Source organism: Dipodomys merriami, unplaced genomic scaffold, assembly GCF_024711535.1.
Source record: "Dipodomys merriami isolate MVZ:Mamm:240054 unplaced genomic scaffold, mDipMer1.0.p SCAF_48, whole genome shotgun sequence".
Taxonomy (NCBI): Eukaryota; Metazoa; Chordata; class Mammalia; order Rodentia; family Heteromyidae; genus Dipodomys; species Dipodomys merriami.
In genome coordinates this window covers 1879646-2168003 of record NW_027206046.1, presented here as the reverse complement: position 1 = coordinate 2168003, position 288358 = coordinate 1879646, and the positions used below count along the sequence as shown (strand labels likewise).

Sequence of the window (288358 nt, the reverse complement as noted above, 5' to 3'; positions counted from 1 at the left end):
ATATAGTCCTATAACCCACTTTTCTTAGTTATGTATTTTTTTTTTAGCTGGGTCATTTATTTGTAACTACATGCTATTTCATTGTGTCAGCAGACTACAGTTTCTCTCCCCTTTCCTTCCCTTTCCTTTCCGAGGTAGAGCTTGAATTCAGGGCCTGGTGCTGTCCCTGAGCTTTTTCACTTAAGCCTAGAGTTCTACCACTTTGAGCCATAGCCACTCTTCTGGTTTTCTGGTACTTCATTGGAGATGAGTCTCACAGACTTTCCTGCCTGGGCTAGCTTTGAACCTTGATCATGAGATCTCAGCCTCCTGAGTAGTTAGGATTACAAGTGTGAGCCACCGGCGCCAGGCTCCTGGGCTGGCTTTGAACTCTTCAGATCTCAGCCTCCTAAGTAGCTAGGATTATAGGCTTGAGCTACTGGTGCCCAGCACACTATAGTTTCTTAACAAAGGATCAACAAATTGTATCCACATTAGTGGGTCTCTGTATTTGTTATATCTTTATTTTTGTGCATAGGATTTTTTTTTTTTTTTTTGGTCCGGTTGTGGGGCCTGAACTCTGGGCCTGAGCACTGTCCCTCAGCTCTTCAGCTCAAGGCCAGTGCTCTACCACTTGAGCCACAGTGCCACTTCCGGCTTTTTTCTTTTTGCTTATGTGGTGCTGAGGAATCGAACCCAGGGCCTCAGGCATGCAAGGCAAGCGCTCTACCACTGAGCCAACTTCCCAGCCCTGCGTAGGATTATTTTAAATTTTGTGAGTGTGCCAGTACTAAGATGGGAATCTCTAGGATTCCATCTAGGTTGGATTTGAGATGTGATCCTCTAGGTCTCAGCCTGCTAAGTAACTAGAATTAAACCTGACTGAAAACAATGTTTTAAACAGGGGGTTAGGAACACAGGTTAAACAGCAAAAGCGGTTCTTTTTTTAAAACCACATAATAGACATAGATATGTTTCAAATAGGAGTTCAGATTTCCACATCAATAGGTTAACCAGAAAAAAAAATTCACTCCTGAGAAGCCCCAAATGTTTAACTAGTTTGATAGAAAAATTTAAATTTGTCTCCCTCATCTCTGCCTCATTAAAGTTGTTTGTTCAACATAACCCTGTTAAAAATGTCAAAGTAGCACCGCTTTAAACAGCCCTGCTGCCCTGCTGCTTCGCTCTTCAGTCATGTTCTCTGTGTGTGACAGAACACGGTGTTGGATGGATGCTTGAAGAAAAGTGATTGAAGCGTCTCAGCAGCTCTACAGAACACCGTCCAGCTAAGGCCTGCGCTAGAACAAAACCAAACCCCTCAGGGGGCGAGCCTCAAAGCTTGGGCCTCGTCTGAGTGTCGCAGCCGCCGCGGAGGCCGCAGCTACCTGTCAGCCTTCTCCCGGGCAGACGTCTGGCTGCAAATGTGCTTCCATACGGACGGCGACGGGAGGTGCCCTCCCCCCCCCCCCAAACAACCGACCACCAAGCTCTAAAATCAGTGAAAAGAATCCGAGACCGGGAAGTCCCTCCTGAGGAAAGCGGGGAGAGAGGGGCCTAAAACGGGGCGAAATGTGGCTGTTCACACAGCGCTCGGCAGTCCCGGGTCGCGGAGCGCAGGGACCCCGGGAATGGCGCCCCACAGCCGGCGCGGGGAGGCCGCGATGGCCGGGCGCTGGGCCTGCGCGGCTCTTCTCACCTCAGCCTTCGCCTGTATCCCTGCTACCGATTAAACGCGACCCTCAGGCCGCCGCCGCCGCCGCCGCCGCCGCCGCCTCCACTCACCCCAAGCCCATCGCCGGCCACAGTCCGTCCGCTTCAACTTTCCGCCCGGGCGCCACAACCGGAACTATAAGGGCCGCGGGACCACAAGGAGCCCAGCACCATCGGCGACGGGAGAGGAGCAGACCCGGCTTCCGGGGCGGGAGGGGCGGGACTTCAGGCTGGGCGGGGAGGGGCGGGGCTGTGGCTCGGCTGGGCCACTAGGGAAGGCGTCCTCCCCAGCTCCTCTCCGCGGGGCGGGTAGGGGCGGGGTTAGGGGCGGGGTGGAGGGGCCCCACCCTCTTCCTCCCACAGCCCTGGGAACACAAAGCCCTCTGGAAGGCCTTAGACACTAGTTTATTTTATCTAGTAACACAGGACCCAGGGCACCAGAAAACTGGAAGGGGAGCTGTGACTCAAAGTAGGAGGGTATTAGCCTTGGGAAAAAAGAGCTCAGAGACAGTGCCCACATGAGTTAAAGCTCCACGACCAAACACAGACAGACAGACAGAGAAATCCCTCATGGCTCCATTCAGAAAATGTATCTGGATATCGAAGATGTTTTTCCTATTCTTTCACAATTCACTACAGAGTACCACATCATCCTGATCCGCATTTGGCTAGCTGGAATCTATTTGGTGTTTTATAAATCATTCCACATGCTCCCATAGAACATGAACAGCCACACCCCCACTCACCAATGGGTTATTCTACAGTTAAGCCAATCATATCTCCATACCATCTCCATGGTCAGCTGCATCATCTTTTCAAATATAGCTGTATATGGTTTCAATAATGCACACATGGACCACCCACATAAAATGCTTTGATTCATGAAGAAAAAAATCTGCTTTGCTTTAACACATATTTTAGAAATGGTCCTTATCTCCAGAGCATTTTTGAAGAAAAAAAAGGCAGAATGGAACCATGAAACTTGGAATATATGACTAGGAATTACCTCATTTAACTAAAAAGAAATAAACCCTACCCTTAAACATATGGAAAACTCATTAAGCCATTGAGAAATGTGTGTAATGCATAGGTTCTTTGGCATGTTGGCACTGGGTCTTTAATGCAGTGCCTTAGCATTATTGCTGAGCTTTTCTGCTCAAGGCTAGCATCTACCCATTGAGCCAAACAAACATCACTGGTCCTTGAGATACATGGGATTAACATTATAGGGTATTTCACAAAAGAGAGTTACACACAGTCTCAAAAGAGGCTCATTTTAGTAACTCATTTTAGTGTTCAGGTTGAAGTAGGTGGAGATAGAAAAATAATACTACATGTCCTGATCCCCAGAGAGACAAGACTCAGCCTTAGCATAGCAGCTGTTGTCTGCAGGCTTCTTTGCTGTTTTCTTATGCAGGTAGTGGGTCATGAATTTCCTGCTCTCACTTCAGTTGTTTCTGCTCTTGGCTGGTGCTCTGCCACTTGAGCAGTTCTTTCTTTTTGAGGGTTAATTAGAGATATTTTGAGTTTCTAGTATTAAGAGCAATGAATCATTCAAACCCAGCATTGTGCCTATTTGATGAAAATGATGGCCAGGAGTTGATGTGTGCGGGGAAACTACATTTCTTTTTTCTATTTCATATTTGGACCTAATGTATAAGTCTGGCCTTTTTGCTTAAACTAATATGTAATTTTCCCATTTCTATACATCTCTTTTCCCTTGGATTAAAGCTACCATTGCATACATTTCAGGTTTAGATGTCTTTATCTTTTGTGCCAGTAGTGGAGTTTGAACTCAGGGCCTTGAGCTCTTGCTTATTTCTTGTTCAGTGCTTAAACATACCACTTGAACAATGCTACAAGTTCCTGACTTTTGCTGGCTCAGTGAATAAGTCTTTCACATTTGTCTATGGGGGCTGATTTGAACCTCCTTCCTGAGGAAGGACAGGGCAGTCTGGAAGATAGAATCATTGCGATGAGCCAGGACACCTGCCATGACCTCTGAGTAAGTCCCTCTGAGTAAGTGTTCTTTCTTCTATTGTTGATGGCTTTTACTTTTCAGTATACCTAATGCCGATGTATTTTGTCAACTACTTTTCCCCCAATATAGCTTTTCATGTCACTTTGCGGTGAAATTATCTTACATATTTGCACAGAGTAAAATGGGTGTGCAAACAGACTTGAATTCACTAATGGAAGAAGGTCATCCATTCAGTACATTTAGCCTGGTATTTGTCTCAATAGACATAACAACTTGCAAGGACATCTGGTTTGCTATGTCCTAGAATTTTAGTAGTGGCCCCATCACCCCATGCAGACATGGACTGGGTTCCTTGCCATCCACAGTGTTTTGAGTAGTTCCCTGGATAGCCAGAAAGGGCTCTTGGACAGCTCCAGGTCACTGTGTTTTGCCCCCACTTAGGACCCAGGTGTCTGGGACATCAGATTGTACATTTATTTTATTTTATTTTTTTGTTTTTTTGTGGGTCATGGGGCTTGAACTCTGGGCCTGGGCGCTGTCCCTCAGCTCTTCAGCTCAAGGCGAGCGCTCTACCACTTGAGCTACAGCACCACTTCTGGTTTTCTGGTGGTTTATTGGAGATAGGAGTCTCACCGTCTCTCCTGCCCGGGCTGGCTGTGAACCGCGATCCTCAGATCTCAGCCTCCTGTATAGCAAGGATTACAGGCGAGAGCCACCAGCGCCCGGCCAGATTGTACATTTAAAAACCCACAATATTGGGACTGGGAAGGTAGCTCAGTGGTAGAGCACTTGCCTTGCATGCATGAGGCCCTGAGTTCTATTCCTCAGCACCACATAAGCAAAAAAGAAAAAAGCCAGAAGTGGTACTGTGTGGCTCAAGTGGTAGAGCGCTAGCCTTGAGCTGAAGAGCTGAGGGACATTGCCCAGGCCCAGAGTTCAGGCCCACGACTTGATCAAAAAAAAAAAACAAACCCACAGTATTTAGGATCCATAAATTGTACAACATACACAAACAAATTTTAATAAATTTAGAAGAATAAAAAGAATGAACATTTTACAACAATCAGGACAAAAAGAAAAAGAGAGCTATCCCCAGGGAGAGGGGAGGGAAGCTCTATGTCTTCAGACATAAATTTTAACTCAGAATCCTCCAAGGGATCTACCTCCTCATGAAAGATAGGATTTGCTCCTGGAGTTCAGAGAGAGGCAGATTCTAATTTCTCAGTTGGAGATTGGATCTCCTGCAGCAGGACAGATTTGTCCAGATGTTCTGTGAGGACAGATTCACTTTCCGGAGCTTAATCTAACGTTGGGACCTCGCTCATTGCTTCCCCTGAACACAGACTGGGGACATTTTCCATCAGCCCCACGTGTGCTACTCCCTCCAGCACACCAGGGGGAGTGCTGATTTGACCCTTTTTGAGCTGATCTGGGCCGCCTGTGAAAGTCAGAAGAAGACAATCACTATTACCTTCTTCTTTCTTTGGGGTCCCTACAGGTTCAGCTCTGTCACATGTGGGGTTCACAACCAGTGTCTTATCCACAGGACTCACAACCCGTTGGGGCCTCACTGCAAATGCATGCAACCCCTCTACATGCACATGCTTTGTGGAGTCCAGTGATGGCTCCAGATCTCCATCCATCACCATCCCTGACATCACCGACGGCTTCTCTCTTGGGAGGTCAGGAGAAGCTGCTGTATGGCGGCCAAAGCCTGAGAAAGAGAAATAGGTAAAGGAGTTTGACAGTGGATTCAGGATGTTCAGGTGGAGTTCAATTTCCATGAGGCTCTAATGGAGGAAGCTGTACAAGTTTACTTTGGACTGAACACTGATGAGAAGGTAAGGTCTTTCCCAACAGTGGATAAGCCCAAGTGCTTTCACCAATAGAACAAACACTGCCTGGCAGAGAATATCATACAAAGGCATTCTTACAACCTGGGGTTAATAAGGGTTCTCGGGCAATTAGGACCATCCCTAGAAGCCCAGGCGCCATCCCTACTCACAAGCTCTGAGGTGACCACACAAGGACTTCCTCTGTTTCTTGGTCTCATTCTTCCCGGTCATTCTTCCACGTGCTGCTTCAGAGGAGATGAGGCCTTGTCTCAAAATCTAAGGCCTTGGGGTTGAGAGTCCCTGAAACTCAGAACCCAGATTCGTAAGTCACAAAGATCACAGGCCTCTGCCTCAGGTGGCCAGCTCACAGCGCCTTTTTCATACTGAGTTTGCTGAATTTCCTTACGTTCACTTTATAAATACACATACACACACACTCACACACACTCAAATATATATTAATCTATTTTAATCAATGGTATATGTACACACAATATATATTTATATATTGATAATCAATGTTCTATAAGCATTTTGCCCAAAAATGTTTTAGTACACAGGTATTACTCTGTGACTTGGGTTTTGCGCGGGGTGTTTGTTTACAATTATTTTTAAGACCAATTGTTGAGTTTTGGCCTCCGGCTGGCATTCAATTTCAAGTTCCTGACTTCTGTCTTCCCAGTTGCTCTGCTTGATTAGAAGTGTGCAGCTCTACCACCAGATTTACAAAACAATTATATAAATAGAATCGTTTTCGAAACACCAATAGAAATGCAGAAGTCATGTACCATATCTCGGAGGTATGCATGATGGAGAGCTAACATTTTATATAAACTTGAATCCCTAGACTCAGATTGTAAAGCTAATGGTGTAGTACTACAGTCGCTTGTATATGTCTGGGTTTCAGACTCAAACAACAACAAACAAGACTCCAGGATCTTCAATTGTCTCAGGCGGACAAAATTCTTTTCTTGTCACATTGAAGTCAGACTTCAAACCTTTGCTATGAAATATTTATGTGATTTCTTAGAAAATCAGGTTTAAAAAAGATTCCTGACTGGATGCTGTGGATCTCTCCTTTGCTGCTAGCTAGTCAAGAGGCTAAATCCAAGGATCATGGTTCAAAGCCAGATCAGGCAGGAAAGTCCATGAGACTCTTCTCTCCAATTAAGCACCAAAAAATGGAAGGGGAGCTGTGACTGTAAGTGGAAGAGCATTAGCCTTGTGCAAAAAAAGCTCAGAGACAGTGTCGACAACATGAGTTCCAGCTCCACAACCAAACGGAGAGAAGAAAAGCGAGAGAGAGAGAGACAGAGACAGAGACAGAGACAGAGACAGAAAAAGAGACAGACACAAGAGAGAGACAGAAACAGAGATTGAGAGAAATAGAGACAGAGACAGACAAACACAGAAAGACAGACAGGAAGACTGAGAAATCCCTGACAACTCCATTTAGAAAAATGTATATGGATATCTAAGATGTATATCCTATTCTTCCACAATTCACTACATAGTACCACCTCATCCTGATACACATTTGGCTACTTGGAATCTATTTGGTGTTTCATAAATTATTCCACATGCTCCCATAGAACATAAACAGGCCCACACCTACTCACCAATGGTTTATTATAAGTCTGGCCTTTTTGCTCAAATATGTAATATTCCCATTTGTATGTTTTTCTGTTTCTATGGTTTAAAGCTACCATTGCCCACATTTCACATCTACATGTCTTCATCTTTTGTGCCAGTAGTGGAATTTGAACTCACGGCCTTAAGCTCCTGCTCATTTTTTGTTCCATGCTTAAACATGTAACTTCAACCATGCTATGAGTTCCTGACTTTTGCTGGCTCATTGGATAAGTCTTTCAGATTTGTCTACAGGGGCTGATTTGAACCTGGAGGAAGTATAGGGCATTCTTGAAGCTACAATTATTGAGATGGGCCAGGACACCTGGCATGTCTTTGTCCCTCTGGCTAAGTCTTCTGTCTTCTACTGATGATGGCTGTTACCTATTTCCTATGTATTCTGTCAAATACTTTTCCCTCAAAGAAACATTTTGGTGGTATTTTGAGGTGAAATGTCCTTACATATTTGCACAGAGTAAAATGGGTGTGCGTACAGACTTGAATTCACTAATGGAAGAAAGTCCCACATACAGAATATTTTCAAGGACATCTGGTTTGCTATGTCCTAGAACTTTAGTATTAGCCTGATCACCCCATGCAAGCATGGGTTGGGTTCCTTGCCCCTCCCCTTATAGTGCACTGAACTGTTCCCTTCATAGCCAGTAAGTGCTCTTGGACAGCTCCAGGTCACTCTTTTGCCTTTACTCAGGACTCATGTGTCTGGGACATCAGAATGTATAAGAAAACAAACCACAGCATTTAGCCTCCATAAATTGTACAACATAAACATATATATTTAATAAATTTAGAAGAATAAAAAGAATGCACATTTTACAACAATCAGGACAAAAAGAAAAAGAGAGATAACCCCAGGGAGAGGGGAAGGAAGCTCTAAGTCTAGGTCGGCTTCTAAGTTGCCTTCAAACATAAATTCTGCCTCAGAATCCTCCAAGGGATCTGCCTCCTCATGAATGATTGGAGTTGCTCCTGCAATTGCTGGAGAGGCAGATTCTAATTTCTCAGTTGGAGATTGGTTCTGCTGCATCAGGACAGATTTGTCCAGATATTTTTTGAGGACAGATTCACTTTCCTGAGCTGCATCTAACTTTGGGACCTCAGTTATTGGTTCCCCTGAGCACAGACTGGGGACATTTTCCATCAGCCCCACGTGTGCTACTCCCTCCAGCACACCAGGGGGAGTGCTGATTTGACCCTTTTTGAGCTGATCTGGACTGACTGTGAAAGTCAGAGGAAGACAATCACTATTACTTTCTTCTTTCTTTGGGGTCCCTACAGGTTCAGCTCTGTCACATGTGGGGTTCACAACCAGTGTCTTATCCACAGGACTCACAACCCGTTGGGGCCTCACTGCAAATGCATGCAACCCCTCTACATGCACATGCTTTGTGGAGTCCAGTGATGGCTCCAGATCTCCATCCATCACCATCCCTGACATCACCGACGGCTTCTCTCTTGGGAGGTCAGGAGAAGCTGCTCTATGGCGGCCAAGGCCTGAGAAAGAGAAATAGGTAAAGGAGTTTGACAGTGGATTCAGGATGTTCAGGTGGAGTTCAATTTCCATGAGGCTCTAATGGAGGAAGCTGTACAAGTTTACTTTGGACTGAACACTGATGAGAAGGTAAGGTCTTTCCCAAGAAAGAAAGTGCTTTCACCAATAGAACCAACACTGCCTGGCAGATAGTATCATAAAAAGACATTCTTACAACCTGGGGGGTAATAAGGGCTCTCAGGCAATTAGGCTCATCCCTAGAGGCCCGGCGCCATCCCTACTCACAAGCTCTGAGGTGACCACACAGGGACTTCTTCCTCTGTTTCTTGGTCTCATTCATCCCGGTCTCCTCCAGCTCATCCAGATGAACGTGGAGATTGAGGACCAGATCTGAGGAGGGCATGTGGAGCATGGCATAGTGGGTAAGTTCTTTCACCGGGTGTCGGTTCTGGGGCTCTCGGAAATCTGCAGGGTAGCAGTCCATCCACATGGTGAAGATGGAACAAAGGGTGCTGTGGGCAGATTGGTGACAAGAAGAGTGAGTGCCTGCCCTCCCTATCCTGGGCCTCCAATAGCCCCTTTCTGCAAGGACTGCTATATGCACACTTGCAAGTTGGGAAGCAGGAGGAGACTCCTGCAGGCAGAGTGATCTTCACCAGCCATGACTAGAAGCTTCTGAAAGATAATTCTCCAATATTCTCACTGGGATAGGTAACAAGAAGGAACTGATTTTGTACACACAGCCCTCCCTGTCATCCCTGAGAGTCCACAACCACAACACAGCTGTGTCCTCTGCCACCACTCCAATCCCAACCCTCTGCCCCTAGTGGAAAGCCCAAGTGGTGTGCAAATGAGAAATCTGCACTTTGAATCAGAAGCCTCAAAGATACCATTTTGAACGAAGGGACCTTTTCTTTGTGCCACAGTCCACTTACTTCTTTATTTGTTCATCTTCCTCGGAGTTACGGCCCGGGAACCTGTACCTATGGGAGGACAGGAGGAAGTCACCTCTCAGCTTCTCCTTTTATGCCCACACAGGACACATATGGGATGGGCTCATGCCCAGATTGGAATGGAATCTGACACATAAACAAGTGAGATATGTCTATACAGTTCAGTAAAAAAATTTTTTATGAGAGGTATACGCATTTGGTCCAAGGAAAATGTGCCAGTGGCTAATACCTCAAATTCTAGCTAATCAGGAACATGATATCTCACGTGCACAGTCTGAATAGAGATTAGTCAGTAAAAGTCTAAGGACACTAATTTTTAAAAGGCCAGAATTGCACCTATGGTTCAAATGCTATAGTGGTAGCTCTGAGCACCAAAGAAACAGCACTCAGGCCCTGAGTTCAGTTGTAGGACTGGCACAAAATGAAAAACATAAAAGCTTCAGGGGTTATAAATATATAAAGCTAACATAATCCCTCCCTGAGGTCTCTGAAGTGATTCAGCCTCCAGTTCACCCGCCTTCCCCACACCCCAGCCTTTCCTGGGTCTACATTATTCACAGACATCCAATTGCTAATGAAACCTTATTTACTCATGGGAAATGTGATTTCCTAGAACCTCACCTAGGTGAGGGCAGAAGTTGGGTGCCACTGGCACATGCCTGTAATCCTAGCCCCTCAGTAAGCCAGCTTCTGAGGTTCCAGTAGCTTTTCTAGGAAATGTCCTGGGCAGACCACTACTAAGAAAGTAGGCAGGGGGTGCACTTCTTTGTCTCATGCCAAGCTCCTGTGAGAAGACCCCCATGAAATCAACAGGTTCAGAGGGGTGCCCAGTACTCCACAACTCAGCAAGGAGGGGCTGAAGAGACCCAGATGCAAAGGAAGGGGGAACACTCACTTTTTAAACACAATATCCAGCACTTGCTGCATTGTCCCCCACTGTCTATAATTGTGGAGGAAGTTTCCAACATAGAAGAGATCGCCTTTCTGGTAGGCAGGGACCAGGTTCATCACCAGCATGTCCAGCAGGCCTGCCTCCGGGCTCCATATACTGCATGGCACATTCAGGATCAGGGCTGACTCATTGGTACACTAAGGTGGGAAAAAGAATCAGAAAAAAATCATGGAAATGAGAACACTTACAAAGGACTAATTGTGATCGAGTGGATTGAAAACTATGCAGAAAGCATTATCCCAGTATTGACAAATCACCTAAGAAGGTTCTACTGTGGGCTGGGTTGGGGTTAAGTGGGTTTTCTATCATGAGTATACCTTGCCTGAGTTGCCTTGTGATTTCCTAGGTTTCTTTTTGGACAAATCTCTGAGATGGTTGGTTCGTGGCTTGCCACTGATCCAGTGTCTACAGCTTTGACTGAGGCACCCATACTGCTCTTGGCTGAGACCAGAGTCTCGAGACCTGCGAATACAGCACGAGAACATGTTTCTGGTTCCTGAGGCACAGGCCAAGTGAGCTGGCTTGAGCCAACTGTGAGTTACCGTGGCCTGCTATCAGGGTTCCATGTTCTATTCCATTGTGAAGGAGGCAGGGTCACCTGTCAGGGCCAATGACCTCTGCCGCTTCCTCACACAAGAAATATTCCCATCCAGCCAATATTGCAATGTGTACATGTAGACACAGTGAACAGCACACCTTGTTTGTCCAATCCTAATGTGCTTGCCCTAGGTTCTGGCTTGTTCTCAGCTTCCAGGAGTCACTGCTAGGTCACATTCATGGCCTATCTGTCACTATTCCTCTCATCTGGCTCAAATCATTTTGTTTCTGAGCACCTTCTGTCACTACCACATCCTTCTGGCACATAGTTTTGACATCTACATCCTAGGCCATTGTTTACTTTCTGTAGCCTAATCTGTTTGTCCTTGGAACCCCTCTCTTGGGTCATGTGGAACTAATGCAAATACTTAGAAATGAGAAAAACTAACAAGTATTGCAAAACGTACATTACACTTATAATCATCCATTGTATATGTGTCCATTTTTGTAAGCGAGAAAATTATTTTTTATACTTGCAATATTTCATGGAGGCAAGCAGAGAAAGGAAGAGGTGCTGCATTGTCTTATTATGATGACTAGGACTTGTTTTACTATAGCTATAAGGAATATAGTATTTAAGGTAGAAATCTGCTCCTTTGCTTTTTACAAGGTAATCGTTTATATAGTTATTTGCCTCTGTAGTCTTTGCTTCTGTGTCCCATGATCTGTCCTCCTCCCTCAGCACAAAAGGGAAGAAGGAATTTCACACATTGCTGAGCTGTTTTCCAATCTCTGCATAGGAATTTAAGATACAATAGTTACTCTGGTTAGTGTGTGTGTGTGTGTGTGTGTGTGTGTGTGTGTGTGTGTGCGTGTGCGCGCGCACGCACGCACAGGCGAGCATTTGTGATCTTGGACCCTTTGCCTTCTCCCTTAGCATTTTTCCTCAAAGCTATTGCTCTACCCTCTGAGACATAGCTCCACTTGGTGCTTTTTGTAGTCAGTTGGAGATGAGAGATTCGTGGAACTTTCCTACCCAGCATGGACATTGCTCCTCTTCAGCCTCATCTTTCCTTGACTATGGCAATGGCGGTTCAGTTTCTAGATTTCCCATCTGAGCACAGGCACAAGCCATCCTCCACTGCACATGTCTCTGGGCCGTCCCTGGACGGCCCAGCTCTTCTCTCAAAACTTAGTGCCCTGAGGGTAGAACCTCTGAAACTCAGAACCAAGTTTTCTGATTAATTAGGATCACAGACCTGAGCTACATATGAACATCTCATTACGTGCCCTCCCATATTTTGGGGGGTTTAAGGGATTGTTCCTGAGGCTTGAAATCTGGGCCTGGGCCTGTCCTCAGCTTTTCAGCTCAAAGCTAGGGCTCTACCACCTTGAGGCACAGTACCACTTCCAGTTTTCTGGTCGCTTATTAGGAGATCAGAGTTTTATGGATGTTTCTGCCCGGGCTGACTTTCAGCTGCAATCCTCAGAACTCAGCCTCTTGAGTAGCTAGTATTACAGGGGTGAGCTACCAGTGTCCAGCACAGGATCCCTTTCTGCAAAAGCATTTGGTGAATTGAACTATGTTGACTTAAGACAGATATATCACTAATTTCCCCAATAATGTGTTTCATATTCATTTTTTTTTGTTTTTTGTTTCTTTGGTTCTGGATGTGGGGCCTAAACTCTGGGCCTGGGTGCTTTCCCTCAGCTCTTCAGCACAAGGCTACCATTCTACCACTTCAGCAACAGCACCCCTACTGACTTTTTTCTTTTTGCTTATATGGTGCTGAGTAATCGTACCCAGGGCCTCATGCATGAAACGCAAGCGCTCTACCACTGAACCACCTCCAGCCCCTTATATTGGTGCTTTGTGAAACAATATATTCGTGACCCATAATATCACATGCTAGTCCTCCTTTAAAATAATTCAAATAGTGGGGCTGGGAAGGTGGCTCAGTGGTAGAGCGCTTGCCTTGCATGCTAGAGGCTCTGGGTTCGATTCCTCAGCACAACACAAGCAAAAAGAAAAAAGCTAGAAGTGGCGCTGTGGCTCAAGTGGTAGAGCGCTAGCCTTGAGCTGAAGAGCTGAGGGACAGCGCCCAGGCCCAGAGTTAAGACCCCATGACCGGACCCCAAAAAATTCAAACATATGTATTATCATATAGTATATTATACAATATATACATACATATATACTTATATTTTATTATACATTATATATAAATGATGTATATAGTGAATACGGAAAACAATCCCAATTCTGGAATTTAGCTTTTCCTGTCACAATGTTACCCAAGTCTTCTGTCAGACATGTAGATTTTCAGCAACAATCTCCCTTGTTAGTTGTTTTTTATTTCTTGAGTAAATGAGTCTTCTTTACCACCAATAGTCTACACACAAAAATGGTATGTATCAGTGTCTCTGGCTCAGGCCTGTATTCTTTGCTAGTCAGCAGGCTGAGATCTGAGGATCAGGGTTCAAAGCCAGCCAGGTCAGGAAATGCTATCAAATTATTATCTCCAGCTGTAGCTCAAAGTGCTAGAGTGCTAGCCTTAAGTGAAAGAACTCAGGGACAGTGGCCAGCTTTTAATTTCAAGCACCACCATTCTGTACACACACCCCCTACATGCACACTCTTCATTCGGTCCCTTCCTAAACCCTCAGTCCTCTTCACTGAACTGGTGATTGCCAGAGTTTCTGGATTTCCCACTGCAGCATGCCAACCAGCCATGTTCCCTCTGCACATGCACCTCTGCCACACTACAGGGCCCCGGCCTCCTCTCAGAATCCACTGCCCTGGGATAGAGAGCAGATGAAATTCAAGGATTCACAGAACCTGTGCTTCAAGACAGGGAGACTCAGAACTGTTCCTAACCTGGTATAGAGAGACGCATTGATCTATTTGGGTAGAACAATGCCAACATGGTCAGAAGAAAATGTTTTGCTACCCCAAACGACACCCTTTTCCAAAGACAGTTAGATATTCCCTCAGATTTTTACATATTAGAGGTTGAAGCTTTTGATATAATGAACACGAAAAGGCAGCCACAATGACTTTTTTTGGGGGGGGGTCCGGTCCTGGGGCCAGAACTCTGGGCTTGGTTGCTGTCCCTCAGCTCTTCAGCTCAAGGCTAGCACACTACTACTTGAGTACAGTGCCACTTCTGGCTTTTTTCCTTTTATTTATGTGGTGCTTGGGAATCAAACCCAGGGCCTCATGCATGCAAGGCAAGCATTCTACCAGTGAGCCACCCTCTCAGCCCCCCCCCCCCCCCCCCGGCACAATAACTTCTTACGGAGAAAAATGCCTAGCCAAGTAAACTAATATGTGCAGCAAGCTCATTTCCAGACCATTCTCCAAACCCAGGTATGGAACTCTTATTGTGTCATCTTGATAACTTACAGTCCATGACAACCCTCATGGAGACTTAGAAAATCTTCATGAAAACCCCAACACAAGGAACATCTTAAGAGCATAAAACAGCACCAAATATTTAACTCTAGCTTTTAAAATTTATATGTTCTATATTTGCACAGTGCAGACTGGCTCACTGTTGGCAGAGAGCTTCAAACATCAACACATTTACCTGACTAGCGGGAAAGGGGAAGTTATCCCTAGTAAGAGGTGGGGGCTTGAGATTCAAGTGGGACCAGTTTCCAAAGACACCTGTTGTGATATAACACAGAGCTTTTGTGTCTCAGCATCAAGGGTCCTATCTTGGCACAGGCTGCATCCTCCACTGCCTGCATTCCTTGTGGCTCCCTCTAGTCACCAGTTCCTTGTAAATCCAGCAGAATCTTTCCCCAGTTCCAGCACACTCTGCTTCCTCCCACTCAGGCCCCATGTGCTCAGGATATCAGATTGGAGGTAGAAAAGACCACATTCTTTTGTATTCAAGAATTGTACAACATCATGTAAACACGGACATTTTCATACCATTAAAACAATACATAGTAAATCATGACAAAAAGTAAAATAGGTATTTGCCCAGGGAGGAGGGAAGCAAGATCTAACACTAGATCTTCTTCCAAGTTGCCTAAGGCAGGAAGGCTAATTCAGGGTCCACAATGGAATCTACCCCCACACATAAGACAAGATGTTCTTCCTGAGTTCTCAAGTGGACACCGGTTGCATAGGGTGTCTGTAGACATCAAAACCTATTGTGGCCTTTCTACAAATGAAAATAACCAGGTTCCATCCACACACTTGGTGCAGTCCAATGATGACTCCCGATTTCCACCTGTTATCACCACGGACATCACTGGGGGCTTCTTTAGCATAGGTCCAGGGGTAACTGCATTATGTCGACAAAAATCTGGGAATGGAAATAGGTACATGAGGATTAGAGTGAACTCTAGAAGTTCTGGTGTGACTCAACTGCCATGAGGATGTAATGGAGGAAGTTGTAGCATTTGAGTTGAGACTGAACTTTGATGAGAAGGCAGGGTTTTTCTCACCCATGGCTATGGCTGAGTGCTTTCAAACTGACAGCAGACAATTCCTGGAAGAGAACATCTTATCAAAAGACACTTTGCCAAGCTGGGGAGTACTAAGAACTCCCCGCCAATCATCAGCCTGCGAAGCCCATCCCTAGGGGCCCTGTTTCCATCCCTACTCACAAGCTCTCAGGTGGCTACACAAGGACTCCTCCCTCCCTTCCTTGTTCTGATTAGTCACGGGCTCCTCCAGCTGCTCTACAAGAACTTGTAAGTGGGGGAGCTGGTCTGAGGAGGCCATGTTGAGCATTTGATAGTGCGTTAAGTTCATTCAGATTGTTTCTGTTCATGTGTTCATAAAAATCTTTAGGGGCAAAGTCCTTCCACATGAAGTCAGAACAAAGGATGCTGGAGGCAGATTGGGGACAGCGAGAGTCAGAGCCCAGCTTCCCCATCCCGAGCCTCCCATAACTCCTTTCTGCCAGGACTCCCATGCTGTGGCTGTCCATCCTATACCCAGACTTGCATGTTGGGAAGGGGGAGTGAACTCCTGCAAGCAGGATGCCCCTCACAACCCACTTCTAGAGTTAACAGCACACCTTGTTTGTCCAAACCTAATCTGCTAGGCCTAGGTACTGGCATGGACTCAGCTTTCAGGAGTCAGTCCTAGGTCACATCCATGCCCTATTTGTCACTATTTCTCTCATCCAGCTCAAATCCTTTTGCCTTTCATGGCCTTCTCTGACTGCCATGTCCTTCTGTAACATATTTTGGCTTCTACATCCTTGGTCATTGTTAACTTTCTGTAGCCTAATCGGTTTGTCCTTGGAACCCTTCTGTGCTGTCATCTGGAGCTAATGCCAATACTTAGAGGTGGGAAAATCAAAGAAGTATTTGAAAACCAACATTACACATATAATCAGACCTTTTTTTATATAGGTGCTCATTTTTATTAAAGAGAAGAATATTTTTTATTCTATAATGAAATATTTCATGGAGGTGAGTGGATGACTAGTATTTTTTTTTACTATTGCTTTTAAGGAATATAGTATATAAAGATAGAAAACTGCTCCTGTGGTTTACAAACTGTTTATAGGGTCGTTTGCCTCTGAATTCTTGGCTTCTGTGTCCCATGACGAGACTGTTAGTTACAGTTTTCTGCCTATCAGAATTCCACATTCAATTCCATTGTCAAAGAAGTGGGGGTCATCCTCTCAGGGCCCAATGACCTATGCTGCTTCCTCACATAAGACCTTCCTCAAAACAAACTGGAGCCTGAAATCTCCCTTCCCATAGCGCAATGTGCTCATGTGTACACAGCAGCACACTTTGTCTGTGGAATCCCCACGTCCACTGCTGAGCCTTGGTGCCAGCATGGTCTCAGCTTCCAGGAGTCCTTTCTAGGTCAGATCCATACCTTCCTTGTCACCGTTGCTCTCATCCTGCACAAATCATTTTGCCTCTCTTCCCATTATCCTAGGGTATTGTTAGGTGTTTATGACCTAAAGATCAGTTTGCCCTTGAAGCTGCTCTGTGGTGTCATCTGGAGGTAATGAACATACTTAGAGATGGGAGAATCAAGAAGTATTTGCAAGTGTCCTGTGCACGTTCTGATAGGTATACAGGAACACATAAGATTAGAAACATTATGCTTCAAGGCCTGAACAGATAAAATAGATTGTGAGACCACATTTTCAACAGAAAATTCTGCACATCGGGGCTGGGAAGGCGGCACAGTGGTAGAGTGCATGCCTTGCATGCATGAGGCCTTGGGTTCTATTGCTCAGCATCACATAAGCAGAAAAAGCCAGAAGTGGTACTGTGGCTCAAGTGGTAGAGGGCTAGCCTTGAGCTGAACTGCTGAGGGACATCGCCCAGGCCCAGAGTTCAGGTCCCAAGACTGGCAAAAAGAAAAAGAAAAGAAAAGAAAGTGCTGGGTATAGTGGTGTGTGCCTGTCAGCTATGCCAGAAGTATAAATAGGAGGATCACAGTCCGAAGTTTAGGCTGCCCTGGAAAAAGAATGGTAGAGGACTTGCCTAGCAAATTGGAAGTTCTAATTTAAACACCAATATGTCACAGAGAGAGAGACAGAGACAGACAGAGACAGACAGAGACACAGAGAGAGAGAGGGAGGAGAGAGCAAGAAGACTGAGAGAGAGAGAGAAAGAGAGAAAGAGAGAGAAAGAGAGAGATGAGAGAGAGAGAGAGAAAGAGAGAGAGAGAGAGAGAGGGAGAGAGAGAGGGAGGGAGAGAGAGAGAGAGAGCACGAGCTGGATACTAGTGTCTCATGCCTGTAATCCTAGTTACTCAGGAGGGTAAGATTTGAGGATCAGGGTTCTGTGCCAGCAGGGCAGAAATGTCCATGAAATCGAACTCCAATTACCCACCAAAAGGTGAGAAAGTAGAACTGTTACTCAAGTGGAAGAGCAAAAACCTTGAGGAAAAAAAAACAAAAAGAGAAAGTATGCAACACAACACGTACAACTAAACACGGATATAAAAGTAAAATATGGAGGCTGGAAAGGTGGCTCAGTGGTAGAGCACTTACCTTGCATGCATGAGGCCCTGGGTTCAATTCCTCAGCACCACAAAAACAAAAAGAAAAAAAGCCAGAAGTGGCGCTGTGGCTCAAGTGGTAGAGCGCTAGCCTTGAGCTGAAGAGCTGAGGGACAGTGCCCAGGCCCAGAGTTTAGGCCCCACAACTGGACCCCTCCAAAGAAAGTAACATATCATCTATATAAGGCATAACAATTAGAGCACACAGGTCTGGAAGCTGCTGTAGGTGGGTAAGCATTCACTGTGCTCTACTATGCCGATATGGACTTTAGAAACAGTGTTCACGTGGGATGCTCAGCGTATGACAAATATTTTCACGTGTGGCATATAATTCTAGAAGCAGAAGCAGGAGGATCATGAATTTGAGGGAGGCAGCCACTCTATAGCAAGCCCTATCTCAAAAGAAAAAAACTAAAAGTAATCATCTTAATAACAAAAACTCATCTTGAGACTGTAAGCTTCACTTTAGAAACTTTCAATTTTTGGTTTGAGCTCTGTTCTGATAGTCCTTAGGGTAAGATACAAAGGTATCATATAACTGTAAATGCATTTCCTTTACATTAGTACTGAAGAATTTTTCTATTCTTTTCTCTTTTTATACCTGTTTTTCTGTTGAAGACTCGGACACAGGCACACACGCTAGCCTACATTAAGGACTGTTAGTTCTCTGCCTTCCACTCCACATCTTAGCCCTTGGAAGGTTTGGAGAAGTGACATGCATGGAGCTGTCACTTCCTGTAATAATACCTTCTTCTGAAGTACTCTCTGAAGGGCCCTTGGAGGCTCTTTAGCATTTAATGTTAAGATGATAATAACGAATGGAAGGAATATAATCTAAGATAATGGTTGGGAAATGTTGAGTATGTAACTGGCCATGCTGTCATTTACTTGACTGGCATCACCGTGGTTTGTTTACAAAGCATTTAGTACACATGGAAATAATACATTGTGCTACAATTTTAAGAAGACTATAGTGTCTCTAGGCCATAGGGTTTTTCCAGGTCCATGGCAGCCTTAGGGGACCATCATGGTATCTAGGACCAGAATATGGCCCAACAGCACGTGCAGATTTCCCTTTGTTTCTCATGACTCCTGGGCCAGCACACGTCTGGGTAGAAGGTTGGCAGGAGGTGCTTCAGCAGCCCTCATCAGAACCACGGTGTTAGTTCTGGTCACAATGTATAAATAGGTACCATATAAAAAAAAACTCCATGCAGGGCGCTGGTGGTTCATGTTTGTCATCCTAGCTACTGAGGAGGTTGGGATCTGAGGATCCCATTTTTAAGCCAATCTGGACAAACAAATCTCTCTGTGTCTCTTTCTCTCTCCTCTCTTTCCCTTTCTCTTTCTCCTCTTTTTCTTTCCTCCCTCCCTCTCTCCCACTCTCTCTGTCTCTCTCTCTCACTTTCTTACCTCTCTGTGTGACAGTTTAGGAACTTAAATTCAGGGCATAGGTGCTGTCCCTGACTTTTTTTGCACAGAGCTAGCAATTCTAGCTTTTATTGTTGGTTTATTGGAGATAAGAGTTTCACAAACTTTCCAGCCCTGGCTGGCTTTGAACCTCAACCCTTAGAGATCTCTGTCTTCTAAGTAGTTCAGTTCACAGGTGTAAGCCAAATGGGCTCCTGGCTTCCAAGAGACTCTCATCTCCAATTAACCCCAAGAAGACAGAAGTAGGTCAAGTGATAGAATAGCAGCCTTGAATGAAAAAGCTAAGGGACAGTACTCAGCCCTGAGTTCAAGCTCCAGTACCAGCACAAAATAAATAAATAAACAACATAGGAGACAAACAAAACCATCAATAGGATCTGCTCCCACTGTTCTTGGTACATTGTACTTACGAGGATATGGTAAATAGTAATCATTGTTACTTGATCCCTTTGTTCAGCAAACTACTAAATTCATCTCTGCCATACATCCCAACTCCACTTCAGGTAGACAGCTTTAACAGAGAGGGAATATAAAAATGTCTGAAATGACTTTGCAAAGCCCTCTTTACCAAAGATCCTGTGATCATCACTCATGCCACTTCTGGTGACTGTGGGGAGAGGCTGTTTTCTGAATGCACAGTGTCCATAGATGCACAAAGAGGGCCCTAAACAGCCAGCAGAGGGGATGCGCCCATGCCCAACCTCACTCACAATACACATGGTGGGACTGTTTTGCTGAGAAGCTTCCACACTACTGCTGTGTGTACAACACTCTCACCAAACAGGGAGTGAATTAGTAATGATGCTAGAACCAACTTTCAGCATCTATCACTGCATCCCAGGGGGAGGTGACCTGCAGAAACATCTGTATAAGTGTGTGTGTGTGTGTGTGTGTGTGTGTGTGTGTGTGTGTGTGTGTGTGTGTGTGTGTGTGTGTGTGTGTGTGTGTGTGTGTGTGTGTGTGTGTGTGTGTGTGTGTGTGTGTGTGTGTGTGTGTGTGTGTGTGTGTGTGTGTGTCCATTTCTAGGATTTAAACTTCCAAAGCCTTAAACTCTCACTTGACTTGTTCACTCAAAGCTGGTGTTCAACCACTTGGGCCGCAGTTTCATTTCCAGGGTTTTTATTTTTTGCTGGTTAATTGGAGGTAAGAGTCTCACAAACTTTCCAGTTTTTCTGCAAGCCTCAGATCAAAGCCTTCTGATTGGCTAGCCCAATGCCCTGCTCCAACCATGTGTAGTCTTAGCTGCCAGTATCCAAGAAGACACATGGCTTAATTGATACAGCCAGATGGCCTCAGTTTGGTGGAGATTGGGACTGGATTTCCAGCTTTTCCTAGGGCTCTGGGTTGCTAATTCTAGGCATCTTCTCACCTCTCGTGAGACAGAGTTGCTGAAGAGTAGCTTTTAGCCACAGTATTGAGAGGTAGCTGTCTATTCTCCTGGAATTCAGGGCCAATGCAATGGAATATCTTTTGGCTCTGAGTAACCAGTGCTGCCCTTTCCCTGGCCTTTCAAGCCTCCAGAGGTGCCTCTCGAAGCCACTGTGCTTCCTAAAGCACCTTTCAACTACAAGGCCTAATACAGGCCCAGGGCTCTGCTTTGACAATATGTTTGTTTATAGGGGGGAGAATGCACATAAAGATCAGTATACTCTTTCCACTCAGGGCAGGGAAAGCTGTATACAGGCTTTCAGGATCTCAGGCTGACCTTCTGGGAGTACCTCCCACTGTCTCTACTTTGGAGCATCCTCTTTGGAACCTTCACCAAGAGGGGCCATAAGGGGCTTGCACTGCAACTCAACCCTGCCCGCCCGCACACATGCTAAGCTGCTCCTGCTGCGTGTGAAATGAAAGGCACCAGAAAATCTACACCAGTACACATCCCACTATAGCAACGGGGGTCAAAGTTCATAGGGCATAGCAACATTTTCGTGGGTTCTCACACTTAGAATATTAAGTGCTTACTTCTCTTTTTTTGTTTTGTTGTGTTTTTCATTTTCTGGGTGCTCTATATGTCAACATGTGCTCTTTCAATGCACTCTTTGAATAATGTCTTAATTCAATAAGCATACATCACACAATGGGTCGATCCAACACCTTTGAGAATGTGTCACTGAGCATGGCCGATCTTCCTGCCTTCTGATGCTGTGCTTTCCTTATCCATGCTTGGTCTGACTTCTTACAAAGAAAAACCTCCTGAAGTTAAGACCAGAATCTAGGTGTCTGCTAGTCAGCTTCACATTACTGCAATGAAATGTCTAAGGCAACTAACTTCTAAAGAGAAAAGGTTTCTTTAACTCATAGTTTTAGAGAGTTAAAACCTTGCCAACTTCATCATTGTTTCAACTCTGATGAGGGTGACAGATGACAATGGCAGGATCTTGTGTCCAGAACAAATGGCCACACCTTGAGCCAGGAAGTAGAGAGAGAACAGAAGAAAACAGGTTCCCACAGACCCTTCAAGAATACATTCCAGACTGAAGTTCAAGGGTTGTTGTTCAAAGCCACCCGGGAAGAAAATTCTGTGGGACTTTCATCTTCACTTAACCACCAAAAAACTGAAGCAGAGCTGTGGCTCTAGTGGTAGAATGCTAGTCTTGAGCTAAGAAGCTTAAGGACAGTACCTAGGCCCTGATTGCAAGATTCAAGACAGGCACCAACTGGACATAGAAGAAAGAACTAAGCAACTCAAAGACAGCGATGGGAAAGGAGGAATGAGAGGGAAAGAGGGAACAGCTTACACTAAGCAAAAGGAAAGAGATAGAAACGTCATCTGATGTGGAAGAAATAATTGGATTGTCAAAGCTCATAGAATTCACAAACTTTATAGACCATGATAATGACAATTTGCCTTGTGAAGGTTAAAATGTGTTTGTGACTTTAACTAAGTATCACTATTCCACAATACTATAAAATATGTGAAATTTATGTAATCACCTAATCTCAATTTAAAAAAAAAAGTGAGAGAAGGGATAGGTTAGGAGCAATGGGTAACAATGTTGTCAGGCACCTTGTATTCATATACTGATTTGTAGAATGGGAACTTCTTTGTACAACTACTTAAAGATAATTTAAAAAAGAAAAGAGGAAGAGGAAGAATACAGTCCTAATATTTAATGTATATGCTATGCAATTATGAAAATTGAGGGGAGGGATGGGTCTGGGAAGGATGGGAGAGATTGATAAATGGGGTGACACTGATGAAGATTCATCGTACTTATAAACTGATTTGTTGAATGGTAACTTCTTTGTACTGTACTTAAGACAATAAAAATATGATAATACAAAAAGAGAGGCACCAAAAACAAACCAACAAACCCCATTCCAATGACCTACAAACCTCCCATCTCTTAAAGGTACCATCCGCAAATAATGCCACGCTCACACTCCACTGGTAGAGTGCCAGCCTTGAGTGGAAAAGTCAGACCATAACAAGAGGCTCAGAGCTCAAGCCCCAGTAGCAGCATAAAAGAAAAATAATAACAATAGAGTCTACTTTTACTTCCTGTGCGTTAGAATATTTACAGATACAAAGTGACGTGGAAAGAAACTCAGGGCAGAAAGCAAGCCAGGATGTGTGCCTGCCTTCTGTACATTGGCTGGAGCATGCCCCTAGCACTGTCCCTGGCTGAAGATGCATTTACTAAGCTCTTCCTGGGACCCTCCTCCTGTCGGCTTGACTACGGATGCCTCTTTCCATCTCTCCAAACACTCACACTCTATGTCCCATAAATGTGTTTTCGCTCTTGGCAGCAACTTCAAAAATGAAAACTGCCACCGTTTCACCCCACACCCAGCATGCACCATAGTCAGCCATATCCTACCCGATGTCCATAGATATTTGTTCTGCAAGGACTGCTATATGCACACTTGCATGCTGGGAAGCAGGAGGAGACTCCTGCAGGCCAGATGATTTTCACCACCCACATCTAGAAGCTTCTGAAAGATAATTCTCCCATATTCTCACTGTGATAGGTAACAAGAAGGAACTGATTTTGTACACACAGCCCTCCCTGTCATCCCTGAGAGTCCACAACCACACCACAGCTGTGTCCTCTGCCACCACTCCAATCCCAAGCCTCTGCCCCCTAGTGGAAAGCACAAGTGGTGTGCAAAGGAGAAATCTTTAGTTGGATTCAGAAGCCTCAAAGATCCCATTTTGCAAGAAGGGGCCTTTCTTTGTGCCACAGTCCACTTACTTCTTTACTTGTTCATCTTCCTCGGAGTTACGGCCCGGGAATCTGTACCTATGGGAGCACAGGAGGAAGTCACCTCTCAGCTTCTCCTTTTCTGCCCACACAGGACACATATGGGATGGGCTCATTCCCAGACGGGAATGGAATCTGACACATAAACAAGTGAGATATGTCTATACAGTTCAGTGAAAATTCTTCTATGAGAGGTATATGCATTTGGTCCAAGGAAAATGTGCCAGTGGCTAATACCTCAAATTCTAGCTCATCAGGAACATGAGATCTCAGGTGCACAGTCTGATCAGACATTAGTCAGTAAAAGTCTAAAGAAACTAATTTTTGAAGACCAGAATAGCACCTATGGTTCAAATGCTGTAGTGGTATCTCTGAGCACCAAAGAAACAGCAATCAGGCCCTGAGTTCAGGTTGCAGGACTGGCACACACACAAAATCATAAAAGCTTCAGGGGTTATAAATATGTAAAGCCAACATAATCCCTCCCTGAGGTCTCTGAGGTGATTCAGCCTCCAGTTCACCTGCCTTCCCCACACCCCAGCCTTTCCTGGGTCTACATTATTCACAGACATCCAATTCCCAATGAAACCTTATTTACTCATGGGAAATGTGATTTCCTAGAACCTCACCTAGGTGAGGGCAGAAGTTGGGTGCCTCTGGCACATGCCTGTAATAACAGCCCCTCAGTAAGCAAGATTCTGAGGTTCCAGTAGCTTTTCTGGGAAATGTACTGGGCAGACCATACTAAGAAAGTAGGCAGGGGGTGCACTTCTTTGTCTCATGCCAAGCTCCTGTGAGCAGACCCCCATGAAATCAACAGGTTCAGAGGGGTGCCAAGTATTCCACAACTCAGCAAGGAGGGCCTGAACAGACCAAGATGCGAAGGAAGGGGGAACACTCACTTTTTAAACACAATATCCAGCACTTGCTCCATTGTCCCCCACAGTCTATAATTGTGGAGGAAGTTTCCAACATAGAAGAGATCGCCTTTCTGGTAGGCAGGGACCAGGTTCATCACCAGCACGTCCAGCAGGCCTGCCTCCGGGCTCCATATATTGCGTGGCACATTCAGGGTCAGGCCTGACTCATTGGCACACTAAGGTGGGTAAAAGAATCAGAAAAAATGATGGAAATGAGAACACTTCCAAATGAGGAATTGTGATAGAATGGATTGAAATCTATGCAGAAAACATTATCTCAGTATAGACAAATCACCTAAGAAGGTTCTCCTGTGGACTGCATGAAGCCCTGGGTTTGATTCCTCAGTATCACATAAACAGAAAAAGTCTGAAGTGGTGCTGTGGCTCAAGTGGTAGAGGGCTAGCCTTGAGCAAAAGAGGCTCAGGGACAATGCCCAGGCCCTGAGTTCAAGCCCCCAGGACCAGCAAAAAAGAAAAAAAAATCAAGGGCTGATGACAATAGCACCTCCCTGTTAGAATACAAGATTCTTTCCAACCCTCCTAGATGGGGAGAAAGTAAGTCACAAGCGAAAAGAGGGCAGAGAAAAGAGGAAGGCCAGGAGGGAATTTTTCATGCATTACCTGTCTTAATGACTTTTGGGATAGGATCGATTTCTTCGTCTACAATGAATGGCTCTGGCCTGGGGAAGACCTGGACGTCAGCGGTCAGGTGGCCACACTTGAGCACAGCATGGAAAGGCGTATATGCCAGGTCTATCAGCTTTCTAGAAGATGATCATGACTTGTTAAGGGAGGAAGAGTTCACATGTGGTACACATAAAAGGACTGTACACATGAAAGTAACATTTCAAGATGTAAAGGTGGTTAAACCTTCGCACTGATTCCAAAACTAAATCTACTTGTGAAACGGAAAACATTTTGATGTTTTTACAGAGGAAATTTCAATTGAGAGAGAAACCCCAGAGCAAGTTAAACTTGGGAACAGCTGAGTCTTTTTAAAGCATGACCACCTTATTTTACCTGAGAAACGGGCAACTGTGGGAAAATGGACTCACCACTGTTAGAAATAATACAGTAACTGAGAGGTCACCGAAATAGCTCAGTTGGGAGAACGTTAGACTGAAGAAATAATACAGTAACTGTTCTTCTTGGTTGTCAAATGATAATATCAGATTGTAAAGAAGCCCCCACCCCCGACCCCTTAAAAAACAACTTTAAGGCATATACTCACCCAAACATAGACTGCACGTTTCTCAAGCACAGGGGGCCATCAATAGTAAAAATTTGCCCTTCACCATTGTTGAGGTCTATGAGACGTTCAAGGCATTCCAGGAAATCGGTGCTCTGAAGCTACAAAGCAAGAGAGGACACCTTTAAAGTAGAACAAATCACCACATCACTACCAGCACACCAAGGCCACAGCCACTGTAACAAAATGGGCAATAAACAGTTTGTTTGGTTTGTTCTTTTGGTTCTGGTACTGGGGCTTAAACTCAAGGCCTTACACTTTTTTTTTTGTCAGTTGCAGGGCTTTAACTCAGGGCTTGAATGCTGTCCCTGAGCCTCTATGTATTCAAAGCTAGTGCTCTACCACTTCAGCCTAGAGCTACTTCCAGTTTTTTTGAGTCGTTAATTGGAGATAAGAGTCTCAAATCTCAAGTGGAGCCACAGCTCCACTTCCAGCTTTTTTGGTAGTTTTGGTAGATAAGAGTCTCATGGACTTTCCTGCCCAGGCTAGCTTTGAACCATGATCTTCAGATCTCAGCCTCCTGAGTAGCTAGGATTACGGGTGTTGAGTCCGTGAGATGATTTTCTTAACAGTCAATATCAGAAGGAAGTAACTACAGGGGCTGGGAAGGTGGCTCAGTGGTAGAGCGATTGCCTTGCATGCATGAGGCCCTGGGTTCGATTCCTCAGCACCACATAAGCAAAAAGAAAAAAGCCGGAAGTGGTGCTGTGGCTCAAGTGGTAGAGCGCTAGCCTTGAGCTGAAGAGCTGAGGGACAGCGCCCAGGCCCAGAGTTTAGGCCCCACGACCGCAACCCCCCCCCAAAAAAAAATACAAATAAAGAAGGAAGGAACACAACAATTGTTCTGTGTGTGTGCCAGTTCCTGGGCTCAATTCCAGAGCCTAGGTGTTGTCCTTGAGCTTTTTGCTCAAGGCTAGCACTCTACCACTTGAGCCACAACTCCACTTCCAGATTTTTTTGTAGTTTAGTGGAGATACTGAGTCTCATGGACCTTCTTACCTCAACTACTGCAATCTGCCTCAAGGTTACAAGAGGTACTTTATTCATACGTAGTTCTGCAGATTCTCAGGAGACCACAGTTAGTAGCCATACAGCATCTTCCCTACAACCTGTTCCTGACATGGTTTGGCAAGAGCCATCAATTATCAGCATTTTATAGAGAGAAAAACTGAGGTAAAGTGAAATAATTCCTGACTCAATGGAAAAGCAGGAAGTATTTAATAAAACACATCAGAAGCCAGGTGCTGGTGGCTCATGCCTGTAATCCTAGCTACTCAGGAGGTTGAGAGCTGAGGATGGCAGTTTGAGCTGAGGATGGCAGTTTGAAGCCAAGCCTGAGTAGTAAAATCTGTGAGATCTTCAGCTCCACTAAACTACCAAAAAAGCTAGAAGTGGAGCTGTGGCTAGTCTTGAGCAAAAAGCTCAGGGACAGCATCCAGGCTTTGATTTTAAGCCCCAATACCAGCACCTCAACAAACAAACAAAAAGACCTATGTTCCCCCGTTCCAAACCCTCCTCCCCAAAACAGAAAAAACCTAAAGTATACCTCTGTCAACATTTCTGGAGGAACGGACAAAACAAAAAGACCATCTCAACCCTTCATGGTCATCAGCAGAATGGGCATCTCCAGCTATACTCTCGGAGAGGTGAGTGTTGTTATGTCAAAGAGCATGTGAAATCAAGTCTTTTCAAAGCTAAATGTTATACCGTACGCAAGAGTGTTCATTGAATATACTGAAAAATAAACCGAGCCCTGGGATTTACCTAACCCATCTACAAAGCAGTTAGCAGAAGGCATTACCTCTTCCAGGTTTGCCATGCACATGATGTATAACTTAGACGGGAAAGGGAAAGGCAGCGGGAACCTGTTGCTGTTGCTCCTTTGATTGTGTGTCGCTAGGGAATGTCTCAGGGACCCTCTACCAATGCCAAGACAGCCGTCCGTCACCAGAACGACCTGTGTGCAGAGGACAAGTATCCATTAAGCCACATGCCCAACAGCTCCACCCAGGTTTGCTTTCACTGCCACAGGAATGTGCAGGGAGCTTTGTGGGGTGATGGGTATGTTCTGGGTCTTACTTGTAGTAAGGATATACATACATGCTTCCATTTGTGAAAAGCTAGCAAACTGTGTGATTTATTTGTTTGTTTATGTGCCGGTCTTGGGGCTTGAGCTCAGGGCCTGGGCTCTATTTGTGAACTATTTTGCTCAAGACTGGTGTTCTTCCACTAGAGCCACACCTCTACTTTTGCCTTTTTACTGGCTATCTGGAGATAAAAGTCTCACAGACTTTCCTGCCCAGGCTAGCATCAAACCATGATCTTCAGAGCTCTGCCTCTTGAGTAGGTAGGATTACAAGCATGAGCCCCTGATGCCTGGCTTATTTTTTTTTTTTTTTTTTTGTCGGCCGTGGGGCTTGAACTCTGGGCCTGGGCGCTGTCCCTCAGCTCTTCAGCTCAAGGCAAGCGCTCTACCACTTGAGCTACAGCGCCACTTCCGGTTTTCTGGTGGTTTATTGGAGATAGGAGTCTCACGGTCTCTCCTGCCCGGGCTGGCTTTGAACCGCGATCCTCAGATCTCAGCCTCCTGAGTAGCTAGGATTACAGGCGTGAGCCACCAGCGCCCGGCCCTGGCTTATTTTTTTTAATTGTCTTTATTTTCTCTTGTCAGTCATGGTACTTGAACTCAGGGCCTGGGAGCTATCCCTGAGCTCTTTTTGCTCAAGGCTAGCACTCTACCACTTTGAGTCACAATTGCACTTCTGGTTTTCTGATGGTTAATTAGAGATAAGAGCCTCATAGACTTTCTTGCTGGGCTGACTTTGAACCTGGATCCTCAGATCTCAGCCTTCTAAGTAACTTGGATTAAACATGTGAGCCACTGGCCCACAGCTAAAATTATCTTTAACTAGTTATACCACAGAGTTTTAATTCAATGTCAACTGATATGTAGAATACACTTTGATCAGTGTCAACCTTTCTATCATTTTTCTATGTACTCCAAACTTATCCATCTGAAGTTTTCTAGTCCCAGTTTCAATATGTACATTGAATATTATGACTGTTTGTGTCCACCATTCTTTCTCTCTCTCTCTGCTCTCCTTAACATCCATCCTCACAGACAAGACCAAACCATGTATTTTGAATTTGTGCATTTAAAACAAAAAATGCAGGTACTAGAGCTTGAACTCAGGGCCTGGGTACTATCCCTTAGCTTTTTCTGCTCAAGGCTAGCACTCTCCCATTTGGCCCACAACTCTACTACCAACTTTTTAGTGTTTAACTGGAGATGAGAGTTTCATCTTTCCTGCCTGGGCTGGCTTTGATTGGAGATCCTCAAATCCTAGTCTTCTGAGTAGCTAGGATTACAGGCGTGAGCCACTGGTGTCCCACAAGAGCAAGTCTTTATGATACTCTTCACTTTTTAGACAACTCAGTTGAGATGGTTAGAAATTTGCTGAATAACTGCTACACTGAGATAATGAAGAATAGACACTATTGTTCCGTGTTTACAATTCTACCACACAAAATTATAATCCGTCCTTCAGTGAATAGTTATAAATTCTACTGTGAGCCTTTTGTCTTTCTATAAACAATATAAATTTTCAGTACATCAATTTACCAGGAAAATACTTTCCTCGAGGCATAGGACTGCTTTCTGAACACATTAGTATGACTTAAATTCGTGTGATACGATTACAGTGATTTAATGCCTTCTTTAAAAACTGTACAAATAGTGTAAAATGTAGTTTGTGGAGTTATACCGTAGGTGGTTAGAGCCTGAGGAAAATCAACACTACAGTGGTTAATGATTTGTATGTTTTGCACATGTGCTCATGCATGTGTACATGCACTCCTAGTAGCTTAACCTCAGGGTCTGGGTGTTGTCCCTGAGTCTCTCTGTGCTCAAGGCTAGCACTCTACCACTTGAACCACAGCACCACTTCTGGCTTTTTCTGTTGATGTGGTATTGAGGAATTGTCCCCAGGGCTTCATGCAGCCTAGGCAAGCACTCTTCCACTAAACTACATTCCCTAGCCCTTTTTTAGCTTTTTCATTCAAGGCTAGTGCTCCATCACTTGAGCCACAGCTCCACATCTGGCTTTTTGCTACTTAACTGGAGACAAGTGTCTCACGGACTTTCTAGCCTCAGCTAGCTTCAAACTGAGATCCTCAGATCTCAGCCTCTTGAATACCTAAGATTTACAGGCCAGTTTGGGGGGTCTATATTTTCTCTTTCTTTTTTCTTTCTTGCTGGTGCCAGTCTGGAGCTTGAACTCAGACCCTGTGCATTGTCCCTGAGCTTTTTTGGCTCAAGGCTAGCACTCTACCACTTGAGTCATAACTCTAATTTTTGTTTTCTTTTTGGGTTAATTGGAGATAAGAGGCTCATATACTTTCCTGCCTGGGCTGGCTTTGACCAGCAATCCTTGGATTTCAGCCTCCTTAGTAGCTAGGGTTACAGGTGTGAGCCACTAGTGCCTGGCTTGTTAATATTAACTAAGGACATTGAAAAAAACAGCATTACCTGGCAAGGGATTGCACTGCCCCATTCTTGCTGAACAATGTTAGAGACGCCAACCAGTGCGGACTCTAGGCATGTCTTGTCGTAATCGTCCATGTTACTCAGTGCTTCCTTATTGGGCGAGAAAAAAATTGCTCATTATTCTCTGCTGTTTTGTTATTAGAAACCAATATAAACTGTACGAAGTCTGAGTATCATACAGCGAACACTGAGTTTCTGTAAGCCCCAAAGCATAGGTTCCATAAAACGCACACACACACACACACACACACATACACATACACACACACATACACAGCCACACAGCCACCCAGCCACACAGCCACACAGCAAAACAGACTTCCTCAACTGTAAAGGACAATGAAATAAGCTTAAAGCAATGACCAAAATGTATGGACCATTAACCATAATCTCCTAAACACCATTCTGTGCACTTTACACGGATTTAATCATCCTACCATTGTTCACCCTACTTTTAAATGAGGAATTTTTCTTTTGGGGGTCCGGTCATGGGGCCTGAACTCTGGGCCTGGGTGCTGTCCTTCAGCTCTTCAGCTCAAGGCTAATGCTCTACCACTTGAGCCACAGCGCCACTTCCGGCTTTTTTCTTTTTGCTTATGTGGTGCTGAGGAAGCGAACCCAGGGCCTCTGGCATGCAAGGCATGCGCTCTACCACTGAGCCACCTTCCCAGCCCTAAATGAGGAAATTTTTAAGAAGTGGCCTGACTCCAGAGCTTCTGCTTTTACCTGTTATACCTCATTCATTACATTGCAATTCTCTAAATTTTAGAACTGCTAAACACCAAAAAAATCTTTAGCTAAGTAACTTATAAGAAAACCAGTACAAGCAGAGTGGGGTGGCTTACGCCCATAATCCTAGCTATTTGAGAGGCAGAGATTGGGAAATTGCTGTTAAGAGGCTGGCCTGGGGAGAAAATTCACAAGACTCCATTTCAACCAAAGACTACGTGTGGTAGCACACACCTGTTATCCCCACTGACATGGGGAAGCACAAGTGGAAGGATCAAAGCCCAAACCATCCAGGGCATAAACTGAGACTATAATCTGAAAATACCCAGTACAAAAAAGGGTTGGAAGTATGACTCATGTGGTAGAGCATCTACCTACCAAGCATGAGGTCCTGAATTCAAGACTCAGTACCACCAAAAGAGTCCACCAGTACGATTAAAAAAAAATTTAAGTCTCATAAAGATGCAAGATAATAAAAGGAAAGCTTTAATAAAAATTAGTAAGAATTCAGCCGGGTGCCAGTGGCTCATGCCTGCAATCTTAGCTACTCAGGAGGCTGAGATCTGAGGCAGGGGCAGGAAAGTCCATGAAACTCTTATCTCCAATAAACCACCAGAAAACTGGAAGTGGCACTGTAGCTCAAGTGGTAGAGCACTAGCCTTGAGCTGAAGAACTGAGGAACAGTGCTCAGGCCCAGACTTCAAGGCCCACGACTGACAACAAAAAAAAAATTACTAAGAATTCAAACTACATTAATCCTGCATTTCCAAATTGCCCAACAATTATTTAATTGCTCAGTTTAATTTCAGAAACACTGTCTACTCATTGGCCAAGACATTGTGCTAAGAACTATAGGAGATATTAATGGTTTAAAGACATCTGGCTAGCTCATAGAACTCATAAATATTATAGATCACGACAGACAATTTGCCCCATGAAATTAGTATGTGTTTGTGATTTTAACTAAGCATCACTATCTCGCAATACAGTGAAATTTGGGAAATTATGTAATCACTTAATCACAATAAAGAATTTGAAAAAAAAATTAAGACATCTGGCTTATCTCAGAAAAATATCTTTGAAAGACAATACCTATTAAAATTTTAAAATGACAACATTGAGCTGGGTACTAGTAGCTCATACCTGTAATCCTAGCTACTCAGGAGGCTGAGATCTAACGACATTTGACGCCACCGGGGACAGGAAAGTCCATGAGACTCTTATCTCAATCAACCAGCAAAAAAGTTGGAAGTGGAGCTATGGCTCAAGTGGTAGAGTGCCAACCTTGAGCAAAAATTTCAAGGATAACGCCCAGGTCCTGAATTTAAGCCCCAGGATGGAAAAAAAGAAGAAAAAGGAAAAAAATAATATCTTGGCATCTATAAATGAATACTATCTGTTGGAGAGTAAGCATCATTCTGAACTTTCTAGAAGTTTTTGTGTGTGTGTGTGTGTTTTAATAAGGGCTATTTTTCATTACCTTAAAATTGTATGAGAAAGTAGAAAACAGCAGAATGGCAAAAAATGTTGAATTTAGGGACTGAAGCATGGTATGCTGAAATCTTCACCTTTCCTAAGAATTCCAGAAAATGGACCATGACCTTTCTCTGCTTATGTGATGCTGAGGAATCGAACCCAGGGCCTCATGAATGCGAGGCAAGCACTTTACCAGTGAGCCACCTTCCCAGCCCCCATGACCTCTTTCTCTACCTCATAGCTTTACAAAAGAAAGGCCTAGGACCTATTGGTTATGAATTATGCTTTATAGCTGTGCATATTAAGTGCCTGTATATTTAGTATTAAATAATTCTAAGGTCTAAAATCAGTACACTATTATCATACTGCTTTCTTTCCAATCAACTTGGGTCTTTATTCCTTTTTGTACCTGCAGGGTGTTATAATCTCTTGTGAAGGGGACCATCAGCTCCCAAAGCGATGAGAAAACCGCTAATGCTGTGAATTCAAGCTTGTAGTTTGTGGCCATGTGCTCAAACAGCATTGTCAACCCATGGGCTGCAAGGTGCTTCCGCTGGTATTCCTCAGACCCCTCGATTGACACAGGCCGAGTCATGGAGAGGGACACGTCCATCACCACCACTGTTGGCATGGTGAACAGAATCCAAGCGAGCCCAGTCAGAATACAGACAACAAGCTACAAATAGTGAAATGCTGTGGGGGAAAAAAAAAAGAAGTGTCACAGAAGGAAAGCAGTATCTTTTCACCATAACTGTAACCAATTTTCCAGAAATAAGGCAAGGTGACCCCTATATAGGTCAATCTGCAGAGAATTCTGGGAGAAAGAAGACAGCAGCCTAATTCACTGGGAAGACCACTCCCAGACACACTCAAAACACACCATCTACACCTGTGAATCAAGGGCTACCTTATTACCAGTGGGAAAAAGCATTAAAGGTAGGCCCTAGTTCCAACTTTCAATTTTTATATAAAATATGTATTTATTTTTATAAATATATATATACTTACATATATACATTTATGTATATATACATATATAGAGGGGGGGAAGAGAGAGAGATACACACACATACATATACACACTCGTGGTTCACAACTGTAATCCTAGCTACCCAGGAGGCTGAGATCTGGGGATCATGGTTTGAAGCCATCTCAGACAGGAAAGTCTGTGAGACTTTTATCTCTAATTAACTACCAAAAAGCCAGAAGTGGAGCTGTGGCTCAAGTGGAGCTGCGGCTCAAGTGGTAGAGTACTAGCTTTCAGTGGGAGGCGGGGGCAGGGGGGGAGCTAAGGATCAGCACCCAGGCCCTGAGTTTAAGTCTCAATACTGGGGTGCATGAATGCACGCGCACACATGCACGCGCACACACACACAAACACACACACACACTATAGCTTAATGCTGGTAGCCTGTAATATGCGGGGGTAGGGGGGGAGCTAAGGATCAGCACCCACGCCCTGAGTTTAAGTCTCAATACTGGGGTGCATGAATGCACGCGCACACATGCATGCACACATGCACGCGCACACACATACACACACACACACACACACACACACACACACACACACACACTATAGCTTAATGCTGGTGGCCTGTAATACTAGATACTCAGGAAGCTAAGGTCAGAGGCTTTCATTTTGGAGCCAGTCTGCTCATCAGTCATGAACCAGCAGGTTGAGGGAAAGCATGAAGCCCTGAATACAAGCCCCAATAGCAGCCTCAAAGTAAAATTAAATAAATATATAAATAAAATGTAATTTGGCTCTTGTGAACCACTATGTTCTAAGTTTCCAACAGCTCCCTTATAATTTGAATTTTACAATTTCACACATCCGTGCTTGGGCATTGTACCAGCAAGCAGTCTGGCTATTGTTAAACATTTTGAAATGAATTCCAAAAAACAAACAGTGAACATTAACCTTGTATAATGTTTTTACATCTACCTAAAGTCTTCCACAATTGTATAGGACACAAGCAATGTGAATATGGAGTTGTACGAAGTATACACATATAGTCCTATAACCCACTTTTCTTAGTTATGTATTTTTTTTTTAGCTGGGTCATTTATTTGTAACTACATGCTATTTCATTGTGTCAGCAGACTACAGTTTCTCTCCCCTTTCCTTCCCTTTCCCCTTCTTTCCTTTCCTTTCCGTGGTAGAGCTTGAATTCAGGGCCTGGTGCTGTCCCTGAGCTTTTTCACTTAAGCCTAGAGTTCTACCACTTTGAGCCATAGCCACTCTTCTGGTTTTCTGGTACTTCATTGGAGATGAGTCTCACAGACTTTCCTGCCTGGGCTAGCTTTGAACCTTGATCATGAGATCTCAGCCTCCTGAGTAGTTAGGATTACAAGTGTGAGCCACCGGCGCCAGGCTCCTGGGCTGGCTTTGAACTCTTCAGATCTCAGCCTCCTAAGTAGCTAGGATTATAGGCTTGAGCTACTGGTGCCCAGCACACTATAGTTTCTTAACAAAGGATCAACAAATTGTATCCACATTAGTAGGTCTCTGTATTTGTTATATCTTTATTTTTGTGCATAGGATTTTTTTTTTTTTTTTTGGTCCGGTTGTGGGGCCTGAACTCTGGGCCTGAGCACTGTCCCTCAGCTCTTCAGCTCAAGGCCAGTGCTCTACCACTTGAGCCACAGTGCCACTTCCGGCTTTTTTCTTTTTGCTTATGTGGTGCTGAGGAATCGAACCCAGGGCCTCAGGCATGCAAGGCAAGCGCTCTACCACTGAGCCAACTTCCCAGCCCTGCATAGGATTATTTTAAATTTTGTGAGTGTGCCAGTACTAAGATGGGAATCTCTAGGATTCCATCTAGGTTGGATTTGAGATGTGATCCTCTAGGTCTCAGCCTGCTAAGTAACTAGAATTAAACCTGACTGACAACAATGTTTTAAACAGGGGGTTAGGAACACAGGTTAAACAGCAAAAGCGGTTCTTTTTTTAAAACCACATAATAGACATAGATATGTTTCAAATAGGAGTTCAGATTTCCACATCAATAGGTTAACCAGAAAAAAAAATTCACTCCTGAGAAGCCCCAAATGTTTAACTAGTTTGATAGAAAAATTTAAATTTGTCTCCCTCATCTCTGCCTCATTAAAGTTGTTTGTTCAACATAACCCTGTTAAAAATGTCAAAGTAGCACCGCTTTAAACAGCCCTGCTGCCCTGCTGCTTCGCTCTTCAGTCATGTTCTCTGTGTGTGACAGAACACGGTGTTGGATGGATGCTTGAAGAAAAGTGATTGAAGCGTCTCAGCAGCTCTACAGAACACCGTCCAGCTAAGGCCTGCGCTAGAACAAAACCAAACCCCTCAGGGGGCGAGCCTCAAAGCGTGGGCCTCGTCTGAGTGTCGCAGCCGCCGCGGAGGCCGCAGCTACCTGTCAGCCTTCTCCCGGGCAGACGTCTGGCTGCAAATGTGCTTCCATACGGACGGCGACGGGAGGTGCCCTCCCCCCCCCCCAAACAACCGACCACCAAGCTCTAAAATCAGTGAAAAGAATCCGAGACCGGGAAGTCCCTCCTGAGGAAAGCGGGGAGAGAGGGGCCTAAAACGGGGCGAAATGTGGCTGTTCACACAGCGCTCGGCAGTCCCGGGTCGCGGAGCGCAGGGACCCCGGGAATGGCGCCCCACAGCCGGCGCGGGGAGGCCGCGATGGCCGGGCGCTGGGCCTGCGCGGCTCTTCTCACTTCAGCCTTCGCCTGTATCCCTGCTACCGATTAAACGCGACCCTCAGGCCGCCGCCGCCGCCGCCGCCGCCGCCGCCGCCTCCACTCACCCCAAGCCCATCGCCGGCCACAGTCCGTCCGCTTCAACTTTCCGCCCGGGCGCCACAACCGGAACTATAAGGGCCGCGGGACCACAGGGAGCCCAGCACCATCGGCGACGGGAGAGGAGCAGACCTGGCTTCCGGGGCGGGAGGGGCGGGACTTCAGGCTGGGCGGGGAGGGGCGGGGCTGTGGCTCGGCTGGGCCACTAGGGAAGGCGTCCTCCCCAGCTCCTCTCCGCGGGGCGGGTAGGGGCGGGGTTAGGGGCGGGGTGGAGAGGCCCCACCCTCTTCCTCCCACAGCCCTGGGAACACAAAGCCCTCTGGAAGGCCTTAGACACTAGTTTATTTTATCTAGTAACACAGGACCCAGGGCACCAGAAAACTGGAAGGGGAGCTGTGACTCAAAGTAGGAGGGTATTAGCCTTGGGAAAAAAGAGCTCAGAGACAGTGCCCACATGAGTTAAAGCTCCACGACCAAACACAGACAGACAGACAGAGAAATCCCTCATGGCTCCATTCAGAAAATGTATCTGGATATCGAAGATGTTTTTCCTATTCTTTCACAATTCACTACAGAGTACCACATCATCCTGATCCGCATTTGGCTAGCTGGAATCTATTTGGTGTTTTATAAATCATTCCACATGCTCCCATAGAACATGAACAGCCACACCCCCACTCACCAATGGGTTATTCTACAGTTAAGCCAATCATATCTCCATACCATCTCCATGGTCAGCTGCATCATCTTTTCAAATATAGCTGTATATGGTTTCAATAATGCACACATGGACCACCCACATAAAATGCTTTGATTCATGAAGAAAAAAATCTGCTTTGCTTTAACACATATTTTAGAAATGGTCCTTATCTCCAGAGCATTTTTGAAGAAAAAAAAGGCAGAATGGAACCATGAAACTTGGAATATATGACTAGGAATTACCTCATTTAACTAAAAAGAAATAAACCCTACCCTTAAACATATGGAAAACTCATTAAGCCATTGAGAAATGTGTGTAATGCATAGGTTCTTTGGCATGTTGGCACTGGGTCTTTAATGCAGTGCCTTAGCATTATTGCTGAGCTTTTCTGCTCAAGGCTAGCATCTACCCATTGAGCCAAACAAACATCACTGGTCCTTGAGATACATGGGATTAACATTATAGGGTATTTCACAAAAGAGAGTTACACACAGTCTCAAAAGAGGCTCATTTTAGTGACTCATTTTAGTGTTCAGGTTGAAGTAGGTGGAGATAGAAAAATAATACTACATGTCCTGATCCCCAGAGAGACAAGACTCAGCCTTAGCATAGCAGCTGTTGTCTGCAGGCTTCTTTGCTGTTTTCTTATGCAGGTAGTGGGTCATGAATTTCCTGCTCTCACTTCAGTTGTTTCTGCTCTTGGCTGGTGCTCTGCCACTTGAGCAGTTCTTTCTTTTTGAGGGTTAATTAGAGATATTTTGAGTTTCTAGTATTAAGAGCAATGAATCATTCAAACCCAGCATTGTGCCTATTTGATGAAAATGATGGCCAGGAGTTGATGTGTGCGGGGAAACTACATTTCTTTTTTCTATTTCATATTTGGACCTAATGTATAAGTCTGGCCTTTTTGCTTAAACTAATATGTAATTTTCCCATTTCTATACATCTCTTTTCCCTTGGATTAAAGCTACCATTGCATACATTTCAGTTTTAGATGTCTTTATCTTTTGTGCCAGTAGTGGAGTTTGAACTCAGGGCCTTGAGCTCTTGCTTATTTCTTGTTCAGTGCTTAAACATACCACTTGAACAATGCTACAAGTTCCTGACTTTTGCTGGCTCAGTGAATAAGTCTTTCACATTTGTCTATGGGGGCTGATTTGAACCTCCTTCCTGAGGAAGGACAGGGCAGTCTGGAAGATAGAATAATTGCGATGAGCCAGGACACCTGCCATGACCTCTGAGTAAGTCCCTCTGAGTAAGTGTTCTTTCTTCTATTGTTGATGGCTTTTACTTTTCAGTATACCTAATGCCGATGTATTTTGTCAACTACTTTTCCCCCAATATAGCTTTTCATGTCACTTTGCGGTGAAATTATCTTACATATTTGCACAGAGTAAAATGGGTGTGCAAACAGACTTGAATTCACTAATGGAAGAAGGTCATCCATTCAGTACATTTAGCCTGGTATTTGTCTCAATAGACATAACAACTTGCAAGGACATCTGGTTTGCTATGTCCTAGAATTTTAGTAGTGGCCCCATCACCCCATGCAGACATGGACTGGGTTCCTTGCCATCCACAGTGTTTTGAGTAGTTCCCTGGATAGCCAGAAAGGGCTCTTGGACAGCTCCAGGTCACTGTGTTTTGCCCCCACTTAGGACCCAGGTGTCTGGGACATCAGATTGTACATTTATTTTATTTTATTTTTTTGTTTTTTTGTGGGTCATGGGGCTTGAACTCTGGGCCTGGGCGCTGTCCCTCAGCTCTTCAGCTCAAGGCGAGCGCTCTACCACTTGAGCTACAGCACCACTTCTGGTTTTCTGGTGGTTTATTGGAGATAGGAGTCTCACCGTCTCTCCTGCCCGGGCTGGCTGTGAACCGCGATCCTCAGATCTCAGCCTCCTGTATAGCAAGGATTACAGGCGAGAGCCACCAGCGCCCGGCCAGATTGTACATTTAAAAACCCACAATATTGGGACTGGGAAGGTAGCTCAGTGGTAGAGCACTTGCCTTGCATGCATGAGGCCCTGAGTTCTATTCCTCAGCACCACATAAGCAAAAAAGAAAAAAGCCAGAAGTGGTACTGTGTGGCTCAAGTGGTAGAGCGCTAGCCTTGAGCTGAAGAGCTGAGGGACATTGCCCAGGCCCAGAGTTCAGGCCCACGACTTGATCAAAAAAAAAAAACAAACCCACAGTATTTAGGATCCATAAATTGTACAACATACACAAACAAATTTTAATAAATTTAGAAGAATAAAAAGAATGAACATTTTACAACAATCAGGACAAAAAGAAAAAGAGAGATATCCCCAGGGAGAGGGGAGGGAAGCTCTAAGTCTACGCCGACTTCTAAGTTGTCTTCAGACATAAATTTTAACTCAGAATCCTCCAAGGGATCTACCTCCTCATGAAAGATAGGATTTGCTCCTGGAGTTCAGAGAGAGGCAGATTCTAATTTCTCAGTTGGAGATTGGATCTCCTGCAGCAGGACAGATTTGTCCAGATGTTCTGTGAGGACAGATTCACTTTCCGGAGCTTAATCTAACGTTGGGACCTCGCTCATTGCTTCCCCTGAACACAGACTGGGGACATTGTCCATCAGCCCCACGTGTGCTACTCCCTCCAGCACACCAGGGGGAGTGCTGATTTGACCCTTTTTGAGCTGATCTGGGCCGCCTGTGAAAGTCAGAAGAAGACAATCACTATTACCTTCTTCTTTCTTTGGGGTCCCTACAGGTTCAGCTCTGTCACATGTGGGGTTCAGAACCAATGTCTTATCCACAGGACTCACAACCCGTTGGGGCCTCACTGCAAATGCATGCAACCCCTCTACATGCACATGCTTTGTGGAGTCCAGTGATGGCTCCAGATCTCCATCCATCACCATCCCTGACATCACCGACGGCTTCTCTCTTGGGAGGTCAGGAGAAGCTGCTGTATGGCGGCCAAAGCCTGAGAAAGAGAAATAGGTAAAGGAGTTTGACAGTGGATTCAGGATGTTCAGGTGGAGTTCAATTTCCATGAGGCTCTAATGGAGGAAGCTGTACAAGTTTACTTTGGACTGAACACTGATGAGAAGGTAAGGTCTTTCCCAACAGTGGATAAGCCCAAGTGCTTTCACCAATAGAACAAACACTGCCTGGCAGAGAATATCATACAAAGGCATTCTTACAACCTGGGGTTAATAAGGGTTCTCGGGCAATTAGGACCATCCCTAGAAGCCCAGGCGCCATCCCTACTCACAAGCTCTGAGGTGACCACACAGGGACTTCCTCTGTTTCTTGGTCTCATTCTTCCCGGTCATTCTTCCACGTGCTGCTTCAGAGGAGATGAGGCCTTGTCTCAAAATCTAAGGCCTTGGGGTTGAGAGTCCCTGAAACTCAGAACCCAGATTCGTAAGTCACAAAGATCACAGGCCTCTGCCTCAGGTGGCCAGCTCACAGCGCCTTTTTCATACTGAGTTTGCTGAATTTCCTTACGTTCACTTTATAAATACACATACACACACACTCACACACACTCAAATATATATTAATCTATTTTAATCAATGGTATATGTACACACAATATATATTTATATATTGATAATCAATGTTCTATAAGCATTTTGCCCAAAAATGTTTTAGTACACAGGTATTACTCTGTGACTTGGGTTTTGCCCGGGGTGTTTGTTTACAATTATTTTTAAGACCAATTGTTGAGTTTTGGCCTCCGGCTGGCATTCAATTTCAAGTTCCTGACTTCTGTCTTCCCAGTTGCTCTGCTTGATTAGAAGTGTGCAGCTCTACCACCAGATTTACAAAACAATTATATAAATAGAATCGTTTTCGAAACACCAATAGAAATGCAGAAGTCATGTACCATATCTCGGAGGTATGCATGATGGAGAGCTAACATTTTATATAAACTTGAATCCCTAGACTCAGATTGTAAAGCTAATGGTGTAGTACTACAGTCGCTTGTATATGTCTGGGTTTCAGACTCAAACAACAACAAACAAGACTCCAGGATCTTCAATTGTCTCAGGCTGACAAAATTCTTTTCTTGTCACATTGAAGTCAGACTTCAAACCTTTGCTATGAAATATTTATGTGATTTCTTAGAAAATCAGGTTTAAAAAAGATTCCTGACTGGATGCTGTGGATCTCTCCTTTGCTGCTAGCTAGTCAAGAGGCTAAATCCAAGGATCATGGTTCAAAGCCAGATCAGGCAGGAAAGTCCATGAGACTCTTCTCTCCAATTAAGCACCAAAAAATGGAAGGGGAGCTGTGACTGTAAGTGGAAGAGCATTAGCCTTGTGCAAAAAAAGCTCAGAGACAGTGTCGACAACATGAGTTCCAGCTCCACAACCAAACGGAGAGAAGAAAAGCGAGAGAGAGAGAGACAGAGACAGAGACAGAGACAGAGACAGAAAAAGAGACAGACACAAGAGAGAGACAGAAACAGAGATTGAGAGAAATAGAGACAGAGACAGACAAACACAGAAAGACAGACAGGAAGACTGAGAAATCCCTGACAACTCCATTTAGAAAAATGTATATGGATATCTAAGATGTATATCCTATTCTTCCACAATTCACTACATAGTACCACCTCATCCTGATACACATTTGGCTACTTGGAATCTATTTGGTGTTTCATAAATTATTCCACATGCTCCCATAGAACATAAACAGGCCCACACCTACTCACCAATGGTTTATTATAAGTCTGGCCTTTTTGCTTAAATATGTAATATTCCCATTTGTATGTTTTTCTGTTTCCATGGTTTAAAGCTACCATTGCCCACATTTCACATCTACATGTCTTCATCTTTTGTGCCAGTAGTGGAATTTGAACTCACGGCCTTAAGCTCCTGCTCATTTTTTGTTCCATGCTTAAACATGTAACTTCAACCATGCTATGAGTTCCTGACTTTTGCTGGCTCATTGGATAAGTCTTTCAGATTTGTCTACAGGACACCTGGCATGTCTTTGTCCCTCTGGCTAAGTCTTCTGTCTTCTACTGATGATGGCTGTTACCTATTTCCTATGTATTCTGTCAAATACTTTTCCCTCAAAGAAACATTTTGGTGGTATTTTGAGGTGAAATGTCCTTACATATTTGCACAGAGTAAAATGGGTGTGCGTACAGACTTGAATTCACTAATGGAAGAAAGTCCCACATACAGAATATTTTCAAGGACATCTGGTTTGCTATGTCCTAGAACTTTAGTATTAGCCTGATCACCCCATGCAAGCATGGGTTGGGTTCCTTGCCCCTCCCCTTATAGTGCACTGAACTGTTCCCTTCATAGCCAGTAAGTGCTCTTGGACAGCTCCAGGTCACTCTTTTGCCTTTACTCAGGACTCATGTGTCTGGGACATCAGAATGTATAAGAAAACAAACCACAGCATTTAGCCTCCATAAATTGTACAACATAAACATATATATTTAATAAATTTAGAAGAATAAAAAGAATGCACATTTTACAACAATCAGGACAAAAAGAAAAAGAGAGATAACCCCAGGGAGAGGGGAAGGAAGCTCTAAGTCTAGGTTGGCTTCTAAGTTGCCTTCAAACATAAATTCTGCCTCAGAATCCTCCAAGGGATCTGCCTCCTCATGAATGATTGGAGTTGCTCCTGCAATTGCTGGAGAGGCAGATTCTAATTTCTCAGTTGGAGATTGGTTCTGCTGCATCAGGACAGATTTGTCCAGATATTTTTTGAGGACAGATTCACTTTCCTGAGCTGCATCTAACTTTGGGACCTCAGTTATTGGTTCCCCTGAGCACAGACTGGGGACATTTTCCATCAGCCCCACGTGTGCTACTCCCTCCAGCACACCAGGGGGAGTGCTGATTTGACCCTTTTTGAGCTGATCTGGACTGACTGTGAAAGTCAGAGGAAGACAATCACTATTACTTTCTTCTTTCTTTGGGGTCCCTACAGGTTCAGCTCTGTCACATGTGGGGTTCACAACCAGTGTCTTATCCACAGGACTCACAACCCGTTGGGGCCTCACTGCAAATGCATGCAACCCCTCTACATGCACATGCTTTGTGGAGTCCAGTGATGGCTCCAGATCTCCATCCATCACCATCCCTGACATCACCGACGGCTTCTCTCTTGGGAGGTCAGGAGAAGCTGCTCTATGGCGGCCAAGGCCTGAGAAAGAGAAATAGGTAAAGGAGTTTGACAGTGGATTCAGGATGTTCACGTGGAGTTCAATTTCCATGAGGCTCTAATGGAGGAAGCTGTACAAGTTTACTTTGGACTGAACACTGATGAGAAGGTAAGGTCTTTCCCAAGAAAGAAAGTGCTTTCACCAAAAGAACCAACACTGCCTGGCAGATAGTATCATAAAAAGACATTCTTACAACCTGGGGGGTAATAAGGGCTCTCAGGCAATTAGGCTCAACCCTAGAGGCCCAAGCGCCATCCCTACTCACAAGCTCTGAGGTGACCACACAGGGACTTCTTCCTCTGTTTCTTGGTCTCATTCATCCCGGTCTCCTCCAGCTCATCCAGATGAACGTGGAGATTGAGGACCAGATCTGAGGAGGGCATGTGGAGCATGGCATAGTGGGTAAGTTCTTTCACCGGGTGTCGGTTCTGGGGCTCTCGGAAATCTGCAGGGTAGCAGTCCATCCACATGGTGAAGATGGAACAAAGGGTGCTGTGGGCAGATTGGTGACAAGAAGAGTGAGTGCCTGCCCTCCCTATCCTGGGCCTCCAATAGCCCCTTTCTGCAAGGACTGCTATATGCACACTTGCAAGTTGGGAAGCAGGAGGAGACTCCTGCAGGCAGAGTGATCTTCACCAGCCATGACTACAAGCTTCTGAAAGATAATTCTCCAATATTCTCACTGGGATAGGTAACAAGAAGGAACTGATTTTGTACACACAGCCCTCCCTGTCATCCCTGAGAGTCCACAACCAAAACACAGCTGTGTCCTCTGCCACCACTCCAATCCCAACCCTCTGCCCCTAGTGGAAAGCCCAAGTGGTGTGCAAATGAGAAATCTGCACTTTGAATCAGAAGCCTCAAAGATACCATTTTGAACGAAGGGGCCTTTTCTTTGTGCCACAGTCCACTTACTTCTTTATTTGTTCATCTTCCTCGGAGTTACGGCCCGGGAACCTGTACCTATGGGAGGACAGGAGGAAGTCACCTCTCAGCTTCTCCTTTTCTGCCCACACAGGACACATATGGGATGGGCTCATGCCCAGATGGGAATGGAATCTGACACATAAACAAGTGAGATATGTCTATACAGTTCAGTAAAAAAAATTTTTTATGAGAGGTATACGCATTTGGTCCAAGGAAAATGTGCCAGTGGCTAATACCTCAAATTCTAGCTAATCAGGAACATGATATCTCACGTGCACAGTCTGAATAGAGATTAGTCAGTAAAAGTCTAAGGACACTAATTTTTAAAAGGCCAGAATTGCACCTATGGTTCAAATGCTATAGTGGTAGCTCTGAGCACCAAAGAAACAGCACTCAGGCCCTGAGTTCAGTTGTAGGACTGGCACAAACTGAAAAACATCAAAGCTTCAGGGGTTATAAATATATAAAGCTAACATAATCCCTCCCTGAGGTCTCTGAAGTGATTCAGCCTCCAGTTCACCCGCCTTCCCCACACCCCAGCCTTTCCTGGGTCTACATTATTCACAGACATCCAATTGCTAATGAAACCTTATTTACTCATGGGAAATGTGATTTCCTAGAACCTCACCTAGGTGAGGGCAGAAGTTGGGTGCCACTGGCACATGCCTGTAATCCTAGCCCCTCAGTAAGCAAGCTTCTGAGGTTCCAGTAGCTTTTCTAGGAAATGTCCTGGGCAGACCACTACTAAGAAAGTAGGCAGGGGGTGCACTTCTTTGTCTCATGCCAAGCTCCTGTGAGAAGACCCCCATGAAATCAACAGGTTCAGAGGGGTGCCCAGTACTCCACAACTCAGCAAGGAGGGGCTGAAGAGACCCAGATGCAAAGGAAGGGGGAACACTCACTTTTTAAACACAATATCCAGCACTTGCTGCATTGTCCCCCACTGTCTATAATTGTGGAGGAAGTTTCCAACATAGAAGAGATCGCCTTTCTGGTAGGCAGGGACCAGGTTCATCACCAGCATGTCCAGCAGGCCTGCCTCCGGGCTCCATATACTGCATGGCACATTCAGGATCAGGGCTGACTCATTGGCACACTAAGGTGGGAAAAAGAATCAGAAAAAAATCATGGAAATGAGAACACTTACAAAGGACTAATTGTGATCGAGTGGATTGAAAACTATGCAGAAAGCATTATCCCAGTATTGACAAATCACCTAAGAAGGTTCTACTGTGGGCTGGGTTGGGGTTAAGTGGGTTTTCTATCATGAGTATACCTTGCCTGAGTTGCCTTGTGATTTCCTAGGTTTCTTTTTGGACAAATCTCTGAGATGGTTGGTTCGTGGCTTGCCACTGATCCAGTGTCTACAGCTTTGACTGAGGCACCCATACTGCTCTTGGCTGAGACCAGAGTCTCGAGACCTGCGAATACAGCACGAGAACATGTTTCTGGTTCCTGAGGCACAGGCCAAGTGAGCTGGCTTGAGCCAACTGTGAGTTACCGTGGCCTGCTATCAGGGTTCCATGTTCTATTCCATTGTGAAGGAGGCAGGGTCACCTGTCAGGGCCAATGACCTCTGCCGCTTCCTCACACAAGAAATATTCCCATCCAGCCAATATTGCAATGTGTACATGTAGACACAATGAACAGCACACCTTGTTTGTCCAATCCTAATGTGCTTGCCCTAGGTTCTGGCTTGTTCTCAGCTTCCAGGAGTCACTGCTAGGTCACATTCATGGCCTATCTGTCACTATTCCTCTCATCTGGCTCAAATCATTTTGTTTCTGAGGGCCTTCTGTCACTACCACATCCTTCTGGCACATAGTTTTGACATCTACATCCTAGGCCATTGTTTACTTTCTGTAGCCTAATCTGTTTGTCCTTGGAACCCCTCTCTTGGGTCATGTGGAACTAATGCAAATACTTAGAAATGAGAAAAACTAACAAGTATTGCAAAACATACATTACACTTATAATCATCCATTGTATATGTGTCCATTTTTGTAAGCGAGAAAATTATTTTTTATACTTGCAATATTTCATGGAGGCAAGCAGAGAAAGGAAGAGGTGCTGCATTGTCTTATTTTGATGACTAGGACTTGTTTTACTATAGCTTTAAGGAATATAGTATTTAAGGTAGAAATCTGCTCCTTTGCTTTTTACAAGGTAATCGTTTATATAGTTATTTGCCTCTGTAGTCTTTGCTTCTGTGTCCCATGATCTGTCCTCCTCCCTCAGCACAAAAGGGAAGAAGGAATTTCACACATTGCTGAGCTGTTGTCCAATCTCTGCATAGGAATTTAAGATACAATAGTTACTCTGGTTAGTGTGTGTGTGTGTGTGTGTGTGTGTGTGTGTGTGTGTGTGTGTGTGTGTGTGTGTTTGTGTGCGCACGCATGCGCGCGCATTTGTGATCTTGGACCCTTTGCCTTCTCCCTTAGCATTTTTCCTCAAAGCTATTGCTCTACCCTCTGAGACATAGCTCCACTTGGAGCTTTTTGTAGTCAGTTGGAGATGAGAGATTCGTGGAACTTTCCTACCCAGCATGGATATTGCTCCTCTTCAGCCTCATTTTTCCTCGACTGTGGCAATGGTGGTTCAGTTTCTGGATTTCCCATCCAAGCACAGGCACAAGCCATCCTCCACTGCACATGTCTCTTTGTGCCCCTGGAGGGCCCAGCTCTTCTCTCAAAACTTAGTGCCCTGAGGGTAGAACCTCTGAAACTCAGAACCAAGTTTTCTGATTAATTAGGATCACAGACCTGAGCTACATATGAACAGCTCATTACGTGCCCTCCCATATTTTGGGGGGTTTAAGGGATTGTTCCTGAGGCTTGAAATCTGGGCCTGGGCCTGTCCTCAGCTTTTCAGCTCAAAGCTAGGGCTCTACCACCTTGAGGCACAGTACCACTTCCAGTTTTCTGGTCGCTTATTGGGAGATCAGAGTTTTACGGATGTTTCTGCCCGGGCTGACTTTCAGCTGCAATCCTCAGAACTCAGCCTCTTGAGTAGCTAGTATTACAGGGGTGAGCTACCAGTGTCCAGCACAGGATCCCTTTCTGCAAAAGCATTTGGTGAATTGAACTATGTTGACTTAAGACAGATATATCACTAATTTCCCCAATAATGTGTTTCATATTCATTTTTTTTTGTTTTTTGTTTCTTTGGTTCTGGATGTGGGGCCTAAACTCTGGGCCTGGGTGCTTTCCCTCAGCTCTTCAGCACAAGGCTACCATTCTACCACTTCAGCAACAGCACCCCTACTGGCTTTTTTCTTTTTGCTTATATGGTGCTGAGTAATCGTACCCAGGGCCTCATGCATGAAACTCAAGCGCTCTACCACTGAACCACCTCCAGCCCCTTATATTGGTGCTTTGTGAAACAATATATTTGTGACCCATAATATCACATGCTAGTCCTCCTTTAAAATACATTCAAATAGTGGGGCTGGGAAGGTGGCTCAGTGGTAGAGCGCTTGCCTTGCATGCTCGAGGCCCTGGGTTCGATTCCTCAGCACAACACAAGCAAAAAGAAAAAAGCTGGAAGTGGCGCTGTGGCTCAAGTGGTAGAGCGCTAGCCTTGAGCTGAAGAGCTGAGGGACAGCGCCCAGGCCCAGAGTTCAGACCCCTGACCGGACCCCCAAAAAATTCAAACATATGTATTATCATATAGTATATTATACAATATATACATACATATATACTTATATTTTATTATACATTATATATAAATGATGTATATAGTGAATACGGAAAACAATCCCAATTCTGGAATTTAGCTTTTCCTGTCACAATGTTACCCAAGTCTTCTGTCAGACATGTAGATTTTCAGCAACAATCTCCCTTGTTAGTTGTTTTTTATTTCTTGAGTAAATGAGTCTTCTTTACCACCAATAGTCTACACACAAAAATGGTATGTATCAGTGTCTCTGGCTCAGCCCTTATTCTTTGCTAGTCAGCAGGCTGAGATCTGAGGATCAGGGTTCAAAGCCAGCCAGGTCAGGAAATGCTATCAAATTATTATCTCCAGCTGTAGCTCAAAGTGCTAGAGTGTTAGCCTTAAGTGAAAGAACTCATGGACAGTGGCCAGCTTTTAATTTCAAGCACCACCATTCTGTACACACACCACCTACATGCACACTCTTCACTCGGTCCCTTCCTAAACCCTCAGTCCTCTTCACTGAACTGGTGATTGCCAGAGTTTCTGGATTTCCCACTGCAGCATGCCAACCAGCCATGTTCCCTCTGCACATGCACCTCTGCCACACTACAGGGCCCCGGCCTCCTCTCAGAATCCACTGCCCTGGGATAGAGAGCAGATGAAATTCAAGGATTCACAGAACCTGTGCTTCAAGACAGGGAGACTCAGAACTGTTCCTAACCTGGTATAGAGAGACGCATTGATCTATTTGGGTAGAACAATGCCAACATGGTCAGAAGAAAATGTTTTGCTACCCCAAACGACACCCTTTTCCAAAGACAGTTAGATATTCCCTCAGATTTTTACATATTAGAGGTTGAAGCTTTTGATATAATGAACACGAAAAGGCAGCCACAATGACTTTTTGGGGGGGGGGTCCGGTCCTAGGGCCAGAACTCTGGGCTTGGTTGCTGTCCCTCAGCTCTTCAGCTCAAGGCTAGCGCACTACTACTTGAGTACAGCGCCACTTCTGGCTTTTTTCCTTTTATTTATGTGGTGCTTGGGAATCAAACCCAGGGCCTCATGCATGCAAGGCAAGCATTCTACCAGTGAGCCACCCTCTCAGCCCCCCCCCCGGCACAATAACTTCTTACGGAGAAAAATGCCTAGCCAAGTAAACTAATATGTGCAGCAAGCTCATTTCCAGACCATTCTCCAAACCCAGGTATGGAACTCTTATTGTGTCATCTTGATAACTTACAGTCCATGACAACCCTCATGGAGACTTAGAAAATCTTCATGAAAACCCCAACACAAGGAACATCTTAAGAGCATAAAACAGCACCAAATATTTAACTCTAGCTTTTAAAATTTATATGTTCTATATTTGCACAGTGCAGACTGGCTCATTGTTGGCAGAGAGCTTCAAACATCAACACATTTACCTGACTAGCTGGAAAGGGGAAGTTATCCCTAGTAAGAGGTGGGGGCTTGAGATTCAAGTGGGACCAGTTTCCAAAGACACCTGTTGTGATATAACACAGAGCTTTTGTGTCTCAGCATCAAGGGTCCTATCTTGGCACAGGCTGCATCCTCCACTGCCTGCATTCCTTGTGGCTCCCTCTAGTCACCAGTTCCTTGTAAATCCAGCAGAATCTTTCCCCAGATCCAGCACACTCTGCTTCCTCCCACTCAGGCCCCATGTGCTCAGGATATCAGATTGGAGGTAGAAAAGACCACATTCTTTTGTATTCAAGAATTGTACAACATCATGTAAACACGGACATTTTCATACCATTAAAACAATACATAGTAAATCATGACAAAAAGTAAAATAGGTATTTGCCCAGGGAGGAGGGAAGCAAGATCTAACACTAGATCTTCTTCCAAGTTGCCTAAGGCAGGAAGGCTAATTCAGGGTCCACAATGGAATCTACCCCCACACATAAGACAAGATGTTCTTCCTGAGTTCTCAAGTGGACACTGGTTGCATAGGGTGTCTGTAGACATCAAAACCTATTGTGGCCTTTCTACAAATGAAAATAACCAGGTTCCATCCACACACTTGGTGCAGTCCAATGATGACTCCCGATTTCCACCTGTTATCACCACGGACATCACTGGGGGCTTCTTTAGCATAGGTTCAGGGGTAACTGCATTATGTTGACAAAAATCTGGGAATGGAAATAGGTACATGAGGATTAGAGTGAACTCTAGAAGTTCTGGTGTGACTCAACTGCCATGAGGATGTAATGGAGGAAGTTGTAGCATTTGAGTTGAGACTGAACTTTGATGAGAAGGCAGGGTTTTTCTCACCCATGGCTATGGCTGAGTGCTTTCAAACTGAGAGCAGACAATTCCTGGAAGAGAACATCTTATCAAAAGACACTTTGCCAAGCTGGGGAGTACTAAGAACTCCCCGCCAATCATCAGCCTGGGAAGCCCATCGCTAGGGGCCCTGTTTCCATCCCTACTCACAAGCTCTCAGGTGGCTACACAAGGACTCCTCCCTCCCTTCCTTGTTCTGATTAGTCACGGGCTCCTCCAGCTGCTCTACAAGAACTTGTAAGTGGGGGAGCTGGTCTGAGGAGGCCATGTTGAGCATTTGATAGTGCGTTAAGTTCATTCAGATTGTTTCTGTTCATGTGTTCATAAAAATCTTTAGGGGCAAAGTCCTTCCACATGAAGTCAGAATAAAGGATGCTGGAGGCAGATTGGGGACAGCGAGAGTCAGAGCCCAGCTTCCCCATCCCGAGCCTCCCATAACTCCTTTCTGCCAGGACTCCCTGCTGTGGCTGTCCATCCTATACCCAGACTTGCATGTTGGGAAGGGGGAGTGAACTCCTGCAAGCAGGATGCCCCTCACAACCCACTTCTAGAGTTAACAGCACACCTTGTTTGTCCAAACCTAATCTGCTAGGCCTAGGTACTGGCATGGACTCAGCTTTCAGGAGTCAGTCCTAGGTCACATCCATGCCCTATTTGTCACTATTTCTCTCATCCAGCTCAAATCCTTTTGCCTTTCATGGCCTTCTCTGACTGCCATGTCCTTCTGTAACATATTTTGGCTTCTACATCCTTGGTCATTGTTAACTTTTTGTAGCCTAATCGGTTTGTCCTTGGAACCCTTCTGTGCTGTCATCTGGAGCTAATGCCAATACTTAGAGGTGGGAAAATCAAAGAAGTATTCGAAAACCAACATTACACATATAACCAGACCTTTTTTTTATAGGTGCTCATTTTTATTAAAGAGAAGACTATTTTTTATTCTATAATGAAATATTTCATGGTGGTGAGGGGATTACTAGTATTTTTTTTACTATTGCTTTTAAGGAATATAGTATATAAAGATAGAAATCTGCTCCTGTGGTTTACAAACTGTTTATAGGGTCGTTTGCCTCTGAATTCTTGGCTTCTGTGTCCCATGACGAGACTGTTAGTTACAGTTTTCTGCCTATCAGAATTCCACATTCAATTCCATTGTCAAAGAAGTGGGGGTCATCCTCTCAGGGCCCAATGACCTATGCTGCTTCCTCACATAAGACCTTCCTCAAAACAAACTGGAGCCTGAAATCTCCCTTCCCATAGCGCAATGTGCTCATGTGTACACAGCAGCACACTTTGTCTGTGGAATCCCCACGTCCACTGCTGAGCCTTGGTGCCAGCATGGTCTCAGCTTCCAGGAGTCCTTTCTAGGTCAGATCCATACCTTCCTTGTCACCGTTGCTCTCATCCTGCACAAATCATTTTGCCTCTCTTCCCATTATCCTAGGGTATTGTTAGGTGTTTATGACCTAAAGATCAGTTTGCCCTTGAAGCTGCTCTGTGGAGTCATCTGGAGGTAATGAACATACTTAGAGATGGGAGAATCAAGAAGCATTTGCAAGTGTCCTGTGCACGTTCTGATAGGTATACAGGAACACATAAGATTAGAAACATTATGCTTCAAGGCCTGAACAGATAAAATAGATTGTGAGACCACATTTTCAACAGAAAATTCTGCACATCGGGGCTGGGAAGGCGGCACAGTGGTAGAGTGCATGCCTTGCATGCATGAGGCCTTGGGTTCTATTGCTCAGCATCACATAAGCAGAAAAAGCCAGAAGTGGTACTGTGGCTCAAGTTGTAGAGTGCTAGCCTTGAGCTGAACTGCTGAGGGACATCGCCCAGGCCCAGAGTTCAGGTCCCAAGACTGGCAAAAAGAAAAAGAAAAGAAAAGAAAGTGCTGGGTATAGTGGTGTGTGCCTGTCAGCTATGCCAGAAGTATAAATAGGAGGATCACAGTCCGAAGTTTAGGCTGCCCTGGAAAAAGAATGGTAGAGGACTTGCCTAGCAAATTGGAAGTTCTAATTTAAACACCAATATGTCACAGCGAGAGAGACAGAGACAGACAGAGACAGACAGAGACACAGAGAGAGAGAGGGAGGAGAGAGAGAGAGAGCGAGCTAGATACTAGTGTCTCATGCCTGTAATCCTACTCAGGAGGCTAAGATTTGAGGATCAGGGTTCTGTGCCAGCCGGGCAGAAATGTCCATGAGATTGAACTCCAATTACCCACCAAAAGGTGAGAAAGTAGAACTGTTACTCAAGTGGAAGAGCAAAAACCTTGAGGAAAAACAAACAAACAGAAAAAGTATGCAACACAACACGTACAACTAAACACGGATATAAAAGTAAAATATGGGGGCTGGAAAGGTGGCTCAGTGGTAGAGCACTTACCTTGCATGCATGAGGCCCTGGGTTCAATTCCTCAGCACCACAAAAACAAAAAGAAAAAAAGCCAGAAGTGGCGCTGTGGCTCAAGTGGTAGAGCGCTAGCCTTGAGCTGAAGAGCTGAGGGACAGTGCCCAGGCCCAGAGTTTAGGCCCCACAACTGGACCCCTCCAAAGATAGTAACATATCATCTATATAAGGCATAACAATTAGAGCGCACAGGTCTGGAAGCTGCTGTAGGTGGGTAAGCATTCACTGTGCTCTACTATGCCGATATGGACTTTAGAAACACTGTTCACTTGGGATGCTCAGCGTATGACAAATATTTTCACGTGTGGCATATAATTCTAGAAGCAGAAGCAGGAGGATCATGAATTTGAGGGAGGCAGCCACTCTATAGCAAGCCCTATCTCAAAAGAAAAAAACTAAAAGTAATCATCTTAATAACAAAAACTCATCTTGAGACTGTAAGCTTCACTTTAGAAACTTTCAATTTTTGGTTTGAGCTCTGTTCTGATAGTCCTTAGGGTAAGATACAAAGGTATCATATAACTGTAAATGCATTTCCTTTACATTAGTACTGAAGAATTTTTCTATTCTTTTCTCTTTTTATACCTGTTTTTCTGTTGAAGACTCGGACACAGGCACACACGCTAGCCTACATTAAGGACTGTTAGTTCTCTGCCTTCCACTCCACATCTTAGCCCTTGGAAGGTTTGGAGAAGTGACATGCATGGAGCTGTCACTTCCTGTAATAATACCTTCTTCTGAAGTACTCTCTGAAGGGCCCTTGGAGGCTCTTTAGCATTTAATGTTAAGATGATAATAACGAATGGAAGGAATATAATCTAAGATAATGGTTGGGAAATGTTGAGTATGTAACTGGCCATGCTGTCATTTACTTGACTGGCATCACCGTGGTTTGTTTACAAAGCATGTAGTACACATGGAAATAATACATTGTGCTACAATTTTAAGAAGACTATAGTGTCTCTAGGCCATAGGGTTTTTCCAGGTCCATGGCAGCCTTAGGGGACCATCATGGTATCTAGGACCAGAATATGGCCCAACAGCACGTGCAGATTTCCCTTTGTTTCTCATGACTCCTGGGCCAGCACACGTCTGGGTAGAAGGTTGGCAGGAGGTGCTTCAGCAGCCCTCATCAGAACCACGGTGTTAGTTCTGGTCACAATGTATAAATATAAATAGGTACCATATAAAAAAAACTCCATGCAGGGCGCTGGTGGTTCATGTTTGTCATCCTAGCTACTGAGGAGGTTGGGATCTGAGGATCCCATTTTTAAGCCAATCTGGACAAACAAATCTCTCTGTGTCTCTTTCTCTCTCCTCTCTTTCCCTTTCTCTTTCTCCTCTTTTTCTTTCCTCCCTCCCTCTCTCCCACTCTCTCTGTCTCTCTCTCTCACTTTCTTACCTCTCTGTGTGACAGTTTAGGAACTTAAATTCAGGGCATAGGTGCTGTCCCTGACTTTTTTTGCACAGAGCTAGCAATTCTAGCTTTTATTGTTGGTTTATTGGAGATAAGAGTTTCACAAACTTTCCAGCCCTGGCTGGCTTTGAACCTCAACCCTTAGAGATCTCTGTCTTCTAAGTAGTTCAGTTCACAGGTGTAAGCCAAATGGGCTCCTGGCTTCCAAGAGACTCTCATCTCCAATTAACCTCAAGAAGACAGAAGTAGGTCAAGTGATAGAATAGCAGCCTTGAATGAAAAAGCTAAGGGACAGTACTCAGCCCTGAGTTCAAGCTCCAGTACCAGCACAAAATAAATAAATAAACAACATAGGAGACAAACAAAACCATCAATAGGATCTGCTCCCACTGTTCTTGGTACACTGTACTTACGAGGATATGGTAAATAGTAATCATTGTTACTTGATCCCTTTGTTCAGCAAACTACTAAATTCATCTCTGCCATACATCCCAACTCCACTTCAGGTAGACAGCTTTAACAGAGAGGGAATATAAAAATGTCTGAAATGACTTTGCAAAGCCCACTTTACCAAAGATCCTGTGATCATCACTCATGCCACTTCTGGTGACTGTGGGGAGAGGCTGTTTTCTGAATGGACAGTGTCCATAGATGCACAAAGAGGGCCCTAAACAGCCAGCAGAGGGGATGCGCCCATGCCCACCCTCACTCACAATACACATGGTGGGACTGTTTTGCTGAGAAGCTTCCACACTACTGCTGTGTGTACAACACTCTCACCAAACAGGGAGTGAATTAGTAATGATGTTAGAACCAACTTTCAGCATCTATCACTGCATCCCAGGGGGAGGTGACCTGCAGAAACATCTGTATAAGTGTGTGTGTGTGTGTGTGTGTGTGTGTGTGTGTGTGTGTGTGTGTGTGTGTGTCCATTTCTAGGATTTAAACTTCCAAAGCCTTAAACTCTCACTTGACTTGTTCACTCAAAGCTGGTGTTCAACCACTTGGGCCGCAGTTTCATTTCCAGGGTTTTTATTTTTTGCTGGTTAATTGTAGGTAAGAGTCTCACAAACTTTCCAGTTTTTCTGCAAGCCTCAGATCAAAGCCTTCTGATTGGCTAGCCCAATGCCCTGCTCCAACCATGTGTAGTCTTAGCTGCCAGTATCCAAGAAGACACATGGCTTAATTGATACAGCCAGATGGCCTCAGTTTGGTGGAGATTGGGACTGGATTTCCAGCTTTTCCTAGGGCTCTGGGTTGCTAATTCTAGGCATCTTCTCACCTCTCGTGAGACAGAGTTGCTGAAGAGTAGCTTTTAGCCACAGTATTGAGAGGTAGCTGTCTATTCTCCTGGAATTCAGGGCCAATGCAATGGAATATCTTTTGGCTCTGAGTAACCAGTGCTGCCCTTTCCCTGGCCTTTCAAGCCTCCAGAGGTGCCTCTCGAAGCCACTGTGCTTCCTAAAGCACCTTTCAACTACAAGGCCTAATACAGGCCCAGGGCTCTGCTTTGACAATATGTTTGTTTATAGGGGGGAGAATGCACATAAAGATCAGTATACTCTTTCCACTCAGGGCAGGGAAAGCTGTATACAGGCTTTCAGGATCTCAGGCTGACCTTCTGGGAGTACCTCCCACTGTCTCTACTTTGGAGCATCCTCTTTGGAACCTTCACCAAGAGGGGCCATAAGGGGCTTGCACTGCAACTCAACCCTGCCCGCCCGCACACATGCTAAGCTGCTCCTGCTGCGTGTGAAATGAAAAGCACCAGAAAATCTACACCAGTACACATCCCACTATAGCAACGGGGGTCAAAGTTCATAGGGCATAGCAACATTTTCGTGGGTTCTCACACTTAGAATATTAAGTGCTTACTTCTCTTTTTTTGTTTTGTTGTGTTTTTCATTTTCTGGGTGCTCTATATGTCAACATGTGCTCTTTCAATGCACTCTTTGAATAATGTCTTAATTCAATAAGCATACATCACACAATGGGTCGATCCAACACCTTTGAGAATGTGTCACTGAGCATGGCCGATCTTCCTGCCTTCTGATGCTGTGCTTTCCTTATCCATGCTTGGTCTGACTTCTTACAAAGAAAAACCTCCTGAAGTTAAGACCAGAATCTAGGTGTCTGCTAGTCAGCTCCACATTACTGCAATGAAATGTCTAAGGCAACTAACTTCTAAAGAGAAAAGGTTTCTTTAACTCATAGTTTTAGAGAGTTAAAACCTTGCCAACTTCATCATTGTTTCAACTCTGATGAGGGTGACAGATGACAATGGCAGGATCTTGTGTCCAGAACAAATGGCCACACCTTGAGCCAGGAAGTAGAGAGAGAACAGAAGAAAACAGGTTCCCACAGACCCTTCAAGAATACATTCCAGACTGAAGTTCAAGGGTTGTTGTTCAAAGCCACCCGGGAAGAAAATTCTGTGGGACTTTCATCTTCACTTAACCACCAAAAAACTGAAGCAGAGCTGTGGCTCTAGTGGTAGAATGCTAGTCTTGAGCTAAGAAGCTTAAGGACAGTACCTAGGCCCTGATTGCAAGATTCAAGACAGGCACCAACTGGACATAGAAGAAAGAACTAAGCAACTCAAAGACAGCGATGGGAAAGGAGGAATGAGAGGGAAAGAGGGAACAGCTTACACTAAGCAAAAGGAAAGAGATAGAAACGTCATCTGATGTGGAAGAAATAATTGGATTGTCAAAGCTCATAGAATTCACAAACTTTATAGACCATGATAATGACAATTTGCCTTGTGAAGGTTAAAATGTGTTTGTGACTTTAACTAAGTATCACTATTCCACAATACTATGAAATATGTGAAATTTATGTAATCACCTAATCTCAATTTAAAAAAAAAAGTGAGAGAAGGGATAGGTTAGGAGCGGTGGGTAACAATGTTGTCAGGCACCTTGTATTCATATACTGATTTGTAGAATGGGAACTTCTTTGTACAACTACTTAAAGATAATTTAAAAAAGAAAAGAGGAAGAGGAAGAATACAGTCCTAATATTTAATGTATATGCTATGCAATTATGAAAATTGAGGGGAGGGATGGGTCTGGGAAGGATGGGAGAGATTGATAAATGGGGTGACACTGATGAAGATTCATCGTACTTATAAACTGATTTGTTGAATGGTAACTTCTTTGTACTGTACTTAAGACAATAAAAATATGATAATACAAAAAGAGAGGCACCAAAAACAAACCAACAAACCCCATTCCAATGACCTACAAACCTCCCATCTCTTAAAGGTACCATCCGCAAATAATGCCACGCTCACACTCCACTGGTAGAGTGCCAGCCTTGAGTGGAAAAGTCAGACTATAACAAGAGGCTCAGAGCTCAAGCCCCAGTAGCAGCATAAAAGAAAAATAATAATAGAGTCTACTTTTACTTCCTGTGCGTTAGAATATTTACAGATACAAAGTGACGTGGAAAGAAACTCAGGGCAGAAAGCAAGCCAGGATGTGTGCCTGCCTTCTGTACATTGGCTGGAGCATGCCCCTAGCACTGTCCCTGGCTGAAGATGCATTTACTAAGCTCTTCCTGGGACCCTCCTCCTGTCTGCTTGACTACGGAGGCCTCTTTCCATCTCTCCAAATACTCACACTCTATGTCCCATAAATGTGTTTTCGCTCTTGGCAGCAACTTCAAAAATGAAAACTGCCACCGTTTCCCCCCACACCCAGCATGCACCACAGTCAGCCATATCCTACCCGATGTCCATAGATATTTGTTACAGGAAGTAGAGTCAGTAATGGAATACTGGAATGAGTGATATTATCTATTTTCTATTTATACACTTTCTCAGTACAGCCCAAACCTGTTTGCAATACACAAAAATCACATGGATACTGGTGAACTCCAGTTAGGTTTTTGGATTTTGTTGTTGTTGTTGTTGCTGTTGGTTTTTGCCAGTCCTGGGACTCAAACTCAGGGCCTGTCTCTGAGCCTCTTTGTGCTCAAAGCTAGTGTTCTACCACTTGAGCCACCATACCACTTCCAGCCATTTCTAAGTATTTTACTGGAGATAAGAGTCTGTGACTGGGAGCTGGTGGCTCAGGCCTGTCATCCTAGATTCTCAGGTGGCTGAGATCTGAAGATCATGGTTCAAAGCCAGCCCAGGCAGGAATGTCCATGAGACTCTTATCTTCAATTAACCACCAGAAAACCAGAAGTGGCACTGTGGCTCAAATGGTGGAGTGCTTGCCTTGAGCTGAGGAGCTGAGGGACAGTGCCCAGGCTGAGAGTTCAAGCCCCATGACTAACAACAACAACAACAAAAAGAGTTTCTGGACTTTTCTGGCTGGGTTGGCTTTGAACCATGATCCTCAGATTCAGATTACAGGCATGAACCACCGGTGCCCAGCTTCTTTTTGGTTTTTTTTTGGTTGGTCATGGGGCTTGAACTCTGGGCCTGGGCGCTGTCCCTCAGCTCTTCAGCTCAAGGCTAGCGCTCTACCACTTGAGCCACATCACCACTTCCCAGTGCCCAGCTTCTAACTAGGTTTTTACAGCAGAATTCTGAACACAAATCTTTAAATTATTTACTTTTTCCCCTATCCTGCTATGCCTAGATCTTTTCCAAAGTGGAGGAAATCAGGCTGGCTTTATTTTAGTTGATTTTTAAATTTTTAGTGACAATGCTAAAGCCTGAATTCAGGGCCTCATGTTCTTGCTCAGCTATTTCAATAAAACTTTGCACTCTACTACTTGATCCACACCTCTACCTCCAGCTTTTTGCAGTATGTTCATTGGAGATAAGACTCTGATTTATCTGCCTAAGCTGGCTTTGAATTGTGAGTTTTCAGATCTCAGCCTCCTGAGTAGCTAAGATTACAGCCAAGAGCCCCCCGTACCTGGCCCATTCAAGCTCAAATTCATCTGTGCTTTCTAAGCAAGAATGGATAACAATGTTTTGTAGGGTGGCAAATATTTTGTGGTTAATATTTTGTAGATCAGGTTTTATAGTTATAGAAGTAATAACATGGATATTTTACATTTGCCAAGGTGGCAAAGGTGAAGATACCAGCCACTGTATGATATTACATGACATATAATGAAAGAACACTGTGGAGATAGGAATCTTACCACTTTTGGGTCCCTGTCAGTGTTTACGCTACAATTAGATTCAAGTGGAATAATTCACAACAGAGGTTTCTCTACCAGAGTACATGGAGGGCAAGCCCACCCTTCTAGGTAATCTCCCATTAGTGGCATTCAGTCTTAGCTGAGAGGGAGGATCTGAAAGTAGAGTGTCTGCATTACATCACCCTCAAGCTGACAAGTGCCCTCAATAAATGTCAGGAGAACGCCATGGGGATTTCAAAGCAAAGACAAGTGAAGGCCAAATCTAAAATTCCAATGTGAGATTACCTAGCTGTCCCAACTGGCAGAGATTGCTTCCTCACCTCCACCTGCTAACCTCTCTCCCCAAAAATAGCTGGCAGTAGGCCACAGGGCTCCTGATGTCTTCTACTGTCCTGCAGCAAACTCTAGGATCAGCAGAGTGAGACATCCATCCCCGGCATCTTCCAGGGATCCTTTATAGATTTCCAAGGTGATTTCAGATGCAAGTCTCAGACAACTTCCAACTGTGAAAATTGAAGGTGTTATTTAGAAGCAGAGCTGGAATGTCCTGGAATGGATTTCCAGAAACAAAGTCTCCCATTCTCCCTGGAGGAGCACCAAGACAGGGGAGGGTGTTGGGATTGTGGGTCTTTCCTACACACACGATCTCACAATGACAGCTTTGCTTTGGGTAAATGGATGACAAGATTGGATCCAATATATCAAAATGCTTTGTGGATAGTGAGTAACTTGGAAGGACTGAAAATGTTGGGGTGGGCATGGGGAGAGCAGCACGGACTACAGCAGTAGGGTGAAGAGTAGCCTTGAATCCCTTTGGTCTACTAAAGACAACATCACAACACATACAGTATTGTAGAGCTTAGTTAATTGTAGTTGTGACTCTAGTGCTGAGCAATCTGGACTAAAATGGTTCTCAATGTCCCTCATCCCATCCCTGCCCATCCATCCCACACTATCTGTGCAGGTTATATTTATAGCCAGGAAATAAAGGAAGTGATTTAAGGAAACAACCTGGTTGCAGCCAGTCAGCATTTCCTTCCAGACTGTGATGAGATACTGACCTTATATGGGCATGGTCTGGTCTGTGGGAAGTCTGTGATTGGCTGAAGCACCACTGCTAGGATTGCCTGGGAACTCTATTCTCTGTTACAAGAATATACTTCAGGGGCTGGGAAGGCGGCTCAATGGTAGAGTGCTTGCCTTGCATGCTTGAGGCCCTGGGTTCCATTCCTCAGCACCACATAAGCAAGAAGAAATAAGCCAGAAGTGGCGCTGTGGCTCAAGTGGTAGAGCGCTAGCCTTGTGCTGAAGAGCTGAGGGACAGGGCCCAGGCCAAGAGGCCTGAACTCTAGGCCTGGGCCCTGTCCCTCAGCTCTTCAGCTCAAGGCCTGGGCGCTGTCCCTCAGCTCTTCAGCTCAAGAGTAGCACTCTACCACTTGAGCCACAGTTCCACTCTGGGGGTTTTCTTTTGGTGGCTAAATGGAGTTAAGAGTCTCACCGATTTTCTTGACTGGGCTGGCTTTGAACTACGATCCTTAGATTTCAGCTTTCTGAGTAGCTATGATTACAGGTGTGAACCACCAGCATGTAGCCACACATGGTTTTATCCTAGGGTATGCATCACACAGGATGATAGCATGTTGCGTTCTTCCCATCCAACCAAAGCATGAGTAGGAATTTTTTTAATCTTAGACTATGAGTCCCTAGATAATAAGCTGTGTCCACTCAGGACTCAGTATCTGTTGCTACTCTGCTGTCTGATTTTCCTGTTGACCTAAGAGTGAACCAGTCAATTAATTTAGTACCACCTCGATTTGAGAGTGGTAAATAAAGACAGTTGGCTTCTAGTCTTCTAATGGAGAACCTTTGACTTGCATTCACCCCACCAGGAACTGCTACACACATTTAAAACTTTTTACACATGGGTGAACTTACCCATTCCTCAAATGTTTCTATTGTCTGCCAGGCTAGGGCTAAAGACACATAATGTCAGGCAAAAATCAACGAGCTCAGCTCATGGCATTGACAGCCTGGAGTAGGAGACAGATGTTTAAGCAGCAGATGATAGACCAAAACATGGAAAGACTGTAAGTATACCGAATGCTGTGGTGCTTCTGGAAGGCACCTTGTTTAGCCAATAAAGGCCCTTTAATCAAAGAAAAGAAGAACCATGTAAAAGGGTTGAAGAGAACCAGCCTGAGAGGTCATATACCCTGAGGAGTAGGTGCATTTACATCCCTGCACTTTGCTCTTTGGTTTTTACTGGCCATTATCATCTGCCATGACTTTCCTTGCCAGCCCAGGAACCCAGTCTCTTTTTCTAGAGACTCCAAGTCGACCTGTGTCTCCCATCTGTTTGATAACACACTAGGGCAGGTCTCTAGCACCACAGCCTCTCCAAAGTGAGGTGGATCCCCAGAAACTGAGACCATTCACACAAAGATAAAACAAAATGAAAGAATCTATTCTCAGGAGCACAGGGTCAACCATTTGTAATTCATAAACACACACACACACACACACACACACACACACACACACACACACACGCAGGTGTTAAGGGTTCCTGTTCAAGTTTCAGTTGCATTATTAGGACCCAGAAAAATATATAATTCACAGACTTGAATCACACTATAATTCTCTCTGTACCTTAGTCCATTGCAGACCCTGTAACAAAAATATAAACTGGGTAGATCATGAAGAGCCACATTTTATTCCCCAGAGTTTTGGAAGCTGGAGACTCCAAGCTCAAGGCCGATGTGCTGTCTGCTTAGGGCTTTCTTTCTGCTACTCAGAGCTTTCTTGGTGTGTCCTCACGGCTCTGCGGGGCCTCATCTTATAAGGGCACTAATTCCACTCATGAGTGCCCCCTCCTCATGTCCTAATACCTCAGGATGAGGGGCAGTGACTCTTTCACCATAAAACCTCGGCAGACTGCCTGCCCAACGCGCTTGCTCGCTTGCCTACACTGTTTCACAGAAGTAAAATCTTCGCCTTTACCAAATTCTTTTCAAGTTGCTGTCCTCATTTCTACACAGTACCTGAGTATCTCAAGACATTTCCAATATGGAAGCCTAGAGATGTTAGTGATTTGCCTGAAGTCTCTTAGATAATGTAAGCAGTAAAACCAATTGTTGACATTGGTCTTCCTCATCCCAGCCTTTTAGTGAAATGCTCTAAGTTCACTTAGAGTTGGGTCAGGACAGCTCATTGTCTGGCCCCAGCCTGACTCCTGTGTGATCCAGGTGTAGTCGAAATTACAATTCTCACCAATTTGTAGTCTTCATTTTTTACAAAGTAAAAGTCAAGGCTAGCTGGGTATTGGTGGCCCATTCCTGTACTTCTGGCTACTCAGGAGGCTGAGATCTGAGGATCAAAACCAGCCTGGGGAAGAAGAGTCCATGAGACTCTTATCTCTAATTAACCACCCCAAAAGTAGAAGTGGAGCTGTGGCTCAAAGTAGTAGAGCATTAGCCATGAGCAAAAAAGGAAAAGTGTCCAGGCCTTGAGTTCAAGCCCCATAACCGACTTTAAAAAAAAAGCCAAACCAGCATTTTCTTTCTTTTCTTAAACTTAGCCATAGAAAGATGATGTTTCTGTAGCAGATAAAATGTTAGCAGAAGCCACATGCTTCCTTCATGTAGAATTCTCCATGCTGAATTTCCCTAGCGTACTAAAGACATTATCTTATAGTGATGGCTAACTCCAGCTATGGTTTGAGTGAGGAAAAAAAATTTGTTTCATTAAGCCATCAGTTTTGAGGCCATTTTTTAAGTCAGAGGTGTCCATCCTAATGCCAACCAATAAACAGCATGCATTAGTTCACCAGCCACTGGTGCCTGCTCAGTTCTTGCCCAGATTTTCTTTGGTTTGGCTACAAGTAACAACTTGGTCCTCAGTGAGCACCTCCAGTATCAAATCCACCATTTTCACGTGCATTCCATGACTCTTACGGCCAATCATGTGTGGCATGCACTTCCTTCCTTTGATTTAACTTTGCTTTCACCATTACAAAAAGCTAAATGCACTTAAATCTTTGATACATGTAGCCATCTCTGGTACTTTGCAGAAGCTCTGGGGAAATGGCAATAATTTACTGTAATCTACATTGGTCATATCTCCACTCTTATTCACCTTCTCCTTTCTTTCTTTCTTTTTTTCCTGGTCATGGGGCTTCGACCCTGGGCCTGAGCGCTGTTCCTCAGCTCTTCAGCTCAAGGCTAGCACTCTACCACTTGAGCCACAGTGCCTCTTACAGTTTTCTGAGTGGTTTCTTGGAGATAAGAGTCTCACAGACTTTCCTGCCTGGGCTGGCTTTGAACCATGATCCTCAGATCTCAGCTTCTTGAGTAGCTAAGGTTATAGGCATGAGCCACCGGTGCCTGGCTTTCCTTCTCCTTTCTTTCCTTCCCACTTTCAGCCTCCCATTTGTGATTTACTTTGAGTAAAACACTTTTGCTAATTTCTTTTTCCTTATACTTCTTTTTTGCCTCATTTGTATTTCACTTATATCCCAAGAATAACCAAAACTTTGCTTGTACCTGTGTCAGCGATTGAACTCAAGTCCTGGGCATTATCCTTTAGCTTTTTGCCTCAGGGATGAGGCTCTACCACTTGAACCACAGCTCCCTTCTGGCTTTTTGGTGGTTAGATGGAGATAAAAACCTCATGGACTTTTCTGCCCAGGCTGGCTTAGAACAGCAATCCTCAGATTTAGCCTCCTGTGTACCAATGATTACAGTATAAGCCATGTCCAGCTAACCATGATACTATCGAAGGAAAATTTTGTCTTGCCCTACATGGAATTGGACTCCCTATAAGGAAAATCCTTCCCTATAAGGAAAATCCTTCACAACCATTGGAAACACAATTTATCAATATTAAGCTGACTTACATATGACTGTAGAGCAATACATCAAAACCAAAAGTCTGGAACCTGGCGCAGTGACTCAAGCCTGTGATCTGGACTACTTTGAAAGCAGAGATCAAAGAACTGCAGTTTGAGGTCAGTCTGGACCTAAAAAGTTCAGGAGACTGCATCTCAACCAGTATCTGGTCATGGTACTACACATCTATCATCTCAGCCACAAGGAAAGCTCAATGACTAAGTACTATGGAAAGCATCTGTTAATCCCCAGTGACATAGAGCAGAACAAATAGGTCAGCCTGGGCACAAAGAAAGACCTTCTATTATAAATAGTCACCATAAAACGGGGCTGGAGGCATGACTTAAGTGGTAGAATGCCTGCCTAGCAGGTGAAAGGCCCTGAATTTATTCCCTAACGCCACAAGACAAACAAACAAAAGCATGGAGATTCACCATGGCTGCACCTTGCATTTTCTCATCTCTAGAATGTTTTTTTTTAACCCTAGAGTAGAAGGTAGAGCTAGAGAGCTGGTTGTATACACACACACACACACACACACACACACACACACACACACACACACACACATGAAATTTACACACACACACACACACACGAAATTCAAATTTCAGTGTCAGAGTTTTACAGGAACACAGCCATACCTATCCACAAATGTGTTCACTATCACAGATCCAAGTGCAGAGTCCAAAGCCTGCATTGTATACTCTCTTTCCCTATGTAGGAAGAAACCAAAATATTAGCATTGGTCCCTTAGGAATTCTTCTCAGTCACAGCCAATTTAGGAAGCATGACTCCAGTCACCTTTTTCTTATTAGGTGATTCTGATAAGAAAAGATGGTAGATATAATTATTCTCATCCTAAGTCCAATGCAGGAACATCAGAGACTAAAAATAAGTCTGCCTGGGACTCCTGCTCATGCGCACTGGGCATCTTGTAAGCATGAGATTAATTCTGGGTTGCAAAGGATGTGGATATAGAAGGTAAAAGTCCTAGAGCTGCAGAAATAAGGAGAGTAAGTGACAGGGAGCCCTAGCACAGTGACTGTATGGGAGATGTGTCATTTATGGAGACTGGAACCAGATTATGCTTCCATTTCAGCTTTTAGATAACTATAACCCCCCCTTTTTTTTGCTACCTCAGTGAATCTCAAACTTTCACAGCCATTTAAACATCACATTCTACTTTTCTTCACCTTTCCTTGCATTGAAGCTGCCTACATGTGTGACTGCTTTCCAGGGGGCTATTTGAAAAGCATATTCTGTCACTAACGATGAGAGGAAGTAATGCAATCGATTGTCACTGGAAATGGTATGAAGATTTTTTATAGGAGAGAAATGAAACATTTCAAAACGAGTCTGAGCAAATGGAATTGTGTCTCCCCAATGACTGCCTTTCGAAGTGTAGTTTGCCTGTTTTTGTTCCTTTTAAATATTGAAAGGAATGTAGTAAGTCATTGTTGCCATTTAGAAATGTCAGCGTTTATCTAGTTTGGTCTCTCTCTTCCTGGCAACCAGAAGAGACGCTTCTGCTGAGCCCAGAGAATTAACCAAAAGTCCTTCAATTTGGTATCTGTGCCCTTCCATGTGAGTCATTCTTTATTACAGTCCCCTGCCATGACCTTGAACTTCAGGAGCAAAGGGGAAATTCACTGATTCAACCTCTTGTGTAGAAGGCAAACTTTGCTTCAAACAACAAACACATTCTTCTTCTTAATCACCTTAAAGAAAATGAACCAAAACTCAGGAGACCCCCTGGTTCTTGTTCTGTTCCAGTAATACAGCAATAATTTTTCCAGAACTCCTTCAAGGACAAAGACTGCACTAATGATCCATAAGGCCACACCTGCGACCAGAGACTTTCTAAGCTGTGCATTCCCTTCTCCCACCCTGTCCCCACTTCTCCTAATTTAACATGAGCCCACTGTCTGCACCCCTGAAGATGGCTGGAGATGTACTGCAATGTTACCTTCCCCTGGCTGCCATGTAATGAATCTCCTTTGTCTGCCCTTCACCTTGGCTGTTTATTCGATGGTTGGGGATGAGTGGCCGGACCTAATTTGTGACACCTGGACTTTATCCTGGAGTCTAAAATCAGTCAGTGCCATACACACCTCACATGCACATGTGTGTGTGTGTATGCACACACACAAACAGACCCAAATGTACATACATATGCACACTCACACACACACTCAAGCCATAATTATACATACACTACATGTTCATACATGCTTATAGGCATGTTTATACTCCCAAATGACAAATACATCCACACGCTACACACTACATACACATGACACACAGTTCTCCTCTCATACATACACCCTCAGACCACGCCAACCATGGCATACCACACATGTGCACTCCTTGAGTCCTATAAAATAAAATAATTCAAAGAAGCCAGGTGCTGGCAGTTCATGCCCATAATCTTAGCTCCTCAGGAGGCTTAGGTCTGAGGATCTCAGTTCAGAGCCAGCCAGTGCAGCCAAGATGAGACTCTTATCTCCAATTAACCAGCAAAATCCTGGAAGTGGAGAGGTGGCATAAGTGATAAAGTGGTAGAGTAAAATAGCTCAGGGACAGTGTCCAGGCCTTAAGCTCAAGCCCCAGGAATAGCGCGCATGCGTGTGCGCGTGCACGCACGCACACACACACACACAATTCTGAAAGCATTTCCTCTGCTTATGTAGAATGAGTCACAGTGACAGCTCAAGACAGCATAGAAAGAGATTTACAAGGAATTAACCTTTTGGCTTGTCATTACACTCTTGTAAATACATGTCTAAATCCTTTTCTAAAGAACCAGGCTTATTTTTTTCCCACAGCATTAAATTCTCTCCTTGTAGGCTTTTGAGAAGTAGCTTGTTGTGAATAGACACGTCATCAGAAGAGGGTGATATCACTCTTAAGGCAGGTGAAAGAGAGGCCAATGTTACCTGTTGCCCAAAGATGTCAAGTCCCAAGACAAAGACATTCTCCAAGACTGCTCAGCCCCTAGCCCCAGATTTGGATCCTCCTGCTGAAGACTCATTGTGATTTAAAAAACAAAAAGTGGGGATAGATACTAGTTTAGCTATTGAGTTTCCGGGTAGCTTGTCATGACCAACAAGAGACACATACCTTACAAAGCTTGGTGGTTTCTGCAGTTATCTGTCCCCACCTCCATTCTCCAGGTGGCTGTACTACCTCCAAGATACAGTTGGTCCCTGTGTCTCCCCAGTGCTCTAGGGGCTTCTCACTTACACTCATTCCCAGTGAGTGGAGGCTTTGCCTGACCCAACATGGAAATTCTAGACCCTCATGGAACCAGACTTGGGTCAAGATTTGAACCCATGGAGGCAGAGAGTTCCAAAGGTGAGCAGGTAAGAGGCAACATTAAAGCTGTTTGTTTTTCTGGGCCTTGTGTATAAGCTAAACATCGCTCACTTGTGTAACCATACCATTGGATCCGAGTTCCTCTCTGCTGCAGTGCCTTTGCAAACATCTTTGGGTTGCAGGAGGAAAAAGCAAATTCCTATCATCAGCATCCTGTGTGGAAGGCAAACTTCCCCTCAAACGGTGCTATGTATTCTTCTTCTCATCTTAGAGGAGACAGCTCAAAACTCAGGGGAACATCTTGTGCCTGCTTGGGCCCAGGAATACAGTGGTAACAATTCCTGGACAAGCCTCCAAGGACAAAGCCGGAGCTATACTAGTGATTTGGGATTGTTTGATGTATTTAGACTTCACCTCACCCTTTGCCCCCAATTCTCTCTATTTAACCTGAGGCCAATGTCTGTATCCCTGAACACATACTAAAGTATTGTCTTCCCATGGCTGCCATGTCGTGAATCTCCTTTCTCTGCCCTTCACCTTGTCTGTTTATTTGGTATATGGGAACAAGTGACCAAACCTAATTTGGGACTCCTACACTTCAGGCCTAAAGGCTTGTGGGGTCTAAAAACCATTCTGTGAAGCACCAGGAGACATGGAAAGCCAGGGAGAATTCTGTAGATTACAAATCACCCAGGAATATAGTCACTTTGATCATGTTTGCCCTTTCCCTACATCAATATTCTGCATAATCTCCACTTATTTATGATGCATTAGGTTTTGCAGCAGAACATAAGCCCCACGAGGGCAGTACCTCATCCTGTTCACTCAGGACAACACTTGATATTCAGTAGGTACATAATAAATATTTATTGTGAAAAAGAAAAGAGGGCATTATAATAAGGGACAATACCTCAATAAAAGGTCTAGGCTCTGAGGAGACGGACTTCCCACCCCCACCAGCTCAAAAGCCCTCCAACAAGCCCAGAGGTGCTGGTTGCTAAAGTGATGTCCAGGGCCAATAGGCACTTTGGGCAGGTGATCTCTCTCCTGAGGACAGAGCAGCCAAAGCATTTGCAAGATGACTGCTGGAAACTCATTTTGGAACTCTTGGTGCAAAAGAAACACTGAGAATTACTTCGATATGGTGATGTTTTCATAATCTAGTGGTGAAGAGGCCAGCAACAACAGCTAGTTCTGCTCCAAGCCTCATAGTCATCCATTTGTATGACACCTCTATCTCCATTACAATAAGGTATACATCCCTTCCATAGACTGTGAGTTTTTCAACACAATTCTGTGAATGACCAGGCTTCTTTTTTTTTTTTTTTTAAGTTGTGTGTGGTAAGTAGCCACTTCTTACTGTCTCTCTCCAATGGCCCTGGGAACATCAGCCTTTGATGTCACCTTGGCAATACAAGAATTGTCTACACGACCAAGGGAGACACCTCAGCCACAGAGAGACATGGTTGGAGGGCACTCAAGTCCAGGAATGCAAGCTAACGAACGGATAAGCCTCATGGAGAGAAGAGCAGATGCAGAGCCATCTCCCATTTGTGACTCCACGCTCTTCTTCTCTAAGCTGTTTAAGGACATCTTCCATTGCTTTGTTCTCTTCTCCATGGGTGCCCAGACAAATACCTGGCAGATGGGATTGGGCAGGATGTTGGGTTACTGCCCAAAACAGTATTGTGTCTCATCTCCCTGGAGACAGAGTGCCTCTTCCAAGCAAGTAGCCTGCTCAGCCTCCTGGAGAGGAAGACACATGAGCTGATTCCTGAGAACAGGAGGAAGGAAACTTCAGAGGGGGGTTCAGGAGTGGACAGGTCAGGGTGCAGACAAGTCTTCACCTTCCAAGGGAGAGTCACCTCCATAGGATGACACAGGTGTCTAAACACTAGAAGTGCCCTGTGGATAGTGGCACAAAGGCAGACTCAAACAATCTTCAGCAGATTTCATTCAGGCAGAACATCCCAGTACTTGTCATATTCAGTTGTTGAAGCTCTCAGGGGTTTGAATGCAACACCGGATTTACATTCCAGTGTCCCAGTTCATTGTAGAAAAAGCAAATGGAACATGTTCTTTCCTAAGGTCTTAACCAAGTAATGTCAGTCAAACAGTAAACAATAAAACAGATTACAGTGGCTCAGGAACCAAGTGCAGATGGTTCTTTCTCTTTCTCTCTTCCTTCTTTCCCTCCTTCCTTCCTTCCTTCCTTCCTTCCCTCCCTCTCTCCCTTCCTTCCTTCCTTCCTTCCTTCCTTTCTTCCTTCCTTCCTTCCTTCCTTCTTTCCTTCCTTCCTTCTTTCCTTCCTTCCTTCCTTCTTTCCTTCCTTCCTTTCTTTCTTTCTTTTTTCTTTTTCTTTTCTTTCTTTCTTTCTTTCTTTCTTTCTTTCTTTCTTTCTTTCTTTCTTTCTTTCTTTCTTTCTTTCTTTCTTTTTTTCTTTCCTTCTTTCTTTCTTTCTTTCTTTCTTTCCTTCTTTCTTTCTTTCTCTCTCTTTCTCTCTTTTCTTCTTTCCTTCCTTCTTCCTTGCTTTTTTCTTTTCATTCGTGTGTGTGTGTGTGTGTGTGTGTGTGTGTGTGTGTGTGTGTGTGTGTGTGCATGCAATGGACCTGGGCCTGGACATGGTCCCTGAGCTTTATTACTTATTGCTAGCATGTTCTGTCACTTGAGCCACAGCTCAACTACTGGTAGTTGATTGGAGATAAGGGTCTTATGGACTTCCCTTGGTTCCCTCTGAACCACCAGCCTCAGATCTCAGCTTCCTAAGTAGCTAGGATTACCGGCTTGAGGAAAAGGAGAAAGGATATAAAAAGACCAGAGCTAGAACATGGCAGGGAGATGCCTCATGTGGTGAATGCTTTGGTAGGGTCTAGTGGGATGAAATCACAGGCTTTGAGATGGTCACTTATGGCTGCCTCCATCTTGAAATCATGGACAGAACAGGTAGGCTAGAAACCCTTTGGTTGATGACACAAGCCATAGGCGGTTTATGAAGATAAGATGTCACCCAGGCTCTGATGACTCACACCTGTAATCCCAACTACTTGGAAGGATGAGATCTGAGGATTGTGTTTCAAAACTAGCCTGGGCTGGGAAGTCCATGAGGCTCTTATCTCCAATTAACCTGCAAGAAAATTGGAAAGGGAGGTGTGGCTCCAATGGAGACTGAAAGCTTAGAGCAAAAACAGCTAAGCAAGAGCATGAGGCTTTGAGTTCAAAGTCCAGTACTGGCACACAAGATAGATAGATAGATAGATAGATAGATAGATAGATAGATAGATAGACAGACAGACAGACAGACAGACAGACAGACAGACAGACAGACAGACAGACAGACAGGCAGGCAGGCAGGCAGGCAGGCAGGCAGGCAGGCAGGCAGGCAGGCAAGCAGACAGGCAGACAATCAATAGACTTTAGGCACTCTAAAAATTGTCCTTTCTCAAAATGGTAGATGTGGGGTGATCAGCCTTCAGTGTGGGACCATAATGCTACCTTGTCTATATGATAGGAACTTGGTAAGAAGACAAAGCCATGCCAGTATGTCAGGTAGACACAAGAAGACCATCAGGACTGGTGTTCTGCCTATGAAGAAGAAAATGCATTGCTCTAGGAAGTGATGAAATTGGCACCTAAATTACCCACCTTGAATAGCAATGGAGGTGGGGTTGTTTTTATGATAGCTTAATATTCTCTCTAGAATGAATTCTATACATGTTGCCACCTAAATAAAATCAGGTTTATTACCCAAATGTCAGTTCTGTATGATTATACATTTCAATAAAACAACTGGAGTAGTACTTAATACTTTAGGGCATATCCTTTTAGTATTTGTTCAGGAAATATTGTTATTTCCTATTTTTAACCTGATATATAGTGTACATATTTATAGGATATTACATGATGTTCAGAACCATGTATAACATAGTGTAATATTTAACTCAGAGTAATTCTAGTATGAGTTAGTGTAAAGTAACCAATCAGAGCACAGAACTTGCAGATGGCATGATCAGCAGGTAAACCAAAACCTACCAGACAAGGATATGGGGGCAGAGGTCTACAGAAGAATAAGGATGTATAGACAGAAGAATGAGTACATAAGAATGGGACAGTAAATCTTTGGTGTCATAACATTACAGGAAACAGAAAGTATAGCCACCAATCAGAAAGCCATCTTCAAGGACTCAATTCCCTCTATTTAACCCAAGGCCAAGCTCTGTAGATGGCCAAGATGGCTGAGCTGGGCTGAACTGCCATCTTCCCTGTGGTGTGTCTATGCCATGTGCTCTGTCAGTTTCCTCTTCTACTAAACCCTTCCATCATCTTTACTTATGTTTGTGCCTTACCTGAATTCTCCTTATGCTGGACACAAGACCCAGGTTGCATAGCTGCCTTATACTTTATGGTAACTGGTAATGTATTGGATTAATATGTTTTATGCTGGTTTGGACTCAATGAATGGTTACTATTCTATTTACCTGTCTGTCTGTCTGTCTGTCTGTCTGATCTCTTCAAACACATCATTTCTTTTATAGTGAAAACAATCCAAATTCCATCTTCTGGCTTTACACTTTGTCATGATCTACAGTCACCCTTGTATGTGACAGTACACCTGACCTCTTCTTCCTAACTTCCTAAAGTACACTTTAATCAAACTTTTGGGACTCTCTAACATTTCTTGAGTTTGGTTCTGGTTGGATGAAGAGGACAACTATTTGTGTGTAGACAGGATCTCATTATGTTGCCTAGGTGAGTCTTGAACTAGAGTTCAAGTGGGTTTCCTGCCTCAGTTTCCAGAATAGCTACAACTATAGACATATGCTACCCTACCTCGGTTACTCCATTATTTTTAACCCTTGGGTTTTTGTTTTGTTTTGTTTTGCTTACTGTGTCAAGAATGTCTTTTCCTTTCGATAGGCACTTCACATTTTAAGAGTTGCTTACTAGTTAGATGAATACATGCAGGAATAATTCTATCACGTAGGTTATTTTTCCAGACCTGGCCTCTGATGGACATATGGTGCTGACACACGCTTGTCCAGAATGCCTTTCTCTCTCTGTGACTTTCTGCGGAGGAATTCTCAGAAATATTTAGCTGCGTCAAAGATGAGGCATATTTCATGACTTCATGTATTTTGCCAAGCTGTCCTCCACAAAACGTTTAATTATTTGCTCTCCCAACAACAGATCCTAATTTATTACTATCTCTGGAAATTTCACAGTCTGAACACTGATGGCTCATGCCTGTAATTCTGGCTACTGAAGAGGCTGAGATCTGAGGATCACAGCTCAAAGCCAGCCCAGGCAGGAAAGTCGGTGAGATTCTTGTCTCCAATTGACCACCAGAAAACTGGATGTGGCACTGTAGCTCAAAGTGGTAGAGCACTATCCTGGAGTGAAAAAGCTCAGGGACAGCTCCCAGGCCCTGAGTTCAAGCCCTATCACCACCACCACCACCAAAAAAAAAAAGTCTCCAAGACACACAGAGCTCTTATGCTATTTGCTAAAAGTAATATAATTTCTTGGTCTCCTTGCCTATCTGTCCTGCCTCAAAGGGAGCCCACTGAGAATTAAGGATGTGAAATTAAAAGAGAGCTCTACCTTCTAGGATTTCTATCTTGCCCCATTAGCAATGCCGCTCCACCATAGTCTTGGGTTACAAGAGGGATAGTATTCCTTTAAGAATGGAGACATTGCACATACAGTGAAATCTGTGTGAAATAAGGAAGATAGAAGGAGGCTGCCCTCTGCTGCCCCCCCAGCATCCCAGACTCTTGGGAAGCAGAGATCCATCAGTGCGAAAGACAGATGCCTTTGGGTACTTCTTCTCTCTAGATCAGAACTGGAGTATAAGGAAGTGAGCACTGAGCATGGAGCTGGTTAGCTGGCAGGCAGGAAAAGAGAGTTTTCTTCTTTCAAGAGGACAAATCAAGTGTAGGAATCTCAGATTTGAAGGCTGGCATTGCTGCTTACCAAGGAAGCCAGGCCCATGTCTCTGAGCCTCAGTTTATTTACAGAGTGGTGAGTATAGTGTACTGTATCCTCCTCGGTGTTTGGGCGAACTGTACAGGGAAGTGTGCAGGTGGGCAGAATCCAGGCACACAAGCAACACAAGTCACTGATTTTAGTTTACAAATCAAGTGCAGCCTAAAGTGAGGGCTTCCACATACGTACACTTCCACTTTCAGGAGCCCCAACAAGGAGCTAGGGCATCTCTGTATCTCTGTGGCCCTTTTGCTCGCTTATGGGTTCCCTTTCAGTGTCTTTTCCAAGGCAGGCTGCTGTAGCCAGCAGCCTTTAATGCAGGCGAAGGAAACACTGAGAGGAGCCTCTGGAACCCCACAAGCCAGCCAGGCCCAGTGCTTAGACAAGAATCTCCCACTGGCACTTCTGAGTTGATCTTGTCTAATGTAAAATCTCACCCGTCCCCTAGGGTCATGAAGGCCAGCGACGGACACAGCTAACCCCATCACATTGTTGCCTGTATTTTCCATGCCACATATTTGTGAGAGACCCTGGCTATTGTTCAGCTGGCTTGGGGAGGGCAGAGACACCTATGCCAGCAACAAAGAAAGGTACTAGAAAGTGCCATTATTAAGCTGGCACAGGGAGGGGTTCTTCTGAGGAGCAGGTGGCCAAGGATGCTGCTTGCTCCCATAGCAACCCAACCTGCAGCCAGGACTCAGGGCTAGCTCTGTCCACAACATTTAAAGGAACCGAGAAACCTGGCAGCATTTCTGTTATTTCTGAAAGACCAGGTTAAGCGCTAATCACTGGCTGTAACAGCTAATCCGTGAGGGTGACCCACCCCACTGGCCAGGGGCCCTGAATATCTTGTTCAAGTTCAAAGGTTACCCACGATGATTTCTATGGTGTCAACTGAGTAGAAAATCAGCAGAGTTGGCTGGGAAGGTGGCTCAGTGGTAGAGCGCTTGCCTTGCATGCCTGAGGCCCTGGGTTCGATTCCTCAGCACCACATAAGCAAAAAGAAAAAAGCCGGAGGTGGCGCTGTGGCTCAAGTGGTAGAGCGCTAGCCTTGAGCTGAAGAGCTGAGGGACAGCGCCCAGGCCCAGAGTTCAGGCCCCATGACCGGAACCAAAAAAAAGAAAAAACAAAACAAAAAAAGAAAATCAGCAGAGTGGGAAACAAAGAAAAGTAGATGCAGTTGGGGCTGTGCAGGGTTTGCCATCCAGGAAATACAAATTCAAATAATCTTGAAACTACGTGCTTACAAAATGGCAGTAGCAGAGAGCCTGCCTCATGGCTCACACCTGTAATCCTAGCTCTTCAGGAGGTTGAGATCTGAGGATCATGGTTTGAAGCCAACCCAAGGCAGGAAGGGCTGAAAGACTCTTATTTCCAATGAACCACCAAAAAAAAACACCTGGTGGTGGAGCTGTGGCTCAAGTGGTAGAACACCAAGCATGAGTGAAAAACCCAAGGGACAGTGCCCAGGCCCAGAGTTCAAGTCCTGTTATGGCACAACACAGACCAAAAAAAAGTAGCAAAGAAAGATGCTGGAAACATCTTTGCCAGCATGAAGATCCCAGACTGAGACTGCCACGAGTGCTTCAAACTTCTTTCCTCAATCTAGCTGGTCTCACCTACTTCAAGTCTATGTTTTGCCTTTTTCTTTTCTTTTTTCCTTTTTTGCTAGTCCTGGGGCTTGAACTCAGGGCCTGGGCACTGTCCCTGGATGTCTTTTGCTCAAGGCTAGTACTCTACTACTTGAACCACTGCACCACTTTTGTCTTTTTCTGTTTAATGTGGTACTGAGGAATCGAACCCAGGGCTTCCTGCATGTTAGGCAAGCACTCTACCACTGAGCCACATTCCCAGCCTGCTATGTTATGCTTGAGCAGACACTGAGCTTTAGGTAAGTAATGCTGCAGCCTGATCACTTGGCCACGATTTCTCATCTTGTGTTATTGAGAAGGATCAGTGAGAATGTCTCCTGGAGAGTTGTCTAGTCCCCCCTCCCATGGTGGTAACTCAGTCAGGGAATCATTGTCTGATCTGTTACCTTAAAACTTAAGTTCTAAAATTTAAAAGTGTACTAGTGGTCATAATGAATGATCAGATCTTGGTGGACTAATTCTTTTTTTATATTTATTTGTTTGTTTGTTTGTTTTGCCAGTCCTGGGGCTTAAACTCAGGGCCTGGACATTGTCCCTGAGCTTCTTTTTGTTTTTGCTGAAGGCTAGCACTCTACCATTTGAGCCACAGTGCCACTTCCGGCTTTTTCTGTTTATGTGATACTGAGGAATCGAACCCAGGACTTCATGTATGCTAGGCAAGCATTCTACCTTGAAGCTACATTCCCAGTTCTTGGTGGACTAATTCTGAGTAATTGACTTCCTAGAGACTTGGAAAGCAAAATATCAGTTTATTAAAATTGTTCAAAAAAGGCGGATCAAGGGGACCAAGTTGCTTATGACAACCATTACGTGTCTGTATTATTTTTCTTTCCCTCTTAGGGAAGCCCTATTAAAAAATCAGAAGGATATGGTGGGCGCTGGTGGCTCATGCCTGTAATCCTAGCTACTCAGGAGGCTGAGATCTGAAGATCGCGGTTCAAAGCCAGCCTGGGCAATAGAGACCGTGAGACTCCTATCTCCAATAAACCACCAGAAAACCGGAAGTGGCGCTGTAGTTCAAGTGGTAGAGCACTGCCCTTGAGCTGAAGAGCTGAGGGACAGCGCCCAGGCCCAGAGTTCAAGCCCCACGACTGACCCCAAAAAAAAAATCAGAAGGTTTCTGGGTGACACTGGCTCAGGCCTGTAACCTTAGCTCAGGAGGCTGAGATCTGAGGATCCCACTTCAAAGCCAGGCTAGGCACACAAATCCTTGAGACCCATAGCTCTAATTGACCAGCAAAAAGAAAAAAAGCTGAAAATGGAGATGCGGCTCAAGTGGTACAGCACACCAGCCTTGAATGACAAAGCTAAGTAAGAGCTCAAAGCCCTGGGTTCAAGCCCCATTATTCTACACACACACACACACACACCCCTGACACACACACACACACACACACACACACCCCTGACACACACACACACACACACACACACACACACACACACACACACACACACACACACACACACACACACACACACACACACACACACACACACACACACACACACACACACACACACCCTGAAAGTTGTTGGGTGAATATAAAATCAGAGAACATCAACACTAATTGTTAGTGTCTTAAAGGAGATACTTGCTGGTCCTTAGGCTTGAACTCAGGGCCTGGGCACAGTTCCTAAACATCTTTTGCTTAAGGCTAGCACTTGATTACTTGAGCTACAACTCCATTTCAGGCTTTTGGGTGGTTAATTGGAGATAAGAGTCTCACAGACTTTCCTGCATAGGCTGGCTTTGAACTGTGAGCCTCAGATCTCAGCCTCCTGAGAAACTAGGGTTACACGTGAGCCAATGGATTCCTTGCCCACAGTGAGCTGATTAATTTCTTAAGAGACAGGACCCAGGATGTCATCATAGATACAGGAAAGGAAATCAGGAGACAGTTTCCATTGCATAATCTCCCATCCTTTTTATTATGATTTTTTTTTTTTCTGCCTTGAAACAGTGTGGACTGCCATCACAGAGGCTTTGCAAAACAGAGTGGTTTGGTCAAAGTCTGGCATGGGAAAGGTTAGCGACAGCAATACAAGTTGTTGACAGAGGGTAGGTGCCCGCCGCCCTTCCTCTCAGCAGCACACCTGCGCAAACCCCACTGCTTCCTGCACCCCGTGTGTGCGCTGCCCGGCCTGACAGCAACCATGGCGGAGCCAGGCGCCCAAAGACCGCGGAGGCCGCACGGGGCGGCACAGCCAGGCCCGAGCCCCAGAAAGGACGTCCACAAGTTCCCGCTGCACACAAGGCCTTGCGGGGCTTCCTGACAGGCCTCCCTTCCCCACGGCTGCCCTTCCTCATCGCTTCCCCCAGGACAGGACCTCAGCGCCAACTTCTCTGCTCCAGACCCCTGTCTCTCCTAGAAGCTGCAATGGTGGACCCGCAGGAGCTGCATTGCCAGTCTGAGCATGCGCACCAGCTGTCCTCCCAATGCGCATGTCCATGTGCTGCTCCAGAGGGGCTCAGGTCTTGTCTCAAAATCTAAGGCCCTGGGGTTAAGAGTCCCTGAAACTCAGAACCCAGATTCCTAAATCACAAAGATCACAGGCCTGTGCCTCAGGTGGCCAGCTCACAGCGCCTTTTTCATACACAGTTTGCTGAATTTCCTTATGTTCACTTTATAGATACACACACACACTCACACACACTCAAATATATTAATCAATTTTTAATGTATATGTACACACAACTATATATTTATATATTGATAATCAATGTTCTATAAGCATTTTGCCCAAAAATGTTTTAGTAAGCAATGTATTCTGGGACTTGGGCCTTGCCCTGGGTTCTTTGTTTACAATTATTTTTCAGACCAACTGTTGAGTTTTGGCCTCCGGCTGGCATTCAATTTCAAGTTCCTCATGTCTGTCTTCCCAGTAGCTCTGATTGATTAGAAGTGTGCAGCTCTACCACCAGATTTACAAAACAACAATTATATAAATAGTTCTTGAAACACCAGTAGAAATGCAGAAGTCATGTACCATATCTCAGAGGTATGCATGATGGAGAGCTCACATTTTATATAAACTTGAATCCCTAGACTCAGATTGTAAAGCTAATTGTGTAGTACTTCAGTAGCTTGTATATGTCTGGGTTCTAGACTCAAACAACAACAAACAATACTCCAGGATCTTCAATTGTCTCAGGCTGACAAAATTCTTTTCTTGTCACATTGAAGGCAGGCTTCAAACCTTTGCTATGAAACATTTATGTGATTTCTTAGAAAATCAGGTTTCAAAAAGATTCCTGACTGGATGCTGTGGATCTCGCCTGTACTGCTAGCTAGTCAGGAGTCTAAATCCGAGGATCATGGTTCAAAGCCAGATCAAGCGGGAAAGTCCATGAGACTCTTCTCTCCAATTAAGCACCAAAAAATGGAAGGGGAGCCGTGACTGTAAGTGGAAGCGCATTAGCCTTGTGCAGAAAAGAGCTCAGAGACAGTGCCCACAGCATGAGTTCAAACTCCACAACCAAACGGAGAGAGGAAAAGGGAGAGACAGAGACAGAGACAGACAGAAAAAAAAACCAGAGAGACAGAGAGAGAGACAGAAACAGACAGAGACAGACAGAAATAGAGACAGAGACAGACAAACACAGAAAGAAAGACAGGAAGACTGAGAAATCCCTGACAACTCCATTTAGAAAAATGTATATGGATATCTTAGATGTATATCCTATTCTTCCATGATTCCCTACATAGTACCACCTCATCCTGATCCACATTTGGCTACCTGGAATCTATTGGGTGTTTCATAAATTATTCCACATGCTCCCATAGAACATAAACAGGCCCATACCTACTCACCAATTGTTTAAAAGTCTGGCCTTATTGCTTATATATGTAATATTCCCATTTGTATGTTTTTGTTTCCATGGTTTAAAGCTACCATTGCCCACATTTCATGTCTACATGTTTCATCTTTTGTGCCAGTAGTGGAATTTGAACTCACGGCCTTGAGCTCTTGCTTATTTTTTGTTCAATGCTTAAACATGTAACTTGAGCCATGCTATGAGTTCCTGACTTTTGCTGGCTCATTGGATAAGTCTTTCAGAGTTGTCAACAAGGGCTGATTTGAACCTTGAGGAAGTATAGGGCATTCTTGAAGCTACAATTATTGAGATGGGCCAGGACACCTGGCATGTCTTTGTTCCTCTGGCTAAGTCTTCTGTCTTCTATTGATGATGGCTTTTACCTATTTCCTTTGTATATTGTCAAACAGTTTTCCCCCAAAGTAACGTTTTGGTGGTATTTTGAGGTGAAATGTCCTTACATATTTGCACAGAGCAAAATGGGGGTGCGTACAGACATGAATTCACTAATGGAAGAAAGTCCCACAGACAGAACATTTAGCCTGGCATTTGTCTCAATAGACAGAACAACTTTCAAGAACATCTGGTTTGCCATGTCCTAGAACTTTAGTAATGGCCTGATCACCCCATGCAGGCATGGGTTAGGCTCCTTGCCACTCACAGTGCACTAACAGTTCCCTTCATAGCCAGTAAGTGTTGTTGGACAGCTCCAGGTCACTCTTCTGCCTTTACTCAGGACTCATGTGTCTGGGACATCAGAATGTATAAGAAAACAAACCAGGCAATTAGGCTCATCCCTAGAGGCCCAGGTGCCATCCCTACTCACAAGCTCTGAGGTGACCACACAGGGACTTCTTCCTCTCTTTCTTGGTCTCTTTCTTCCCGGTCTCCTCCAGCTCATCGAGAAGAATGTGGAGGTGGAGGACCAGGTCCGAGGAGGGCATGTGGAGCATGGCATAGTGGCTAAGTTCTTTCACTGGGTGTCGGTTCTGGGGCTCTCGGAAATCTGCAGGATAGCAGTCCATCCACATGGTGAAGATGGAACAAAGGGTGCTGTGGGCAGATTGGTGACAGGAAGAGTGAGTGCCTGCCCTCTCTATCCTGGGCCTCCAATAGCCCCTTTCTGCAAGGACTGCTATATGAACACTTGCATGTTGGGAAGCAGGAGGAGATTCCTGCACGCAGAGTGATCTTTACGAGCCACGACTAGAAGCTTCTGAAAGATAATTCTCCAATATTCTCACTGGGATAGGTAACAAGAAGGAACTGATTTTGTACACAGCCCTCCCTGTCATCCCTGAGAGTCCACAACCACACCACAACTGTGTTCTCTGCCACCACTCCAATCCCAAGCCTCTGCCCCTAGTGGAAAGCACAAGTGGTGTGCAAAGGAGAAATCTTTAGTTGGATTCAGAAGCCTCAAGATACCATTTTACAAGAAGGGGCCTTTTCGATGTGCCACAGTCCACTTACTTCTTTCTTGTTCATCTTCCTCGGAGTTACGGCCCGGGAATCTGTACCTATGGGAGCACAGGAGGAAGTCACCTCTCAGCTTCTCCTTTTCTGCCCACACAGGACACATATGGGATGGGCTCATTCCCAGATGGGAATGGAATCTGACACATAAACAAGTGAGATATGTCTATACAGTTCAGTGAAAATTCTTCTATGAGAGGTATACGCATTTGGTCCAAGGAAAATGTGCCAGTGGCTAATACCTCAAATTCTAGCTCATCAGGAACATGAGATCTCAGGTGCACAGTCTGATCAGACATTAGTCAGTAAAAGTCTAAAGAAACTAATTTTTGAAGACCAGAATAGCACCTATGGTTCAAATGCTGTAGTGGTATCTCTGAGCACCAAAGAAACAGCAATCAGGCCCTGAGTTCAGGTTGCAGGACTGGCACACACACAAAATCATAAAAGCTTCAGGAGTTATAAATATGTAAAGCCAACATAATCCCTCCCTGAGGTCTCTGAGGTGATTCAGCCTCCAGTTCACCCGTCTTCCCACACCTAGCCTTTCCTGGGTCTACATTATTCACAGACATCCAATTCCCAATGAAACCTTATTTACTCATGGGAAATGTGATTTCCTAGAACCTCACCTAGGTGAGGGCAGAAGTTGGGTGCCTCTGGCACATGCCTGTAATCCTAGCCCCTCAGTAAGCAAGCTTCTGAGGTTCCAGTAGCTTTTCTGGGAAATGTACTGGGCAGACCATACTAAGAAAGTAGGCAGGGGGTGCACTTCTTTGTCTCATGCCAAGCTCCTGTGAGAAGACCCCCATGAAATCAACAGGTTCAGAGGGGTGCCAAGTATTCCACAACTCAGCAAGGAGGGGCTGAACAGACCAAGATGCGAAGGAAGGGGGAACACTCACTTTTTAAACACAATATCCAGCACTTGCTGCATTGTCCCCCACAGTCTATAATTGTGGAGGTAGTTTCCAACATAGAAGAGATTGCCTTTCTGGTAGGCAGGGACCAGGTTCATCACCAGCATGTCCAGCAGGCCTGCCTCCGGGCTCCATATATTGCGTGGCACATTCAGGGTCAGGCCTGACTCATTGGCACACTAAGGTGGGTAAAAGAATCAGAAAAAATGATGGAAATGAGAACACTTCCAAATGAGTAATTGTGATAGAGTGGATTGAAAACTATGCAGAAAACATTATCTCAGTATAGACAAATCACCTAAGAAGGTTCTCCTCTGGACTGCATGAAGCCCTGGGTTTGATTCCTCAGTATCACATAAACAGAAAAAGTCTGAAGTGGTGCTGTGGCTCAAGTGGTAGAGGGCTAGCCTTGAGCAAAAGACGCTCAGGGACAATGCCCAGGCCCTGAGTTCAAGCCCCCAGGACCAGCAAAAAAGAAAAAAAAATCAAGGGCTGATGACACTAGCACCTCCCTGTGAGAATACAAGATTCTTTCCAACCCTCCTAGATGGGGAGAAAGTAAGTCACAAGTGAAAAGAGGGCAGAGAAAAGAGGAAGGCCAGGAGGGAATTTTTCATGCATTACCTGTCTTAATGACTTTTGGGATAGGATCGATTTCTTCATCTACAATGAATGGCTCTGGCCTGGGGAAGACCTGGACGTCAGCGGTCAGGTGGCCACACTTGAGCACAGCATGGAAAGGCGAATATGCCAGGTCTATCAGCTTTCTAGAAGATGATCATGACTTGTTAAGGGAGGAAGAGTTCACATGTGGTACACATAAAAGGACTGTACACATGAAAGTAACATTTCAAGATGTAAAGGTGGTTAAACCTTCGCACTGATTCCAAAACTAAATCTACTTGTGAAACGGAAAACATTTTGATGTTTTTACAGAGGAAATTTCAATTGAGAGAGAAACCCCAGAGCAAGTTAAACTTGGGAACAGCTGAGTCTTTTTAAAGCATGACCACCTTATTTTACCTGAGAAACGGGCAACTGTGGGAAAATGGACTCACACTGTTAGAAATAATACAGTAACTGAGAGGTCGCCGAAATAGCTCAGTTGGGAGAACGTTAGACTGAAGAAATAATACAGTAACTGTTCTTCTTGGTTGTCAAATGATAATATCAGATTGTAAAGAAGCCCCCACCCCCGACCCCTCAAAAAACAACTTTAAGGCATATACTCACCCAAACATAGACTGCACGTTTTTCAAGCACAGGGGGCCATCAATAGTAAAAATTTGCCCTTCACCATTGTTGAGGTCTATGAGACGTTCAAGGCATTCCAGGAAATCGGTGCTCTGAAGCTACAAAGCAAGAGAGGACACCTTTAAAGTAGAACAAATCACCACATCACTACCAGCACACCAAGGCCACAGCCACTGTAACAAAATGGGCAATAAACGGTTTGTTTGTTTGTTCTTTTGGTTCTGGTACTGGGGCTTAAACTCAAGGCCTTATACTTTTTTTTTTGTCAGTTGCAGGGCTTTAACTCAGGGCTTGAATGCTGTCCCTGAGCCTCTATGTATTCAAAGCTAGTGCTCTACCACTTCAGCCTAGAGCTACTTGCAGTTTTTTTGAGTCGTTAATTGGAGATAAGAGTCTCAAGTCTCAAGTGGAGCCACAGCTCCACTTGCAGCTTTTTTGGGAGTTTTGGTAGATAAGAGTCTCATGGACTTTCCTGCCCAGGCTGGCTTTGAACCATGATCTTCAGATCTCAGCCTCCTGAGTAGCTAGGATTACGGGTGTTGAGTCCGTGAGATGATTTTCTTAACAGTCAATATCAGAAGGAAGTAACTACAGGGGCTGGGAAGGTGGCTCAGTGGTAGAGCGATTGCCTTGCATGCATGAGGCCCTGGGTTCGATTCCTCAGCACCACATAAGCAAAAAGAAAAAAGCCGGAAGTGGTGCTGTGGCTCAAGTGGTAGAGTGCTAGCCTTGAGCTGAAGAGCTGAGGGACAGCGCCCAGACCCAGAGTTTAGGCCCCACGACCGCACCCCCACCCCCCCAAAAAAAATACAAATAAAGAAGGAAGGAACACAACAATTGTTCTGTGTGTGTGCCAGTTCCTGGGCTCAATTCCAGAGCCTAGGTGTTGTCCTTGAGCTTTTTGCTCAAGGCTAGCACTCTACCACTTGAGCCACAACTCCACTTCCAGATTTTTTTGTAGTTTAGTGGAGATACTGAGTCTCATGGACCTTCTTACCTCAACTACTGCAATCTGCCTCAAGGTTACAAGAGGTACTTTATTCATACGTAGTTCTGCAGATTCTCAGGAGACCACAGTTAGCAGCCATACAGCATCTTCCCTACAACCTGTTCCTGACATGGTTTGGCAAGAGCCATCAATTATCAGCATTTTATAGAGAGAAAAACTGAGGTAAAGTGAAATAATTCCTGACTCAATGGAAAAGCAGGAAGTATTTAATAAAACACATCAGAAGCCAGGTGCTGGTGGCTCATGCCTGTAATCCTAGCGACTCAGGAGGTTGAGAGCTGAGGATGGCAGTTTGAGCTGAGGATGGCAGTTTGAAGCCAAGCCTGAGTAGTAAAATCTGTGAGATCTTCAGCTCCACTAAACTACCAAAAAAGCTAGAAGTGGAGCTGTGGCTCAAAATGGTAGAGTGCTAGTCTTGAGCAAAAAGCTCAGGGACAGCATTCAGGCTTTGATTTTAAGCCCCAATACCAGCACCTCAACAAACAAACAAAAAGACCTATGTTCCCCCGTTCCAAACCCTCCTCCCCAAAACAGAAAAAACCTAAAGTATACCTCTGTCAACATTTCTGGAGGAATGGACAGAAAAAAAAGACCATCTCAACCCTTCATGGTCATCAGCAGAATGGGCATCTCCAGCTATACTCTCGGAGAGGTGAGTGTTGTTATGTCAAAGAGCATGTGAAATCAAGTCTTTTCAAAGCTAAATGTTATACCGTACGCAAGAGTGTTCATTGAATATACTGAAAAATAAACCGAGCCCTGGGATTTACCTAACCCATCTACAAAGCAGTTAGCAGAAGGCATTACCTCTTCCAGGTTTGCCATGCACATGATGTATATCTTAGACGGGAAAGGGAAAGGCAGCGGGAACCTGTTGCTGTCGCTCCTTTGATTGTGTGTCGCTAGGGAATGTCTCAGGGACCCTCTACCAATGCCGAGACAGCCGTCCGTCACCAGAACGACCTGTGTGCAGAGGACAAGTATCCATTAAGCCACATGCCCAACAGCTCCACCCAGGTTTGCTTTCACTGCCACAGGAATGTGCAGGGAGCTTTGTGGGGTGATGGGTATGGTCTAGGTCTTACTTGTAGTAAGGATATATATACATACATGCTTCCATTTGTGAAAATCTAGCAAACTGTGTGATTTATTTGTTTGTTTATGTGCCGGTCTTGAGGCTTGAACTCAGGGCCTGGGCTCTATTTGTGAACTATTTTGCTCAAGACTGGTGTTCTTCCACTAGAGCCACACCTCTACTTTTGCCTTTTTACTGGTTAGATGGAGATAAAAGTCTCACAGACTTTCCTGCCCAGGCTAGCATCAAACCATGAGCTTCAGATCTCTGCCTCTTGAGTAGGTAGGATTAAAAGCATGAGCCCCTGATGCCTGGCTTATTTTTTTTAATTGTCTTTATTTTCTCTTGTCAGTCATGGTACTTGAACTCAGGGCCTGGGTGCTATCCCTGAGCTCTTTTTGCTCAAGGCTAGCACTCTACCACTTTGAGTCACAATTGCACTTCTGGTTTTCTGATGGTTAATTAGAGATAAGAGCCTCATAGACTTTCTTGCTGGGCTGACTTTGAACCTGGATCCTCAGATCTCAGCCTTTTAAGTAACTTGGATTATACATGTGAGCCACTGGCCCACAGCTAAAATCATCTTTAACTGGTTATACCACAGAGTTTTAATTCAACGTCAACTGATATGTAGAATACACTTTGATCAGTGTCAACCTTTCTATCATTTTTCTATGTACTCCAAACTTATCCATCTGAAGTTTTCTAGTCCCAGTTTCAATATGTACATTGAATATTATGACTGTTTGTGTCCACCATTCTTTCTCTCTCTCTCTGCTCTCCTTAACATCCATCCTCATAGACAAGACCAAATCATGTATTTTGAATTTATGCATTTAAGACAAAAATGCAGGTACTAGAGCTTGAACACAGGGCCTGGGTACTGTCCCTTAGCTTTTTCTGCTCAAGGCTAGCACTCTCCCATTTGGCCCACAATTCTACTACCAACTTTTTAGTGTTTAACTGGAGATGAGAGTTTCATCTTTCCTGCCTGGGTTGGCTTTCAATGGAGATCCGCAAATCCAGTCTTCTGAGTAGCTAGGATTACAGGCGTGAGCCACTGGTGTCCCACAAGAGCAAGTCTTTATGATACTCTTCACTTTTTAGACAACTCAGTTGAGATGGTTAGAAATTTGCTGAATAACTGCTACACTGAGATAATGAAGAATAGACACTATTGTTCCGTGTTTACAATTCTACCACACAAAATTATAATCCGTCCTTCAGTGAATAGTTATAAATTCTACTGTGAGCCTTTTGTCTTTCTATAAACAATATAAATTTTCAGTACATCAATTTACCAGGAAAATACTTTCCTCGACGCATAGGTCTGCTTTCTGAACACATTAGTATGACTTAAATTCGTGTGATACGATTACAGTGATTTAATGCCTTCTTTAAAAACTGTACAAATAGTGTAAAATGTAGTTTGTGGAGTTATAACGTAGGCGGTTAGAGCCTGAGGAAAATCAACACTACAGTGGTTAATGATTTGTATGTTTTGCACATGTGCTCATGCATGTGTACATGCACTCCTAGTAGCTTAACCTCAGGGTCTGGGTGTTGTCCCTGAGTCTCTCTGTGCTCAAGGCTAGCACTCTACCACTTGAGCTACAGCACCACTTCTGGCTTTTTCTGTTGATGTGGTATTGAGGAATCGTCCCCAGGGCTTCATGCAGCCTAGGCAAACACTCTTCCACTAAACCACATTCCCTAGCCCGTTTTTAGCTTTTTCATTCAAGGCTAGTGCTCCATCACTTGAGCCACAGCTCCACATCTGGCTTTTTGCTACTTAACTGGAGACAAGTGTCTCACGGACTTTCTAGCCTCAGCTAGCTTCAAACTGAGATCCTCAGATCTCAGCCTCTTGAATACCTAAGATTTACAGGCCAGTTTGGGGGGTCTATATTTTCTCTTCCTTTTTTCTTTCTTGCTGGTGCCAGTCCTGGAGCTTGAACTCAGACCCTGTGCATTGTCCCTGAGCTTTTTTGGCTCAAGGCTAGCACTCTACCACTTGAGTCATAACTCTACTTTTTTTTTTTCTTTTTGGGTTAATTGGAGATAAGAGGCTCATATACTTTCCTGCCTGGGCTGGCTTTGACCAGCAATCCTTGGATTTCAGCCTCCTTAGTAGCTAGGGTTACAGGTGTGAGCCACTAGTGCCTGGCTCGTTAATGATATTAACTAAGGACATTGAAAAAAAACTAAGCATTACCTGGCAAGGGATCGCACCGCCCCATTCTTGCTGAACAATGTTACAGACACCAACCAGTGCGGACTCTAGGCATGTCTTGTCGTAATCGTCCATGTTACTCAGTGCTTCCTTATTGGGCGAGAAAAAAATTGCTCATTATTCTCTGCTGTTTTGTTATTAGAAACAATATAAACTGTACGAAGTCTGAGTATCATACAGCGAACACTGAGTTTCTGTAAGCCCCAAAGCATAGGTTCCAGAAAACACACACACACACACACACACACACACACACACACACACACACACACACACACACACACACACACACACACACACACACACACACACACACACACACACACACACACACACACACACACACACACACACACACACACACACACAGCAAAACAGACTTCCTCAACTGTAATGGACAATGAAATAAGCTTTAAGTAATGACCAAAATGTATGGACCATTAACCATAATCTGCTAAACACATTCTCTGCACTTTACATGGATTTAATCATCCTACCATTGTTCACCCTACTTTTAAATGAGGAATTTTTTTGGAGGGGGGCCCGATCATAGGGCCTGAACTCTGGGCCTGGGCGCTGTCCCTCAGCTCTTCAGCTCAAGGCTAACGCTCTACCACTTGAGCCACAGTGCCACTTTCAGCTTTTTTTTCTTTTGCTTATGTGGTGCTGAGGAAGCGAACCCAGGGCCTCTGGCATGCAAGGCATGCGCTCTACCACTGAGACACCTTCCCAGCCCTAAATGAGGAAATTTTTAAGAAGTGGCCTGACTCCAGAGCTTCTGCTTTTACCTCTTACACCTCATTCATTACATTGCAATTCTCTAAATTTTAGAACTGCTAAACACCAAAAAAATCTTTAGCTAAATAACTTATAAGAAAACCAGTACAAGCAGAGTGGGGTGGCTTACGCCCGTAATCCTAACTTTTTGAGAGGCAGAGATTGGGAAATTGCTGTTAAGAGGCTGGCCCGGGGAGAAAATTCACAAGACTCTACTTCAACCAAAGACTACGTGTGGTAGCACACACCTGTTATCCCCACTGACATGGGGAAGCACAAGTGGAAGGATCAAAGCCCAAACCATCCAGGGCATAAACTGAGACTATAATCTGAAAATACCCAGTACAAAAAAGGGTTGGAAGTATGACTCATGTGGTAGAGCATCTACCTTCCAAGCATGAGGTCCTGAATTCAAGACTCAGTAACACCAAAAGAGTCCACCAGTATAGTACGATTAAAAAAATTTTTAAGTCTCATAAAGATGCAAGATAATAAAAGGAAAGCTTTAATAAAAATTAGTAAGAATTCAGCCAGGCGCCATTGGCTCATGCCTGCAATCCTAGCTACTCAGGAGGCTGAGATCTGAGGATTGCGGTTCAAAGCCAGCAGGGGCAGGAAAGTCCATGAAACTCTTATCTCCAATAAACCACCAGAAAACCAGAAGTGGCGCTGTAGCTCAAGTGGTAGAGCACTAGCCTTGAGCTGAAGAACTGAGGAACAGTGCTCAGGCCCAGAGTTCAAGGCCCACGACAGACAACAACAAAAAAATTACTAAGAATTCAAACTGCATTAATCCTGCATTTCCAAATTGCCCAACAATTATTTAATTGCTCAGTTTAATTTCAGAAACACTTATTGTCTACTCACTGGCCAAGACACTGTGCTAAGAACTATAGGAGATATTAATGGTTTAAAGACATCTGGCTAGCTCATAGAACTCATAAATATTATAGATCACGACAGACAACTTGCCCCATGAAATTAGAATGTGTTTGTGATTTTAACTAAGCATCACTATCTCGAAATACAGTGAAATTTGGAAAATTATGTAATCACTTAATCACAATAAAGAATTTGAAAAAAAAAAAAGACATCTGGCTTATCTCAGAAAAATATCTTTGAAAGACAATACCTATTAAGATTTTAAAATGACAACATTGAGCTGGGTACTAGTAGCTCATTCCTGTAATCCTAGCTACTCAGGAGGCTGAGATCTAACGACATTTGACACCACCTTGGGCAGGAAAGTCCATGAGACTCTTATCTCAATCAACCAGCAAAAAAGTTGGAAGTGGAGCTATGGCTCAAGTGGTAGAGTGCCAACCTTGAGCAAAAATTTCAAGGATAACGCCCAGGTCCTGAATTCAAGCCCCAGGATGGAAAAAAGGAAGAAAAAGATAAAAAATAATATCTTGGCATCAATAATATCTAAGCATCATTCTGAACTTTCTAGAAGAAATTGTGTGTGTGTGTGTGTCTTTTAATAAGGGCTATTTTTCATTACCTTAAAATTGTAGGAGAAAGTAGAAAACAGCAGAATGGCAAAAAATGTTGAATTTAGGGACTGAAGCATGGTATGCTGAAATCTTCACCTTTCCTAAGAATTCCAGAAAATGGACCATGACCTTTCTCTGCTTATGTGGTGCTGAGGAATCGAACCCAGGGCCTCATGAATGCGAGGCAAGCACTTTACCAGTGAGCCACCTTCGCAGCCCCCATGACCTCTTTCTCTACCTCATAGCTTTACAAAAGAAAGGCCTAGGACCTATTGGTTATGCATTATGCTTTATAGCTGTGCATGTTAAGTGCCTGTATATTTAGTATTAAATAATTCTAAGGTCTAAAATCAGTACACTATTATCATACTGCTTTCTTTCCAATCAACTTGGGTCTTTATTCCTTTTTGTACCTGCAGGGTGTTATAATCTCTTGTGAAGGGGACCATCAGCTCCCAAAGCGATGAGAAAACCACTAATGCTGTGAATTCAAGCTTGTAGTTTGTGGCCATGTGCTCAAACAGCATTGTCAACCCATGGGCTGCAAGGTGCTTCCGCTGGTATTCCTCAGACCCCTCGATTGACACAGGCCGAGTCATGGAGAGGGACACGTCCATCACCACCACTGTTGGCATGGTGAACAGAATCCAAGCGAGCCCAGTCAGAATGCAGACAACAAGCTACAAATAGTGAAATGCTGTGGGGAAAAAAAAAGAAGTGTCACAGAAGGAAAGCAGTATCTTTTCACCATAACTGTAACCAATTTTCCAGAAATAAGGCAAGGTGACCCCTATATAGGTCAATCTGCAGAGAATTCTGGGAGAAAGAAGACAGAAGACAGCAGCCTAATTCACTGGGAAGACCACTCCCAGACACACTCAAAACACACTATCTACACCTGTGAATCAAGGGCTACCTTATTACCAGTGGGAAAAAGCATTAAAGGTAGGCCTTACTTCCAACTTTCAATTTTTATATAAAATATGTATTTATTTATATAAATATACATATATACTTACATATATACATTTATGTATATATACATATATAGAGGGGGGGAAGAGAGAGAGATACACACACACACACACACACACACACACACACACACACACACACACACACACACACACACTATAGCTTAATGCTGGTGGCCTGTAATACTAGATACTCAGGAAGCTAAGGTCAGAGGCTTTCATTTTGGAGCCAGTCTGCTCATCAGTCATGAACCAGCAAGTTGAGGGAAAGCATGAAGCCCTGAATACAAGCCCCAATAGCAGCCTCAAAGTAAAATTAAATAAATATATAAATAAAATGTAATTTATTTATATAAATATACATATATACTTACATATATTGAAGCGTCTCAGCAGCTCTACAGAACACCGTCCAGCTAAGGCCTGCGCTAGAACAAAACCAAACCCCTCAGGGGGCGAGCCTCAAAGCGTGGGCCTCGTCTGAGTGTCGCAGCCGCCGCGGAGGCCGCAGCTACCTGTCAGCCTTCTCCCGGGCAGACGTCTGGCTGCAAATGTGCTTCCATACGGACGGCGACGGGAGGTGCCCTCCCCCCCCCCCAAACAACCGACCACCAAGCTCTAAAATCAGCGAAAAGAATCCGAGACCGGGAAGTCCCTCCTGAGGAAAGCGGGCAGAGAGGGGCCTAAAACGGGGCGAAATGGGGTTGTTCACACAGCGCTCGGCAGTCCCGGGTCGCGGAGCGCAGGGACCCCGGGAATGGCGCCCCAGAGCCGGCGCGCGGAGGCCGCGATGGCCGGGCGCTGGGCCTGCGCGGCTCTTCTCACCTCAGCCTTCGCCTGTATCCCTGCTACCGATTAAACGCGACCCTCAGGCCGCCGCCGCCTCCACTCACCCCAATCCGTCCGCTTCAACTTTCCGCCCGGGCGCCACAACCGGAACTATAAGGGCCGCGGGACCACAAGGAGCCCAGCACCGTCGGTGTCGGGAGAGGAGCAGACCCGGCTTCCGGGGCGGGAGGGGCGGGACTTCAGGCTGGGCGGGGAGGGGCGGGGCTGTGGCTCGGCTGGGCCACTAGGGAAGGCGTCCTCCCCAGCTCCTCTCCGCGGGGCGGGTAGGGGCGGGGTTAGGGGCGGGGTGGAGAGGCCCCACCCTCTTCCTCCCACAGCCCTGGGAACACAAAGCCCTCTGGAAGGCCTTAGACACTACTTTATCTAGTGACACAAGACCCAGGGCACTAGAAAATTGGAAGGGAAGCTGTGACTCAAAGTAGGAGGGTATTAGCCTTGGGAAAAAAGAGCTCAGAGACAGTGCCCACATGAGTTAAAGCTCCTCGACCAAACAGACAGACAGACAGACAGACAGACAGAGAAATCCCTCATAACTCCATTCAGAAAATGTATCTGGATATCGAAGATGTTTTTCCTATTCTTTCACAATTCACTACAGAGTACCACATCATCCTGATCCGCATTTGGCTAGCTGGAATCTATTTGGTGTTTTATAAATCATTCCACATGCTCCCATAGAACATGAACAGCCACACCCCCACTCACCAATGGGTTATTCTACAGTTAAGCCAATCATATCTCCATACCATCTCCATGGTCAGCTGCATCATCTTTTCAAATATAGCTGTATATGGTTTCAATAATGCACACATGGACCACCCACATAAAATGCTTTGATTCATGAAGAAAAAAATCTGCTTTGCTTTAACACATATTTTAGAAATGGTCCTTATCTCCAGAGCATTTTTGAAGAAAAAAAAGGCAGAATGGAACCATGAAACTTGGAATATATGACTAGGAATTATCTCATTTAACTAAAAAGAAATAAACCCTACCCTTAAACATATGGAAAACTCATTAAGCCATTGAGAAATGTGTGTAATGCATAGGTTCTTTGGCATGTCGGCACTGGGTCTTTAATGCAGTGCCTTAGCATTATTGCTGAGCTTTTCTGCTCAAGGCTAGCATCTACCCATTGAGCCAAACATCACTGGTCCTTGAGATACATGGGATTAACATTATAGGGTATTTCACAAAAGAGAGTTACACACAGTCTCAAAAGAGGCTCATTTTAGTGACTCATTTTAGTGTTCAGGTTGAAGTAGGTGGAGATAGAAAAATAATACTACATGTCCTGATCCCCAGAGAGACAAGACTCAGCCTTAGCATAGCAGCTGTTGTCTGCAGGCTTCTTTGCTGTTTTCTTATGCAGGTCGTGGGTCATGAATTTCCTGCTCTCACTTCAGTTGTTTCTGCTCTTGGCTGGTGCTCTGCCACTTGATCAGTTCTTTCTTTTTGAGGGTTAATTAGAGATATTTTGAGTTCCTAGTATTAAGAGCAATTAATCATTCAAACCCAGCATTGTGCCTATTTGATGAAATTGATGGCCAGGAGTTGATGTGTGCGGGGAAACTACATTTCTTTTTTCTATTTCATATTTGGACCTAATGTGTAAGTCTGGCCTTTTTGCTTAAACTAATATGTAATTTTCCCATTTCTATACATCTCTTTTCCCTTGGATTAAAGCTACCATTGCATACATTTCAGGTTTAGATGTCTTTATCTTTTGTGCCAGTAGTGGAGTTTGAACTCAGGGCCTTGAGCTCTTGCTTATTTCTTGTTCAGTGCTTAAACATACAACTTGAACAATGCTACAAGTTCCTGACTTTTGCTGGCTCAGTGAATAAGTCTTTCACATTTGTCTATGGGGGCTGATTTGAACCTCCTTCCTGAGGAAGGACAGGGCAGTCTGGAAGATAGAATCATTGCGATGAGCCAGGACACCTGCCATGTCCTCTGAGTAAGTCCCTCTGAGTAAGTGTTCTTTCTTCCACTGATGATGGCTTTTACTTTTCAGTATACCTAATGCCGATGTATTTTGTCAACTACTTTTCCCCCAATATAGCTTTTCATGTCATTTTGCGGTGAAATTTTCTTACATATTTGCACAGAGTAAAATGGGTGTGCAAACAGACTTGAATTCACTAATGGAAGAAGGTCATCCATTCAGTACATTTAGCCTGGTATTTGTCTCAATAGACATAACAACTTGCAAGGACATCTGGTTTGCTATGTCCTAGAATTTTAGTAGTGGCCCCATCACCCCATGCAGACATGGACTGGGTTCCTTGCCATCCACAGTGTTTTGAGTAGTTCCCTGGATAGCCAGAAAGGGCTCTTGGACAGCTCCAGGTCACTGTGTTTTGCCCCCACTTAGGACCCAGGTGTCTGGGACATCAGATTGTACATTTATTTTATTTTATTTTATTTTTGTTTTTTTGTGGGTCGTGGGGCTTGAACTCTGGGCCTGGGCGCTGTCCCTCAGCTCTTCAGCTCAAGGCGAGCGCTCTACCACTTGAGCTACAGCGCCACTTCTGGTTTTCTGGTGGTTTACTGGAGATAGGAGTCTCACCGTCTCTCCTGCCTGGGCTGGCTGTGAACCGCGATCCTCAGATCTCAGCCTCCTGTATAGCAAGGATTACAGGCGAGAGCCACCAGCGCCTGGCCAGATTGTACATTTAAAAACCCACAATATTGGGACTGGGAAGGTAGCTCAGTGGTAGAGCACTTGCCTTGCATGCATGAGGCCCTGGGTTCTATTCCTCAGCACCACATAAGCAAAAAAGAAAAAAGCCAGAAGTGGTACTGTGTGGCTCAAGTGGTAGAGCGCTAGCCTTGAGCTGAAGAGCTGAGGGACAGTGCCCAGGCCCAGAGTTCAGGCCCACGACTTGATCAAAAAAAAAAAAAAAAACCCACAGTATTTAGGATCCATAAATTGTACAACATACACAAACATATTTTAATAAATTTAGAAGAATAAAAAGAATGAACATTTTACAACAATCAGGACAAAAAGAAAAAGAGAGATATCCCCAGGGAGAGGGGAGGGAAGCTCTAAGTCTAGGTCGGCTTCTAAGTTGCCTTCAAACATAAATTCTGCCTCAGAATCCTCCAAGGGATCTGCCTCCTCATGAATGATTGGAGTTGCTCCTTCAATTGCCGGAGAGGCAGATTCTAACTTCTCTGTTGGAGATTGGCTATGCTGCAGCAGGACAGATTTGTCCAGATGTTCAGTGAGGACAGATTCACTTTCCTGAGCTGCATCTAAGGTTTGGACCTCAGTTATTGGTTCACCTGAGCACAGACTGGGGACATTTTCCATCAGCCCCACTTGTGCTACTCCCTCCAGAACACCAGGGGGAGTGCTGATTTGACCCTTTTTGAGCTGATCTGGGCTGCCTGTGAAAGTCAGAAGAAGACAATCACTATTACCTTCTTCTTTCTTTGGGGTCCCTACAGGGTCAGCTCTGTCACATGTGGGGTTCACAACCAATGTCTTATCCACAGGACTCACAACCCGTTGGGGCCTCACTGCAAATGCATGCAACCCCTCTACATGCACATGCTTTGTGGAGTCCAGTGATGGCTCCAGATCTCCATCCATCACCATCCCTGACATCACCGACGGCTTCTTTCTTAGGAGGTCAGGAGAAGCTGCTCTATGGCGGCCAAAGCCTGAGAAAGAGAAATAGGTAAAGGAGTTTGACAGTGGATTCAGGATGTGCACGTGGAGTTCAATTTCCATGAGGCTCTAATGGAGGAAGCTGTACAAGTTTACTTTGGACTGAACACTGATGAGAAGGTAAGGTCTTTCCCAACAGTGGATAAGCCCAAGTGCTTTCACCAATAGAACAAACACTGCCTGGCAGAGAATATGATACAAAGGCATTCTTACAACCTGGGGTTAATAAGGGTTCTCGGGCAATTAGGACCATCCCTAGAAGCCCAGGAGCCATCCCTACTCACAAGCTCTGAGGTGACCACACAGGGACTTCTTCCTCTGTTTCTTGGTCTCATTCTTCCCGGTCATTCTTCCACGTGCTGCTTCAGAGGAGATGAGGCCTTGTCTCAAAATCTAAGGCCTTGGGGTTGAGAGTTCCTGAAACTCAGAACCCAGATTCGTAAGTCACAAAGATCACAGGCCTCTACCTCAGGTGGCCAGCTCACAGCGCCTTTTTCATACTGAGTTTGCTGAATTTCCTTACGTTCACTTTGTAAATACACATACACACACACTCACACACACTCAAATATATATTAATCTATTTTAATCAATGGTATATGTACACACAATATATATTTATATATTGATAATCAATGTTCTATAAGCATTTTGCCCAAAAATGTTTTAGTACACAGGTATTACTCTGTGACTTGGGTTTTGCCTGGGGTGTTTGTTTACAATTATTTTTCAGACCAATTGGTGAGTTTTGGCCTCCGGCTGGCATTCAATTTCAAGTTCCTCACTTCTGTCTTTCCAGTTGCTCTGATTGATTAGAAGTGTGCAGCTCTACCACCAGATTTACAAAACAACACTTATATAAATAGCATCGTTTTCAAAACACCAATAGAAATGCAGAAGTTATGTACCATATCTCGGAGGTATGCATGATGGAGAGCTAACATTTTATATAAACTTGAATCCCTAGACTCAGATTGTAAAGCTAATGGTGTAGTACTTCAGTCGCTTGTATATGTCTGGGTTCCAGACTCAAACAACAACAAACAATACTCCAGGATCTTCAATTGTCTCAGGCTGACAAAATTCTTTTCTTGTCACATTGAAGTCAGACTTCAAACCTTTGCTATGAAATATTTATGTGATTTCTTAGAAAATCAGGTTTAAAAAAGATTCCTGACTGGATGCTGTGGATCTCTCCTTTGCTGCTAGCTAGTCAAGAGGCTAAATCCAAGGATCATGGTTCCAAGCCAGATCAGGCAGGAAAGTCCATGAGACTCTTCTCTCCAATTAAGCACCAAAAAATGGAAGGGGAGCTGTGACTGTAAGTGGAAGAGCATTAGCCTTGTGCAAAAAAAGCTCAAAAACAGTGTCCACAACATGAGTTCCAGCTCCACAACCAAACGGAGAGAAGAAAAGCACGCGCGCACGCGCGAGAGAGAGACAGAGACAGAGACAGAGACAGAAAAAGAGACAGACACAAGAGAGAGACAGAAACAGAGATTGAGAGAAATAGAGACAGAGACAGACAAACACAGAAAGACAGACAGGAAGACTGAGAAATCCCTGACAACTCCATTTAGAAAAATGTATATGGATATCTAAGATGTATATCCTATTCTTCCACAACTCACTACATAGTACCACCTCATCCTGATCCACATTTGGCTACTTGGAATCTATTTGGTGTTTCATAAATTATTCCACATGCTCCCATAGAACATAAACAGGCCCACACCTACTCACCAATGGTTGATTATAAGTCTGGCCTTTTTGCTTAAATATGTAATATTCCCATTTGTATGTTTTTCTGTTTCCATGGTTTAAAGCTACCATTGCCCACATTTCATGTCTACATGTCTTCATCTTTTGTGCCAGTAGTGGAATTTGAACTCACGGCCTTAAGCTCCTGCTCACTTTTTGTTCCATGCTTAAACATGTAACTTCAACCATGCTATGAGTTCCTGACTTTTGCTGGCTCATTGGATAAGTCTTTCAGATTTGTCTACAGGACACCTGGCATGTCTTTGTCCCTCTGGCTAAGTCTTCTGTCTTCTACTGATGATGGCTGTTACCTATTTCCTATGTATTCTGTCAAATACTTTTCCCTCAAAGAAACTTTGGTGGTATTTTGAGGTGAAATGTCCTTACATATTTGCACAGAGTAAAATGGGTGTGCGTACAGACTTGAATTCACTAATGGAAGAAAGTCCCACATACAGAACATTTTCAAGGATATCTGGTTTGCTATGTCCTAGAACTTTAGTATTAGCCTGATCACCCCATGCAAGCATGGGTTGGGTTCCTTGCCCCTCCCCTTATAGTGCACTGAACTGTTCCCTTCATAGCCAGTAAGTGCTCTTGGACAGCTCCAGGTCACTCTTTTGCCTTTACTCAGGACTCATGTGTCTGGGACATCAGAATGTATAAGAAAACAAACCACAGCATTTAGCCTCCATAAATTGTACAACATAAACATATATATTTAATAAATTTAGAAGAATAAAAAGAATGCACATTTTACAACAATCAGGACAAAAAGAAAAAGAGAGATAACCCCAGGGAGAGGGGAAGGAAGCTCTAAGTCTAGGTCGGCTTCTAAGTTGCCTTCAAACATAAATTCTGCCTCAGAATCCTCCAAGGGATCTGCCTCCTCATGAATGATTGGAGTTGCTCCTGCAATTGCTGGAGAGGCAGATTCTAATTTCTCAGTTGGAGATTGGTTCTGCTGCATCAGGACAGATTTGTCCAGATATTTTTTGAGGACAGATTCACTTTCCTGAGCTGCATCTAACTTTGGGACCTCAGTTATTGGTTCCCCTGAGCACAGACTGGGGACATTTTCCATCAGCCCCACGTGTGCTACTCCCTCCAGCACACCAGGGGGAGTGCTGATTTGACCCTTTTTGAGCTGATCTGGACTGACTGTGAAAGTCAGAGGAAGACAATCACTATTACTTTCTTCTTGCTTTGGGGTCCCTACAGGTTCAGCTCTGTCACATGTGGGGTTCGGAACGAGTGTCTTATCCACAGGACTCACAACCCGTTGGGGCCTCACTGCAAATGCATGCAACCCCTCTACATGCACATGCTTTGTGGAGTCCAGTGATGGCTGCAGATCTCCATCCATCACCATCCCTGACATCACCGACGGCTTCTCTCTTGGGTGGTCAGCAGAAGCTGCTCTACGGCGGCCAAAGCCTGAGAAAGAGAAATAGGTAAAGGAGTTTGACAGTGGATTCAGGATGTTCACGTGGAGTTCAATTTCCATGAGGCTCTAATGGAGGAAGCTGTACAAGTTTACTTTGGACTGAACACTGATGAGAAGGTAAGGTCTTTCCCAAGAAAGAAAGTGCTTTCACCAATAGAACCAACACTGCCTGGCAGATAGTATCATAAAAAGACATTCTTACAACCTGGGGGGTAATAAGGGCTCTCAGGCAATTAGGCTCAACCCTAGAGGCCCAAGCGCCATCCCTACTCACAAGCTCTGAGGTGACCACACAGGGACTTCTTCCTCTGTTTCTTGGTCTCATTCATCCCGGTCTCCTCCAGCTCATCCAGATGAACGTGGAGATTGAGGACCAGATCTGAGGAGGGCATGTGGAGCATGGCATAGTGGGTAAGTTCTTTCACCGGGTGTCGGTTCTGGGGCTCTCGGAAATCTGCAGGGTAGCAGTCCATCCACATGGTGAAGATGCAACAAAGGGTGCTGTGGGCAGATTGGTGACAAGAAGAGTGAGTGCCTGCCCTCCCTATCCTGGGCCTCCAATAGCCCCTTTCTGCAAGGACTGCTATATGCACACTTGCAAGTTGGGAAGCAGGAGGAGACTCCTGCAGGCAGAGTGATCTTCACCAGCCATGACTACAAGCTTCTGAAAGATAATTCTCCAATATTCTCACTGGGATAGGTAACAAGAAGGAACTGATTTTGTACACACAGCCCTCCCTGTCATCCCTGAGAGTCCACAACCAAAACACAGCTGTGTCCTCTGCCACCACTCCAATCCCAACCCTCTGCCCCTAGTGGAAAGCCCAAGTGGTGTGCAAATGAGAAATCTGCACTTTGAATCAGAAGCCTCAAAGATACCATTTTGAACGAAGGGGCCTTTTCTTTGTGCCACAGTCCACTTACTTCTTTATTTGTTCATCTTCCTCGGAGTTACGGCCCGGGAACCTGTACCTATGGGAGGACAGGAGGAAGTCACCTCTCAGCTTCTCCTTTTCTGCCCACACAGGACACATATGGGATGGGCTCATGCCCAGATGGGAATGGAATCTGACACATAAACAAGTGAGATATGTCTATACAGTTCAGTAAAAAAATTTTTTTATGAGAGGTATACGCATTTGGTCCAAGGAAAATGTGCCAGTGGCTAATACCTCAAATTCTAGCTAATCAGGAACATGATATCTCACGTGCACAGTCTGAATAGAGATTAGTCAGTAAAAGTCTAAGGACACTAATTTTTAAAAGGCCAGAATTGCACCTATGGTTCAAATGCTATAGTGGTAGCTCTGAGCACCAAAGAAACAGCACTCAGGCCCTGAGTTCAGTTGTAGGACTGGCACAAACTGAAAAACATAAAAGCTTCAGGGGTTATAAATATATAAAGCTAACATAATCCCTCCCTGAGGTCTCTGAAGTGATTCAGCCTCCAGTTCACCCGCCTTCCCCACACCCCAGCCTTTCCTGGGTCTACATTATTCACAGACATCCAATTGCTAATGAAACCTTATTTACTCATGGGAAATGTGATTTCCTAGAACCTCACCTAGGTGAGGGCAGAAGTTGGGTGCCACTGGCACATGCCTGTAATCCTAGCCCCTCAGTAAGCCAGCTTCTGAGGTTCCAGTAGCTTTTCTAGGAAATGTCCTGGGCAGACCACTACTAAGAAAGTAGGCAGGGGGTGCACTTCTTTGTCTCATGCCAAGCTCCTGTGAGAAGACCCCCATGAAATCAACAGGTTCAGAGGGGTGCCCAGTACTCCACAACTCAGCAAGGAGGGGCTGAAGAGACCCAGATGCAAAGCAAGGGGGAACACTCACTTTTTAAACACAATATCCAGCACTTGCTGCATTGTCCCCCACTGTCTATAATTGTGGAGGATGTTTCCAACATAGAAGAGATCGCCTTTCTGGTAGGCAGGGACCAGGTTCATCACCAGCATGTCCAGCAGGCCTGCCTCCGGGCTCCATATACTGCATGGCACATTCAGGATCAGGGCTGACTCATTGGCACACTAAGGTGGGAAAAAGAATCAGAAAAAAATCATGGAAATGAGAACACTTACAAAGGACTAATTGTGATCGAGTGGATTGAAAACTATGCAGAAAGCATTATCCCAGTATTGACAAATCACCTAAGAAGGTTCTACTGTGGGCTGGGTTGGGGTTAAGTGGGTTTTCTATCATGAGTATACCTTGCCTGAGTTGCCTTGTGATTTCCTAGGTTTCTTTTTGGACAAATCTCTGAGATGGTTGGTTCGTGGCTTGCCACTGATCCAGTGTCTACAGCTTTGACTGAGGCACCCATACTGCTCTTGGCTGAGACCAGAGTCTCGAGACCTGCGAATACAGCACGAGAACATGTTTCTGGTTCCTGAGGCACAGGCCAAGTGAGCTGGCTTGAGCCAACTGTGAGTTACCGTGGCCTGCTATCAGGGTTCCATGTTCTATTCCATTGTGAAGGAGGCAGGGTCACCTGTCAGGGCCAATGACCTCTGCCGCTTCCTCACACAAGAAATATTCCCATCCAGCCAATATTGCAATGTGTACATGTAGACACAATGAACAGCACACCTTGTTTGTCCAATCCTAATGTGCTTGCCCTAGGTTCTGGCTTGTTCTCAGCTTCCAGGAGTCACTGCTAGGTCACATTCATGGCCTATCTGTCACTATTCCTCTCATCTGGCTCAAATCATTTTGTTTCTGAGGGCCTTCTGTCACTACCACATCCTTCTGGCACATAGTTTTGACATCTACATCCTAGGCCATTGTTTACTTTCTGTAGCCTAATCTGTTTGTCCTTGGAACCCCTCTCTTGGGTCATGTGGAACTAATGCAAATACTTAGAAATGAGAAAAACTAACAAGTATTGCAAAACATACATTACACTTATAATCATCCATTGTATATGTGTCCATTTTTGTAAGCGAGAAAATTATTTTTTATACTTGCAATATTTCATGGAGGCAAGCAGAGAAAGGAAGAGGTGCTGCATTGTCTTATTTTGATGACTAGGACTTGTTTTACTATAGCTTTAAGGAATATAGTATTTAAGGTAGAAATCTGCTCCTTTGCTTTTTACAAGGTAATCGTTTATATAGTTATTTGCCTCTGTAGTCTTTGCTTCTGTGTCCCATGATCTGTCCTCCTCCCTCAGCACAAAAGGGAAGAAGGAATTTCACACATTGCTGAGCTGTTGTCCAATCTCTGCATAGGAATTTAAGATACAATAGTTACTCTGGTTAGTGTGTGTGTGTGTGTGTGTGTGTGTGTGTGTGTGTGTGTGTGTGTGTGTGTGTTTGTGTGCGCACGCATGCACGCGCATTTGTGATCTTGGACCCTTTGCCTTCTCCCTTAGCATTTTTCCTCAAAGCTATTGCTCTACCCTCTGAGACATAGCTCCACTTGGAGCTTTTTGTAGTCAGTTGGAGATGAGAGATTCGTGGAACTTTCCTACCCAGCATGGATATTGCTCCTCTTCAGCCTCATTTTTCCTCGACTGTGGCAATGGTGGTTCAGTTTCTGGATTTCCCATCCAAGCACAGGCACAAGCCATCCTCCACTGCACATGTCTCTTTGTGCCCCTGGAGGGCCCAGCTCTTCTCTCAAAACTTAGTGCCCTGAGGGTAGAACCTCTGAAACTCAGAACCAAGTTTTCTGATTAATTAGGATCACAGACCTGAGCTACATATGAACAGCTCATTACGTGCCCTCCCATATTTTGGGGGGTTTAAGGGATTGTTCCTGAGGCTTGAAATCTGGGCCTGGGCCTGTCCTCAGCTTTTCAGCTCAAAGCTAGGGCTCTACCACCTTGAGGCACAGTACCACTTCCAGTTTTCTGGTCGCTTATTGGGAGATCAGAGTTTTATGGATGTTTCTGCCCGGGCTGACTTTCAGCTGCAATCCTCAGAACTCAGCCTCTTGAGTAGCTAGTATTACAGGGGTGAGCTACCAGTGTCCAGCACAGGATCCCTTTCTGCAAAAGCATTTGGTGAATTGAACTATGTTGACTTAAGACAGATATATCACTAATTTCCCCAATAATGTGTTTCATATTCATTTTTTTTTTGTTTTTTGTTTCTTTGGTTCTAGATGTGGGGCCTAAACTCTGGGCCTGGGTGCTTTCCCTCAGCTCTTCAGCACAAGGCTACCATTCTACCACTTCAGCAACAGCACCCCTACTGGCTTTTTTCTTTTTGCTTATATGGTGCTGAGTAATCGTACCCAGGGCCTCATGCATGAAACGCAAGCGCTCTACCACTGAACCACCTCCAGCCCCTTATATTGGTGCTTTGTGAAACAATATATTTGTGACCCATAATATCACATGCTAGTCCTCCTTTAAAATACATTCAAATAGTGGGGCTGGGAAGGTGGCTCAGTGGTAGAGCGCTTGCCTTGCATGCTCGAGGCCCTGGGTTCGATTCCTCAGCACAACACAAGCAAAAAGAAAAAAGCTGGAAGTGGCGCTGTGGCTCAAGTGGTAGAGCACTAGCCTTGAGCTGAAGAGCTGAGGGACAGCGCCCAGGCCCAGAGTTCAGACCCCATGACCGGACCCCCAAAAAATTCAAACATATGTATTATCATATAGTATATTATACAATATATACATACATATATACTTATATTTTATTATACATTATATATAAATGATGTATATAGTGAATACGGAAAACAATCCCAATTCTGGAATTTAGCTTTTCCTGTCACAATGTTACCCAAGTCTTCTGTCAGACATGTAGATTTTCAGCAACAATCTCCCTTGTTAGTTGTTTTTTATTTCTTGAGTAAATGAGTCTTCTTTACCACCAATAGTCTACACATAAAAATGGTATGTATCAGTGTCTCTGGCTCAGGCCTGTATTCTTTGCTAGTCAGCAGGCTGAGATCTGAGGATCAGGGTTCAAAGCCAGCCAGGTCAGGAAATGCTATCAAATTATTATCTCCAGCTGTAGCTCAAAGTGCTAGAGTGCTAGCCTTAAGTGAAAGAACTCAGGGACAGTGGCCAGCTTTTAATTTCAAGCACCACCATTCTGTACACACACCACCTACATGCACACTCTTCACTCGGTCCCTTCCTAAACCCTCAGTCCTCTTCACTGAACTGGTGATTGCCAGAGTTTCTGGATTTCCCACTGCAGCATGCCAACCAGCCATGTTCCCTCTGCACATGCACCTCTGCCACACTACAAGGCCCCGGCCTCCTCTCAGAATCCACTGCCCTGGGATAGAGAGCAGATGAAATTCAAGGATTCACAGAACCTGTGCTTCAAGACAGGGAGACTCAGAACTGTTCCTAACCTGGTATAGAGAGACGCATTGATCTCTTTGGGTAGAACAATGCCAACATGGTCAGAAGAAAATGTTTTGCTACCCCAAACGACACCCTTTTCCAAAGACAGTTAGATATTCCCTCAGATTTTTACATATTAGAGGTTGAAGCTTTTGATATAATGAACACGAAAAGGCAGCCACAATGACTTTTTTGGGGGGGGGGTCCGGTCCTGGGGCCAGAACTCTGGGCTTGGCTGCTGTCCCTCAGCTCTTCAGCTCACGGCTAGCGCACTACTACTTGAGTACAGCGCCACTTCTGGCTTTTTTCCTTTTATTTATGTGGTGCTTGGGAATCAAACCCAGGGCCTCATGCATGCAAGGCAAGCATTCTACCAGTGAGCCACCCTCTCAGGCCCCCCCCCCCCCCGGCACAATAACTTCTTACGGAGAAAAATGCCTAGCCAAGTAAACTAATATGTGCAGCAAGCTCATTTCCAGACCATTCTCCAAACCCAGGTATGGAACTCTTATTGTGTCATCTTGATAACTTACAGTCCATGACAACCCTCATGGAGACTTAGAAAATCTTCATGAAAACCCCAACACAAGGAACATCTTAAGAGCATAAAACAGCACCAAATATTTAACTCTAGCTTTTAAAATTTATATGTTCTATATTTGCACAGTGCAGACTGGCTCATTGTTGGCAGAGAGCTTCAAACATCAACACATTTACCTGACTAGCTGGAAAGGGGAAGTTATCCCTAGTAAGAGGTGGGGGCTTGAGATTCAAGTGGGACCAGTTTCCAAAGACACCTGTTGTGATATAACACAGAGCTTTTGTGTCTCAGCATCAAGGGTCCTATCTCGGCACAGGCTGCATCCTCCACTGCCTGCATTCCTTGTGGCTCCCTCTAGTCACCAGTTCCTTGTAAATCCAGCAGAATCTTTCCCCAGTTCCAGCACACTCTGCTTCCTCCCACTCAGGCCCCATGTGCTCAGGATATCAGATTGGAGGTAGAAAAGACCACATTCTTTTGTATTCAAGAATTGTACAACATCATGTAAACACGGACATTTTCATACCATTAAAACAATACATAGTAAATCATGACAAAAAGTAAAATAGGTATTTGCCCAGGGAGGAGGGAAGCAAGATCTAACACTAGATCTTCTTCCAAGTTGCCTAAGGCAGGAAGGCTAATTCAGGGTCCACAATGGAATCTACCCCCACACATAAGACAAGATGTTCTTCCTGAGTTCTCAAGTGGACACTGGTTGCATAGGGTGTCTGTAGACATCAAAACCTATTGTGGCCTTTCTACAAATGAAAATAACCAGGTTCCATCCACACACTTGGTGCAGTCCAATGATGACTCCCGATTTCCACCTGTTATCACCACGGACATCACTGGGGGCTTCTTTAGCATAGGTTCAGGGGTAACTGCATTATGTTGAAAAAAATCTGGGAATGGAAATAGGTACATGAGGATTAGAGTGAACTCTAGAAGTTCTGGTGTGACTCAACTGCCATGAGGATGTAATGGAGGAAGTTGTAGCATTTGAGTTGAGACTGAACTTTGATGAGAAGGCAGGGTTTTTCTCACCCATGGCTATGGCTGAGTGCTTTCAAACTGAGAGCAGACAATTCCTGGAAGAGAACATCTTATCAAAAGACACTTTGCCAAGCTGGGGAGTACTAAGAACTCCCCGCCAATCATCAGCCTGGGAAGCCCATCGCTAGGGGCCCTGTTTCCATCCCTACTCACAAGCTCTCAGGTGGCTACACAAGGACTCCTCCCTCCCTTCCTTGTTCTGATTAGTCACGGGCTCCTCCAGCTGCTCTACAAGAACTTGTAAGTGGGGGAGCTGGTCTGAGGAGGCCATGTTGAGCATTTGATAGTGCGTTAAGTTCATTCAGATTGTTTCTGTTCATGTGTTCATAAAAATCTTTAGGGGCAAAGTCCTTCCACATGAAGTCAGAATAAAGGATGCTGGAGGCAGATTGGGGACAGCGAGAGTCAGAGCCCAGCTTCCCCATCCCGAGCCTCCCATAACTCCTTTCTGCCAGGACTCCCTGCTGTGGCTGTCCATCCTATACCCAGACTTGCATGTTGGGAAGGGGGAGTGAACTCCTGCAAGCAGGATGCCCCTCACAACCCACTTCTAGAGTTAACAGCACACCTTGTTTGTCCAAACCTAATCTGCTAGGCCTAGGTACTGGCATGGACTCAGCTTTCAGGAGTCAGTCCTAGGTCACATCCATGCCCTATTTGTCACTATTTCTCTCATCCAGCTCAAATCCTTTTGCCTTTCATGGCCTTCTCTGACTGCCATGTCCTTCTGTAACATATTTTGGCTTCTACATCCTTGGTCATTGTTAACTTTCTGTAGCCTAATCTGTTTGTCCTTGGAACCCTTCTGTGCTGTCATCTGGAGCTAATGCCAATACTTAGAGGTGGGAAAATCAAAGAAGTATTCGAAAACCAACATTACACATATAACCAGACCTTTTTTTTATAGGTGCTCATTTTTATTAAAGAGAAGACTATTTTTTATTCTATAATGAAATATTTCATGGAGGTGAGGGGATTACTAGTATTTTTTTTACTATTGCTTTTAAGGAATATAGTATATAAAGATAGAAATCTGCTCCTGTGGTTTACAAACTGTTTATAGGGTCGTTTGCCTCTGAATTCTTGGCTTCTGTGTCCCATGACGAGACTGTTAGTTACAGTTTTCTGCCTATCAGAATTCCACATTCAATTCCATTGTCAAAGAAGTGGGGGTCATCCTCTCAGGGCCCAATGACCTATGCTGCTTCCTCACATAAGACCTTCCTCAAAACAAACTGGAGCCTGAAATCTCCCTTCCCATAGCGCAATGTGCTCATGTGTACACAGCAGCACACTTTGTCTGTGGAATCCCCACGTCCACTGCTGAGCCTTGGTGCCAGCATGGTCTCAGCTTCCAGGAGTCCTTTCTAGGTCAGATCCATACCTTCCTTGTCACCGTTGCTCTCATCCTGCACAAATCATTTTGCCTCTCTTCCCATTATCCTAGGGTATTGTTAGGTGTTTATGACCTAAAGATCAGTTTGCCCTTGAAGCTGCTCTGTGGAGTCATCTGGAGGTAATGAACATACTTAGAGATGGGAGAATCAAGAAGCATTTGCAAGTGTCCTGTGCACGTTCTGATAGGTATACAGGAACACATAAGATTAGAAACATTATGCTTCAAGGCCTGAACAGATAAAATAGATTGTGAGACCACATTTTCAACAGAAAATTCTGCACATCGGGGCTGGGAAGGCGGCACAGTGGTAGAGTGCATGCCTTGCATGCATGAGGCCTTGGGTTCTATTGCTCAGCATCACATAAGCAGAAAAAGCCAGAAGTGGTACTGTGGCTCAAGTGGTAGAGTGCTAGCCTTGAGCTGAACTTCTGAGGGACATCGCCCAGGCCCAGAGTTCAGGTCCCAAGACTGGCAAAAAGAAAAAGAAAAGAAAAGAAAGTGCTGGGTATAGTGGTGTGTGCCTGTCAGCTATGCCAGAAGTATAAATAGGAGGATCACAGTCCGAAGTTTAGGCTGCCCTGGAAAAAGAATGGTAGAGGACTTGCCTAGCAAATTGGAAGTTCTAATTTAAACACCAATATGTCACAGAGAGAGAGACAGAGACAGACAGAGACAGACAGAGACACAGAGAGAGAGAGGGAGGAGAGAGAGAGAGAGTGAGCTAGATACTAGTGTCTCATGCCTGTAATCCTACTCAGGAGGCTAAGATTTGAGGATCAGGGTTCTGTGCCAGCCGGGCAGAAATGTCCATGAGATTGAACTCCAATTACCCACCAAAAGGTGAGAAAGTAGAACTGTTACTCAAGTGGAAGAGCAAAAACCTTGAGGAAAAACAAACAAACAGAAAAAGTATGCAACACAACACGTACAACTAAACACGGATATAAAAGTAAAATATGGGGGCTGGAAAGGTGGCTCAGTGGTAGAGCACTTACCTTGCATGCATGAGGCCCTGGGTTCAATTCCTCAGCACCACAAAAACAAAAAGAAAAAAAGCCAGAAGTGGCGCTGTGGCTCAAGTGGTAGAGCGCTAGCCTTGAGCTGAAGAGCTGAGGGACAGTGCCCAGGCCCAGAGTTTAGGCCCCACAACTGGACCCCTCCAAAGATAGTAACATATCATCTATATAAGGCATAACAATTAGAGCGCACAGGTCTGGAAGCTGCTGTAGGTGGGTAAGCATTCACTGTGCTCTACTATGCCGATATGGACTTTAGAAACACTGTTCACTTGGGATGTTCAGCGTATGACAAATATTTTCACGTGTGGCATATAATTCTAGAAGCAGAAGCAGGAGGATCATGAATTTGAGGGAGGCAGCCACTCTATAGCAAGCCCTATCTCAAAAGAAAAAACTAAAAGTAATCATCTTAATAACAAAAACTCATCTTGAGACTGTAAGCTTCACTTTAGAAACTTTCAATTTTTGGTTTGAGCTCTGTTCTGATAGTCCTTAGGGTAAGATACAAAGGTATCATATAACTGTAAATGCATTTCCTTTACATTAGTACTGAAGAATTTTTCTATTCTTTTCTCTTTTTATACCTGTTTTTCTGTTGAAGACTCGGACACAGGCACACACACTAGCCTACATTAAGGACTGTTAGTTCTCTGCCTTCCACTCCACATCTTAGCCCTTGGAAGGTTTGGAGAAGTGACATGCATGGAGCTGTCACTTCCTGTAATAATACCTTCTTCTGAAGTACTCTCTGAAGGGCCCTTGGAGGCTTTTTAGCATTTAATGTTAAGATGATAATAACGAATGGAAGGAATATAATCTAAGATAATGGTTGGGAAATGTTGAGTATGTAACTGGCCATGCTGTCATTTACTTGACTGGCATCACGGTGGTTTGTTTACAAAGCATTTAGTACACATGGAAATAATACATTGTGCTACAATTTTAAGAAGACTATAGTGTCTCTAGGCCATAGGGTTTTTCCAGGTCCATGGCAGCCTTAGGGGACCATCATGGTATCTAGGACCAGAATATGGCCCAACAGCACGTGCAGATTTCCCTTTGTTTCTCATGACTCCTGGGCCAGCACACGTCTGGGTAGAAGGTTGGCAGGAGGTGCTTCAGCAGCCCTCATCAGAACCACGGTGTTAGTTCTGGTCACAATGTATAAATAGGTACCATATAAAATAAACTCCATGCAGGGCGCTGGTGGTTCATGTTTGTCATCCTAGCTACTGAGGAGGTTGGGATCTGAGGATCCCATTTTTAAGCCAATCTGGACAAACAAATCTCTCTGTGTCTCTTTCTCTCTCCTCTCTTTCCCTTTCTCTTTCTCCTCTTTTTCTTTCCTCCCTCCCTCTCTCCCACTCTCTCTGTCTCTCTCTCTCACTTTCTTACCTCTCTGTGTGACAGTTTAGGAACTTAAATTCAGGGCATAGGTGCTGTCCCTGACTTTTTTTGCACAGAGCTAGCAATTCTAGCTTTTATTGTTGGTTTATTGGAGATAAGAGTTTCACAAACTTTCCAGCCCTGGCTGGCTTTGAACCTCAACCCTTAGAGATCTCTGTCTTCTAAGTAGTTCAGTTCACAGGTGTAAGCCAAATGGGCTCCTGGCTTCCAAGAGACTCTCATCTCCAATTAACCTCAAGAAGACAGAAGTAGGTCAAGTGATAGAATAGCAGCCTTGAATGAAAAAGCTAAGGGACAGTACTCAGCCCTGAGTTCAAGCTCCAGTACCAGCACAAAATAAATAAATAAACAACATAGGAGACAAACAAAACCATCAATAGGATCTGCTCCCACTGTTCTTGGTACACTGTACTTACGAGGATATGGTAAATAGTAATCATTGTTACTTGATCCCTTTGTTCAGCAAACTACTAAATTCATCTCTGCCATACATCCCAACTCCACTTCAGGTAGACAGCTTTAACAGAGAGGGAATATAAAAATGTCTGAAATGACTTTGCAAAGCCCACTTTACCAAAGATCCTGTGATCATCACTCATGCCACTTCTGGTGACTGTGGGGAGAGGCTGTTTTCTGAATGCACAGTGTCCATAGATGCACAAAGAGGGCCCTAAACAGCCAGCAGAGGGGATGCGCCCATGCCCACCCTCACTCACAATACACATGGTGGGACTGTTTTGCTGAGAAGCTTCCACACTACTGCTGTGTGTACAACACTCTCACCAAACAGGGAGTGAATTAGTAATGATGCTAGAACCAACTTTCAGCATCTATCACTGCATCCCAGGGGGAGGTGACCTGCAGAACACCTTTGAGAATGTGTCACTGAGCATGGCCGATCTTCCTGCCTTCTGATGCTGTGCTTTCCTTATCCATGCTTGGTCTGACTTCTTACAAAGAAAAACCTCCTGAAGTTAAGACCAGAATCTAGGTGTCTGCTAGTCAGCTCCACATTACTGCAATGAAATGTCTAAGGCAACTAACTTCTAAAGAGAAAAGGTTTCTTTAACTCATAGTTTTAGAGAGTTAAAACCTTGCCAACTTCATCATTGTTTCAACTCTGATGAGGGTGACAGATGACAATGGCAGGATCTTGTGTCCAGAACAAATGGCCACACCTTGAGCCAGGAAGTAGAGAGAGAACAGAAGAAAACAGGTTCCCACAGACCCTTCAAGAATACATTCCAGACTGAAGTTCAAGGGTTGTTGTTCAAAGCCACCCGGGAAGAAAATTCTGTGGGACTTTCATCTTCACTTAACCACCAAAAAACTGAAGCAGAGCTGTGGCTCTAGTGGTAGAATGCTAGTCTTGAGCTAAAAAGCTTAAGGACAGTACCTAGGCCCTGATTGCAAGATTCAAGACAGGCACCAACTGGACATAGAAGAAAGAACTAAGCAACTCAAAGACAGCGATGGGAAAGGAGGAATGAGAGGGAAAGAGGGAACAGCTTACACTAAGCAAAAGGAAAGAGATAGAAACGTCATCTGATGTGGAAGAAATAATTGGATTGTCAAAGCTCATAGAATTCACAAACTTTATAGACCATGATAATGACAATTTGCCTTGTGAAGGTTAAAATGTGTTTGTGACTTTAACTAAGTATCACTATTCCACAATACTATGAAATATGTGAAATTTATGTAATCACCTAATCTCAATTTTAAAAAAAAGTGAGAGAAGGGATAGGTTAGGAGCGGTGGGTAACAATGTTGTCAGGCACCTTGTATTCATATACTGATTTGTAGAATGGGAACTTCTTTGTACAACTACTTAAAGATAATTTAAAAAAGAAAAGAGGAAGAGGAAGAATACAGTCCTAATATTTAATGTATATGCTATGCAATTATGAAAATTGAGGGGAGGGATGGGTCTGGGAAGGATGGGAGAGATTGATAAATGGGGTGACACTGATGAAGATTCATCGTACTTATAAACTGATTTGTTGAATGGTAACTTCTTTGTACTGTACTTAAGACAATAAAAATATGATAATACAAAAAGAGAGGCACCAAAAACAAACCAACAAACCCCATTCCAATGACCTACAAACCTCCCATCTCTTAAAGGTACCATCCGCAAATAATGCCACGCTCACACTCCACTGGTAGAGTGCCAGCCTTGAGTGGAAAAGTCAGACCATAACAAGAGGCTCAGAGCTCAAGCCCCAGTAGCAGCATAAAAGAAAAATAATAACAATAGAGTCTACTTTTACTTCCTGTGCGTTAGAATATTTACAGATACAAAGTGACTGGAAAGAAACTCAGGGCAGAAAGCAAGCCAGGATGTGTGCCTGCCTTCTGTACATTGGCTGGAGCATGCCCCTAGCACTGTCCCTGGCTGAAGATGCATTTACTAAGCTCTTCCTGGGACCCTCCTCCTGTCTGCTTGACTACGGAGGCCTCTTTCCATCTCTCCAAATACTCACACTCTATGTCCCATAAATGTGTTTTCGCTCTTGGCAGCAACTTCAAAAATGAAAACTGCCACCGTTTCCCCCCACACCCAGCATGCACCACAGTCAGCCATATCCTACCCGATGTCCATAGATATTTGTTACAGGAAGTAGAGTCAGTAATGGAATACTGGAATGAGTGATATTATCTATTTTCTATTTATACACTTTCTCAGTACAGCCCAAACCTGTTTGCAATACACAAAAATCACATGGATACTGGTGAACTCCAGTTAGGTTTTTGGATTTTGTTGCTGTTGTTGTTGCTCTTGGTTTTTGCCAGTCCTGGGACTCAAACTCAGGGCCTGGGTACTGTCTCTGAGCCTCTTTGTGCTCAAAGCTAGTGTTCTACCAGTTGAGCCACCATACCACTTCCAGCCATTTCTAAGTATTTTACTGGAGATAAGAGTCTGTGACTGGGAGCTGGTGGCTCAGGCCTGTCATCCTAGATTCTCAGGTGGCTGAGATCTGAAGATCATGGTTCAAAGCCAGCCCAGGCAGGAATGTCCATGAGACTCTTATCTTCAATTAACCACCAGAAAACCAGAAGTGGCACTGTGGCTCAAATGGTGGAGTGCTTGCCTTGAGCTGAGTTGCTGAGGGACAGTGCCCAGGCTGAGAGTTCAAGCCCCATGACTAACAACAACAACAACAAAAAGAGTTTCTGGACTTTTCTGGCTGGGTTGGCTTTGAACCATGATCCTCAGATTCAGATTACAGGCATGAACCACCAGTGCCCAGCTTCTTTTTGTTTTTTTTTGGTTGGTCATGGGGTTTGAACTCTGGGCCTGGGCGCTGTCCCTCAGCTCTTCAGCTCAAGGCTAGCGCTCTACCACTTGAGCCACAGTGCCACTTCCCAGTGCCCAGCTTCTAACTAGGTTTTTACAGCAGAATTCTGAACACAAATCTTTAAATTATTTACTTTTTCCCCTATCCTGCTATGCCTAGATCTTTTCCAAAGTGGAGGAAATCAGGCTGGCTTTATTTTAGTTTATTTTTAAATTTTTAGTGACAATGCTAAAGCCTGAATTCAGGGCCTCATGTTCTTGCTCAGCTATTTCAATAAAACTTTGCACTCTACTACTTGATCCACACCTCTACCTCCAGCTTTTTGCAGTATGTTCATTGGAGATAAGACTCTGATTTATCTGCCTAAGCTGGCTTTGAATTGTGAGTTTTCAGATCTCAGCCTCCTGAGTAGCTAAGATTACAGCCAAGAGCCCCCCGTACCTGGCCCATTCAAGCTCAAATTCATCTGTGCTTTCTAAGCAAGAATGGATAACAATGTTTTGTAGGGTGGCAAATATTTTGTGGTTAATATTTTGTAGATCAGGTTTTATAGTTATAGAAGTAATAACATGGATATTTTACATTTGCCAAGGTGGCAAAGGTGAAGATACCAGCCACTGTACGATATTACATGACATATAATGAAAGAACACTGTGGAGATAGGAATCTTACCACTTTTGGGTCCCTGTCAGTGTTTACGCTACAATTAGATTCAAGTGGAATAATTCACAACAGAGGTTTCTCTACCAGAGTACATGGAGGGCAAGCCCACCCTTCTAGGTAATCTCCCATTAGTGGCATTCAGTCTTAGCTGAGAGGGAGGATCTGAAAGTAGAGTGTCTGCATTACATCACCCTCAAGCTGACAAGTGCCCTCAATAAATGTCAGGAGAACGCCATGGGGATTTCAAAGCAAAGACAAGTGAAGGCCAAATCTAAAATTCCAATGTGAGATTACCTAGCTGTCCCAACTGGCAGAGATTGCTTCCTCACCTCCACCTGCTAACCTCTCTCCCCAAAAATAGCTGGCAGTAGGCCACAGGGCTCCTGATGTCTTCTACTGTCCTGCAGCAAACTCTAGGATCAGCAGAGTGAGACATCCATCCCCGGCATCTTCCAGGGATCCTTTATAGATTTCCAAGGTGATTTCAGATGCAAGTCTCAGACAACTTCCAACTGTGAAAATTGAAGGTGTTATTTAGAAGCAGAGCTGGAATGTCCTGGAATGGATTTCCAGAAACAAAGTCTCCCATTCTCCCTGGAGGAGCACCAAGACAGGGGAGGGTGTTGGGATTGTGGGTCTTTCCTACACACACGATCTCACAATGACAGCTTTGCTTTGGGTAAATGGATGACAAGATTGGATCCAATATATCAAAATGCTTTGTGGATAGTGAGTAACTTGGAAGGACTGAAAATGTTGGGGTGGGCATGGGGAGAGCAGCACAGAATACAGCAGTAGGGTGAAGAGTAGCCTTGAATCCCTTTGGTCTACTAAAGACAACATCACAACACATACAGTATTGTAGAGCTTAGTTAATTGTAGTTGTGACTCTAGTGCTGAGCAATCTGGACTAAAATGGTTCTCAATGTCCCTCATCCCATCCCTGCCCATCCATCCCACACTATCTGTGCAGGTTATATTTATAGCCAGGAAATAAAGGAAGTGATATAAGGAAACAACCTGGTTGCAGCCAGTCAGCATTTCCTTCCAGACTGTGATGAGATACTGACCTTATATGGGCATGGTCTGGTCTGTGGGAAGTCTGTGATTGGCTGAAGCACCGCTGCTAGGATTGCCTGGGAACTCTATTCTCTGTTACAAGAATATACTTCAGGGGCTGGGAAGGTGGCTCAGTGGTAGAGTGCTTGCCTTGCATGCTTGAGGCCCTGGGTTCCATTCCTCAGCACCACATAAGCAAGAAGAAATAAGCCAGAAGTGGCGCTGTGGCTCAAGTGGTAGAGCGCTAGCCTTGAGCTGAAGAGCAGAGGGACAGGGCCCAGGCCTAGAGGCCTGAACTCTAGGCCTGGGCCCTGTCCCTCAGCTCTTCAGCTCAAGGCCTGGGCGCTGTCCCTCAGCTCTTCAGCTCAAGAGTAGCACTCTACCACTTGAGCCACAGTTCCACTCTGAGGGGGGTTTCTTTTGGTGGCTAAATGGAGTTAAGAGTCTCACCGATTTTCTTGACTGGGCTGGCTTTGAACTACGATCCTTAGATTTCAGCTTTCTGAGTAGCTATGATTACAGGTGTGAACCACCAGCATGTAGCCACACATGGTTTTATCGTAGGGTATGCATCACACAGGATGATAGCATGTTGCATTCTTCCCATCCAACCAAAGAATGAGTAGGAATTTTTTTAATCTTAGACTATGAGTCCCTAGATAATAAGCTGTGTCCACTCAGGACTCAGTATCTGTTGCTACTCTGCTGTCTGATTTTCCTGTTGACCTAAGAGTGAACCAGTCAATTAATTTAGTACCACCTCGATTTGAGAGTGGTAAATAAAGACAGTTGGCTTCTAGTCTTCTAATGGAGAACCTTTGACTTGCATTCACCCCACCAGGAACTGCTACACACATTTAAAACTTTTTACACATGGGGGAACTTACCCATTCCTCAAATGTTTCTATTGTCTGCCAGGCTAGGGCTAAAGGCACATAATGTCAGGCAAAAATCAACGAGCTCAGCTCATGGCATTGACAGCCTGGAGTAGGAGACAGATGTTTAAGCAGCAGATGATAGACCAAAACATGGAAAGACTGTAAGTATACCGAATGCTGTGGTGCTTCTGGAAGGCACCTTGTTTAGCCAATAAAGGCCCTTTAATCAAAGAAAAGAAGAACCATGTAAAAGGGTTGAAGAGAACCAGCCTGAGAGGTCATATACCCTGAGGAGTAGGTGCATTTACATCCCTGCACTTTGCTCTTTGGTTTTTACTGGCCATTATCATCTGCCATGACTTTCCTTGCCAGCCCAGGAACCCAGTCTCTTTTTCTAGAGACTCCAAGTCGACCTGTGTCTCCCATCTGTTTGATAACACACTAGGGCAGGTCTCTAGCACCACAGCCTCTCCAAAGTGAGGTGGATCCCCAGAAACTGAGACCATTCACACAAAGATAAAACAAAATGAAAGAATCTATTCTCAGGAGCACAGGGTCAACCATTTGTAATTCATAAACACACACACACACACACACACACACACACACACACACACGCAGGTGTTAAGGGTTCCTGTTCAAGTTTCAGTTGCATTATTAGGACCCAGAAAAATATATAATTCACAGACTTGAATCACACTATAATTCTCTCTGTACCTTAGTCCATTGCAGACCCTGTAACAAAAATATAAACTGGGTAGATCATGAAGAGCCACATTTTATTCCCCAGAGTTTTGGAAGCTGGAGACTCCAAGCTCAAGGCCGATGTGCTGTCTGCTTAGGGCTTTCTTTCTGCTACTCAGAGCTTTCTTGGTGTGTCCTCACGGCTCTGCGGGGCCTCATCTTATAAGGGCACTAATTCCACTCATGAGTGCCCCCTCCTCATGTCCTAATACCTCAGGATGAGGGGCAGTGACTCTTTCACCATAAAACCTCGGCAGACTGCCTGCCCAACGCGCTTGCTCGCTTGCCTACACTGTTTCACAGAAGTAAAATCTTCGCCTTTACCAAATTCTTTTCAAGTTGCTGTCCTCATTTCTACACAGTACCTGAGTATCTCAAGACATTTCCAATATGGAAGCCTAGAGATGTTAGTGATTTGCCTGAAGTCTCTTAGATAATGTAAGCAGTAAAACCAATTGTTGACATTGGTCTTCCTCATCCCAGCCTTTTAGTGAAATGCTCTAAGTTCACTTAGAGTTGGGTCAGGACAGCTCATTGTCTGGCCCCAGCCTGACTCCTGTGTGATCCAGGTGTAGTCGAAATTACAATTCTCACCAATTTGTAGTCTTCATTTTTTACAAAGTAAAAGTCAAGGCTAGCTGGGTATTGGTGGCCCATTCCTGTACTTCTGGCTACTCAGGAGGCTGAGATCTGAGGATCAAAACCAGCCTGGGGAAGAAGAGTCCATGAGACTCTTATCTCTAATTAACCACCCCAAAAGTAGAAGTGGAGCTGTGGCTCAAAGTAGTAGAGCATTAGCCATGAGCAAAAAAGGAAAAGTGTCCAGGCCTTGAGTTCAAGCCCCATAACCGACTTTAAAAAAAAAGCCAAACCAGCATTTTCTTTCTTTTCTTAAACTTAGCCATAGAAAGATGATGTTTCTGTAGCAGATAAAATGTTAGCAGAAGCCACATGCTTCCTTCATGTAGAATTCTCCATGCTGAATTTCCCTAGCGTACTAAAGACATTATCTTATAGTGATGGCTAACTCCAGCTATGGTTTGAGTGAGGAAAAAAAATTTGTTTCATTAAGCCATCAGTTTTGAGGCCATTTTTTAAGTCAGAGGTTTCCATCCTAATGCCAACCAATAAACAGCATGCATTAGTTCACCAGCCACTGGTGCCTGCTCAGTTCTTGCCCAGATTTTCTTTGGTTTGGCTACAAGTAACAACTTGGTCCTCAGTGAGCACCTCCAGTATCAAATCCACCATTTTCACGTGCATTCCATGACTCTTACGGCCAATCATGTGTGGCATGCACTTCCTTCCTTTGATTTAACTTTGCTTTCACCATTACAAAAAGCTAAATGCACTTAAATCTTTGATACATGTAGCCATCTCTGGTACTTTGCAGAAGCTCTGGGGAAATGGCAATAATTTACTGTAATCTACATTGGTCATATCTCCACTCTTATTCACCTTCTCCTTTCTTTCTTTCTTTTTTTCCTGGTCATGGGGCTTCGACCCTGGGCCTGAGCGCTGTTCCTCAGCTCTTCAGCTCAAGGCTAGCACTCTACCACTTGAGCCACAGTGCCTCTTACAGTTTTCTGAGTGGTTTCTTGGAGATAAGAGTCTCACAGACTTTCCTGCCTGGGCTGGCTTTGAACCATGATCCTCAGATCTCAGCTTCTTGAGTAGCTAAGGTTATAGGCATGAGCCACCGGTGCCTGGCTTTCCTTCTCCTTTCTTTCCTTCCCACTTTCAGCCTCCCATTTGTGATTTACTTTGAGTAAAACACTTTTGCTAATTTCTTTTTCCTTATACTTCTTTTTTGCCTCATTTGTATTTCACTTATATCCCAAGAATAACCAAAACTTTGCTTGTACCTGTGTCAGCGATTGAACTCAAGTCCTGGGCATTATCCTTTAGCTTTTTGCCTCAGGGATGAGGCTCTACCACTTGAACCACAGCTCCCTTCTGGCTTTTTGGTGGTTAGATGGAGATAAAAACCTCATGGACTTTTCTGCCCAGGCTGGCTTAGAACAGCAATCCTCAGATTTAGCCTCCTGTGTACCAATGATTACAGTATAAGCCATGTCCAGCTAACCATGATACTATCGAAGGAAAATTTTGTCTTGCCCTACATGGAATTGGACTCCCTATAAGGAAAATCCTTCCCTATAAGGAAAATCCTTCACAACCATTGGAAACACAATTTATCAATATTAAGCTGACTTACATATGACTGTAGAGCAATACATCAAAACCAAAAGTCTGGAACCTGGCGCAGTGACTCAAGCCTGTGATCTGGACTACTTTGAAAGCAGAGATCAAAGAACTGCAGTTTGAGGTCAGTCTGGACCTAAAAAGTTCAGGAGACTGCATCTCAACCAGTATCTGGGCATGGTACTACACATCTATCATCTCAGCCACAAGGAAAGCTCAATGACTAAGTACTATGGAAAGCATCTGTTAATCCCCAGTGACATAGAGCAGAACAAATAGGTCAGCCTGGGCACAAAGAAAGACCTTCTATTATAAATAGTCACCATAAAACGGGGCTGGAGGCATGACTTAAGTGGTAGAATGCCTGCCTAGCAGGTGAAAGGCCCTGAATTTATTCCCTAACGCCACAAGACAAACAAACAAAAGCATGAAGATTCACCATGGCTGCACCTTGCATTTTCTCATCTCTAGAATGTTTTTTTTAACCCTAGAGTAGAAGGTAGAGCTAGAGAGCTGGTTGTATACACACACACACACACACACACACACACACACACACACACATGAAATTTACACACACACACACACACACACGAAATTCAAATTTCAGTGTCAGAGTTTTACAGGAACACAGCCATACCTATCCACAAATGTGTTCACTATCACAGATCCAAGTGCAGAGTCCAAAGCCTGCATTGTATACTCTCTTTCCCTATGTAGGAAGAAACCAAAATATTAGCATTGGTCCCTTAGGAATTCTTCTCAGTCACAGCCAATTTAGGAAGCATGACTCCAGTCACCTTTTTCTTATTAGGTGATTCTGATAAGAAAAGATGGTAGATATAATTATTCTCATCCTAAGTCCAATGCAGGAACATCAGAGACTAAAAGTAAGTCTGCCTGGGACTCCTGCTCATGCGCACTGGGCATCTTGTAAGCATGAGATTAATTCTGGGTTGCAAAGGATGTGGATATAGAAGGTAAAAGTCCTAGAGCTGCAGAAATAAGGAGAGTAAGTGACAGGGAGCCCTAGCACAGTGACTGTATGGGAGATGTGTCATTTATGGAGACTGGAACCAGATTATGCTTCCATTTCAGCTTTTAGATAACTATAACCCCCCCTTTTTTTTGCTACCTCAGTGAATCTCAAACTTTCACAGCCATTTAAACATCACATTCTACTTTTCTTCACCTTTCCTTGCATTGAAGCTGCCTACATGTGTGACTGCTTTCCAGGGGGCTATTTGAAAAGCATATTCTGTCACTAACGATGAGAGGAAGTAATGCAATCGATTGTCACTGGAAATGGTATGAAGATTTTTTATAGGAGAGAAATGAAACATTTCAAAACGAGTCTGAGCAAATGGAATTGTGTCTCCCCAATGACTGCCTTTCGAAGTGTAGTTTGCCTGTTTTTGTTCCTTTTAAATATTGAAAGGAATGTAGTAAGTCATTGTTGCTATTTAGAAATGTCAGCGTTTATCTAGTTTGGTCTCTCTCTTCCTGGCAACCAGAAGAGACGCTTCTGCTGAGCCCAGAGAATTAACCAAAAGTCCTTCAATTTGGTATCTGTGCCCTTCCATGTGAGTCATTCTTTATTACAGTCCCCTGCCATGACCTTGAACTTCAGGAGCAAAGGGGAAATTCACTGATTCAACCTCTTGTGTAGAAGGCAAACTTTGCTTCAAACAACAAACACATTCTTCTTCTTAATCACCTTAAAGAAAATGAACCAAAACTCAGGAGACCCCCTGGTTCTTGTTCTGTTCCAGTAATACAGCAATAATTTTTCCAGAACTCCTTCAAGGACAAAGACTGCACTAATGATCCATAAGGCCACACCTGCGACCAGAGACTTTCTAAGCTGTGCATTCCCTTCTCCCACCCTGTCCCCACTTCTCCTAATTTAACATGAGCCCACTGTCTGCACCCCTGAAGATGGCTGGAGATGTACTGCAATGTTACCTTCCCCTGGCTGCCATGTAATGAATCTCCTTTGTCTGCCCTTCACCTTGGCTGTTTATTCGATGGTTGGGGATGAGTGGCCGGACCTAATTTGTGACACCTGGACTTTATCCTGGAGTCTAAAATCAGTCAGTGCCATACACACCTCACATGCACATGTGTGTGTGTGTATGCACACACACAAACAGACCCAAATGTACATACATATGCACACTCACACACACACTCAAGCCATAATTATACATACACTACATGTTCATACATGTTTATAGGCATGTTTATACTCCCAAATGACAAATACATCCACACGCTACACACTACATACACATGACACACAGTTCTCCTCTGATACATACACCCTCAGACCACGCCAACCATGGCATACCACACATGTGCACTCCTTGAGTCCTATAAAATAAAATAATTCAAAGAAGCCAGGTGCTGGCAGTTCATGCCCATAATCTTAGCTCCTCAGGAGGCTTAGGTCTGAGGATCTCAGTTCAGAGCCAGCCAGTGCAGCCAAGATGAGACTCTTATCTCCAATTAACCAGCAAAATCCTGGAAGTGGAGAGGTGGCATAAGTGATAAAGTGGTAGAGTAAAATAGCTCAGGGACAGTGTCCAGGCCTTAAGCTCAAGCCCCAGGAATAGTGCGCATGCGTGTGCGCGTGCAAGCATGCACACACACACACACACACACACACACACACACAATTCTGAAAGCATTTCCTCTGCTTACGTAGAATGAGTCACAGTGACAGCTCAAGACAGCATAGAAAGAGATTTACAAGGAATTAACCTTTTGGCTTGTCATTACACTCTTGTAAATACATGTCTAAATCCTTTTCTAAAGAACCAGGCTTATTTTTTTCCCACAGCATTAAATTCTCTCCTTGTAGGCTTTTGAGAAGTAGCTTGTTGTGAACAGACACGTCATCAGAAGAGGGTGACATCACTCTTAAGGCAGGTGAAAGAGAGACCAATGTTACCTGTTGCCCAAAGATGTCAAGTCCCAAGACAAAGACATTCTCCAAGACTGCTCAGCCCCTAGCCCCAGATTTGGATCCTCCTGCTGAAGACTCATTGTGATTTAAAAAACAAAAAGTGGGGAAAGATACTAGTTTAGCTATTGAGTTTCCGGGTAGCTTGTCATGACCAACAAGAGACACATACCTTACAAAGCTTGGTGGTTTCTGCAGTTATCTGTCCCCACCTCCATTCTCCAGGTGGCTGTACCACCTCCAAGATACAGTTGGTCCCTGTGTCTCCCCAGTGCTCTAGGGGCTTCTCACTTACACTCATTCCCAGTGAGTGGAGGCTTTGCCTGACCCAACATGGAAATTCTAGACCCTCATGGAACCAGACTTGGGTCAAGATTTGAACCCATGGAGGCAGAGAGTTCCAAAGGTGAGCAGGTAAGAGGCAACATTAAAGCTGTTTGTTTTTCTGGGCCTTGTGTATAAGCTAAACATCACTCACTTGTGTAACCATACCATTGGATCCGAGTTCCTCTCTGCTGCAGTGCCTTTGCAAACATCTTTGGGTTGCAGGAGGAAAAAGCAAATTCCTATCATCAGCATCCTGTGTGGAAGGCAAACTTCCCCTCAAACGGTGCTATGTATTCTTCTTCTCATCTTAGAGGAGACAGCTCAAAACTCAGGGGAACATCTTGTGCCTGCTTGGGCCCAGGAATACAGTGGTAACAATTCCTGGACAAGCCTCCAAGGACAAAGCCGGAGCTATACTAGTGATTTGGGATTGTTTGATGTATTTAGACTTCACCTCACCCTTTGCCCCCAATTCTCTCTATTTAACCTGAGGCCAATGTCTGTATCCCTGAACACATACTAAAGTATTGTCTTCCCATGGCTGCCATGTCGTGAATCTCCTTTCGCTGCCCTTCACCTTGTCTGTTTATTTGGTATATGGGAACAAGTGACCAAACCTAATTTGGGACTCCTACACTTCAGGCCTAAAGGCTTGTGGGGTCTAAAAACCATTCTGTGAAGCACCAGGAGACATGGAAAGCCAGGGAGAATTCTGTAGATTACAAATCACCCAGGAATATAGTCACTTTGATCATGTTTGCCCTTTCCCTACATCAATATTCTGCATAATCTCCACTTATTTATGATGCATTAGGTTTTGCAGCAGAACATAAGCCCCACGAGGGCAGTACCTCATCCTGTTCACTCAGGACAACACTTGATATTCAGTAGGTACATAATAAATATTTATTGTGAAAAAGAAAAGAGGGCATTATAATAAGGGACAATACCTCAATAAAAGGCCTAGGCTCTGAGGAGACGGACTTCCCACCCCCACCAGCTCAAAAGCCCTCCAACAAGCCCAGAGGTGCTGGTTGCTAAGGTGATGTCCAGGGCCAATAGGCACTTTGGGCAGGTGATCTCTCTCCTGAGGACAGAGCAGCCAAAGCATTTGCAAGATGACTGCTGGAAACTCATTTTGGAACTCTTGGTGCAAAAGAAACACTGAGAATTACTTCGATATGGTGATGTTTTCATCATTTTCCTGGTATTGAAAAGATCTAGTGGTGAAGAGGCCAGCAACAACAGCTAGTTCTGCTCCAAGCCTCATAGTCATCCATTTGTATGACACCTCTATCTCCATTACAATAAGGTATACATCCCTTCCATAGACTGTGAGTTTTTCAACACAATTCTGTGAATGACCAGGCTTCTTTTTTTTTTTTTAAGTTGTGTGTGGTAAGTAGCCACTTCTTACTGTCTCTCTCCAATGGCCCTGGGAACATCAGCCTTTGATGTCACCTTGGCAATACAGGAATTGTCTACACGACCAAGGGAGACACCTCAGCCACAGAGAGACATGGTTGGAGGGCACTCAAGTCCAGGAATGCAAGGAACGAACGGATAAGCCTCATGGAGAGAAGAGCAGATGCAGAGCCATCTCCCATTTGTGACTCCACGCTCTTCTTCTCTAAGCTGTTTAAGGACATCTTCCATTGCGTTGTTCTCTTTTCCATTCATTCCATATTAGTCAGCTGCCGCTCTGGGTGCCCAGACAAATACCTGGCAGATGGGATTGGGCAGGATGTTGGGTTACTGCCCAAAACAGTATTGTGTCTCATCTCCCTGGAGACAGAGTGCCTCTTCCAAGCAAGTAGCCTGCTCAGCCTCCTGGAGAGGAAGACACATGAGCTGATTCCTGAGAACAGGAGGAAGGAAACTTCAGAGGAGGGTTCAGGAGTGGACAGGTCAGGGTGCAGACAAGTCTTCACCTTCCAAGGGAGAGTCACCTCCATAGGATGACACAGGTGTCTAAACACTACAAGTGCCCTGTGGACAGTGGCACAAAGGCAGACTCAAACAATCTTCAGCAGATTTCATTCAGGCAGAACATCCCAGTACTTGTCATATTCAGTTGTTGAAGCTCTCAGGGGTTTGAATGCAACACAGGATTTACATTCCAGTGTCCCAGTTCATTGTAGGAAAAGCAAATGGAACGTGTTCTTTCCTAAGGTCTTAACCAAGTAATGTCAGTCAAACAGTAAACAATAGAACAGATTACAGTGGCTCAGGAACCAAGTGCAGATAGTTCTTTCTCTTTTTCTCTTCCTTCTTTCCTTCCTTCCTTCCTTCCTTCCTTCCTTCCTTCCCTCCCTCCCTCCCTTCCTTCCTTCCTTCCTTCCTTCCTTCCTTCCTTCCTTCCTTCCTTCCTTCCTTCCTTCCCTCCCTCCCTCCCTTCCTCCCTTCCTCCCTTCCTTCCTTCCTTCTTTTCTTCCTTTCATCCTTCCTTCCTTCCTTCCTTCCTTCCTTCCTTCCTTTCTTTCTTTCTTTCTTTCTGTCTTTCTTTCTTTCTTTCTTTCTTTCCTCCTTTCTTTCTTTTTTCTTTCTTTCTTTCCTTTCTTTCCTTCTTTCCTTCTTTCTTTCTTTCTTTCTCTCTTTCTCTGTTTCTCTCTTTCTCTGTTTCTCTCTTTCTCTCTTTCTCTCTTTCTCTCTTTCTTTCTTTCTTTCTTTCTTTCTTTCTTTCTTTCTTTCTCTCTTTCTTTCTTTCTTTCTTTCTCTCTTTCTTTCTCTCTCTCTCTTTCTTTTCTTCTTTCCTTCCTTCTTCCTTGCTTTTTTCTTTTCATTTGTGTGTGTGTGTGTGTGTGTGTGTGTGTGTGTGTGTGTGTGTGTGTGTGTGTGTGTGTGTATGTGTGTGTGCACGCAATGGACCTGGCCTGGACATGGTCCCTGAGCTTTATTACTTATTGCTAGCATGTTCTGTCACTTGAGCCACAGCTCAACTACTGGTAGTTGATTGGAGATAAGGGTCTTATGGACTTCCATTGGTTCCCTCTGAACCACCAGCCTCAGATCTCAGCTTCCTAAGTAGCTAGGATTACCGGCTTGAGGAAAAGGAGAAAGGATATAAAAAGACCAGAGCTAGAACATGGCAGGGAGATGCCTCATGTGGTGAATGCTTTGGTAGGGTCTAGTGGGATGAAATCACAGGCTTTGAGATGGTCACTTATGGCTGCCTCCATCGTGAAATCATGGACAGAATAGGTAGGCTAGAAACCCTTTGGTTGATGACACAAGCCATAGGCGGCTTATGAAGATAAGATGTCACCCAGGTTCTGATGACTCACACCTGTAATCCCAACTACTTGGAAGGATGAGATCTGAGGATGGTGTTTCAAAACTAGCCTGGGCTGGGAAGTCCATAAGGCTCTTATCTCCAATTAACCTGCAAGAAAATTGGAAAGGGAGGTGTGGCTCCAATGGAGACTGACAGCTTAGAGCAAAAACAGCTAAGCAAGAGCATGAGGCTTTGAGTTCAAAGTCTAGTACTGGCATACAAGATAGATAGATAGATAGATAGATAGATAGATAGATAGATAGATAGATAGATAGATAGATAGATAGATAGATAGATAGACAGACAGACAGACAGACAGACAGGCAGGCAGGCAGGCAGGCAGGCAGGCAGACAGGCAGGCAGGCAGACAATCAATAGACTTTAGGCACTCTAAAAATTGTCCTTTCTCAAAATGGTAGATGTGGGGTGATCAGCCTTCAGTGTGGGACCATAATGCTACCCTGTCTATATGATAGGAACCTGGTAAGAAGACAAAGCCATGCCAGTATGTCAGGGAGACACAAGAAGACCATCAGGACTGGTGTTCTGCCTATGAAGAAGAAAATGCATTGCTCTAGGAAGTGATGAAATTGGCACCTAAATTACCCATCTTGAATAGCAATGGAGGTGGGGTTGTTTTTATGATAGCTTAATATTCTCTCTAGAATGAATTCTATACATGTTGCCACCTAAATAAAATCAGGTTTATTACCCAAATATCAGTTCTGTATGATTATACATTTCAATAAAACAACTGGAGTAGTACTTAATACTTTAGGGCATATCCTTTTAGTATTTGTTCAGGAAATATTGTTATTTCCTATTTTTAACCTGATATATAGTGTACATATTTATAGGATATTACGTGATGTTCAGAACCATGTATAACATAGTGTAATATTTAACTCAGAGTAATTCTAGTATGAGTTAGTGTAAAGTAACCAATCAGAGCATAGAACTTGCAGATGGCATGATCAGCAGGTAAACCAAAACCTACCAGACAAGGATATGGGGGCAGAGGTCTACAGAAGAATAAGGATGTATAGACAGAAGAATGAGTACATAAGAATGGGACAGTAAATCTTTGGTGTCATAACATTACAGGAAACAGAAAGTATAGCCACCAATCAGAAAGCCATCTTCAAGGACTCAATTCCCTCTATTTAACCCAAGGCCAAGCTCTGTAGATGGCCAAGATGGCTGAGCTGGGCTGAACTGCCATCTTCCCTGTGGTGTGTCTATGCCATGTGCTCTGTCAGTTTCCTCTTCTACTAAACCCTTCCATCATCTTTACTTATGTTTGTGCCTTACCTGAATTCTCCTTATGCTGGACACAAGACCCAGGTTGCATAGCTGCCTTATACTTTATGGTAACTGGTAATGTATTGGATTAATATGTTTTATGCTGGTTTGGACTCAATGAATGGTTACTATTCTATTTACCTGTCTGTCTGTCTGTCTGTCTGTCTGATCTCTTCAAACACATCATTTCTTTTATAGTGAAAACAATCCAAATTCCATCTTCTGGCTTTACACTTTGTCATGATCTACAGTCACCCTTGTATGTGACAGTACACCTGACCTCTTCTTCCTAACTTCCTAAAGTACACTTTAATCAAACTTTTGGGACTCTCTAACATTTCTTGAGTTTGGTTCTGGTTGGATGAAGAGGACAACTATTTGTGTGTAGACAGGATCTCATTATGTTGCCTAGGTGAGTCTTGAACTAGAGTTCAAGTGGGTTTCCTGCCTCAGTTTCCAGAATAGCTACAACTATAGACATATGCTACCCTACCTCGGTTACTCCATTATTTTTAACCCTTGGGTTTTTGTTTTGTTTTGTTTTGCTTACTGTGTCAAGAATGTCTTTTCCTTTCGATAGGCACTTCACATTTTAAGAGTTGCTTACTAGTTAGATGAATACATGCAGGAATAATTCTATCACGTAGGTTATTTTTCCAGACCTGGCCTCTGATGGACATATGGTGCTGACACACGCTTGTCCAGAATGCCTTTCTCTCTCTGTGACTTTCTGCGGAGGAATTCTCAGAAATATTTAGCTGCGTCAAAGATGAGGCATATTTCATGACTTCATGTATTTTGCCAAGCTGTCCTCCACAAAACGTTTAATTATTTGCTCTCCCAACAACAGATCCTAATTTATTACTATCTCTGAAAATTTCACAGTCTGAACACTGATGGCTCATGCCTGTAATTCTGGCTACTGAAGAGGCTGAGATCTGAGGATCACAGCTCAAAGCCAGCCCAGGCAGGAAAGTCGGTGAGATTCTTGTCTCCAATTGACCACCAGAAAACTGGATGTGGCACTGTAGCTCAAAGTGGTAGAGCACTATCCTGGAGTGAAAAAGCTCAGGGACAGCTCCCAGGCCCTGAGTTCAAGCCCTATCACCACCACCACCACCAAAAAAAAAAAGTCTCCAAGACACACAGAGCTCTTATGCTATTTGCTAAAAGTAATATAATTTCTTGGTCTCCTTGCCTATCTGTCCTGCCTCAAAGGGAGCCCACTGAGAATTAAGGATGTGAAATTAAAAGAGAGCTCTACCTTCTAGGATTTCTATCTTGCCCCATTAGCAATGCCGCTCCACCATAGTCTTGGGTTACAAGAGGGATAGTATTTCTTTAAGAATGGAGACATTGCACATACAGTGAAATCTGTGTGAAATAAGGAAGATAGAAGGAGGCTGCCCTCTGCTGCCCCCCCAGCATCCCAGACTCTTGGGAAGCAGAGATCCATCAGTGCGAAAGACAGATGCCTTTGGGTACTTCTTCTCTCTAGATCAGAACTGGAGTTTAAGGAAGTGAGCACTTATCTACAAATTCAACGCGATACCTATCAAAATTCCACCCTCATTCTTCAAGGAAATAGAGGAGGCAATCCAAAAATTCATATGGAACAATAAAAGACCCCGAATAGCAAAAACGCTCCTCAACAGAAAGAACACTGCTGGAGGAATATCAATACCAAATTTCAAACTCTACTATAAAGCCATAGTAATAAAAACAGCTTGGTATTGGCATAAGAACAGACCTCAGGACCAATGGAATAGAATTGAAAACCCAGAAATGAACCTACAGACCTATAGCCATCTAATCTTCGATAAGGAAGCTAAAACAATAGAATGGAAGAAAGACAGCCTCTTCAGTAAATGGTGCTGGCAAAATTGGTTAACTACATGTAGAAAACTAAAGCTAGATCCTTATATATCACCCTGCACCAGAATCGACTCCAAATGGATCAAAGACCTTGAACTCAAAGCAGACACTCTGAAAACATTACAGGATGGAATAGGAGAAACCCTAGGTCTCCTTGGCTCAGGTCGAAATTTTCTGAATAGAGACCCGGAAGCACAACAAATCAAAGAAAGGTTGGACAAATGGGATTGCATAAGATTGCAGAGCTTTTGCAGGGCAAATGACATAGCTGGCAAGATCAATAGAAAGCCCACCGATTGGGAGAAGATCTTTACTAGCCATACAACGGACAAGGGTCTCATATCTAAAATATACTTGGAACTCAAAAAATTAAACCAAAAGCCGGGCGCTGGTGGCTCACGCCTGTAATCCTAGCTACTCAGGAGGCTGAGATCTGAGGATCGCGGTTCAAAGCCAGCCCGGGCAGGAGAGACCATGAGACTCCTATCTCCAATAAACCACCAAAACCGGAAGTGGCGCTGTAGCTCAAGTGGTAGAGCGCTCCCCTTGAGCTGAAGAGCTGAGGGACAGCTCCCAGGCCCAGAGTTCAAGCCCCACGACCGACAAAAAAAAAAAAAAAAAAAAAAAAAAAAATTAAACCACCCAACACCAAATCCTCAAAGAAACAACTGCCCAATAAATAAGTGGGTGAAAGACTTAAAGAGAAGCTTCTCTGAAGAAGAAAGAAGGATGGCCAATAGACACATGAAGAAATGTTCAACATCCCTAGCCATAAAAGAAATGCAAATCAAAACAACATTGAGATATCACCTCACTCCAGTTAGAACAGCAAAAATCAAGAACTCTAATAACAACAGATGCTGGAGGGGATGTGGACAGAAAGGAACCTTACTTCATTGTTGGTGGGAATGTAAACTTGTTCAACCACTTTGGAAAGCAGTATGGAGGTTCCTCAAAAGACTTCACATAGATCTCCCCTATGATCCAGCAATCCCACTTTTGGGCATTTACCCAAATGTTTACAAACAAGACCACACTAAAGCTACCAGCACAACTATGTTTATTGCAGCATTATTTACCATAGCTAAGATATGGAACCAACCCAGATGCCCCTCAGTAGATGAATGGATCAAGAAAATGTGGTATATATACACAATGGAATTCTATGCCTCCATCAGAAAGAATGACATTTCCCCATTTGTTAGGAAATGGAAAGGTTTGGAAAAAATTATATTAAGTGAAGTAAGCCAGGCCCAAAGAAGCATAGGTCCCATGGTTTCCCTTATTTGCAATATCTAGTATAGGTATGAGTCAAGCGGAAAAGGCCAGATAATGTGATGTTAGGAAAATGAACCCTTAAATATGTATTTTAATGTTTTCGTTTCTTTCATGCATGTGTTTCTAATGCATTTATAAGATTATTTCTTTGTTGCTTTGTATGTCCCTCCCCCACAGTGTAACCCCCGCTTTCACTATATTTGATGTCAGTATAACATGTGGAGGAGATGGGGACAAACAAGTCGTTTAAGGATTCAGGTAGACCTGTTGCAACAATGAGAAGTACAAAATGTCATGTCAAAACCAGCTTTACAATTTTGGTGTGGGGGGGGAGGGGGGTATAATTGGGGGGATGGAGGGGGGTAAAATTGGGTGGGGGGAGGGGGGAGGCGGGGAAGGGAAGTGAAGGGTAAACAAAGGAGGAGGCTGCAATGCTTGGTAAGAAATGTATGCATTATCCTGCCCATGTAATTGTAGCCCCTCTGTACAGTATGTTCTCAAATAAAATAAAATACAATTTAAAAAAAAAAAAAAAAAAAGGAAGTGAGCACTGAGCATGGAGCTGGTTAGCTGGCAGGCAGGAAAAGAGAGTTTTCTTCTTTCAAGAGGACAAATCAAGTGTAGGAATCTCAGATTTGAAGGCTGGCATTGCTGCTTACCAAGGAAGCCAGGCCCATGTCTCTGAGCCTCAGTTTATTTACAGAGTGGTGAGTATAGTGTACTGTATCCTCCTCGGTGTTTGGGCGAACTGTACAGGGAAGTGTGCAGGTGGGCAGAATCCAGGCACACAAGCAACACAAGTCACTGATTTTAGTTTACAAATCAAGTGCAGCCTAAAGTGAGGGCTTCCACATACGTACACTTCCACTTTCAGGAGCCCCAACAAGGAGCTAGGGCATCTCTGTATCTCTGTGGCCCTTTTGCTCGCTTATGGGTTCCCTTTCAGTGTCTTTACCAGGACAGGCTGCTGTAGCCAGCAGCCTTTAATGCAGGCGAAGGAAACACTGAGAGGAGCCTCTGGAACCCCACAAGCCAGCCAGGCCCAGTGCTTAGACAAGAATCTCCCACTGGCACTTCTGAGTTGATCTTGTCTAATGTAAAATCTCACCCGTCCCCTAGGGTCATGAAGGCCAGCGACGGACACAGCTAACCCCATCACATTGTTGCCTGTATTTTCCATGCCACATATTTGTGAGAGACCCTGGCTATTGTTCAGCTGGCTTGGGGAGGGCAGAGACACCTATGCCAGCAACAAAGAAAGGTACTAGAAAGTGCCATTATTAAGCTGGCACAGGGAGGGGTTCTTCTGAGGAGCAGGTGGCCAAGGATGCTGCTTGCTCCCATAGCAACCCAACCTGCAGCCAGGACTCAGGGCTAGCTCTGTCCACAACATTTAAAGGAACCGAGAAACCTGGCAGCATTTCTGTTATTTCTGAAAGACCAGGTTAAGCGCTAATCACTGGCTGTAACAGCTAATCCGTGAGGGTGACCCACCCCACTGGCCAGGGGCCCTGAATATCTTGTTCAAGTTCAAAGGTTACCCACGATGATTTCTATGGTGTCAACTGAGTAGAAAATCAGCAGAGTTGGCTGGGAAGGTGGCTCAGTGGTAGAGCGCTTGCCTTGCATGCCTGAGGCCCTGGGTTCGATTCCTCAGCACCACATAAGCAAAAAGAAAAAAGCCGGAGGTGGCGCTGTGGCTCAAGTGGTAGAGCGCTAGCCTTGAGCTGAAGAGCTGAGGGACAGCGCCCAGGCCCAGAGTTCAGGCCCCATGACCGGAACCAAAAAAAAGAAAAAACAAAACAAAAAAAGAAAATCAGCAGAGTGGGAAACAAAGAAAAGTAGATGCAGTTGGGGCTGTGCAGGGTTTGCCATCCAGGAAATACAAATTCAAATAATCTTGAAACTACGTGCTTACAAAATGGCAGTAGCAGAGAGCCTGCCTCATGGCTCACACCTGTAATCCTAGCTCTTCAGGAGGCTGAGATCTGAGGATCATGGTTTGAAGCCAACCCAAGGCAGGAAGGGCTGAAAGACTCTTATTTCCAATGAACCACCAAAAAAAAAACACCTGGTGGTGGAGCTGTGGCTCAAGCGGTAGAACACCAAGCATGAGTGAAAAACCCAAGGGACAGTGCCCAGGCCCAGAGTTCAAGTCCTGTTATGGCACAACACAGACCAAAAAAAAAGTAGCAAAGAAAGATGCTGGAAACATCTTTGCCAGCATGAAGATCCCAGACTGAGACTGCCACGAGTGCTTCAAACTTCTTTCCTCAATCTAGCTGGTCTCACCTACTTCAAGTCTATGTTTTGCCTTTTTCTTTTCTTTTTTCCTTTTTTGCTAGTCCTGGGGCTTGAACTCAGGGCCTGGGCACTGTCCCTGGATGTCTTTTGCTCAAGGCTAGTACTCTACTACTTGAACCACTGCACCACTTTTGTCTTTTTCTGTTTAATGTGGTACTGAGGAATCGAACCCAGGGCTTCCTGCATGTTAGGCAAGCACTCTACCACTGAGCCACATTCCCAGCCTGCTATGTTATGCTTGAGCAGACACTGAGCTTTAGGTAAGTAATGCTGCAGCCTGATCACTTGGCCATGATTTCTCATCTTGTGTTATTGAGAAGGATCAGTGAGAATGTCTCCTGGAGAGTTGTCTAGTCCCCCCTCCCATGGTGGTAACTCAGTCAGGGAATCATTGTCCTAGTACTTCAAGCTCAGAGCCATAGTCTGATCTGTTACCTTAAAACTTAAGTTCTAAAATTTAAAAGTGTACTAGTGGTCATAATGAATGATCAGATCTTGGTGGACTAATTCTTTTTTTATGTTTATTTGTTTGTTTGTTTGTTTTGCCAGTCCTGGGGCTTAAACTCAGGTCCTGGACATTGTCCCTGAGCTTCTTTTTGTTTTTGCTGAAGGCTAGCACTCTACCATTTGAGCCACAGTGCCACTTCCGGCTTTTTCTGTTTATGTGATACTGAGGAATCGAACCCAGGACTTCATGTATGCTAGGCAAGCATTCTACCTTGAAGCCACATTCCCAGTTCTTGGTGGACTAATTCTGAGTAATTGACTTCCTAGAGACTTGGAAAGCAAAATATCAGTTTATTAAAATTGTTCAAAAAAGGCGGATCAAGGGGACCAAGTTGCTTATGAAACCATTACGTGTTTGTATTATTTTTCTTTCCTTCTTAGGGAAGCCCTATTAAAAAATCAGAAGGATATGGTGGGCGCTGGTGGCTCATGCCTGTAATCCTAGCTACTCAGGAGGCTGAGATCTGAAGATCGCGGTTCAAAGCCAGCCTGGGCAGGAGAGACCGTGAGACTCCTATCTCCAATAAACCACCAGAAAACCGGAAGTGGCGCTGTAGCTCAAGTGGTAGAGCACTGCCCTTGAGCTGAAGAGCTGAGGGACAGCGCCCAGGCCCAGAGTTCAAGCCCCACGACTGACCCCAAAAAAAAGTCAGAAGGTTTCTGGGTGACACTGGCTCAGGCCTGTAACCTTAGCTCAGGAGGCTGAGATCTGAGTATCCCACTTCAAAGCCAGGCTAGGCACACAAATCCTTGAGACCCATAGCTCTAATTGACCAGCAAAAAGAAAAAAAGCTGAAAATGGAGATGCGGCTCAAGTGGTACAGCACACCAGCCTTGAATGACAAAGCTAAGTAAGAGCTCAAAGCCCTGGGTTCAAGCCCCATTATTCTACACACAGACACACACAGACACACACACACACACACACACACACACACACACACACACACACACACACACACACACACACACACACACACACACACACACACACACACACACACACACACACACACACACACACACACACCCCTGAAAGTTGTTGGGTGAATATAAAATCAGAGAACATCAACACTAATTGTTAGTGTCTTAAAGGAGATACTTGCTGGTCCTGAGGCTTGAACTCAGGGCCTGGGCACAGTTCCTAAACATCTTTTGCTTAAGGCTAGCACTTGATTACTTGAGCTACAACTCCATTTCAGGCTTTTGGGTGGTTAATTGGAGATAAGAGTCTCACAGACTTTCCTGCATAGGCTGGCTTTGAACTGTGAGCCTCAGATCTCAGCCTCCTGAGAAACTAGGGTTACACGTGAGCCAATGGATTCCTTGCCCACAGTGAGCTGATTGATTTCTTAAGAGACAGGCCCCAGGATGTCATCATATATACAGGAAAGGAAATCAGGAGACAGTTTCCATTGCATAATCTCCCATCCTTTTTATTATGATTTCTTTTTTTCTGCCTTGAAACAGTGTGGACTGCCATCACAGAGGCTTTGCAAAACAGAGTGGTTTGGTCAAAGTCTGGCATGGGAAAGGTTAGCGACAGCAATACAAGTTGTTGACAGAGGGTAGGTGCTGAGACTCGTGGGGAATGCAGATTCTCAGGTCTGGCAGACTGAATTAGAATTTCATGCCTTGGTACCTAAGAATCTTTGTCTAAGTTCTCAAGATGATTTTTTTTTAATCTATAAAAATGAAAGGTGAGTTAGTAAGAAGATGAGAAAATACAGGAAGAGAAAGCAATGGGCCACATCCCTTTTCCATTCTTCTCTTTCCTCTCATGCTCCCATGCTATCTTCATCTCCTACATCTTCCTCCCTATCCCGCTGCAGCCTGGGCCGGTATATGTCCAAAGCTCCACGCCAGCCCTTCTCCCTACCATTCCACCTCTCCATTCCATTATTTCCACCAAGGTGGAAGTCCAAAGAAATCAGAAATATGACCCTATTCTCCCTTTTAAAAATCCATGATTGGGCTGGGAAGGTGGCTCAATGGTAGAGCGCTTGCCTTGCATGCTCGAGGCCCTGGGTTCGATTCCTCAGCACCACATAAGCAAAAAAAGAAAAAAGCCAGAAGTGGCACTCTGGCTCAAGTGGTAGAGCGCTAGCCTTGAGCTGAAGAGCTGAGGGACAGCGCCCAGGCCCAGAGTTCAGGCCCCACAACCGGACCCCCCCCCCAAAAAAATTCATGATTGTTGGGCACTGGTGGCTTATGCTTATAATCCTAGCTACTCAAGAGGCTGAGATCTGAGGATCAGGTTCAAAGCCAGTCTGGGTAGAAAAGTCCATGAGACTCTTATCTCCAATCAATCATCATAAAGTCTGGAAGTAGAACACTGGCTCAAATGGTAGAATACCAGTTTTGAGCAAAAAAGCCAACTGAGAGCTTAAAGCCCTGAGTTCAAGCCTCAGTACTGGCGTATGTACATGCACCCATGCATGCATACACACACACATACATAATGATGATGATAGAAAATTTCAAATATACACATACACTTCATTGTTTCTACTGTCAACTCAATTTTGTCTTCATTATTTATACCTCTACCAACTTCTCTATGTAATGTGTGTACATCTATATTTTCCTACATAATATCTCACCTAGATAGCATTATATATGCATCTTTATATTTGTAATTTTTTATGTGCAGATACTGGGACTTGAACTTTCAGCTTTGTCCTCTTGTTTGGCTTTTTTACTCACACCTGGAGTCCTATCACTTGAGCCACACCTCCAGTTCTGGCTTTTTAGTAGTTAATTGGAAATGATAGTCTCAAGGATTTATCTGCATGGTCTAGCTTCAAAACTCCATCCTCACATTTCAGCTTCCTGAGTAGCTAGGATTCTAGGTATGAGCCACCCGTGTCTGGCTCTGAAGACTTCTACTTGATCGTGTTTTTCCCTTCCATGTCTTTCTTCCCTTGCATGTGTTTGATGAAGAAACTGTGGCCCCTTTTAATTTCTCTCAATCCTTTTTCAGTCTTTTGCCAGAGCATTTGAGAAAACAACAAAGCTTCTTTCTATTCTGAAATAGTGGAAAGACTCATTGAGCAAAGAAAGCTTTTATACATTTCCAATTCTAATTGAGTTTTATTCTGCTCTGTAAACAGGAGTGGGCCTTAACCATTACTGGGTCCTTGGGGTCTAGCAAGCTAGAAAGAGCTGGATTGGATATGTGCTTGTGGAAAGCAGATAGGAAAGAAGGGAGATTATTTACTGGGAAACAAGTCAAAGAAGCAAGCAGAGAAAATTGATACTCTATTTCTCTTTCTTCTCTTTATTTTTTAAATGCTGGTTCAAGTGCTGGAACTGAGAGTCTGGGCACTGTCCCTTAGCTTTTTCTCTCAAGACTGGCCACTCTACCACTTGAACCACAGCCCCATTTCTGGCTTTTTGCTGGCTAACTGGAGATGAGTCTTTCTTTGACTATCCATCCTCAGATCACAGTTTGCTGAGTAGCTAGGATTACAGGTGTGAGCCACTGGCACCTGGATGGTTTATTGTATTTCTGTAAGAAAGTAGAACTAAACTTCTCTCTTTGGGACCCCTCTTTAAAAAAGATCAAAAAACTCTAAATCCTTAAAGGGCTCTGCTCTATCTTCCCAGGCTCTCCTATTGAAGGGAGAAAGCAAAATAAAACAAAATTTAAACTATAAAACTAACTTTTGTCTATTAGAAAAAATTAAATTTCAAAAGTGAAAAGTATAAGGATTTTTTTTTGGTGCTGGTTTGAACTGAGGGCCTGGGCACTGTCTCTGAGCTTTTTAGCTCAAGGCTAGTACTCTACCAGTTGAGCCATAGCTCCAGCTCTGGTTTTCCAGTGGTTAATTGGAGACATGAGTCTCATGGACTTTCTTGCCTGGGCTGGCTTCAAATCTCTATCCTCACATCTTGGTGTCCTGAGTAGCAAGGATTACAGATGTGAGCCACCGGTGCACTCGTAGAAGAGGATTGTGAACCGTATCAGAACGGCTGTCTGACGCCTGTCATCTTTCCTTTCCTCCAGACCCTCTGGATGAGGACAAAACTGTACCTTTGAGCTACCTTTAACCTGGAGTACCAAGGCCTGCATCTGGCTTTGTGAGATGAGTCAAAGGATATTTGGGGGTCTCATTTTGTTCCTTTGTGCTAATGACACCTGTCTAGCCATTTCTCTTTCCCAGTCCTGGGCTTGATCTCAAGACACACTCTCACTTGGCTTTTTCATTCAAGGTTGACATTCTACCACTTGAGCTATACCTTCACTTCCAGCTTTTTGCTGGTTAACTGAGATTTAAAAAAAGTCTCTTGTATTTATTTGCCTGGGTTGACTTTGAACCCCAAATGCTCAGATCTCAGCCTCCTGAGTAGCTAGGATTACAGGCATGAGCCACTAGCATCATGAGACACCAGCGCCTACAAACAGTAAACTTTTTTTTTTTTTACTTAAAAAAATTTTTATTGTGAAAATACTGTACAGAGGGGTTATAATTACATGGGCAAGATAATGAGTACATTTCTTATCAAGCATTGTAGCTTCCTTTGTTTCCCCTTCCCATTCCTTCCCATCCTCCCCCTCCAGTCCCCCCAATCCTCCCCGCCCCCCCCCAGTAAACTTTTATATAGCCGATCGCATTTTAGAATGTTCCAACCCTATAGAATAAGCAGAGGATTGAATTCACTTCCATTAAGTAAGGTTTAGGTTAGACACTAGGAAAAGCTCACTGGCAACATTTATAAGGAATTTCTTTTCTGGGAATTTACTTCTCCTATGAATTTTTTTCTCCTTCCTCTCTCTCTCTCTCTCTCTCTCTCTCTCTCTCTCTCTCTCTCTCTCTCTCTCTCTCTCTCTCTCTCTCTCTCTCTCTCTCTCTCCTCTCTTCTTCCCTCCTTCTCTTCCCTCCCTCCCTCCCTCCCTTCCTTCCTTTTCCCTTCCTTCCTTCTTTCCTTCCTTCCTTCCTTCCTTCCTCCCTCCCTCCCTCCCTTCCTCTTCTTTTTGTGCCAGTCTTGGGCTTGAACTCAGGGTCTGTCTGGGTGCCAACCCTTAGTTTTTTTGCTCAAGGCCAGCACTCTACCACATGAACCACAGTTCTACTTCCATCTTTTTGGTTGTTATTTGGCAGTAAGAGTCTCACAGAGTTTCCTGCCCAGGCTGGCTTCGAACCATGATCCTCAGATCTCAGCCTCCTGAGTACCTAGGATTTACAGGCCTGAGCCATTGGCTCTGGGCATTTCTTGTGAGTTTTCTATCTTGCATAAATCACATTGTATAAATAAGAGAATTGTCCTTTCCTTCCAGAAACAAAAAATCATTCTTAATTCCACCTCATGAATTATGTTCCTTTTCTCATGGTTGTGGGCCAGGTAGAGAGTGCTGGAAGTTAGCATGAGAAAGGAAGAAATCAGATCTGGTTTGTGCCCACGGCAGCATTGGCAAGGCTGAGGGCGGAGCTCTGCTCTGTTTCCCAGGGAACCAGATCACCCTAGCTCCTCCCCCAGGGGTGGGGCTGGCTGCAGCTTCAGTGGAGACAGTGAATTACCTTCACAGAATCCCAGGTTTCTCAGGGTTGGGGGTGGGCGTGCCAATGAAGCTGTGGGGAAGGAGGAGGGGAGGGAAAAGAGGAGCTCAGGAAATATTAGGCCCCCTTAGCTGAGGGATGGAAATAGTTTCCAGGTCCATCCATTATGAAGCTCTTCATTTCCATTTGGATCAGCTCCCAGTCATGGAGACTTGCCTGGACTGGAGGCATGACTCAAGGGGTAGAGCAAAGAAGCCAAGCTAGAGTAGGAGGCCCTGGAGTTCAAACTCTGCCACTAATACAAAAAGAATTCTAAAGCCAAGTGGTGACTTGGAAGTGCAGGACTTCAGAGACCTCACTTGGGCCCCTTCAAAGTCCTCACTGTTTTCCCAAGGATTTCCTGTATGCCAATGGAGCATACTTCATGTGCAAAATACTTTAAAGTTTGCACAGTATTTTCCCTCAGTGGTGTGTGTGTGTGTGTGTGTGTGTGTGTGTGTGTGTGTGTGTGTGTGTGTGTGTGTGTGTGTGTGTGTGTGTGTGTGTGTGTGTGTGTGTGTGTGTGTGTGTGTGTGTGTGCTGGTCCTGAGGCTTGAACTTCAGGCCTTGACACTGTCTCTGAGCATGTTTGCTCAAGGCTAGCTCTCTACTACGTGAGCCACAGTTCTACTTCTGTCTTTCTTGGTAGTTAATTGGATATTAGAGTCTTGTGGAGTTTCCTGCTTGGGCTGGCTTCGAACCATGGTCCTCAGATCTCAGCCTCCTTAGTAGCTTGGATTACAGCCGTGAGCCACTGTCACTTGATTTCTCATTTAATTTTCATTCTCCTAGCCACTCTAGAGTTGGTAAGGCAGGTATAGTTTTCTATATATCTATATTGAGAATCACCAAGTAGCAGCAAATAAATCTGGGTGCGAGCCAAAATCTTCTGATCTCTTAATCTTCACATACTTTCCCCCTTGGTTTGCTCAGAGCAGCCTCTGAATAATCCTACACCTTTTCCTCCACCTGAGCCTAGTAGCTCTGGACAGCCTCTTATTCCCGACAGCTTAGAATCCAATCAGAGATGTTTCCCACAGACACTGGGGGCAAGATCCTGAGCGAGCCCGTGCGTGTTCTTGGGAGAAGGGCTACCCCCTCAGGCTGTGTCTGAAGCACTGGGACCCAGAACTTGCACAATGCCCTGATAAGCTTCTTAGGAGGACTTGGGTATTAGCCAGGATTGGATATTCTCTCCCCCTTGCCACCCCAACATGCCCTTCACGTTCGACCCTGCCTTCGGTGAGGATTCTGCAGGGGGAAGAGGAATGGGGTGTTCCTTGCTGTCCAGCTTCATACCCCACCCTTCAAAACCCTGGATTTGGATACATTTCCAGAACTGAGAAGACACGGATGGGAAGATTTCAAGGTAAATGGCATGTAGGTAGCAGCATTCAGCCAGTATCAAGACAACACAAGGGCAGAGACCTGCCGAGAGTTCTGTAAACTTGCTACCAGGGGCTGAGTTTGACAAGGGGCAGGGTAGCTGGGGGGGGGGGGGGGGAGGGCGGGGGGGAAAGCAGAGAAAAACCATAACAGTCAGGATAAAGAAGGAAGTTCACAGCGATTTAATTCTTCCTCTTGGTTCTCTTTGCTTTTAAAGACAAATGCATTTGCATGTCTAATTAATTTTTTTTTCTCTGGAGCTCTTATCTTCTGGTCTTACCACACAGGGAATTGTAACACAGAGATTCTATGGGTTATTCAGTTCACTGTGTGTCTGGGATTTGAACTCAGGGCCTTGGGCGTGCTAGGCAGGCATTCTACCACTTGAACCAGACCTCCAGCTTTTTTTCTCCAGGTTTTTTTTAAGGTTTTTGTTTTGTTTTTAAGTTTAGCTGAGTTTTGTCTGTCATGGGGCAGGATGCTGTCCCTGAGCTCTTTTGCTCAAGGCTAGTCTTCTGCCACTTTGAACCACAGCTTCATTTCTGGTTTTCTAGTGGCTCATTGGAGATAAGAGTCTCACAGACTTTCCTGTCCAGGCTGGCTTTGAACCATGATCTTTAGATCTCAGCATCCTGGGTAGCTAGGATTGCAGATTTGAGCCACTAGCATCCATCTGAAGGCTGGTTTTTTTGTTTGTTTGTTTGTTTTTGGGTCCGGTCATGGTGTCTGAACTCTGGGCCTGGGCACTGTCCCTCAGCTCTTCAGCTCAAGGCTAGCTCTCTACCACTTGAGCCACAGCATCACTTCCGGCTTTTTTCTTTTTGCTTATGTGGTGCTGAGGAATCGAACCCAGGGCCTCGAGCATGCAAGGCAAGCGCTCTACCACTGAGCCACTTTCCCAGCCCTGGCTGTTTTTTTTTTTTTTAATTTGCATGCATGAATAGAAAGACACTTCACTGTGACAATTCTAAAGATGTATACAGTGTGCTGTGAACAAGGGTCACCCCTAGTAGAACTTCTTTTAACCCTTTCTTCCCCCTTCTTTCTTCTTCATTGTGCTATCTCCTCTAATATACATCTCCTCTAATCTACATCATATACTAATATAATATTTCAATTTTCTACACTTTCCTTTCTCCCTTACACTGATTCTCCCCACCCCCACTAGATAGCCCTAAGCTACTTTTTTGATAGGGGATCATGTTTTTGCTTGAGGATATCCTGAACCATGATCCTCCCATAGATGGCTCTCATATGACTATATTATGCACATGCCCAGTGATGTCTTGCCTTACTTTTGTGCGGGGGGGGGGGGGGGGAGGGTAACCTGGGCTAGCCATGAACTGTCATCCTCTCCATCCTCACTTCCTAAGTAGCTAAGATTACAGGCATGAACTACCACACTCAATTTACTCAACTCACTTCTAATGTATTTCTGTTAGATGCATGCCTAATATTTCCTAGATTTTGTTTTCTAATATGTATAGCTAGCCGTTAGAGATTTAATAAATATCAACTTGTACTGGGCCTATAACATGAGGGTGTGTGTGTGTGTGTGTGTGTGTGTGTTGGTCCTGGGGCTTGAACTCAGGCCTGGGCACTGTCCTTGAGCTTTTAAGCTCAAGGCTAGCACTTTACTACTTGAGCCACAGCTCCACTTTGGATTTATGGTGGTTAACTGGAATGAGTCTCATGGACTCTCCTGTCTAGGCTGGCTTTGAGCCATGATTCTCAAATTTCAACTTCCTGAGTAGCTAGGATTACAGGCATAAGCCACTGGTGCCCAGTTGAACATGATGAACTTTGAGTGTGGTGATCTCCTCTTCTGCATCCTTATGTAAAATTAACCCCCATGTAACACTTGATAACCATCTAATACTCTTCACAGACATTAGATGAAATTCTCTCAGCATCCCTATGACCCAAGTCTTATTACTGCCTATATGGATATTAGTATTAAAATTAAATTTAAAAGATAATATTAACATGACTCAAAGAACCAACCAAGAAGGCTAGACCATGTAAAGATGATCTCCCTGATCTTGGATCTCTTGGATCTTCCATTTCCTTTCCACAGATGTCCTTCCAGAGATGTCTTTTGCATGACCCATATGTCTGGTATCATGCCCATATCATAGATGAGGCTGTAAGGGCCAGTCTTCTCAGGAGGCCACAGCTGGTACACAGCAGAATTGAGAATCCAGACTTCTCCCAGTCTCCTCCCACCACACTGTACTGGAAAACCCCACATATGTGGGGCCTTCCTCTCCCTGGCAGAGCCATTCACTGCTACCTGTCTTCTACAGTTTCAGTCCCCACATCCTGATGCCTTTGGTAAGCTGAGATCTGTGGCCTGGCTACCAGCTGTGCAAGACTGAGCTGCCAGCAGTTGAGGCTTGGACTTGAGTGAGACATATTGGGGGATCCTCTGCAAGGGAGCCCATGGAGGACTGAGTAGAACTCCACAGAGCACCTGGGATTCAGCTCAGGGGCCTGGACATGCCTATGCAGCAAGGAAACTCCTAGGTACCCTTTCTCCTGAGTGTAGGCATTGCCTACTGGATCAGAGAGCAGAAATGGTTTGCTCCAGCAGAAGCAAGTACGGCCCGCCACAAAGCCCCCTTCCCTATATGATACTTTTGTATCCCTCGATGTCTCTCATTACTCCTTTCCAGATTACAGCGTAGTGCATCTCAGACCTCCTCTTTGAGTTAAATAACTTCTCATGACCTTCTTCACACCCTGCTAGGTTTGTGAGTATCTCCTGGCTGGGCTTCATGGAGAAATCTTCTCTGCTCACCAATCTGAATCCCAGATCATCCTCCATCTCTCCAAGGACAGAATGAGTGGCCTTCTTTAACCAGACACAATTGGCCATTATGGGGAAGGTGCTCAGGATGGGGGCCCAGGAGAGGCGGTTACTGCGACCCAAACGGCTTCAATGGAGTCGTTTCCTCTTCCTGTTAGGAATGCTGATCATCGGCTCCACCTATCAGCACCTGAGGAGACCCTGGGGCCTTTCCTCACTGTGGACAGAGGTCTCTTCCCAACAGTCTATAAAATTGGCCAGCCGGGACCTGTCCAGCGATGAGATGGTAGTGAATGATCATCCCCTGAAAGCTAGCTCAGAAATGGAGGGGGAGACACTGGCACCCCAAGCCACAGACACCACTGATGAAGCAGCACCTAGCAGAATCATGGACAGCCCTCCTAGTACACCCAGAACCACCAACAAGATCACTCCACCAGCACCAAAGAATAATTACAGCCCAACAGCCACACGCACAGAAAGAGCGAGGGAAAACCCCCTACCCACACCTACTGGAATACTAAATCACAACACCCCAACTTCAAGTGGACAAATGGGAAGATATTACACCCCAACACCCAAGGGAGAAAGGAAGAGCAGCAGCCCAACACAAGCCAGGGGAAAGGAAAAGAAATACACCCCATCCCCTTCTGGGGAAATGGATACTTATGTACCTTCCATATCCATGGCCACGGAAATAAGCCACGTGACCAGGGCAACAGAGGAAGACAGTGCACCTTGGAGAGCCAATAAGATACTGGAGACCAGCTCTTCCAAGAGAATTCTGCAAGACGCCCCTGCAGCCACTCCCAAGCAAATAGTTTCGAGCACCCCAACTCTCCTGACACCAGAAACAAGCACCTTAACTTCTCCAAGGAGTAGCGTGGAAATGAACACCCTGACCAGCTCCAAAAGGCCGGAAGGTAATCACAACCCAGTCAGTTTCTGGAGGGCAATGGGGAAAAACCTCCAGACAACTCCCCAGGGGGCAATCCTGGACCACCCCTCAGCTCTCTCTGGGGGACCAGTGACCCTCAACACCATGGCAGGCAACATCCTGGCAAAAATCAAAGCATCTTCTGCTCCCCAGAATACGAGGAGACCCGCACCCGAGACCAGTGTACCCCCTATTCGAACACCCTCAGCCACCACCTGGGAACTGACCAACCACCCTTCCACAGCACCCAGCACCCCAGGAGTCCCCAAAGTCAAAGCAAATCCAACCACTCAAGTCAGTCACTGTGTGTTTGTGGAGCCAGCCCCAGCGCTGCCCATCGCCCCCTCCCCAAGCCTCACAACGGCCATGCTTCCAGAAGCGCCTAGCCCCTCGGTGCTGCTGCCCAGTTGGCCTGAGCTTCACCCCAAGGCAGAGTACCCTCCAGATCTGTTTAGCGTGGAGGAGCGGCAACAGGGCTGGGTGACTCTGCATATCTTTGGCATGATGTACGTGTTTGTAGCCTTGGCTATTGTATGCGACGAATATTTTGTCCCAGCCCTGGGTGTGATCACAGACAAACTCCAGATCTCTGAGGATGTGGCAGGTGCTACGTTCATGGCTGCAGGAGGCTCGGCCCCTGAGCTCTTCACCTCCCTCATCGGCGTCTTCATTTCCCATAGCAACGTGGGCATCGGAACCATTGTGGGCTCGGCTGTGTTCAACATCCTCTTTGTCATTGGTACCTGTGCCCTGTTCTCCCGAGAGATCCTCAACCTCACCTGGTGGCCCTTATTCCGTGATGTGTCCTTCTACATCCTGGATCTCTCCATGCTCATCATCTTCTTCTTGGACAGCCTCATTGCCTGGTGGGAGAGCCTGTTGCTGCTGCTGGCCTATGCTCTCTATGTGTTCACAATGAAGTGGAACAAACAGATTGAGCTCTGGGTGAAAGAGCAGCTCAGCAGGAGGCCCATGGCCAAGGTCATGGCTTTGGGGGACTTCAGCAAGGTAAGGACAGGCTGGCGCAGGGTTCTCTAGAGCCTTTGGAGTGAAAGAATGGAGAAAGGGGAGGAGCCAGAGACCAAAGGGAAAGTCAGGCATTTTGGCTTCTCCTGTCTTCTCAGCTACTCAGGAGGCTGAGATCTGAGAATCAAAGCGCCAAGCCAGTCCAGGCGGGGAAGTCTGTGAGACTCTTATTTCCAATTGACCAACAAAAAGACGGAAGTGGAGTGGTGGCTCCAGGGATAGAGCAGTAATCTTGAGCACAAAAGATCAGGTACAGAACTCAAGCCCTCAGTTCAAGCCCCAGGACCTGAACAAAAACAAACAAACAACAACAAAGACCAAAGTGTAGGGGCTGGGAATGTGGCTTAGTGGTAGAGTGCTCGCCTAGCATGCATGAAGTCCTGGGTTTGATTCCTCACTACCACATACACAGAAAAAGCCAGAACTGGTGTGGTGGCTCAAGTGGTGGAGTGCTAGCCTTGAGCAAAAAGAAGCTCAGGGACAGTGCCCAGGCCCCAGGACTAACAACAACAAAAAAAAGACCAAAATGCAGAAATGGGGTGAGATGGGCACTCTGGTTTCCTTGCAATTTATTAAGACACATTACAAGAGTGCAGACACTGGCAGATAGCCCGCTGGGGCATTTATAAGTATGACCTTGGGTTAACCTCTAACCATCTTGTAAAATGGTTTTTATGCTGATCCTTATTCTTAGGAGAGGACATTGGAGCCGAAAGAGAAGTTAAGCTTAGGGACATGGCTCAAATGGTGGGGTACCTGAGTTCAAATCTTAATACCTAACAACAACAACCACCACCTCAACATTTGTTCAAGGTCATACAGCAAGCAGTCTACTTTACACCTGAACCCAGCTTGGCCCAATAGAGGCTTGGAAATATTTCACTGAGGGCTTTGGAGAATGTCCAAGGAGATTCTAGACAGAAAAAAAAACACCACCAACTCTTCTGTGTGCATGGGTTTCAAGTTTCAGAGCAATACCCTCATTTTAACTTAATCCTATTTGTTCAAATTCTAGATGTGTGTGTGTGTGTGTGTGTGTGTGTGTGTGTGTGTGTGTGTGTGTGTGTGTGTTGACTTAGATGGGGGTTGAAGAGGAGGACAGCTTTTTAATTTTTATGGTTTTTTTTTTTTTTTTTTAAGAATAAAGAAGCACTTACCCACTGAAAAGCCAGCCCTGGGGACAGAGCTCTCTCTTTGTGTTGATTTGATGCCAGGACCAGGAATACTGGGGCTTCCTGGTCCAGAATTTCCCTCTTAAGGGACCTGTCCTGCTAAATTCATTGGCTGATTGAATCATCTGGAGGCTAAAATGAAATCCAGAACATGACTTCTGAAAATCTATCCCCAAGTGATTTTTTTTTCCTTTGGAAGTAAAGGTCCCCTAGAAATAGAGACCCCAGTTCTCTTCTTCTAAAGGGTGAATTTGGGCCCAGGCTGCCTCAGAGTGCCTGTTGCAGGTCTCAGAGAGGCTACTGATGGTGTAAAGTTTTGCGTGCAAAGAGTACAAGGACTTAGCTAGTTAATCCAGAGCAATTTTGATGAGTGGGCAGGATGGATGAAAAAACAAAACAAAACAAATCTCAGCACCACGTCTGGGAGGGGAACGAGATTAAGTCTACTCTCTTGAGCAATTTTGAAATCAGGTGATGTTCTGTCTGAGCAGAGAACCCAGGGCTAAAACACTTGGGCTCTAGTCTGATTCGACTTGTAATTCACTGTGTGATGACAGACAGGTCCCTTCCTCCCTCTTGAGGGAAAATGACAGCGTCCAACTCCAGAAGTGGTGCTGTGGCTCCAGTGGTAGAGCGCTAGCCTTGAGCACAGAGGGGCTCAGGCACGGAGCCTAGGCCCTGAGTTCAAGCCCCAGGAATGGCAAAGAGAAAAGAAAAATCTCATGGACTTTCCTGCCTGGGCTAACGTTGGACCAAGATCTTCAGATCTCAGCCTCCTGAGTAGCTAGGCTGACAGATGCCAGCTGTAGATGGCCCAGAAAGGAGAAAAATTCTGCCCAGGTCATAAAGCCAGCTGAACCCTGCCTCCCAGTCTCCACTCAGCTCTGGGAAGCCACAAGCTTAAAATAGAAAGGGCACCCAGCGTGTTGCATAGTATAAGAGAAGGAAACAAGAGTCCCTCTCCCAGTGAAGTTCCCAGAGAGTGGATGTCTCTCCTCTGAGAAAAAAAACATCATGGTATGGATCAGTCTAACAATGTTCCAAATGTCCCTGACTTGCCTGCTTCTTCATAGTAAATCTCCTTTTATTTAAACTCTACAAATTCTGAATTTTCCGTTTCATCAAGACCTAGACTGTTAAAGTGATTTACTTAGCAAATGAAATACAGTAAATGATTTCAAAACAGATTTCTTTTCTTTTCTTTTCTTTTTTTGGTTAGTCATGGGGCTCAAACTCAGGGCCTGGGCACTGTCCCTGAGCTCTTTTGCTCAAGGCTAGTGCTCTACCACTTTGAGCCACAGCACTACTTCCAGTTTTCTGGTGGTTTACTGGAGATAAGAGTCTTACAGACTTTCCTGCCTGGGCTGGCTTTGAACTGCAGTCCTCAAATCTCAGCCTCCTGAGTAGGTAGGATTACAGGCGTGAGCCACCAGCAGCACCCAGCCTCAAAAACAGAATTTTAAAACTGTTCCAGAGGCTCTTCAAAGCTTCTAGTAGCAGCAATGTTCTTATCTATGTGTTGAAACAGATGCAGTTTGATTTTGAGTTGACATTCTCCTGCCCAAACCACATGGAGACACTCAGCAGAGAGGGTACATTTTCTAACTGAAGGACTTCTAGCTGAAGGGCTTCATGTTATGGTTTATTCTGCCCTGAGTGTCCAGAATCAAAATAAAGTTTTGTATTTTGGGGGGAGTGAAAGGGATTATAATCAGAATATTCTGGACTACTGCTAGAAAAATAAAATGACTACTGATTATAATGTTATACTATATATACCATATTTAGTATATATTTATAGTATATCGTATGCACACATGTACACACATACATATGAATACACACATGGATTATACACAAATGTATTTATATATGTATTATATATGCATATGTGCATGTATATGGTTTAATATATATACACAAATTCATATGTATATATAATCTATATACATACATGTATAGACATTACATATGTATAATTTAAATACACACATATACACATACACACAAATATATGCATATACATGTGTGTATATATATATATAAAACTTTAGAATGTCTATTTTGATATCGTCTGGAAAAATTCAAAGATAAAAATATGTAACTGGCTGGGTGTCAGTGGCTCATTCCTGTAATCCTAGCTACTCATGAGGCTGAGATCTGAGGATTGAAGTTCAAAGCCAGCCCAGGCAGGTAAATCTATGAGACTCTTATCTCCAATTAACCACCAGAAAGCCAGAAGTGGCACTGTGGCTCAAGTAGTAGAGCACTAGCCTTGGCTGAAAAGCTAAGGGACAATGTGTAGGCCCAGAGTTCAAGCCTCAAGACCTACCAAAACAAAAACAAAAATGCATAACCTAATATTGTTAAATGGACATATATTGGTGTGAAGGTGTCTCTCATTTTGGCAGTACTGGGATTTGAAATCAGGGCCTGGTGCTTGCTAGGCAGGTACTCTACCATTTGAGTATAGTCTTTTTGTGTTAATTTTTAAGATAGGGTCTCACTTTATTGCTCTGCCAGCCTGAACTGTGATTCTGTCTGTGTTTCCTCAAGCTTCTGGGACATAACACATGGCCTAGTCATTGCACTTCTTCTGTATCTAAGATAGCAGGCATGTACTAATGCATCCAGTCATTGAGTCTTGTGGATTTTTTTTCCAAACTGACCTCAAGCTCTCCCTAATAAATGCCTTCCAAGTAGCTAGGATTACAAGTTTGAGCCATTGTACTCAGCTTGATGCTTTTTGAGGTCTTGATAAGGAAGTGGTAAATGTTTGTAACAACACAACTGAAATTTTATACATGGTTTTGAAGCCCTCATTGTATTTGTATACTAGCACAAGACAACAGATCTTTGATGTGCTTTGACCATGTATAATCACAGAAAGTCAACAGGGAAGCCAATGAGGGCTAGACTGGTTGAAAAGCCTGACTGATATTTGAAGAATCATGAGTCCTTCTTCATAAATACATGGATTTAGGAGATTAGCCAGGAAGGACTAGCTATCCACAGAAAGGCAGAGCCATGGAACACTCACAGAAAAACGAGTTCAAGGAAGGGAATGGGCCTTGTCTGAACCCTTTTGGAACCAATCCCCCTACCCAAAAATTCTGCCCCCCAAGAATAGCTCAGAATGTAAAATTCAGGGGGAATGTCTACTATTCTTTCCTGGGACTTGTTTTCTTCCTGGCAGTTTTTTATTTTAATTAGCCCAGTGCTGGTGGCTCATACCTGTAATCCTAGCTACTCAGGAGACTGAAATCTGAGGATCATGGTTCAAAGCTAGCCTGGGCAGGAAAGTCTGTGAGACTCTTCTCTCCAATTAACCACCAAAAAACTAAAGTAGAGCTGTGGCTCAAGTGGTAGATTGCTATCCTAGTGCTCAGAGACAGAGCCCAGGCCCTGAGTTCAAATCCCAGGACCTACGCCACATGCACACACACACACACACACACACACACACACACACACACACACACACACACACACACACACACACACACACACACACACACACACACACACACACAAATTAACCAACAAGACTCCAAGCAGACAAACCTGATTTCTCCATAGGAACTGGTCCTCTTGTTTGTTGTCAGGGTTGGTATTTCTTCTAAGGGCTTCTATCAGTGATCATATGGTGAGCTGCCAGCTGTAGACACAGGTTGGTGATCTATGGGCAATCTCAGACCTCAAGAAATCTGCCGTTCTCTGAGATAGCTATTCTAGCTGGGGCTTCTTCCTTCAACTCCTTTAGTAGTGGTTACCTTCCTACTGCTTTAGCCACCTGAGTAAGCTAGACTAAAACATCACCAGAATTCACAATTCTAGATCACTCTTCCTAGGGCTGGGGTGTAGCTCTGTGCTACAGTGCTTATTTAGCATGTGTGAAGCTGAACGTTATAATCGCTTCTCCTTGTATGATTATGTTTCTTCGGATGACTTGTGGGAGATTTCATCTACTAGTGTGTGCTCACCCGTGACAGAATAAGTATACAAGTGACAGAAGAAATGTACAAGGAACAGATAGTTATAGGAAAACCCAAATATCTGATCAAGTAGTATGACAGCTTGTTTCCACGGACACGTATATGCTTATCATTGAGGTTTTACAGACATTTGTACAATGCAGTAACAGCTTCTCCTAGTACAAATACTGGGATTAAACACAAAATTAGATTATTCGCGTTCTATTAAAAAAACAGCAAATCTGGAAGTTCTGCTACATAAGTGAATTGGAATTTAGAAGCAACAAATGACTTTTATTTTTTATTTTTGTTCTGGTCCTGAGGCTTAAACTCAGGGCCTAGCCACTGTCCCTGAGCTTTTGTGCTCAAGGCCAGTACTCTACCACTTGAGTCACAGCTCCATTGCTTTGAACCAGAATCATCAGATTTCAGCCTCCTGAGTAGCTAAGATTACAGGTATGAGCCACTGGTGCTCAGCTGCTTTTGCTAAGTGTGAGGAGGATGGAAAAGAGCAGGGGAGGATGGTGTGTTGTGAGGGGAATGTAGGATCGTGTTGGTGATGAAGGCAGATTCAGAAAGCACTTTCTTGTCAGATTTGCTGAATGGGTCCCTGGGCCACTCAAGTGTTTATCTGATGTTTATGTGCAGCTGCCTGAAATGCCAATGATTTGAAATGGAGCTGCTAGGGAATGAAGACTCAATACTACTTCCCTCATTATGTTTAGGAAAATAGGACTTTGTAGAATGAGAAAAGATTAAAAAAAAATTAAACAACACATCTTCCCACATAAGCCACAGAGCTAAGCAATCCAGAAGGTTCTGTCACTGTCTTGGTTGAGTGTAGCAGTAATAATTCCAGCCTTATCTATTTTATGGTGTTAGTAGTCCTGAATAAGAAAATGGTTATACAGGGCGCTGGTGGCTCACGTCGGTAATCTTAGCTACTTGGGAGGTTGAGATCTGAGAATCATGGTTGGAAGCCAGCCTGGTCAGGAAAGTCCATGAGAGTCTTATCTCCAATTACCCACCAAAAAGATGGAAGTGGAGCTGTGACTCAAGTGGTAGTGCACCAGCCTTGAACAAAAAAGCTCAAGGACAGTGCTCAGGCCCTGAGTTTAAATCCTGAAATCAGCACACACCAAAAAAAAAAAAGCAAAAAAGAGAAGAAAAATTAAGAGTAAAGGGAGGTAAAAGACTTTTGTGCTAGAAGAACATAGAAAAAGTTAGCCATGAGCATTGAACCCTCAGAGAATATTTTGGCTCAATCTGAAAGGCACAAAAATCATTGCTCACCATGGAGTCTCTTCTTGGACCTTATCAGCCAACTCCAAAGGTAGCCCAGCCCCTTAAACTTTGTGGATGAGGGTTGAATTAAAAAAACGGGGTGATGGTTCAGACTGTGGAAGTTTATGTATACAGCTTCCTTTATCCCAGTAAACTTATAGTATGTCTTGAGAGAATTCAGGAGATTGGTTAAAATGCATCATTATTTCTGTTGTTATGTGCAACATACATACTCAACATTCAAGTCTTCCCTATCTTCCAAAACTTAACTCAGATTCTGTCCAAGGCAGGATGTCTTCCTGACCCATTTATCTACTCATTGCATATCACAAGCCACTTTTGTTGTTGTTGTTGGTTGTAGGGCATGAAATCAGGGCCTCTGTACCATCCCTGAGCTTTTTTGCTCAAGGCTACTGCTCTACCACTCTGTGTTACAGCACCACTTCTGGTTTTCTGGAGATTTATTGGAGATAAGAGTTTCATGGCCTTTCCTACCCCGGCTGGCTTTGAGCTATGATCCTCAGATCTCAGCCTCCTGAGTAGCTATGATTACAGGCCTGAGCCACTGGCACCCAGGCCCACAGTTTATTCTTGTGTCTATGTTACATTTGTCTCCATTTCTTTCTGGACATAGAATCCATATCTTAAACATATTTTATCCTTAAAGCTTTCAGCATAGCATTTTCAGTAAATAGGAACTGGAAGAATGACAGGTAGGTAGAAGGTCCTAGATCAGGCACTATTTTCTCTATTTTCTGAGTTGAACAGAGAAGAGAGTATAGTTAAGTCCACCTCAGGTTGGGGCAATGGAGGTGGGGTGAGGAAAGGAATAGGAAAGTCTAGATCACAAGGTCACCATTAGTGATCCTGATGCCTCCAGATGGTCTTGGAAGCCACTTGGGAATGTCTACTCATCTAGCTCACCCTTCTGGAGCACCTACTCTGTGTGTAAAAGCCATTAATGCCACAAGTGAGGGGAAAAGAGATCGTAAGTTTGCTGCATGATTAAACACACACACACACGCACACACACACACACACACACATCAAATCAACCAAAATAGTGGGGTCTAGCTGAAGTAGACAAATAGCATATGGTTTAAGTGGCTGGAATGCAAAATGGCAGGCTAGCAGTCCAGATGGTAAGTTCTATGGGCCTCACGCCTCTTCTTCCCTTATGCAGGGTTGGCCTGCTTCTGCCTGTATCCCATAGCTCTCCCAACAGCCCAGCCAGCCCCCATCTGATCACATAGCCAGCGTTTAGCATTGCAAAGGTGCCCACTGTTGCCATCCGGGATTTTGAGAAGAATCACAGTCAGTGGAGTGAGGGGGTGAGAGTGAAGGGGGACATTTGGGGAAACTTTCTACAGGAATTCACCCAGAAGTTTCTGGGGAAAAAATGGATAGGACTGGGTAAGCAGAAAGGAATAGAGAGGTCTTTTATTTTTTTCCATCATGAGCTCTGAACTCTGGGCCTGGGCGCTGTCCCTCAGCTTTTCAGCTCAAGGCTAGCGCTCTACCACTTGAGCCACAGCGCCACTTTTTCTGCTTATGTGGTGCTGAGGAATTGAACTCAGGGCCTCATGCATGCAAGGCAAGCACTCTACCACTGAGCCACCTTCCCAGCCCTAGAGAGGTCTTTTTAGTGGTAGAAAATTGATGGAAGAGGGGAGGAAGAGTTGGAATAGATTAAATGTATTTGGAGGAAAATTCAAGGATTCATTTGTTTAAAAAATATTTACCGAATCCTTGCAAAATACAATAAAAGACAAGAATAGGACCAGGGGCTGATGGCTCATACTTATAATTCTAGCTATTTAGGAGGCTGAGATTTGAGGACTGTGGTTCAAAGCCAGCCCAGGCAGGAAAATCTGTAAGACTTGTATCTCCAAATAACCACTGAAAAGCCAGAAGTGGAGATGTGGCTGAAGTTGTACAGCATTAACCTTGAGTTCAAGCACACATGCACACTTGCACATGCACTCACACACATACTCACACACACACACACACACACACACACACACACACAGACACCTATAAAAGCGAATCATACTTAGGTGAAAGATGACAATGAAGGGGAGACTGAGGCATGAGGAATGAGGTTTTCAGGTGAGTGAAGAGGGCAAACATCAAGTTATCTCTGAAGCTTTCCCAGAGAGAAGTAGGGAGAAAGTAAGGAATGTCTCCCATGGCATTTTTTTTCCAGTCATGGGGCTTGAACTCTGGGCCTGGGAGCTGTCCCTGAGCTCTTCAGCTCAAGGCTAGCTCTACCACTTGAGCCACAGTGCTACTTCTGGTTTTCTGCTGGCTAATTGGGGATAAGAGTCTCATGGACTTTCCTGCCCCAGCTGGCTTTGAACCGTGATCCTCAGATCTCAGCCTCCTGAGTAGCTAGGATTACAGGTGTGAGCCACCAACACCTGGCTGCCCATGGCATTTCTTGACTCCTATTTTCTTGTGCTTCTTATTTGCAGCCCAGTGATGGAGTGGTGACTGAACAACAGCAGGACAACAAGAAGCTGAAGGTGGGTGCTGTATGGAATCTTCCCAACAGGAATAAGGCAGGGTCTCGGGGTTCAGCTGCACACCCTGGGCGTAGTGGCCCAGATTCTGGGTAAACCTGATGATGCTCAGGCCTGGGAAACTCCTGGGAGCTGGGTTGCTTTGTCAAGGTCTCTCACCTCCCCCCTCCCCCATACACCTTCTAGGAGGTATGGATCGGGGAGGCCAGGGTCACAGCTTGCTTTGCCAGTAGTTTGCTGTGTACTGTTGGGTTTTGCATCTGCAAATGACTCCTTGGACTAGAGACACTCAAGTCCTACTTTCTAGCTTCAATGCTGCACGATCAATCCAAACAAAACAAACATTACTGGAGACATTGACTTTAGAATGCTCCAGAACTCAGAAAAAAAATAGGATGGGCAGTGAAGAAATGTGACTCTGAGATTGTGACGTTACTGCATGATGAGGAATTTGGAAAGGAGAGGCTAGGTGTGACTCCTCCAACATGCATGGGATTTTCTAGGCCTGTTGTGAAGTACTGGACACAGCCACTAGATGGCAGGAGAGGTCAGATGGAGAGGGATGGGAGGGAGAATTGGCCTGAAGTGTTGGTTGTGAATCAGTTGATCGTTGAGTGTGTTGCTATAACTGTGCATCACACCTGGATACAGTCTAGATGTTTGTGCCAGTGATGATCTCTGAGCGTAGGGGAGAAAAGGAAAACTGGTCTGGGAATCATCAGATCTGAGAGCTAATCTGACCCCATGCTTGATATTAGAGTCATGCAGATCCTTTGAACTTTTTCCTTTTCTCTAGACGGGGCTCACCGCCTTAGGATGATGATAACACAATCAGTCTATGAACCCAAAAGGGCTGTGCCCACATCCAGTGGTCTCCCTGAGGGCCTTAGGAGGTGTTTCTAGACACGTGTACTTGCTGGAAGGTACAAACTTCAATAAGATGGAGAGCCTCCTGGTCTGAAGTGAAGGCTCAAGTGCTTTCTCCCAGGGTGTCTTTGGGAAGGAAGCAGCTTAGTAAGGCCCTTGTGTGGGTGTGGCTCCTCTGGCTTGGGCAGGGGTCCACTGAGGCGTATATGGCTCTCCCCTTGCTCAGCTCCCGTCCATGCTGATCCGAGGGAGCAGCTCAGCCTCTCTGCACAACAGCATCATCCGCAGCACCATCTTCCACCTCATGATCCACAGCCTGGACCCCCTGGGGGAAGGTAAGCAAGGCCTTTCTCCAGTCCACTGTGCTGCCCTGCCCATTCCTTCCTCCCGCCTCCAGAGAAGACCTGGTACCTGCTTATCTGAGCGCAGCAGGGTGGGGGGTGGGAAGGAAGAGGCAGAGAAGAGTGAGGGAATGGAAGTTAGACACTCTGCTGCGCGCTGGTGGCTCACGCCTGTAATCCTAGCTACTCAGGAGGCTGAGATCTGAGGATCGAAGTTGGAAGCCAGCCTGGGAAGGAAAGTCTGTGAGATTTTTTTTTTTAATTTTTCAATTCATCACCTAAAAGTCAAAAAGTGGAGCTGTGGCTCAAAGTGATAGAGTGCTAGGCTTTAGCACAAAAGTTCAGGGACAGCACCCAGGCCCTGAGTTCAAGCCCTATGCCCAACAAAACAAAACAAAAAAAAATTAAAAACAAAAACAAAAAAGAAATCCACCACACTCACAAGAGGGCCAAAGGACTTCTAGATTCCACTGCTTTCCTGCCCCAGTGTCGCCCTCTGTGAAATGAAGGGTATCACCCGCAGTTAGGCCACGATTGCCATGATCTCTTGTTCTGGTCTCGGCTGGGATCCAGCCTCAGTGTCCCACTGAGGGTTGCAGCTTCTGAGTGTGCCTCTTCTAGGACCCCACGGTCCCAAAGCTTTGAACGGCATTGCCCTTTGCTCTGAACTCCTAGGAAGTCAGTCAGTCCTACTCCCAGCTGGGAAGCTCAAAATCACCTGGGGTGACTGCCATGACCTCTAAGGGGAAAGGCAATGGTGAGAGCCGAGTCTGAAGTGCAGTGGGGACTGGGGTTGAACTTGACAGATGATGACAGTTGAGAGGCTCACCACCCACCTTACCCAAATCCTGCCTCCCTACCCTTTGTCTCCCTTTCTCAGAAAGCTCCCAAAGTACTTGTCAGGCCCTCCTTGGGTGCCTCTTAGACTCTCCTTGAGCTCCTCCTCCTCTGGGGAGCTGGTTCAGAAGGGAATTCAAATAGTAGGAGGCCATTTGCCTTTGAGAAAGTGCCAAGTCCTCATTGTGCAATTAGGCAGTAGGGCAAGAGACTAAACTGAATCTGATGTAACAGAATGAGCTACTGAGCCCCAGGGAGTACCCTGATGGGTTTTTCTGGTTCAGGGACACATTTTGGGGGCTTAGAAATTCCTCAGGTGCCGGGGGCTGGTGTCTCATGCCTGTAATCCTTGCTATTCAGGAGCTAAGATCTGAGGATCTCAGTTCAGAGCCAGCCTGGACAGGGAAGTCCATGAGAGTCTTATGTGTAATAGACCACCAGAAAACTGGAAGTGATGCTATGGCTCAAAGTGGTAAAGCACTAGTCTTGAGCAAAAGCAGGTCAGGGACAGCACACAGGTCCCAAGTTCAAGTTGAAGGACACACACACACACACACACACACACACACACACACACACACACACACACACACACACACACACACACACACACACACACACACACACACACACACACACACACACACACACACCCTTAGGCCCAAAGTTTCTTCTTTAGATTCAATACTAGGTTTCAGGTGTTGAAAATAATGATACTGATTGTACAATGACAAAAGCAGTACCAAAGATGGGTCTCAGTTTTTCCCTAGAAATGCTTTAAGGGAGCTTCAGCAGACATGCTTAGAGAGGAAAGTGTTGGCTGGAGAAAATCAGCACCTCTGATGAGGGCTGGGCCCAGGGAAGGAAGGAACCACTGACTAACCAGTCCCTGATGATAATGACCTTCTCCTGCCCAGGACCGCAGGGCTCCCTGCCCAGGCCATTTCTGTGACCACAGCTGTCAGCTGGCCTACTTGTCTTAACAGGATTATATGATGTTCAGGCCAGGCTGAGGTCAGAGGAGATTGACACTAAGGAGATGATCCAGCCCCCGATCATAGAGAGGGGGTGTAAGGAAAGCAGTGCCATGGAAGCCAATGACATCACTCCTGGTAAGGGCAGGATGCCAGGCACACTGTGGGTGTGGCAGATCAGGGCACATCTGAGGTGAATGACTGCTGATGCGCTCTGGAATGCAGGCCGCTCAGAGATCCCAGCCTGGTCCAAAGGGGGCTGGGACCCAGCAGACCTTTATTCCCAGGACTCTCTGGGCATTTATTTGTTTCCCTAAGCTGCTTCCAGATATCCATCCAGATGTTTCCATCCTTTGAATATGTTCCAACTCTCTCCACAATGCTGATGAGTAGGAGAGACATTTCCTGTGGTCTGAAATCTCTTCTCCCTGTCTGTGAAGGAGCTTTTCCGATCCAGGATTCCCGCATATCTCGTGTGTGTGTGTGTGTGTGTGTGTGTGTGTGTGTGTGTGTGTGTGTGCGTGCGTGCGTGCGTGCGTGTGTGTGTGTGTGTGTGTGTGTGTGTGTGTGTGTGTGTGTGCTGGTCCTGGGTCCTGAGCTTTCTGTGCTCAAGGTTAGTGCTCTACCACTTGAGCCACCACTCTACTTCCGGCTTTTGGGTATTTGATTGGAGCTAAGAGTCTTATAGACTTTCTGCATAGGCTGGCTTTGAACCTCGATCCTCAGCTCTTAGCTTCCTGAGTAGCTAGGATGATAGGCATGAGCCTCTGGCACCCAGAGGGCCCCACATCTCTTGGTGATCTCATTCAGATGTGGGAGAGAGCAGGAGTGGGGGGCACCTTGAAGCTCACCTCATTATTTCCTGGTGGCACAGGAAATAAGAAGTCAGGATATATGATGAGGGATGTGAGACAAAGAAAGATTTGTTTTTTTCCTCCCCCTTCCCTCCAGCCAACAGTGAGCAGGTGTTCAGGGAAGCTTGCTTTCCACAGCAGCTACACACTGCTCAATGGATGACCTGGGGTCCTTGATCAATGCTAAGGGGGCACTGGGGTTGCCCCGATGAAGGAGACAGTGGTATGCCAGCTTCCTGACACCTCCAGGAAGATGTACTTTGGCATCAGGAACACCTTGTGGGACTACACGTGTCCCAGTAGTGGTTCATCCACTTATAAGAGAGCAAGAGAGACTGATTTTTGCAGGGGGAAATTCCACACTTTTTTTTTTCTGTTGGTCGTGGGGTTTGAACTCTGTGTGCCTGGACCCTGTCCCTGAGCTCTTCAGCTCAAGGTGAGTGCTCTTGAGCCACACCACTACTTCTGGTTTTCTGGTGGTTTATTGGAGATAAAATTCTCCCGGACTTTCCTGCCTGGGCTGGCTTTGAACCATGATCCTCAGATCTCAGCCTCCTGAGAAGCTAGGATTACAAGCATGAGCCAGCAGTGCCCGGCTTCCATACGTGTTTGATTTTCTGCCTATCCTGGATACAGAAAGAGGCCTTAATCTTCCCAACTTTCCAGACCACAAGTCCTCAGTTTCCTCAAAGACTGTGGTATGGACAGATGACCAGATCCCCTGTGATTCACATCCTCTGCAGAGCTGTTTCCTGAGTAAGACCACTGTTCATGACTCTGGAAGGTGTTTTTGTTTTGTTTTGTTTTGCTCAAGGCTGGTGCTCTACCACTTGAGCCACACCTCCAGTTTTGTCTTTTAGCTGGTTAATAGGAGTTAAGAATCAAATTTGTATGCCCAGGCTGGCTTCAAACCATGATCCTCAGATCTCAGCCTCCTGAGTACTTAGGATTACAGGCATGAGCCACTAGTGCCTAGCTCTGGAAGGTTTTATGGATGAATTGCTTCACTCAGCTGAATCCATGACTGTAATGGAAGTAGTAGCATGCTAAGTAACAGTACCGATGAGGCATTGCAGCAATTAAGCACTTGGACTTTGTCTCATGGACCCTCAGGATGTGCAGTGACTGTTGCTTTTGTAGAAAGATGACACTAAAGCTTAGAAAGGCAGCATGGACTTCTCAAAGGATCTGGTACCTGCAGGGCAGAGCCAGCCTGATGTCCTGAGGCCCCATCTGGTTGTTCATTGGCACCTTTGCTTTTCCCTCCCCTTCCCAGGCTGCACCGCTCCCTCCTCCCTCTCTTGCCTAGAAATCATACTTCATGTTTCCTGGCACAGTCACAGTAGAAGATAGGTGCCTTCTGTGTTTTTCTAGAAATCAGAGCAGCCATTTGGTTCATGATGCTCTGTGGGACTCCAGCCAAGCATATGCACTGGGACCTGGAGAGAGGCCCTGGCTGGATACAGGTGTCTGGGATCAAAAGGGTTGTGACCAAGAGCTTTGCTCTCCTTTCCACCTGGGCGGGAAGGCTCAGGAAGACAGCCACCAGACCCCCTGGAGCAGCATGCACAGAATGATGCTGCCCTGACTTCTAGTTCATACACAGAAAGTGAGTTGCAAACATCATTGCAGATCATCTAGTCCTAGGGTGGCCAAAATCGACCTGTCATCATTTCTCCATTCCCTGCCCATAGCAGACATCACCAATCAATCCTGGTAGGTTTAGATCAGATTCCTGAATCTAAGACTCAAACAGCCATCACCTGAACTTATGAAGGAACAAATCCTATTTGTTGTTCCTGAGTTCAACCAAGTCATTTTACCAGAGAGGAAAGAGGCCTTGGGAAGGAAAATGACTTGCCAAGCTCATCGTCAGTGACAGAGGAGGGACCTAGACACCATGAAGATGCTTAGTACGATCAGAACCAGACGTCACACACAGGCCAGCCTTTCCCTCCACTTCTGCTGCTCTGGTTGTCACTGGAAGGGCATGGCAGGGAGGATGCAGTCATCTCAGATGAGATGTATTTCCTTTCTCATTCGCAGCCCGAGCCTCCAAGGACAAGCAGGAGAGCTTGAATCAGGAGGCCAGAGCCCAGCCCCAGGCCAAGGCAGAATGCAAACCAGAAGGTGAGAGAATGGCCACGCTAGTTCTCTTCTGCCATCTCCCATCATAGCCAGCACAGGCCAGAAACTGGGGCACATGTTTTGGCTCTGAATCAGTCCGATGAGTTAAGGTTGTTCTGTAGGCTGCTTCATTTTAGCCTCTTGCTTCAAGGATGCTTTTTGTGTGTGTGTGTGCTGGTCCCAGGCCTTGGACTCAGGACCTGGGTACTGTCCCTGAACTTTTTGTACTCAAGGCTACCACTTGAGCCACAGCTCCATATGTCTGGCTTTTGGGTCGTTAATTGGAGATAAGAGCTGCACAGCCTTTCATACCCAGGCTGACTTTGAACCACAATCCTCAGTTCTCAGCTAGGATTGCAGGTTTGAGCCACCAGTGCCCAACGTAGGATGCTCTTTTGGATATGGTTGCCAACTGTGAGCTGCCTCTATATTTTCTTCAGCCTCCTCCTTAGATGAGGAAGGCAAGAAGAGGCCAGCAGGTTGTTCAGCAATCACTTGTTTTTGCTTGCTGAATTGCATCCCAAATGAGATTCTTTTAGTGACGCTTCTTGTTGCTTCTGCACAAGGATAGTGTGGCCAGGTAAAGCCATCAGATATGTGGTGACACACAAGTCCAGTAGCTAGGACTAGGGAAGTGGGGCAGCTAGTTCTTTACAGGCTCTGCACACCAGGCCTTCCTAATCATTCAGTAAATCCCAGGGGAAGGCAGACATGCAGCAATTCTTCTTGTTCCATAAACAAGGAAAACTGAGGTTCAAAGAGATCAAGTGACTTACCCGAAGCCATACTCAGGATCCTTTCCAAAGAAGCAGACCCTGAGTGCTGGGAAGTGAGTCTGATCCCTGCTCCAGTTCACCAACTGTTTGCAGCTTCCTTGGCCATCATGGTCAGGAGATGTCCGTGGATACAGGGGAGCAAAGATGGCCACTTCCCGACTATCCTATCAGGGAACAGGACAAGAACAAGTCACAAACTATCATCTTGCTTTTCCTACTGACAAGAAATTTCCCAAACAGGCCTTTAGCCACCCAGCAGCCCTGTAGCCACCCACACCTCCTGTCTCTGCCAGCTGCTCTTAGAGCCCACTCCATTCTTCTGACCTAACCCATGTTTGTCCTTTAAAGAGGAGGAGCCAGCTGAGCTCCCTGCGGTCACGGTCACTCCAGCCCCTGCTCCAGACGTCAAGGGAGATCAGGAGGAAGATCCTGACAGTCAGGTAGGCTCCCAGCCTCTGCACAGCTGGAGGGACTTAGAAGGCCCAGGGAAGGATTTTCTGGCCCCAAATGACTTCCCCTCTATCGGCCTGAAGTCCTGTTTTTAGAACTTTAGGAATGAAACTAAATCTGATTTAGTTTTATTCCTCTGGAGAGAGCCTTAACCTCTCTCTGGAATCCCCCTGAACCAATACCAACCTCCTGGGGCCAGGATATTTACCTGACATCTCTGTGTGACAGATGGTATGAAAACACCTTGTGAACTGCCACATGCCATAGTCATTGGTTGTCAGGAATTCGGGGATGCTGAGACGAGGCTAGTCCTGAGCTTGAAGTGTGGTGGGATGGCTACTGAACCAAGTTCTTAGAACCTTCTAGACTCCTGATTGCTGCTGCAGTGGCCAGGAGCCTGCCTCAATCCCAGGGTCTTCTGATCTCCACCCAGCACTACCTTCACAGGCTCTTGTCCTACTGTGCTCTGGTCAAACCAAACTCCTTGTCTCCCAAGCTTTTCTACTTCCAGGCCTTGCTTACGTGATTTCCTCTCCCTAGAACACCTTCACCTCCATCTTTAGATACTCAGCACCCGCTCCAGGCCTGGTGTAAATGCCTCCTTTGCCACAAAGCCTCACTGATGCACCAATTAAAGCTGTATCTAACCAAGGCTGAATGGCACACAGTGAATAAGTATTCGATTTGCAAGGTTCAACTCCATTCTTTTGTTTTCCTAGTTGATACCCAGCAGCTTTCAGTCCTCTCTCTCCCACAGTCCAGCATCGTGAGAGTTCTTCAGGGTATCCCAGATGTCCTGAGTAGGCCCATAATGGCCAGCCCAAGCTAAGATGGAGTCAGAACAGAGGTATCTGGAATCACAGTGTGGGACGGGGCACAGCCTCCATCACTGGCCTTGTTTGTTTTCTTTATTTGTATGTACCCCTAAACCACCACTGCAGTCCTCTAGAATACAGAGGATCAATTAGTGACTGGTAACTAGTCTAAAAAGAATCTATTCAGCTGGAGATCAGGGATCCAGACTGGATCTGGGGAAAACCAGGGGCCTTGACTGCAACAAGAAAGAAGAGAGCCATCCATTCTGTTGGGGTTATTGGTGGGGGAAAGTCCTCAGAGAATAGGGTGCGGGTGGTCATGGGGAGTCTCTTACCCAGATAGTTGTGATTTAAATGATTTCTCATCTCCTCCAGGCAGGGGTCAAGGAATCAGGAATGATTTCAGAATGGAGTCTTTCTTACTCTTCACACCCAATTCAAAGCACAGGTTCATCAGAGGGCTGCAAAAACTTAAAAACCAGCCTTCCTCCCCCGCCTATGAATTAAATCAGAATGTCTGGGGTGGTTCCTTGGGCATCAATGGTTTTAAAAGCCTCCAGGTAGTTTTAGTATGTATTGAGTATCACTGAACATCCTTTGGGGGTTGTCAGTTACTATGACATTCCTTACAGATGACGTTTTCTCCACAGCACACAGCCCAGCTCACTCACTACTCAAGGGATAGTGGGACCAGCATGTTATAGGTTAGCTGAGAGCGAATCTGAAGACCCTCACAATCAATGGCTTTTAGTGTGGAGGAGACAGCCCTGAGGTTCCCAGACACTGGTTGGCAGATGAACTCATTAGGAGCACTTGTGAGCACACTCAGTACTGCTGACTGGCTCCCAGTCCCAGAGATCCAAACTCAATGGGTACATGTAGAGACAGGAAATTGGAAGTGCTTTTTGTGTGTGTGCCTCTCCTGGGACTTTAACTCAAGGCCTGGGCACTGTACCTGAGCTTTTGTGCTCAAGCCTCACACTTTTGCCACTTTGAGCCACAGCACCATTTCTGGCTTTTTGGTAGTTTACTGGAGATAAGAGTCTCATGGGTTTTCCTGACCAGGCTGACTATGAACTATGATCCTCAGGTCTCAGCCTCCTGAGTAGCTAGGATTATAGGTGTGAGCCACTGATGCCTGGAGGAAATTGCTACTTCTAATAAGTTCCCCAGGGCTATCGATTTGGGGATCCAGAGGTCTCATTCAGTTCTAGCTTTTGTAAAGCAGGATGACATGGCAGTTAAGAGGCTGAGAATTGGACTATACATACTGAAGCCCCAACTTTATAATTTAAAAACCATGGCAAATGATTCAACTTCTTTTTACTCTTGTTTCTCCATCTATAAGGCGGGTACAACACTAGTCCTATCATGCTAGCTCTATAATGAACTGAGTTACGAAATATAGTAAATATTATTATTAGGCCACTCACCATGATGCCTGGCACATTAAAAATGTGCAATAAATAGGTATCATCATCACAATTTTACACATGTAATATAACAACTTAAGAGTTTTAGTAGGTTGAGCAAGATGTTGTGATCACCAAAGGACATGGTGCTATTCATTCATGACTATGTTCCATAGGCAACATGAATGGAAGCCTACTGTCTTAGAAAGGGAAGTGAGAGTCTTGTGTATGTTCTGTGGTTAGTTATGGATGTCCCCGAGGGTTATAGTTATTTAGAATGAGTTCATCAAGACATAGTCTCTAGAATGGCAGAAGGACCTTGGGATCATTAACCAGAGAAGAGCTGTCCTGTGGAAGAATAGTTATATGTGTTCTGTGTGGTCTCAAAGAATGAAGAGATACATAAGGGATAGAGGAGCTTTGATATAAAAATGGACTTTACACCACACAGAGCTGTCAAAGATGGCAGAAGCAGGTGGTGAGAGGTTCCCCACCCCTGAAAAGGACCCAATTAAAGCCGAACAATGAGTTAGTTTTCTCCCTGGAATGTTTGTGTTTTGATAACACTCATAGAACAGCAACCAAAAATAACACCCCACAACAAAAAAGGGAGAAACGGGAAGGGAAATGAGCAGAACAGTTACCACACATTCATCTGTTGACTTTGGATTGCAGGAAGGTGTGCCTGGAGCAGACAGCAAAAGAGAAGGGACAGGTGAAGAAGGTGGAACTCCTGGTGAAGGTGAAACTGAAGACAAAAGTGGAGGTGAAATTCAACCAGAAGGGGAAACCAAAGCAGGAGCAGATGACCCTGAAGGGGAAACTGAGGCAGGAGGAGATGAACCTGAAGGGGAAACTGAGGCAGGAGGAGATGAACCTGAAGGGGAAACCGAGGCAGGAGGAGATGAACCTGAAGGGGAAACTGAGGCAAGAGGAGATGAACCTGAAGGGGAAGCTGAGGCAAAAGGAAAAGGAGATGAAAATGAAGGGGAAACTGAGGCAGAAGATGCCCATCATGGGGAAATGGAAGCAGGAGGAGATGAGCATGAAGGGGAAACTGAGGCAAGAGGAGATGAACACAAAGGGGAAGCTGAGGCAGGAGAGAAAGGAGATGAACATGAAGGGGAAACTGAAGAAGGAAAAGGAGATGAACATGAAGGGGAAATTGAGGCAGGAGAGAAAGGAAACGAACATGAAGGGGAAAGTGAGGCAGGAGTAAAAGATGAACATGAAGGGGAAAGTGAAGGAGAAGGAGACGGAGATGAACATGAAGGGGAAACTGAAGCAGAAGAAAAAGGAGATGAACATGAAGGAGAAATCCAAGCAGGGGATGGTGACATACAAAGTGAAGAAGGTGAAACTGAACTCCAGGGAATTGATGCCGAGAATCAAGGTGAAGCGACCAACGGGGAGGAGAAAGGTGCAGATGGTGAAGGGGGAAGTGATGGAGGGGAGAGTGAAGAAGAGGAGGAGGAAGATGAAGAGGACGATGAAGAGGAGGAAGAGGAGGAAGAAGAGGAGGAGAGAGATGAGGAGCCTCTGTCCCTGGAATGGCCTGCCACCAGGCAGAAGCAAGCCATTTACCTCTTCCTCCTGCCCATTGTGTTCCCGCTGTGGCTGACAATACCTGATGTCCGCAGGGAGGTGAGTGGATACAGGTGTTCCTCCCGCTTTCTTTCCCAGGGAAAGAGGTTGTGGGGATCTAGGTACCCTGGGCCCATAACTAAAGGGACAGGGTAAGGACAGTCACTCACCTTGGCACAGGGCTCTCTGAGGATGTGGGAGAGGATCCTGGCCAGGACACATCCTGGCGTGAGCCAGTCCCTCCTGGCTTCCTACCATAGCTCTTGTTTTTATTTTGAGAATGATATCACTATACCCTTTCCATACTTCACAGGGGTATTCTGAACCCCCAGGGTGGTAATGGGAGTAATCAAGCCTAATTCTTCTTCTTCCTCTTCTGCTTCTTCTTCTCCTTTTCCTTCTTTATAAGCCATAATGGGGCTTGAAGTCAGGTCTAGGCACTGTCCCCAAGCTCCTTTACTCAAGGCTAGCACTCTACCACTTTGAGCCATAGCTCCACTTCCAGTTTTCTGGTGGTTCATTGGAAAGAGGACTCTCATGGACTTTCTTGCCTGGGCTGGCTTTGAACTGTAATCCTCAGCTCTCAGCCTCCTGAGCAGCTAGGATTACAGGCATAAGCCATCGGCGCCTGGCTAATCCCAGTGATTCTTTTATAGAACAGCTCTTCTCTGGTTAAAGATACCAAGGTCTCTACCATTCTGAGGCCTAGGGTGTGAGTGATGCATTCCATTCAAGGAAGTCAGTACTTTGTCTCTGGGTCCAGAGAAGTGGGGTGGGGAGGGGGAGAGAGGTTCATGGAGCGGTTTACAAAAGCCAAGCACCCTTATGAATCTGGTTCTAGCTTGCTTCCGTATGGTGACTGCAGAATGCCCTGCTGCCCAGGCTCTCTTATGCCCCATACTTACCCATCTGTCTCCTTTGCTCACTGTCAGGGCACCTCAGCTCCATGCATACGTAGGGATCCTCCATCAGAGGGCCCAGGGCCAGTAGCCTTTGCAACTTATTCCTCTTCCTTTCCATCCTTCCCAACAGGAATCCAGGAAGTTTTTTGTTATCACCTTCCTGGGATCCATCATTTGGATAGCCATGTTCTCATACCTCATGGTGTGGTGGGCTCACCAGGTGAGTGGTCAGCAAGAACTCAATCTGGCGTCAGCTGCAGTTCCAGTACAAGGCAGTGTCAAAGCTGAAGTGTACCTGTGCTTTCTCTGTTGTTCAGGAAGGCTTCACGAACCAGTGGCTCATGCCTATAATCCTAGCTACTCAGGAAGCTGAGTTCTGAGGCTCCCAGTCTGGAGTCAATTTCATTTGTTTTTTTTTGGGTCTGTGGTTTCAAGGAATTGAACCCAGCGCCTCATGCATGCTAGGCAAGCATTCTACCACGAAGCCACATTCCCAGCCATGATACTCTTATCTCCACTTAACCACCAAAAAGCCAGAAATGGAGTTGTGGCTTAAGTGGTAGAGCAGTAGCCTTGAGCACAAAAGCACAGGGACAGTGCTTAGGCATATCCAAGCTCCAGCACTGGCACGCGCGTGCGTGCACACACACACCTACACACATAATTTTTAGCAGTGTCAGGATTGTGCTTTTTAAAGTGTGGCTTTTGTCTGACATGGTATTCACTCTGTAGCATGATCCAGAAGGTTCCTCATGTGCTGGCTGTTAACTACTCTGGATCTGAGCATGCATGGCTTTTCAGTTCTGCCTGGATTAGCATTTCACACACAGCTGAAATTGTAAACCCTTTGCTCTCATTGTGCTGAGTAGGGTCTGTGCAGTATTGTTTGTATTTCTATCTGTAGCCTCTTAGCTCCTGGCACAACGCAGGGGTCATTTTCTCAAAGTGGAAATGTTGACATAAACACTTTTTTTTCCCCCACTGATTCTGGGGCTTGAACTCAGGGACTGGCCACTGTTTCTGAGCTTATTTGCTCAAGGCGAGCACTCTACCACTTGAGTCACAGCTCTACTTCTGGTTTTCTGAAGGCTAATTACAGATAAGAGTCTAACAGACTTTCCTGCCTGGGCTGGCTTTGAACCACGATCCTCAGATCTCAGCCTCCTGAGTAGCTAGCATTATAGGTGTGAGCCACCAATGCCAGGTTATGTACACATCTTGGGAGGGGCAGTTCTTTGAAGATGGTGTAGTAGGAATGATCAGGACAGAGAAGAACTGCTTGTTTTCCTGAAGCCTGGAGCATCTCTGTGGCCATCCCTCTCTCTCAGCTGGCCAAGCTCCACAGAAAGTGCTCTATTTGCACATGGTAGTGTGTGGCTGGTGTCAGGTTTTTCACCTCCTGTTGCTATAGTGTTTCATTAACTGTTCCTGTTTACTAGGTTGGTGAAACCATAGGTATTTCTGAAGAGATTATGGGTTTGACAATCCTAGCAGCAGGCACATCGATTCCTGACCTCATCACAAGTGTGATCGTTGCTCGGAAAGGCCTGGGAGACATGGCTGTGTCAAGCTCCGTGGGCAGTAACATATTTGACATCACTGTGGGGTGAGTGGCAATTGGTTCTGTCCTTTTCTCTCTCCGTCCTTGAAATCCAATTCTAGCCTTGCTTACTAATTTTCTTCTTCACTCACTATATATGCAAAAAGGGACATTTATATTGGTGTGTGTGTGTGTGTGTGTGTGTGTGTGTGTGTGTGTGTGTGTGTGTGTGTGTGTGTGTGTGTGTGTGTGTGTGTGTGTGTGTGTGTGTGTGTGTGTGTGTGTGTGTGTGTGTGTGTGTGTGTGTGTGTGTGTGTGTTCCTGGGGTTTGAACTCAAGGCCTGGGTGCTGTCTCTGAGGTTTTGTGCTCTATCACTTGAGCCACAGCTCCATTTCCAGCTTAGAGATAAGCATATCATAGACTTTCCTGCTTGGACTGCCTTTGAACCATGATTTTCAGATCTCAACTGCCTGAGTAGTTGAGGATTATAGGCATGAGCCACCAAGGCCTTGCTATATTGTTGCTGTCTATAAGGCTAGCAAAGTATATCCCCTTCCTTCATCAGAGCCGGGTGGCACAGCAGAATTAAGATACTGACTCGAGAACAAGGATGCTGTCTCACATGTAGCTGACTGGAATTTACAGATGAACTCGAAGTGCATTCCATTCCATCCCCCAATATAGTTCAATACATGGTGGAAGGCACGGGAGGGCAAGAGTCATTTCACTTTTTTTGATTGCTTTCTGGTGCTGGGGAATGAAAGGCAGGGATGTGTGCACATTAAATGCTTTCCCTGAGCTACATCCTGAGGCCCTATTTTTTTTTTATATTTAAGTAGGTGTATAAAGGAGTTGCCATTTAACAAAGCATGTTATGAATACAATCCTAGTTACTCAGGAGGCCCTATTTTTGAGACTCCAGTTCTTTTCTATTTGGGTTCAGCGGCTCTGAACAGCATTTGGGGTGAGCAAAAGGCTACCTCAGCTCCATTTCCAGCTTTTTGGTATTTAACAATGGGTTACAGCCTGTTCCAATCTGCAGGACATAAATGTATCATACACTTGCCTGACCAGGCTGGCTTCGAACCAGGATACTCAGATCTCAGCCTCCTAAGTAGCTATAATTACAGGCCCCAGCTACCAATGTTTAGCTATATTGTTGCTTCCTGTCACCACCTCTCCCTGAACTCTCAGCCTTGTCAGAGCAGAGCACTTGGGCCACATTCATTTCTTCTAGGACATCCTGGATTTGGTTCTTTTACCCTGAATTAATTTGTGGATGTGTATAATGGGTTAGAGTGGCAGATAGTGGTAAAAAGGAAACTGAGAGCCCTAATCACTAAAGAATTTAAATATATTGTATCTTTTTTTTTTGGTGGGTTGTGGGGCTTGAACTCTGGGTTTGGGCGCTGTCCTTGCGCTCTTCAGCTCAAGGTGAGTGCTCTACCGCTTGAGCCATAGTGCCACTTCCTGTTTTTTAGCGGTTTATTGGAGATAAGAGTCTCATGGACTTTCCTGCCAGGGCTGGCTTTGAACTGCAATCCTCAGATCTCAGCTTCCTGAGTAGCTAGGATTACACGTGCAAGCCACTGGCACCGGCTTACATTGCTTCTTAAGACAGGCCTTAATCCTAAAAATTTAAGTGTAAGAGTCACATATGGATTGATTTGGGTTAGTGACAAAAATGGCATTAGGCATGCAGTAAAAATACAAAGCTCAAACTAACAGTACTTGTTTTAATCTAGGCTCTGCCAAAGATTAGTCCCTGGGCTAATAATTTCATTTCCCCCAATCTTTTATTTTCTCATATGCAAATGGGCCTACCAGTTTTTTTCCTACTTTATAGTTTATGTGTGTAAAAATGTAAGTGTTTTTTAAGCAGAAAATACTAATTAAGTATGTGAGGTTATTATAAGCATTATAAATATTCATAGTTTCCTTAATCTTGCAGCTTGCCTGTTCCCTGGCTGCTTTTCTCTCTTATCAATGGATTACAGCCTGTTCCAGTCAGCAGCAATGGCCTGTTTTGTGCAATCGTCTTGCTGTTTCTCATGCTCCTGTTTGTGATCTCTTCAATTGCATCATGCAAGTGGAGAATGAACAAGATCCTGGGCTTCACCATGTTCCTTCTTTATTTTATATTCCTAATCATCAGCGTGCTGCTGGAAGACCGAATCATATCCTGTCCTGTATCTGTCTGAGTCAGACACTGATGCTCAGAAAAGACATAGATCAGAAAACCATACCAGAAGTTATTGTTCCTTTTGTTACCTTACATGCACAAATAAACGGGATCTGAAGAGTGAACTGAAATAGGCCAGACCCTCTGAAGTGAATGAGTTCGGGGACCCAGCCTTCTTCTTGGAGACACTGGAAGCTCACTGTGGAGCAAGATCCACACCTTTGGACTGGAGATGTGACTCAAGTGGTAGAGGGCCAGGTGTGAGTAAGCAAGCCAAGCGAGAAGCCCTGAGTTCAGGTTCCAGTACTGGTACCAGACAACCTCCCCTGCACCCCCAAAAGATCCATACTTAGAAAGGGAGGGTTATTTATGCAGACTCAGGCAGTCATCTGTCAAAAGCATACAGAAGAACTCCTGTAGCCAGGGGGTTTTCTAAATGAGAGACAGGTGGGGTGAGGGTTGGGACAGCATATCAAGCTCCTTTGCTCACAGTTTCTTGGTTTTTCCAGAAGAGTCGCTGGTCCAAAGATGCAGATGGGGTTGGCACTTTTTTCTCCTGGTCCTTCTCCAAGTGCACATGGCAATGTGCTGTGTCAAACTCTGTTCAAAGGTTAAGTTCTGTTCTGTTGGCAATCATTTTAGGTTCAGTTACTGAAGTTTAAGGAGGAGTTAAGTCTACAGGAAAGAGGTATACCAGGAATCAATTATTCTATACCACAGCCCAATAAAATGTACCACTACTATTTTCTAGCTTAAAGGGAAGAGATTTTTCTTTTCTTTTTCATTCCTGGAAAGCAGAATTAAAAATGAGAAAGTGTGTAATTTGCCTTGAATTGGAAGGAGGAGTGGAGATTAGAGAAGAAAAACTAAGGGTCATTTACAAATATGTACTTACTAGAAAATCCAAGTTTGTGCTGCTTCTAGCAGTGGCCACCTTGAGAGACGATATAATCATGAAGCTATATCCTGCCTCTGCCCCATCAGCATGTTCTCACCTGCAGTGACACCTGTCACTAGTGAATGAAAAGGGATGTGGTTTTAAAGAGCCCAAAGTAAGAACAACAAAACCTGGCTTATAAAGTAACAGACTCCTAGCTACTCAGGAGGCCGAGATCTGAGGATCATAGTTCGAAACCAGCCTAGGCAGAAAAGTCCATGAGACTCTTATCTCTCATTAACCACCAAAAAAGCTGGAAGTGGAGATGTGGCTGAAGTGATGAGTGCTAGCCTTCAGCAAAAAAGCACAGGGAGAGTGCCCAGGCCCGGAGTTCAAGCCCCAGGACCAGCACAATAAATAAATAGAGACTTAAATGGCAATGCTATTTTTTTGTATGTCATCCTAGATGAAGTGTGATCAGTTCCTTGTGTGGTTGCTAAATGAATATTATGTGAATTTACAAAGAAGAAATTCTAGAAATGCTTAGCACAGTGACAATATGCTACTTCTATGTGAAAAAAAAAATAAAAATGGTACAGAAGGGGCTGGGAAGGTGGCTTAGTAGTAGAGTGCTTGCTTAGCATGCATGAAGCCCTGGGTTTAAACTCTGTTCAAACTCAGTGCCACATACACAAAGGCCAGAAGTGACACTATGGCTCAAGGTAGAGTGCTAGCCTTGAGCAAAAAAGCTCAATGGCAGTGCCCAGGCTCTGAGTTCATATCCCATGAGTGGCATACACACACTCACACAAAAGGTACAGAAGATGAAGCCCAGGGCCTGAGCCATGCTTAGGCAAGTTCTCAATCACACGAGCAAACACACGAGCCAGGACATTTGTATTAAAACAAAAACAAAAACAAAAACTGCAGTAAAACATGTGGAATTTTGCTGGCTGCTTTTACTAGGCTCATGTTAAGGGTACATTAGAAATAAAAGTTTTATGTTCCTGATTTCAACGCACAAGGAGCTTAGGTATCTATCTGCAGATTACAAAGAAAAATACAGCTTTATTTACAAACATGAGGAATGACTCACCAAGCAGGGCAGACGTGAAGATTTTGGTGTTTGGAGCTATGATATTCAAAGTACTCCATCTTCCCAGATAAGTTGGTTGATTTAATTAGTTGCCTCACTATTTAAAGCTTCTTATTTTAGGAAGTAACTTTTATTAAAGTTCAATAAAATTGTGATTCCCAGTGGTATTTTTTTTCACATACATGGATATGCTTATCTCTATTTTTAGATCCAAGGGTATGATTATGTTCAAATTCCATAATCTTATGTTAATTATTCTTATTCTGGATGCTGTTACTCTGTAGGACCCCCATATGCCATGACCTGAGAACAGGAGAGAACAATGCCTAGAAGAGAGCCCATATCAAACATTTAGGCACCAATCTGCGGGCAACTGCAGCTGGCCATGAGGACATCATTTCCTCACTAACAGGCCAAGCCTGACATTGCCTATGAGACTGAATAAGGAATTAGGGTAGTGAATTGTTTGTAACGATAAAATGCTACGTAATGGTTACAAAAACACATCCTTTCCCCAGTCAGTGCGATCCATGTAATGTTTTTAAGTCACAGTACTGTATCTGGAAAGGAAATATTTAAATACAAAAGGAAGGATACATCCAAAGGAACAGCAATGATGGAAGACAATTTCAGAAGAGTCTGCCGCCATCTTATAACACTAGCATATGCACAGACTTTCTTCTTTTTGGTTGGTTGTGGGACTTTAACTCAGGGCATGGGTGTTGTCCTTGAGCTCTTTCTCTTTTTTGCTTAAAAGTGTTCTACTACTTTGTTTTTGTCGGTTGTGGGGCTTGAACTCTGGGCTTGGGCGCTATCCCTGAGCTGTTCAGCTCAAGACAAGCGCTCTACCGCTTGAGCCACAGTGCCACTTCTGGTTTTCTAGTGGTTTATTGGCGATAAGAGTCTCATGGACTTTCATGCCCTGGCTGGCTTTGAACCGTGATCCTCAGATCTCAGCCTCTTGAGTAGCTAGGAATACAGGCATGAGCCACTGGTGCCAGCTAGTGTTCTACCACTTTGAGCCACAGCTCCACTTCTTGTTTTCGAGATAAGAGTCTCATGAGACTTTTTTGCCCAGGTTGGCTTCAAACTGCAACTCTCAGATCTCAGCTTCCTAAGTAACTAGGATTATAGGTGTGAGCCACTGACATTCAGTTGTATACAGAGGTTTGAGAACTATGTTGACTCTTATACTGTCTCTATGTAAACAAAAATAATGTAACCAGCAAATCTGTTTTCCTTGAGGCCACAGAAGGTAGTGTGGGAGGATAAGATACTAAGTACCTAGGATGATATGGTCTTATGAAGGAAATGTGGATACTGGAGTTTGATTCCGAAGCATAGCTTAGTGTTGCATCCAGATAGAGGAAGAACATGCTACTTGTGATTTGAAGAACAAGCACCCTGTCAGAGAGGCAGGATGCTCTTCCTGCTACGACATAAAGTGCCCAATGTCAGCTCTGAAGTTTTGGTAGATGTAAAACTAAAACAACCATTGCACATCAACAAACATTTTCTTTCTGTGTATCACGGAGTATTTAAAATATAACACAATGTGTAGAACTAGCTGACATTCATTAGCTGCACTGAAGTATAGTAGTAATTATCAGCATCAAGTAAAAAATAAGTTTTTATTGCCTAAAATGTTGAACCAACATTTTCCAGGGCCATTTCTCTATATACAAAAATGAAGCGACACATTAGAAACCTTGATAATAAAATAAGATGACAGTTTTAGGGTTTTAAAGGAAAGGAGTCCAGAAAAGCCAGTGGGGGTGGGGGAAGACACAATTAGAAGATGAATAGCTGCATAATTCTCTACCTGGCAACAGGAAGAAAAAGTTAAATACCTGAAATATGATATGAAATACAAATGTGTAACATTCAGACATACTGAGAAAAAGTTGTTAACATTACACTAGCACAGAGTATGATTTATTTTCACCCATTTAAACAGAAGTAAATTAAGAGAATAAGAGCTAACATAGTCAAGAGAGAAAAAGCTTAAAAAATGCTTTTATTAAAGTTTTAAAAGTATGATCCCTAGTTTAATTTTCTTTGGAGCAGGGTTTTGCCACTTTGTAGTCAGGTTTTAGGTTCTGAAAGACTTTATGCAGTAATATTCCCTGGGGAATAAAAGCAAAGGAAGAACAATCTTTTTCAAAAATGAAATAAAACTCAGGACCCAGTGAGGAAGTAAAATGATATCAGTGTTTCCAAATGAATTGGAACCATAAAGAATGAACATTGCTTCACTCCTTTGGGTCAGACATCTGAAATTCATAAATGATGATCCTTATATTTTGTTTGTGTAAGAATAAGTAGTAGTATGATTTTTTTTTTTGGTGGGTCATAGGGCTTGAACTCTGGGCCTGGGCTCTGTCAGCTCTTCAGCTCAAGGCAAGTGCTCTACCACTTGAGCCACAGCATCACTTCCAGTTTTCTGGTGGTTTATTAGAGATAAGTGTCTCATGGACTTTCCTGCCTGGGCTGGCTTTGAACTACAATCCTCAGATCTCAGCCTCCTGAATAGCTAGGATTACAGATGTGAGCCATCAGTGCCCAGTGATTTAAAATAAGAAAACAAAATAAACACCAGAAGCAAATGCCCAGGACTGTGGAAGATGTTTGCCACCAAGACGAAAAGTCTCCCCGAGCAAAAGTTTCCATCACTTTTAAAATATAGAGCACATTAGGATGTGGATAAGCAGAGAGCAGAGTGCAGCGGTATTTACAAAGGGGAGGCAGGTTGATGTGCATAGCACCAGATTTTTTTCAAGTAATCATGAGTTTCACGTTTTTTACATTGTTTCCAACTATTTATCCAAGTAGAGCTGTGAGCTGTTTCAGCTTGATGGTATTAATTTTTCTGTATCTGTCTTCCATGGCAATCTTTGCCACATTATGAGGAGATCCTCACCTGAAGACAGCACCATGCTCCTCCGCTTTATAGCCTCCAGAACCATGAGCCAAATACATCTCTGTTCTTTGTATTTTGTGTGCATGTGTGTGTGTGTGTGTGTGTGTGCGCACACACACGTACCAGCTTGAACTCAGGGGCCCATGCTCATGCTTTTTATTTTTTTATCAAAGCTAGCTGGTACTCTACCTCTTGAGCCATACCTCTACTTTCTGGCTTTTTGCTTGTTAACTGGAGGTAAGAGTCTTTGGGATGTCTGCCCTACTGGCTTTGAACTAAAACCTTAGATTTCCATCCACTCTTGAGTAGACAGGATTATAGGCATGAACCACTGGTGACTGGCTACAATTTTTTAAATAATGGTTTTTCTGTAGCTAGCTGAACTAATTTTGAGTTGGGACTTCAAGACATTTCTAATTCAAGTGTTACATATTACATTGGTTTCATGTACGCAATTTGGAACCATCCAAATTTTTTCTTTTTCTTTATAATAGCTAGAGACTTCCTTCATTAATGACAATCTACATGAATGTACACATATATTTATTTAAACATCTATAAATAATTCTAAAGGCCAAGGGATGCTTTTCTTATCAGAAATTACTTAAAGAAAGTGTCATTAGAAACAACACAATTAAAAATATATTTTCAAGTCAATTAAATACCCATGGTATTTAAACAGTCATTTTATTGTCTGATTTATGGATATTTCTGCATTTTAGATTCCATAAACTTCAGATTCTGAAGCTTGTTGAAAAAGCTAAGTTCCTCAATATGGGAAATTCTATCTGGCTATTCTTTTAGAGGATAACTATTTTTCTACTTTCAAAAATACTTTGAATATTTATATATAGTACTAACAGAATAGATCAGTAAATCATATTTTCAGATAAATATTTTATAGGACAAATCTGCATCAAACCCAGTATTTTAGGTATTAAAATAAGGATGAAATTTGGAATAAACTTCTGTCATATTTCCCAAAGTAGGTTTTCAGGTATCACATTACAATTAAAATTGATATTTGGATTGTGAGCTATTTCCTCTGTGTACTGTTATGTGTCCACAAGAAATAATGGAGAGTCTGGACTCACAGCATAGTGAACCTGTCTTGCTCTCCTTGCACAAAGCTTGCTGAGTCACTGGGCAGTGCACACGGCCTGCTGTGACGCACTTACCACTGTCAGGCTTAGGGTTAACATGCAATCCCAGGATGACACTGACACTAGCACTGACAATTTAAATTTACTCTCCCAAGTAATTAAAAAAAATAGATCGATAGACTTACATAGATATCTGCAGCTGTACTAACTACTTTAAATAGCAGCAGACAAAATAAACGCTTGCTCCATAAGTTTAAATTCACTTTAGGTTTGCTATATTAAATTTAAAAATTAAAAAAATATCAACTTACTATAAACAATTTAAAATATGTATAATACAACTTCATGGTCAAAACAGCTGAATAATCTATGAAAACAGGAGATACTTTGATCTTACATTTCTGTTTAGGTTTCACACATGATTTTCCCATCTGTCTTTTCCAAAAGAAACCATAAAAAAAAAGTTGTCTCATTTTATGGCAACTAACTTAGGGATTTCCTCATCACCAAAATACTTACAAGGAGTTAAAGGTAAAAGAATAAAGAAGGGGAAACAAAGTGTCTCTCCCTGTTTGTCATGATTCTCTTCTGAAAGCATTCTATACATAGGCATTCTGAACTTTCCAAACCATTTACAAATACACTTGCAAAATTTTTTAAAAAAAGTTTAGAGTCTAAAAGTGTTATTTTGTACACTGACTATACAATACACATCAAATGTACACACACACACACACACACACACACACACACACACACACACATACACACACACACATCTTAAAGATAAGGTTCTCCAAAGGTTTTTCGACATTCCATCACTCCCGTACTTGGTGGTCTGTCGCAGTTGTGTGTACTCTTGACTTGACTGGGTGTGAGGCGATCATATGCCATCTTGTACTCTTTGTCAAATGCATCTGCAAAAATGAAGACATAAAGACAATGAAATTTTATGTCTGATGTTGACTACAGCTGAGCTCTATTATAAAACCACAAAATTAAGATGTAGGGGCTGGGAAGGTGGCTCAGCGGTAGATCGCTTGCCTTGCATGCATGAGGCCCTGGGTTCGAATCCTCAGCACCACATAAGCAAAAAGAAAAACAAAAAACAAAAAACAAAATTAAGATGTAAGAACATATATCAAGGATATTTCTGCCATTCAAAGGACACCAATTTTCAAGGCTAGACAGGGAACCTTAGCAACCATGGAGTTTTAGAGTTAGATAACCCATACTGATTACTTACCTAGTACAGATGTTAAAAAAACACTGAATGGGACTGGGAAGGTGGCTCAGTGGTAGAGTGCTTGCCTTGCATACACGAAGCCCTGAGTTCGATTCCTCAGCACCACATAAACAGAAAAAGCCGGAAGTGGTGCTATGGCTCAAGTGGTAGAGTGTTAGCCTTGAGCTGAAAAAGCTGAGGGACAGCGCCCAGACCCCAGAGTTCAGGTCCCATGACGGACCAAAAAAAAAAAAAAATCACTGAATGCCATACAAACCTTGCTTTTTTCATATTGATATTTTTTGTCTTCTGTATCCTAAATTCCCTATTTTAAGATAACCTGGAGGGGGGACAAAAATATCTTCTAACATCACCATGTAATGATTTTCCCCTTCTTTTCTTTTTTATGGTGGCAATGAGGTTTGAACTAACGGTCTTATGCTTGCTAGGTAGGCATTCTACTATTTGAGCCATGCCCCTAGCTCCTTTTCTTCTGTCTCTATTATTGCTGTCCTCATATGCGCTAAGCAAGTGCTCTAATACTCAATACAACTTTTATTATTTTTATAGACATTAGCTAGGAGTGGTGGCTCATGCCTGTAATCATAGCTATTTGGGAGGTAGAGGCAGAAGAAGGATTATAAGTTGAAGGCCAGCCCAGGAAAAGTTAGCAAGATTGTATCTCAAAGAAAAATTTGTGGGGCGCTGGTGGCTCACACCTATAACCCTAGCTATTCAGTAGGCTGAGATCTAAGCATTGCTGTTCTAAGCAGCCAGGCAGGAAAGTCCATGAGACTTATTTATTTTTTTTTGGTTGGTCATGGGGCTTGAACTCTGGGCCTGGGCGCTGTCCCTCAGATCTGCAGCTCAAGGGAAGTGCTCTACCATTTGAGCCACAGTGCCACTTTAGTTTTCTGAGTGGTTTATTGGAGATATGTCTCATGGCCTTTCCTGCCCAAGCTGGCTTTGAACCGTGATCCTCAGATCTCAGCCTCCTGAGTAGCTAGGATTACAGGCATGAGCCACTGGTGCCCAGCAGATTTATTGTTTTTTTGGTCAGTCATGAGGCTTGAACTCTGGACCAGGGCACTGTCCCTCAGCTCTTCAGCTCAAGGCTAGAACTCTACCACTTGAGCCACAGTGCCACTTCCGTTTTCTGGTGGTTTATTGGAGATAAGAGTTTCATGGCTTTTTCTGCCCAGGGCAGCTTTGAACCATGATCCTCAGATCTCAGCCTCCTGAGTAGCTAGGATTACAGGCGTGAGCCACCAGCGCACAGCTTTCCATGAGACTTTATCTGCAATTAATTACCAAAAAGTCAGATGTGGAGCTGTGACTCAAATGGTAGAGCCCTCACCTTGAGCGAACTGAGACTCAAGTGGCAGAGTGCTTGCCTTGAGCAGAAGAGCTCAGGGATAGCTCCCAGGCTCAGAGTTCAAGCCCCACAACAATAACAAAAAAAAAAAACAAAAACAAAAACAAAAAAAACCAAACACAATCCCCGCTCCCCAACAAACCAAAAAGGCCAGGGGTATGTAGCTCAAGATATAGAATACCTGCTTAGCCCTAGTTTTAACCCCTCAGTTCTGGAGAGTATTAAAAAAAAAAAAAGAGCACACAAAAAAGGACATTATACTGAGGCTTGTGTGTGGGATTTTGTACAGAACATAATCCATATGGGATGAAAAAAAGGAGAATACCAGTTTTCAAGTCTCTGTTAAAGTATGTCTGGAAGTCATTTATTATTTGACATTTTTAAAGCATCCTGGATAAAAATTGCCCCTAACTGATCTAAGTGAGATACGGTTTATGTCTGAACGTTACCAGGTCCCATATTTCTGCTTTGGCAAGATAAGAGACACTAGCAACAGTGCCACAGTGAGGCTCATGATAGTTGATGTGAACTGACAGCCAAATGCATGAGCAAGTAAGCTTCTCTAGCTTCAAAGCCCAGCCTTCTATGGACACTCAATGAAATCCCTAGGACAGAGGACTAGAAAATCTATCCAACTGTATCTGGGCTTACACTGGATAGAAAAGCAAGGGTTGGTAAACATGATGTGAGTAATCTTTCTTGGCATCCTTTCTGTTCAATTAAAAACACAGGAAAAGATGCTCAACAAGCGTTGGCAAGTATGTGGAGAAATTGGGACCACATATACTACTGATTGAAATGTGAAATGATGTAGACACTGGAAACAGTCTTGTGTTTCCTCAAAATGCTAAATACTGTGTGAATTACAAATTCCTCCCCCAGATATGCCCAAGATTATCTGTTTCTATTCTTGTCATAAAAGTTCTTTATATATATTAAATACAAAGCAATTATACAATATGTGATTTACAAATGTCTTTTTTCATTCTGGCTTACAGTCTCTTTCTCTCTCTTTTCCAGTAGTAAAGTTTGAGTTCAGGGCCTCAGGCTTGATAGGTAGGCACTCTACCACTTAAGCCACACCCCCTGCACCAACTATGCCTCTTATATTCAACCAATAGAGCATATATATATATATATATATATATATATATATATATATATAATACATATACAATTTTTTAAAAATATATAATATATATTTAAAAAATCTACTCTTCTAACCATCCTTTTAATTGGACAGTTTACATATGCTGCAAATTTTGATGTCATATCTGCAATTGAGTATTTTTCTGTATGTTTGTTATCTTTTTTCCATCTTCATTCTTTCATTACTTCATACTTTTGTGTTGACTAGATATTTTTTAGTGTACCATTTCAATTCCCTTATTGTTTCTTATATATTCTTTTTTTTTTTTTGGTTGATCGTGGACTTGAACTCTGGGCCTGGGTGCATTCCCTGAGCTCTTTTGCTCAAGGCCAGCACCGCTTGAGCCACAGCGCCACTTGTTTTTCTGGTGGTTAACTGGAGATAAGAGTCTCATGGATGTTACTGCCCTGACTGGTTTTGAACCACAGTCCTCAGATCTCAACCTCCCGAGTAGCTAGGATTACAAGCATAAGCCACCAGCACCCAGCTTTATTTCATGTGTATATATATATATATATATATATATATATATATATATATATATACACATATATATATGTATATATATGTATATATGTATATGTATATATATACATATATATATTTCTTATATGTATATATCTTATTTACTTATTTAGTACTGATCCTGGGGCTTGAGCTCAGGGACAGTGCCCAGGTCCCTGAGCTCCTTTGCTCCTTTGCTCTACCAGTTTGAGCTACAGCACCACTTCTGGTTTTCTAGTGGTTAATGTGTCAGGGACATTCCTGCCTAGGCTGGCTTTGAACCATGAGTTTCAGATCTCAGGCTCCTGAGTAGCTAGGATTATAGGTGTGAACCATAACACCCAGAAAATTTCTTATATTTTTAATATCAGCAGGGTTTCAAAACCATTAAAGTAAAATGAAATATTCATAACATTCTGTTCAAAGTACCAGTAGAAATTTGAAGCCATTTATTTTTATCCTCTTTTAAATGGAAATAGTGCAAAGGGAAGCGTAGCACATTCCTACAGTATTTTATTCACACATAAAATTACAGGTCGAACATAGATCTGTTTCCTTCAGCTTTCTGTATCAAATATTCCTTGATTCTAAAGAACTTTTACATCTGGTGTGGGGAGTTTGGCTCAACTAGTATAGTACCAGCCTAGCCTACTGAGGTCAACAACCAGTATTGACAATTTAAAAAAATACATTTTACTTTGTTGTTGTTGGGGGGCTTGAACTTAGGGCCTGGGTGCTGTCCCTGAGCTTTTTTCATTCAAGGCTATCGCTCTACCATTTTGAGCCACAGCTCTACTTCCAGTTTTCTGGTGGTTAATTGGAGGTAAGAGTCTAACAGACTTTTCTAGCCAAGACTCTCCTCCCAGGCTGGCTTTGAACTCCAGTCCTCAGATCTCAGCCTCTGGAACAGCTAGATTACAGATATGAGCCATCAGCATCCAGCTTACATTTTACATTTCTATTGGAATGACTCTAGAATTTCTCAGATTTATTCCAACTAAGTAGTGATCAGTTTACTACAACTTCCAACTATAGTGTTCCCTGACTTTTTTTCCCCCTCTAAAGTCACTCAATATAGTTCCCTCTGTGTTTGGGGTTCATAGCTAGAACTTTTAAGACCATTTCAGTGGAAGCCAAAATTTCATTCCCACATTCTAAATAAGCAAATTTACTTACTTTCAACTAGTCTTTTTGTCTTAAAGTATTTAAAATTCTACACCTCTCTAATAATTGCATTCTGTAAGATGCTTGCTCTCTTACTCCCACATATCCTTTGCTGCTAAATTCTATAATCTGTCTCCTGGCATGAAAGCTGACAAGTGCTTAGGGGGACAAGTTATTCACTTCTGGTTGGCTGGAAACTAATACACTCTTGAAATATCTAAGTTAGAGCTGGCTATGCTTGGCTTTCTACCTGACTCAGAAACTATTGTTCTCTCACTCATCTTCTATGAATTAATTGGAAAGTCAGCATCAGAAGAGCCATGCTTTCTACAAAGCCTGCTTACCTGGTCTCAATTGAGGAACTTGAAAATAATGCACATGTTTATTATGTATTATCACCATGATTATGTATGTGGTCATTAAAAAATGACTGTGGTGCTTAAAGTCAAATCAAATGCGTAGACTTGTTTTTTGTAAAGACCAATGTATAATCACCTAACAGAAGCATGATTGATTATACATTTTTCTCATTAATTGGTGAGTGGGCTTATGTAGAGCAGTTAAGTCAGATACCACTCAAGTCAGATGAATTGCACGTATCAATAATCATTTTCATACCTATTTATAAACCTGTAAATTTTCCAACAGAATGCCAAAACACTACTTGAACCTCACAATGTAAATAAATAGCTTGTCTACCAGGGCTTTGCAAAGAGGCCAAGCTAGCTTGAAGTGATTTCCAACTTTGTAGTCCCAGTTAACTCAGGAGGCTGAGATAGGAGGTTCATTTAAACACAGGAGTTTGAGAACAGCCTGGGTAACACAGTGAGACCCTGTCTTTTTTAAACAACAGGCTAAACACAGTAACGGGGGGCAGGAGGAGGGGGGAGGAGATGACTAACCAAAAAAGCTTGGGAGCTCCTAAAGTATGTATTTAGCTACTTTGTTCTTTCTGAGAAAGCTTAATGTCATTAATAAATGATATCATACTTAAAAGCATGGGTTTGGAAATTGAGAATGCTTGGTTTAAATATAGCTCTATTATACACATGAAAACAAGATAAAATTACCTACCTCTCAGATCCTCAGTATCTTCAATGATATAGAAATATAATAGTACCTATTCTCAAAGGACTTTTGAGAAAATTATATAAGAAAATACACTGGCTTCAGTGTATAAAAATCTATGTTGGAAATGATCTGTACAACTTGGGGGGATGGGAGGTAGTGAAAGAAGGAGAAAAATGAGGGGCAGGGGGTCGACAAGAAATGTACTCACTACCTTACTTAACTATAACGACTCTATGTATCACCTTGACATAAAAAATCATGGCCTAGAAAGGTGGTTCAGTGGTAGAGTGCTTGCCTAGCATGTGTGAGGCCTGGGTTCGATTCTTCAGGATCACATAAACAGAAAAAGCTGGAAGTGGTGCTGTGGCTCAAGTGGTAGAGCACTAGACTTGAGCTGAAGAACTGAGGGACAGTGCCTAGGTCCAGAGTTCAAGCCCCACAACCCCCACCCCCAAAATCATATTATTATTATTAGTGGTTTTTTTTCTGCTGATCCTGGGGCTTGAATTCTGGTCCTAGGCTCTGTCCCTGAACTTCTTTTGCTCAAGGCTAGTATTCTACCACTTGAACCAAAGCACTGGTTCTGGCTTTTTCTGAGTAGTTTATTGGAAATAAGAGTCTTAAGGACTTTCCTGCCTGGGCTGGCTTCAAACTGAGATTCTCAGATCTCAGCCTCCTTAGTACCTAGGATTACAGGCGTGAGTCACCAGTGTCTGGCTTATTATTGTTATTATTATCGTTATTACTACTTCCATGAGAAAAGTATCAATGTATATTTTATATTAGATAAAACATTAAAGAAACAGTTTTCTAATAAAGAAATATGGCTTAATATTAATATAATAAAAAACAATAAAAAATACTTTGAAAAGCTACACTGTACTACATAAACATTATGCTGAGTTACCTATATCAATGTTTTCTCTTCCCAGCGCCACCAGTGAGAGAAATAGTATTTCTCGGTATAAGCTCCTAGGAAGGAAAGACACAGAGAAAATGTAAGAATCAATAGGCTTGATTCTCTACACCAAGTTTATGCCGATTTAAACATGAAGTACACTAAAAATGACTATGTAACAAAACAAAACTATTTAGAGAACAATATATTTACTTAAAAGAGAATAACTTACCTCTGTCTTTTAAAATGCGGACACTTACTCAGTGTCTCTAGAATCTGACTCATTGGTCCATAGACATCATTCATTTTAATGCTTTTAACCATACTTTTCAGTAATTCCTGGTTAAATGAGTTATCATTTTTTTGCAACAAATGTACCATTGGATACTTTTGGGCTGTAAAAGAACAAGAGAGCAGATGAAGGAAAAGAGAAATAAATAGCAACCCAAAGTTACAAAGCACTGAAAATAAATTAAGGAAATACACAAAGAAATACAAAACTAAGAGTTAAGCAAAGAAAAAAACAGACAACCAATGATAAAAATAAACCTAAAGCTTTTTATGGGCTCAGACAATAACTAAAAACATTTTTCATTAATACAGTGCCTCAAGTAAATTCTACATTAGCAGCCAGGATGGAAACAAAAATACATAAGAAAGAAGAAACTGGGACAAGCGATGCATTGAAAGCAGAATTATACAAAACACAGCTAGCCCCACTAGCACAAACACAGCACCCCTCACAACCAAATTAAAGCAAAACACCAAAAAACTTGACTTCTATAGAAGTAGCATTAAAAAAAAAATCAAACTGAACACTCACTCTCAAACAAAAGAGTACGATTTTGACCTGAAAGACAAAATAGTACAGTGAAGTAGTTATACATGAGTTGAGGCTATTTAAAGCGAGTAGAGGTCAGTCTTGTATGAATAAGCTTCTGCTGGCACTTACTGTGGGCATTCCACAGGATGTATAAGGGCTGTCCTGGATCCTGGTGTAATTTCATGTTGTCCCATAACATTTGTATTAAAACATATTTGCTATCTTCTGACATACAGTGGCGGGGAATCTGGGTTGAGAGTAAAAAGCATTCGTTAATGGTCATTATATAATAATTTGTTATAAATATTTTATAGAATCTTCATAAAAATATTTTTGGGAGCCAGGAGCCAGTGATTCAAGCCTGTAATCCTGGCTACTCTGGAGGCTGAAACCTACAGATCACAGTTTAAAGCTAGCTTGGGCAGAGAAGTCCATGAAAGTCTTATCTCTGATTAACTACCAAAAAGCTGGAAGTACAGCTGTGGCTCAAGTGGTAAAGAACTAGCCTTTAGCAAAAAAGCTCAGGGACTGTACCCAGGCTCTAGTTTATGGTCCAGAACTGGCACATGTAAAATATTGTTTTTAGGATGTAAATGTACAGAAGAGAAAACAACAACAGGAAATGACTAGTTGTATGCATCTGGTATCTACTAGAGTTAGAAGCTGAGCTGAGAAGCTAATGATCCCTAAAGTAACAAACTTCTCACTCAAAGTATTTAACTTGAATAAGAAAGAATCTTAACCCTGATTCAGAGTCCATAGAAAGAATCCAAGCATCCTATTTTTCCCCAAACCTAAGACCTTGATTTTTGGTGGTAACGGGATTTGAACTCAGGGCGTCTTATTTGCTAGGCAAGTGCTCTCCCACCTGAGCCATGTCCCCCATGCATAGCATTGTCTTTTAATTTTATTTTCATACCTTTGAATACTTGTTACAGTGCTCAGAAGAAAGAATCAATCCTGGTAAGTTACTTGGAAGGTCAAGACGCCTAAAATACCACACCAAATTCCAAAAAACAATTGGATGATGATCCACAAAGTCAGCCACTGTTATTGCATGGTCACCTTCATTTTCCAACAAGCTCTCAAGTTCCTTCCAAACAACTAGTGGACTAAGATATGGAACTGTGACAGGATCTGGACTTGGAAGGTGCCATTCTAACCCTAAAGAATCCTGCTGAATAAACAAAGATAGAAATGAGAAAGATAAGAATGATATTAAATTATTTTAAAAATATTTCTGTGAATAATTTCCTCTAAGTGGAAAGGTAATATAATTGTCATATCTTCATGATAATTATAAAATTGACTTTTCTAGGGCTTCTCAGGACAAGGGGAATAACATTATGCGAATGTTTAAAATTTAAAAAAACATCGTAATACATACTGTAGCCCCTTGTAAAGTAGCTGGCAGGCTGCCTGTGGGAACCAGTTTCTGTCCTCCGGAATCCTCTTTATCCAAGTGGCTGTAAGTACTAATGCTCCTGGCCATTGGGAATAGTGGACATTTTGACACAGCTGTTTTTGATCTATTGGTGGGAATCTGAATACTTTGGGTACAGGGATTTTCCTGCAGTTTAGATTTACTTGGGCATTGAAAAAAGAAAAAAGCACAGCACTTTATTTGATCTAGAAGAACCATGTTTTGGATACAGCAGAATAAATCAAAAGAAATATGTTATTCAGACTTCAGTCTACAAATTATCCATCCATCCATCCATCCATCCATCCATCCATCCATCCATCCATCCATCCATCTGAACTCAGGGTCTCAGGCTTGCCAGGAAGCTTACCACTGAGCTATGCCTTCAAACTATTTTTGTGATAGTTATTTTTGAGATAAGGTCTTTCTTCCTGCCTTGAAACATTCTTAAGACTGAAATCTGCCTACTTCAGTTTTCCTATTGTAGCTAGCATAACATCATGTCAGTTACAGGTTCAAGAGGACCTTTGGTGAATTTTTCTGCTTGGACTAGTCTCAAACTGTGATCCTCTCAATGTTAATCTCACAGGTAGCTAGGAGTATAGGTGTGAACCTATTTTAGGATATAAGTGACATAATACAATAAATTTCAGAATAAAATTTGAGGCACTTTTTTTTGGTTGGAGATCTCAGTTTCCCGAGTAGATAGTATTACAGGCATGAGCCCCTGAAGCTGGCTAGTAAAGAACTTGAATACAGTACTACCTTCCCTTATGGATACAAAGTAAATGGACACATGCTTCTTTAGGAGTCATGAGTAAGTGAAAGACAAAGACAAGGCTACAAAAGATCTATGATGAAAGAAGTGCAGATTCTTGTTTTACTATGAAGGTATTTAGGATTAAACAGGCCACATGGGCATTTCTTTCTGCAATATAGCTACCAATATAGCCTAGTCTGTGCAGTTGTATGTGGCTGATCTGGCATTTAAATATAGGTTATTGGGATGAGGCTCACTTTGTGTTTTAGTTTAATTTTACAGTTTTAATATTAGCTATAAATGTTCTATTCTTTCTTTTTTGTTAGGTGTGGGGCTTGAACTTAGAGCTTAGTTATAAACTCAGTGCTTGATAAACATTATCATATGTGTGTATGTGTGTGTGTCCTAAACTCTGGAAGCTCATGAAGCATAACATATCAATACTTAATATTTAAATTTTAAGCTATTAGAGTTTTTAACACTATTTTAATAATATAATAAATTTTATTTTTCAGAGATATTAATTAATCATTCAAGACAGAGTCTCACTATATAGCCCTTGGCTGACCTTGAACTCACAACCCTTCTATCTCTGTCTTTCTCTACCCAGTGCTAAGATGATAGGCATAGATACTTTTCACAGAAATTTAAATCTTGAAATGGGCAGCTGGTTTTCTGCTACCATAACTAAAACATGCTCAATGTTAAAAATAATTCTCTAAAATCATATTTACCTGTTTAGATCAAATTTTCCTTGAACAGAGATAGCAGATGTATCAAGACCAGAGGCTGATGTTGAAATGCAAGACTGCCTTGTCTGACTTGAAAAGGAGGATGGAAAGTGCACAGTTTCTGTAGATGGCGCTGACTTCAAAAAATATCTAGAACGTCAACCAAAGGAGCTTTCTGAATAACTCATTCTAGAGGACATGATCCTTAAACAGAAAGGGAAAAAAAAAGTACATATGCTTACCTTCCAGGTCGTCTTAAGTCTCTTATTTCAATATTGAGAAAGGGTAAGAAAAGATTGCCACAGAATGGGCAGGTAGTATTGAGGTTTGAATCATCCGCTGTCCATCCAGCCATGATTTCCTCATCATGGACAAGACAATCACATGTTCTACACCGAGAACAGCTAGAGATGAGAACCTAGGGGAGAAGATGGCACTTTATAAAGCAAGCTGGCTAGTGCATAATGTGGCTTTAAAGCCAATATAATTAACCTCCTGGCAGGATTGGAACTCAGAAGGCTTCAAACACTACAAATAGAAATTAAACTATATTTGGTGTAATATATAATATGCTCATCTTCAACTATTTCAGGTAAATTTATCCCAAAATTCTGCCTGAGAAACTTGCCCTAACTGATTATTTTCTATTATAATCACTATAAAATTTGATATGATTTTATTAGTGATACATCAATACATAAAACACACAAAAGGTATTTGCAACTGTAGATTGATAACTATACCTAAAGTGCAGGCATCAGACTAATGCTCATCCACGAGGTCTTACTGCTTTTGCTAAGTAAAGTAACTAAAGATTTAGAAATTTGTAATTTAACATTGCTGTAACATCCCGCTGTGCAATCCATGTACTTTTACAACAGTACTGGATTAGTAATTAAACAGAACAAGCCTAGTTTGTCACTATAGACAGTTTAAGGAACATTGCTGTAAATTGCTGTCATTATATTAACAAAATACAGAAATTCCTAAAGTTACAGAATATTTGTAAGCTGCAATATTTATTTTCCAACTATATGCAAATCTACTTATGTAACTAGCATAAAATAGCAACCACATTTACAAATATACTTGCAATCAATTTTTACAGAAAAATTTTGAAGTCTGAAACAAAAACTTTTTTATTATAAGAAAATGGGATGTGCCCTAGCCATAAAAGAAATGCAAATCAAAACAACATTGAGATATCACCTCACCCCAGTTAGAACGGCAAAAATCAAGAACTCTAACAACAACAGATGCTGGAGGGGATGTGGACAGAAAGGAACCTTACTTCATTGTTGGTGGGAATGTAAACTTGTTCAACCACTTTGGAAAGCAGTATGGAGGTTCCTCAAAAGACTTCACATAGATCTCCCCTATGACCCAGCAATCCCACTTTTGGGCATTTACCCAAATGTTTACAAACAAGACCACACTAAAGCTACCAGCACAACAATGTTTATTGCAGCATTATTTACCATAGCTAAGATATGGAACCAACCCAGATGCCCCTCAGTAGATGAATGGATCAAGAAAATGTGGTATATATACACAATGGAATTCTATGCCTCCATCAGAAAGAATGACATTGACCCATTTGTTAGGAAATGAAAAAACTTGGAAAAAATTATATTAAGTGAAGTAAGCCAGGCCCAAAGAAACATAGGTCCCATAGTTTCCCTTATTTGCAATATCTAGTATATGTATGAGTCAAGCGGAAAAGGTCAGATAATGTGAGGTCAGGAAAATGAACCCTTAGATATGTATTTTAATGTTTTTTTCTTTCATGCATGTGTTTCTAACACATTTATTAGATTATCTCTTTGTTGCTTTGTATGTCCCTCCCCCACAGTATAACCCCTGCTTTCACTATATTTGATGTCAGTATAACTTGTGGAGGAAATGGGGAAAAACCAGTTGTTTAAGGATCAGGTGGACCTGTTGCAACAATGAGAAGTACAAGTTGTCATGTCCAAAACGAGCTTTACAACGTCGGTGGGGGGGGGGGGGTAAAGGGGGGAAGGAGAAGGATTGGGATTGGGGGGGATGGGGGAGGCTGGGAAGGGATGTGAAGGGTAAACCAAAGGAGGAGGGTGCAATGCTTGGTAAGAAATGTACGCATTATCCTGCCCATGTAATTGTAACCCCTCTGTACAGTATGTTCACAAATAAAATTAAATTAAATTAAAAAAAAAAAGAAAATGGGATGTGGGAGCATATTCTGCAGAAATTGAAGACTGAAAACCCAAAGTGGGCACCCTAAACCAGAATTGCTTCCCATACCCTTGTCAAAATTCTCTTGCACAGCAAAATTGGTTGCTCAGGTTGTGAAGTATACTAATATAGATGCTGAAAATGAACATGCTTTTGTATGTTAATAAATTTCAAAGCAAGCATGGAAGTGTTCTAATAAAGTAGCATGACTTCAATAATCTGAAATAATAGGTATGTCAAAATTGGATTTTAATTTCATTCAGATGAGATATACATTCTAAAGTTTCAGATGCTACACTTTTCTTTCTGTGTTGGTACTGGGGTTTAAACTTTGCCTGGGCGTTGTATGTGAGCTTTTTTGCTCTATCACTGGAATCAAAGTCCACTTGCAACTTTTTGGTGGTTAATCGGAGATAAAGAGTTTCACAGACTTTCTTGCCTGGGCTGGCTTTGATCCACAATCCTAAAATATCAGCCTCCTGAGTAACTAGGATTACAGGCATGAAACACTGGTGCCCAGCTACATATTAACTTTTGTTAAGTCTTCCAGGGGCCATCAATACTTAAGAAATGTAAAATTTATCAAGTAGTACACAATGACACTCTTTTGAGTAAAGCTGTACCTCCATTGCATAGTTCTGGAAGATATTAGTATTACTGGTATTGAGGGAAGATGCCACTTCTGATTTCCCAGGCAAAGCGAACTTTGACAGCGACCCTGTTGATTATTAAAAACAAAAACAAAGAGCAACAGTATTAAAATTAATGAGAAACAATATAAGAATCTTCCAATTTCATTAATTCTGATGTTAGCCTGTTCTATTTAAAATGTTAAAGGTAATTTAGAAAAACAAAAATAATAAAAAGGTCTTCTTCAATGCAAAAATGGTGTAAATTACCAGTTCACTAGCAATAGAAAGGAATACATGTAAGTTCAACACCATATTTCCAACTTCACTTTTTTTTTTTTTTTTTTTTTTTTTGGTCATGAGGCTTGAACTCTGGGACTGGGCACTATCCCTCAGCTCTTCAGCAAGCACTCTACCACTTGAGCCACAGCGCCACTTCGGGTCTTCTGAGTGGTTTACTGGAGATAAGAGTCTCCGTTTCTTGCCCCGGCTGGCTTTAAGGCTGGCTTTAAACCCAGATCTTCAGATCTCAGCCTCCTAAGTAGCTAGGATTACAGGTGTGAGCCACCAACGCCTGGCTTTCACTTTTTTAAAAAACAGAAATACAAACAAAATCTAAACACTTCAATATATTCCTCACCTATCAGATGGCAAAAATCCACAAGTTTGCCAACATATTTCACTGAGAAGGTGTGTGGGGGGGGGGGGGATAGTTATTCTACACACTGTCAATGAGAATGCAAAGCAGTATACACCGGTAGAAGAGAATTTTGCAACATCACTTCAAGGATGAAATCTGGAAATATTTTCTTCATACATTGGCAAAAATGTAATATGACATGAATTATAGTCTGCCAAAGACTTCAGACTTAATGTCTACTAGCAGAGAAGTGGCTAAAGGACAATATGATAGAAGCACACATGATGAACCATGGGGCTGTAAGGATGAATGAGAGACATGGCTGTGTGATATATGAATGGCTTTCAGGATATTGTTAAGGAAGGAACTGTTAAGGAATGAGTGGGAAAGGATTTATAGCTTGCTATCTTTTGAGATTTAAATAATAAGGGTACATATAAATATTTATACTTACACTTTAAGAAAAGCAACTATGGAAAGATGAACCAAAAATAATAAGCATGGTTACATCTCTAGGGACAGGAAAAAAGGACCGTGTGAAGGGGTGGGAAACGGGAGCTAGACTTCTCTCAGAATGCCTTAGCCTTTACCATTTTTCTTTGAAGCTAAGCAAATCCTTTACAAAATTGAAAACTTAAGATTATAAAGAAAGAAAGAAAGTAAAAGTACTACAAATCTATGTAGTATGACAGAACTATCTGGACAAACCTTCTAAGGAGGCAGAACTTTCCAGGCTCATCCGGCTGACATCAATTCCCTTGGTCCCTGAAGTGGCACTACTCTCTTGGGAGGAAGTGGCACCTTCCAATTCATGGCAGACATCTTCATCTGTCAGAGAGGTAGATTCAGAATCCTGGGCTCCCACTGAAGAAAGACTGGTACGATCAGAACTTTGATCCTAAGGACATAATTATAAGCTTAATTTCCTTCACAGTTAAGATTAATTATTTAAGAAGTTAGTTTTAAGGAAGTGTTAATATCTATCCCCTAACCACCCAGATGGTCAGTTAAACCAACATCACAACTTCTGGAGATAAATCAATTTGACAAAAGGTATACTCATCTGGATAAAAATGCTGGTGATTAATTTTTAAGATACATATAATTGCTTCTAGCAATTATATATCTACTAGTAAGGAACCATGCTGACTTTCAATTTTTTTAATTTATTTTTAATTTCCCTCCTGTACACCTCAGTATAAGATGATACCATTAGAATTACATATTATTATTTTTTTAAAGCACTTAGTTTTAAAGACACAGCTCTAGTCTTCAATTTTGAAAACATTAAACAAAATTTTTTTGTTATACCAAGAATATATTTACAAAATACTTATAATTTCATGGACCAGATGATACAACTTGTTTTTTCTAATTGTGTATGCATATTGTTATTTTAATCACTAAAGGATTTTTTCCGTTTTTTATCTTTCAGTAGTTGTACAAAGGAGTTGTACAACTTGATCGATGTCACCTCTTTCAACACTCAACAAAGGACTTTAATATTTTTGTGTAGTCAACTTTTTTCATCCAGGTTTGTATCTTTATACTCCAATATGGAAACATATATATATATATATATATATATATATATATATATAATTATTTCAAAGCCATTTGAATTATCAGGTGATCTAGATAATCTGTTTCCACTATTTGTTTTTATTTTTCTTGTATTAGTCGTGGTTCTGTTTTTTGTTTTGCATTCCTGGAGCTTGAACTCAAGGCCTGGGCACTGTCCCTCAGCTTCTTTTGCTCAAGGCTAGCATTCCACCACTTGATCCACAGCACCACTTCTGGCTTTTCTGTTTATGTGGTATTGAGGAATAGGCTTCATGAATGTTAGGCAAGCACTGTTCCACTAAGCCACATTCCCAGCCCCATTGTTCTGTTACTTGCAATGGCTATTTTAAACTGAACAGCAGATACTGTATACACAAAATTATAAAGATTCCTTCAGAAATGGTGAACTCTTTCCTCTGTCAGATAAAGAATGATTATGTTAATCTAATCACAGACTGAACCAAGTCTAGGTTACAGTGTTGGTTAGGCTTGTCTATCTGTGGTTTGCCAATGCTCCTACGGCGTAGCTCTTCTTTAGCAGTTCTCTGTTGACTAACAGGTGCTTTTTATACTTCCCTAGACTCATGCTCTTAGGAGGTATGTGGGCCTACCATACATTAGTCCATCCTAACCAGAAGGAGATACCATGTAATTGGTGAGTTTTGAAGGCATACTGGACATTCTCTGGGAAAAAATTGTATTTTTCAGGAAACACTGAAACTAAAATTAGTATTTCCATGTAATACAGATACTTTAGGTATCTGTAAGGAGAGAATGATTAAAGCTGACATATCTACTAGTAATAGATTTTCAGTGGTAGAGAATATATGAAAGAACAAGTAGGAAAAACTAACAGTTTACCTTTGATGACATGGCATACATGGTGAATCTTGAGTACCATCTACTTGCTTTCTCTGCAACTCCTTTTCCAGCAGTGAACATACTGTGCCTTAAAACATCTAGCTTAGGTACTAGCAGTGTATCCAAGTTAAATGAAGGTGATGAATGGGTTAATATTTCTTGAGATTCTTCCCTAAATGGGCAAGTATGGGAGAAGGCTGGAGAAGACCAGAGTCTGTCCCTTGGTCTCTCCTCACTTTTGGTATAACTTTTAGATTTGGTAAGTCTCACTGGCCTAGGAGAATTAGGAGGCAGGCTCGATCTTCTACAGGCCTTGACCAATGTTGGACTTTTCTTATTGGCTAATTTATCATCACATGCTGGCTGCAGATCAATACTTGGTGTACGACTTGCCAAAGGACTGCTCATGTTATTCATATACATCTCAATTTCTTCAGCTAAGTCACGCTTGGCTGATGGTGTGGAAATGCTTTTGCTGTCATCTTCATCTTCTTCGTCTTCTTTTTGTTGCTGTTCAGTCTCAGCAACCAAAAGAGAGAGGGGATCAAACCCTGTTGCAACGTCAATTTTCTCAAAAGGTTTTACTGAAAAGCTGCTGTTCATACACTGCACTGTCTTAAGATGTTGTGCAGCTGTGTACCCCACTTTTGATCTATCTATTTCATTGTCTATATCTTCTAAGTCAAAAATAACAGGAGAATCTACTTTATCTGCCAAACAAGTTGAACCATCAAAAGGTGTATCATCGTCACTGGATTCTTTTTCTACACTGTCTCTTTTTGACTGTAATAGTGGCCTTCCAATATCAAGACTATTTGGTCTTGTACTTTTGGAGATAACGTTTGAAAGAATTTTTGCATCTGCACCTAATTTTTCAACTATATCTCCAGGGTTTGTTTCCTTGTTAATTCTATTTAGCATAAGACCCATCAGCACCCCTCCACTAAGATTACGGTTTCTATTTCCCCAGGACATTTGTTGCTGCAAATTAGGTTCATTGTCACTTTTATGTCTCTTCCTGAAGCATCTACTTTGAACATTTCCTGGGTCATTTGTATCCTCGAGAGATGACATTAGGAGCAGCTCAGGTGTGCTTTCTGAAAAACAAGAAAAGTACTTTTAAACAAGAAAATGTAATGTGTAAACATAGCCCTCTTAACTATTTAAAATTGTAGTAATAAAAATGACAATAGCAGGCACTCACTAAGTTTGACTTGTCAGATACTATTTCAGCAATTTACTTATAATATCTAACATAAACAGTCCAACATTTATAGGTTGGAAAAACACTGAGAGATTAAATAAAGCTGACTATCAAGACTACATCACAGATTGGCAAATTTCATCACACATCAAACTTCACACCTCAGCCCAAAACTGGCCTGAGGCCTGTATTAGTACAGTTTTAAGCAGTTTTTATATTTATAAAGAGGTATGCAAACCATGCACAAATAAACAGGTAACAGAGACTACATATGGCCTGAGAGACCAAAAATATTTGTAGGGCCTTTTATAAAAAGTTTATATGACCCTAATTATGTACATGCTATTTTATTGTGGGTCCAGGGCAGCCTGGGTAAATATGTTTATGAAACTCCATCTCAACAGAAAAGGCTGGATGTGCTGGGCACCAGTGGCTCATGCTTGTAATCCTAGCTACTCAAGAGGCTGAGATCTGAGGATCACAATTCAAAGCCAGCCTGGGCAGGAAAGTCTGTGAGACTCTTATCTCCAATTAACCACCAGAAAACTGGAAGTGCTGTGGCTCAAGTGGTAGAGTGCTAGCCTTGAGCTGAAGAACACAGGGACAGCACCCAGGCCCAGAGTTCAAGCCCCACAACCAACCACAAAAAAAAAAAAGGCTGGATGTGGTAGAGTATGCCTGTCATCCTAGCTATAACAGGAAGCATAAACAGGAAAATCACAGTCCAAGCCAGCCCAGGCAAAGAACAAGACCTTATTTCAAAAATAACCAGAGTCAAAAGGGCTGCAGACATGGCTTAAGTGGTAGAGCACCTGCCTAGCAAGCATGAAGCTTGAGCTCAAACCCCAGTACCACAAAAAAAAATTACTAGTTATATAGATACAATTCATTCTGAACATCAAAAATGTATGCTATTTAATTTACCTGTGCTTTCTCCAGATATTTTATCAGCATTGTTCTTACTTGTACCACTGAGGCGAACTATACTGGAAGAACTTTGATAACTGAGTGTAGGAAGGCAGTCAGCGCTTCCTTTTGCACTCTCATTCTCTGACACTATAAAGATGAAAATGAAAATGTTAATAAGACCTATAACATTCTAGGAGGCATAAAGAGAGGCAGCTTTTAATCCTACATATTTCTTTTCCCTCCATTTATGAGAAAACTTTTATTAGTTCATAATAAACAACATAACCCATTTTAATCACCCAGAAAAACTGTAGTTAAGAGCTGGGTAGTAGTGGCTCACGCTTATAATCCTAGCTACTCACGAGGCTGAGATCTGAGGATTGTGGTTTGAACCAACCCAGCAGAAAAGTTCCCAATTCTTATTAACCACTAAAAAACCATTAAGTGGCACTGTGGCTCAAAGTGGTAGAGCACTAGCCTTGAGAAAAAGAGCTCAGGGACAGTGTCCAGGTCCTGAATTCAAGCCCCACGACTGACAAAAACAACAACAAAAAATATCTGAAGTTAAGGAATGTGTCTTATGTACTAGGGGTTAGTCAGCAGGAACAACATAGAGTAATTATAATAGTCTGACCTCCCTAGAGCTAACAAAACCAATTCTGCACTACAGTCTTATGTATTTCTAACTGAAAACTGGTGATAAGACCATAGTAAAGATTTCTCTGTTTCTCAACCACAAGTAAGTTATTCCACTTATTTGAGGCTTCTAAGCAAGGATCAAGTTGTTACTTTTTGTTGGTAGCTTATACCTATAATCCTAGCTACTCAATATGTTGGAATCTGAAAATCTTGGTCTGAAGCCATCCTGGGAAGACATATCTGAGAGACTCTTATTTCTAATTAACTAGCAAAAGAGCCAAAGTGGAGACATGGCTCATGTAAGCAAAAAAGCCAAGCAAGAACATATGGCATGGAATTTAATCTCTAATATTGGTACAAAAAAAATACTAAGTGTTGGCCAAATTAGGTTCATGCACCAATTTTATATATGGTTGTGAATGAGAGTTTCTAGTGGGGAATACACACACACATACCACACATACACACACACACACACACACACACACACGCACACACACACACACGCACACACACACGCACGCATGCACGCACACGCGCGCGCAGTCCATTAAGAAAGTTTAATCTTGGGCTGGGAATATGGCTTAGTGGCAGAGTGCTTGCCTAACATGCATGAAGTCCTGGGTTCAACTCCTCAATAACACATACACAGAAAAAGCCAGAAGTCGTGCTATGGCTCAAGTGGTGGAGTGCTAGCCTTGAACAAAAAGAAGCTCAGGGACAGTGCTCAGGCCCTGAGTTCAAGCCCCAAGACTGGCAAAAAAAAAGAGAGAAATGTTTAATCTCAATAAATATTATTAAATAACAAACAAAAATCTTGTTTCAAGAAATATACATTTCTACTATAATAAGAATATTCTTTAAGATTAATAACATTCACTCTAATAGCACTTGTTTGGAGAGTACTTTGTCACAGAGATAACACAATTTATACATGAAGTATTTTGGTGAAAGTATTGGGTACTGAAGAAGGTTTGCAATGGCAGGAAAGAGGAAATGAGATGAAAATGGAGAGTACTTGTATACTGAAAGTCACTTCTATTTTCTGAGTGTAAGTTCACAACTGCATATAGAACCAGCTTAAACAGTACCTACTGGAACTAGAATCACTCTCTTTTTTATATTTTTCTTCCTGAGTATCCTCAATAGATGTATCCCCTCTTCTTACTTCATCCTGAGATAGTGAATTATATCCCAGATCCGACTGACCACCTGTGGGAAAAAAAGAAACAAAATTCTGGGTTGGTTACCAAAAACTTCTTTAATTAGAACAACTAGAATTAGGAGCAATATATAAGAATTATTTACAGAATTTTTTCTTATAACTTCTATTGAAAGCATTATTTTCTTAATTATCTATTTTCTATCTCCATTAATGTAATTAAGAGATGATCTCACATTGTTTACTTTTGGCCTCACACCACAGCCCAAAGTAACATTCACACTAGTGTGTAGGCACCGAAAGATATAAATTAGATATTCTGTATACAAGTCCATTACTTTTTTAGACATAAGTCTGCATTCTAAGCAATGGAGAAATCTTCAGAGAATTTATAACAGAACATTCACACACTAGATACCAGTGTCTTACGGTTTTCTAAAAGTTGATCTGAATAATTATAGACTTGTACACAAGAACACACAGAAATGAGGAAAAAAAACCTAATGTTGAAGTTCCTAGTAAGAAAAGACAAAAGTTAGCCAGGTGCCAGTTGTTCATGTCTCTAACCCCAGCTACTCAGGAGGCTAAGATTTAGAGGATCATGGGTTCAATGCCCAACTGGGCAGAAAAGTCCATCAGACTCAATTTCTAAAACAGTCAGTAAAAAGCGGGACTAAAGAAAGATATGGCTCAAGCTGTACAGTCCCCATGAAGCAAACCTGAGGCCTTGAAGTTTAAACCCTTTTTCCAGCCTGCCTCCCAAAAAATAGACTATCTCTTTTAGTAATTGTTTCCACTAGATTAGTATCAGAAGGTAAGATTCTAAACTTTAGGAGACTTGTGATGTTAAGTAATCCATTTAACCATTTTTGTTTGGATTTCAACAGAGTTGTAAAACACAAGGTTGTCATGAGAGGCTAAAATTAAAATAGTTCTATAAACTTGTTAGAAAAGTCTAAAGAAATTATATTAACACCACCAAGTATTTCCTTTGTTATAGTTTTGAGTTTGTATTTTTTTAATCAAACTCTCAGTTCCTATTACCATAGAAGTGGTAATCGAGAAATGTGAAGATAATCTTGAAGAAATTTATGCTTTCATTAAGTTCTTCACTGTTTTAAGCTGGCCTTTCTTAAAAGCCACAGTGAAATATAAGATGTCCTTTTCACAGTTAAAAACAATGCCTAAGGAAGATGACTATGACTGATGAAGTTCACACTGCAGGATATGAAACCAGCTAAGGAAGGATTACTGTATTATGTTTCAAGACAATCAGCTTACTTTTTTTTTTTAAGTCAGTCAAAAGGCCTGAACTCTGGGCCTGGGTGCTGTCCCTCAGCTCTTCAGCTCAAGGCTAGCGCTCTACCACTTGAGCCACAGTGCCACTTCCAGCTTTTTCTGCTTATGTGGTGCTGAGGAATCAAACCCAGGGCCTCATGCATGCAAGGCAAGCACTCCACCACTGAGCCACCTTCCCAGCTCTCACCTTACATTTATTAATCTTCAAGTAGATATAAAAGGAAACAAACCTAAATAACACTGCCATTTGCAGAGATAAGAATCTTCATGTTTTTATAGTAATGCTTCAGTTTTGAAAGTTTCGGTCCACCAAATTCATGTTTAAACGGCATTAAAAATTTGTATGTATTTTAAATGTTATGGAGTTAAAATTGTGTAATTTAACTATGTCAGTTTTAATAGAAAAAGCTTTTACACAAATTTTTGTATTTTCGTGACACTAATGCCACTTATAGTGCCGTTTATAATGCTATGTTTTTCTACACTTAAAATTATTTGGTAGACTGTGTGCCAGTGGCTCATGCCTGTAATCCTTGCTAGCTACTCATGAGGCTGAGATCTAAGGATCATAGTTCAACACCAGCCTGGCAGGAAAGTCTATGAGATTCTTATCTCTAATAAACTACTTTTAAAGTCAGAAGTAGAGTGCTAGCCTTGAGCACAAAAGCTCAAGGACAGTGCCCTGATTCTGAGTTCAAACCCCAGGACTGGGGCACATACACACAGACATACACAGTTATTTGGGAAAACAAAAAAATCATTATAAATTTTTTATTTTGAAATAATTAAAGCTGGGCACCAGTGGCTCACGCTTATAATCCTAGCTACTCCAGAAGGTGAGATCTGAAGATTGTGGTTCCAAGCCAGCACTAGCAGGAAAGTCCATGAGACCCTTATCTCCAATTAATCACAGAAAAAGCTGGAAGTGGTGCTGTGGCTCAAGCAGTAAGGTGTTAGCCTTGAGTAAAAAGGAGCTCAGGGACAGCGCCCAAGCCCAGAGTTAGACCCTAGGACAGGCAAAATAAAAATAAAAAAAATTAAAATTCAGAAGAAGTTGAACAAATAGTACAGTACAGGGAAAGAGTTCCTGGGGTGCCTTTTTTCTTTTTTTTGTTGGTCATGGGCCTTGAACTCTGGGCCTGAGCACTGTCCCTTAGCTCTTCAGCTCAAGGTTAGCGCTCTACCACTTGAGCTACAGCACCACTTCCGGTTTTCTAATGGAGAGAAGAGTTTCACGGACTTTCCTGCCCCGGCTGGCTTTGAACCACGATCCTCAGATCTCAGCCTCCTGAGTAGCTAGGATTACACACGTGAGCCACCAGCGCCTGGCCCCTTTACCTCATTTCTTCCAGTGACAACCTATATACTTAGTAGCATTATGCTAAAACCACAAAACTGACCCAAGAATACTACTACTAACTCAGGAAAAATATGTTTTGTTTTAAAATATTATTAAAATATTTTCATAATTAGGGCTGGGAATATGCCTTAGTGGTAGAGTCCTTGACTAGTATGCATGAAGCCCTGCGTTCGATTCCTCAGTACCACATAAACAGAAAAAGCCAGAAGTGGCACTGGCTCAGGTGGTAGAGTGCTAGCCATGAGCTGGGGTAGGATTGGGGTGGTGGTGGGTATGGGTGGGTGGGGGGTGGGGGGGAAGAAGCTCCGGGACAGTGCCCAGTCCCTTAGTTCAAACTCTAGGACTGGCATAAAAATATTTTCATAATCACAATAAATATATTCAGGAAAGTGACATGGCAAGGGGCTTAGTGCCAGAGCCCTTGCATAGTATATGTGAGTCCTTGGATTTGATGCTTACCACGACAAAGAAAGAAGGGGGGGGGGGGGGGAAGCAGGAAGGAAGAGAGAAAGAAAAAAAGAAGAAATAGAAAAGAACAAACTAAAAAAGAAAGAAAGCATACCAGAAGAGATCTGTAGCTATCAGAGTTAAGTGGATAATTACTGACTACTCAATATTCAAATAAAAATACTTTATAACCTGTCAAATAAAGAATGAAAAAAACTGCATGCAGCTGGCTGGGTGCTAGTGTCTCACGCCTATAATCCTAGCTACTCAGAAGGCTGAGCAGTTTGAAGACAGCTTGGGACAGAAAAGTCCATGAGACTCTTATCTCCAAAGCTGCACTGTGGCTCAAGTGGTAGAATGCTAGCTTTGGAGCAAAAGTAGTGCAGGGACAACACCCAGGCCCAGAGTTCAATCCCTAGGACTGTCAAAAAAAACAAAACAAAAAAACTGCATACAGCTGTTAAGTTCATCATCCACTAGACACTAGGTTGAAAGCTTTACAAATTGTGGGTGGGAATGGGAGGGAAAAACTATACAACTTGTGTGTGGGACTGATGGGAGAAAGCAAGGGAAGAGGTGACATTGTCCAAAAATAAATATACTTTTTACCTGATTTATGTAACTGTAATCCTTTTGTATATTATCCTTATAATAATAAAAATAAGCTAAAATAAATCATTACCAAATCGAGTACCTAACACAAAACTAAAAGGTGATAGCTAAACATATCACTAAAATGAAAAAGTTTTAAAATGCATGCTATACAAGACACTATGTTGAAAATGAACTTTACAGCTTTGGAGGGATGGGCAGGGATGAGTTGGGGAGATGGGGAGGGAAGGATTGGTAGGGAAAAAACAAAGGAGGGGGTAACTACTCAAAAGGAAATGTACTCATTATCTTACTCACATAACTGTAACCCCTTTGTACAGTATCTTTACAATAAAAAATATATATTAAAAAAATTCAGGCTAGCTGCTGGGTGCCGGCGGCTCACACCTGTAATCCTAGCTACTCAGGAGGCTGAGATCTGAGGATCAAGGTTCAAAGCCAGCCTGGACAGAAAAGTCCCTGTGAGACTCTTATCTTCAGTTACTCATCCAAAAACTGGAAGTGGAACTGTGGCTCAAGTGGTGGAGCGTTAGCCTTGAGTACAAAGAGGCTCAAGGACAGCGCCCAGACCCTGAGGTTCAAGCCCCACAACTGACAAAAAGAAAAGAAAAAAAAGCAGGCTAGAAAATCTAGTTTGTAAAATGCACCATAATAAGTATATATGTAAGTACACACAAGCCTGTACTAGATCTATCATCAATAGCATTTACTCTTATTAAACCTGTATTAAAAGGTTCCTCCTTCCTCGTGTGTGTTCCATGGCCACTATCCACACTGCCATGACTGACAGCATCTGGGTTACTGCTTAAGAACAAAATTTGATAGCATTTTACTGCTCATGGAGATTCCAAAGACACACATTGGAATTTATTGTTCAAGCTAATAATCTAGTAATGTAAAATGAAAAATGCCACACAATCAGAAAATACAACTATAACAAAGAAACACTAGAACAAGACACCAAAGTTGGTAACAACTGAAAAACAAGTGACTATTCTATTTTAAATGAGAAGAACATTCTAATACAAGCTGAGCTTCCTTCATATAAAAATCGGAAATCTGGTCCTGGCACTGGTGGCTCACACCCGTAATCCTAGCTACTCAGAAGGCTGAGATCTGAGGATCACTGTTCAAAGCCAGCCCATGCAGGAAAGTCTGTAAGACCCTTATCTCCAATTAACCAACAGAAAACCAAAAGTGGTACTGTGGCTCAAGTGGTAATACGCTATCCTTGAGCTGAAGAGCTCAGGGACAGTGCCCAGGCCCAGAGTTCAAGCCCCATCTGAACATTTTAAGTGACAATATGACATCACAAGTGGAAAATCTGATTTATGAAATAATTAACATATAGGCATAATAAACACATGGTATAAAATGCCTATAGCTTATCTATGTGTATCAGACATATATGAAACATAAATGAATTCTGGGTTTAGACCTCCAATATCATTTACAAATGTACAAATATTTCAATCTCTCCCACCAAATTCTATATACTAAAACCACCTATGGTCCTTCGGAGTGCAGATAAGAGATAGCCAATTTGTATTAAAATTGCTTAATGAAAATAAACCCAGAAAATATTCAATTATTTTTAAGGTATTTAAAATCTCCAAAAATATTAAATGTGACCAGTCCATTAATTTTGAAGGAACAGTGAAACCTTAAAAACCTTTAGTTACCTGAGAGAATTATTTGTGATGAGTGTGCATGTTTCTTTAAAGCTCTTTTGAATTGTGCTACTCCTAAAACAACATTTCTTAATTTTGTCCACAGAAAGTAGCCACTATGACTTCTTGAAGGCCAGGTACTTTCCAAAACAGCCTATTCATTCAATAAAATAAAATAATTAGTAGAATTATTTTTTACAACGAACATACAGCTTCAGAATGAAGCTAGAAAATCAGAGCAGGTCATATAATGTCAAAGCAAGCAAAAAAAAAAAGCTTAGTTTACAAAACATATTTTAATACTCTAAAGTAAAGCCCAAATAGTCCCTGCATTAATGATTTCTTCCATTAAGATTGTCTAGTGACTGAAATAGTACTTTCTCCATTATATCAGAAAATTACCTTATTGTAATAACCATAAGTGATCGCATTGGGGTCAATACCAGCTTTCTGCATTTCAAAAAGCACTCGAACTGCAAGTACTGGCTGGTCATACTGTCCACAAAGCTGCATAAGGATGCGGTAGCACACCTGCAACACAGGTGAAAAGTGTACAAAAGCAAAAACATCCAGCTTATATAAGTCTAGAATTAAATACTTTAGAAAATAAGTACTACCTCATCAGGTGGGTCCATTTTCTTCAACTGCATTTTTTTGAGCACATCATATGCAGTTTTCAGAGCCCTGACTTTGGAATGACATACTTTCACATAAGCTGGGAGACAAATAAACCATAGTCCATAGCAGTGACGCAAGAGGCACCTAGACCACATCTGCGGGATAGAAGAATACTTCTTGGCAATTTTGTGGGCTGATTTAATTTCCTAGAAAAAAATGCAAGAATCTCATTAATAAATTCACACACGTAGGCATCTTTACTTTTATTGTTGTTGTTGTTAGTCATGAGGCTTGAACTCTAGGCCTGGGTGCTGTCCCTGAACTCAAGACTAGTACACTCTACCACTTGAGCCATAGCACCACTGCTGGTTTTCTGGTGTTTTTTTGGAGATAAGAGTCTCATGGACTTTCGTGCCCAGGCTGGCTCTGAATAATGATCCTTAGATCTCAGCTTCCTGAGCAGCTAGGATTATAGGCATGAGCCACTGGTGCCCAGCTTAGGCATCCTTACTTAACTGAAATTTGAACAAGGTCATGTGCTTTTAAAATGATTCCATAACAAAATATGATACAATTAATGCATTTTTAAGTTCCTTTTGGAATCTGCATTATACAATATTAAAGTTCTAGGACAAGATAACTAGGCTAATTCCTTAAGTTAGATTACTATAAACTATTTTCAGAGTGTATAAGGAACCTAATAATTTGTACTATTATAATTACCTCTAAGCTAGTAAAGGGCATTAAAAGAAAATGAGTGTCAAATTTACTTTTTGCTTTAATATTTGATTACATAGAGAGTGTAAAAATTTTAAGTACCTGTTTTGTTCTTCTGAACATAGGAGAAGGGCTGCTAGGACTACTTGATTTTGAAGGCAATTTCTTCTTTCGTGTTTGTAGAAATCCTTCAGGTCTGTCAAACAAATTGTTCCTAAGAACTGGAAATCCATTATAGCTATTTTAGAAAAGAAAAAAAATTACATAGATGTGATTATAGCAGTTAGAGCTAAAAAACTGTGACTAATAACAAAATTCAACTTTCTATATCAAACTATGTTACATATTTGATAAATATTGACACTGTTTTGTTCTTACTATATTTTATTGAGTGATTGCAGTACAAGAGATAGAAGCCAGGGCCTTCCATATGTAAAGCAAGTGGTCTACCACTAAGCAACATCTCCAACTTTGTTTTTTGTTGAGACATAGTCTTGCTATGTAGCTCAGGCTGGAACTCATGATCCTCCTGCCTCAGGTTCCCCAGTGCTAGGACTATAAACATAGAACACGATGACTAGCCCTTACCATAGTATTTAGAAATGGAATAGCCAAAGCCCAGTGCCGGTGGCTCACGTCTATAATCCTAGCTACTCAGGAGGCTGAGATCTGAGGATCATGGTTCAAAGCCAGCCCGGGCAGTAAAGTCTGTGAAACTCTTATCTCCAATAAAAACCACCAGAAAAATAGAAATGGCCTATAGCTCAAGTGGTAGAGTGCTCGCCTTGAGCTGAGGAGCTGAGGGACAGCGCCCAGGCCCAGAGTTCAAGCTCCACGACCGACAAAAAAAAAAAACCAAACTCAATGGGGGGGGGGCAGGGAAAATACATTTAAAGGTATTTGATATTAAACTTCAAAATAAAAAAAAGTTTGTATTCATGTAAGCATAGCAAAGATATTAGAAAATATCACTGCTGGCAAAGGGCCTCATAAATAGTTACTGTTTCAAACAGGACAGATACCGCATATGGATTTAGGTTCTTTTGAAGATGCAACAATATATAGCCTTAGATATAAAATGAGAATGAGTGGCTCTCAAAGGAAATGGGCCTAATGAAGGAGTTAGAGAGCAAGGTGTTCTGGGCATTTAAGTAGCAGCAAGGAAAGAGACATACTAAAAATGGAAATCACCGAGCAACAAACTTAGCTTCTCTTATATTATATGAAAGCTGTATAGTTTTAATTAATTAAAAAGAGACAAGTATAATAACAGTGGATAGTGATATTGGTTATATATTATGACAGGCAAATTTGGTAGCGTAAGAAAATATTACTGGAGGGGCTGGGACGGTGGCTCAGTGGTAGAGTGTTTGCCTTGCATGCATGAGGCCCTGGTTTCAATTCCTCAGCACCACATAAGCAAAAAAAGCCAGAAATGGAGCTGTGGCTCAAGTGGTAGAGCGCTAGCCTTGAGCTGAAGAGCCCAGGGACAGCACTGAGGCCCAAAGTTCAGACCCCACAACTGGCAAAAAAAAAAAAAAAAAAAAAAGAAAAGATTACTGGATATTGAGTAGGAATAAGAACAGCATGTCTCTTTAAAAAGGTCACTATACATAGTGTGGTATACAATACATTTGTCTTCTGGAAATGCTTCATCATTATACACATACAATGTAAGAATATGAGTCATTTCTTATTGAGCATACCACCATGCTCATTAAAGACATGTCAGCTGGTTATAGAATTTCAGTGGGGGTATGATTACGCCAAAATTATCTGATAGTATTGAGAGAAAAAAAATTACTTAGAATCTTTGAAAACTTGGAACTTTTGTGTCAGGAGTGGTGAAACATGCCTCTAATACCAGCCCTCAGGAGCCTATGATTGGAGGATCATGAGTTCAAGATCAGCCTGGGTTTCATAGGGAGACTGTCACAAACAAATCCTCTGGAATTCTTTGAGCTAATTTTCTTATTTTTAAAGGGCTAACTCTAAATGTAAACTCTAAATTAAAAAGTTCATTATCAAACCACAGAAAGTAAAACAAAACTATATTAATCAAATATCTAAAGACTTTGTGTGAACTACAAAAAAGACCAAATAAGCAAAACCATGCTTTGAGAACAAAAGATAAAATTAAAAGAAATATTGTAAGTATCTTTGACAAAGATCTCCTTTAAAAAAGTAATATTGGGGAAGTGGCGCTGTAGCTCAAGTGGTAGAGCGCTCGCCTTGAGCTGAAGAGTTGAGGGACAGCGCCCAGGCCCAGAGTTCAAGCCCCGTGACTAACAAAAAAAAAAAAAGTAATATTGGGCGGGGGGGGGGGGGGGGAATGGGAGGGCAGGGATGGGAAGGGGAAACAAAGGACAAAGGAGGAGGCAACAATGCTTGATAAGAAATGTACTCATTACCTTGCTGATGTAATTGTAAACCCTCTGTATGGTATTTTCACAATAAAAAAACTTATTAAAAAAATAAAAAAGTAATATTAAAATGTCACCAATGGGGCTGGGAAGGTAGCTCAGTGGTAGAGTGCTTGCCTTGCATGCATGAGGTTCTGGGTTCGATTTCTCAGCACCACATAAGCAGAAAAAGCCAGAAGTGGTGCTATGGCTCAATTGGTAGAGTGCTAGCTTTCAGCCCAGGCTCAGAGTTCAGGCCCCACAACCGACCAAAAAAAAAAAAAAGAGTCACCAATGGATTAAAAGTCAGGGCAGAAGTTAGGTATCCCCTGTATTAAACAATAGTCAAAAACTTCTACCACACTATTTCTTTCTTAAATTAAGGTATTTAATCCTAGTTATAAATGAGGATACCTTGAAAAACCTCATTTTTCACTGAAAATAAACTATGACTCATTACATTTATATAGATGTAAAATAGCTGTAGAACCTTTAAAGTAAGAAAGAATTATTGGAGAATAAAAATAATTTAGAATAAAAAAGGAAATGCTATTTTAGGTAAAAATGACTATCATTTTAGGTAAAAAAAACTATCAGAAATGAAATAATAAATCCATCTCAATCAAAGCCCTTATTCTCCTGTGCTCGGGACTTTGCTCTTTTCCCCGCTGGACTTAAAGGCAAAGGCAATGTATGCCAAACACTTAGGAGTATCTGATAGAATTCCTAAATTAGAGGCTCTAGAAATGTGGCTTAGTAGTGGAGTGCTTGCCTAGAATGCATGAAGCCCTGGGTTCGATTCCTCAGCACTACATAAACAGAAAACCTGGAAGTAGCACTGTACTAACCTTGAGCAAAAGAAGCTCAAAGACAGTTCAAGCCCAGGACTGGCCAAAAAACAAAAAATCCCTAAATTAGCTGGGGCATGGCTCAAGCATTAGGGAACCTACCTAGCAAGCAAGAAGCGCTAAATTCAAACCTGGTACTGCCAAAAAAAAAAAATCAAAATTAAAAATGATCAATTTTAGCCATTCTGAATTTTTATGACTTAAAAACTCAGAAATGATAGCTTAAAATTGTTGTAATACAAATCAAGACCACAAATACTATCCTAAACTAGATTTATCACTCTTATAAATCAAAGTTACATTGATCACTGTGTGAATGAAAAGAAGGGCTGCAGGAAGGAAAGAAGTCAGTAGGGAGAAACAAGGTCAAAATTCTATAATAAAATTTCTCATTTGAATGGAGTGAAGGAACCTAATAATGCAATCAACACTTATAAAGATATTTATAATAGTTATAATTGGAGAGCTGCCCAAGTCTATGCTACGCAAAGTTAGTATTTTTTTCTGTTTATACCTCAACTTTTAATAATGGATGTGGGATAATCTTGCTTACCACCTAAAACTTAGGGATGTGTAAAGTTTGGAATTTGAAAATACCAGTCCTTAGAAAGCTACGCCACAGATGACGGACTGCTTCTCTCTCACTCTCAAACACTCTGCTTCTCGAGTACCTGTACTGTAAAGGGGGTTCTTCACCATTAGGCAGATGGGGGATCTCAGGTGGTGTTACAAAGACAGTATGTTCACTTTTGAAAGATTCATCCAATTCTATAAGTCGCACTTCACCACTCTTGTCCATATCCACCTGAGGGGATTGAAAAGACATTTGTAAAAACTTCAGTGGTTAGCTGAGTGTTCATCTATGGGGGAATGGCTCAGTAAACCATTTATACAAATGTAAGCAAAAGAACTTTAAAAAAATTAGTTGTGGGGCTTGAACTCAGGGCCTGGGCACTGTCTCTGAGCTCTTTTGCTCAAGGCTAGTGCTCTACCACTTTGAGCCAGTTCTACTTCCCGTTTTCTGGTGGCTAACTGGAGATAGGAGTCTCATGGACTTTTCTGTCTAGGCTGGCTTTGACCTGTGATCCTTAGATCTCAGCCTCCTGAGTAGCTAGGATTACAGATGTAAGCTACCAGTACCTGGTTTAATGAACTATTAAAATAATCAATAAGCAAGAATTCTCTCTATACCATAGTAGAAAGAGCTCTAAGATAATTAAGTGCAAATAACCTAGTGAAGATAATCGTATACAGTGTACTAACTTTTGAGAAAAGGGAAAAAAAGAACATATATTCATTTCACCTTCTATTTACACAAAGGCATACTTAGAAGACCAAGAAAGAGTAATTAAGCATCTGAGAGAGAGAAAAGGAATGTGGAGAGTGAGGATGGGACAGGTCCTAGATGTTCCAGTGTATTCCTTTTTACAGTTTGCATTTTGAATCATAAAAATATATTCAAATTTTAGCATGTATATTCATGTGTTCTCTTTTTTAAAATTTATACTAAATATAAGAAATTTTTCCTAAGTTCTTTCAGTAACTGTGGAAGTACACTTGGTTACACTCTAGCCACATCAATACTAAAAGCATTTAAGTCATACTGGGTGCTCTACAGCAAGATATATCCAGAAAAAATGAAAAGTTACAGAATCTGAAATTGCTTCACAAGTGCTCATAAACTAAACAGAACATTGTATTTTTTTTTTTTTTGGCAGTGTTAGGGTACTTGTTAGGCAAGCATTCTACCATTTGAGCTTTTTCCACTTTGGATTTTCTGATGGTTCATTGGACATAAGAGTCTTATAGACTTTCCTGACTGGTCTGGCTTTGAGCCTCAATCCTCAGATCTCAGCCTCCTAAGCAGGATTACTGGTATGAGCCACCAGCATCTGGCTCCTTTTTGACTTAATAGCTATTTTTCAGGTCCAGGGTTGGCATGAGATCCTCTTGCGTACAGCTACATAGTTAGAACCACAAACGCCAACAAGCCATCCATGTTTGTTAATAGGCCTTGTCCATTTTTTGCTCCTCCCCTTGTTGCCACAAAATCTAGTGACCTCTGATCCTCCAGAATCCTGACTTTTTTTTTTTTTTGGAAGAACTGAGGACCCAATTCAGGACCTTGAACTTGCTAGAAAAATGCTCTTCTACTGAGCTAAATCCCCAACCCAGGATCCTCCTGATTTTGATCCTCCCTTTCTCTGTCATTTGTCACTAATTTTTAAAAATTGAAAAATAAAATCTATAGAACTATATTGGTTAAGAAAAATTAATATCATATACAGTAATGCATCAAGTGATGAGGAAGGACTGTCAACAAGTTAAAATTTAAAGACAAGGATCTGCAGTAAAATATGCTGTTCTCAGTAAGCTCCTAAAAGGTGAAACAGAAAGGAAATAACTAAAAAAGTAACTAAATTTAATAACTAATAACTAAAAAGTTATTAAATCCAGAGCATCCAACTGCAGAATAAGAGGCTGATGGAATTCCCAAGATGAAGGTGAAGAAAATTTCCATATGACAGATCAGAAAGAAATCGGATTAGAATGAGAGAATAAAAGACCTCAATAAGAATTAAAAAAGAAAACTACCAAACGGACCAACTGGTATGTTAAAAAAAATTGGGTATTTCATTTCTGCATATAAGTTCAGGGATTAATAACAGACATAAGTATAGCAATTACTACTTCAGAAAGCAATCATCTGTATATGAAAGGAAATTTAATTATAGCATATTTGTCCTACCTGTGATTATATACCAAGTGGTAGTAATATTAACACTGAATGATTATTTCACCAAAACCTAACATTATAATAATATTGGGAGAATTGTGGTGGTAGTAAATGTGACATTAACAGATAATATAGAAAATAATAAGCAGCAATCAAAACCTATGGTATCTCAAATATTAAGATAATTGATTACCTCTGGAGACTACAGACAGGACAGGAAGGATAGGAGACAACTCTACAGGGATATTTTAAACTATATCATGTTTTACTGTGCTGAAAATGAAAATGTACTCTTAAAATATTTGACAGCAGTATTAATTTGCTTATAAAATCTAGCTATATGTAAAAAACTTACAGATATGTAAAAAAACACTGGGGGTAAATGAAAAATGGATTCTATGCCTCTTGCTAGTTTAATAAATTTAATAAAAGCGTTCAGCTTTTCAGGAGGAAGTGGTAGCACATGTTTGTGACCGCAGCTGCATAGAGGCAGAAGTACAGAGACCTGAGATTCAAGGCCCGCCCAGGCAAAGGATTAGTGTGATTCTGTCTCAACAAACAAGTTGAGTATAGACACATGTGTTTGTCCCAGATATGAATGTGAAGTAGGAGGACTGCAGTCCAGGCCAGCCAGGGGGGGAAAAAAAATCAACAGATCCCACTAAAACAAAAAGACCTGGAGTCATGGATACTTGCCTAGCAAGCTCTAAGTTCCAACCCCAAAACCTGCCAAAAAAATTTTAAACTTTCAATAAAAATAGAGAACATCTTAGCTATTATTTGAAGACCTGGATATTTTAATAAACAACATTAGAAACATGCCAAAGAGGATTTAAAATCACAGGTATCCCTAGTAGGATGTGGTATTCAAGTGTGACCCAAGGCTAAATGAGGTGCTTTATACTCACGACATTTTTATGCAGATGAAACTAAGGACAGAAATGACCATGAAATAGAAGAAACAGACCAGATTAAAAAGGTCGAAAAAAACACCCCAGGTGATGGAAAGATGCAGGAAGCTACCTCTCTATCATAGATCATAGAGAGAAAACAGCTTGTCTGTGAACATCAGGGTCAGTCTGTCTGTCTGTCTGTCTGTCTGTCTGTCTGTCTGTCTGTCTGTCTGTCTGTCTGTCTGTCTGTCTATCTGTCTATCTATCTATCTACCTACCTCTCTCTATCTCTATCTCTATTATTTATTGTCCATTTTTTAACAGCTTCTCCCTCTCTATTCTGTTTCTACATTGCCTCTCCAGCCATTTTATTTTCATTCAAAAGCCTGGGGTCCAGGACAACTGTTGTAAAGTCCAGTATGGTGAAATCTATTAAAAATGTAAAACCTTGCAGTACAGACTCAATACCTTGGCAAAAGGTATTTGCCTTGTGTACAAATAAAGATCTCACTTCACATGATAAAAATAGCTGGGGCTGGGAAGGTGGCTCAGTGGTAGAGCACTTGCCTTGCATGCATGAGGCCCTGGGTTTGATTCCTCAGCACCACATACAAAGAAAAAAAAAAGCCAGAAGTGGCGCTGTGGCTCAAGTACTAGCCTTGAGCTGAAGAGCTGAGGGACAGCGCCCAGGCCCAGAGTTCAGGCCCCATGACCGGACCCCCCCCAAAAAACAAAAGTTAAAAAAATAAAATAAAAAATAAAAATAAGCCGGGCGCCGGTGACTCACACCTGTAATCCTAGCTACTGAGGAGGCTGAGATCTGAGGATCGCGGTTCAAAGCCAGCCACGGCAAGGAAAGTCCAGCCAGGGCAAGGAAAGTCCGTGAGACTCTTATCTCCAATAAACCATCAGAAAACCAGAAGTGGCACTGTAACTCAAGTGATAGAGCGCTCCTCTTGAGGTGAAGAGCCGAGGGACAGCACCCAAGCCCAGAGTTCAAGCCCCATGACTGACAAAAATAAATAAAAATAAAAATAGCCATGCCATAAGCCCTCGATGTATCAGTTGGACAAGCTCTGTCTTTTGGAAAGCACACTGACATCTGTCTCTATTGAAAGAAAAAGAAACCCAACGCCTACGGGCAGGATAAAATTAAAGTAATTTTCATATTCTCCTTATATTTTTCCATAAGATATTAATATGCTCAGAAAATACTGCAAAGGGGTGCTTTAAAAAAAAAATCAAGATTTTTTTTTTTTTTACCAGACTATTTGTTACACAAAACTGCCCTTAGTTAAGCATCAGCCTACAGGAACAGATTGTCAGGATTTAAAATACAATCATGTGAAAAGCAAGAACACATAGTTCTTAAATTAGTCACTAATTAAACTTAAATCATTCGTATATATTATTTTTTTCAGCATTACTCATGTCAGATGTTAAAAGTCAGTCAAGTGTGCTGTTTGGATATGATGGATAGGATCAAAGGAGGAGTATATCTGGCTTCTTTTCAACTTCAATCATGGATAGGCAGTTAATGCACATCAAATATTATTTATTTTCCTTACCAAAACTTCTAGAAGGTAATTAAAAAATGGGCTATAAGTCATTATATTAAGGAATAATGTCCACACATATGCTATTCAGAAAACATTTGCAGATTAGAAGCACTGACTTTTTGTGCTTAGTGTGCATTTACCATGGTATTAAAATATGAAAGGCATGGGCTAGGATGGTGGCTCAGTGGTAGAGTGCTTGCCTTGCATGCATGACATCCTGGGTTTGATTCCTCAGCACCACATAAGCAGGGAAAAAAAAAAAAAAAAAGCCAGAAGTGGCGCTGTGGCTCAAGTGGTAGCCTTGAGCTGAAGAGTGCCCAGGCTGGGAGTTCAGGCCCCACAACTGACCAAAAAACAAAACAAAACAAAACAAAAAAAAAAGAAGAAAGAAAGGCAGTTACACATTGCATAGTTACTTATGTTTTAGAAATTTCCCCTTAATAATACCATTAATATTACCATTAATAGTACCCTTAATAATAGTTACCCTTAATAATTAACTTGTTTCAATTATATATGAAGTTGATTAAGATGTGTTTTAGATCTTGTGATACTTTACTTTCTCTGATAAAACATACTCTTGAATTACAATAAAGCAAATACAACTTTTACATTTTATATAATACACTAATTCTGAAGGAGGTAGGTGGAGATAAGTGTGTGTAGACGTGTAGGGGCATATGTGTGTGTGTGTGCGCGCGCTCGTGCGCGTGCGTGCACATATGGTGCTGGGGAAAAACCTAGGGACTTGCCCCAGCTACCAATGACCTAATACATTGAGTCTAATTCTCAGTTCTGATTTTCTAGTCACTGAAATGTTTAAGAATAATGTTGATCCAATATATATTACATATTTAATGGAATTTTTCTCAGAATTGCTTAAAGGAATTATTCGAATCATCTAACTGCATTGACTCCCATAATATAAAAGCAATATAAATATAAATAAAATCTCAGACAATATAAGTGTATTAATTCTTTTAATGTATTAAGATATCCTCCTTAGGACATGATGCCCAGATAAGAAAAAATGGCAAGTCTTATACCTCTGACAATACTAATGAATATTTCATTAAACCGAGCAACAATGTAAATTGAGCTGAAACACAACTGGTGACCAATGTTCATTAAAGGGCCCAAAAGGGAATATTTGTTTCTCTTTTAAACTGATCATTGGATTCCTGTAACTCATTCAGTGCTCCTTTGCAGATTAGTAAATTTATTGGCAAAAGCATGTTACAAGATAAACCCTGGTCACTAAGTAGATCCCTTACACTATATGCAACAAGCATTCAAAATGCACGGTGCTAGTCAGAAGCATCATCATTATATATAAATAAGCAACACAATTATTTCTGCAAAAAAAAGGATTTGGAGAAGCTTTTAAAGACATACTTTCCTATTATTGCCAATATTTAACTTTACAAGTATCAAAAAAGAGCAACTTGAAATTTTATAAGATCTTAGTACAATGTTATAATGATAAATATGTCAAGACTTTAGAGTACTATCTCCTCAATATAACAGAGCTCAACCCACAAAAAGGTTTTCCTGGGTGCCAGTGGCTCATGCCTGCATTATAAGCTACTCAGGAGGCTGAGATCTGAGGAACATGGTTTAAAGCCATCTTGGGCAAACTAGATTCTCCAATTAACCACCAAAAAGCCATAAGTGGAGCTGTGGTCCAAATGACAGAGTACTAGACTTAAGTAAAAAAGCTCAGGGCCTGAGTGTAAGCCCCAGCAATGGTGCGCGTGCACACACACAGACACAGACACAGACACAGACACAGATACAGACACACACACACACACGCACACACAGAGTTTCAAAAGACAACTTATAAATAGGTCATTCAAAATGTACAAAATAAACCTTTTCCACACACAATGCCTTTTCTGGGGTAATGAAAACATTCTATATATTGGTGACTTGGTTACTTGAAAAATATGTATTTGTCAAAAATATTCAAACCATATCTTAAAAAGTATACTCATTGCCTTAATTAAATAAATAGCATTTATACATGTCTTCAAAGGTGCTTAGAGTATTTATATCAATCAGTGCTCATGTATTCTAAATTAAAGGAAAAGGTAGATGCCTAAACAAGCTATGAACCTGTTCATGTTATCCCTCAGTCATTGAAAAACTGAATATTTCTGCCATGAAATGACAAAGCCAAGTGAATAAATCTATAAGCTTGATAGAAAAATAGCTGTAAAATATTTTCCAACTTTTAATTTATACAGCACCATGAGATAAGGCAGTGACAATAATCTCTCCTCATAATACTCTCAAAAACACAGATAAGCAAACAACAGAGAATGAAGAAATGACTAAGGCCATAGAATAAAGTATGGGTTCCCAGTGCAATGCTTTTCCTACTTTACCACAGGTACTGAGAACCACTTCTCACTTTTATCAGACACAATCAGTGAAGGACATTTTCAAATGAATCTATGTATTAGGGGATAAATTGACTCTCTTGTGATAAATTGTGGAGACGATACATGATGAAATTTTGCTTTCTTCCTTTTTTCAACTATCATAGATACTATATTCATTTGTAAATAATCACAAATTTACAGAGAAGTTTGGATCATCATGCAAAAACTTCATTTTTCTTAATATTATTTGTTTTCAGTGCTGGGATTAACCCCAGGGCCTTACACATGGTGGTCAAATACTGTGCCATTGAGCTATATCTCAATCCCTTTTTTTTATCATCCTAAGAGAATAAGTTGCTAACCTGATGATAGATCTGTTACTCTCAAATACTTTTCATATATACTTCCTACCCAAAAGGATATCCTCTTTCATAATATAACTAGAAATATCATGACTATTTTTCAGATCTCATGCAATTTTTGTTGATTTTTCTAATAATGTTATACCAAAAGGATCCAGTAACCATATTTTACATTTGGTCACAAAGACTCTTCACATTATAGCAGTTTCTCAAGTTTTTCTTTATTTTCTTAACCTTGACTCTTCTTTTTCTGAGACTAAAGCTTGAACTTAGGTTACTGAACTCTTATTGAGCTTGCTTGTGTATGGCTTGTGTACTGTACCACTTGAGCAGCATTTCCAGTCTAGCATTTTGCTTGTTAATTAGAGATGGAATCTAGAAGACTCTTCTGCATGGACTCACTTTGAACTATGATCCTCCAGATTTCAGCCTAGGATTACTAGTATGAACTATTGATTCTTTTTTGATTCTCTCATAATTTGTGCTTGTTCTGATTACCCTTGAAGTTATACAAGTGTGCATCTTTAGCAAGAATATTACACAACTGATGTGTTCTAATTGTCACCTATTCAGAGGCACATGATGCTCATTTGGACAATTACTGATGAGAATTTCACTTTGATATTTGATTTTTCTGTCATATAGTTTATTTGCATACATGAAAATACAATAATGAAATCTACTGAGATTGTTTTAAGAAGGGAGAGTGACAGGGAATATGATAGGAATATATTGTTTGATTGTGTAGAAAATGTCATAATGAACCCTCCCCTTGGACAATTAATTTACACTAAAAGAAAGTATTTGTCAGGCTTTCCCCGTTTTACAGTTACAGTGCTGTACTTTGTGCAGAAGTGCTTTGCAGCTCAGTAAGATCCTATTTCTCATCAGACTTTCAACTGATCAACTGATACCTACAGAGATGCATGGTTTCCCATTTTATTCAATAGATTAATTTGTTACTGAAATTTAATCCTCTGATTGTTCTAGTTTTACTAGTGGAAATTCTTTCAAATTGGTTTCTGGGTATGTTTTCTTTGTGTTAGCAATTCTCTATCAGTCTTGGGGCAATTCCTTATTTTCTAATACAAGTTATTTTATTTTGTACTTTCCTTGACCAAACCTGGAACCAACGATTTCCCCAAGGAGAACTGATTTATACATTGTGATGGTGGTGTGGCTGCTCCAAGGTCCTCTGAATGTACAGAGCTAGAGAATAGATGTATGTACACACAGACACAGGTTCTCACATCTGTGGCTCTGATTAAAAATTACTCATACCAAACAAAATCTCCAATTTCACTTTAACTTTACAAGATTCATTTTAGTTTTTTTCCACTTATTTGTAAATCCCTTCTTGATAGTGAGAACTTTGTTAATTATTTTATCACTCCCCTCACCATGTGTAACATTCTCCTATCTTCACTGCCAATACTCCTCCATACAGATGACTTCTTCACCCTAATTTGGCTTTGACAAACTCTTACAGACTGAACCCCTTGCCTACCAGGATCATAACTCCTCCATCAAGACCACTGATACCCTATTGGCTGTACTCAACAAATGGGGATACTTTGTTCTGACTCCTGCACTCCATGTTGTACCCACCTCCATATAGACGCTCTCATCCTGTTTCAGTTCTGATATTTTGCAGCTGTGTGACACCAGCATGGACCCTCTTATCCTGCTTGTCCTCTGACTGTCTATGTTAGCCCATGTCTCTTCACAGATGCTTGTTGCACCTAGCTTGGGCTCTAGCTTGCACATCAGGCTACTGCTGCTTCTTTACTCTGTTCAAGGCTAGACGCTTCTCTCTAGGCCTCTACTCTCAAACTCTTTCTCCAACATGAATAGTTACCTAGATCTGTCTCATCTAATGGTATTAGCACTGAAGAAAAGGGGATAGTTTCATACATAAACAAAATAGTAGCATTAATTAAGCTATAAATTCACTTTCAAATGAAGACTAATTTATATGAAATATCTATTACATTATATACCTACACTATGACACTCTCAGAAAAGACATTCTGGATGTTGGAATGTCTTTGGAATGTTGGAAGTATATGGCCTGGAGAACAGATAAGTTGGAACCTGATTGTCAAAATAAAACTGATTTGGTAAAATATTTCAAGATTTTTTTTCTTTTTTATGGGGCTTAAACTTAGGTTCTAGGCACCATCCCTGAGCTTTTGTGCTCAAGGCTAGGGCTCTATCACTTTGAGCAGCGCTGCTTCTGGCTTTCTGGGAGTTAATTGGAGATAAGCGTCTCACAGCCTTTCTGGCTTGGGCTGGCTTTGAACCATGACACAAGGTATTTCTTAAGAGGTAAGCTCTATAATTATTAGCAGCCACAAAAGTTTCAGTGTCATTAATTATGAAAACTGAACTTTTATTTTTCTATCATCTTATTTATTTATTTATTTATTTATTTATTTATTTATTTATTTAGTCAGTTGTGGGGCTTGAACTAGGTCTGGGCCCTGTCCCTCCGCTCTTCAGCTCAAGGCGGAGCACCCTACCACTTGAGCCACAATGCCACTTCCTAAATATTTTTCTAAAAGCTTCTAAGTAGAAATAAAAACTCATAACATTTATAGCAGTCATACAAAGTAAGATAAAACACTACAGACATATTTACTTACTTTATCAACACAATCATCAAAAAACGCCAGGCTTGCATCTTTATCACTGACAAAAGAACACTCCTCAATGAAGCGAATAAACATTTGAGTTTTTGTCATCATGTTATAGAATTTTTGATGTGATCGATCCCGACTTCTTAAGAAAGCTAGTCAATATAAATATATGATGTGAGATTATATATCATTCACAAATTCATAAAATTTTAAATTTTTAATTTTTTTCTAGCTTAAAAGCTAGAAGATACTTGATTAACCATATCATTCACAAATCCCCACTAGTTTAAAGAAGAAACTCTCTAAGGGAAAATAACTGGATAAATAAGAAATCAACAATAAATAATACAAACCCAGTTGGGTGCTGGTGGCTCACACCTGTAATCCTAACTACTCAGGAGGCTGAGATCTAAGGATCATGGTTCAAAGCCAGCCCAGGCAGGAAAATCTGTGAGACTCATACCTCCAATTAACCACCAGAAAAGCGAAAGTGGTGCTTTGCCTCAAAGAGGCAGAGTGCTAGCTTTGAGCAGAAGAGCTCAGAGACAGCACCCAGACCCTGAGTTCAAGCCCTACAACAGACAATATAAACAAAAAAAAAAAAGAAAAGGAAAAAAGAAAAAGAAAAAAAAAAAAACAACAACAAAGCTGGGCACTGGTGGCTCATGCCTGTAATCCTAGCTACTCAGGAGGCTGAGATCTGAGGACTGCGGTTCAAAGCCAGCCTGGGTAGGAAAGTCTGTGAGACTCATCTCCAATTAACCACCAGAAAACCAGAAGTTGCTCAGCGGTTCAAGTGGCAGCCTTGAGCTGAAGAGCTCAGGGACAGCGCCAGGCCCAGAGTTCAAGCCCATGACCGACTGAAAAAAGAAAAGAAAAGGAAGAAAGAAAAAGAAAATAAGCAATGTAAACCTAGATAACACATTCAGATTTATCTCTGTCCCTTCACTGTATTGAAGGACACACACAAACTGGTATGAAAGCGTGTGTGTGCATATGTGTGTATGCTGGTCCTGAAGCTAGAACTCAGGGCCTGGGCATTGTCCCTGAGTTTATTTTGCTCTACCACCTGAGCTACAACTCCACTTCTGGCTTTTTAGTGGTTAACTGGAGATAAGAGTCTCACAAACTTTCCTACTCGGGTTGGCTTTTGAACCATAATCCTCAGATATCAGACTCCTGAGTAGCTAGGATTACAGGCATGAGCTACCAGGGTCCAGCTAAAAGTAGTATTTGTAAATCAGATGGAAATAAATAAGGCTGCCTGAACCTGGAGGTAATGGTCCCAGGGACTTGTTCTGCACCCCCAGTCCTGACTAGCTGACAGTATTAGTATCTCAATGCACATGACACAGCAGAGTGGAACAGTACAGACTTAGGAGGTCCTGTATTTTTCAAATGATTTTTTTACTTACCTTGCTAATAATACTGCAGAGAAAGAACAGTGTTACCTCCTCCCTTGTTTTCTCCTGCTTTCCAAGAACTAGTCTTATAGAGGATGAATGAGCATGTACAGAGTCAAAATACATTGACACTGTTTTAAGAAGTAGGTTTAGGAGGATGAAGGTGTGTGATAGAAGGGACAAGTTTGACTGAGGTGTATTGTATGGATGCATGGAAATGTCATAGTGAACTTCCTTGTACAATAAACATATACTAATAAGATGTTAATAGGAATGAAAATAAACAATTTGTTCTTTGGGAATGGGTCACCAGAGTTAGTACTTACATACTCCTCAAAACAGTCATGTATTTTGATAAAAATGAGCTATAAACTCAGGCAGCAAATAATTCATCACCAGGCTAAACTCGGTATTTTGAAAGTTATAAAACCTATGTACTCACCTTGCAGGGCAAAAAGAGAAGCTGCATCTGTTGCTGTCTCAGATGGGGCTTGTGTTATTGGCCTTAAGTATGATCTATAACCTTTTAAAATAGAGGCCATAAAAAACAAAAATGCCTCTTGAATTTCCAAATCTATCATGTGCAACTTTTTTCCAGAATTAAAATCATAGTCATTCATTGCTAAGTCCATCAGTCCATCATCTCGTGGTCTCTGTTGCACTGTGAAGAAACAGTGTTTTCTTTAAGCTGTTGACACTGCTGCTCATAATTATTTCAATGTAAATTTGTCATGTTTTCATCTCAATTTTTATTTATAGAACTTCATAATATGGGAAGTGTGTAAATCTTAAAGCATGGCTTACCAGTTTTTCAGATTGTGTTGAATGTATTTTATCCAAGTTAAATGTGCAAGTATTACTTTCTATTCATCAGAAAAAATACATGCTCTGAAATATGTGCACACACACACACACACAAAGATTATACCAACCCTATCAACTAGACAGTATGTTAAATACAGCAGTCTTCCTGCTCCTCTTTTATTTTTGTAAAATATAAGTGCTTTCAGGATAAATGCACAGGGATTAAATATTTAAAAAAAAACAACAAGAAAACAAAAAGCAACTCTTCCTGGACAATTAAGTGCTAAAGTCAACAGGAGCAATAGAGTTCTTTACAGTAGAAAAGTCTGATAGATAGCACCTTAATCAAGTCATTAAAGGAAGAATCTTAATCAATTATTAGAAAATTAGCATAGACCCCATACCAAGATAAAAACACAGGACCCTATCTGAAAAATAACCTAAAGCTAAAAATTGTTGGAAATGTGGCTCAAGTTGTACAACACATCCCTAGCAAATGTGAGGCCCAGAGTTCAAGCCTCCAAAATACTTCCCCAACAAAGAAAATTAAAAAAAAACAACTGGGTACTAGTGTCTGTCAGCCTATAGTACTAGCTTCCTAGGAGGTTGAAATCAGGGGATGACAGTTCAAAGCCAGCCTATGCGAGAAAGTCCATGGGACTCTTATCTCCAATTAACCAGCAAGACTACAGAAGTAGAGGTGGGGTATGGCTTCAGTGGTACAGCACCAGCTTTGATCAAGAAAGTTAAAAGACAGTGGCTAGGCCCTAAGTTCAAATCCTAGTAATGGCACAAAAAATAAAGGAATAAAAAAGGAGCCAGGCAAATTAATTCACTTTTTTAGATTAAATTACATCCTTCAATTAAGTTATCAACTTACATTTTGCTAATTGCTGGTGCAAATTATTCAGGGTATTTAACAGATTTTTACATGGCTTCTTTGGGAGAATCTTCCAGGCTACATTCTTCTTGTCACCGGTTCTGAGAGTAAATGAAGACAACAATGTATTTATTACATAAACTTTTGGGGGAGGACAAAGTATATACCCACCATATATAAAAATAGGAAAAGAGAAAAGACCATTCAATGAAAAAGGAAACAAGAATATTCTAGTTATTGAGGAAAATCATACGGAGGTAGTTGGGATGTTGAGTACTTAAATATTAATTTATATGAAAGTAGAACCTTCAATATAGCTAAAAAATTTAGAATTATGTTGGTACTGAATCTATTACACTTGCTACACTTGCACTGGTCCCCCCCCCCCTCTTTGCCTGGTGGCAAAGGGCCTGGGTGCTGTCACTGAGCTTTTGCACTCCAAGCTAGCACTCTTCTACTATGAGTTACAGTGCCACTTCCATTTTTCTTGGTGCTTAATTGGAGATAAGATTCTTACAGACTTTCCTGCCTGGGCTGGCTTCGAACCACAATCCTCAGATCTCAGCCTCCTGAGTAGTTAGGATTATAGGCATGAGCCATTGGCACCTGGCTGATCATTACTCTCAATCCACACTTAAGAGGGATTAGACACTTAAATATTGGGAAAATCTTATTGTAAGACTTTTCTTACCTAAGGAAAAGCATCATAGGAAACTTTCATGAAGATAGAGCTTATTGAAAACATTTTACTATACTTAGTTTCTTAGTTTTAGAATAGTTTTATAAGTAAGCTTTTGTTTCTTTCAAATAAGAAAGAAAATACAGTATTAAATTATTTAAATAAAGTATAATATTAAATTGCTTTACGACTTTAAAAGAGGGTATATGCTAGAAAGTGGCATCTGTGTTTCTAGACTGGGGCAACTATAATCATCTTTATTACAACTATCAAAACATGTTGGTTCCTAAACTATCTATAGGGCAGGTAAATAAAGGATCAGAAAGCATCATAAAGTTTTTAGACTTAACTACAGTTTTATTGAATTACTTATTAATTTTCTTCTATTTCAAAAGCCAGGCATACTCATCTTACAAAACTTGGAAAAAATAAGCAAAAATAGAAAGCAAATTCTAACCACCCAATTATCACAAGCAGGTAAATAAAACTAGATGAGCTTAAAAAAAATTTCATAGATTTCCCGTGGTACAAATACCACTTTGAAACTAAACAAAAGAAATAGAGTAGATGGGAAAGCTTAAGCTGACAAAAAAATAACTACCTTGGTATTAATTTATCTTTACACAAATGAGAATAAAATGGACAAAACAGGGTCAAATGACTAATGTCCACTATATTTTATTTATGTTGGGACTAAGAAGTTGGAATTTTGTTATAGCAAGAACACAATGTATCAACATTTACAACATTGTTTTCATGAAACTGTAAACCAGACGATACTGTGTCTAATCCTTCACTACTTGCAGTTCAGTCTTGCTAGATGAGCTTATGAAAAAGGAAGTATATCAACTTTATTTCGTGATTAGCGAAAGGAAGCACTTTAAGATACGTTTGTGATATACATACTGAGAACAACTTTAAATTTTAGTTTTTGGTAATACTAGGGTATAACTAGGATAATACTAGGTAATACTAGGATGTCATACCTACTAGGCAGGTACTCTATCACTTGAGCCATTCCTTCTTGGTTTAGTTATTTGTCAGCCAAAGACACTGGCTGTTTGGCCAGCATCATCCTTGGATTATAATCCTTTCACCTACAGCCTATCACATAGCTGGATGATAGGTGTGGGCTACCACATCCAGATGAGATCTCACTAACATTTTTCCTGCACTGGCCTCAAACCATACTCCTTTCAATTTCTGAATCCCATGTAACTGTGATTACAGGCATGACCCCTTGTGGCTGTTTTGAAAAAATACCTTGATAGCACCTGATTACATCTAATTATTCTTATTTTCTTACATAGTTTCCTTCCCTTGCCCTTGATACTGTAACTGTAAAAAGAGCCTAGGTAAGAATTTTACATGGCACTTGAGTTTTTAATCAATGATAACCTTGAACAGTTTTATTCATGATGACTCCCACCTATAAGATTACTATATATAGATTATTACCTGATTATTTGTGGCAGAAGTATTGGCTTTGGAGACAGAAAATGATAGTTTTGAATCCCAATTATGACAAAATAAACTATGTACTCTTTGATAAATTGCTTAAAAATCCAAACTTTTGTTTATCCGTTAGAGGAATAATAAAAACTATGCCACAATATACAGCAAATAAAACAGGATAACCTATGCTATCCATGAAGCTTTATACCTCATACATAGCAGATTTAATTTTTTTCTCTTTCTTCAAAAATTTCTTTATATTTAGAACATACTCTGTATTTTAAGTAGCCAAGATAGAAAAAGTAAAAAAGTAAAAATTCTATACTTGGAATTTGTTTTTCTTTCAAATTTCAGGCGGAGGTTTCAGAAATTCTGGGTGTAGCAAAGCATAAAGCTTTTAGCTCACTAGTCTAGTCCTCCTATGGATGGGGGAATTCAAGAAGGAATATTCATGAGTATAAACAGCTTGTCTACCTTTGATTCTTTAATTCACTAGTGATCAAAGTAGAAATAAAATACTAAGTAGGGAGACTGTTTTTACAAATTAAGAGAAAGTATAAAAAGAGAAATACTTAACCTATATAATAATAAGTACAGATTATACTTATTTTCCACTCTTCTTCAATTTTATAAACTACAATGTCCTATATTATTTAATTATTGACAGGAGATATCTTTAAATGCTTTAACATTTAAAAGAATGAAATATTGCTTCTAATGGACTTTGATTCTACAAAGAGACACAACAGGGAGCAAAATGGTTGATTGAAAGTAGCCATCATTTTACTCTGTGAATGAGTAGAATCCAGAGAAACAAAAATGATTAGATTCTGAGAATTCAAAGAGTGCAAGAAAGGAAATCCATAAAGAGTTCCAGAAGATCTAGGAAATTAGAGATGCAAACACAGTGGAAGAAAAGCAGGGGAGGGGAGAATGGGAGAAAATGAGGGAGCAGGTAACACTGTTCAAAAGCAATGTATGGCTGGGCAACAGTGGCTCACACCTGTAATCCTAGCTACTCAGGAGGCTGAGATCTGAGGATCACGGTTCAAAGCCAGCCTGGGCAGGAAAGTCTGTGAGACTCTTATTTCCAATAAACCACTAGAAAACCGGAAATGCTGCTGTGGCTCAAGTGGTAGAGTGCTCACCTTGAGCTGAAGAGCTGAGGGACAGCGCTCAGGCCCAGAGTTCAAGCCCCATGATCAACAACAACAACAACAAAAAGCAATGTACTCATTACCTTACTTATGTAACTGTAACCCCTCTGTGCATCACCTTTACAATAATTTTTTAAAAGAAAAAAGTAGAAAGGGAGTCCTAAGCCACCCCAGACTCTCCCAGATAGGGGAGGGGAACACTAGTTAAAAACAGATGGTCCCAGCCAAGGGTTCACCAATCCAGCTACAGGGAAAATAAATACAACCTGCAAGCTCAGGGACTTGGTAGGTGGGGACTAATCTTGTGTAAGAGACTAGACTTCAGAGAACTAAGGCAGTCTTTGTCCTTTATATCCCTGAAAGTGACAGATGCACCTCCTTGAGAATGTTTCTCATAGCCTAGTGTTAGGAAACAATCACAGCATATCAACAGCTTTGACAATGCCACAGAACATAGTTATAAATCAGTTATGACAGAGTGCAAAGGGAGGTTGAAGTGGGCAGCAGGAAACAGCAAAAAAAAAATTTAATCAGTGAGAAAGCCATGCTGTAACTAGGAAGCCAGAGGCTGCAGAAGTGGGGTGAGAAGAGATATCAAGAGACAGGATTGGAAATTCCTGCTGCACCAGAGAGCAGAAGATCAGTCAAAAACATTGAAACACATTCAGAAAATACCTAGGAGACATACAAGACCTCCAAACTTGTCTTTAGATCAAATCTATGGATTATCAGGATAGACAAGGAAGATGAAACAAAAACTAAAGGCATAGTTTGTATTGGAAGAAAATGATGGCCAAAACCTTCTCCAACCTTGAGAATGCAAAACAGGAAAAATCAGAGAAGAAACATTGCCAGAAACATTATAGTAAGTACATTAAATATATAGAGAAAGAAAGAACAATGAAAGTCACACAAGAGAGGAGACAAGCAACTTAAATGGTAAGCCCCTTAGAATAAAAGCAGATTTCTAAACAGATAATAGCTGCATGGGAAGATATTATTAAGTCCTGAAAGATACCAAATGCCAGCCTGGACTATTTCACTGAGCAAAGTTGTCCATCAAAATTAATGGAGGAATAAGACTTTCTATGATAAACAAAAATGAAAGGTATTCATGATTACTAAACCAACACTGCAACAGATACTTAACTAAATCCTATCTACAAAAGAAGAAAATCAAATACAGAAAATACAGAAAAGAATAAACCCTACAAGAAGAACATAGTTGAAAAGCAGGAAGAAGAAAGAAGAATGACAAACAAAACAAAATAAATAGAATGACAGGAAATATAGCATATCTCTCAATATTAACACTGAATGTTAAAAATCTTAACTCTTCAATCAAAAGATGTAGAATGGCAACTTGGATCAAAAAACATGATCCAACCATTTGTTGCCTACAAGTAACACATTTCACTGACACACAAACACAGATGTGAAGTGAAAGGAAGGAAAAGACCTTCCTAGCAAATAGATGATGAAAGAAGGTAAAAGAAACCATACTTATATCTGCTAAAATAGACTATAACCTAAAATCAGTCAGAAGAGTCAAAAGTTACCTCATATTAATAAAGGGAAACATTTATCAAGTAGAAATTGCAATTGTTAACATATATACACCAAACAGCAGCACACTCAGACTAAGTAAAACAACAACAACAAAAAACAACAACAACAAAATCATTTCTGGGTTTACAAGCACTGGTAGACCTTGCCCCAACACAATAATAATGGAAGATTTCAATTGTCCATCCTTACCAATAGATAGATCATCCATAAGAAGTCAACAACAACATAAAACCTTAGAATTAAATGGTATATATTCTTCTCAGCAGCCTACAAAACTTTCTTTTAAAAAAAAATATCATAGGGGGCTGGGATGTAGCTCAGTGGCAAAGCACTTGCCTAGCAAGTGCAACGTCCTGGGTTCGATCCCCAGTACCAAAAAAAAAAAAAAATACAGTTAAAAAAAAAATCATAGGACATATACCAAGTCTGAGCAAATACAAGAAAATTGAAACAAATCCTTGTATTCTATCAGACCATCATGCAATTAAAACCCAGGGCTGGGAATGTGACTTTGTGGTAGAGAGCATGCCTAGCATGCACGAGGCCCTGGGTTCAATTGCTCAGTACCACATAAACAGAAAAGGCCAGAAGTGATACTGTGGCTCAAATGGCAGTATGCTAGCTTTGAGCACAAGAAACTCAGGGGACAATGCCCAGGCTCTGAGGTTAAGCCCCAGGACTTGCAAAAATAAGAAAATAAATAAGTAAATAAATAAAAACTAGTACCCAATAGCAAAAGATACTACAGAAAATATTGAAACACATGGAGACAGTTGAACAACAGGTGAATAACTAAAGAAATAAAGGGAGAAAACAAAGAAGTTCCTGGAATCCAATAAAATGAAAACACATCTTACTACAATCTACAGGATACAGAAATGGCAATGTTGAGAGGAAAATTCAGACATGAGTGCCTACACTAAAACACACACACACACATACCAGCAACCATTCAACATCCTTATCATGCAACTCAAATTTCTAGAAAAATAGGAACAAACTTAATCCCAAACTAGCAGAATGAGAAAAAGAGTAAAAATTACAGAAAAGCCGGTGCTGGTGGCTCATGCCTGTAATCCTAGCTACACAGGAGGCTGAGATTTGAGGATCATGGTTCCAGCCCCAGCAGGAAAGTCCATGAGACTTTTCTGGGGGGGTGGGAGGGGCCGGTCATAGGGCTTGAACTCTGGGCTTGGGCACTATCCCTAAGCTCTTCAGCTCAAAGCAAGCGCTCTACCACTTGAGCCACAGCGCCATTTCTGGGTTTTTTTAGTGGTTTATTGGAGGTAAGAGTCTCACAATTTTCCTGCCCGGGCTGGCTTTGAAATGTGATCCTCAGATCTCAGCCTCCTGAGTAGCTAGGATTACAGGCATGAGCCACTGGCACCCGGCTTCCATGAGACTCTTATCTCCAATAAACCACCAGAAAACTGGAAGTGTCCCTGTGGGTCAAGTGGTAGAATGCTAGCCTTGAACTGAAGGAGAGAGCCCAGGCCCAGAGTTTAAGCCCTATGGCCCACCCCCCAAAAAACAAAAATACAGAAGAAAATAAACTGTAGACTAAAAATCTATAAAATAATAAATGAAAGAAAAAGTTGGTATTTTAAATAAATAAAACCCCTAGCTAATCTGATAAAAAGGAGAGAATTGATTCAAATCAATAAAATTAGAGACAAAAAAGAAATGCAAAGAATCATGAAGAAATACTTTGAAAACTTACACTCAAATAAGCTAGAAAATCTAGAAGAAATGGATAATTAGAAAAATTTAGAGCTGGGCATTGGTGGCTCTTGCCTGTAATCCTAGCTACTCAGGAGGTTGAGATCTGAGGATCCGTGGCTCAAAGCCAGCCCAGGCAGGAAAGTCCATGAGACTCTAATCTCCAATTTACCACCAGAAAACCAGAAGTGGCACTGTGACTTAAGTGGTAGAGTGCTCGCCTTAAGCTGAAGAGCTGAGGGATAGTGCCGAGGCCCAGGGTTCAAGACCCATGACCGACAAAAAAAAAAATAGGGCTGGAAATGTGGCTCAATGGTAAAGTGCTTGCTTAGCATGCATGAAGTCCTGGGTTTGATTCCTCAGCACCACATAAATAGAAAAGGCCAGAAGTGGTGCTATGGCTCAAGTGGTAGAGTGCTAGGCATTGAGCAAAAGAAGCTCAGGGACAGTGCCCAGGTCCTGAGTTTGAGACCCAGAACTTGCAAAAAATTATTGTTAGTGGTGCTGTGGCTCAAGTGGTAGAGCGCTCATCTTGAACTGAAGAGCACAGGGTCAGCGCTCAAGCCCAGAGTTCAAGCCCCACTACTGACCAAAAAAAAATTATTATTATAGAGATGATGTACAGAGAGATTACAGTTACATAAGCCAGATAATGAGTACATTTCTTTTTGGACAATGCCACTCTTTCCTTCAGTCTCTCCCAGTTTTTCCCTACTGTTCCTACCCACAAGTTGTATCATTCATTTTCAACATAGTGTCTAGTGAGTACCACTGCTTTATTTATTCACTTCCTGTCCCTCCATTTCTGTGTCCCCACTTACTATCCCAAAGACAGATAAATAAGCAAACAAGACAAGAAGAAAACAAAAACATCAACAAAGACCTTTTCATTTTGATTTCCTGGAGTAAATTTCAATAAATATTATTTTATAGTACCAGATACACCTAGGCATTATGCCTATGTTTTCCTCTCCTAAGAATATCCTCCTTTGGTCCCACTGTGTGAATGCCTAGACTCTTACATAATTTATCATGTTCCATGTATAGTAGATCTAGATTCTGCATGAGAAAACATGTCATCTGTCTCTGCGCTTGGCTTATCTCACTTAACATGATTTGTCCTAGGGCCATCCAAGAAATGGATCAATTTTTAATACAGTCTTCTCATCCAAACTAAACCAAGAGGATAAAAAAACTCTTAAACAGAGCTATAGCAAGAAAAGAAATTCAAATAGTACTATAGACACCCCAACAAAGAAAAGCCCAGGTCTAGATGGATGCATGACTGAATTCTATCAAACTTTTGAAGAACTCCAATAGTTCTCAAACAGTTCCATAAAATAGAAAAGAAAGGAACACACCTGAACTCATTCTATGAAGTATTACATTCATTCCAAAACCAGACAGAATTCATCAAAAAACAGATCAGCCTGGAGCCAGTGGCTCACACCTATAATTCTAGTTACTCAGGAGGCTGATACCTGAGGATCGCGGTTCAAAGCCAGCCTAGGCAGGCAAGTCCACTCTTATCTCCAATTAACCATCAGAAAACCGGAAGTGGTGCTGTGGCTCAAGTGGTAGAGCACTTGCCTCTTGAGCTGAAGAGATTACATTGCCTTACTCATGTAACTGTAACCCCTCTGTACAGCATCTTTATAATAAAATAAAATTTAAAAATAATAAAAACAAAAATGAACAACAACAACAAAAACCCCAGACCAATCTTGATGCAAAAATTTTCAATAAAATCCTTGCAAACTAAACTCAACTACACATAAAATGATCATACACCATGATCAAGTTGATTTTATTCCTGGAATATAGGCTGATTCAATATATGTAAATCAATAAATGTAGTAATCACATCAACAGAATCATTGCCAAAATCATCTCAATCGATGCAGGGGAAAAAAACCCTTGATAAATTGACTTCAATTTATACTACAGAGCCATAGTAACAAAAACAACTTGGTACTGGCACAAAAAACGACCAAAAGACCAATGGAACAATATAAAATCCAGAAGGAAAAAAAAAACACATACCACAGCCAATTAATTTTTGACAAAAAAGCCAAAAACACACAATGGAAAAAAGACAGTATTTTCAACAAATAGCACTGGTAAAATTTGTTATATGCTTGCAGGAGACTGAAACTAGACCTCCATCTCTCAACGTGTACAAAAATAAACTACAGGGTTCTGTTTTTGTTTTGTTTGTTTTGGTTTGGGGAGGGGGGGTAACTGGGACTGAACTCATGGCCTCAAGTCTTTGCTTTTCTTTTTCAGTTAAGGCTGGTGTTCTACCTTGTGAGCCACAGCTCTCCTTCTGGCTTTTGGCTGGTTAACTGGAGATAAAAGTCTCACAGACATTTCTGTCTGGGCTGGCTAACCTCAGTCCTCAGACCTCAGCCTCCTGATTAGCTAGGATTATGGGCATGAGTCACTTGCATCCACCCAAGATCTGAAAGTTTAATTCTGCTATAGGAAAGCATAGAAAAATCTCTGGAAGACATAGGCATAGGTATTTTCTGAATAGTACTTCATGTGCCCAGATAATGGGAGCTAGAGTTAATGAATGGGACTATACCAAATTAAATAGCTTCTGCACAGCAAAAGGAGGAGTCACCAGAACCAAGAGCCAATCATAGAAAGGGAGAAAATTGCTGCAAGCTATTTAACCAATAAAGGATTAATATTCAGAATACACAAAAAAAAACTAAAAAAAAAAATTAATGGTAAGAGAAGAAAAAAACAATTAATCCAGGGCCAAGCAAATGAAACAGTTCTCACAAGAAATAAAAAGGGTTAATAGATAAATGAAGAAATATTCAACATTCTTAGTCATAAAGAAATGCAAATCAAAACCACACCAAGCATTTTAACCCAGTCAGAATGGCAGCCATCAAGAAAACACAGAAGAAATTCTGGTGAGGATGTGAAGAAAAATTAACCTTCACATCTGGTGGTAGGAATGTAAACTAGTATGACTACTATGTAAATCAATATGGTAGTTCCTCAAAACACTAAAAATAGATATGACTTTGCCATACCAATTGGGCATATATACATATTCATGGACATGTACATAGATAGGTGCCATTTACATAACTGTATATATAGATAAACATAGAACACTGAATCTATCGAAGGAACTACTCAGCAATGCAAAGGAAAGGAGGTAGGGAAAAAGAATAATAGAGTAATAGAAAATAGACTGAAACTGTGAAAACTGAGCAAAGAAACCTGTTAACATTGTGTTAGGAAAGGAGGAAGAGGAGAAAGGAGAAAAAGAAGAATGATAGTGGGAATGAAATTGATTAGACCTAAAATTGTGGAGTTAAAAGGTTTTAAAAGGAAAAGCTCTTTAAAAATAGAGGAGCTGGAGTTTAGTTGTAGATAGATGCTTGTTTATATCTGAGTATGGTTCAATTCTTAGCACTAATCAATAAGAAAATAGAGAAAAATCAACTTCACATGTGCTCTTTTTTTTTTTCCTCTCAGCTATGGGTCTGGACCCTATCCCTGAGCACTTTTGCCCAAAGCTAGTGCCATAGCATCACTTCCATTTTTCTGGTGGTTAACTGGAGATAAGAGTCTCATGAACTTTCTTACCTGGGTTGGCTTCCAACCACAATCCTTAGATCTCAGCCTCCTGAGTAGCTAGGATTACAGGTGTGAACTGCCAGTGCTCGGTTCACATGTGCTTATTTAAGTATAAAAGTTAGATTAGCTTTTGGACTTTACTGATGGACTAAACCATAGTAATTTTCAGCATGCTCTGTGGATGCAATTATCTTCAACCTATTCATCTTCCTCCATGAATAGGTTGAAGTGAACTAAAACTAAAACGATAAACTAAACTGAAAATGTGGGTTATAAAGAAACAAGGAAACATACAAGAGCTATAAAAATATGGTCTGATAATTACAGCTTAAAGACGGCATCCATGGTTCATGCCTGTAATCCTAACTACTCATGATTGCCAGTCCAAGCAGGAAACCCTGTGAGACTCTTATCTCCAATTAATCACAGAAAAAGGTGGAATTAGCACTGTGGCTCAAATGGTAGAGTGCTAGCCTTGAGCAAAGGGAGCTCAGGGACAGTAACTAGGCCCAGAGTTCAAGCCTAGGACTGGCAATAAAGTAAAATAATACAGCTTAAACAGTATTCCAAAACAGTGACAGAAACTTGTTAAAAAAAAAAAAAAGTCCTTACATTCCGAAAGTGAAAAGGTGGCAAAATGCATAATTTAAAAGTTCTAGTGGCTCTTGCCACTAGAATTCTTGCTATTCAAGAAGCTGAGATATCCAGAGAATGGAAGTTGGAAGTAAGCTCAGGCAGAAAAGTCTATCATATTCTGATTCTAGAATCACCAGTGAAAAGTTGGGCTGGAGGCATGGTTCAAGTATAGTGCCATCCAATCAACCAAGTCAAATGAAAGCAAAGCCCTCAGTCTAAACCTTAGTACCATAAAATGTTATTTCAAAATTCTAAAATATTTGATTAATGTGATGTATAGTTTGCTTAGTATTAAACAGGACTAGAAACAGGACTGAAGTGATGTTCAAGAAATAATTTTTTTGGGGGGGGTCCGGTCGTGGGGCCTGAACTCTGGGCCTGGGCGCTGTCCCTCAGCTCTTCAGCTCAAGGCTAGCGCTCTACCACTTGAGCCACAGCGCCACTTCCGGCTTTTTTCTTTTAGCTTATGTGGTGCTGAGGAATCGAACCCAGGGCCTCAGGCATGCAAGGCAAGCGCTCTACCACCGAGCCACCTTCCCAGCCCCAAGAATAATTTTTTAATTCAAACTCTAATTTTACCCATATTCATCTGCCCAAAGAGGGACAACCTTTTTCTATTTCTACCTCATTTCTAAGTAAGCATAAGATTATAATATTTCTAAAATACTTAAAATACCTGAGTATTCAAGGTATATTTTCTTTCCAATAAGATCTTTAATAACCTACTATATTCTGTTGCACTGAAGAGCTGACTCAAAGATGGTAAGACCTCAAATACAAAGAAAATAATAGGAAGGGCTGGGAAGGTGACTCAGAGGTAGAGTGCTTGCCTTGCATGCATGAGGCACTGGGTTTGATTCCTCAGCACCACATAAGCAGAAAAAGCCAGAAGTGGCGCTGTGGTTCAAGTGTTAGAGCACTAGCCTTGAGCTGAAGAGCTGAGGGACAGTGCCCAGGCCCAGAGTTCAGGCCCCACGACTGGCCAAAAAATAAATAAATAAATAGGAAGTGGTTATATGGTTCTAGTGGTGGAGGAGTCTTGAGCACAAAGAGGCTCAGGGACAGTGCCCATGCCTTGAGTTCAAGCCCCACAACTGACGAAAAAAGAAAAAAATACAACTCAAAGAATCCTACTTCGCAGTCCTCAAATCCCAATCCTATAAAGTTGTAAATTATTAGCTGTAGAGTCACTAAAAATGTACTTACTGAGAAATGGTGTTGGTGTCAAGGTCAACGCAGCTGACATCTGGTGGAGGATCATAGAGATCAAAGTATCTGGAATCAATCCCTACTATGAATGGACAGGGTGCACTCAAGACATCTGCCAAGGCCAGTGGGCAAAGAGGAACATACGGGCATGGCCAGTGGAAAGGGAAAATCATCTTGGATAAACAAATGGAAAAAGAATATTAAAACCTTTTTGACACTGAAGCATAATTTTTCAGCACACAAATAATATCTTGTAAACATTACTATCTAAAGCCTAAATAATAACTAAAGTTCAGGATGAGGACATTAAAATTGCCTCAACACACAAATCCATTACTTTGTGAAGCTTAGCTAAATATTAAAATAGCTTTATATTATATGAGTAAATTGAGTTTAAAGTGACTGTCAACAAGAAACACTGATACTCACAGACACTAAGGCTTCTGTCACACTAGTAAGCACAGAAGGCCGTAAGGAATGAATGAGAATTTTATGTTCCGTTACTGCAAAGACTAGTAGTGTCACCGCATTTTCAGGGCCTAGATTCTGAAGTAGTGTTGAAAACTTGCCACCGCTGTCAATTCAAACAAAGATATATAATTTTAAATAAAAAGATCAAGACACCTTATACTGGGGGTGTGGCTCAGTGATAGAACGTGCAAGCCCTGAATACCTACTACTGCAAAAACAAAAACCAAACACCTCTTATTATCTAAAATAAGGGGGATACGGAGAAGTTTTTGTTATTAGATTCTGATTTATATTACCTATTTAACTTAAAATGTTAAGTTAAATAGGTAACTGCTGCTAATCTTAGAGTAACAAAACATCATACATCATGAAAACAATGCAATTTATGAAGTTTCAAATCATTCTTTCTTCCACTAAATTCAATATGGAAAGTGAAAAGTCATGTGCTTCCTTTTTTCCCCCTTTTGTTCTTATGGCTTTTTGAGACAGGACCTTAGTATGTAGCCCAGGCTTGTCCTGAATTTAGGATCCTCCTGCCTCAGCCTCCAGAGTGCTTGGATTACACACATTCATCATCACACTTATCTGCTTAGCTTCACATAAAAAGACCTGCCTTTATAGAAAATGTCCAAACAGAATTCAATTAAAAGAGGTGCTTTGGCCGAAAAATTCTTTAATAGAAGTTGTTTTTTATTAATCTTTTTAAATTAAGCATTGCATAATACACTGCATGCTGTACTCTTCTATCAGGAATATATGACTGAGTCATTTTTTTCATCTTTCAGGGTCAGGAAAACGCTTCTTTAACCAATATTCTCCAGGTGTTTGGATAGTGACAAATGACTCTAGAGATGTACCTATCTCTTTCTATCAAACTCCCTGATATGGAAAACAGATGGGCAATCTCTTTTTGCCCTTGTCAGTGAAGTTGCACCTGTATGCACCGGCTACCTCAGGGTTGAACAAGTCCTAGGAGAATTGTGAACCACATCTCAGCATGGTTACCTAGACTAAAACTCTATCTTTAAGCTTTGTAAAGGCTACCAGGCTTCAGTTTGCTTCCCAGTAAACCCCTAATGGAAGGTTTTTACATGGTATACCTTCCATTGTAATTATCACATTAAAATTTGAATTTATGAACAGCTAATTCTTTTCTTTTTTTTTCTTTTTTTCTTTTTTTTTTTTTTTTTTGTCAGTCATGGGGCTTGAACTCTGGACTTGGGCGCTATCCCTCAGCTGTTCAGCTCAAGGTGAGCGCGCTACCACTTTAGCCACAATGCTACTTCCGGTTTTCTAGTGGTTTTTTGAAGAGTCTCACAGACTTTCCTGCCCGGGGTTGGCTGTGAACCGTGATCCTCAGATCTCAGTCTCCTGAGTAGCTAGGATTACAGGCGTGAGCCACCAGTACCAGCATGAATAGATAATTCTTACTATTATCTTTCTAATATCTTACTATTGCAATGATAATAGCAATAAGAAATTAAGAGTTACAAAGTGATTAGACACAAATACAAAACAAATAATAAAAATAATAAGATGATCTATAGGGTAACAAAGTACTGGAATGACAAGGCAAATGATCTAGCAAGCCAACCAGCATTTTGTCTCTATAGTGCTAAATGACTCGTTTCACTGGGTTAGTTCTTTTTATGCTAAAGGAAAACTAATTATAAAATCTTTTGAGTCACAAAAGCATATGTCCACAAAAAATCTTGTGTATGTTCATAACAACATTATTTACAGCACACAAAATGTGGAAACTTTCCAAATGATTAATAGCTAAATAAAACATGATGTAGCCATACAATAAAATAGTATTTGGCAACAAAAGGGATAAAGTAATGGTACATGCTCCAATGCAAATGAACCTTAGAAACTTGCTAAGCCAAAAATAAAAAGGTCATGCATAGTACATTTTCATTTGTATGAAATCTCCAGAATAGGTAAACCCATTAGAGTAAAAACCAGGTTATTGGTTGCCTAGGGTCAAATGGCATATGTACCTATGTGTTAGTATGTGTGTGTTTAAGGACAGAGGGTAAAATGAAGTGGTGAAATGAAGGAGGCTAACTGCTGAATGTTAAAAGACACAGGGTTATTTTTTAGGGTAATGAAAATAATCTAAATTTTATTATAGCAATAGTTGCTATAATAAATTGTAATGTGGGTGAATTTTGTAGCATGTGAATTTTATCTCAATAAAGTACCCAAAGTAAGTTTTTTGGATAATTTAGAATTACATTTACAACCAATGTTTCTAGTTCATTTTCAGCTCAAACAGCAGTTAAGAAAACATTGGTCACTCTTGGCTAAGAGCTAGTGATGAAATAATCTGCAATTCTTGCAAAATTAATGTATAAGATGGCAGCCAGTCTCCCTTAGGGATGTGCTATGTAATAGCTTAATTACAACTCTAACTATTTCTGACAGAAATAAATTACACATCTAATTAAATTTCAAGAAATGGCACTGTAGGAAAAACATATTTCATAATTTCTCTGAACATTTAAAATCATTAAACACAATTGCTTAGCAATTAAAACTTTTAAATTTGAGGTCAAATTTAAAATTACATCCAAATGTTCTTCAGAGGACAATTACAGTTGAAAATAGCTATTTTCATAATTTATGTATAAATTCTAATTTATGCAATAGTAATTCTTGACATGAAAATACTCAAAATGTCAAACACTATTATAAAAGCTTTTCTTAAGCGACGGTAGGGGAAAAACAAAGGAGGAGGCAACAATGCTGGATAAGAAATGTACTCATTACCTTGCTCATATAACTGTAACCCCTTTGTACAGTATTTTCATAACAAAAAATTTAAGTTTAAAAAAAGCTTTTCTTTTTCTTCCAAAGGAAAGTAGCTGAGAGGCTGTTAAGTGAAAATTACTTCCATCAATGTTTGAGATTTTGGCTTGGAAAGAAAGAATACACACACACATGTAATTTTAGCTCACATCAGATTTATAAAAATAAACAGAAATGAAATTTTACTTGCCTTAATGGAAGAGGTGAAGAAACTGGCTGACTGAGAATCAAATTATCATGTGGTGATAGCTGGAAGATTCAAAATAAAACATTTAAAATAATAATGATTAACTTGAAAACAGCAGTTTCTAGTTAAAAAAAAAAAACATAGCCTAATGGATTCCCAGGTCATCAGAGTAAGAATATCATTAAATCTCTAAAAAGTATGCCTTCATCTGTAACTCCAACAACGTTTTACTCTGAATCTTATCTCTTTTCTTCTGTCTTTAACTTTACCCTAAAACCATTTAAACGAATTTTGTAATCAAAGACTAAATGATGCATTTAATAACATAAAAATCAAGGGCAGTCCATTTCTGACTTACAGCATAAATACATAGGCTGCTTGTTTTTGTAAACAATTCTTAGTAGAAGACACCTATGTCATTTCTTACACATGATCTAGTTGACTTTGTGCTGTAATAGCAGGCATGAGCAGGTGCAACAGCGCCTGGATGGCCTGCAAAGCCTCAAATATTTAGTGTAAGGTCCATCACAGGAAAAGTCTGAGGGCTTCTGTATAAAACAAATGTTCTGTGTGTATTCAAACAACATGTTCTAGATGGATGGATAGATAGATAGATAGATAGAGAGAGAGAGAGAGAGAGAGAGAGAGAGAGAGAGAGAGAGAGAGAGAGAGATGTAAGAGTTAAGACAGCAAAACATGAAATGCAAAAGTCATATAAAGAGTACTTTCTAGACACTTAATCTGTAATAATGCAATAATTTCAACTACATGTCCAAATGTTTATAGATTGCCACAAATTTGTAAATACTGATTGTGAAGTGATATGTAATCTAGTCTGGTCTGGAGTGTCCCATCTCGTTCAAGCTTATTGTTAAGATTACAGGTATGTACCCCTATACCCTATATAGACATGATGTCCCCTTCTGTGTTGAAAATGTGTCTACTTCGTGTGTGTGTGTGTGTGTGTGTGTGTGTGTGTGCGTGCGTGCGTGCGTGTGTGTGTGTGTGTGTGTGTGTGTGTCCTGGGGCTTGAATTCAGAATCTGGGGGGGGAGAGGTGTTGGTCCTGGGGCTTGAATTCAGAACCTGGGTGCTGTCCTTGAGCTTCATTTGCTTAAGGCTGGATACCCCTATACCTTATATAGACATGATGTCCCTTTCTGTGTTGAAAATGTGTCTACTTTTTTAACAGGGGTGTGCGTGCGTGTGTGCACGTGTGCATGTGTGGGTGGATCTATGTTGGTCCTGGGGCTTGAATTCAGAATCTGGGTGCTGTCCTTGAGCTTCATTTGCTTAAGGTTAGTGTTCTACCACTTGCTTGAGCCACAGCTCCACTTCCAATATTTTTAATAGTTTATTGGAGATAAGAATCTCATGATTTTCTTGCCTGGGCTGGCTTCTAACAAGATCCTCAGATCTCAGCCTCCTGAGTAGATAGGACTATAGGCATGGCCACTAGCGACTGACTACTTTTTATTTTTAACCCTTTCTCAAAAGGCAAACATTATATTCTATAAGGGAGAGTTAATAAAACATTAAGAAACCAACATGAAATAGAATCTTATTCTCTTTATATATCATTCTATTTCTTCTCCCATTTAATAGTTTTTATATTTTTGACAGACATCAATAATTCATATAGCCCACATACTTAAGAAAACCTTACCTGAACTAAAATCCGTGGTCTCTGAGGAGATGGAAAAGGAACTTTATGCATAAAGTGAGAAATATGCCTTAAAGAAAACACAAAATCCAATTGATTCCAAAGTGAATATTACATGCTATAAAGGTTAACATATCATCAAAAGTTTAAGTACAGTCAAAGTCCTGTGTATCTGTAATTTGGAAATCCCTAGCACTATGAAAATAAATGAACAGCCAAAAATCATTTATCCCAATCCTAAATTCAGTAATTTTTTATATTAATAGGTGTTCATATTCAACAGTGCTTGCTATTATTAATGTCTCTAAAGCTATTTTAACTTTTACCTTTCCCTTACTGGATAGTAGGTAACCTATCAAGGTACAGACATTATCAAATAAACTAATTCTTACATTTATAATATATTTTTTATTACCTGGATACAATAGTATGTACTTGTAGTCTCTTAGGTAGGAGAACCACCTGAGACCAGGAGTTTGAGACTTAGCCTAGGCAACACAGTGAGATTTCAACTCTCAACAAAAACATAATAAACAATGAACTTCCAATTAGCAATAAGTTTAAATTTTTATTACTGATTATGAAAAAATAATAAAATGGATAAAAAGCTACATCAAGTGAGTTTTATTTACAACACTCTAGAAGAAGAAGGAGTGACATTGATTAAGATACACTATACTCATAAACTGACTTCTGGAACTGAAACCTCTTGATACAAGTACTTAATAAAAATAAATACTAAGCATGGGGCTGGGAAGGTGGCTCAGTGGTACAGCGCTTGCCTTGCATGCCCTGGTTCGATTCCTCAGCACCACATAAGCAAAAAGAAAAAAGCTGGAAATGGCGCTATGGCTCAAGTGGTAGAGTGCTAGCCTTGAGCTGAAGAGCTGAGGGACAGTGCCCAGGCCCAGAGTTCAGGCCCATGACCAGACCCCCCAAAAAATAATAATAATAAAATAAATAAATACTAAGCAGGGAGCCAGCGGCTCACATGTGTAATCTAGCTACTCGGGAGGGTGAGATCTGAGGAGCACAGTTCAAAGCCAGCCTGGGCAGGAATGTCTGAGAGACTCTTATCTCCAATTAACTACCAGAAAACCGGAAGTGGTGCTGTGGCTCAAGTGGTAGAGTGCTCTCCTTGAGCTGAAGAGCTAAGGGACAATGCCCAGGCCCAGAGTTCAAGCCCAACAACCAACAAAATAAATATTTAAAAAAAAAAAAGATAGACAAAAAAACTGTAGTTAAAAAAACTTTTAAAAGGAGTAAGATACTTTCTTTGTACTTTTTCTTTTAATATTAATTCAAAATTTTCTTGTTTTCAAGATAATTTCAACCAGATAGAGAAAAGTGGCCAAGAAAATCATTACTTTTACTAGCATGTCTTCTTGAATTGCCTAAAGTACTAAAAATAAAAATATGAGCATGAGCCCCTAAAGATCTTCTAGACCTATTCAGATATGATCTGTAAAGTCAAAACTATTTTCATAATAACACTAAGACATTGTCTTTTTCACTGTGTTGACCATGATACATATAGTACAAAAATCATTGTGAATGAAATCCTGGAACTTTATTGGGAATCAAGGCAGTGGTACCAAAGTAGACAAGTAGCTACACTCTTTACTACTATACTCTTGCAGTAAGAGAAATGCCATTTCACTTAAGAATGTCTTTAAAGCAGTAAATATTAATCTTATTGGCCAAGCATCAGTGGCTCATGACTACTTAGGAGGCTGAGATTGGGAGGCTTGTTCAAGGCCAGCTTCCAAAGAAAAGTTAGCAACATCCCTTCTCAACAAAAGAACTGAACATCATGGCACAAGCCTACTATTCTAGATACATGGGAAGCCTAACATAGATTAAGCCTGGTTGTGTGGTCATGCAACAAATGAGACTATCTCAAAAATAACCAGCAATAACAGGAACAGGAGCCATAGCTCAATGGAAAGAGCACCACCTGCCTAGTACAAAGACGAAAGTTCAAACGTCAGTGTGTCCCCACCAAAAATGTTGCTATATCTTTTCTTTTCAATCAGGAACTTTATTTATTTTATACAGTTTTTTTATTGTAAAAATACTGTACAGAGGTGCTACTATATCTTGATGGCAATGCACACTTAAAATACTGTATGCTGTCCAAGAGTCTCTTTTTTTTTTTTTAAGTCAGTCATGGGGCTTGAACTCAGAGCCTAGTCCCTATGCCTGAGCTGTTTTAATCAAAGCTAGCACTCCATCACTTTTAAGCCACAGCAGTACTTCCAGTTGTCTGATGGTTAATTGGAGATAAGAATCTCACCACTTTCCTGCCCAGGCTAGCTTTGTACTGTGATCATCAGATATCAGCCTCCTGAGTAGCTAGGATTATAGGTATAAACTACCAGCAACTGGCTCCAGGAGACTTACCCAATTAACCACCAAAAAGCTGGAAATGGAGCTATGGCTTAAGTGGTAGAATGCTAGCTTGGAGCAAAATAATCTGAGGGTAGCACCTAGAATCTGAGATCAAGCCCCAGGACTAGTACCAAAAATAAAAAAGATTTATAAACTCTTTAATAGTATATTTAAAAAACCCACATCTCTCAAAACATTTATACTAAGTAATTCATTTTAAATTGTATCAAAACATTCATTTTATTGTTAGAAATAAAATTATTTAAAATACAAGACTATAACAGTATAATGGCAAAATATTACCTGAATGAATAACAAAATTCTTTTTATTTTTTATTTTTATCTTTTGTCAGTCATGGGGCCTGAACTCTGGGCCTAGGCACTTTCCTCAGCTCTTCTGCTCAAGGCTAGCTCTCTACCACTTGAGTCACAGTGCCACTTCTGGCTTTTTCTGCTTATGGATGCTGAGGAATCGAACCCAAGGTCTCATGCATGCAAGCAAGCACTCTACCACTGAGTCACCTTCGTAGCCCCTAAATTCTTTTCTTTTTGTAAAAATAACTCTCCAGAAATCCAGTTTTATATTAAATTTGCTCAACTTACAAGTACAAAATATATCATAATACAGAGACAATCAAATTTTGAAATAAGAAACTTCTAACTTACTTCTCAATTGGAAGGACATGAGGTCCAGAGATGGAATAACGATACAAAAAAGTGAGAAACTTTCTGAATGCATCAAAAAAAGGCCAGTGAGAAAGAAGACAGATGCATTTGTTAGTGTGAATTGTTTTGGAATTATCAGACTTCCCATCTGTCAATGGAGATAAACCCAAAAGAAGTCTCTGTTTTTCTGTGAGATTCTCCTCAGAGTATGGTTCATAAAACTGAATAGCAGCACCATAGACCTGCAAAACAAGTAAAATATACTTGGTATCATTAATTCAAATCATACCATTTAACATTTAATGGATGTTTGCTATGAGCCAGGCATAGTGCCAGGGACTAGGCACATAATAGTGAACTGACATTACTCTTGCTTTCTTGATATGTTCAAGAATTACTGGTGTAATAACACATATCTACAATCCCAGCATCCAAGAACCTGAGGAAAGAGAATCTCAAGTTTAAAGCCAGCTTGACTGTCCAGTAAATTCCAGGCCAACCAGAACTATATAGTAAGACCGACCCTGTCTAAAACAATAACAACAACAAAAAAAAACAAAACCCCAAAAAAACTGCAATAAGAAAACAAAAGAACTACGTAGTAATATTTTCATGTCCTTTTACTGAAAAAAAGGTGTTTTAGTCACATTTTCAAATTAGTGACAATTGTACTAATATTCTAACAAAATGGTTAGAAATAATAACAAATAGAAAAGGAGACAGAATTTTAGATAAGGAACTATAAATTCCAACTTTGAGTAATTCACTGAATTTTTCTCTTTTTTGGGGGGGAGGTCCGGTCGTGGGACCTGAACTCTGGGCCTAAGCACTGTCTCTCAGCTCTTCAGCTCAAGGCTAGCGCTCAACCACTTGAGTCACAGCGCCACTTCTGGCTTTTTTCTTTTTGCTTATGTGGTGCTGAGGAATCAAACCCAGGGCCTCAGGCATGCAAGGCAAGCGCTCTACCACTGAGCCACCTTCCCAGCCCCTAGTTCATTGAATTTTTCTAGATCTCAATTTCCCTATATCCCTGAGGTTATCCTTAGTTTTTACTCAAGGCTAGCACTCTATCACTTAAACCACACCTTCACTTCTGGCTTTTTAGTGGATACTTGAAGAGTCTCATAAACTATTCTACGGCTTTGAACCTGTATTCTCAGTCATGTGTCCTGAGTAACTAGGATTACAGGTGAGCCACCAGTACCTGGTCTTTCGAATATTAAGGAAACAAATGAGGATCATCATTTGATGATTTAAAAAAAATCTTTGATGATATTCACCAGAAAAACATTTTGGAGGACGGGACCTGGTTCCTGGGTATATTGACTTTAACCAAGTGGAAAAGGTATGTACAACCAATTTATATATATATGTACATATATATATTACTTTACCTTGCACTATGTAATAAAGCTTATTAGTTTATAATAACTAATATATAGAATTGTAACATACACTATGTAAAACATGAAAAATGTATAAGAAATTTATAGACATAATTTGCTAAAAATAAATACCTTTTCAGCTGAGGCTCCAGTTAACACAAATGTAGAAAATACAGGAAGAGGGTATTTGCTATTTGGTGGCCAACATTCAATAGTTGCACCCATTGGTAAACAAAACAAGGGAACAGATTCTGGTAGTGAGAATGATTCATAATCTTCTTGAGGATACCTACAAATTAGACCTACAAAAACAATAACAAATAGTAAGTCAGCATCTCTTGACTTTAGGTGTTTATAAGTTGAATTACAATGTTTTATTATTTCACAAATTTGGATTACCAAAACACTGTGTTTGTGCTCATTAAATAAATCTTGAATGCTTTACATATAGACTATAATACAAACATTATAACTATTAACATTTACTAACTGCATAGTTATCAAGCCTATCAAAGTCTAAGTTTCTAACAAGAAAAGATATTCCTATAGAAACAAACCCATTGCTAAAAATTCAGTCTACGGACACATTATCTTAAGGTATACTTTCTGAAAATTTCAGTATATTTATTTACCTACATCACTGGCTCTCAATAACTTTCCCTCAAGTGGCTTTTTTGTTTTGTGCTAGTCTTGGGACTTGGACTTGGATCCTGGGCACTGTCCCTGATCTTCTTTGCTCAAGGCTAGCAATCTATCACTTGAAATACAGCTCCTTTTCTGGCTTGTTGGTGGTTAACTAGAGATGAGTCTCATGGACTTTCCTGACCAGGCTGGCTTTGAACCATGATCCTTAGATCTCAGCCTCCTGAGCAGCTAGGATTACAGGTACTAGCTACTGGTAGCCAGCCCTCAATAGGCTTTTTTTTTGGGGGGGGGGGTCCAGTCGTGGGGCCTGAACTCTGGGCCTGGGTGCTGTCCCTCAGCTCTTTGGCTCAAGGCTAGCACTCTACCATTTAAGCCACAGTGCCACTTCTGGCTTTTTCTGCATATGTGGTGCTGAGGAATAGAACCCAGGGCCTCATGAATGCAAGGCAAGTGCTCTACCACTGAGCCACCATCCCAGCCCCTCAATAGGCTTTTTTATAGATTAAAATATACAATACCAGGGAGTATTCTAGAATAAATCCTAGTATAAATACAAGAAAGATATTCATAAAAATAGTAATTATGAGTTGGGAATGTGGCTTAGTGATAAAGTGCTTGCCTAGCATGCATGATGCCCTGGGTTCCATTCCTCAATACCACATTAAACAGAAAAGGCTGGAAGTGGCGCTGTGGCTCAAGTGATAAAGGGCTAGCCTTGAGCAAAGGCAGCTCAAGGACAATGTCCAGGCCCTGAGTTCAAGCTCTGATTCAAAATAACCCTCAGACTATAGGAAGATAGAGTTCCAAGTGGTCTATGATTTGATGTTCACTAGACTACTTTTATAAAATGGTGCAGGCACAAAGTTCTATACTGCATTTTGTGGGACTAAAAACAGAAAACAAGTTTCCCTGATCTTCAAGCCCTTAAAGTCAAGCAATATCATCATTAGATAGGGAAAAAAATGAACAATAAAGTAAGAATCAGAGCCGTTGGTTCTACAAATAATCTCTAGATTTCAGACAAATATGACTCAGATTTTCTCATCTATAAAGTCAGATAAACTAAGCTGGGAGCCAGCGGCTTATGCCTGTAATACTAGCTACTCAGAAGGCTGAGATCTGAGGATAGTGGTTCAAAGCCAGCCTGGACAAGAAAGTCTATGAGACTCTTCTCCATTTAACCACTGGAAAACCAGAGTGGAGCTGTGGTTCAACATAGAACATTAGCCTTGAGCGAAAAAGCTCAGGGATAGCACTCAGACCCTGAGTCCAAGCTCCATGACCTACAAAAAAAAATTTAGAACAAACTAAATAAACTAAGATTCAAAGAAGTTCTAAAATTCTCTAATTAAATACTACGCAGCTCATGGGTCCTTCAAGAATATAATTAACTACTCTCTCAGGTCATGATGCAATAAAGTATAGAAATAAGTGATGAATGGTGGGCCCCGAACAATCAAAGAGACAAGAAAGTTAAAAAGTCCAGAACTCTAATTTCATTATTTAACTGAGCAACTGACTAAGATAGGGTCCCACTTGGTAGCCAGGCTGATCTGAAACTCACTATGTAACCTAGGCTGGCCTCTAAATCTTGATCTTCCTGCCTCTGCCTCCCATCTACTAAGATTATAGGCATTTGTTACCATACCCAGCTACAACTCCAATTTTACAAATGTAAGTTTTAGAAGGACAAGTCTTCTATCTTATAAATAAATCAATATGTTTGATAACATTTCAACTAGGCATGATAAAATTATCGATTAATTTATAATATTTTTATAACTATAAGTGATTAAATTCAGTGCAAATATTTAAAAACATTGAAGTAAAATCAATATATTTTCTATATTTTCTAATGATTTAAAAGGTTAATCTGACTCTGGTGGCACATACTTGTAATCCCAGCACCTGGAAGCTTAGGCAGGGGAACAGACTTTGAGGCCAGCCTGACCTACACAGTAAGATTCTTGTCTCAGAAAAAATCCCTAAATTAACTCACAACTATGAAAACAGAACATGAATACTGCTGAGATTGTTTTGTGGAAGCAGGGAAGGCAGTAGGGAGAATGATAGAGGCAGTAAGATTGATTGGAATACATTGTAAACATGTTTGGAAATGTAACAATGAAGTCTCCCTCTGTATAATTGTTGTTAATAATTTTAAAAACTAACTACATTAATTTGGCATTTATTTAAATCTAAGTCTTAAAAAGGCTGCTCTTTCCTTTTTCAAATTTTCAAAAACATATGAAGACAAAACTAAGAATAAAAGAACATAGGATGTACTTCTGATCACAGACAGCTGTTACTTCTTTTTTAATCTTACATATTATATTTACATATAAAGTATTCCCCCTAAAATTATACTTACCAGCTTTATAAGATATAGTGTTAGTCTTTGCCACCGATTTTTTGTAACATAAGTATACTGCGGATCCCCACTAAATTTAAAAAAGAGAGAAAAAAGAACATTCTATTTTAAATGGCAGTAACAATGAAAATTGAATCTTTGAGTTCTCCAGTACAAATTATTTAGGACATAGCAACAGATATTTCTTTGTTGTTACCAATTTGCTATTTTGACAGCACTTCATGGGGTCATTGCCCACTTAATTTTCAGAAGTCAAATTTAACATAATTTCCTCTTGCAGAAGCAATAAGTAGCAGTTGACTCTTAAAACAAAACTAAGCCATAACCATTTAGATTTTATTCCAAGTTTCAACCTTATCCAGAAATGATAAATTACGAAATGCCTACTTTGTGCATACCTTCCTTCTGACTTCATAACCTCTTCTAAATATTGCCTGATTTTCTAAAGCCCTTTAGGCAAAAACTCCTTACAACTTGTAATTTGCCATATCCTTTTTCTTATCCTTTTCCATTCTTTCATAAATGCATTTCAAATCAGGCTTTTGGATCTCTATTACTCCTTTAAAAAAATGCCTTAATAATTTCCATGATACCAAGTCCTTCAGTTGATAGTCTTCATCTTACTCAGCCTCTCAGCAGATTTTACTATCACTGATCACTTCCTGTCAAATACTAGCCAGGCTTTGAAGTCTTGCTCTCTCTTCCCCAACAACTTTGAAGCAACTTCTTCCTATCTCCTTTGTGGCATCCCCTTTTCCAGATCAGGAAATCTGACTCCTCTCTTCCCCACTGTCTTTAAACGATATATATTCAGTTGCATGATATTAATTATAACTACACATTGAAAAATCTCAAATTTCTAGTCTCAGCTCCAAAACTCTGTCACTATTACCACCCATTGTACACTCACACAGAAATGCCTGACAGTTTTCACTTATCACTTCCATGCCTAATAGCACCTCGTATTTAGAATAATCATAAAAGCAGTCTTGTCCTTTTCAAACCAGCTCTTCTTCCCAATGTTTCCCACTACAGGGAATGGTTCTACCATTTACTCTGTCCCCAAGCTCAAGAGCCACTCTTGACTTTTCATTCTGTCTTATACATCATCATTTCCAGTATAACCACAGATTTGATGAAGTCTACCTTCAAGATCTACTTTGAAAGCTGGGGGCCAGTGGCTCACATCTGTAATCCTCAGTACTCAGGTGGTTGAGAATAAGAGGACTGCAATTTCAGCCCAGCCTGAGCAGAAAAATCTGTAAGATTCCATCTCAATTGCGGGAAGCTACACTGTGACCCCAGCAACAACAGGAAGCCTCAAGTAGGTGGTTACAAGATCAAGGCCCATGCCCAGATGGGGAGTCTCTATCCTAAAAATAACCAGTGAAAAACAGGCCTGGCCAAGCAGCTTAGCAGTAGTGTGCCAGTCTAGAAAGCATGAAGCCCTGAGTTCAAACCCCAATATGACTGCAAACAACAGTAACAAATATCTACTTTGAGCTGGGCACCAGGAACTCACACTTGTAAATTGTAGCTACTCAGGAGACAGAGAAAGGAAGGATTGCTGCTCTACCCCAGACTAGGCAAAGAGTTCACAAGACTCCCTCTCAAGCAGTAGCTGGTGTGGATGTGCATAACTGTCACCTCAGCTACACCAGGAAGAATAAAATAGGAGGACTGTGGTCTTAGACCATCCCACGCAGAAAGAAAGACCTCATCTCAAAAATGACCTGAGCAAAAAAGGGCTGGAGGCATGGCTCAAGCAGTACACCTGTCTGGCAAGCATGAAGCCCTCAGTTCAGACTCCAGTACAGAAAAAAAATCATTTTTCACTTGGATTACTGCTATGACCGTATCATCAATCTCTCAGCTTCCTCTCTTATTCTTCAATTGTCTATTTCCACAGCCAGAGTGAGCCAGTTTAAATGTAAATCACATCATATCATTCTCAAGGTAAACAAACTCCTTGCTTTAGGGCCTAGGCCACAGAGTTGTACCTAAGCTGTATCCTAAGATCTTTTCTCCAATCATTCTGGTCTCCCTACCTTTCTCAGACATACCAAGCCCATATCTCTGTGAGAGCCTTCGCACTTTGTTTCCTGTGGCATTCAAGTTTTTGCTCAACTGTCCCTTCCTCAGAGTCCTTACCAAAACCTGAGCAAACCATTTTGCATCATTCCCTATGCTCTTCAACTTGATGTCCATTTGTTGCTTCTAGTCATTCCATGCTGTGCTTTACTTCCCCACTTAAATGTAAACTCAGTGATGACATGGATATTTCTTTCTCCACCACTGTAATCACACATAGTAGTTCAGCATTCTCAAGTAAATATATAAATAATTACTACAAATTTTTTTTAAAAAATTAGCTTTATAAAATAAGCATTCTTCATATAATCAGTACAAATGAGAAAGGTCACTGAAATTTTTAAATAATATGTAACAGCAAGGCATAGTAGATATCAAAAGGAAAAATTTAAATATATCAATATATATTAATATAAACATTACTATATTAATATATAGTAACAGTATCAAAATATATTAGCAAAATATACTAATATATTATGTTAATATATATTACATATAAGATATACTAGCATATATTATATAAAATATATACTATTAGTAATATATGCTAATATAGTATTGATATTAATATCAATCATTAACATTGAGAATATTAATACTTGTATGGTCTTATATATCATATATTACATATTTATATATATATTATATAAAAGCAAAAAAAGGCTGAGGTATGTTAAAAGTGATAAAGTACCTGCTAGCAAGGACAGGCCATGAGTCAAAACCCAGTACTAGCCAGGCGCCGGTGGCTCATGCCTTAATCCTAGCTATGCAGGAGGCTGAGAGCTGAGGGTTGCGGTTCAAAGCCAGCCCACGCAGGAAAGTCCATTAGACTCTTATCTCCAATAAACCACTAGAAAACCGGAAGTGATTCTATGGCTCAAACAGTAGAGCGCTATCCTTGAGCTGAAGAGTGCAGGGACAGTGCCCAAGCCCAGAGGTTCAAGCCCCATGACCAACAAAACAAAACAAAACAACAAAAACCCAGTACTGCCAAGTTGGGTTTTTTTGTATTTTGTTTTTGTGCCAGTCCTGGGGCTTGAACTCAGGAGCTGGGCACTGTCCTTGAGCTTTTCTGCTCAAGGTTAATACTTTCCCACTGGAGTCACAGCTCTGCTTTTGGCTTTTTGGTAGTTTATTGGAGATAAGAATCTCATAGACTTTCCAGCTGTGGCTGGCTTAAAAGAATGATCTTCAATCTTAAGCCTCCCGAGTAGCCAGAATTAAGTGTGATCTGCCAATGTCCAGCTCGGCCAACATTTTTTACATTAAGAGGCTACAATAACAAATTTCCATGTACTCTCACCTAGATTTCATATATGTTAACAATTTATCATATTTACTTCAGATATTTAGCTTGAATTTTTTTCTCCAAACCCCTTCCCTTTTTTTTTTGTGCTGGTCCTAGGGCTTGACCTCAGGGCCTATGTACTGTCTCTGACCTTTTTTAGTCAAGGCTAAGACTCTACCACTTGAGCCACAGCCCCATTTACAATATTTAACTTTTTAAAAATTAAAATGACATAGCCAGGCATTGGTGGCTCACACCTGAAATCCTAGCTACTCAGGAAGCTGAGATCTGAGGATCACGGTTCAAAGCCAGCCCAGGCAAGAAAGTCTATGAAACTCTTATTTCTAATTAATCACCAGAAAACCAGAAGTGGTGCTGTGGCTCAAGTGGTAGAGTACCCACTTTGAGCTGAAGAGCTAAAGGACAGCACCCAAGCACAAAGTTCAAGCCTCCACACAACTGACAAAAAAGACAAAAAAAAAAATTTGAAATTACAAGTTTAACTAGCTTCCCAGCTTCTATTCCGTTTTTCCTGACTTAACCTCCTAATCTGAAGCTAATGCATTCATTCATACATACACATTTAAAATTTTTTACTACCTACATAATATACAAATATATACATATGTATTATCTGCATTTAAATTTGTAATTTTAAAATTATGTTTTAATTTTTAAATTAAAACTATCATCTTTATAAATATATTTAAATTATTTAAATTTTTTAGTTAACTGAGAATATCCTTTTGTGATTTCCCTCTTACTCATCAATGCTTTGTTTTTGTTTTTTTAGTGCCAGTCCTGGGGTTTGATCTTAGACCATACTATACCACTTGAGTCATACCATTATACCACTTGAGTCATAGCCCTACTTCTGGCTTTTTGATGGTTAATTGGAGATAAGAGTTTCAAAGACTTTCCTGCCCAAGCAGGCTTTAACTCTCCATCCTTACTCAGCCTCCTGAGTAGCTAGGATTACAGGCGTGAACCATCAGCATCTGACCTCTTCTGCCTTTTAAATGTTCTAACATGCTAAGTCTAAGAGTAATCAGAAGAAGAGAAAGTTATGAAAGACTCAAAGTATAAGCTTTTAGTTTAACAATTTTATGCTGAATATTCAGAAGCCTCGTTTGTTCTTTGGCTTCTCATTGAATCCTTGAGAAAATTAAATGAAGAGTGCTGGAGATGTGAATCAAGGGGTAGAGCACTACAAAGCCCTAAAATCAAACACCTGTACCATAAAAAAAAAAAAATTTAAAGACCTGGGAGCTGGTGCCTCATGGTTGTAATCCTAGATACTCAAGAGGCCAAGATCTGAGAATCAAGCCAGCATAGGCAAAAAGTCTGCGAGACTCTGATTAATTAATCGAGGGCTGTACTTACAAAAAGCACACTATACACCTGGGGAAAACCAAGTGACAGTCATGCAGAGGTAAGGACTGAAATAGGCTTTAGGTAAATGTCAGGTTTTTATTATTATTATTATTGTGAAAATACTGTACAGAGGGGTTACAATTACATGGGCAAGATAATAAGTACATTTCTTATCAAGCATTGTAGCCTCCTCCTCTGTTTCCCCTTCCCATCCCTTCCCATCCTCCCCCCCCCCCGCCCTCCCACCCAATCCTCCCTGCTACCCCCTCCCCCGCACCAAAGTTGTAAAGTTCATTTTTCGACATAACGACTTGTACATCTCATTGTTGCAATGGGTCCACCTGTATCCCTATTTAAACGATTTGTTTTTCCCCTTCCCCTCCACAAATTATACCAACATCAAATACAGTGAAAGCAGGGGTTATACTTGGGGGAGGGAAATGTCAGTTTTACTATACAGACAACTGGCATAAGAACATTTGTGTAAGAGTCGAGTGCTGGTAGCTCATGCCTGTAATCCTAGCTACCTAAGAAGCTCAGATCTGAGGATCTTGATTCAAAGACAGCCCCTGGGAAAGAAAGTCCATGACACTCTTACCTTAAAGTGGTAGAGCACTACCAGTGTTGAGCGGAAAAAGCTCAGAGACAGTGCCCAGACCCTGACTTCAAGCCCACGACCAACCAAAAAAAAAAATATTTGTATAAGAACTCAGGTATTTAAGTATGAATTACTTCCCTACATAGATTTCTCTGATACTTAGAGCATACATTTAATATAGTTCTCAATTAAAAAAAAAAAACTCTGATGGAGCGGGAGTCACCAAGAGATGATAAATTAGAGCGGTCCAATGAGACACACATTTAGAATTATACACACATAGCTTATATTTAAATAATTAGATCATACAAGGAGTGAAGATAAGTGGACTCAGGACTTAAACCTGGGGCACTCTACTGCACAAGAGTTTGGGAAATGGAAAGATATCAACATAGGCAGAAAGGAGATGATTGGTAAAGTAGAAAGATAAAGAAGCAAATATGTAAGAAGAAAACACATCCTCTCTCCCTATTTCTAGAAGGAAAAAATGATCATAGCTGTCACATATGAAATATTGAGGAGAACTGATCCCTGGATTCAATAACAAAAAGAAATCTTGGTGGAATGAGGAAGACAAAAGTTTCACTGGAAAGAATCAGAGTGAAGAATGAGGTAATATACTTAACTCTTCAAAAGTTTTATTGTAAAGAACAATGAAGTAGGGCAATAGAATAAGGGGAATATGGGCCAAAAAGCTATAAATAGGAGATCATACACATGCTTTTTTAAAAAACTTATGTGTGCATTTATTTTTTAAATCAATTTAAAAACTAAAACACACAGTCATTAGCCGGGCGCTGGTGGCTCACGCCTGTAATCCTAGCTACTCAGGAGGCTGAGATCTGAGGATCGAGGTTCAAAGCCAGCCCGGGCAGGAGAGACCGTGAGACTCCTATCTCCAATAAACCACCAGAAAACCAGAAGTGGCGCTGTAGCTCAAGTGGTAGAGTACTCGCCTTGAGCTGAAGAGCTGAGGGACAGCACCCAGGCCCAGAGTTCAAGCCCCATGACCGACCAAAAAAAAAAAAAAAAATACAAAACAAAAAACACACAGTCATGACTTAAAATACATACATGCAAATAAAACGAAGATTTTTTTCAGCTTTTCTCATTTGCTGAGCTTTTCCCCTCAAGTTTTTGTTTATTCACAGAAAGTAACATGCTTTTTGCATGTTGAAACAATCCAACAGAAAAGGAAAAATTAATGATTCATAAAAAGGTAGGAAACAGACAGGCGCCAGTGGCTCACGCCTGTAATCCTAGCTACTTAGGAGGCTGAGATCTGAGGATTGCGGTTCAAAGCCAGCCCCAGCAGGAAAGTCAGTGAGATTCTTATCTCCAATAAATCACTAGAAAACCAGAAGTGGTGCTGGAGCTCAAGCAGTAGAGCTCTCGCCTTGAGCAGAAGAGCTGAGGGACAGCGTCCAGGCCCAAAGTTCAAGCCCTGCGACCAACCCCCCTCCCTCACCCCCCCAAAAAAGTAGGAAACACTGCTGAAGCTAGGTATGGAAGTAGTAGACAAATTAGGGTGATTAGTGCATTGCTTTTGCAATAAGAGGGAAATTGTATATTAAAAAAAAATGTTTAGCCAGGTGCTGGTGACACATACCTGTAATCCTAGCTATTCAGGAAGCTAAGAGCTGAGGATCCGGTTCAAAGCCAGCCTGGGCAGTACACTCCAGAAGACTCTTATCTCTAATTAACCAGCAAAATGCCAGAAGTGCAACTGTAGCTCATGTGGTAGAGTGCTAGCCTTGACCACAAAAGCTCAGAAACAGTGCTCAGGCAACTGAGTTCAAGTCCCTGACTGGAACCAAAGAAAACCCCAAAAAGCACATACACAACTTCTTCTGAAAGTCAACTACTCTCTTTTTTAAAAAAATGAACTATCCAATGCTGGGCACTGGTATCTCACACCTATAATTCTAATTACTAAGGAGGCTGAGATCTGAGGATTTGCTTGGAAGCCAGCCTGAGCAGGAATTATCTCCAATTAATAACAGAAATAGCCAGAAGTGGTGCTGTGGATCAAGTCTTAGAGTGGTAGGGTTGAGCAAAAGAAGTTCAGGGACAGCACAAGCCCTGAGTTCAAGCCTCAGGACTGACAAAAAAGAAAAAGGAAAGAAAAATTTAAAAATTAAAAACAAGAAAACTGTTCAATATTTTTAAAACATTTTTCAATTCTGTAATTATGTTACATGCTTTCAAGAAAAGATTTATTTAAGATTATGCTCTTCTTGTTTTGTAGCTACTTTTATCAGTGGAAAAGAATCACTTACCATGCTGTTATTGAGATTCTTGTCAACTTTGCAGAATGTGTGTGGTGGACTTTCTCCTTTACTGGGTACAATAATACAAATGTCTGTGACAGCCAACGTATTCTGAGTCATGTTTTCAGAGGCTCTTCGGTAAGTGATGTAAATCCTTTGGGATGAGGCACTGCCACTAATATTTGCAGGGTGCCCATAAGGAGTAGTTTTAATGATTTCACAACCCTGTTTTAATCTTTCTTTCCAGTCATATAGAACCCTAAAATCAGAAATTTAAAGGAATAAATACACAAAAACAAAAGCACCCTGAAATCTGAAAAGTAACTAACATTCTCAGGCATCAGGAATTCAACCTAAAATGCAGCAACATAGTAATAATAGCCTATATCTTACTAGTTCAGAATGTACATTTTTGTATTAGAGGATAACTAGTTTTCCTATTAAAAATATAAATAATGCAAGAAAAGCTCAAATAAACATTTATGGTTTTAATGTAAACCAGAAAACAAAAAATTAAATATAAAAACAGTGTAGCCCTGTTATATTTTTATTTATTTATTTATGTTGGTCATGGGCTTCAACTCTGGGCCTGAGCGCTGTCCCTGAGCTCTTCAGCTCAACACTAGAGCTCTACCACTTGAGCCACAACACCACTTCTGGTTTTCTGGTGGTTAATTGTAGATAAGAGTCTTACAGGCTTTCCTGCCCAGGCTGGCTTTGAACTCTCAGCCTCCTGAGTAGCTAGGATTACAGGTGTGAGCCACTGGCTCCCGGCCCCTGTTTTATTTAGTTATTTCATGTATTAGCTAGTTCTCTTCTTAAAATGGTCCTCTTTGGAAAAAGCAATTTATATTTGAGCCCAAATTAAAATCTTACAAAAGGCTGTACTTTTATCTCCAATATTTCCCTTCCTTTTAAGAAATAATATCAGCCTCTTAACAGTTGAAAACCTCAAGTTTACTTTAGTAAGTCTGTATGAAGCCTGGTGCTGGTGAGTCACACCTGTAATCCTAGCTACATGGGCTTGCTAACATTTCATATTAGCATTTTCATTACAGGTATGAAATAGTATCTCATTGTGGTCTTGATTTGTGTTCAGCTGAGCATCTTTTCATATACTTTGTGTGTTTTGGAGAAATGTGTTAAGATGTTCTTTCAGGTTGTATGTATGTATGTGTGTACACTCATGGACCAATACAGTGACTTTAACACAAGGCCAGACTTTCACTTCTTTTTGCTCCATAACTGGAGATAAGAATCTCTTGGAGCCGGGCACCCGTGACTCACGCCTGTAATCCTAGCACTCAGGAGGCTGAGATCTGAGGATTGGGGTTCAAAACCAGCCCAGGCAGGAAAGTCTGTGAGACACTTATCTCCAATAAACCACCAGAAAACCGGAAGTGGCACTGTGGCTCAAGTGAGCTGAAGAGCTGAGGGACAGCTCCCAGGCCCAGAGCTCAAACCCCATGACCAACCAAAAAAAAAAAAAAAAATCTCTTGGATTTGTCTGCTCAAGTTGGTTGCTCTCAGATCTGTCTCTTATGTGGCTAGGATTATCAGTGTGAGCCACCAGCTCTTGGCTTCCTTTATCTTTTTAATATATAGTTGCTTTCTTATGGATGAAATGTAAGTTCCCTTATTAGTTATATGATTTGCAAATATTTTCTTCCTTTTTTTGAATTGTCTTTTAACTTTTACAGTATGCTTTGAAGAAAAAAAAAGTGGTGGATTTTATAGTAAGGCTGCAAAAGCAAGAGGTGATAGGAATTAAATTGTGTCCAACTTCTCTGTATTAAAAAAGGCTTTTAATTTTTAGTTAAGAGCATTAAGAAAACAAATTCAATAGAACATTAAACAGTTACTCACAGGGTAGCCTTTCTCCTTGCTTTTTGTCCCTCTTCCTGTCTTTTCTTCCCTTCCTTCCCCCATCCCTCTTTCTTCCTTTCTTTGAATGCATTCTTTCTCTCTCTCTTTCTCTCTCTCGTGCTCGCTCTCTCTCTCTTTGGTATTACTGAATTGAACTCCAAAGCTTCCTCTTTATAGTCAAGTGTTCTACTAATTGAACCACACAACCCACAGTAATAAGCAGTTAAGGTCACATTAAGATTAACACAGTTGTCAAGTAAAGTTCTTATATTTCAATAAAATATTGCTGAAAATGGAAATTATAATTAGAAAGATATTATTATATTAGAAAGAATATGACCAGTTCCTCAGATTAATTTTGTATAATGAAAGCTTACATAAAAGAGTACTTATGTTGAAAATATTGCCAGCTGTATTCACTTTTACATGAAATACAGAAACAGTAGAGCTTTAAACTTTTTTTTTACTAATTGGTCCTTGACTAATGTCAAGAACTTAAAATTAATATAAACCAGTTAATTCTGTCAAAATAAATTAGTATCATTTAAGCACGGTATTTTCTTGATATTTCCAAGTGCTGTTAAGTAACAAGAAGAGTTATGAATGAATACCAGGCTTGCTCTTTATTAAAAATATATTATTGCTGATGTCTATAATCATAGATACTTGGACGACTGAGATCAAGAGGGTTTGTGATCAATTGTAGTCCAGGAAAAAGATTCATAAGATCTCATCTGAGTAGGAAAGGCTGGTGGTAGGCAACTGTCATCCTACCTATGGCAGGCAGTGCAAATAAGAAAAATGTAGCCAGACAAGTTGGGACAAAACTCAAGACCCTACCTCAAATCTATAATGCCCAGGCCTATAATTCTAGCTACTCAGGAGGCTGAGATCTGAGGATTATGGTTTGAAGCCAGCATAAGCACACAAATTTGTAACCCTTACCTCCAATTAACCAACAAAAAATGAGAAGGGGCTGGGGGCCAAGGGCTCACACCTGTAATCCTAGCTACTTAGGAGACTGAGATCTGAAGATCAAGGTTTGAAGCCAGCATAGGCAGGAAATGCCATGAGACTCTTATCTATAATTAATCACACACAAAAAAAACAGAAGTTGAGCTTTGGCTCAGTTGGTAGAGCACTAGCATTGAGCAAAAAAGCCCAGGGACAGCACCTAGGTCCTGAGTTAACACACACACACACACACACACACACACACACACACACACACACACACACACACACACACACACACGCACACGCACACACACGCACGCACACACGCACGTGAAGTGGAGGTGTGACTCAAGTGGTATAGCATCAGCCTACCACTTCAAAAAAATCAAACAAAATATTAAAAATGATGGGGCTGGGAATGTGACTTAGTGGTAGAGTGCCTGCCTGGCATGCATGAAGCCCTGGGTTCCATTCCTCAGTATCATATAGACAGAAAAAGCCAGAAGTGGTGCTGTGGCTCAAGTGGTAGAGTGCTAGCCTTGAGCAAAAGAAGCTCAGGGACACTGTCCAGATCCTGAGTTCAAGCCCCAGGACTGGCCAAAAAAAAATGACCAGCAATTTATAGCTAAGAATATGCACAAGAAAATATAAAACATGAAAAAATAAAACATGCATCTATGTAAAAACATGTACATGTATTCAAAGCAACATTATTTATGAAAGCTCCAAAGTGGAAATATCCAAAATATCCATGTGATAAATGGATTTATAGCATAACCATATGGCAGAATTCTATTCATCCATTTAAGGGATAAAGTACTGACATATTACAACATGGATGAACCTTGAAAACATCATGGTAAGCAAAGGAGCCAAACATACAAAACCTTATGTAGTTCATATGGTAGTCCCATTCATATGATGTATCCTAAAAGTCAAATCTACAGAGACAGAAAGAAAACTGTGATTGCCTAGGACTAAAGGAGCTAAGGGATTGAATACAACTACTAATGAGTATAGGATTTCTTTCTGCATAATAAAAATTTCCTGGCTGGGTGTAAGTGGCTCACACCTATAATCCTAGCTACTTAGGAGACTGAGATCTGAGGATCACAAAGCAAAGCCAGCAGGCAGGAAAGTCCATGAGACCAAAAAAGCTGGAAGTGGAGATGTGGCTCAAGCGGTAGAGCACTGCCGCTGAGCATTGTTGCTCAAGGCTTTAATCAATGTAACATGCTAAAAAGACATACTTTTCTTATACTGTAACTGTAAAGTAATTTAAGTCAAGTATAATGGCTTCTGCCTGCAATATCAGCTACTTAAGCAGCTGAGACAGGAGAATCATTGCAGACCAAGAGTAAAAAGACAAGCCTAGGCAACATGTAAAACCCTGTCTCAAAAGAAATAATTTTTAATTTCTAGTGAGCATAATACTTTAATTTTCTGGTACTTTTCTGTAAATGATCCTCAAACTCTCTTCCCTGAATCTACTAGAAAGGTAAGAGTACTGGGAACCTGTAGGGCAAAGAGAGCCAAAGGGCAAAGGCTACAGCCTTAATGTACATGTTTAGCCATTTTTACTTTAGTTATTTTTCAGATAGGGTTTGATGCTTTGTGCCCAGGCTGACTGGACCTTAATGGTCCCACCTTTACCTCCTGAGTACCTAGGATTTTAGGTGTGTATCACCATGTCCAGCCTTCTGACCCCCCTATTTTTCAAGACAAGATTCCTGCTATGTAGCTCAGGCTGTCCTCAAACTCATGATGATCCTTTTGGCTCAGCCTCCCAGGTTCTGTGATTACAGATACATGCCACCAAAGCCAGTTAAATGTATCTATTTTTCTAAAGCCAGCATGCTTCTACCGATGAACAAACAGTTAACTGCTACAAGGGATATTATCTGAATCAACAATTCACTTAAAAATACTTATCCAAACAATAAAAGTTATATTAAAAACAAACCAAAACATCAATACTTACCCCAGATCTGTAAGTGGAGGTTTATCTCTTCCTCTTCTATAGCAAAGGTAAATCTGGGGCCCCACGAGACTTCCATTATTAAGATCTGCTGACAATCCAGTTGGGGTAACATCAATACACATGTAATCCCGTGGCACTTCCTCCCCAAGAGATTTAATGATAACTGAAACATCAGTGATAGGTTCTTTTGGTTTTGCTACTTTATGACAGGCATCATTGAAGTGAATTTCTTCTTCAAGAGGCTTTGAAACATCAGTTAATCCTGCTACAACAAAGTAGTCAGCAACACGAGGCCCCTTGTCTTCAATCATCTTCCATTACAGAAGGTTACATCTGAAAAGAGAATAAAACACTGGTATTGGGCTGGGAAGGTGGTTCAGTGGTAGAGTGCTTGCCTTGCATGCATGAGGCCCTGGGCTCGATTTGTCAGTACCACATAAGCAGAAAAAGCCGGAAGTGGTACTGTGGCTCAAGTGGTAGCCTTGAGCTGAAGAGCTGAGGGACGGTACCCAGACCCAGAGTTCAGGTCCCACGACTGACCAAAAAACAAACAAACAAAAAAAAACTACAACTGGTATTTTACTATAATAAGCCTATTAGTATAAGTGACTAGTGTATAATTAAGAGAAAAAAATACTATAAACACTGCTACCTACTTGATATTCACAACAATATTACATACTGGCTTTGGAAGTGAATTGCATGTATTTTTCCAAAAGAATATTTCAACATTCATACATACATTCATTCTTAAATACATTCATATATACACATATAAATTAGTGTATATATTTCTAATTTGGGTACCACAGAAACCTAAATTAGCTAAATCCTTTTAAACATATAGGTTAGCCAGGAGTGGTGGTATGTACCTATAATCCCAGCAGCAAGGAGGCTGAGCCAGGAGGGTAGCAAGTTAGAGACCAGCCTGGGCTATATAGCAAATGCCGGGCCAGGCTGAACTAAAAGGGTAAAACCCTGTCTGGAAAGAAAAAAAAATTAAGTGTATAGATTAAATTGTAATATTATAATGGAATTTCCAGGTCCTCAAAGACTGAGGAAACCCAAAGCCAGAATGCAATGTGTGAGCTAATATCAGGTAGGGAGTTTTGCTGATCAGTAATTAGGGGATTTTTGTTTAGAGGTATTATAAGGACAGGAGATGAGGCCTTGGAACTACAAGAGGCTCCACATGACTATAACTCCAGTTAATGAGTGGATTTTAGCCGGGTACCAGTGGCTCATGTCTGTAATCCTACCTACTCAGCTAAAGAGCTCAGGGACAGCACCCAGGCCCAGAGTCTAAGCCTCATGACGGACTAAAAGAAAAAAAAAAAGAATGAATTTTAAAACAAACATATTTACTGGGCTAAGGATGTGGACAGTGGTAAAGTACTTGCTGAGCATATGTGAAGGCACTGAGTTCAATCTCCAGCACTGCAAAAAAAAAAAAAAAAAGAAGAAAAAAAAAAAGAAAAAGTCTATCCCTGTATTAAGGGCTTAAACTATCTATGTGGCTACAGAAAGCTCCAACTGACAATTTAATAATAAAAGTGTTTTCAGGCTATTGCAAATAAAAAAGACCTCAGATAAGCTTTCCACAGATAAAGCCCAGGTAAATAAATCCCCACTCTAAAGCCATATAAATATATAAGAAAAAGTGACCATGAATGAGTCTTAGCAAATACATAAAACAAATTCAAAAATAAGAGTAGGAAAGGTATTATAACAGAAGTACATATTTATAATAAATTCAAAGAAAAATACATAAAGTGCAATTCACTATATATGTGCACACACTTCAAATGTAAAATATCTTTCAGTTGTTTGGTATCATTTAAACTTTAGTTTTTTCCTTTAACTAGAAGAATGTATTCCTAATACTGTCATTATTTATAAGCTATTGCTCTAAGAAAGAAAGTTTATCTAACCAATGTCCCAGCATGAGGTGCATGTTAGACCTCATTACAGTAAATATGAAGAAAAGATTCTAAAGAAGTAAGTTAGGCATAGGCTACATAGTTCTTTTGGAAATTTACTATATATTTAATATATATGTTTCTCCTCATTAACTGAGCTGTAAAATGGGTGCACCAGATTTTTTTAACCATGCTTGGTTAAACTGTGTGTAATAAATCTAACAATAAGTCAGGCTTACTGTGTCTATGCGTTTACATACATACATAGACAGACAAAGAGAGACAGAGAGAAAATGAAAATTAAAGCTCAGCATTTTGTTTGACAAAGGTAGCTGATTGACTTTGTTTAATTCAGTATTTCCCAAGTCAATCCCACAATTTAAGAACTAGAAAAGACTCTTAATATACTACTGAAAATTCTGGTTTAAAGTAAACAATATTCCCTTAACAACTATAAGATACCTATAGGTAGAGATTCTCATGTAGCATACATTTGCTTATATTCATCAAAACCCCAATAGCTACTTAACTTTCATAACTAATGTCATAAGTTTTCAGAGTTCTTGGTACCTTCCTTCCTTCCTTCCTTCCTTCCTTCCTTCCTTCCTTCCTTCCTTCCTTCCTTCCTTTCTTTCTTTCTTTCTTTTTTTCATTTGGATAGTCCTGGGGCTTGAACTCAGGGCCTAGGCACTGCCCCTGAGCTTCTTTTTGCTCAAGGCTAGCACTCTACCACTTAAGCCACAGTGCCACTTCTAGCTTTTTCTGTTTATGTGGTACTGAGGAATTGAACCCAGGTCTTCATGCATGCTAGGCATGTACTCTACCACTAAGCCACATTCCCAGCCTCATGCTACATTTTTTCTTTTTTTTTTTTCTTTTTGGTCGGTTGTGGGGCTTGAACTCTAGGCCTGGGTGCTGTCCCACAGCATTCCAGCTCAAGGCTAGCACTCTACCACTTAAGCCACAGCACCACCTCTGGTTTTCTGGTAGTTTCCTGCCTCAGCTGGCTTTGAAATGTGACCCTCAGATCTCAGCTTCCTGAGTAGCTAGGATTACAGGTGTGAGCCACTGGCGCCCAGCTACATTTCTTATATTCACTGCTCAAATATATTGTCAGATTCTCACCACTAGCTTAGAAAATGAGCCTAAAGTAGAATTAAATGTCCTTGTTTTACTTAGATATTTACCATTTGAAACTGAAGTTTGAACTTAAGTCCTGGTACTCACTAGGCAGGAGCTCTAGCATTTCAGCCTCTCACATCATTAACTATCAAATAGTTTTATGCACTAAGCAGGAAGAAGGGAAATAGAATGAAATAATACTGTCATAAAAACTTATGTTTATTTTGAAAACTACTTCTTTGGCTCTGGAAATCAACAGCTACAATGCTAATAAGCAAATATTTTACAGAAATTTATATGGAAGAACTTTTTAGTAGATCATCCTGGTTCACAAATTTTAATAATTGCATTGTATTTGCAACAGGAAATAACTATTAACAAGGAATCAGGTATTTTTTACCAACAAACACAAGAAGAAAACAATTTTATAGTGGTGATAACACCTTATCCTTCCAGCTCCCTTGTCTGATGGTTGTTTTTGTTTACACATTTGGGAGCAGGAAATGACAAAGAAGGAAGGCAAAGTGTCTTATGGTACCGCCAAGAACACAAGTGCTAAAATTCCAGAAGATAGCTTCAAAGATCTAAATGCTAGGGCTGGAGATATGGCTCAGTGGTGGATTACCTGCCTAACAAAATATTTGTTAAAATTTCAATTAAAAAATGAATATAAAAAACCTAACTGCTCTTTAGTTCACTCAGAAAGAGTCTATAATACTAAAAACACACCTCTAATTTTAAATTGTTTTGTTTTGCTTTTTTTTTTAAATAGGTCCTATTACATTGCTCAGACTGGCCTTGAACTTCTGGGCTCAAGTGATCCTCAGCCTCCCAAGTAGTTGGGACAACAGGTGTACAGTACCATGCCCAGCATTACTTTTAATTTCTACTGCTTTTATTTATTTATTTTTTATTTATTTCTGTTGTTGTTGGTCATGGGGCTTGAACTCTGGGCCTGGGCACTGTCCCTCAGCTCTTCAGCAAGGCTAGTGCTCTACCACTTGAGCCACAGCACCACTTCCGGTTTTCTGAGTGGTTTATTGAAGGTAAGAATCTCATGGCCTTTCCTGCCCGGGCTAGCTTTGAACCGAGATCCTCAGATCTCAACCTCCTGAGTAGCTAGGATTACAGGCATGAGCCACTGGTGCCCGGCAAATTTCTACTGCTTTTAAAGTATGCTTAGGGTTTAAATATGGGTTTAATGAGTTAGAGTTCAGTATGTTTAAGGGAAAATATTGTTGAAATTATTAAAGCAAAGAAAACACTGAGTCTTTAAATAGGAAATGAATAATTAATATTTCCATTAATAATTCCATTAGGTCAAGAGATATATACTAGAATGTGAAACTAACAATACTCACAGAAAATCCTAAATATCCATTAATACAATTGCCTTGCCAGGCACAGATGGCTCACACCTGTAATCCTAGGTACTCAGGAGGCTGAGATCTGAGGATGGAGGATTGAAGCCAGCCTGGACAGGAAAGTCCATGAGACTCTTATATCCAATTAACCCCCAGAAAACCAGAAGTGGTGCTGTGGCTCAAATGGTAGAAGGCTAGCCTTAAGCAGAAGAGTTCAAGGACAGTGCCCAGGCCCTGAGTTCAAGCCCCACAATCAACAAACAACAAAAAACACAAATGCCTTGTGTTAATAATTACTTGGAGCAAGCATCTGAGGAAAGTACTCCAAGTCACACACAAATCCTGGACTCTGAGTGCTATCTACCACTGCAAAATTTTCTACATAATTAAGTCCCTTTTGTGAAACTGGGGATGACAGAACAATAAAAACATACATCTGATCTAAAGTTTCTCTAATTACAGTAATATAAAATCTTGACATTTACTCAAGCTGAAATAATAATGCTACATAATTAACCAATGATTGTTTTTTAAATCTCTTTTGATTAACATGCTATAGATAATTTTAAAGAATTCACTCCTAAGAAAAAAAATAAGCATCTTAAAATGTTGCTTACTTGTTTAGGCAGTATTTCACTTTACATGTAATTATTTGCTTTGAAAAGAGAGAGAGAAAAAGCATATGCTCTCTATTTCAAAAGGCATGAGAGAATTAAATTAGGAAGTCAATACAAGAAAAAGCTCTTACCCATGAAACAATGAATGGAGACTGGTATTTTTTCTCCCTTTCAGACTCTGCCCAATCAATTCGGATTCTTTTTTAGTTCTTGTCTTGCTCCATTGGCTCAAAGTAGTGAAACATAGCTACCTGTGCAACCTCTAAGAACAAGAAAAGACGAGAGTGAAAATCAGAGGAAACATTTTTAAAATACTTAAAATACAAAATGTTCCGAACATAAAATTTGATCAACTACAAAGAAAGTGCACACCTGTAATCTCAGCATATGGGAGGCTCAAGCAGGAAGATCACAAATTGGAGTCTAGCCTAGGCAACATGGTAAAATGGTAAAACACCCGCCAAACAAGTCTAAACCCCAGTATTACTCCCTCTCCCAAGTTAAAGAAATGTCTATGGTTTCTGTTAAGCATATTATAGGAAATTTAATATTTTTTGTAATCCAGAATTATTTTTCTGAATCCCACTTAAATATCATATTTGTTCACAGAGATAAACCAGAGAATTTAAGTCTAGAAAAAGGAACTACCATGACCAAGGCTCTAGGCAAAATTAGACATTTGTGGAATAAGTAATTATTTAGTAATTATTTACTCAACTGTTTGGTAATTTATTATTACTAAATTATTATTTAGCAATTTATTTACCCAGTGAATTTTAATATTTACTAAGGTCTAATACTAAGATTAATAGTTATTAGGATCTAAGAGCCAGTAATAAGGATGAAAGCAATAACCTCTGCTTTCTACACTTGCATCCCACCTCTATCCATTTTTGCTCCTATTATCCTTCCAGATTCCAAGTGCTCATCTTCATCCTGCCCCAAGTCTCCCAACCAGTCACTAGCTAGGAGCCCCATGAACAAAAGTTACCATGACTTTATTTTCCTCTACATCAACTCCTTGAAAACTGACAAGTCCTTCAGCATTCATATCTCAAGGATATTATCTATAATTTATTTTATTTTGTTTTGTGGTAGTTTTAAGTCAAAGTATTGTTATATAATCAAAACTGACCTTTAACTCTCAATCCCCCTACCTCCACCTCCCAAATGCTGGGATTACGAGCATGTATCACCATGCCCAGCTTCTATGGGAATTTACACACACACACACACACACACACACACACACACATTTATTGTAAAGGTGATGTGCAGAGGGTTTACAGTTACATAAGACAAAAATCAGGTAATGAATAACATTTCTTTTTCTTTGTTTTGTTTTTGTCAGTCATGGGGCCTGAACTCTGGACCTGGGCACTGTCCCTCAGCTCTTCAGCTCAAGGCTAGCACTCTACCACTTGAGCTGCAGCACCACTTCCGGCTTTTTCTGCTTATATGGTGCTGAGGAATCGAACCCAGAGCCTTGTGGATGCAAGGCAAGCACTCTACCACTGAGCCACCTTCCCAGCCCCTACATTTCTTTTTGAAGTGTCACCTATTCCCTCCCTCTCTCCCATCCCTATCTACAAGTGGTATAGTTCAATTTCAACATAGTATCTTATGAGAATCACTGCTGTATTTGTTCACCCTTTCTGTGTTCCCTCTTTGCCCTCCCCAAAACAGATAAACTTAAAAACAAGATTAAAGTACAGAAAACAAAAACAGCAACAAATAAAAAAAACTCTTGTTTATGGGTTTTTTTTTTTAAGGAAAAAAAATCCTATTTGTAGTCAGGCACTGGTGGCCCATGCCTATAATCCTAGCTACTCAGGAGACTGAGATCCAAGGATTGAGAATTGAAGCCAGCTGCAAAGGAAGGAAGGAAGGAACGAACGAACAAACGAACGAACGAAGGAACGAATGAAGCAAAGAAGGAAGGAAGGAAGGGGAGAGAGAGAGAGATAGGGAGAGTAAAGAAATCTTATTTAACATCATATTTAACAGTAAACTGACACAAAGAAAAAATGTTTAATCTGGCCAAAGAAAACTTGAGATTTTAAAAGTAAGTTTTATAACCTAAACTGATGGACAATGTGGGAAAGAACTTGAGCTTGTAAGGGGAGCTTACTTGTATTTCAAGCAACTTTGGAACCATACTTTTTACCCTCAAGCAAAAATCTAAAAACAAAACTAACCAAAGCATGTATGCATAATTTGACAGCTCTCTTTTAAAATACTAACTCCCTGATTTATTTTTTTAAATGACAGGAATAATTGACATTTGAAGGGGAAAGGATCTTATTGTCATCAATCTAATCCTTCATTTTATAATCAAAGAAAGCAAAGCACAAAAGGTGACTTACTAAAAAATTCTTTTGATTTGGCAGAACCTGTGCATAGAATTGGTCTTTTGAACACACACACTCTCTCTCTCTCTCTCTCTCTCTCTCTCTCTCTCTCTCTCTCTCTCTCTCTCTCTCTCTCTCTCTCTCTCTCTCTCTCTCTCTCTCTCTTTCTAGGCAAGCATTTGAGTGCTTGAGCCATAACCATAGGACTTTTGCTTTTTAGGATTTTTTTTGTTTTGTTTTGTTGTTTGTTAGTTGTGGGGCTTGAATTCTGGACCTGGGTGCTGTTCCTGAGCTGTTCAGCAAGCGCTCTACCACTTGAGCCACAGCACCACTTCTGGTTTTCTGGTGGTTAACTTGAGATAAGAGTCTAACGGGCTTTCCTGCCTGGGCTGGCTTTGAACTGTGATACTCAGATCTCAGCCTCTTGAGTAGCTAGGATTACAGGTGTGAGCCACCAGCACCTGTGGCTTTTTAGTTTTTCATACTAAGTCTAATTAAACTGATATCCTATTTCTGTGCCTTCTGAGTAACTGCCCAATATACTTTATAGTGCCTCTAATAAATAAGTACCTTATTAATACTGTTCCAATTTTGTGTCTTTTTTTTTCATTTTTTTTTTTTGGGTCCGGTCGTGGGGCCTGAACTCTGGGCCTGGGCACTGTCCCTCAGCTCTTCAGCTCAAGGCTAACGCTCTACCACTTGAGCCACAGTGCCACTTCCAGCTTTTTTCTTTTTGCTTATGTGGTGCTGAGGAATTGAACCCAGGGCCTCAGGCATGCAAGGCAAGTGCTCTACCACTGAGCCACCTTCCCAGCCCTTTTTTTTTTTTTAAACTTTTGAGGCAAGGTCTTGCTAAGAAGCCTGGGCTAGCCTCAAACTTATAATCTCCATTTCAGCCTCCCAAGTGTTAGAAGTACAAGTATGTGCCACCGTATCCCATTCCAAAGAATTTTTTAAGATACCTGGTGTTTTTGTTTTTTGTGTTTTTTTTTTGTTTTTTTTTTTTTGCTGGTCCTGGAGCTTAAACTCAGGGCGTGGGCACCATCCCTGAGCCTCTCTCTGCTCAAGGCTAGTGCTCTACCATTTGAGCCGTGGCACCACTCCGTTTTTTTCTGTTTAGGTGGTGGTACTGAGGAATTGAACCCAGAGCTTCATACATGCTAGGCAAGCAGTCTACATTCCCAGCCCAAGATACCTGTTTTTAATCATTATTTCTGTTACTCATAAATATTATATAGTGAATATATTCAAAAATTTAAGTGTTCTAACAAATTAAGGTTTTACTATGTTTAATATCAAAAAAGACAAATCACAATGAAAAACTAAAACTACTTACACATTACTGAAGGTTTCTGTTTGAAAATAACATCAGATCTCAATCTGTGAACTCTGCAGGCCTCAGAATTTGAGGAATACTGTATTGAAAAGAATAAGAACTGTGCTTAAATTCAAACTCTTCCTTTAACATACCTGTGGCTACTTAAAGTTCTGTTAATAACTTCTAAACAAAATGATTACAAACATTTTTTTCATCTGATTAAGAGCCAGTAAGTAATATTCAAACACTAGCTCCTAACAAAAACCACGCATTGCAATCCAGAAAACTAGTTATCTATTTATTAGATCTATTTACTAGAATATCCTAGAATTATAAATAGAAGTCATGATAACTGCATGACACTTCAATGTTCTTCCTGCAGCAACATGTGTCAAACTATTATATTTAGCATAGACTCCTTTAAATTGCTATTGTTTTTAATTGAAACTTTTACTTTGAGGACACAATGCAATCCATCACAAGGATCCCTAATGTGGCCCTTTTAGAAACACACATGCAAATCACTTCTCTGCACTGCTGTCTCTAACCCTATGGAGAAAGTACATGCAACCTATCTTCTGAAAGGAAAAGATTATGTTTTCTAAAGTAACACCTCCTTATAGGATGGGTACAGAGACAACTAAAGAACAAAGAATGAACATACATGGTGTGAAAAGACTGGCTAGTCACATTTGCTATGTCATCTAGAACATTACACATAAACATGATTATACATACAAATCTACCCAAAAGCTGGGCGCCGGTGGCTCATGCCTGTAATAATAGCTACTCAGGAGGCTGAGTAGCTAGCTCAAAGCCAGCCCAGGGAGGAAAAGTCTGTGAGATTTTTTTTTATCGGTCATGGGGTTTGAACTCTGGGCCTGGGTGCTATTTCTCAGCTCTTCAGCTCAAGGCGAGCGCTCTACTACTTGAGCCACAGCACCACTTCCGGTTTTCTAGTGGTTTATTGGAGATGAGTCTCACGACAGTCTTTTCTGCCCGGGCTGGCTTTGAACCTCAATCCTCAGATCTCAGCCTCCTGAGTAGCTAGGATTACAGGCGTGAGCCACCAGCACCCAGCTCTGTGAGATTCTTATCTCCAATAAACCACTCAGAAAACTGGAAATGTCACTGTAGCTCAAGTGGTAAAATGCTAGCCTTGAGCTGAAGTGCTGAGGGACAGTGCCAGGCCCAGAGTTCAAGCCCCATGATGGCAAAAAAAAAAAGATCCACCCAATAGTTTTCAGCTACTAAATCATAATAAAGAGCAGTCTCTTAGTTTTGTTTTGTTTTTTGTTGGTCGTGGGGCTCTGGGCCTGGGCACTGTCCTTGTGCTCTTCAGCTCAAGGCGAACATTCTACCACTTGAGCCACAGTGCCACTACTGGTTTTCTGGTAGTTTTTTGGAGTAAGATTCTCATGGTCTTTCCTGACTGAGCTGGCTTTGAACCACAATCCTCAGATCTCAGCTTCCTGAGTAGGCAGGATTACAGGTGTGAGCCACCAGCACCCAGCAATCTCTTAGTTTTGAGGTAAATTTTCCTATCTGGAATGGAACAAATGGACAACAAAAACAGTGTTACAGAACAACTAGAATGGAGATTCCCAGATGTATAACAACATAAAAAGGACTCTTTTCTTAATTTGTTTTTTCTATTGCTGATGATTCTGTATGCTTTACCTTATATACAGTATATTCATGTAAATTATCTGTAGGAGATTGGGGGGAGGGCACAGAATCCAAGGAAAAAGGGTAAAAAACTGCAGCAGTGGAACTCACAGGACACTGATGAAAGTGAACTATAAACTCGTGGGGAATGGGAGAAAATGAGGGAATAGATAACTGTACAAAAGGAAATGCACTTATTACCTGATGCAAGTAAATGTAGCCCCTCTGTATATTACCTCTATAATAACAATAAGGTAATTTAATTTTTTAAAAAGAACTCATAGTGATAGAGCATTAGCCTTAAACAAAAAAGCTCAGGACAGTGCCCAGACCTGGAGTTCAAACTGGCACATACACACACAAAAAATGAATTTATAACTTTATCCAAAGGGACTATGCCTTTCAGCTAGAAACTTAGTTGAAGCAAAGTGGCTACTATTAAGAATATGGATCTTAGCCGGGCGCTGGTGGCTCATGCCTGTAATCCTAGCTACTCAGGAGGCTGAGATCTGAGGATCGAGGTTCAAAGCCAGCCCGGGCAGGAGAGACCGTGAGACTCTGATCTCCAATAAACCACCAGAAAACCAGAAGTGGTGCTGTAGCTCAAGTGGTAGAGTGCTAGCCTTGCGCCGAAGAGCTGAGGGACAGCACCCAAGCCCCACAACCGACAAAAAAAAAAAAAAAAAGTAAAGAAAAGAAAGAAAGAACAAAAGAAAGAAAGAAATGTACTTTACCTGACTTATGTAACTGTAACCCATTTGTACATCACTTTAACAATAACAATAGAAAATCAAATTAGTGCTGGCAAACTTCTGTAATCCTAGCTACTCAGAAGGCTGAGATCTGAAGATCACAGTTCAAAGCCAGCCTATGCAGAAAAATCCACAAGACTCTTAAACCCAATTAGTCACCAGAAAACTGGAAGTGGTTCAAAGTGGTAAAGTGCTACCTCTTCAGCAAAAGAGCATAGGGACAGTACCCAGGCACTAAATTCAAGCCCCATGACCAACAACAACAACAAAATCAAATTAGATTAAATCTTAAAAAAGAAGAATATATTAAAGAAAAAAAAGGATCTGCTCTGGACAGAGAAGAAACAGACTGGACATACTTCTTTTCTCCAGATAAGATTATCAACAATTCAAAGGCTTCTATGATTTCTGTATCTTCTGATTTCCTCACATACATAGAAGTTATAAACAAACACAAGGTAGGCATGCAAATATTTATTAAATGGATTAGGTCAGTAAAGTCAGAAAAAAAAACAGAGAAGTAGACATACCATAGAATCATAGGATTCTAGAGCTAGGAAGATCTGGGGAGATTTTGTTTCAATTATTCTTTTTATAACTGGACAAACCGTTTTGTTTTTGTCAGTTGTGGAACTTGAACTCTGGGCCTGGGCACTGTCCCTCAGCTCTTCAGCTCAAGGCTAGCACTCTACCACTTGAGCCATAGCACCACTTCCAGTTTTCTGCTGGTTTTATGGAGATAAGAGTTTCACAAACTTTTCTGTCTGGGCTGGCTTCGAACCACAGCCTCCTGAGTAGCTAGGATTACAGGCATGAGCCCTGATGTCCAGCTAACTGAACAAATTTTATAATTAAAAGTACAACAGCTTGCCTAAGAACAAATAAATCAACTTATGATTCAACTTTCATGGCTTTTAAATTGGAGTTCTACTATACTATACTTCATATTTAATAATGGAAGAAAGGAACTTCTGGAGGAGACAAGTAACTATAGTGAAGGTGGACTTTGATGGACAAAAATCTTGGTAGAGTGCTTGCCTTGAGCTGAAGAGCTGAAGGACAGCGCCCAGGCCCAGAGTTCAAGCCCCATGACTGCAAAAAAAAAAAAAAAAAAAAAAAAATCTTACTATATAAGAGACAGAAGTTAACCTGGTTGAAAACAGTAGATATTTTAGCAAGTAAGAAAGAGAATGAATACAAAAATAAGATAGCTAGGTACTGATCTTAGGATGCTGAGATCTAAGGATCATGATTTAAAGCCATCTGGGCAGAAAAATCAGTGAGACTCTTATTTCCAATTAACCAGCAAAAAGTTGGAAGTGGAGATATGATTCAAATGGAAGAACACCACCATTAGCAAAAAAAAGCCTAACAAGAGCATGATGCCTCAGTTCAAACCTTAGTATTGGAAGGAGGGGGCGGGGAGAGTGAGGGAGACTAAATTGGAAAACACAAGTTTTAATAAAGAGGTATGACAAGACAAAGAATAAAAAATAAGGAAGAATGAAAGTAAAAGACACAGAAACAGGAAAGAAAAGGATGAGATATAAGCACAAAAAGATAAGGTTGGCTTTGAACCATGATCCTTAGATCTCAGACCCCACAGTACTAGGATATAGGCATGAGCCACTGCCCAGCTTGATATATTCTTTTAAAATAAACAATGTCAATGAGATTTACTATTACCACAGTGAAATCAGATCACCTATAAATAACAAAAGTGAACTGCTAATCTTGCACTGAAAATCTGTTCCTACACATCAAGGCATGTGAAATGCAAATGTACTGGTCTACTGTGAAAGGGAAGTCTGGTTGTTTTACATTTCCTCTCTTGCACCATCTTTAGCTTCATTTCCCAAATGCATACAATCTTCAGTCATAAACTTCTTACTTCCTCTTTATCATATGAATTTGCTATCTGGTATCTACAATAAATTGTTGCCAAAATTAAAATTTGTTTCTCTCAACACAGGATCTGATTTTTCTGCTCCAATTTTACAACTAGTCGTGAATTACTCAAATGTGTATAGTAGTTTTTTGAAGAACATATACCAGATTTATAACTTTGTCATTTAATGTTTCACATTTCAACTTCTTTTTTTGTTGTTGTTGTTGTTGTTGTTTTTTGGATCCAGTCATGGGGCCTGAACTCTGAGCCTGGGAACTGTCCCTCAGCTCTTGTGCTCAAGGCTAGCGCCCTACCACTTGAGCCACAGCGCCACTTCTGGCTTTTTTCTTTTTGCTTATGTGGTGCTGAGGAATCGAACCCAAGGCCTCATGCATGCAAGCCAAGCCCTCTACCACTGAGCCACCTTCCCAGCCCTCACATTTCAACTTCTTAACTATTTTGAGTCACTGCTCATTTAAACAGACTTTTTTAGGGGAGACAATTAGTAGTGGGGTTTGAACTCAGGGCTTCATGCTTACTAAGCAGGTGCTCTACTGCTTAAGCCATGCCCCTAATCCTTTTTGTGCTTTTAATTATTTTTCAGGTAGGGTCTCACATTCTCATCTAGGCCAGCCTCAGACAGAAATCTTCCTAATCATCTTTGGCTTATTGAGATGACAGTTTCATAAACATTTTGCCCAGACTGGCCTCAAACCATGATCTTCCTTCCAATCTCCAGCTCCTGAGTAGCCAGGATTACAGGCATAAACTACCATACCCACTCTTCAAAACTTAAAAACCCCTTTCCATTTTATCTCACAAACTATAACAACATGATATCTGAAAAGGATGTGAAAATTTAATACTTGAATATTTGAAAATTGTTACTATTCTAGTTAACAATGATTGGTATCATTTTTAAATTCATAAGATCTACTAGATGATCAAACTATAAAACAAGACTTCATATAAAAACAAAATACTAAAATGCTTAGAAGAATCCTAAGCCTGCCGGGCGCTGGTGGCTCACGCCTGTAATCCTAGCTACTCAGGAGGCTGAGATCTGAGGATCGCGGTTCAAAGCCAGCCCGGGCAGGAGAGACCGTGAGAATCCTATCTCCAATAAACCACCAGAAAACCGGAAGTGGCGCTGTAGCTCAAGTGGTAGAGCGCTCGCCTTGAGCTGAAGAGCTGAGGGACAGCGCCCAGGCCCAGAGTTCAAGCCCCACGACCGACAAAAAAAAAAAAGGAATCCTAAGCCCTGCAAATAATTAAAGAAATTAAGTAGTGAAATGAAATATTACATTAAATTTGATAAATGTGAATAGGAAACATTAAACCCAATGCTGGTAATATCCTAAGGGAAATGAGCACAAATGACAAGTGTTAACAGCACTGTGAAGTTAGGATGATTATTTTGCGTGTGTGCTGGGTGTGAGGTTTGAACTCTGGGCCTAGGTCTGAGTGCTATTCTTATAGGGGTTTTGCTTTTATTTTATTTTTGTTAAAAGCTAGCACTCTACCACTTGAGCCACAGCTCCACTTCCAGTTTTGGGTGGTAGTTTATTGGGGTTAGAATCTCATGGACTTTCCTGCTGGAGCTGGCTTCAAACTTCAATCCTCAGATCTCAGCCTCCTGAGTAGCTATGATTATAGGTGTGAGCCATCATGCCTTGAACAATATTTTTTAAAGTAATATAGCAATTATCTAAAACTGATTGTATCAACTAATTATATTTTAGCAAAATCATCTCAGGGAAACATTTTTTTTTAGTTGACTCTCACAGAATCTATAAATAGAATAGTGGTTACCACATGCTACATAAAATAGGAAAGAGGGAGGAAAGGAAAAAAGCTGGTTCACAAATGCCAAGTTACAGCCAAAGAGAAGAAATGTGTCGATGTATTACTGCACAGTAGTGCTAGCAGATAATGATGGTATATGGTGTGTAATATGGTATATTATGTGTAATTTCATTTTAATTTTTTTTTTTTGCCAGACCTGGTGCTTAAACTCAGGGCCTGGTCTCTATCCTGAGCTTCTTTTGCTCTAGGTTAGCAGTCTACCACTTGAGCCACAGTGCCACTTCTGGCTTTTTCTGTGTATGTGGCACACTGAGGAATTGAACCCAAGGCTTCATGCATATTTGGCAAGCACTCTACCACTAATTCACATTCCCAGCCATGATATATATTTTTTAAATGTCTATATAACATTCTCTCCATTCCAGTTTTAATTTTTCTATCTTAGCATCTTCCAAACATACCATGTATTTTATTCATTTCTTTCTTTCTCTCTACATGCAAATTTCACGAGAGTAGTATTTTTCTGTTTTATTCACTGCTGTGTAAACAGCACATAGAACAGCATCTGGTGAATAGTATATGGTCAATATTTATTGAATGAATGATGAACAGTGCTATCCTAAAAGATTAATTTTTAAATGTGGCAGATATGGCTGAATACCATATAGCAAAAAAGGCTTGGGTTGTGGCTAAAATGATAGGGAAGCAATGAAACAGCTAGAAAACACTGAAACATAAATTCTTTAAATTGAATGTTGAATGAAAATAGTAAAGGAACATAAGGTATCTGCAGCAAAATAGCATTTATCGAATATATTAAAATGAGTAGCTATGAAGGAAAGGGAACAGGAGTGAAAATGAGGAACTGAGAGGCATAAAATGTAATTAAAGCTAGTTCCAAATGGGCCAATAATAGTAGTTGATAAAATGAGAACTATGATTAAATTAATTGCCTATATCTAAGGTCCTCTCTTCCTCCCAAAGACATATTTAATCACTGCTTTTAGTAAAGCTCAAACCAGCATAAAGTTGAGAACATTCTTTTAATAAAATGTTAGAATGAAAGACAGTCCAACTGGAATGCGCTAGAGACAAAATGGGAGGTGAGGAAATATAAATAATACTTAGGAGGAATTTGGTAAGAAAGATAACTGGAATGGTAATTGGTAGATGATATGGAATCAATAGACAGCTTTCCCAAAACAATGAGTGAAATTAAAGGATGTAAACCAATAGCAGACATTCAGTAAAGAGAGTTGAGAATAAAGGTGAGAAAGAGACTGTAAAAGCAAAAGCCTTGAAAAGCTTAAAGGGATGAAGCCAGGCTCACACCTGTACTCAGGAGGCTGAGATCTGAGGATCATGGTTCAAAACCAGACCAGGCAGGAAAGTCCTTGAGACTCTTATCTCCAATAAACCTCTCAGAAAACCAGAAGTGGCACTGTGGTGCAAGTGGTAGAACACTTGAAGAGCGCAGGGATGGCGCCCAAGCCCAGAGTTCAAGACCCACAACCGACCAAAAAAAGAAAAAAGAAAAATAAAAAAAAAAGCTTGAAAGGATGGTCCTTTTTCTTAGAGGCAAGGACTTAATTCCTTATAAAATAATAATAATAATAACAACAACAACCTACCCACAATACATTCCTGAATTTACATCTTTATGAACATGCAGAATTTGGTGCTGTGAGTCTTATGGGTCATGAAACTCTCTCACAATCTGATTCATCCTAGGTATTCTCTCTTCTAAAATATGTATACAAATATATACAAATATTTAGATAAAACTTAGCACACAACTTGAGCAATTCACTTAGCCATGCTCTTAAAAGCTAGTCCACACTAAGGTGGGGTTGTTGGGTTTTTGTTTTGTTTTGTTTTAGTATAATCCATAAAGAGAAAGAATATTACTCCAAGAATTCTCACAAAGTGAACGTAACTTCCCTGCTCAGGAAGCCAGTATTACTAGTATCAAGACCCACACGCAAACAACCCAACGTTTTCAAAGAGAACTTCTCTAAATTCTAAGTGAAACATGGAGGACTCTCACGTATTCTTTTTGGTTTTACTTTTTGCAGTTTGCAAAGTTTTGAGACTTACCATACTCATACACTCAATATTCGTGGAATGTTAATTTCCAATGCTATATAGTCTTTCATTTAAAAAATGACCATTTTAAATTTTACGCAACTTAGTTATCCATTCTATTGTTGATAAACATTTAGCTTATTCCCAATGTTATGCTACTATAAAGTGACTGTAACATGTGTACAAATTATGTATCTTTTGACACATAAATGTACATGTTTAAAAATACCTAAGAATAACACTACAAACATGTCAATTTCCCAAAACGGTGTAATAATATCTTATACTTGATAGGTAAGATGGCTTAGAAATAATATTTTTTTAAAAAATTAGTAAGTAAAAATATGCTTCTATCCAAGCACCAATGGCTCACACCTATAATCCTAGCCAATCAGGCAGCTGCAATCTGAGAATTTAGGGAAAACAAATCTGAGACACTCTTACCTAATTAACCAGCAAGACATCAGAAGTAGAGGTGTGGCTCAAGTGGTAGAGTGCTAGCCCTGAGTCAAAAAAGCTAAGTAAGACTGTGAGACCTTGAGCTCAAACCTCCATACTAGCATGCATGCACACACAACACACATACAAAACTCCTTTGAGTTCTCTAAAATTGGTTTGCCATTTCTGTTTTTATTCATTGATGATCACAACTATATAACTAAAAACGTAATTTTGGCCATATTCAAATCCTAGTTCCACCCACTGTTAGGCTATTAGATAATCAAATAAGCCTGTGTCCAGGTACTGTAAACAGGGTATCAGAAAGCTTTAATTTTAAGGAACATGATTTAAAGAATTAGGCTGAGAATGTAGCTTAGTAGAGTATTTGCCTAGCATGCATGAAGCCCTGGGTTCCATTCCTCAGTACCACATAAACAGAAAAAGCCAGAAGTGGCACTGTGGCTCAAGTGATAGAGTGCTAGCCTTGAACTAAAGAAGCTCATGGACAGTGTCAGGCCCTGAGTTCAAGCCCCAGGACTGGCAAAAAAAAAAAAAAAGAATTAAGTAATAAGGTACACATTTTTAAAACCTGTATCTGCTGATTTTGCTTATTTTTACTGCCAGGTGCCAGTGGCTCACGCCTGTAATCCTAGCTAGTCAGGAGGGCTGATGTCTGAGGATCATGGTTCAAAGCAAGCCTGGGCAGGAACGTCTGGGAGACACTCATCTCCAATTAACCACCAGAAAACTGGAAATGACGCTATGGCTCAAGTGGTAGAGCACTAGCCTTGAGCGGAAGAGCTGAGGGACAGCGCCCAGGCCAAGACTTCAAGCCCCACTAGCCTTGAGCTGAAGAACTGAGGGACAGCGCCCAGGCCAACACTTCAAGCCCCACGACCAACCAAAATAAAGTTTACTGAAATGGACATGTGTCAATTTTTTTTTTTTTAGTGCCTAGCAAGTGAACTAGCTCCTTCCTTATCTTTAGAGAATCTACCACACAAGTGTTTAGAAAGACTTGGATCCTAGAACCAATTACAGAAGCTAAAACAGGTACTTGCTCATTTGGGGCCAGGCACATTGACTAATGAATTAAACGTATTCACAGAGAATTGGAATCTTAGCACTAAAGTTGTAAAGACAGTTTAAAATTCATACCTAGGACCATTTCCAACAAGAAATTGGCAGTCTGCCCAAAAGGGGCTTCATCATAACTTGACCATGCTGCAACTATGATCATGGACTTTCACCATCTAAAACTGAGCAAAATCAATTTTCTGTTATTTATAAGCAAACAACTAAAAAGCCAACTCATTCATAGGTCAGTGATATGCAGCCCCCAGTGGCAATATTCCAACAATAGCATCATCCAGTGGCATCAATGGAGTCTTAAGCAGGAAAAAGATAACCAATAAGGCTATAGCTATTTACTCTGACCAAGGTCTAGCCATGAGTTTTGTTTCTGAGTCTGCTTTCCCAGTCTTCTTCCATAAGCTAACTAATATTCTCCCAATAAATTCATTGTCTTTTGCATCAAATAACCAGTTTACTGTTGTCTGTAATGAAAAATCCTAAAATGGTACTCCTATCATGTCTTGGGCTCTGCAGCAGGCAATGGTAATAAAGACACAAAGGCATGACTCTGCCTTACAGGAATTAAAAGGCAAGTCAGACAAGTGAATTCAGCACAGTTGAATATACCTCAAAGCTGGAGAAGCATATTTCAAGGACTGACAAGAAAAAAAAAGTAGACTCACTTGTAGAAGGACAGAAACAGTCATGATTTGCCACCTTGGTGACAATGGTGGCATTTTTGAGTTTGCTATTAAAAAAAAATGAACTTCATGTTTGAAACACAAACAGACCTATTCTTTCACTACCACCATGCTGGCTCCAAATGCTTCCCTTCTCTTCTCACTTTGTTTCTAAGAATAGTCAACCTGGACTTCTGTGGGAGGGGTTGTTTGTTTTGTTTTATGCTTAGTTATTTGTAATGGGGTAGAGTCGGAATCATGAATGAGTGGATAAAGGAACTGAAAAGAGAAGTAAATGTGTCAGTCAAATGATCAGAGTAGTGAAGCTCAAAGCACACTGCCAATTGTCTATATAAATTTCACTTCAGAGCAGGGAAAAATAATTATGTAAAAAAGTTTTAATGGGTTAGGTATGGTGATTCACACTTATAATTCCAGTACTGGGAGAAAGTCAAGATTTCAAGTTCTAGGCTGCCATAACTACAAAGTAAGACTGTCCCCAAAAGATAAAAAAGGGAAAAGGGTGGAGGACCTGCTGGCTACATAAGCACAAGGAACTAGTATGCCCTCCCCCACATATCTATAACACGTACACATAGGGGTTTTTTTTTCCTCTAAAATTACAGAACTGCAGCATTAATATAAACTATTTTAGAACTCAGCCTTTAAAATTATGTTAGACTAGCTGGGCACAGGTGGCTCATGCCTGTAATCCTAGCTACTAAGGAGGTTGAGATCTGAGGATCAAGGTTCAAAGCCAGCCTGGACAGGAAAGTCAGTGAGACTCTTCTCTCCAATAAACCACTCAGAAAACTGCAAGTGGCGCTGTGATTCAAGTGGTAGAGTGCTAGCCTTGAGCTGAAGAGCTGAGGGACAGCGCCCAGCCCCAGAGTTCAAGCCCCATGACCGACAAAAAAAAAAAAAAAGTTAGACTAATATTGTGTGTTTTTACTGTTTACTTGTATGTATATGAAAGTTTTTTTGTTTTTGTTTTTGTTTTGTCAGTTGTGGGGCCTGAACTCTGGGCCTGGGCACTGTCCCTCAGCTCTTCAGCTCAAGGCTAGTACTCTACCTCTTGAGCCATAGTGCAACTTCCAGCTTTTTCTGCTTATGTATTGCTGAGGAATTGAACCCAGGGCCTCATACATTCAAGGCAAGCACTCTACCGCTGAGCCACCTTCCTAGTCCCTATATGAAAGTTTTATAAGCTCTACCCTTTTCAGTCATTCATTCATTACATGAGGATCTGTGCTTAAAAAGGAAAAATCACAACCTCAACTAAAGTCTTGATAAAGAAGTCTCTGGAAACAAGTGATTAATGGCAACTCATTCCCAAAAGTGATATCAAAGTTAGAGAATAAATGAGTTCAGAATTTTAAAATCTATATTTTGAATAAAGCAGTACTTATTACCCTGTGAAGGTCAGGTTTTTTTTTAAAAAAGCTTTGATTTATTTCAATAACATGAATGTTGTGAAAAATTCACTTAATACCTTTACACAACTCTAGGCTACCTTTGCAAATTCAAATTTAGTCCCTCTTATCAAAATACCCACTCCTATTCAAATGGCCAACTCCAGGGAAATACTTGAGAGCTGTTCTTGGAAAGTTCCCCACTCCTATCCCCAAGAGAGATTGCTATTCTCTCTGCTTCAAGAGTATCCTACACATACTCTAACATAATTGTCATAGTAATGTTGTAATTATTTCTTTGGACATCTATTCTTTGAACATCTACCTTTGAGAGTAGGAAATGTTATAATTCTATCTTTATAAATACATGTTTTAATACAGCTCATGGCAGAGAATAGGCAGTCAGTTAATGTTTGCTAAATAAATAACAGTTTGCCATGGAGGGCTAGAGAGAGGTGCAAACCTGTCATTTCAACCCTTGAGAGGCAGACAGGAAGACTTCAAGTTCCAAGGCTAGCCTGTTCAGCAAGATTCTACCTCAAAGATTTTTTTTCTTTTTTTTTTTCTGGTCCGGTTGTGGGGCCTGAACTCTGGGCCTGGGTGCTGTCCCTCAGCTCTTCAGCTCAAGGCTAGCGCTCTACCACTTGAGTCACAGTGCCACTTCCGGCTTTTTTTTCTTTTTGCTTATGTGGTGCTGAGGAATCGAACCCAGGGCCTCATGCATGCAAGGCAAGCACTCTACCACTGAGCCACTTTCCCAGCCCAACCTCAAAGATTTTTTTAAGTGTTATTAATACAATATTAAAGAAAGTATAATCAGAGTTGGAGGTACCAATGAGCATAAAGCATCAGATTATGAGTTCAAGTCCTGGACTCCAATAGGGAAAAAAAGAAGATATAATCAACATATATTATTCATAAAATAATATTGCTCAAATGTCTGTGTTCTGTGTGTGCAGTTCCGTGTGAAGAAGCTAAAAATTACCTCTATTAGGTTTTGTGTGTTCTTTCTGTTGTTGTTGTTGGTCATGGGGCTTGAACTCTAGGCCTGGGCATGCTGTCCCTCAGCTCTTCAGCTCAAGGCAAGCGCTCTACCACTTGAGCTACAGTGTCATTTCCAGTTTTCTGAGTGGTTTATTGGCGATAAGAATCTCATGGATTTTCCTGCCCAGGCTGGCTGTGAACTGCGATCTTCAGATCTCAGCCTCCTTAGTAGCTAGGATTACAGGCATGAAACACCGGCGCCTGACCCTCTATTAGTTTTTACTTTCACAATAATCACCTATAGATTGGGAATGAAATAATTTAAATTCGTTGCTTTATACAATGTTAGTGAGAGATCTTTTTCATTTAAAAAAAATCATTGTCCAGTATCCTTTTTGTAATTGCCACTTTTTAGAATATCTATTAGCATACATCATGTCCTCAGGAAGCTAGCTATGTGTCCTGTATCTACTCCTCTCCCACAAAAACAGAGAATCATGTTCTATGAAACCTTAGTTTCATCAGCCACAGCTGACTGTACCAGACAGATATTTGCCTCGAATTGGATCTCCTCCCAGGGGCTTAGAATGAGATCACATAACAATGAGCCAACATATAAATTTAAGAGTTTTAGACATTCAGCCAGGTGTGGTGACTCATTCCTGTAAACTCAACTGCTCAGGAGGCAGAGGCAGAAGGATCACAAGTTTGAGGCCAGCCTGAACAAAGATAGTACTGAGACTGTCTCAAATACAAAACAGAAGGGGATGGGTAAACTTTGGATAGATGGGGGAAGAATGATGGAGGGGGTGACATTGGTCAAGAAGCACTGCATACATTGTACATAAATTGCCATGGTGAATTGAAACCCATTTGTGCAACTATTTAAAGATTAAAAATAAATTAAGCTAAAAAAAAACCAAAAAAAAAAAAAAACCCACAAAAAAACAGTGCAGCTCAAATGGTGAAGAAGTTTGTTTGCCTAGCATGTACAAGGCCCTGGGTTCAATCCCAGCAATAAGGGGCTTAGGGGGTGGAGATATAGTGAGCCATGCACAGTGGTAAAAGACAAAGAAAAATCAAGTGAACAGTAGTAAGAATCAGAAAAATCATAGTGTCCCTGAGGGCTTATGATGTAGCTAGAAAGAACCTGGGTTCAATCCCTAGTGCTGCAAACAAAAACAACCCAAGCTGGAAGGTGGCTTGCCCTTATAATTCTAGCTACTCAGGAGACCAACACCTGAGGATCATGGTTCAAATCTAGCCCAGGCAGAAAAGTGTCCAATTAACCAGCAAAATGCCAGACTAAAGGTATGGCTCAGATGGTTTTAGATATGCCCAAGAAAGTTGAACAAGAGCATAAGACCATAGTATTAGCCCTGGCACTGACACACATATAAAAGAGCACTTTTGTTAACACTCTACATCCTGAACATCACTCTGCATCCTTCGTCTCCCCATATCATGACTTCAGAAAGAAAACAGGGTTACTGAAAAGTTTTCTTCCTGATACCACTGCCTTATACAGTGTTTGCTATGTTTCTATCATTAGTTATTATGAAATACTCAATATCCTAATCCTTGATTCCCTTTTGTGAATAAGCCCCATGCTTAATAAGCCCCACGGCACATGTCTGAAGGCCCAGCTATGTGGCAAGTGGAGATCAGGAGGATGGTGGTTTGAGGCAAAGCCAGCCTAAGCCAAAAAGTTAGGTAGACCCTCATCTCAACAAAAAAGCCAAGCAGTACATGCCTGTAATCCCAGTTTTACAGGAAGCATAGGCAGGAGAACAGAAATTGGAGGTCAATCCCAGGCAAAAAGTGGGAGCTCCTATCTAAAAAACATAACTAAAGCATAAAAGGGCTAGAGACATGGCTCAAGTGCTAGAGTATCTGCCTAGTAAACAAAAAGCTCTGAATTTAAACCCTAGTTGAAAAAAAAAACAAACCTTTAAAACGCTTTACAAAATAGAAGCATCACAACCAGATTTAAGGTGATCCTGATTAGTAGTAACTGAAGGGATACTTAAAATAGCTGTTAGGCTAGGCGCTGGTGGCTCATGCCTGTAATCTTAGGAGGCTGAGAGCTAAAGACCTCTGTTCTGAGCCAGCCTGGCAGGAAAGTAACAAAAAGCACCAAAAAAGGCAGAAGTGGAGCTGTGGCTCAAGCGGTAAAGTGCTAGTCTTGAGCATCAAAGCTCAGGCATAGTACCTGGCTTTGAGTTCAAGCCCCAGGATTGGCACAAAAACAAACAAAAAACTTGGTTAACAGAATAAAGGCTATGAAGGAAAAAATGGACCAAATGCATAATTAGGGAATTTCAATAGAGAAACAAAAATGACTACAAGAATAAAATTGATGTACTAGGAATTTTTAAAAAATGATTTTAAAAAACTGCATCCAAACTAATATCTTCATTCTTTAATACTCATCAACCACAACAGTTCAAACAATATCCATTAAGTCCAACTTCAATATAAGTAAAATACTATTACAGGGCTAGGATGTAGTACTTGTCCACCAGGCACAAGGCCCCAGGTTTGATTCCCAACACCACAAAAGACCAATAAATAAGAATGAAGCTGGGTGCTGGTGGCTCACACCTGTGATCTTAGCTCCTCAAGAGGCTAAGATATTAGGATCATGATTCAAAGCCAGCCTGGTCAGGACAGTCTGCGTGTGAGACTCTTATCTCCAATTAGTCACTAAAAGGCTAAAAAGTGGGCTATGATTCAAGTGATAGAGGGCTAGCCTTGAATGAAAAACTCAGGGACAGAAACCAGGCCCTAAAATTCAAGTTTCAGGACTGGCATGCACACACGTGTGCACACACACACACACACACACACATACACACACACACACAAGTAAAACACTATTACAAAAATCTAGTATTCAGGGAAAAAGTGAAAGGTTAAGGTACAGGCCTTATTTAAATAATTTTTAAAGAAAAATAATAACACTATAATTTGAACTATGGAAGGTGAGGTACAACTTTTCTGTTGATATAGCCAGTCCTATGGAATAAGCCAAACTATCATATAGTTTTTCTCCATCTATTTGTATCTATTTCTCTTAAAAACATAATACTTCAACATCCTCAACTAAAATATTTAGTGCTAAGATGCATTTCCCAGTAGTGTAGTCATTATACAGCATTAACAAGACTGATATATTAATTAGATTTTCTATTTTTCTTTTATTTTGGTTAATAAGGAAAAGTTACCTTTGACAATTCACGCTTTAAAAACTGTAATAAATTCAGAGATAAAAATAAACAGTAATATCAAATATTCCAACATTATATAGACTTCTAGCATTCAGAACAAAATGAGAAATGTTAAATCTATGGTAAAAGGGAAAGTTTAGGAAAACTAAACTACAAGGTTTAGGAAAATTAAACTACCAAAAAAATCACTTTGGGAAAACAAGTCTCGCACAGAAATTGATCATTTTTAATGAAATTGCTGCTAGAAATTACTTACTGAAATTACATTTGATCAAGACTGCCTAATATTCTGAGTATTCATTTAAAATCAGATAGTGAAGGAATATTGTGCTCAGAGGTAACTGGAACATTTTACAATTTTCTCATTCTGCTTCCTGTTTATCCCTTCTCTACAACATGCTTCAGTTCATTTCCTCTTCCCCCCACTCCCACCCCCCAAAAATTACAACCCCTGATGCCTTCATCCATCCCAGGAAAGGCTGGTTAAACACTACAGCACAGACTAAATGAAGCTTAAGATATTCCTAGAGTCCCAGCAGTATTACAAGTAACTAAACTATGCTGGGCTTTAAATAAGCAACTAATTCTTTAGTATAATTGAGAAAGACTAATTATCATTAATGTTAATTTCAAATGTGGGTCAAGATGCCAAATGTTGGAGCTACTAGAAAGAAAAGACTAATGGCCAATTTGCCATGACATTATCAAAAACAACAAATGCAGAACCTGGTGCCAGTGTATGACATCTGTAATCCTAGCTGCCTAGGAGGCTGAGATCTAAGGATCATGATTCAAAGCCAGCCCAGGCAGAAAAGTCCATGAGACTCTTCTCTCCAATAAACCACAAGTAAGGCAAAAAATGGAGCTGTTGTTCAAGTGGTAGAGTGCTAGCCTTGAGCAAAAAAGCTTAGGGATAGCACTGGGGCCCAGAATTCAAGCCTCAGGATCAGAACCAACAACTAGAAATACAGCCAGGTGCTGGTGGCTCACACCTGTAATCCTAGCTAATTACAAGGATGAGATCTGAAGGTCTCAGTTCTTTTTCTCTATCTTGCAGAGCTGAGAACCAAACTCAGGGCTTTGCACTTGTTTGGCAAGTGTCTTCCAATGAGCTAAATTCCCAACCCCAGGATCAATTCTAAGACAGCCTGGGCAACAAATCCAAGAGACTCATCTCTAATTATCCACCAAAAATGCCAGTAATGGAGCTGTGGCTTAAGTGGTAGGGCTCTAGCCTTGAGCAAAAAAACAAGGGACAATGCCCAGGCCCTGCATATAATAAACCCTGCTCTACTTGGTATGGTTGTTTCTCATGGAAGTACAAAGTTAACTTTTTTTCTTTTTGTGGGAGGGGGGTTGTGTGTGTGTGCCAGCCTTAGGGCTTGAACTCAGGGCCTCCGCACTGACAATGAGCTTTTCTGCTCAAAGCTAGCACTCTACTAATTAAGCCACAGCTTTTTTTGTGGTTAACTAGAGAGAAGAGCCTCATGGACTTTCCTGCCTGGGCTGGCTTTGAATCATATGATCTTCAGAGCTCAGCTTCCAGCTAGTATTACAGCCACCAGCACCCAGCCAAGGTTAACCTTAAATTGTAATATATGTATAATATGATTGAACAAAAAAGTAAATGTCAGATAATAAGACCTATGCCCCTCATTTTTCAAAATGGAGGTATGGGTAAGAAAGAGGATAAAACTAGAAGAAATTAGATGGGAGGGGGTAGCTCAGTAGTAGAGCATCTACCCAGAAAGCATGAAAACCTTGAGTTCAAGGTTCAAACTCCAGTACCACCAAAAAAAAAAAAAAAAGAAAAAGAAAAAGAACCATGTGATACTGAACTAGAGTCTAAGACATCAGCATAACTCATATTCAGTTTCATACAGACACAAATAAATAATTTGTGGTATATAGCTATAGCTGCAGCTCAGGGGGAAAAAGATATGTATTTTTAATTTTTTAATTGTTATTATAAAGGTGATATACAAAGGGGTTACAGTTATATGTCAGATAATGAGTACATTTTTTTTTTGGACAATGTCACCCCTTCCCTTGCTCTCTCTCAGTTTTTCCCTTCCGTTCCCCTCCCCACAAGTTGTACAGTTCATTTTCAATATAGAATCTACTGAGTATCACTGCTGCATTTGTTCACCCTTTGTCCCTCCATTTCTGTCCCCCTTTTCCTACCCAAAGACAAAGAAAACAACAACAACAACAAAGAAAAATCCTCGTTTCATCAGGCAAGGTGAAACAAGAAAGTCCAGTACTCTGTGAATCCAGAGTTAGACCCACCTAGGCTACATAATAAGACCCTGAGTCAAAAAAAAAAAAAACAGAAAAGCATAAATAATTATCATTCACAAACAATGTTGACATCCAAGCATAGTGGCATATACCTGTAATATCAACACTCAGGAGGAGGCAAGTTCAAGGCCATCCTGAGCTACACAGCAAGAGCTTGTCTCAAACAAAACAAAAAAACTTGCCACAAAAAGAAAATGAAGGCTAGGTGCCAGTAGCTCACACCTGTAATCTTACCAACTCAGGAGGCTAAGATCTGAGGATCACAGTTCAAAGCCAGCCCAGGCCAAAAAGTCCCTGAGACACATCTCAAAGTAATCACCAAAAAAGCCAGAAATGGAACTGTAGTTCAAGTGGTAAGAGTGCTATGCTAGCATTAAGCAAAAAAGTTCAGGGACAGTGGCCAGGCCCAAGTTCAAGCCTCAGGACAGGCATGCACACACATAAAAAAGAAATTTAAGTTAAAGTGTATTTAAAATAAAAACAGCCAAACTGTGTGTATATACATAACACATATACTCTATGTAATATACGGTTTATATGTAAATACATATGTATGCTGTAACATACATATGGAAAATTAATTTTACATAGATCAAGGTATATTGTATGCATATGTGGACGTGTCAAAATATAACCCCCTTGCAAAAAAGGTAAAAGAGAAAAGAGGGAGGGAGACAGGTTTTAGCAAACTATACCAGAAAGAGTATCTCTTACGTACTATACACTTAACTCATTTTGATGACTCATTATTGATAGTGAAAATAAAGTACAGTCCTAACAGAAAAATGCCAATGATACTTTTCTTTTTTTCTTTTGTGATAATCTTTCTCTTTGTTATTTTTAACAAAAGGAACTCAGGAAGGGCCACACATTTTTTTAAAATAGCAATAACAGCCATAGATATACATATATACATAGATATACATATATATAGTTTTTTTAATTCCCTAGCCTATAATCATTTGATAGTCCAAAATTTTTTTGAAAATTTCTTGTAACTCAAAACATGTTTTCCCATTAAGAGTTACAAGAAAAAGATAGTTGAGTATTTCGCAGTAGAAGTGGAAAGGTAAAGTACACATTGTACGCTGATGGCTCACAAAGGAGAAGAAAACATTCTTAGGCAGTTTGAGGACAGAAATCATGTCTCATTCACCATTGTATCCTCAGTAACTTGCAAAATATTGGCTACAGTTTAGTGACTGATGAAGTAATAAGTGGAGTCGGGAGAGAAAGCCCATCAATAGGTGGCACTGTCAACACAGAACAGTTTAGTACAGACCGCAAATAAGGGGTTGGAAAGAAGCAATGTGCACTGATGCAAAATATCTATACACGAGCTGGCAATCAGGAGGATGCCTTCCCTCAAATTGCCAGCTGCTATTCTTATTGCACAGAGCAAATATGCACCATATTTTGAGTTGGGTTTGCTTTAACAATGATCTGTAAGATAGCTTACTTGCTGCAGCAATGGTTATTTGGATTTTCAGGGTTTTTTTTTCTCATATAACCATTAGAAGTTTTTAAACATCATGTATATAAGAAAAATAATTGAACTGGGTCTGGTGGCATGTACCTATATTAAGCAGCACTGGGGCTAGCCTGAGCTCCATAACAAGACCCCATCTCAATTTTTTTCACTATGGTAATAACACATTATATAAATTAATGTCTTCTTAAACGTAAAGTTTCACATTACTCTTTTAGAATTAAAAGTGATCATTATAGAGGACTCCCTTCATCTCATCCTACCAATTCTACTGAATAATAATCAATCTAGAGCATCAAAAAAGCAAACAGACAAATAATAAAGAAAAAATGGATCAACTTTTACTTTGTCACTCTCTTCTACCTCTGGGAGGAAAAGGAAAAGTCCTCACAGATAAGTCTCCAACATCAGAGAAAGCAAGAATAGCAGGCCCATTTTCCTGCTACAGCCACTTAGGTTTTCTACATACAAGAAGTCACGATCATAAATAAGAACAGCATAGAATTTGATTAATAATTATCTCTATCTGTATCAATGCTTATGAAAGCTAGATTTCCATGGTAAGTAGAATACAAATACATTTTTACTATAATGCCATAATTTTATTATATTTTGTACAAATGAATAGAATGCACTCTGTCCTTTCCTTCTTATAGCTTCCAGTCACACTAAGAATTACTCAAGTTACTCCAGGAACTTAAGAATCAATAACTAGCCGGGCGCTGGTGGCTCACGCCTGTAATCCTAGCTACTCAGGAGGCTGAGATCTGAGGATCGCGGTTCTAAGCCAGCCCGGGCAGGAGAGACCGTGAGACTCCTATCGCCAATAAATCACCAGAAAACCGGAAGTGGCGCTGTAGCTCAAGTGGTAGAGCGCTCGCCTTGAGCTGAAGAGCTGAGGGACAGCGCCCAGGCCCAGAGTTCAAGCCCCATGACCCACAAAAAAAAAAAAAAAAAAAAGAATCAATAACTATTTAAACTAGTTGTAGTTCATGTGTTAAAGTTCAAAACAAATCAGTACCAGCTTCCAGGTCCTCATAAAATTTGCATAGCTTCACCAAATTTCAGAAGTGTAAACTTGTGTACAAAGGTTTAAAATTCAGGCCAAAATTTACTATCTGAGCCACACCTTGAACCCTAAAATTTACTCTTTTGTTCCCAAGATTGGGTTGGTGTCAAGATCAATTAACATCCCTAACAAGCAAATTCTTATAAACTTCCACAGTGAAATAGGTTTGTGTTTATTATTCAGAAAAAGAAAATTATGTAACACATATCATATATACATATATATGTTTATGGACATAGACATACAATTATGATTATATATATTATTCTGGACTCCTACCGAGAGCTATGGCTCAAAGGGAAATTATAGAAATGAAGTCGAAGTTGCCCAAAATGTTTACTTCTCTCTCAAACAAAACAAAGTTACCATGTAAGAAGCCAAATACAATCTTTTATTATAAGTTCAATCAGGGTTCAAACAGCTCAGAAATTCTGAATCGCAGAAGCTGACTCCTAGATCTACCATAAACTCAAAACTTGCTCAAGAATTCTTCCTTATTACCCAATCTTGGGTCCCCCACCACCCCACACAGAGACTACTTTTTATAATAATCTCCGATATACTACAGTAGATTAGTGTAACCAGGGCTATGGTGTTTACAGGTGTCTCCAACCTCCTTTCCCCAAGGAAAAGACCAGGCAGAACAGGGGAAGGCAGAGAAGAAAATGAAACCACATGCATACCAAATAACAGCTTGTGATTGAAAGATTGCTTCTTTCCCATTTGGGCCATTCCTTTCATTAACACGCATTAATCCATTTTTAAAGAATACCATATTCACAGAGCAAATACAATTTCTGCCCTCACAAGTCTCTGGGTAGCTGACACGCGTTTTCTCCTCAAATAAATACATGCCTGTTGACCGATGCCTTTGCAAACAAGAATATAACTGTCCTATCACACACACACACACACACACACACACACACACAAAACCTCTCTCTAAGGCTCCACACACACACACAAAACCTCTCTCTAAGGCTCCAGATGAGTGAGCAAGCATACGTCTGAATTAAAAGCACACTGGAATAACCACTGTCACTACCACCACCACAATACAGATCTTCCAGCACGTCTGTCATTTATAATAAGCACGATGCTAATGAAAAGCTGTCGCTGAGACTGGACATTTTTTGAGGGGAGGGAAGGGGGGTCACAAACCTTTTTTTAAAAAAAATTTTGGGGCCTTTTCCTCCCTCACCCATCCCCCCCCAAAAAACGATCAACTTCCAAAGGGGCATGGTGGTAACCTAGAATCGTCACCCGCCCTTTCCCCTCCTTCCCTCCCCACCGCCCCCCCTATAAAAATTAATTAATTAATTAAACAGTGGCCAACTTGGACCCGGGCCCAGCTCACGCGGAACCGGCCACCCGGGCAAGGGAAAGGCTGGGAGGAAAAGCGGGCGCCGGGTTCCTGGGCTTTGCCCACAAGCTCCTGTCCACCTACCCATCACCATCACCACTCACCACCACGGTCCCACCTTCCGCCCCCTCCACCCGCTCCCCCCCCCTCCCACACCCCCGTTCCCCGGAGCAGGTGGGATTCCGGGAAAGCACCTCCGACTTACGTAACGGGCTTGTCAAAAAACCCCAATCCTAGCTCCGGGAGCTGCCCCGGCCCGCCCGCGCCCCCCACCCCCGAACAACAACAGCCCCAGGCCGACGCGAATGATAATAATAATAATAAAACCTGCCTGGAAAATACCCGAGTCTCCCCCCCCCCCCCCCCGCCCGCCCGCCGCCACACGCAGACGCGCGCGTCCCGCGCCCCGGCCCCGCCGCCGCGCCAGCCCGGGGCGCGCCGAGCCCCGGGAGGGAGGGAGGGAGGGAGGGAGGTCGCGGCCGCCCGCGCCGCCCCCCCCCCGCGCCCCTCTCTCCGCCCCGGCTGTCAGCGCTCACCACTCGCGGCGGTGACAGCTCCGCACGTCGCCTGCCCCGTACTCACCTCGCGGCCGGGGGGGGGGGGGCGGCCCGGGGCCGAGCGCGGAGAGCGCCGCCGGGTGCCTCACGCGCGACGGCGGGACACGAGGGGGGTGGAATGCCGCGGCGCTCCGAGCCTCTGCTTAGCTCATCCCCCACCCCTCCCCACCCCGCAAACCCGGCGCTCCGCCCCGTGCGGAACCTCCGCCCGCCAAACCCCCAGGCCTGACTTCTCAGTCAGACGGGACTCCCCCGCCCCGCGCGGTCGCCGCTGCCTCCACCTCCTTCGCGAGCCTCAGCGGCCACCACGGGCGCCATCTTGGTAGTGACGGAAAGACAGGGGGCGGGACCCCGCGCTTGTGGACACCAATCACCAGCCGAGTCTGACCTGAGGTGGGCGGGAGAGGGCGGGTTTAGGGAGTGGAGGGACGTCGTAGGGTTCCCAAGCACCGCCCTTCGAATAGGCGTGGCCTGGAGGGTGGGCGGGCCCTGTGCGATGGGCGGGGCCGAGCCGTGCTAGCTGCTGACGCGCAGTGCTTCCCTCTTCGGTGGGGAGATCCCGGGCCCCCTGGCGGGCGTGGGCCGGGCGTTTCGTGCCTTCTGCTTTCCCCCACCCCGAGGCACGAGGATCCAGCGCACGCCAGTTGACCTGGTTTCTTCCTTCCTTGTCCGATTCTCTCGGAGACCTAACCAGGTCTAGCGGGGATCTGTCTGAGCTAGCGGCTCCTCTGCGTGGCGCGTTCTGCAGGAACTCCCTCCCCCCACCCCCAGGAGTTCGCAACCCTCCCCTAAGGTTTCTGTTTCAAGATAATTCAGGTAACATGGGGAGTTCAAGGGGGAGGGAGGGGGGTCTCTGCAAAGTATGTGGATAGAACACCTATTGTTGACCGCAAGGGTATCCATTACATTGATTTAATTGGATATGGCCTACTTAAACCCCACTGCCTCCACCGTCATGGCTCCGGGCAAGTTGCCTCTGAAAAATGAGGCTAATAAAGGCTGATTACCCCGACAGGGTTACGCGGAGAGTTAAATTCTATAGGATACGCGACGGTGCTTAGCACAATGCCTAAAAACACTCAATCCCTGTTAGATATTATGCCATGGATAAGTGAATGACCTTATGAATCCCTCCATGCAGGGCGCCCGTGGCCCAAACCTGTAATAATTCTAGGTACTCAGAACACTGAGATCTGAGGATCATGGTTGCAAAGCCAACCTAGGCAGGAAAGTCCGTGAGACTCTTACTTCCAATTAGCCATCAAGAGGCTGAAGTGGAGCTGTGGCTCAAGCACCACTCTTAAATGGAAAAAGTGCTCAGGCCCCAGTACCAGGGCCCACCTGCACACATACACACACCAAAAATAATCCCTTTGGTTTCAATTCCAGCACAAGTATTCATCTTTTTTACCAACCATGTGTACAATTTTATTTTCTTCATTTCCTTTGTTGTATTCAGTTGAGTTGGTCAACATGTTTTGAAACTCAAGCAGAAGGGGACATGGTAAGGGAACCAGAAAAGATCTATCTTCTTAGCGTTGCAGTCCTGTGAACTGCAAATACTTCACATTTGGAGAAAGGAACAGGCTATAAAGCTTATGAAAAGAATTCTGGGATAGCAAATAACAGGATCAAAAGAAAGAAAGAAAGAAAAAAACAGAGTAGTCAAAGGTAGGCATATGTGAAGCGTAAGCAGGAGCCAGCCAGGCTGAATGGGGATTGATAAGGCAGACTGCATGGCTATGCGAAGTACCTGGGGTAGGTAGGAGATGGGCTGTT

At 42.0% G+C, this 288358-nt stretch overlaps 8 protein-coding genes across 18 annotated transcripts in view; 1 reads left to right on the top strand and 7 right to left on the bottom strand.

Annotated features, from left to right (window-relative positions):
* Positions 1 to 1860, bottom strand: part of LOC138808879 (integrator complex subunit 14-like) — a 15379-nt gene extending 13519 nt beyond the window's left edge. For 2 of the 3 annotated variants that reach the window (XM_069995118.1, XM_069995121.1), the window contains exon 1: positions 1762 to 1860. The gene's annotated coding sequence lies outside the window, so the exon portion shown is untranslated. The other variant, XM_069995120.1, reaches the window with a different exon arrangement.
* A 6978-nt stretch (positions 1861 to 8838) lies between these two features.
* On the bottom strand, positions 8839 to 25891 carry LOC138808840 (ral guanine nucleotide dissociation stimulator-like). Its single transcript, XM_069995037.1, has 8 exons — positions 25871 to 25891; positions 24622 to 24815; positions 15297 to 15405; positions 10867 to 11011; positions 10493 to 10686; positions 9580 to 9627; positions 8930 to 9156; positions 8839 to 8861 (listed from the first exon to the last, which is right to left on the bottom strand). Exons 2-8 carry the CDS (start codon positions 24692 to 24694, stop codon positions 8839 to 8841), a joined length of 819 nt encoding a protein of 272 aa, XP_069851138.1. The 5' UTR covers positions 24695 to 24815; positions 25871 to 25891.
* A 17560-nt stretch (positions 25892 to 43451) lies between these two features.
* LOC138808878 (ral guanine nucleotide dissociation stimulator-like) lies at positions 43452 to 50944 on the bottom strand. The gene is made up of 5 exons (XM_069995117.1): positions 49922 to 50944; positions 45494 to 45638; positions 45120 to 45313; positions 44206 to 44253; positions 43452 to 43782 (listed from the first exon to the last, which is right to left on the bottom strand). Exons 1-5 carry the CDS (start codon positions 50050 to 50052, stop codon positions 43548 to 43550), a joined length of 753 nt encoding a protein of 250 aa, XP_069851218.1. The 5' UTR covers positions 50053 to 50944; the 3' UTR covers positions 43452 to 43547.
* A 26681-nt stretch (positions 50945 to 77625) lies between these two features.
* On the bottom strand, positions 77626 to 81347 carry LOC138808877 (ral guanine nucleotide dissociation stimulator-like). The gene is made up of 3 exons (XM_069995116.1): positions 81162 to 81347; positions 80254 to 80300; positions 77626 to 79833 (listed from the first exon to the last, which is right to left on the bottom strand). The coding sequence occupies exons 1-3, from the start codon at positions 81281 to 81283 to the stop codon at positions 79754 to 79756; spliced, it is 249 nt and encodes an 82-aa protein (XP_069851217.1). The 5' UTR covers positions 81284 to 81347; the 3' UTR covers positions 77626 to 79753.
* LOC138808875 (integrator complex subunit 14-like) lies at positions 81226 to 90937 on the bottom strand. 4 transcript variants are annotated; one of them, XM_069995114.1, is made up of 7 exons: positions 90888 to 90937; positions 89434 to 89717; positions 86730 to 86837; positions 84247 to 84402; positions 82410 to 82528; positions 81801 to 81943; positions 81228 to 81355 (listed from the first exon to the last, which is right to left on the bottom strand). In XM_069995114.1, the coding sequence occupies exons 2-7, from the start codon at positions 89653 to 89655 to the stop codon at positions 81345 to 81347; spliced, it is 759 nt and encodes a 252-aa protein (XP_069851215.1). In that variant the 5' UTR covers positions 89656 to 89717; positions 90888 to 90937; the 3' UTR covers positions 81228 to 81344. The 4 variants fall into 4 exon arrangements, with proteins under 4 accessions (XP_069851216.1, XP_069851215.1, XP_069851213.1 ...); XM_069995112.1 differs by having other exon boundaries at positions 90820 to 90888; XM_069995113.1 differs by lacking the exon at positions 90888 to 90937 and adding an exon at positions 90369 to 90400.
* A 5737-nt stretch (positions 90938 to 96674) lies between these two features.
* Positions 96675 to 99622, bottom strand: LOC138808874 (ral guanine nucleotide dissociation stimulator-like). Its single transcript, XM_069995111.1, has 3 exons — positions 99572 to 99622; positions 98658 to 98705; positions 96675 to 98234 (listed from the first exon to the last, which is right to left on the bottom strand). Exons 1-3 carry the CDS (start codon positions 99601 to 99603, stop codon positions 98000 to 98002), a joined length of 315 nt encoding a protein of 104 aa, XP_069851212.1. The 5' UTR covers positions 99604 to 99622; the 3' UTR covers positions 96675 to 97999.
* Positions 99623 to 140954: 41332 nt separating this feature from the next.
* On the top strand, positions 140955 to 167506 carry Slc24a1 (solute carrier family 24 member 1). 2 transcript variants are annotated; one of them, XM_069995109.1, is made up of 9 exons: positions 140955 to 142829; positions 151755 to 151805; positions 152896 to 153004; positions 157722 to 157805; positions 158927 to 159018; positions 161931 to 162899; positions 163872 to 163961; positions 165181 to 165347; positions 167234 to 167506. In XM_069995109.1, exons 1-9 carry the CDS (start codon positions 140955 to 140957, stop codon positions 167481 to 167483), a joined length of 3687 nt encoding a protein of 1228 aa, XP_069851210.1. In that variant the 3' UTR covers positions 167484 to 167506. The 2 variants fall into 2 exon arrangements, with proteins under 2 accessions (XP_069851210.1, XP_069851211.1); XM_069995110.1 differs by lacking the exon at positions 157722 to 157805.
* Positions 167507 to 171049: 3543 nt separating this feature from the next.
* Positions 171050 to 286651, bottom strand: Dennd4a (DENN domain containing 4A). Of its 5 annotated transcripts, none has more exons than XM_069995104.1 (35): positions 286605 to 286651; positions 273579 to 273679; positions 263799 to 263877; positions 260243 to 260373; positions 255090 to 255422; positions 250295 to 250544; positions 242662 to 242731; positions 239778 to 239947; positions 238261 to 238502; positions 235207 to 235273; positions 233545 to 233603; positions 230499 to 230643; positions 230067 to 230242; positions 218043 to 218143; positions 216801 to 217019; positions 214962 to 215107; positions 205050 to 205183; positions 201231 to 201366; positions 200411 to 200617; positions 200196 to 200324; positions 199806 to 199947; positions 194339 to 194455; positions 192620 to 192751; positions 190492 to 191588; positions 188776 to 188965; positions 187422 to 187516; positions 184827 to 185002; positions 184588 to 184734; positions 183058 to 183256; positions 182590 to 182847; positions 181800 to 181917; positions 181671 to 181697; positions 181080 to 181242; positions 180857 to 180921; positions 171050 to 174377 (listed from the first exon to the last, which is right to left on the bottom strand). In XM_069995104.1, the coding sequence occupies exons 5-35, from the start codon at positions 255398 to 255400 to the stop codon at positions 174241 to 174243; spliced, it is 5625 nt and encodes a 1874-aa protein (XP_069851205.1). In that variant the 5' UTR covers positions 255401 to 255422; positions 260243 to 260373; positions 263799 to 263877; positions 273579 to 273679; positions 286605 to 286651; the 3' UTR covers positions 171050 to 174240. The 5 variants fall into 5 exon arrangements, with proteins under 5 accessions (XP_069851205.1, XP_069851207.1, XP_069851208.1 ...); XM_069995106.1 differs by having other exon boundaries at positions 182590 to 182844; XM_069995107.1 differs by lacking the exon at positions 181671 to 181697.
* Between the last annotated feature and the right edge of the window lie 1707 nt (positions 286652 to 288358).

What these genes read in the sequence shown, in the direction of transcription:
- LOC138808875 (XM_069995114.1), bottom strand. Translation starts at nt 89,655, where the DNA reads ATGCCAACAGTGGTGGTGATGGACGTGTCCCTCTCCATGACTCGGCCT. An exon ending in GAGATTATAACACCCTGCAG is followed by an intron (nt 86,838 to 89,433) that starts GTACAAAAAGGA and finishes TCGCCCAATAAG; the next exon opens with GAAGCACTGAGTAACATGGA. An exon ending in GCGGTGCGATCCCTTGCCAG is followed by an intron (nt 84,403 to 86,729) that starts GTAATGCTTAGT and finishes CTCTGCACACAG; the next exon opens with GTCGTTCTGGTGACGGACGG.
- LOC138808878 (XM_069995117.1), bottom strand. Translation starts at nt 50,052, where the DNA reads ATGTACCTATTTCCATTCCCAGATTTTTGTCAACATAATGCAGTTACC. An exon ending in CACAAGGCAACTCAGGCAAG is followed by an intron (nt 45,314 to 45,493) that starts GTATACTCATGA and finishes TTCCCACCTTAG; the next exon opens with TGTGCCAATGAGTCAGCCCT. An exon ending in CTGGATATTGTGTTTAAAAA is followed by an intron (nt 44,254 to 45,119) that starts GTGAGTGTTCCC and finishes GTCCTCCCATAG; the next exon opens with GTACAGGTTCCCGGGCCGTA.
- Slc24a1 (XM_069995109.1), top strand. Translation starts at nt 140,955, where the DNA reads ATGGGGAAGGTGCTCAGGATGGGGGCCCAGGAGAGGCGGTTACTGCGA. An exon ending in AGGACAACAAGAAGCTGAAG is followed by an intron (nt 151,806 to 152,895) that starts GTGGGTGCTGTA and finishes CCCCTTGCTCAG; the next exon opens with CTCCCGTCCATGCTGATCCG. An exon ending in TGGTGTGGTGGGCTCACCAG is followed by an intron (nt 163,962 to 165,180) that starts GTGAGTGGTCAG and finishes CCTGTTTACTAG; the next exon opens with GTTGGTGAAACCATAGGTAT.
- LOC138808874 (XM_069995111.1), bottom strand. Translation starts at nt 99,603, where the DNA reads ATGCAGCAAGTGCTGGATATTGTGTTTAAAAA. An exon ending in CTGGATATTGTGTTTAAAAA is followed by an intron (nt 98,706 to 99,571) that starts GTGAGTGTTCCC and finishes GTCCTCCCATAG; the next exon opens with GTACAGGTTCCCGGGCCGTA. An exon ending in GAAGATGAACAAATAAAGAA is followed by an intron (nt 98,235 to 98,657) that starts GTAAGTGGACTG and finishes ATCTGCCCACAG; the next exon opens with CACCCTTTGTTGCATCTTCA.
- LOC138808840 (XM_069995037.1), bottom strand. Translation starts at nt 24,694, where the DNA reads ATGTTGGAAACTTCCTCCACAATTATAGACTGTGGGGGACAATGGAGC. An exon ending in CTGGATATTGTGTTTAAAAA is followed by an intron (nt 15,406 to 24,621) that starts GTGAGTGTTCCC and finishes TTCCATTCCCAG; the next exon opens with ATTTTTGTCGACATAATGCA. An exon ending in GAAGATGAACAAATAAAGAA is followed by an intron (nt 9,157 to 9,579) that starts GTAAGTGGACTG and finishes ATCTGCCCACAG; the next exon opens with CACCCTTTGTTCCATCTTCA.
- LOC138808877 (XM_069995116.1), bottom strand. Translation starts at nt 81,283, where the DNA reads ATGCTGGTGATGAACCTGGTCCCTGCCTACCAGAAAGGCAATCTCTTC. An exon ending in CTGGATATTGTGTTTAAAAA is followed by an intron (nt 80,301 to 81,161) that starts GTGAGTGTTCCC and finishes GTGCTCCCATAG; the next exon opens with GTACAGATTCCCGGGCCGTA. An exon ending in GGAAGATGAACAAGAAAGAA is followed by an intron (nt 79,834 to 80,253) that starts GTAAGTGGACTG and finishes ATCTGCCCACAG; the next exon opens with CACCCTTTGTTCCATCTTCA.
- Dennd4a (XM_069995104.1), bottom strand. Translation starts at nt 255,400, where the DNA reads ATGATTGAAGACAAGGGGCCTCGTGTTGCTGACTACTTTGTTGTAGCA. An exon ending in CCTCCACTTACAGATCTGGG is followed by an intron (nt 250,545 to 255,089) that starts GTAAGTATTGAT and finishes TTCTGATTTTAG; the next exon opens with GGTTCTATATGACTGGAAAG. An exon ending in CCGCATTTTAAAAGACAGAG is followed by an intron (nt 180,922 to 181,079) that starts GTAAGTTATTCT and finishes TTTCCTTCCTAG; the next exon opens with GAGCTTATACCGAGAAATAC.